Source organism: Zophobas morio, unplaced genomic scaffold, assembly GCF_036711695.1.
Source record: "Zophobas morio isolate AGI-343-1 ecotype UQ-CSIRO unplaced genomic scaffold, CSIRO_AGI_Zmor_V1 ptg000021l, whole genome shotgun sequence".
NCBI classification, from domain to species: Eukaryota; Metazoa; Arthropoda; class Insecta; order Coleoptera; family Tenebrionidae; genus Zophobas; species Zophobas morio.
The window spans coordinates 28,586,529-28,855,106 of NW_026972126.1; the positions used below are offsets into that span (position 1 = coordinate 28,586,529).

Here is a 268,578-nt window from a genome sequence, read left to right on the forward strand (position 1 = left end):
AACTTATTGTTGAAAAATATATAATAATGCTTTGTGTAACCTTTGACTTTAACGTCTAAATTTTGTTTTTATGTTACTTCTTTTTGCACCCAGTTTTTTTCATTATTATATTTTTCCATAAAATTCGAAATGTTTCGAGCAAAGAAATTTTCAACTTTAAAACATATAATAAAAAGCTCGGGTTTCCACTAAAAATAAATCTCGAGGTCATAACACTAGCGCCTCGATCGAAGAATTTGTAGTCCACGTTTTTGTTGGATTTCACTCTTAAATTTTTTGTCGAATGTGTTCCAGACTTCGTGGACTCTATGAATTCGAGGAGAATGTATAAATGGTGGATGCGCCGGTCTAGAATTAGACGAATTCTTCGTTTTTTGCGGCATTTTCGAGTTGAAAATAGCGTTTCTACGAGGAGATTTGTCGCACTTGTTCAATTTCTCGTTCGTCGTTTTTAATAAAAGCTCGTCTGTTCCCTGCGTGTCGTTGCCCGTTAGGCCGTCATCCTCCCATCGTTATCCATAAGAAATATTCGTCAAAAAGTTGTCGAAAGTTTAGCAGCCGCAGAGTCGAGCTCCGGAATTGAGTTTGCACAAGAGTCCGGAGTGGGCGCTGCGCAAGCGCGGGCTGCAGAATCCTGTATCCGGGGGCATCTCCCGGAGTTTACTCCGGGGTGTCAGTGCGCGTGGACTCTTCTCAAATATCGACATATTGGTGCTACTAATTTAAATAAAACTTACTATAAATAGGTCAAACATAACGATTGTATAATAAAAGAGCGACTATTATTAATAGAGAGGAAAAACTGAATTATTTATATAAATGAAGAAATAAATAAATATTTAAAAATAGAGTTAATAACAGAGATAAACGCTGTTGCGAGTCACGTTAAAGCGGCACGACTGTCGCGCTTTATTAAATAAAATTTATCACTTGGTTAATTGCTGCCGAGGGCACTGAGAGAATTTATTTGTCCGTTAACAAAGTACAATTGTGCATATTGAAGATTACGTAAGTTGATGTTTGTCCATTAGTCCGCTTCCATAGAGATTTTATTTTTTCTCGATTCTTTGCGAATTTGACGAAATCGCGGGGCCAAACTAGATTTCCGTAAATATTCTAAATCGAGATAGTGAGATGTGGTAGCTATGACGAGTACAGTAGGATTTTTCTATGTGTTTAGCCACAAAAAAATTTAAAAAAGGTAAGACCAGCACTTACAGCAATCACGTAAATGCGAATCCGCTTGTGCATCTTTCCCCGATCGTAATCTTGTTTTTCTCTTCTTCTCTTAATCCCTGCCATGAATGGGCCGCATACATAATTAATCGCAGTGAAACGCGATCAAATTTTATTTCGTTTATTTCGCAGAGGCGCCCTCCCTTCACACACTTGTTAGCAAATTGCGTTATTGAATACCCCATAAACGTAATTATAATTTAATACACTTTGAAATTGCTTGATGGAATTTCATCGGCAAATATCCCTAGATAAATCTGGTGGCAACACTCGATTTGATGGAAAATTGACACTAATTTCGCCGCCGAAACTTTCCATTGTTCGGTGTCAAGTTTCATATTTTTCCGATAATTAGTTCGAGTCGGCGTTCCGTTTGCGAAGAGTCGGTACCGCAGCACGCGAATTAATTGCGGAACACCTGCATAATGAAATTAAAATAAATGCTTCCGACGTTGCCTATTCAATTTTCTCGTGTTTTCATTAACTCTTTCATTTGGGGACGTTGGCTGCAGGAGCAGGGAGACTGTTTATGTTGTAGGGTGGATTGTTTGTTTAAATTATGGTTTTGTAGGAATTCGGCTGGGTTTTCCTATTACGTTCTTGATTGTTTCGCGTATTCTCTGCTTTGAAACATAAATTAAGACTCCAGAATTTTACAAAAGTTTTACTCAACTCAAAAATTATCTCGTCGTGCCCCAACCGACTTTTTACAACTCATTTAGAACAACCTGAGAAATTATTTCAGGTCAGGTCAGGTCAATAATTATTTCAGGTTATACCGGCCTTTGTGAGTAAAATAATAATTGACCAAAGTTATGTTATTATTATTTTTTAATTATTGAAGGTCTACTTATTTTTTAATAAATTTTCGCATTATTATTCGCTATCTAAGAATTCAAAATTTGTTTAAAATAAAAATCTTTTTATGGTGGAATTTGTAATACATAAAAATGCCTCTCAGAAAAAAAAATAGTTTTGATGTGTACTATGTACTTTATAAAATAAATAATTACTTTACGTTGATTTAATTGATTACACTTTAGACAGTTTAGATTTTTTTTTATAAAACAAGAAGAACAAAAGTAGTTACAATTTTTCAGATAAAACAATCTCAGTATGAAAATTAATCGAAATAGTAGAATTAATTATTGCTCACTCTAATGTGCGTAAGAAATCATTTATCTCTCGAGCTTGAATAAATATTCAAATGCGTGGCGAAGTTGGACGTTGCAAATAATTCTGAGAAAAATATTAACTCTAAAATCGAATTATGAGTGGCACAAAAAGTATTTCTCTTTTAAAAATGATATAAACAATTTGTTAATAAATATTTTGTTGCGAGGCGAAGCCGACGTTTGCAATAGATCCACCCCGAGGGTTATAAATTGTTAATAGTTTTGGTGAATGATGAATTTTATAGAAAGTGAGACAATTTTAGTATATCTCTTAATAAAAAGAACATGTTTAACATATAGCGTTGATGAAAAATATGACCTGAGGTCAATACGTAAAAAGAGATATAGTTAACATAACATCAGACGAAATTTCTTTACTTTGGAATTTATTTGTTAAGTAAAATATCGCGAAATAAATGTGTAAAATTCAGTACATGTATAAAACATAAAAAATATCACATGCGCTTTCGCGACGTTTTCTTATATCAAAAAAACAAGGCCAATTTGATGACTTTTTTAAATTACAGCAGTTATCTGTCTTAAAAAAAACAAATATGTCAACATCAAACCCATGTCAAATGTATTAAGAATATCACATCCCTGCAAAAAGTTTAAAATGTTTATCGAAAACTCGTAATTTTTTATGTGTTTGCATCGTCTCGGATCTCCTTGTAGCGCTCGACTTCGCCCCGCACTTACTTGCGACGCTCGGTTTCGCCTCGGATTTATTCGCGAACTTCTGAACTGTCACATTATCTCGATCTATGAAATATATGGCTTGTCCAATTTGAGAAGTGCAACTTTAGTGTGTAACACACTGCATAATGGAAATAATGTTAACCTGTTAACCTAAATGTCACTCAGAAAGATATCCTTTTAAAGTAATGAAAATAGAGGCTGGATTCTGTCGATGCGAGGCGAAGCCGAGCGTTGGAAATAGATCCCAGCCTCCTAATTTATTAACAGTCATCGTTCTGAGCCTGTCTTAAAAATTCCCGAATAAAGAAATTATTCATGGACGTACTTGCCGTCAACTTTGGCAATTTAAGCGAGCGAATGGCTAGTGCAAATAATCACTTCAAGTGAAACAACCCAAACTAGCCCCAAATAAAAGAGGTAGATTAATGGTTCATCAGCTAGAGCTGCGCAGCAATTTATAAAAAGAAATGACCTGTCTTTCGCTATCGAGCTGTTAAACTTTGCTTTTAAGGGAGAAGTTCCGGTTTGAAAAGCTTTTTAAAATACGGTGCATGAATAGGGTTTTGTGCTGGTGCAAGAAGAGCTCTAGAATATTTATAAGAGGGGACATGTGATGAGGGGTTAAGGGCTGGTTATTGCTGGGTGATTTGCTAATTTAATCTAGCAAAGAGCTTTCGCGTCGGGTCTTATTAACTTTCTAATTTATAATGCAGTTTGGAGTTTTTGTTTGTGAGTAGTTGGCTTTTTAAGCTTATCTCCTTCTGCGCTAGGCTTTTAAAAGTTGCAAAATAAGGTAATGGAATGCGGGGCGAACTTCCGTTTTTCTCCGCGCTGTTTTGTTATGGACCGTTCGAAATAAACTATACATTTTTTGAAAGAGGTGACGTCACTCGACGTGTAATTAGCAGTTTCGTGCGAGGTAGGACTTTCAATTGATTAAATTTCTGCTTGGAAAGCTCGCATATTTCAAATCAGAGCGCAGAATTCGGAGAAACACTCCTCGGCGCCGTTAAAAATTCATAAAACATTTTTATTAATGCTAGAAAGTGCAATTTCAATAACCCTTTCAGCCCCCACATGTTCCGAATTGATCATCGTTCGCCTCGAAATTCCGGCTATGGATTTCTAAAGCTCTTGCTTACAAAGGGAACAATCGTCCGAGCGCACAGTTACATTTTTGGCGTGACGTCACGCTGCACGCCATATTCCAAATTGTAACCCTGAACACGTCTTTCGCCCAACCCTCCAACTTGACTAATGGCTTCTATCCGTTTTTTCGGGCCAACACGGAGAGGTGACGTCCTGGGACACCAAACAAGATTGTCTCTCAGTGAAAGCCGCCAAGCAATTTGTAGGCAATAATTACGTTCGACACTAAATTAATGGCACTGCTATATAACCAATTTACTATAAAGTTGAGAGGATTTCGAGCAAATTAGTGCTCTGGAGCGACTCAGATTTCGCACGGATTAAACGAGTTTTCTGAGGTTGCTTATAATTACAACGTCTGAAATTTAACAGCGCCTTTTTTAATTTAACAACGTTCAAGTGTGACGAAGTGAGCACGACCGCGGCACTATCCGGAAACCTCGACTATTCTTATTATTATTCTAACAGTAAATGAAAAGTTTCCACTGCGATTTCGTCGACGACCGCCTGATGGCGATTTGACGTTTCCGGGCCCACCGGAAATTGGGTTTACTGGAGTTTTTAATTTGTGCGTCGTAATTGACGTTCCCATTTGCCCCCATCCGCGTTCCCGGATCGACGTCCAGCTTCCGGGGCAATTTCTGGGCGCCGACGATTTTTGAAAGGCTTTGTTTTCGTTAATTTGATGGAAGGGCGGAGGACGCTGGGCTGATAAGATGTGTGGATTTCTGTTATCCAATCTAACCCTGAGCGTCGGCACTTGTATAAACCGAGGGTTTCAATTGCGGCGTATTCAATTCGTCGGAAAATATCACCCGCACACAAATCCTCGGAAATGGAAGGATTCGGGGAAAAATCGCTCGTACGGAGAATGTGAGAATCTGTTTTTATGTCTAGGAGGAGATTTCGTGCTCCTGCTGCGAATTTTTGGTTTTCGTAAAATTCTGGAACAGTGTGTATGTAGACTTAGAACATGAATCCTTGTTTGTTTACTAAACATGGAAAATGAAGCTGTGGGTTCCCTATATACAAGATTGATTGTAATCTCCTTCTCTTAGCATGCAGTGAAAACATGTATAATTAATTTATTGACATAAATTTAGTGGTTTATGTGGTGAAAATGATGTGCAGCCGTCCGAAAAACCGCTTTTGCTCCTTATCTCGCCGTCTATTCAAATCGTAGAACAATCGGCCCGCTGCACAGCCACCTCTGCAGCAATCCCGTCTCAGACGCCTTTCCAAGTTCCAGATAGTTGCTCTTCAACTTCGCCAACTGTTATTATTTCGCATAGGTGGCTACATTGTCTGTCTAGCATAATAATTCCCCCAGAGTATGTAGAGCTCCATTTATTACGGAATAGTTAGCAACTGTAATAACATCGACCGTACAGAGGCAAAATTAAGTTAATTTCAGCCACAACGAAATTAACTTTTGCCGGCGGCCACATTCCCAATCCATTACGAGGTGCTTTGTTTTCTTTATACCGTTGCAAGGTTTGGGTCATGTACGGAGGGCCTCCGCACTTACCCGCCAGCATCGAAAAATAATCTTCTATTATTTTTCCAATATCCAGTTACTTACGAACTTCCGTCTGCGATGGAGTCCTGGGCGGAAGCTAAATCTCGCTTTTGTTGTTCCTTGTCAAGCTGATCTTTGCGCGCTGTTTGTTCGTTCTGTTTTTAATCTTTGAGCAAACTTTATGAGCTGTCCAATAAATCGTGCATTGATGCCAACTGTCGCCGGGATTTTTGCCCAGTTGTGATGAAGTTCAGAGGGCGAGGGGTTTAATAACGCCGGATAGACGTCTTAGTTTCGACGAGGGGTTATGACAGTCGGAGTTAATGCTGGAATAATCAAATCATTGTTCGAGTGAGGCATGAGTCGTATTAGTACTATCTCAAATCTAAAATAAAGATCTATATAGTGTGTAAATGAGCCGAGATTAAACAAAATGGATTTTTACATCTTTTTTCGTTGCGTCTGTGTATCGATTAACTCACAAGTTAAAATAAAATTTGTAAAATTTTATTTTCCAATTTGTCTAAAAATTTACTTAAGAACTCTTTGCTATTTTGGTTGAACACTAATCTTCCTCTAGAGATTACAGAAAATCGACTAAAATTTCTATGTTTATTGCCTCCACAATTTTGATGACGTCACCTCAAAAATTATCCATAATTACCGCGTGACTATTAATGTTTGTGATTTTTTTTTGTCTGGTTGGCAACCTATTTAAAATTTTATGATGACAAACCCGTTTGTTAAGCGTACTAGCACAGACGCCGATAACTCAGAATTGCCAACACAAACAACTGATTAAAAAAATGATTTTCTGGAAATCATCAGATGATAATTTTCCAATAAATTTAAATTTTATGGGGGAATGAAGGCAAACTCGAAGATCAGACGACGGAAATTTCGTGAATAAAAAATCTGATAGAAAGTGCAATCACGAGAGGTAGTCAGAGCCAAAATTAAAGCACATCCCATTCTAAAGAAAAAATATAAAATTAACTGAACAAAAAATTCTGTTTACTGGGGGTTAAGTGTCTCAGAAGGGCCACCGAGACGTTTTTTCTAAATCCACTATTATAAGACCATTAATCATAAAATCTTCAGAGACGTCGTAAAACAGTGTAGTCCTGACAGAAAAAGCGTATAATTCTTTATTTTTATGAAATGAACCTTATAGCGGAGTAGGGCTTGTAGAGATATATCTACAACTTCGAGATAACGTTAGCCTGAACACCCTTAAAATAATTTCAAACTTATAACTTCTCCAAAGCACGTATATGCGTTCCAAGTTTGAATTGCTTATCGCATAAAGTTCAGACATTAAACTTCTCGTCGTCTAATACTTATCATTTTTCCCAGTAATGAACTCGTTTTTTTCTCGTAGCGTTACCTGTTCAGAATTTCTATTTTTCCAAAGACAGATTCCCTATATGGTACTTCATCAACTAAGTATATTATATCGAGGAACTTTTAAGACACCTTGACAGCGTTAATTGACAAATTTCCTCGGAAAAATTTGCCACATTTTCGTTAGTTTTTAATGAAATCACCTAAGTTCCTCGCCAAGCGTTCCATTTCAACACTTATTGTCATTTCGACCGAACTTCTCCGTTAAAAGCAAAGTTTAACAGCTCGATACCGAAAGACGGCCACTTCTTATAAATTACTCCTCGAAGCACCGTTCCCGTTGATGAACCATTAATCTACCTCTTTATTTTCGACTATTTTGCTTTATTTTCCTCGAAGCAATTAAGACTCCCTCAGACTCGGCCAATTCGCGCTAGTTTATTTTTATTTGCGTGGGTGGTATTTGACGGCCATTTTATGAGATGGTATATGTGGCGGCGATACGAAATGGAGTCTATTTCGCGCTTTAGTTGGCTCGCAAAGTGATGAATGTATATTGCCGTTATAAAAAAGCGGGAAACAAGACTGCTAGAAATAATAATAGTGGGGTCGTGATGGAAGAGCGCGAAATTTGAATTCGGGGCGTAAAATTATAGAAATTGGCCGTAAAGCCTGCAGACTACTTAAGGGGGATTATTAACGGTTTGAGGGAGGAAATGGCTGGTGCATAAATTGGGGAAGGATGTAATGCTGTTTAGGGGGAGATCTAGCTAAAACGGCCTGATTTAGACGCTTTCACGCCGTATCAAGTGCTTCCAATTTACTTAGCTGTATTAAAACGTCATCTCGAGGAGCGCCTTAATCGGTTCGGCAATTTTTGGCAAAACCTCAACAATCATCGATGCTGAAAAAAAAACCCTCGGTATATATATATATATATATATATATATAACAACGTTACACTGTTAAGCAGCTTACCAGATTTAACCCGCTGTTTTAAAAACTTGTAAATTTTTTATTAATTCCGCCGTATTTCCTCTCTTTCGAACCCAATTTCGCCTCGTCGCTTCAACTTTTCCTCATAATTCATTACCGTCGAGCGGCATTAGCGCATTTGAACTAAATCTAATCTTGTCGTTTTGCTCCTTTTTGCCGCACACGAGCTGGGAGGAGTCGCTGCAAAAACGCCACTTGTAACTTTTAATATGGAGCAAAAAGAAAATCCCCGGACTTGTTTTAAACCCACTTCGGACACATTATTCTCATTACGGTCCGGCGAGGGACGCACTCTTGACGGTTAACGGGCTTTGTTATGCAAACGTCACCAACAAAACTATAAATAGTCAAAAGCCGTTCAAGAGTTCCATCGCCTGTAAAGTTTGCATCCAGATTGCACTATAAGGGAACTTTACGTCGCTCTCAAAAGGATTTGCCTAGCGTATATCTGAGTTTGATCGTAATAAATCGAGAGTTATGACAGGCCGTTGCGTTGTGGGAAGTGCAGCGAAATAATGGATGACGGGTGATGAGCGAACACGACATGGCGCAGTCGGTGGGATAAAAATTTAACCGTCGTCTTAGTTCTGTGTAGACGAAACGTTTTTAGCTGTTTATCGTGGCGTGGCGCAGGATGCGGTCAGAGCCGAATTCAATCAAACATCGAACTTCGTTCCTTCGCCGTAAAGACCAACTCCCATCACAATAAACATCGCCTCTTTGAGAAATCGCCCCTATCTATCATCCCTTCCGCTTCTTCCCACGAAATCGCTCCCCTAAAAAATACATATCCTCGCCGCTATTGAGGTTCTCGTTTGAGGCGTGAAATCGCCGCCAACCTGTAAACACCGCCGCCTCTCCCTGAAAGACATTCCAAGGAAGGATAAAACAGCTAAAACGGCATTCTCACACACGCCCCGCAAGATTGCCTTTAAAGTATTTATAAATTTTTCCGGGGCGCTCGGAAAACGGCTTTAGGTAATGTTGTGAAAATTTTATCGGGGTTAATTAAGCATGACGAGCGACCCATTTTTGCGCTGTGCGGCTATTTTTGCGGTTTTCGGTTGTTTTGGAGGAAAGTGGAGACTTATCTATTGCTTGTTCTATTTTTAGCTGGCGGTCGCAACGCGAACGCACCACACAAAAGCCCAAAGTTACAACATCGATTTTTAAAAGCGCGCTTTTAGTTTTGTAATAGGTTTATCCCAGATTAGCCCTGCCACTTTTTGCTTTTAATTTATTGTTGCTTTTTTTGTTAAATTAGAGCACGTTTGCTGCTTTTTGGTTTCATTTCGAAACCTGTATCCTACCGATTGCGCCATAAAGTATGTTTTTATTTTCAAATTGAACTTTAAACACTGGCGGTTTACGACTTTTTCATTTTGTTGTTTTGTACACAGAAGCGAATTACAAACGTTCTAATATGGCGTTATCGCCAAACGCAGGCTTATAAATTTAATTTGCAAATGTTTGATGCTTGACTCTTTTATGTTTTGGTACCGTTTTATCGAATCTCGTTTGCTCGCGATTCTGTTTTTGCTTACACAAAGTTACAAAGTTCGCACGTATGACTCGACACTTTAACAAATTTATAATATTTTATTATCTAGGGGCCAAATTCGAACACTGAATATTTAGAACCCAGTATCTCTTCTTTATCGCAAGGACAAACATAAAATGCTGAAATGTTTCTTTTTCCTTTTTAAGTACCTAATTCATTTCTCTAAAGTGCTCGTAAATGTCGAACGTTATCTGTAATAATTGCAAAAGGATGATATACCTAGTTGTTGATAATGACGTTTTAAAAATAAAATTATTGCACCAATCTTCATAAATTTAAAAAATATTTTTTACATCCCACCGACTGCGCCACTTCCGAAAATCTCCGTCGCTCTGAAAAGAATACCAGATTTATTGTTTCTGTAAATGATAAAAATTGAAGTGTGAGGAGAATTTAATTTGTGGTTGAGCCCCGTCCGTCCATTTGCATTTTGATGAATATTTTTATTAAGTTGTAAAAAATAAAGCGTGCTGAGCAGACCCGGCTTCTATTTTTAGAAAAAATCCTCCAATCGAAATGTAAAGCCAAAGTTGCGATCGTATCGCCGCAGCGGAAATTATTTTTGAAACATTTTGATAAACTGCATCCAAATATCCGGAGCAGCGTAGGGGAAAACCGAAAATTAAATATTCTTCTGCTAATAAACGCCCGATATCGACCCGAAGCACTGAACACATGCAACGGTAAATAACTCTCAAAATCTCAATAAATCTGGCTAATGCAGCTGTCGATTGCACAAAAACAAAAATTCCCAAATTAATTTAGTAACTTTGTGCGGTTGGCAACAGCTCACGCCACGTCGCATTAATTTTAACGCGATTACCACGCTCGTGATGAATCCCCAAATCCGCATCCGACGCTCATGAGCGCGATATTATTGTAATTGAAAATCGAGGTGTATGCAACCAACCCACCTGTTCTTGAAAATGGAGGCCGCTTTAAACTCCTCCATAATTAAAACCGGCTCGAACCAATCGAAAATGCAAATTTATTCGAGCCGCCTCGATTAAAATTCAAACAATATGAATTCAGGTGCAAGAAGAAAAATACGAAAATTATGCCCGAACACGAACGCCAGCTTTGAGCAAATTGCTTTTTTAGCGTGAATTTATTCTTTGTTTATTTATTTTGCCGCGGTGGCGCTGTGTTCGGTTGTTTTGCGGTTGGCAGCACTGTCGCTAGCAGCGGATTTATCAGCCGTATTTATGGAGATGAAAATTAGGCGAAATTAATTACAGTCGGTTAATTATGCATGCCGCAAGCTAGTTTTGCGTTCTGTTGCGGCGAAAAAGCGCCAAATTTGATTAGGGTTTTTCGTTTCGGTTGTTTTGACGCGGAATCAAGCGAAAACACTACATCGTGCCGGCTTCTTTCGGAGGAATGAAATGTGATTATCTTTAGGTGATGGGTTTTTCACTCGGAAAATATTTTCTTAAGAGGGGTGAAATGAGATACGGGCGATTGTGTTCTAATGGAATTAGAATGGGAATAAAGTTTGGGTTTTTACAGCCGCAACACTTCCGTGATACGCACGCCCCTGGAGGGACAGCATGGAACACACTGGTGAGTTCTAAACTTAACCTAAATACAATTCCAGTTTTACAATCCAATATTTTTTCGACTTTGAATGTTTGTCGTAGTTTTAACTTTCGTGCTTTGATATTAGAGGATTTTGTTTTTCAGGTTATCTTGGAAATTCTCGTGTGGTACTCAACCATTACGATGTCTCCACTCAGGTGAGTGCTCAGTTTTATCAGCCTCTTTATGTTAAAAGTTTTACGGGAATTAAGCGGCCGTCACGTTTTTATTTGAAGTCTGATGCTATCTTGCCTTTAATTGAAAATTGAAACCTGAGCTTAGGTTTTCATTTAAATTTCGTTCCTGGGAGGATCAAGAGGGCTGTTTGATTAATATTTAGCTTCTGGACGGTGTATAGAACGACATTCTAAAATTTATTACTAACATTAGCGTCTGGGGCGATTTCCATCAAAAGACAGTTCACTGACGTAAAATATTAACGTCTTTAAACCGTCGTTTTTAATTTAAATAAATGCTCAAACATTTTGTGGGGGCTGCCTTTGGAAATTTTCATACAAGAGCGATGTTCTTACTTCCTGAACGTTTTTCAGAGGGAATTGAGATGTTCTAGCCATTGCATAAAAATGGTGGAGGCGCCGGAATAATAAATAAATTTAAAATAAGTATTTAAGTATTCTGATAATCGACTAAGCATACATTTTTGCTAAATAAAAAAAAAACACAAAATCTGTTGTTGATTTTGTGTTTTTTTTTATTGCGGTAAAAAATGGCCCCGACTCGTGATCTTGAGAAAATTTGAATAAGGGGTCACCCGTTTTCGGACATTGGCCGGGATAACGAACAATAACTATTTCGATACTTCTTTTAGAAACTTTTGCATGAAAAAATATATTTACGAAGAAATCGTCAACTTCTTTAAATATCTTGATATCTGAATAAAATAACAGACCGACCATAAATTTAAAACAAGCTAAAGTACTCCTACTCGGTAATAATAAAACAACTGTATAAATTAATAATTCACTTAGCCTGAAATTGTAACGTGTTTGAAACGTAAAAATTTTAAGGCAAAAAATTGTGAATAATGTTTTCATAATGATGTGAATACAACAATTTTACTGAAAAAGAAAGTTGACCTGGGGTCATAACGTCGGTGTTCAAAAAAGACTGCCACTCACTTTCGTTGATTAAATATTTTCTATGTAAATGAGCAACAATGATTAGAAGGAATGAAAAAAATTATTTGTAGAAATTATAGCGATAACGTTAATTGTTGTTTTCATTCCTAGGATTTTAATAGGACCATTTATATTATAATTTGTAATTTATTTGTTAAATTATGTGTATTTATTACGAACATTGCTTTGCAAGCATGGTTTACAGATTCACAAGTAATTACTTTTATCATAATATAATAAGGTAACCTACATTCATTGTAGATAACGTTTCTACGATAAGAGTGTAATTGAAGAAATTATTCTCCCCTAATTTACTACGTATAATATTTAAATTCCATTATTGTGGCAACAATAAATGACTTTTTTAATTTTAATTAGTCCACGTATTTAAGGTACGTCAATTTTATCAAATCTCCCGCCTGTTCTCCCACCATAACCGTCGGCGCATTCGGGTGTCCAGCCAAAGCCAATGGGAAAACGCTGGCGTCAGCGATTCTCAAATTCTTAAAACCAAAAACCCTCAATTCAGAGTCGACGACCGCTCCCTTTTTCGGATCAGTTCCCATGGGACAAGTCCCCAAAGGATGGTACAAATTTATAGTCAGCTGTCTTAAAGCGCAGTACCAATAATCCCTGGAAAGGTACTCGTAACGTTTGCATGCCCTTAGTGGACCCCCCTGCAACGTGGCATTGATCGCCTTCAAAGCTTTAGTTTCCAATAATCTCAAAATCAGTTGAATCCCCTCATAAAGCGTATTTATATCCCTATTTTCAGGATCCGAGATAAAATTAGAATCAATCAAAGGGTACTCGTACGGATTTTTCGATTTTAGTCTTATAGTACCCACGGACTGAGCGTGTAAATCGATAACCCACACATTGAAAGTTCGTGGAATGTTCACGTATTTCCACAAATCTTCGAAAGTTTGGTCGGTCAGATAAAACATTCGTTGTGCCAGAGCGCTGGTACCGTTGGCCGTGATTACCTGCAGTTCTATATCTGGGATTCCGGTACCTTTCGTGTAACTGGATTCGTAGAACCCTATTCCTTGGTCGTTACTTGGAATCGCGTAGGGTCCCACTCCATTCAAGTACTCTTTAACGTACTCCTTCAACGGTCGAATCGGTTCCGTGTAATTGGTACTAATCGAGATTCCGTAAAACACTGAGTTGTCTCTAAGAGTACTCCCGACTTCTAAGTCAGCAACTACGTCGATCTTTAGATCTTCTAGGTGTTTTCTGGGACCAACACCCGACAGTAAGAGAATCTGTGGAGTACCGAAAACCCCAGCTGCAAGAATCACTTCTTTTGTGGCTTGAACCACGTAATTGTTTCCCTTATGGGAGAACTCAACACCCCTAACCACCCCATTTTTAATTCGTAGTTTCGTTACGTAGCTGTAGGTCAAAAGTTTCAAATTTTTGCGTCGTCGTACTGGGTGGATGAAGGCTTTACCACCGTCCAATCTGCGCCCATGGATGGTATTTAGTTGGACGGGTGACGCTCCTATTTTATTCGCATTGTAATCAACTATATCGTAACCTAATTCTTTATTAGCTTCCAAGTAGGCGTTCAGTTGTGGGCTTCTGGGTTCGTGGTACTCTACATTCAGGTAGCCACCAGTAGCGTGGTACTGTGGTTCATACGGCGCTTGCTTGTCGTTGTGTACGAAGTTCTCCGATTTTTTGAAATAGTAGAGTACCGAGTCGTACCCCCATCGTTTACTATTTGCAAATTTTTCCCATTTCTGGAAGTCGGATTTGTGGCCTCTGGAATAAGCCAAACCGTTGATTAGAGTGGAACCTCCGACGCCTTTGCCTCTCGGGTAGGGACATATGTGATTTTGGAGCCCTGGATATTAAACAATGTCTAGTAGTACTACTAGTGTAATTGTTAGACTTTGTGACTAACCTAAACAACATGTCGTTTGTGGTGTACTGTTAAATCCCCAGTTGTAGCGAGTGAATTCGATAGGTCCATACAAATTAGGTACGTCAGTCGCGTCATCGCCATAACCCCCAGCTTCCAGGACTAGTACGTTCCAGTTCTTGATTTCAGTTAGACGATTGGCGACAACGGTACCACCAGCACCAGCACCGACGACGATAAAATCGTAGGAGCCAAAATCTTGAAAATAAAAATTCAGTTAGGTAGAAATAAAGTCGCACCTTGGTACATTGACGTTTCTTGGGAGAGTAGTACTCGTAGGCGCCTTTCGGTAGTTGATACGTGTATGCTTCTTCGGTAACATTTGAAATTAGTTCTGCGTAGTAGTTGATTTCAGCCTGTTCTTGGGCTTTGCCCAAAAATACGAAGAATAATGGAAAGAACCTGTTGAACATCGTGATGATCTCTAGTACGGATCGTACCACAAGAGTTCTTTATATAAACTGCTACGTAGCGAAAATTGTTGTAAAAAATATGAAAAACGTATTCTGGAATCTGTTTTTTTACAATAATGCGCTGTGAATGCACAACAAATTTTTGAGGCGAGTTTACGTCAAAAATACCTTTGATAAAAATGATTTAGTAAAATTGTGGTTTTCCCTCAAAAGAAAATATTTAGTGACGTTAGAAAAATATTTAAAGTTAGCGTGTCTAATAATAGTAATATAGTGCGTATATGCAAAATTTGTGACATTTTTAACAGTACTTAACAAACAAGTACTTCTCGCCACAGCGCTAATAAGAATACGAACAGTAAATGGAGTCTACGAATATCTACGAATCTTTATTGACCTCTTGTCGAGAGAACATATTCGAGCCGATATAACTGGACTTGGAGGGAAAATACCGAACAAATCAATTCCAGAATTACAGTCAAGTGCGCTCCACGATTTTCAAGTGATTTTACACCCACAACAGAACTGTTGGTATTACCAAAAATAACGCAATCTGTACCTGAAGAAGACATCGAAACAGATCTTCAGGTGTGGCAGATCACATCATCGCGGAAAATTTAGTGAACTAGAAATAACGGAAGAAGATTTTTTAATATTTTACGAATACGTATACATGTAACAAAAATTGTATAAAAGAATGGAAATCGCATTCTGCAATCTGAATTTTTTTACAACAATGCGCTGTCAATGTAAAAAACTGTTTTGAATCTAATTTGAATCAAATGCATATTTTGTAAAGACATTCTTGTGATAAAAATACAATTCGTTGAAATTCCGGAAAAATAAATAACTAAGTTTTTTGGAAATCCGGAATAAGCTAACGTTTTATTTTAAAACCGCATAACTTAGACGAATCCGAGTAAAATAATTTCTTTCCTGAACCCACCCTGTACTTAAAGCGCACAAAAACCCGCCAACCCTGTCGCCAATTCCCAAATTTCTGCTCTTCTCCTCACAAACAACAAAAAAATCGTCCGGAACCTTCCCCTAAAGAACCGGTTTTAGAGCCCCGAGTCCCACTTTAGCGTCTCGCTAAAACGCCCAAGATTTAAAAAAATAAATAAAACCTTTTATCCTCCTTCCGCTACCTTTTCCCTTTTTTCTCTTAACCCAATTATCTCCATATCCGGCCCGAATCCCGTCCAATTTTTACGCACACCACCTGCTATCTTTCACCGCCGCAAATGTCCTTTATGACCTTCCCTCGCCCAATCCTTGCACTACGGCAAAAACCGCAACGCATGCCATACTCCGAACCAAAACTATAAATTATTTGAGGGCTTGTCTTGAGGATGCGCGTAATTCCCTTCGTTTTACGGCCGACGCGAAACATGTTTTGTATGTTGAATGTCAGAGAGATAAATTATTTCATTTCGTCTCTTTGACGCAGACACTATTTTATATAGGCGACGGCAACTGCGGGACTGCGGGCAATTTCGCCCGGAATTTTTCACGGAACGGACGGACGCTCGGAGCAGGTGGTAACGTCTAACCCGGTTTCGTTCCAGAGCCAAGCAGTCGTGGGTAAACACCTCCGCGGTTGAAAGTTCGTTACGTAAGCGGCGTGTTTATATTTGCCTGTCGCCACGTTTCCCCCAAGTCTGGCAAACTTTTCCCGTTTCCTCAAGCTCTGCCCTAATCTGACGTGACATAAACCACCGTCAGCGATCCCTCTTTCAATTTGCAACTTTTCCGGGCAAGACGCGACTTTCGGACATTATCGTTTGGAAGTTCGGCCCGTGCGAACTTCATGCACTTATCTGGGTCCATCAGTTCGGAACGGCGTTGAGTCGCGATTTCCGATTAACGCAATAATTCGTACAGAACTCGCGGTGCTCCGATTCGCGTAAAAGAAGCCATAAATTTCCTCGATAGCCGGGAGAATAATGGGCTGCGTTTAATCGAAATGCAAAAATTGGAAACGCGGCTTTATGTTCGTCGTAAAAGTTTATTCGGCGTTTTATAAATACAATAAAGCCGCTAAGCTGTAAAGCAGGCGAGTTAAAAGTCGACGTCTAAATCAAGCAAAAGGACCTGCGAGAAACGCGCTGGAGGAAATCTTGTTTGTGTCGATAGTGTGCAGATAATATTTACTTACTCCTGGGGGAGTCCCGGGGGGCGCGTTCCTGGCGAGCGAACGTTTCGCGAATCCGTTTACACGAATTCGCATTAATCGGCTAATTTCTTTGATGGCATGAATATTTCAGGTTTTTAATTCGGGGTTCGTAAACAGGGATATCTGTTTTTGACTAAATTAACAATTAATAATGAAGTTTGGGAGAAGAGGGCTTGATGAAAGCGATTTGAAATGGAAATTCGGCGTTAGCGAGAAATGGATACTTAAAACCGCATTCGTTTAAATTACGTTAAATATAAACGTCGGTTTTGGGGCTTTATGACCGGAGGAGGAGCTGGTTCGTGCTAGAAAATTTCATTGTTAGGTGACGAGGATTCCACAAAACGTAATCTGTGATTGATTGATGGTGGTTAAGTGCAGGTTTGTGCATTGTCGGAATAATAAAGTATAACGCGAAAATTATGCCAATACACATTTTTTACAAAGTTTCCCCAACAAGCATTAAAAAATAATTGGCCATCAAAGGACAAGTTTCAAAGTTTTTATACCTTGTCTTCCAACACACAAGATACTAAAGGTAAATAGGCATAAAAAGTTTCACTGAAGATAATAATTTACGTAAGTTTTCAGCTTGAGGCATTTTTTTCGCATGAAGGGTGTTTCAAGCAGTGGCAACTCCAAGTTTATTCTACTAGAATCACGTATAAACGGGTGCATTTAAGATACTAGTGGTAGTGATGAAACTATCGATGCTTTAAAGTATATTCGGTTGCACGACCCATCGAAGTAGCCCCGACAAAATAGCCCTGTATGGAATTTTTGTAGATAAAACAGAAATTATTATCAATTTTTGTTTTAGAAAATACAACTTTTTAAAGATGTACTGATCCAGTTTCTGGCCAACTGACTGACTGATATACGGCCTTAGTGACTCAGTGACTTACCGCCTAAGTGATTTAGTGACTAACTGGCTAACTGGCTCACTTAATCACTAAGTGAGTAACCCAGTGACTTAGCGACTTGCTAACTTAGTGACGTAGCGGCTGAACGACTTAGTGACTGACTGACTGACCCACTTAGTGACTTAATGATTTAGTGATTGATGACTAGTGACTTAGCGACGTAGTGACTGATTGACTGTAATAAATTTGCAGTAACATTTAGACTGAAAAATATAAACACGCATAAGTACACCATAAACTTATTACTTATTTCACCTTAAAGAATAGAGTCAACTTCAAGTACAAACAGTTTTAAATTCGATATTGTCGCAATTAAACCCTTTTATCTTTTACCTGGAAACAGCTTTACATATAATGTGGTTTTGAGGACAAGGTCTTTAGAATTGCATATTCATGTAACTACTTATTACTTAGGATAAAATTAGCTTTAAATGATAGGTACGTTAAAAAACTTACGTTTGTGAAGTATTTGCATTTCACTACTAAACAGATCTATAAAAACTTATTTCGAAAAGGTGTTTGAGTCATTTTTGACGTAAAACTCGTGCCAATGAACGATATGCAAAATTTATGCACCAGCTATGTACTTGTTTCACACAAATGTGTTGTAATTAAAATATTCTTGGAATTTCTAAGCTATTTGTATGGTTTTCAGCTTGTTGTTTATAAACAGCAATAGAATCTCGAAAACTTGTTCTAACTCAAGTTGGAAACGAAATATGGTTTTTAAATGACTAGATAAATAAAGTTTGTGGAAAATTTCAAGTCTCAACACCAGTACATTATGTTAAACATGTTGAAAACAAGATAAATTAACTGAATTCTAGGAAATTATTATCGCAAACGTGTGACTAGATTTTCCAACATTTACTTGTTAACTAACATTTTTCTATAATTTCTACAACAAATTGAAAAACTGACAATTTTTGCTACCAAATTTCTGTATTTTTAAATCAACTAAATTGTACATTTATTTTGTTTTATAAGTTTCTTTAACCAAATCCCCTAACTGTTCTCCGATCATGGTAATCGGCGCAACGGGATGGCCTCTAGGGGTGAAAGGAAACACACTCGCATCTGCAACTCTCAAATTCTTAAAACCGAAAACTCTCAATTCGGAATCAACAACGGCTCCTTGTTCTGTGCTCATTCCCATGGGACAAGTCCCCATTGGATGAAAAATATTCCCAGTCACCTGTCTTAAAGCGCAGTACCAATACTTTTTAGATAAGTACTCGTGCTGGCCACAGGCCGTTAAAGGCCCCCCCAGTAACTTGGCATTTATAGCTTTGAGAGCTTTGGTTTGAAGAAGTCGCAGCACCAGCTGAATCCCTTTGTACATAATATTGATATCTTCGTTCTTATCATCTGACAAAAAATTTGAGTTTATTAAAGGGTAATCATAGGGGTTTTTACTTTTCAATCTAAACGTTCCTGAAGATCGACTGTCCAAATTTATTACCGCGATCCGAAACGACTTGGAAATGTCAACGTTTTTATTTAAATCGTGGTCAGTCTCTTTGGTAAATCCATAATTTCGTGAAGTCATAATTGTAGTGTTGGACGGAAAGAACATTAATTCGATGTCGGGAATTCCTGTGTAATTTGTGCCTAATGCGTACATTCCAACGCCTTGAGTGGAATCGACACTTGTCCAAGGACCTACACCCTTCAAGTATTCTCTGATATAGTCCTTCATTGGTTTAATCGGGGCTGTGTAGTTAGAACTTACAACGATTCCATAAAAACTTTGGTGGTCTCCAAGGGTACTACCAACTTCTCGATTTGCTATAACTTTAATCTTTAATTGTGTTAAATGTTTCTCGGGTCCTATGCCAGACAACATCAAAATCTGCGCAGTACCAAAAACCCCAGCACACAAAATCACTTCTTTCGTCGCTTTTACAAAATAATTTTTCCCTTTGTGGCTAAATTCAACCCCCGTCGCAACCGTCTTATTGATCACAATTTTCGTAACGTAACTCTGTGTTAGAATTCTCAGATTCTTTCTATGTCGTACCGGTCGAAGAAACGCTTTCGCACTATCGAATCTTTCTCCGTTTTTCGTACACTGTTGTTGTGAAGACACTCCCAATTTATTAGCATTGTAATCCGCCACATTTAACCCTAGTTCCTCGTTAGCTGCCATAAACGCATCCAGTTGTGGACTTCTCGGTATCTGGTACTCCACACGTAACGGACCTTCTGTTCCGTGAAACTCCCGGTCGTACGGTGCTTCTGGATCTCTGTGCACATATCCCTCGGATTTTTTGAAGTACTCTAACACCGTTTTGAAGCTCCAGCGTTCATTTCCGACGTGCTTGGCCCATTTATCGTAATCGCTTTCGTGTCCTCGGGAATAAATTAAACCGTTGATTAAAGTACTACCGCCAAGGCCTTTTCCGCGCGGGTAAAACAACACGTTGTTGGTGTACCCTGAAAGATGATTTTGTGAGAAGTTCTTTATAGAGTTTGGTTTACCTTGAAAAGCTGTTGTTTGTGGAGTACTGTTGAAAGCCCAGTTGTAGTGAGAGAAAAAAGTTGGTGGGTGCGTTCCAGGAATGTCGGTTAAGTTGTTTCCGGCTACTCCAGCTTCCAGTAGTAACACGTTCCAGTTTTGTATTTCTGACAGTCGTTGTGCGACGACGGATCCGCCAGCACCAGCCCCGATGACGACGAAGTCGTAGCTTCCATATTCTTAGAAACGGACTCTAATTTAGATTTTCAAGGTACTACAGCATCTTACTTTTGCGTGGTCCGGATCCACGGAATTTTTCAGCGTTTGTGGGCCACACGTAAGAATCGGCTTTCTTGTTTGCTTCATTGAACAAATTTGCTAGATAGTCGACTCTCTCTTCGTCGTAGTTTTGTGACAAGGAGATGGTATACAACGAAAAAAGAATCACAAGTTTCATGTTAGGTGTGCTTGACTTGCACCTTCCGAACATAATGGCGATTTTCCTACGACCACATACTTTTCAAAGTAATCATTACTGATTAGTATAATTATCGCTTACTTTTTTTGTTGGCTTATTTACAAGTAATGAGCTTAAACCGAACCACTCACCACTGATAAACTCAAAAAATAAAAATCTGTTTGTTCTTATTGGGCTATATTTACACTAACATTGAATAGAAAAATAAATATTTAGTTTGTATCTATTGTGTTGTAAGTTTCCTTGACTAAATCACCTAATTGTTCTCCTATCATCATACTCGCTGCGTAAGTATGACCTGCTATGAGTGAAGGAAAAACGCTGGCATCTGCAATTCTGAGATTCTTGAAACCGAAAAGTTTCAACTCAGAGTCAACCACAGCTCCTTTTTTCGGATCAGTACCCATGGGACAAGTACCAACCGGATGATAAATAGTCGTCGTCACTTGTCTCAAAGCGCAGTACCAGTAACCTTCCGATAAGTACTTGTGTTGACTACAGGCCCTTAAAGGACCCCCACGTAACGTAGCATTCATTGCTTTAAAATATTTTGTGTCTAAAAACCTTAAAACTAACTCTACGCCTTCAAAAAGAATATTTATATCTTTATTTTCCCCGTCCGAGAGAAAATTCGTATTTATTATAGGATAATCGTAGGGATTGGTACTTTTCAACCTAATTGTCCCCACAGACTGAGGATCTGTGTTGACAACATAGAAACGTAGCGTCAGCTTTGAATCTAAATCCTGGTTCAAATCTTCGTAAGTTTGCTCATTAAACCCGTAACTTCTCTGAGCTACAGGAGAAGAGTAGTTCCCTGTAGTTACCAACACTTCAATGTTAGGTATCCCTGTACCTTTGGAGTACCGTGATTCATACGCCCCCATTCCCTGAAAACCATCTGGGTCTGCCAAAACCCCACCACCTTTCAAGTACTCTCCAACAGACTCCCGCAACGACTGACCAGCTTCACTACAATTAGTACCAACAACAATCCCAAAAAACGTCGGATGGTCCCTAAGGACACTCCCCACCTCCAAATTCCTCAAAACCTCAACTCCTAAATCCTCTAAATGCTCCTTAGGACCCACTCCAGACAACATCAAAATCTGCGGCGTTCCAAACGCGCCTGCACTCAGTACCACCTCTTTCGTAGCTTCCACGAAATAATTGCCACCCTTCTGATTAAACTCAACCCCTGTTGCAACCCCTTTAGCTGCATCAAACCGTACCTTCGTCACGTAACTCTCAGTCAAAATTTGCAAATTTTGTCGATGTCGTACCGGTTCTAGGAAAGCTTTCGCGTTGTCGAACCTTTTTCCCTCGTGGGTACACCTTTGACCTGCCCCGGCACCAAGTTTGTTAGCGTTGATGTCGACTACGTCGAACCCGAGTTCTTGATTGGCTTCCAAGAAAGCGTGAAATTGTAGGGTTTTGGGTTGTTGGTACGTGACTATTACAGGGCCGGTGGTTCCATGCACGTCTGGGTCGTATCCTGTGTCTCGATTTTCGTGAATGAATGTCTCGGATTTTTTAAAGTAATGTAGTACGGTTGTGTAGTTCCAGCGTTGGTTTTGGGTGATGGTGGCCCATTGGTGGAAGTTGGATTTGTGGCCGCGGGCGTAAAACAACCCGTTGATTAGGGTACTGCCACCGAGACCTTTGCCTCGGGGGAGGAGGCAAACTTTGTTGGTCATTCCTGTGGGGTGCTATGTTAGTTATGATTTTTACAAGTTGGTACTACCTTGGCACGCTGTTGTTTGAGGGGTACTGTTGAAGGCCCAATTATAGTGAGTAAATTGAGTTTGTGGGAACATCGCTGGGATGTCTGTGAGGTTGTTTCCATGGGTTCCCGCTTCCAGTAGTAGGACGTTCCAATTAGGAATTTCAGATAATCGGTTGGCGACTGCGGAGCCTGCGGCACCACCTCCAACGACAACGAAGTCGAAAGTACCATATTCTAAAAAAGTGTATGTTTATGCTGGACCACAGTGAGTCAACTTACTTTTGATTTGTTCGTCGGAAAAATGTTCGTTTGCGTTTTTTGGCCATTCGTAGGTTAATGCATTCTTGTTGGCACTGTTTATCCAATTCACGTAATAGTCGATTTTGGTGGTACTAGGGTACGCTTGTACAAAAATGAGGTTTAGTAAAACCAGCGACGAGATCTTCATTGTGGTCTGTAAAACAATATTTTTCTTAGTGGTTACAATTTACGACTGACCGCAGTCAAGGTTTATGAACATTTATAGGTGATGCAATCTTTGAATTTTAAAATGTTTCACATCAAATGACTAAATAACTTACATTTTTTTATTCAAGGTAATATTGACGTCCGTAGATAAGATTAAAAATTATTTACAATGTTAATTGCTGGTTTAGTAAAACCAGCGACGAGATCTTCATTGTGGTCTGTAAAACAATATTTTTCTTAGTAGTTACAATTTACGACTGACCGCAGTCAAGGTTTATGAACATTTATAGGTGATGCAATCTTTGAATTTTAAAATGTTTCACATCAAATGACTAAATAACTTACATTTTTTTATTTTATCCTATATTGTAACCATACCGATAACTCGTTGACAACGAGTTACGTTAAGGCATACTTTACATTACTAGTACTGTTATGAATTTTCATAACAACACTAGTGTTGTTATGAAATCATAATCTTCACCGACATTTTCCCTTCAGAGCTGTTGACATAAAAATTTTAAAAACTTACTAATTCCGAAGCGTCTGCTAATAGTAATTAATTTATCTATTGTGTATTTTTTTCTCCAGGTCTTAAAGTTTACTATCTCTTTGAGATACCTGCCAGCTGTTTTTTTGCCTTTCAGCAACGGCCTTTTATTTTGGAAGTCATTCTCGCATTTACAAAATCAGAAACAATCGTTTTTTCAGTGTAAACAACTAATACCGTGGCTACCAACGCAGGCATAGCTGACTGATTTTTCGTGCGCTTTGAACTTTGTCGTTAAAAATATTTTTGTTATAGTTTTAAATTGTGATTATAGGATAAAATAAAACGTGTTACGATGCACGTAACGTTATCTGGTTTTACATTACTCGGAAATTTTAAAGAACTCGGGGCTACCGCCCCTCGTTCTTCAAACATATTCCTCGTAATGTAAAAACCCTAATAACGTTACTTGTATCGTAAACTACTATTATTCAAGGAAATATTGACGTCCGTAGATAAGATTAACAATTATTTACAATGTTAATTTAGTTATATATATATTTACGTACTCCTATACTCGTGTGTTGATAATATTTTTACAATAGGAATGATAAACAAACCGAATTAATACATTTGTAATTGTGTTCATTATAAAGATTTTTTTTATTCAGCCTCAGAAAGCAGCCCAGTTGTGGTCCACACTTTGGCGGGAAATTCAAATGAATGTGCATGTTTGGCGAGAAATTTAAATTAAAAGTCGATGTGAAAAGAATAATATTTATATTTATTTGCTTTATCTATACGTTTCTTTAACCAAATCTCCTAATTGCTCCCCAATCATAACTACGGGAGCATTGGGATGACCTGCAAAAGTCAGAGGAAAAACGCTGGCATCAGCAATTCTCAAGTTTCTAAACCCGAAAACTCTCAATTCCGAATCAACAACCCCTTTCTTAGGGTTTTTTCCCATTGGACACGTTCCTAAAGGGTGAAACATGTTTGAAGTCAATTGTCTCAAAGCGCAGAACCAGTACGATTCGGACAGATAATCAAAGCCTCGACAAGCTCTCAGGGGACATCCCTTTAATGTGGCATTCATGGCTTTAAAAACCTTCGTTTCGAGTAATTTTAAAACTAGTTGAATCCCTTCGTACAATGTTTTAATGTCTCTATTTTCACCGTCTGATAAAAAGTTTGAGTGAATTAAAGGATAATCGTAGGGGTTTTTACTTTTCAACCTCACAGTCCCCACAGACTGAGAGTGTAAGTCTATGACATAAATACGAAACGCCTGTCCTTTATTTTGCTCTCTGTTTAAGTCTTCGAAACTTTGGTCACTTAAGCCAAAACATCGGCGAGATAAAGGTGAAGGAGAAATGCTCGGAAGAAATAATAATTCAATATCGGGTACTCCCGTCCCTCTAGAATAACTCGATTCGTACATTCCTATTCCTTGTGTGCCTCCAGGAACTGTTAACGGCCCCACTCCTTTCAAAAACTCTTGCACGGTCTCTCGCAATGGTACCACCGGTGCTGTGACATTAGTACCAATCAGAAGCCCCCAAAAAGCTGGGTGATCTCTAAGAGTACTACCCACTTCCAAGTCGGCTAAAACCTTAATTCCCAACTTTTCTAAATGTCGTTTAGGACCTACCCCAGACAACATCAAAATCTGCGCCGTCCCAAAAACACCACCACACAAAATAACTTCTTTTTTCGATTCCACAAAGTAGTTCTTGCCTTTGTGACTAAACTCAACCCCCGTGGCAACCCGTTTGGTCACATCAAACCGTACCTTCGTCACGTAACTCTCCGTCAAAATTTCCAAGTTTCGTCTATGTCGTACCGGCGCCAGGAACGCTTTCGCGTTATCCCATCGTCTCCCGTTGCTGGTACAGACTTGTTCTGGAGATGCCCCGAGTTTGTTGGCGTTGTAGTCGACTGTGTCGAAACCCAGTTCTTCGTTGGCTTCCAGAAACGAACTTAGTTGAGGGGTTAAAGGCAGGTTTTTGACAGTTAAAGGACCTTCTGTTCCATGAAAGTGTGGCTCGTGTGGTACGGTTGGGATAAACCTTTCTGACTTTTTGAAGTAATTTAAGACGTTTGTGTAGTTCCAGCGTTGGTTTGCGACAAGATTTGCCCACTGGTCGTAGTCGGTTTGGTGGCCTCTAGCGTAGATCAAGGCGTTGATTAGGGTACTGCCACCGAGGCCTTTGCCTCTTGGATAGGGGCAAACTTTGTTGTACATTCCTGAAGAATAATAATGGTTTTGGTGTGGTTGATAGTTTGGTACTACCTTGACAAGCTGTGGTTTGTGGGGTACTATTAAAGGCCCAATTGAAATCGGTTAATTGCAAAAGTGGTAACATGGCTGGGATGTCGGTGAGGTTGTTGCCTACATTTCCTGCTTCTAGTACTAACACGGTCCAGTTGGTCACTTCGGATAATCGACTGGCGACTACTGATCCCCCGGCACCACCCCCGACGACGATAAAGTCGAAAGTACCATACTCTTAAATTACAATTTAGTGGTTTTTACAAATGGAAAATACTTACTTTCTGGTTTTCCTCTAGATTTATGTTGGTTGGCGTTTTTGGGCCATTGGTAAGTCCACGCTTTTTGGGTAGCTTGAGTTATCAAAGTGGTGTAGTAGTTGATATCATTTTCGTTGTCTTGAGAATAGATGCAGACGAGATTCAGTAGAATTAAAAGTGACACTTTCATTGCTCCGTTTATTAGTGATAATTAATTTGGTACATCCTCGCTGTATGTTGAATTGTGGCCTGCTTATCTGGCATTTGTGGTATAATTTCCAATACATATTCATGGTTTATAATAACATGTTAAATGTGGCGTCACGAATTTGGGTCATGTTTTTTTTTTGTGGGTGTTTGAAAAGATAGGAAACCCATAACTTGATTGTTTCTTTGCTTGGAAGTGACCAAACACATGGGTAATAATTTCATCGTGCTGACACATGCATCGCACGCAGTTCGTGACAAAGGATTGTTTTCCTAGATAAAAAAGACGTGCTCGTTTGTTGGCTTTTAAACTAGATAACGTAAACTGAAAATTTTCAAACAAACCTTTCGCCGTAAATAAAAAATGACACGGCGCAGTCGGTAGGATGTCGTCTAATCGAACAAAAAATAAAACCCCATGAATAAGAAATAAATTGGATATGTATCTATCCCTCGACAGCCTTTGTATGCCGAAAACACAAAAAACTCCCCCAGCGAAACAAAATTAAACCTACTAAAGTTTTCTTGTTTATCCCCTACGTGTATGTTTTCCAAAACCTATCCCGAATTTTCCCGTTCGGAAACTTCCTTCGTCGAACTTCCTTCGCTGAAACCCCGGTCGCCTGCATCGGCACCGTCTAATTGGCCTTATTTATAAAGCGCCAGTTAAATGAATGGCAGGTATTACATAACCTACATTTAATTACCGCCCGAACTGTAATTAAAGCCAATAGGGCTTCCCGTGTATGCGTCACCATTCACCGGATTTGTACAGTTGGTTTAGCAAATCGCAGTTCGACTGCCGAAAACGCCTCGAGTCCTATCGATCACGTGACCCACAAGGAGCCGGCCGATCGTCCTGCCGTCGCAGGATAATCATCCTCTATGAATCCTGATTAGAGAAGAGGCGGTCAATATTGCGTCCCGATGGAACCGCTCGTCTTCGGATTCTTTGATTAGTCATTAGTCGGGATTGTTTCCATTTGCATTTTCGCCTCGGGTTGTGATATATTCGAGCCCGGGTCCGCTCTATGTTTTATTCGGTGCGGATCTTATTAATATTTGCTAAATCAAAGTTTACTTTCGGTTCGCGTTGGAAATTTTCGGAGGGTATCGATTGCTGGGATGCGACCCTTCGAAATCCTAAGCTCAACTTCAACCTTTGTGCGGATTTTCCGGCAAATATTGCTGTTGTTCTTTGTTATTTTAGACGGGCGACACCGCTTGAGTGAGTTATGCGGTGAAGGAGTTGCAAAAATGGCGCAGTCGGTGGGATTCGCGACTGCAGTAACCCATTACCACCAGATCACCGTTCGCAATTATCGCAGATATCGTGCGACGTTTACGGTGGCGCTTTCGTTTTTATCGCTGGCAGAGCTGAGAATTTTCTTAGCGTTTTCTGTCTGTTCTATTATTAAAGCCCGCCCCCTTTCTTGGAAACGTCGCCTTCCATAAAAGAAAAATGCCGACGCTACGAGCTGACACTTCGGAAACATGCTCAGAAATAATGGCGGCAATTGCGACTGAATAATTTCGCGTCCCTTTTCCACCTTGTGAATAATTTGCGCAAGGCCATTTCGTACCCATCATAATTCCGACAGTTGTATTTAAAGGTGTCGACATTACAATTGGGAAAGTCCTAATTAAAGAGGAGAACGCGAATAATAAAATTCAGGCAAGTGGAAATTTTACGGACGGATAAATATCAAGTTAATATTTATTTGCATTTTCGGCTACAGAGCGTGGGCAAGTTTAACTAGGTCGCCTAGCTGTTCTCCGACCATGACGGTAGCCGCATTGGAGTGGCCTGCCACAGGTCGAGGGAAGACGCTCGCGTCTGATATTCTTAGGTTCTTGAAACCGAAAACTTGTAGCTTATAATTAACGACTGCGCCCTTTGATGGATGTGTTCCCATGGGACATGTACCCACTGGGTGATACAAAGCAAGAGTGAGTTGTCGCAAAGAGCAGTACCAGTAGGCTTCTGAAAGATAAGCATGTTGTTTGCAAGCCCTCAAAGGTCCTCCCTGTAAAGTGGCATTCATAGCTTTGAAAGCTTTCGTCTATAATAACCTTAAAACGAGTTGAATCCCTTCATACCGAATTTTAATATCTTTATCCTCCGGATCCGACAAGTAGTTAGAGTTTATCACCGGATAATCATACGGGTTTTTATTTTTTAATCTAACAGAGCCCGTAGACACGTCATGTAAACTTATCACATAGACACTAAAAGACTGAGATACGTTAATATGTTTCCAAAGATCGTCATATGTTTGCTCAGTGAAACTAAAACTTTTTGCTGAAAGTTGATGCGTGGCATTTGCTGGTACAAACTGTAATTCTATATCCGGGGTTCCTGTACCTTTCGTGTAACTAGATTCGTAGAAAGCTATTCCTTGCTTATTATTTACCACTGTGAAGGGTCCAACACCATGTAGATAGTCTTTCACTTGCTCCTTCAATGGCTTGACCGGCTCTGTGTAGTTAGTACCAACCGTGATCCCAAAGAAACAAGAACTATCTCTAAGAACAGTACCAACTTCCAAATCGGCAACCACATCAATTCCTAATTTTTCTAGATGGTTTCTAGGACCAATCCCAGACAGTGTTAATATATGCGCGGTACCAAAAACACCAGCCGCAAGAATAACTTCCTTGGTTACTTGAACGAAGTAGTTCTTGCCTTTGCGACTAAACTCGACACGGGTGACAATTCCATTTCCATCAGTTAGTACTTTCGTGACGTAACTGTGAGTCAAAATTTTCAAATTTTGTCTGTGAAAAAGAAAAGCTTTAGCATCATCGACTCTCTTCCCTTTTTTCGTATTCATTTGGGTTGGAGAAGCTCCCAGTTTGTTGGCGTTGTAGTCAACGGTAGCAAAACCCAGCTCCCTATTAGCTTCCAGGAATGCATCCAGTTGCGGACTTCTGGGTTCATGGAATGCCACATTCAAATAACCCGAAGTACCATGGTAAGCAGCGTCGTACGGAGCCTCAATATCGTTGTGCACAAACTTCTCCGACTTTTTGAAATAGTGGAGTACCGAATCGTACCCCCATCGCTTATCGTTGGCAATTTGCCCCCAGTTGTCAAAGTCTGATTTGTAACCCCTTGCATACACCAAACTGTTAATTAAAGTGGACCCGCCTACACCTTTTCCACGCGGATATGGACAAACCTGGTATTCCGATCCTATCAAAATGGTACTACTTATAAAAATCAAGCTTTTGATAAATACAAACCTAAGCAACAAGTTTTTTGTGGTGTGCTGTTGTAAGCCCAGTTATAATCTGTGAACTGAAGTGGCGTGGATAAATTTGGGATGTCAGTAGCGTTGTTACCATATTCTCCGGCTTCCAGTACTAGTACGTTCCATTTGCTTCTTTCTGATAAGCGACTAGCAGCTACGGAACCACCAGCACCAGCTCCGATTACCACAAAGTCGTAGCTTCCATATTCTTACAACCGGGGTTTTCTTATGTGGAAAGTGATACTCGCTTTGTACTTACTTTTAGGTTTCTCGTTTGAATAGTACTCATAAGCATTTGTTGGCCATTGGTACGTGGCAGCATTTTTGGTGATGTTACTGATTAAGTTTACATAATAGTCGATGGTTGAATCGTCTTGGTGACCCTGGTGTGGTACTAACAGGAATAATATCGTAAAGAGGTTTTGGTGCATTGTAGTTGCTATGTGAACAACTATCTAGTGGTGACCTGTACTTTTATATCGCACCAATTATTACTATTTCGCTATATAGACAATTATCTTGTCAAGGTTTTGTCATACGCAACTATTACCCGATAAAAAATGAAATAAAATAGGTATGAATTTTTTACAGTTAAATTAATTTTACAACGGTCCCATTTTAAGGGTTGGTACTCTTCACACTGTGTATCAATGCAACGTGAGAGCATTTTCGTTAATGTTTCTGATCAAGTTAACATAATTATTACCGATTGTATCGTTTTGGTCACCCTGGAGAGGTACCATAGGAATAGTTGAGAAAAGAGGTCTTGATCCCTTGCAGTTACTACTTAAATAGTACTGACATGTCTTTCCTAATGCACCATTATTACGCACTATAGAAACAATAATTATCATTTCATGGTCAAAAATACCATGCATGTCATAGATAAAAAAAACATATTTAAATAAACTATATCAGTAACAGTTGTGATAAAAAAATTGCGATACAATAGGTACTCGTACACATTCTAGAATTTGTGTAATAAGGTATCATTAAGAAAGTTGTTTAAAAATTCTCAAAAAATTCAGGGATGTAGAACTCGACGTGCTGATTCTAAAAATGTATCGTATTTATAAGTTCACTACGCTACATTTTCGAAATGTACGATTGTATAAAGTCAATTTTTTTTAATTGGAAAAATTTCGATACTTCAACAACCGATTCTGGAAAAACTTTTGGAGCTTTTAAAGAAGAGAGCTCGGAAGTGAATTCTAGTGCTCGAAATCTACAAGAAAATGTATTCAGTTAAATTTCGAAAATGGTCAACAGTGGGTCGAAATTTGAATAAGGGGGAAAATTGACTCTTAAGAAAATTGTCTAAAAATTCTCAAAAAATTCAGGGACGTAGATCTTGCTGTTCTGATTCCAAAAATATACCGTGTTTATGTTTATCGGGCAACATTTTCAAAATGTACGATTTAAAAGTATTTCACAGTTGAATATAACTTTATTGGTATCGAAATGACAATTTGAACTTATAACAATAACAGTTATTACAACTTTTTATTATAAGTGAGCTTAACTAGATCTCCCAGCTGCTCTCCAACCATAACAGTAGGTGCATTCGGGTGACCAGCCAAAGGAAAAGGAAAAACACTAGCATCTGCAACTCTCAGATTTCTAAAACCAAAAACCTTCAATTTGGAATCAACGACAGCTCCCTTTTTAGGATCGGTTCCCATGGGACAGGTTCCCAGTGGATGGTACAAGTTAGAAGAAACTTGTCGTATAGCGCAGTACCAGTAGTCTTCAGAAAGATACTCATGCTTCCTACAAGCTCTTAAGGGCCCTCCTTGCAAAGTAGCGTTCATTGCTCTAAAAGCTTTCGTCTTGAGTAATTTCAAAACTAATTGAACCCCTTCATAAAGGACCCTTATATCCTTATTTCCAGAATCGGATAAAAGATTTGTATCGATCATGGGATACTCGTACGGATTCCTGCTTTTCAGTCTGATGGTACCCTTAGATACGTCATGTAAGCTGACAACATAGACAGTAAACGACTGAGGTACGTTAATATTCTTCCACAAATCTTCGTACGTTTCTTCAGTCAGCTCAAGACTTCTCGCCGAAAGTGAACTCGTGGCGTTGGCCGCAATAAACTCTAGCTCTATGTCAGGAATTCCAGTACCTTTCGTGTAGCTAGATTCGTAGAAACCAACTCCTGCGTTATTATTAGCAATCGCAAAAGGACCCACACCGTTTAAATATTCTTCAACGTAATCTCTTAAAGGTCGTACCGGTTCAGTGTAGTTAGTGTGAACTGTAAGTCCATAGAAGAGAGTGTTGTCTCTGAGAGCAGTACCCACTGGCAAATCGGCAACCACATCAATTTTTAAATCTTCTAAATGCTGTTTTGGGCCAATCCCCGACCACATTAGTATTTGCGAAGTACCAATGGCACCGGCTGCAAGAATCACCTCTTTCTTCACTTCAACGAAATAATTTTTACCTTTGTGACTAAACTCGACCGCCTTAGCGACCCCTTTATCTGTCAGTATTTTCTTAACGTAACTATGCGTTAAAATCTCCAAATTTTTTCTTTGTCGTACCGGGCGAAGAAAAGCTTTGGCGCCATCTAATCTTCTCCCATTGATTGTGTTAATTTGCGACTGTGACGCTCCCAGTTTATTCGCGTTGTAGTCTACAATGTCGAAACCTAGTTCTTTGTTAGCTTCCAAAAAAGCATTCAATTGTGGACTGTTCGGTTGATGGTACTCGACTCGTAGATAACCTCCGGTTCCATGATAAGATGGGTCATAGGGTGCCTGTTTATCGTTGTGAACAAAGTTCTCGGATTTTTTGAAATAGTGAAGTACCGAGTCGTACCCCCATCGTTTATCGTTGGCAAACTTTTCCCACTTGTCAAAGTCGGACTTGTAGCCTCGAGCGTAAACTAAACCGTTAATTAAGGTGGTACCACCAACGCCTTTGCCTCGGGGATACAGACAAAGTTGATTTCGGGCTCCTAAAGAGCAGTACTACACTTAAATCGATTTTGTTTTGTCAAATACGTACCTAAACAGCATGTTTTCTGTGGTGTACTGTTGTAGGCCCAATTGTAGTGGCTGAACTCAATGGGCGTGTACAAATTAGGTACATCGGTGGCGTTGTCTCCGTAGCCACCAGCTTCTAATACCAACACGTTCCAGTTTTCAATTTCTGAGAGGCGACTAGCAGCTACGGAACCACCAGCACCGGCTCCGATCACCACAAAGTCGTAACTTCCATATTCTTTAAAAATGTTATTAACATTTAAGACAAAAGTATAAGTAATGTAGTACGTTGACGTTTTCCGTCTGAATAATATTCGTAGGCGTCGGTGGGCCATTTGTATGTTTCTCCGTTTTTGTAAAGGTCTGTGATTAGTTGTACGTAATACTCTACTGTAGCACTATCGTTTTGGGAGTGTAGTGGTACAACTAGAAGAAATACGGCAAGTAAGTTCGCGATCATTGTTATTGGACTATACAAGTGGTACTAATGTTACTGCACTTATACCACACACGCATATATTGTATATATATACGCTATAGATAAGCAACTGCGTATTAAAAATATTAGCATCTAATTATGATAAACCTATTGCATTTTTAAAATACGATAAGTTTATATTTTTGTAATTTTACTGCTCTGTCAGCTACTATGATTTATGCAGTAAATATCATTAGGCTCTTGATGAAGTAGTACAATTTGAAGGGACTGAAATAAGAATCCGTACTTTTCTGATAAACTATTAGTAATAACGAGTCCGCTAGTACCGTATTCTTAGAATCGAAGTTGTTTATGTAGACTGCAAAAATGAGGCTTTCTTTGTATTTAATAAACTTTTACGTTTCTCGTTTGTATGGTACTTGTAGTCATTTGTCCATAGTTTATATAAATACATAAGCATATCTAAATAAACTGTCACCAGTTGTGATTAAAAAAAAACTGCTAAAACAGACAGGCTTAAAAATTGTACATTAAGGTATGATTGAGTACTCCACAGTTGAAATAATTTAATTGAAACCGAAATAACAAGTCGTACTTATAATAAAAAGAACTATTGTTAACACCTTTTTAATTTTATTTTTCGTTATAAGTGAGCTTAACTAGATCCCCCAGCTGCTCTCCGACCATAACAGTAACTGCATTCGGATGACCTGCCAAAGGTAACGGAAGAACACTAGCATCCGCGATTCTCAGATTTCTGAAACCAAACACTTTCAACTCTGAATCTACAACAGCCCCTTTTTTGGGATCGGTTCCCATGGGACAGGTTCCCAGCTGATGGTACAAGCTGGAAGACACTTGTCGTATAGCGCAGTACCAGTAGCCTTCAGAAAGGTACTCATGCTTTCTACAAGCTCTTAAAGGCCTTCCTTGTAAAGTAGCGTTCATCGCTCGAAAAGCGTTCGTCTTGAGCAATTTCAGAACCAGTTGAACCCCTTCATAAAGGATCTTTATATCCTTGTTGGCAGAATCCGACAGAAGATTTGAATCGATCACAGGATATTCGTACGGATTTTTACTCTTCAATCTGATAGTACCCTTGGATACGTCGTGTAAGCTGACAATATAAACAATAAACGACTGAGGTATGTTGACGTTCTTCCACAAATCTTCGTACGTTTCTTCAGTCAGCCCAAAACTTTTCGCCGAAAGTGAGTTTGTGGCATTTGCCGCAACAAACTCTAGCTCTATATCAGGTGTACCAGTACCTTTCGTGTAGCTAGATTCGTAGAAACCTATTCCTGCATTATTATTAGCAATCGCGAAAGGGCCCACATCGTTCAAATAGTCTTCAACGTAATCTCTTAAAGGTCGTACCGGTTCGGTGTAGTTAGTGTGAACCGTAATTCCATAGAAGAGACTGCTATCTCTGAGAACAGTACCGACTTCCAAATTAGCAACCACATCAATCTTTAAATCTTCTAAATGTTTTCTAGGGCCAATCCCCGACCACATTAATATTTGTGAACTACCAATAGCACCGGCTGCAAGGACCACTTCTTTCTCTACTTCAATGAAATAATTTTTACCCTTGTGACTAAACTCGACCTCTCTAGCGACCCCTTTATCTGTCAATATTTTCGTAACGTAACTATGCGTTAAAATCTTCAGATTTTTTCTTTGTCGTACCGGGCGAAGGAAAGCTTTGGCACCATCTAGTCTTCTCCCACTGATTGTGTTGATTTGCGTCTGTGACGCCCCCAGCTTATTGGCATTATAGTCCGCAATATCGAAACCCAGTTCTTCGTTAGCTTTCAAAAAAGCATTCAGTTGTGGACTGTTTGGTTGGTGGTACTCTACACGTAGATAGCCTCCGATTCCATGATACGAAGGATCATAGGGTGCTTGTTTATCGTTGTGAACAAAATTCTCGGATTTTTTGAAATAGTGTAGTACCGAGTCGTACCCCCATCGCTTATCGTTGGCAAATTTTCCCCATTGGTCGAAGTCGGACTTGAAGCCTCGAGCGTAAACTAAACCGTTAATTAAAGTGGTACCACCAACGCCTTTGCCTCGGGGATACAGACAAATGTGATTTCGAGCACCTAAGGAACAGTGATTCACATAGATCGATGATTATGTTTCAGTATTTACCTAAACAGCATGTTGTCTGTGGTGTTCCGTTGTAAGCCCAGTTGTAATCAGTGTATCCAATGGGACTGTACAGGCCAGGAACATCAGTGGCATTGTCTCCATAGTCGCCAGCTTCCAGTACTAACACGTTCCAGCTTTCAATTTCTGATAGACGACTAGCAGCTACGGAACCACCAGCACCGGCTCCAATCACCACAAAGTCGTAGCGTCCGTATTCTTACAATTGGGATTGTTTCTGTGAAGTGGAAAAAGTCATATTTAATTTGTACTTACTTTTGGGTTTTTCATTTGAATAGTACTCGTAAGCATTTGTAGGCCATTGGTACGTGAGAGCATTTTGAGTAGTGTTGCTGATTAAGTTCACATAATAGTTGACAGTTGAATCGTTTTGGTCACCGTAAAGTGGTACCAATAGAAATAATATAGCAAATACTTTCAAGTACATTGCAGTTGCTATGTGAACTATATTATATTTAGTAATGATGTGTCCTTTTATACTACATCGTTACTATTCGATTGTAAAGGCAGTAATTATTTTTCAATGTCTAGAATATCACACACGCTATAGATAGACAAAAAAGGAACGATAAAATGGGTATGTATTCTAGTAGAAATTGTACAATAAGGTCACATTAAATACTTCGCAATTAAATTTAAATTTATTGGTACCCAAATAACAAAGCGTACTTTTAACAAAAACAGTTATTATTATCTGGTTTAGTTTTTGTTATAAGTGAGCTTAACTAGATCTCCCAGCTGTTCTCCGACCATAACAGTAGGTGCATTCGGGTGACCTGCCAAAGGTGAAGGAAAAACGCTAGCATCCGCAATTCTCAGATTCCTGAAACCAAAAACCTTCAATTTTGAATCAACGACAGCTCCTTTTTTAATATCGGTTCCCATGGGACAGGTTCCTAGCGGATGGTACAAGTTAGAAGACACTTGTCGTATAGCGCAGTACCAGTAACCTTCAGAAAGGTACTCGTTGTTTCTACAAGCTCTTAAAGGTCTCCCTTGTAAAGTAGCGTTCATCTTTCTAAAAGCTTTCGTCTTGAGTAATTTTAAAACCAATTGAATTCCTTCATAAATGATCTTTATGTCCTTGTTTCCACGATCTGACAGAAAATTTGAATCGATCATCGGATAGTCGTACGGATTTTTGCTTTTTAATCTGACGGTCCCAGTAGACACGTCATGTAAGCTGACAACATAAACTACTAAAGACTGAGGTACGTCAACGTTCTTCCACAAATCTTCGTACGTTTCTTCAGTCAGCCCAACCCTTTTCGCAGAAAGTGAATTTGTGGCGTTTGCCGGAATAAACACCAGTTCTATGTCAGGAGTTCCAGTACCTTTCGTGTAGCTAGATTCGTAGAAACCCACTCCTGCGAGGTTATTAGCAATTGTAAAAGGGCCCACGCCTTTCAAATAGTCTTCAACATAATCCCTTAAAGGTCGTACCGGTTCGGTGTAGTTAGTGTGAATTGTAATTCCATAGAAGAGAGTGTTGTCTCTGAGAACAGTACCGACTTCCAAATCGGCAACCACGTCAATCTTTAAATTGTTTAAATGACGTTTGGGGCCAATTCCCGACCACATTAGTATTTGTGGAGTACCAATAGTACCGGCTGCAAGAATCACCTCTTTGTTTACTTCCACGAAGTAATTTTTGCCTTTGTGACTAAACTCGACCGCCGTAGCGACCCCTTTATCTGTCAGTATTTTCGTAACGTAACTGTGCGTTAAAATTTTCAAATTTTTTCTTTGTCGTACCGGGTGCAGGAAAGCTTTGGCGTCGTCTAATCTTTTCCCATTGATTGTATTGATTTGTGTTTGTGACGCTCCCAATTTATTCGCATTATAGTCTGCAATATCGAAACCCAGTTCTTTGTTAGCTTCCAAAAAAGCATTCAGTTGTGGACTGTTCGGTTGGTGGTACTCTACTCGTAGATAGCCTCCGGTTCCATGATAAGAGGGGTCACAGGGTGCCTCTTTATCGTTGTGAACAAAGTTCTCGGATTTTTTGAAGTAGTGAAGTACCGAGTCGTATCCCCATCGTTTATCGTTGGCAAACTTTTCCCACTTGTCGAAGTCGGACTTGTAGCCTCGAGCGTAAACTAAACCGTTGATTAAGGTACTACCACCAACGCCTTTGCCTCGAGGATATAGACAAATTTGATTTTGAGCACCTAAAGAGTGGTACTACATGTATATTGATTTTTTTTTTCTAATACGTACCTAAACAACATGTTTTCTGTGGTGTACTGTTGTAAGCCCAATTGTAGTGGGTGAATTCAATTGGCGTGTAAAGATTAGGTACATCGGTGGCGTTGTCTCCGTAGCCGCCAGCTTCTAGTACCAACACGTTCCAAGTTGCAATTTCTGAGAGACGACTTGCGGCTACGGAACCACCAGCACCGGCTCCGATCACCACGAAGTCGTAATTTCCATATTCTTAAAAAAAAACTTTAATAGTACTTAAAGAAAAAGTACAAAAAACGTAGTACTTTGGCGTTCTATGTGGGAATAATATTCATAGGCGTTGGTAGGCTGTTGGTACGTTTGTCCGTTTTCGTAAAGGTCGGTAATTAATTGTGCATAGTACTCAACTGTAGCACTATCGTACTGTGAGTGTAATGGTACTACTAAAAGAAAAACGGCAAGTAACGTTGCGATCATTGTAGGGAATGATTAAAGGTGGTACTAATGGGATTGTGTTTATTGTATATATGCTATAGATAAGCAAATGGATATTTCAGTACATTTACATCTAATTAAATTGTGAAAAAGAAAAATTACTGCAATGATAAGATATAACAGGTGTGTATTTTGTAAATTGGATTACTTTGTCGTTTTACTATAATTTATACAAAACATATCATTAAGCACATGATAAATCAGTACAATTTTAATGGGACCTAAATAAGACTCCTACTTTCAACCAGAACCATTATTATTAACAGTTTCTTAGTCATACTTTCCGTTGTAAGTGAGCTTAACTAGATCTTCCAGCTGTTCTCCGACCATAACAGTAGGTGCATTCGGGTGACCTGCCAAAGGGGAAGGAAAAACGCTAGCATCCGCAATTCTCAGATTCCTGAAACCAAAAACCTTCAATTTTGAATCAACAACAGCTCCGTTTATAGGATCGGTTCCCATGGGACAGGTTCCCAGCGGATGGTACAAGTTGGAAGACACTTGTCGTATAGCGCAGTACCAGTAACTTTCAGAAAGGTTCTTGTGCTTTCTACAAGCTCTTAAAGGACTCCCTTGTAAACTAGCGTTTGTGTTTGTTTGAACCGGTGACGCTCCTAGCTTGTTTGCGTTATAGTCTGCAATCTCGAAACCTAGTTCTTTGTTAGCTTCCAAAAAAGCATTCAATTGTGGACTCTGCGGCTGGTGGTACGTCACTTGTAGATAGCCTCCGGTTCCATGGTACGCAGGATCATAGGGTGCCTGTTTGTCGTTATGAACAAAATTCTCAGATTTTTTGAAGTAACGGAGTACCGAGTCGTACCCCCATCGCTTATCGTTGGCAAACTTTTCCCATCTGTCGAAATCGGATTTATAGCCTCGAGCGTATACTAAACCGTTGATTAAGGTACTGCCACCAACGCCTCTGTCTCGAGGATACAAACAAATTTGGTTTTGAGCACCTGAAGAATTGTACTAGATATAGATATTTTTATGTGAAATTCGTACCTAAACAGCATGTTTTCTGTGGTGTGCTATTGTATGCCCAGTTGTAGTTGGTGTATCGAACAGGAGTGTACAAATCAGGTACATCGGTGGCGTTGTCTCCATACACTCCAGCTTCAAGTACTAAGACGTTCCAGCTTTCGATTTCTGAAAGACGACTAGCAGCAACGGAACCACCAGCCCCGGCTCCGATCACCACGAAATCGTAACTTCCATACTCTTCAAAAACGTTATTAATACTTATAGAAAAATTACTCAAAATATAGTACTTTGGCGTTTTGTGTTTGAATAATATTCGTGTGCATTGGTGGGCCATTCGTATGTTTCACCGTTTTTGTAAAGGTCGGTGATTAGTTGTACGTAGTACTCCACTGTAGCAATATCGTATTGGCACAGTGATGGTACCAGTAAAAGCAATACTGGAAACAAATTTGCGAGCATTTTTTTAACTTTGAAACGGCGTTCTACCAGTCTAATGTTTATATAGACCAAAAATGCAAAACTTTCAATTATGTAAGAATTTGTGAAAAACACTAAAATGTATGTGAAAAAAGAATGTAAGTTAATGCTTACGTATGCATATGAATGTGTGACATGGTGTTGACGCAGATGTTTTTTTTTTGTTTGTGGAAACTTTGGATGCGAAATTCATTTTTCTAACACGTAATAGAAAAGAGGTCTAACACTTACTCTTTGCGAAGCGAGGATATTTCTTTTGTTTTGTCCCTTTATATATTTTTTATACATAAAACAAAACATTTTTCTATTCAGCGGACAGTTTTTCTATCGCCAAGAAGATATGACATGGATAAAATCATTGTTTTCTTCCATCATTAAGCTTCTCGTGAAACAGTCTTACAAGAATTTGCAAAAAATGTGCTATTTATGATGCGGCTAAACAACGTGGTCAATATTTTGCCATTTTCGACACAATTAAATGTAGTAGTCGACAATTTGTAAATATTTAAAATAATCAGCTTGACAGTATAAAATTACATTAATAAGAGAGTTTTTTTATTTCTTATTATTTTTAAAAATCAAGATAGAACTTTACCCATTGTCTTCGTTTACAATTTTGTTCCAGTTCTGTTCCTGCGCACTCCCAATAGCCATAAATAATAAAAAACCGAAAATTAAGACAAAAATAGTCATCCAAAAAGCGTGATCCCAACCAATCATAGAACCCTACAATTTTAGTACCATCAGATACAGGAATAAAAGTCACGGTATTTTATTACATCTTTAACTTTTGCTTCTAAGACTACAAGGAAAATCATTCTAAACACATTTCCACAACCATTGCTAATCGCCGTAATAATTCCAGTAAAATTTGGTGCCAGTTCCAAACTATTTACCTGGAGGAGTGTATAGTGTATGTGTATAGAACAAACAGCGACCGAAATACTGATAACCGCTAGGATTCTATCACACTTTACCAAGTAGAATACGCTCACAAAGAGAAGGGAACTGGCAATAGCTAGAATATTTTTTAGCGAGGCACAAAAATCAGGTGGTCCTTACCGCAAGCAATAAACAATTTCCTGGTCACCGTGATATTGGCGCGTTTTTCGTATACCAGCCAATCGGACAAACACCCGAAAACTATAGCAGTAGTCCAAGTGACCAATGACTGTATTATCTTAATGTACATTTGCGTGTCGTAGGTTAATCTTAAAATAAGTTCCACGTATTCGGAGATACGACCACTCAAGGCGGAGAAAAACCAAAGGACGCTCACATTGCTTGCAGTCAGCGCCCATACAGGAAGAGAAGACAAGATTAATCGCCACGGTACCACCTTCCTTCCGACGACAAGCTGATTTGCTGGAAGACAGTTGTTGAAAATGTACTACTTGGGGTGTTCTCACCTAAATCTTCGATAAGAAAGTCTCTCTCTTGGACATTCATACGAGTATGGACGTGCGGTCTTGAGTAGAAAAAAAAGTGCCATAGAAAACACCAAACTACTCCGAAAGCGCCGAGGAGATAATAAAGTATTTTATACTCAGTCGAGTGGTCCACTAGAGTCACGTATATAAACAGACTCAAGCTAGTACCGACAAAGGTCACCGCGTATACTAAACTTAGAACTGAGGCTCTAGCTTTTCTGGGAGTCCAGTAAGCGAGGACGGTATTAACTGCAGGATAACAAGCACCTTGGAACATTCCATTCAATATTCTCAAGACGAAGAACTTGTAGTACACCTGTTCACTCATCATCAACACGGCAGGTGTTACCAAATTACACAAAGAACTTCCCAAAATTGTTATAGTCAGTAGATGTTTACCTCCGTACTGATCGGCGACATAACCTGCAGCAAACTGTGAGAAGATGTTAACCCAATAGAACGAAGTGATAAACAGGTCCTGGGTAAATCTGCTCCACTCGAAGATTACAGTATGGAAAAAAAAGTCCTAATAATATGTTAAAGTGTGTCTTCGGTTTGCTCACTGTACGGTGTCCTAGACTTTCAAGGGGAATATCGCATGTTTTATTGGGATCGACAGATCGACGCTTTTGTAGTACCCCATGTAGTATGCTGTTTTCCATTGCTATGGCGCAGCAAAGTCCGATACTAACCATAACGTACAGGAGATAACGATGACGGAATAGGAAGCCTAGAAATCTAATCATTGGCAGCTAAAAATGTGGACTACTTACATTTTGGCAATGGGCTTCCAGTTTGTATCGATACACCTCCAGAACTTTGAGACGTCGAGGGTTGCCCGAATACATATTGTACTGCAGGCAGTTTAAATTTAGAATTCGACCGTAATTTTTTCATTTTGATACCTTTGAACTGTCAAAGTGACTAATGGAAACGATCAACCACACCTAATAAACACGAAATTGTTAACAGTTGCCGGTCATTTATATACAATAGGGCGTCAACACCAAGGTGATTAGTCGCTTAGGAGTGGTACGTCAGTTATGATTGACCCACAAATGCCAAAGCAAGAAGGTGGCCAATAAAAAACAGAAGTTTGAAAGGGAACATAAGAGTAGAATTTACTTGAAATTTAGTCAAATTTGAAAAGTGAACGTTCAGCACAAAAAATCTGTAAGGCCATTTGCAGCTCGTTCCATGTAAAATATCTCACCTACGTCATCCCATAACCAGCAATCAGCATTTCCGTATCACTTGAAACGTCGTTTTAATCCGACCAAACGGAATTTTAAAATCGCCTACGATTTGTCGGGGCATTCAGTATCCCATTTTTCAAATATTTAAAATCCCGGCATTCCAGTGTTCTGTGCAGTATTTACCCAGCAGCTTTCTCTCTCCAGCGGCCCCTATTTACCAAATTTGCTTCCATCCAACTTCTTTGTTCAAACATTCAAACATGTCCTTACTCCTCCGAAATTCGCAACTATTTGCCACAAAATAACCCCAAACTTCCGAACCGAGTAGCACTTTGCATTCCGAAAGTACAAACGTCTTTCCAGATAGCGCTCCCGAGCGATTGTAAAACTTTATTGTTGTCTTTATACGCCGCTCCGAGTTCTTTTAAGAAAATAAACGAAACCGAATCAAACAAAATTGGTTATTTGGATGCACCGTGATAGATTCCTGATAAAAGTAGAGAAAATAAACACTCCGAATAGGGCGCAACAGTTTCATAAATTTTCAAAAAACCAAGAAGTAAAAGACTTGATAGGGTTTCGTGTTTATCAAAAATACCTACTTGTGTGCGGAGCTCCACATTGTAGTGGTTTTGGTATGTATTTTTGCTGTTTGTGGGCCGCGACGTCCGGAAAGCCCGCTAAACGTCTGAAATCCCCCCGGAAATGTATTATTAGTGATTACACTCCCACTTAATCCCTAGAAGTGAGCATAGCCCGCAGCCAGCGCCAGAACAATAATAGTCAAAGTCGTAACAATTCTCCCCCATGGACTCTTCTCAGCGCAAAACTATCCATCTTTTATGAGGCTTACCTCGTGGAACGGCGCTACCAACTGTAGGTCACGTGCGTCGGCAGGTTGGCCACTTTCCAACTGAAAATATTTGTCATTACCGGCGAGAAATAAAAGAAGCCGATCCCGAAGGATCGAAATGGAGATGTTCTTTTTTCCGGTACAGCGAACGGGATTTATGGGAAACGGCTTCCGCCGTTGACCTCCAGTGAGATTAAAAAGCATAAAATACATTCGGGGATTCATATCATTGGCGTTGCAAACTGATGAAAAATTGATGTTACTAGAAAGCCGCTGGTTCAGTTGGTATTTTCGTGGGGTTTATGTGCGTGTTGTAATTTCTGACGTTAATACCGGGGCCCACGCGCCTGATTTATTCCCGAGTATTTTCTCATTTTTGCTGTTTTCAGCTTTTCTTTCTCCGGGAAATATATGTTGGAGAAAGGAGAGATTAGCATGGAATTGGTGGGTGACGCTTTGAAGTTGTAGATAAGGATGAGAAAGTGCAATTTATGAGTCTCTTTTTGCGATTTTATTAGCGAAATGCGAAGGCGGAGGCTTTGCGCTGTTTTAGAGCTTTCGGGAACGCGGTCTATAAATAACGCTCTAAGGATAAAAACAAAAACATTTGCGTCGTGTATAGCAGAAAATGCACCGCCGAAATAACGTGTGTGTTATGAAACCACCTTGTCACTAATTTTTGTCCGTGACTTTATTTCAGTATTGTTGTTGTTGTTTACTTTTAATTTAATTCGAACGCAGTCACAGACAATATAGACGAGTCATTTTTAACGTCAAACAAATTCCGGCGCATTTCATGCATCACTGATTTCATAAATACGAAAGCCCCGAAGGTAAACAAAACAGCTCCGTAAACACCTCAGCCAAACAAACATTCCGACATTTGAGCAATTTTAATGTCACAACTCCCTCAACTAAAACCCTCATTTGTCCACAAATGTCAACCCAATCTTCAATCTATAATCAATGGCGCTTCCATAACTCACTAATGCCGAATCTACCCTCGCAAATGTCAAATGGCAAATCCCAGCCAACGTTCCAATTTATTTATGGGTTCTGACGTGCGAACACCCACATAATTAAAGCACATCGAAAGCTTTTAAATACGCTGCAATAAACGATACCTCTCGCTTTGTTTCCCCGGATGCCGCGCAAAAGCGAAACGTGACACTGAATTAATCAGATAACCTGGAACAGAAAGAACTGTCTGTGTTCATAAGACCTCACATAGTGCCCAAGTTTTCGCGCATTATTCCAGAACTTTCCGCGATAAATAGTTTTCGCACAACTCCTGTTCCTTGATAAGTACCACTTTTCGTACTGCCTCTAGTGTGAGCGATGGCTTTCAGGCCGACATCCAGCATGTGGCCCTCTCCTACGAGTCCGAGGACGAGATCATGGCCCGCATGTACAACAAGGGCCGCCGCGGTACCGCCCACTACAGCAAGCAGGACATTCGGGAGCAGTACTGCATCTCGGACCGGGGCCTGGGCGCTCTGGAGTCCGACCGTCAGAGTCTTTTTGGCTGTTTGTCGTCGCATCAAAGCTCACCTTGCTCAAACCGTGCTTCTTTCCTCACCGCCTGTGTTCGCCAGAAAGTACCATCCGACGAGAACCTGTACGAGCTGTACCGGAAGCATCCGGCGGAGTACGCGCCGTACCCTCGAAGGAGCAGGTAAGTGGAGATTTTTGCGCGTCAAAACTATCCGGAAATTAACGCAGCTGAGTTTTTTCGGTCTTCCAAAAAGGTTAAGTTTTTCTCCCCACTTTGAATAAGTAGTTTTAGTTTTGCGATCACGCAGCTGCTGAATTTTTGGACGTTTAGCTCGTGGTTTGGCCGAAGTCATCGCGTGATGCTTGTTTAGATACCCGTGGGGGCCCTTAGCCCCTGAAATTTATCGATACGACGAAGACTTGAAGAGCTCATATTTCCGGAGAAAAGTTCACACCGATCCCACTAGATACACTTGGATGCCTTCGGATGACGAATCGGTCCGGATGGAGAAGCCCAGATCGATACTGGAGCCGTATCATGCGAATCAGCAACCATCGACGCCCATCCCGAGGTGGGTCATGGGCAGGGAATTAGCGTTACACTTAAACCCCCAGCTTACAAGCTAAATCGTTCAAATAAAACCCGCCCCGTGTAAGTTTAGTTAGCCGAAGTAATCGACCCCGGGATTCCTTATCGATCTTCTTGTGATTACTTTAATCACGTAACGTTAACCACTGATTAAACTTGCACGTGCCTGGATTTTTCGCCCTGCTCACACCCGAAATTCCAGCAAGAAGCACGTGAGCTTCGCTCGTTCGCACACCATGGCGTCCTTCGACGACGCCATGACGTCCTTGAGTTCCTCCTCGAGCCAGCTGAACCGAATGACCCGCAGCCAGGAGCGCCTCCTCGACGTGCGGAAGTCCGAAGGACTCCCGATAACGCGCCAGCCGGAGCCATCCGATAATCTATTAATTATAGGTGAGTTGCGGCCTTTAATGGACCATCCATTACTGGAACGACGCGCCGTTAAACGAACAAGATGGAATTTCTTTCGGAGTCAACGAGAAGGGAAATTTCCGAGTTATGATTTTTTCGGCGCTCTCTTTCGACCCTCGTTCGTCCATTAAATTAAAGAATTATTACCGCGGGATTTTTTCTTGAGCAATTCGAGATTACGACGGTTTATTTCGATTCGCGAAGAGGACTTAATGAGGGTTTAGGCTGCCGGAACGGTTTCAACAGGTCGGGGAGTGTTTGTGCTGGCGAGGGGCGGCCAGAATCACTTAAGGGCACGGAGGGCGTATTATTTGGCGGCGCGGGAAGAAAATTTCTACCTTGAAGGGTCGTTCCCGTGGGGGCTAACGGTGGAAGACAAATCTGCACCGGAAGGCAGGCACGGGTTCTGCGAAATTGTGGGGTCTTTACAATTATGGGATTTGAGTTGCTGTTGGAGAGTGGGGGACGCCACTTTCACAGAACGGATGTATTACTGGTTGCGTAACGACAATTTTAAATAACGCATTTAGTGATCCTGGCTCCGGAAAAGTTCTTGATGTTCCTAAATCCGGTGCGATGTACCTTTCCCGAGTACACTTCTACCAGTTCAGCCAACTGCCGCACTCTACAAAAGCGCAACGACGACCCACAACATCTTTTCTAGGAGGACAAAGGTTTCAGATTTTTTTTCCGAGACGCTGAATTTACGTTAGGTAAAATTTAAGGAACATAACGTGTAATACCAGGGAAAGATCTTGCGCTTTCTGGGTCAGCTATCTAGTTATCGGTAGTTCTTGAGCAAGCCGTCGTTGATTTAGTGGTATTCGCTTCGCGTCTCCGGTGGCGTGTTCCGAGAATTTAGCGTTTGGTAAAAAATGCGGAGTGTCAGTGCGATTTTGGTGGCTCTGTTAAATTTCATCCCTCGATTTCCACACCTTATTGATTTCTTTTCTCAGATAAAGTTAAGAGAGCTCCAATGAAAACCCAAGCAACTCAAACAGAGGCTTGTTTAGGTAGGAAGCCTCTACCACCTGGCAACATCAATCTGAGTCCCAGAACCATACACAGGGTAAGTTTTGTTTGCTCGATGATTGTTGAATTAATAACAGACCTACGCAAACAAGCCCTAAATTAATGGTTTAATTACAACATTCAATTCCCGGCCGATAATATATGTAATAAACCATCAACACGGCGTAATTAGTTTCCGAGCTGAGATCTTATCCGGAACGGCGACACGAAAAGAGACGAAACATCTATTAAAAAATCTATTGGGTGCGTGTAGAAGGAAAAGAGAAAATGTCTCTGCGGTTCTATCAAACTTCGCCCACTTTCCACAAACTGACTTAAAACTTTTAAAAGGCGCTCGGTTTGTTCTAATAAAGAAAATAACGAGCTTTCGTCTGGATTTGGTGAATTTTCTACAAAAGCCGTGATCGTTCTGGAAAAAATTACTTAAGGCCTGTAAAAAATCCATTTTAATAAAGAACAATAAAGCTCGAGCATCGGAATCGTCCGCGTAATAAAACCCGGTCTTTACTTAAGCAAGCGAAATCGGTTTTAATTTTAATTCATTAAGTTCACGTTATTAAAAGTCTCCTTTTCGCAACTTCATTACCACTGTTGATTTTGTTTTTACGGATTTAAGTGGCGTAGGTCGCTATAAAGAGGAAACGTGGGCGTCCGGGGAAGCTCGAGCGCGGGGCTTTGTGTATCCCAATACGAGTAATTTGTTTGCTCACAAAGCCGGTTTGAAATAAAACCGTTGATTTGAATGACCGATTGATAGGAGTATTCCAGTGTTTGATTGGTGTGAACGACGGTCTTTGTTCTTTTGTGCGCGATGAATAAAAGATGCCTGCTTTGTTGGTTCTTTATCACCTGATATTTCCGAGGGAATCGTTATCGCATTATGGGAGAACCTTGTTAGGATCTGCATGCGGATGATTGAGCGACTACTTACAGGAATAGGAAAAGTGAAAGGTCGAGAATGAAGACAGATCGCGGCGGCGGCGCTCATTTGGCGCAGCAGGACGGATACGAGAAGGACAAAGCAAAGAAAACTTTGTTGTTTTAATTAAATTGGAAACATTCGCGATCCCCGAAAAGGAAAAGGCGCGCACGCTTTCCTAGCCGGGATTCTTAAAAATTACCCTCTGGCGGACCTCTAAAACAATAGGGTTCCGCGAAGACCTAATTCTTGATAAACCCGAACAAGCACCCACCTCGAGCCAGTTCACAAAACACCTCGCAAATAAATAATGATCTAGTTAATTACCCGCTGAGAAATTATCCCATAACGCCGTAATTTCGCCGGAATTCACTTCAACCCGTCTACGTAAAATGAAACCGATACATAAAAACTAGCACTCAGTTTTAAGCACGATTTGTTATTCCTCCTACAATCCCAAGAACCTAATTCCCCTTTTCGCCAGGTTAAAATGGTGTCCCAAGGCGCCCAAACCAACGGCATCCTCGTCAACGGCCGCAAACTAATCAAGTCTTTCTCAGAAGCAGGTACAAAATTCGAGTACTCCCCTTTCGAGCCGATCGGCGACCACGAGCCCCTCCAGCGCACCCAGTCCGACGAGCCGCCCCGCTCCCCCTTCATCGTCACGTCCCCGCCGCACGTGCAGCTCCTCGAGCCCCCCAGCTCCTCCTCCTCCTTGTCCCGCTCCGACCACGAGTCCGAAGACTCGGAATCAAAGAAAGAAATCTTCATAGACTTCAAACCCCAAGTGTCGTCGGTCCAGGGCAAGCTGGTGCGGCGGCCCCTGACCAAGACGGTCTCGGACGGCGAGATGCTGATCGAGCAGAGGAAGATCCTGACGATCGAGGACGTGCCCGTGGTTTTCGACAAGACGTTGACGAGTTTCAGTCACGAAAATATCATCATCACGGACGAGGAGCAGAGGGTCTTCACGCCGTATTTCCAGAAGGCGCCGATCAGGCATGAGGGGATTTGTAGGCCGCTGGAAGATAGCGTGTATTCGTCGTTATCCTTTGAGGATAATAATTTTCACACGCAGGATTCGATAGACGAGGAGTTTCACGAAAATTTGATTTATAACAGGATGTATATGCGGCAGGAGTCGAATGAGAATGAGCTGGTTCTGAGTTATTCGCCCAACGACGAGTGCGTCGTGCCGTCGGTGTGTCTGCTCCCGGATAGGAAATTGTCGCCTTTCGCATCCACGGACTCGCTGGCTAACGACATGAGGTAAGGGTTCGAAGATTTTGAATTTGGCGCCTTTTAACGACGATTAAATTCGGATTTTACGCCTTCGCGCCCATCGATTTGTTTAGTTTGAATTTCCCGGCGTTCGTTACTAGCCAGAATGAAACTAATTTAGCTCCAATTAAAGTTCAAACGGTTTCAATTTGTCTAACTGTGGAAAAAAACTTATTATATAAACGAGTTTATATAATAAGCAACGTTGATTAATAAATCTGGAAGTAACAAAGTTTTTTCAGGACTAATTCTCTCCGCCTGTCTAAACTAATTACCAATTAAAACCTTTTTAATGAATATGAAACTGGAGGGATATTGATGCTTCAACTCGCTTTTTTATACCTTCCGTTTTTGAGTAAATCTTTCACCATTAGCTTTCGAGAGGATTAAGGAATGCTTGCAAATTAAATTGAAATTTAACTCAAGTGCAGCGAATTTTCCATCAATAAGAAGATTTTTTCTCGATTTGATTCGCTCGAAAAGCATTTCGATAATCTAATTTTCTGCCAGAGTTGCAACGCACCCTCCAAAATTAAAAGGCTTACACTAACAGGAATTTGTTGAAGTATTCGCAAATTTAATACGTTGTAACACTTTAACACTTCAGGAGCGAGGGAAGTTCTGTCGAAATAACTTTCGACCATTTTTTTGCAACGAATTTCAGATTAAAAATCATTAGTTGACGTTAAAAAATGTTCTAATTTGCAGTATCAAACGTTTGAAAACAACCTTAATTAACCTTTTAAAGTAATTCTTGATGAAAATTTCAATTTGTTTAGCAATTTTTGCAATGGGAAGTTCGAACTGTGGTCGGGATTTTTTAGCTTCTTTTAAGACTGTTGAAATGAGGGGTTCGTGTAGGGATCACTCCGACGGCATATGGAACGAGTCGCAGGCCACCGTGCTGCAGGTGGACTCCGGCACGGACAACGGCACGGCCCTCAGCAGCTCGGAGATGACGTCCGTGACGTCCCCCGGGTCCGCCATCCTGCTGACGCCGTCGTCCCGCCGCAAGCACTTACTCATGATGCAGCACCAGCAGCGCTCGTCCATGGACACCGAGGCCCTCGAGGAAGAGTTCGTCGAACAGGTGATTGTAGCACCCTGTCCTAACCCTCTTTGTGTGGCATGGACCCCTCGCTACGCAGAGCAATGGAAATTGGGGGTAGTACGAGTAGAAACCTGGAGTAGGCTTCCGCAGACAGTTTGCTAACTAGGTTTTTTGCGTAGGGTGAGACCTCTCCTCGCATAGTCATCGAGAAAGCGAGCAAAACCCTGGAACCTCCAAGTTCCACCAAGCAACAATTCTTGACACCTCAGCGGACCATTTCCCCCACTCCGACGTGGCGTCGGCGGACCCCCGAAACCCCGTCCGAGTCGCCCCTCCCCGCCATCGTCCCCGACCTGCTCCTCGCACGTACAGATTCTTGTAAAACCAACACTGACGTGTCCGAAAGCACGACGACCGACGACTACATCACTGCCAATTCGGGAACCGATAGCTCTCGGAAAAGCGGATCCAGCAAGGTAGTCGGACGCTGGTCGACTTCTTCTCGTCATTTGTTTGATTGCAGGGTGTGGACTTTTACAACTTGCACGCTCACCTGCAGGACGGCAGCTCGTTCGAGAGCAGCAAGGGCGACATTTTCGGCGACGACATGGTGGTGCCTTCGTTCTCGCCCCCCCTCATCCTCGAAGAAGCTCACAGTTTATCAAACACCCCAGTGCCTGAGGTGCGTACTGGCCGCTCGACTCCGTCCGACACGAGCTCTTCGTGTGGAAGCTACAGCGTTGACGGATCCTGCCCCGATCTGCTCGAAAGATCCAAAGTGCCTTCAGCTGCTACCAAGCCGGCGTCGGAAGACGAGAGGAGCACGCGGTACGAATCTCCGGTTTACTACGAATCGCCCACCGACAACGGGTAATCATTGTCAGGGGCGGCTTGCCCTATGAGGCAGGTGCGCTTTATTATTGTCATAAACCAAACTTCTCCTCGTAGTCTGCAACCGCATCTCTATTCACAAAAGACCTGCCGCATCCTCACCGCTATACCCGTTCCTAGTAAAACAGCCAATTTTTAAAAAGTTTGTTGCAAAATATCGTAAGTACCTCAGTGCTCTACACCTTGACACGAGTCGCCCCTGACCATTACGATAGTAGCTCGCGCTCCGTTTAACTTTCGCATTCCCTAGATGGAAGAACGAAGAGTTCAATCGCGAACCCAGCAAACCCAGCAAACGCCGACCTTTCACTCTAGATATCAGCAAACACCAAGACACTTACACCCTATCGCCCAACAGCAAGCACAAAACCCTCAAGAAGGAGGCGAAATCGTCGCCGTCGAGCGACAAGCCGAAAAGGGCCAAAGCTAGAACCAGGAGTCCAATGCAAGCGCACAAAAAACACTACCAAATCAAGAAATCGACCACCGTCTACGGCCCAAACCCGGAAGACCGGTACAAGATCAACCTGGAGGAGAGCAAAGCGACGTCCGACGAGTCCAGTTGCGATTTAGGGAGAAAGTACCCCATCAACCAGACGTCTCCCCGCAAAGGAAAGAAGCTCAAAGACAACACTAGACGCAAGTCGCTGCCGCGGTCCCCCACTGGACAACGGTCCAAGAAGAACAACTTCGAGGAGAAACCGTCTAGTTTGCCCGGGAGTCTGTCGCGGCGGAAGTCCTCCAAGAACAAGAACTTGCAACCAGAGGACGCTAAAAGCACCTTGGCGCTGTACAGGTAAGTTTGAAGAAAAAATAGGCAAATCACATGATTTTGGTGCAGTCCTGCTAGCTCCCCAGGCAAGAAGCGCCACAGCCCCCAGCGCAGCCCCGAGACCGCCAAACTCAAGGCCCTCAGCGCCGAGTCGCTCCGTTCCGTGAGCCCGGGCAGCGACAGCGTGTTCTACAGCGACCCCAGCAGCCACACGGCCGACCACCAGGTGCACTGCCTGCACTGCGGTAAAGAGGTGGATATCGTGACGACCGACGACCCCGACAAGAGCATCAGCAGTAACGGCACGCACCACGACATCGTGGTGCAGCCGCCGGCGGGGTTCGAGGACTCGCCGAAGACCAAGCACACCACCACCAGGCTGTACAAGAAGCTGGACCGCCGCTTTCGCTCCGAGGAGCGGAGCCAGACGGACTATAGACGGCACAGGTACAAGCCGGACGTGCGGGCGAAGGTAAGTTGCTTGTGACGGGTTGAGGGTGACACTGAGAGGGTAGTCGGAGGAACGGGGGGCGAAGACGTATCGGGCCAAACTGAGGCCCATGGCGAAGTCCACGGACAACAGCCAGGAAGTGCTAAAGGCCACGGATTCGAGCCCCAGCGTGCTGCCGGGGGCGCCGGAGGACGAGGACGACCAGGGGATTTATGATGTGCCTTACATGGAGGGGTGCTGGATGTACATCGACGAGAGGGACGAGGTGCACACGTGGAACAAGGGGTGCACGCCCACAGGTAGGTGGAGTTGAGAAGGTCGGATTGTGTTTGATGGGCGAAAGGCTTAAAGAACTAGATTTCTTCTTGAAGGGGTTTCTTGTTAACAGAACCGGAGCCGGCTCGTCGAGAGTCTGTGTCCAGCACCGAATCCGAGCAAGAATTTCGGAAGCGTTACCAAGCCGTCACACATCGAATGGTCCATCGAAAATCTTGCCTCGAAATGTATAAGAGGCAAACATCGAGGTCGTTTGGTGAGTATAATATGTTGAAAACGAGCTTTCAATATTTTTTATCTCCGCAACCGCAAGTCCGACAAAAAATTGTTAGAACTATTTTGTAGATGTCTTAGTGTAATTATTATCTACAAGTTTTGCTGACAATTTTTCGGCGTATTGTTTTTATTCTCTCCTGTAATATTTATAATTAAAATTGAAAAACTAAGAGACTCAAAAAAAATTGTCGAAAATGTTTCTAAATTTGCATGAGGGGGACATACATAGTGGAAAATGTCATTTTTTAAAAAGTCGTATAAAAATTCTCAGAAAATTCAATGTTATAGATCCTGACGTGCTGATTCCAAAAACATAATAGCATGTGTTTAGGGTCACGGAGCAATATGTTCGAAATATCCGGTGTGAAATCCGATTTTTTTTTATTTTTAAAAATTGTGCTATTCTAATGGGAGATCCGGGATTCTGTTGGAGTGATCGAAAATGAGACCGGAAGTGACTTTTGCTACAACAAAATGTATTGAGTTAAATTTCAAAATGGTCGAAAATGGATTCATAAACCACAACTTCAGAACTATCTTACTTTTTAACATTTAAACAATTTATTCCAGAAAATTCTAAGATGATAATTCCTGGGGAGGTAGGAAAAATGGATACATTTTGATTAACGATTTACTATGTTTCCGATAACCTTAAAACCTTTGCAAGATTTTGAGGAATTCGATTGTGCCTTTTCAAAGTTAAATTGTAAAATGTTGTTAAAAATCACTCCCCAGTATCAGGTTATTGAATGTAGTTAATTAGTGCATCTCTGGTGAGCGGCACATCCACCGGTGGCTGGATTCAGGTCCCGCTCCGCTGCTCGCCAATTACTGTCTAATTGTGACGTCACGCCCAGACGCCACTTCATCTAAACTCTAAACCGTCCCTTTTTCTTTCTTCGCTAAATATTAATTCAGGTTAAATTGGCCATTTTCCGGTTCCCTGATTCCCGAGAATGGCGCCATTTAAATGAAGGCGCCTTTTGCAGATGATTGTCATGGATAAGAGTTTTTACGGAGTTCGGGTCACCTGTAGCATACGTGCGGAACTTCCGACTCGGGGAACTTATTAAAATTTATTAGATTTACTTAATTGAGTTTGTTTATTATGGAATTTAATTGCTGGCCTTGCTTGGCGCGCCGTAATTTATTACTGGAAACAATGAGTACTTTCGTTTATGTCTTAGCGTAAAAGATTTATTTGTATTAAGTTGGCGAACTTGCTAATTCCGGTTGGGATCGCGCGGTAACCGAGCGAATCGAATTAATTTAATTAAGAGAGTTGTGGTGATTTCGGACGCGAGATGTAAGAAGACGACTTTTATATTTTAATTGTATTTGCCAAGAGATGGAGGGTTTTTGTAGTCTTGCTTAAAGAAAAGTTATAAATAAAAGCAACACATGTTGACTGAGGACTAGCTTTTTTCTAATAAATAATAAAACTGGAATTTAATTTTCGCACTGTATGCCAGAAATAGCAGACGATAAAAAGTATGATGAGTTTGGCAAAGATTAAGTAATTTAACGCTCATGGCCACATTCTTACCATAGTAAACAAAAAAAAATTGACAAAATAAAAATAGCGTGACCCAGAAACCAGAATATTGTGAGTGCAAAAATCGTGGATATCTGACACACTATACCATCACACGTCAAACTATAGAAACGTATCTGCCCGTCTTCTTGAAACCTCTTCACATACACGTAAATAACTATCGATTCGTCCATTCAATTTTCCATTCAATTCCAGAATAAAAGAACATAACCTCGTAAATTCCACCCGAGCTGTATGCATAGCTGCAACATCCAATATGTATGATGATACGACACGGTTTCGAGCATTTCCACGCCACTTTTATGCTTTTGTCGTACGAAAGTGATCTTCCACCCTGAAAACTAGGTTATGTTGAAGCGCCATCTATGAGTCACCATGACTAGTTTGATTCAGTTTTCTAGTTACGACTAACTTGATAATTTTGTCTGCGACTTTATAAATCCCATAGACAATAAAAACACTAATTAGAGAATTTTCGTTTCGTTGGCCAGGATTGACGTCCGCCTCAGCGCCACCTACGTCATCAAACTAAAACCCACCCATGTGGAAACTGCCCATAGCGTCTAAAATTCCCCCGACCCATCCGTTCCGCTGCACGTTTATTAATACATCCCCATCCACTCAATGGAAATCGCTCCTCAAACGTTTATAAATAATGAGTAAACGAGCAGTATTTTTAGAATGTAAAGAATGCGCCGCACTCGAAATAACTCCGACCGTTCAGTATTCGCGCAAAAATGTTGTAATGTGGAAGAAAATTCCGTTGTGGTGGTGCATTTTGGCTGCAGATCGTGTTTACACAAAACCTCGACACTTCATTAATGGCCTTAGGTATGATCTGTCCATTTCGTGAACCCGTTGTGACCTACCTCAATTCATTAGCAAATGGAAATGCAGATAGCACCGAGCCACCCAACGATAATTCCGCCCAATTACGCAATAAATTAGAGGAGATATTAAAGCTAATGTTGGTCATTTGGTGTCGGGAGAACCAGGCTTTAAAGCTCGTCGCGCCGCAACGAAACGGTATTTGTCTTTTCTCTTTTTTTTTAGGGAAATTTTCTGCACCACTAATGCGATGCGTTTATATTGATACGAATTTGGTGGGATGAAGTTGATAATGGCGCTATTTTTTGCTTTGCTTTGCTTGCTTCTTTGGGGTGAGGTTGGGGCATGCATCATGGGACGATTGATGAGGCAGGCCCTTGGATGATGGGTGGAAAATTTCGGCCCGCCAGGTCAAGGACGCGTTTGAGGAATTTATTTTTATAGTGCACGTGTTCATAAAAACTGGGTTAACTTGCCGGTTGAGGGGACTCGCTAGTGGAGGTATAACAATTTTTCCTTTTTTCAAATGATTAAATGATATTTTAATACAGATGTATTGTCCATCAAACTGGAGCTTTTTTCATGTTGTAAGCCCCTGGAAACAGTTCAATCAACCAAAAAAATGTCATGGAGAAATATCGTAAAAAGGCACCATTGCCTTCTGTTTTTTCCTTTTTTTTTTTTGTTATTAAACATTCAAGAATGGCTTGAAAATTCCCACTAACAAAGTAATTTATTTAAATAATAATGTCTTATAAGTTAAATTATAATATTAATCAAAAACAAACAAGTTCTTTTTTTCTTAGTCGAAATCGTCAATTACTCTATCACCTAATTTTTCGTCTGCGTTTTTCTGTGTAGAATACATTTTCAAAACACAATATCTCCATTATTAACAACTTTAATGTTATGAAATTTTAAATATAACTTGTTCATAAGTTACTATATACAACACAATAACAAAATGAATTCCATCACCATTTTTTTAAATTTTGGTGATCACGTGATGCAATAAAATGACGAAACCCTATTTATTTGAAGAATGCTAAATAAAATTCTAACTTCTTTTTCTTTTAGAATGCGACAAAACCGTGGTGGTCCACCGCGAATCCGGCGAATTCGGCTTCCGCATCCACGGTTCCAAACCCGTCGTCGTTTCAGCAATCGAGCCTGGAACACCAGCCGAGACTTCAGGCCTTGAAGTCGGCGACATAGTTTTAGCAGTAAATGGAGTCAGTGTATTAGATAAGAGCCATTCTGAAGTCGTCAAGATCGCACACGCAGGAAGCGACACATTATCATTAGAGGTAATATACGAGGTGAAATCGAGGCGCAACGAGCCGTGCTCACCCAAGCTCGTTTGCCCCCAGGTAGCTCGAACATGCTACGCTCTTAACACCCCCGACGACGAGCATTCCTCCAGCGCCCTCTACAGCGGTTACTTGTGGAAACTGAGCGGGTACGCGAGCGGCACCATCACCAACAAGTGGATCCGGCGCTGGTTTTGCCTCAAACAGAACAATTGCCTTTACTACTATAAGACTGATTCGGTGAGTACTCCCACTGCGGTACCACCCCCTAAAATACCTCCTTCAGGAGAAACAACCAGTTGGAGTGGTGATGCTGTTCGACCACGAGATCAAGAAGCAGAGCGACGACGACGAGGGCTTGTCGAAGCCGCACAGATTTGTGATTTTCAAGCCCGAGGCGGTACCGCTGCACCTGGCGGCCGACAACGGTACGGCCCTCAGCCGGTGGGTGGAGGTGATCGGGAGGGCGATCAGCGACAGCCAAACCGTCGACGAGTTTCTGGAGAAGACCAAGAAGCACTTGGCTTCGACGCCTAGTAATATCCCCAATCCGGACTGCTTCGGGTACTTGGTGAAGCTGGGTACTCAGTGGAAATCGTGGAGTAAACGGTACTGCGTGCTGAAGGATGCGTGTTTGTACTTTTATCAAGACGCGGCGGCCAAGTGCGCGTTCGGTGAGTGGCACTTGGGGTGGTGAGGGCGTCTAAAATTTGGTGTTTCAGGTGTGGCGTACCTCCAGGGTTACAGAGTGCAACAGTCGATCACCGGTAGCAAAAAACACGCCTTTGAAATAATCCCCCCCGATCCGAGCAAAAAGCACTTCTATTTCCACACGGAGTCGGATGCGGATAGAAAAAGGTAACTTGGTAAAGATGCGAGAATTAGTCTAAGGTGGAGTTTCAGGTGGATCGCCGCGCTCGAATATTCCATCGACAGGTGGCTCAAAATCCAGTAACTCGAACCTGCAGAAACATATTCGGTGAAATCGATGTTTAAACCAAAATATCACTAATGTAGATGCATGTTTTTATTATTATTATTATTATTATTGAGGAATAATTTATTGCTCAACTTCCTGTGTACATTGATTTGTATTATTGTTTATAATAAAACTGGTACTATACAATATGCACTGCCATTGTAAATAGAATAAAGAGAATAAAAGAGTCACCTTCGAGACAACTGTCCAAAAATGACGTTTCAGTTCCGATTTTGATTAATAAATTTTTGAAAATGATCAACTCGCCGGATCTGGATGTAGGCGACATTCACACGCTGATTAAGACTGCTAAAGCCTATCCTGGTTACGTTCCGGGAGTCTCGAACGAAGATGAATATAAAAAAAAGACAGAAAGATTCATTCGTGGAAATTCTCTCTGTTCTTACTACGTACGCATGGCGTGGTCGAGGAAAATGCAGTTCATTACCGACCTGGTGCACCGAATACGCAGTTTAGGTACTATCACTCTTTTCCTCAACACTTTGCATTCCGTCACCGGGAAAATCACGTCTTACTGCCTCACCTCGTGAGTTCTACACATTTCTTAGGTTAGTACTAAAAATGGTACCGCAGGCGGACCCCTCCGATGGTTTTCGACCGGGTTCTAGCTGATCACGACAGAATGATGGACCCGGAAATTCTCGTACCTACAATCCATAGCGACCTTCAGTGGTACGAATCTCTGGACGACCAAGAGCAAGTTGCCTATCTCATGAGTAAGTAGTATCCACACCCCACCTAAGTGTAGCACGCTTTCAAAGCTCTAGTACGCATTTCCTCCGGCGGCATGATCAGGATACTTTATTGTCGCCTACAAGAAACCTACAACGAACGTATTCGTCATTCTTCGCCTTTAGTCAAGTCAAGTGAAGAAAAAGATCACGAAGAATCCGTACCTGTGGTTCCAATGGAGCACAATCCCGACGATCCCAAGCACCAAAAAGTACTCGAGTTGGAAAAACAGTGGAACCAGACGATCAACAAAATGAAAGAAGACTTAGCAAAACGGATGCCGACGTCGAAGCAAGAAAAGCAGGGTAAATCGAAGAAAAAAGGTTCGATGAAAAGCAAAGACAAGAAGAAGAAAAATAAGAAGAAGGAGGATGAAGACCAGATGGATTGGGTCTGTATTAAGGAAGCGACGATCGCTACTAATTTACTTTTGCAGGTTCAGTTAATGCCCATATGGATAGTTAAGAAGATTTTTAGCTATTTGGACAAGAAAACGTTGACCAAAGCGAAAAAAGTCAACGCGTACTGGAAGTGGGCGATCGAAGAGCTCGCCAAGGACAAGAAACTTCGAAAAATGTTGGATAAATCCAACAAAAAATTGAAGGTAGTGTTGTTGAGTTTGTGTCTAGGGATTTCATTGGTTTGTTTAAGGCGGCTGCTGGTGGTGAATGCACCCTTCCGGAAGACGCCATGCTGGAGACACCCAAATCCAGAATTAGCCATACTCAAAGACGGGTGAAAAAGTTGGAGCAGAGGGGCGCAATTTTGGATAAAATGAGACACTGTGAGGCTGAAACGACCGACACTTCTTGTGTCATGGTGGAAGCGTTCAGTGTATTTTGTTTTTTTTATAAGTGGATAGGCATAGTCTTACTAGTGTTTTTAGGTTTGCGATTTACCAAGGTTTTCTGGATCTATTTCAATATACCCTAGGGTGGTTCGAATGAATCCACCTCTGTATAAAAGACCTGACTGTCTCTTCAAAGATTTAAACCTGATCTGTGAAACAAGGGACGATTTGTCAGACTCTGGATGCGATCTCTCACGGACTGTCCCCCATAGCTCTCAAACAAGTCTTGGAAGTGACGAAGATATATTAATATAATAACATTTTTAACATAACTCATTCAATACACGTATTTATATACATAATATTGTCTTTCTATTAGAAACCCATAGGACAATACCAAGGGAGAACATATAAAATCAATGTCAGAAAAAATCATCACACTCGTTATACACTTTCGGACAATACTTCTTAGCAAACAAAGAATAAGCCGATCTTGCGTGTACAAGAACTTTCCTCTGGTAACTCAAGTCGTTCCATAAATACACCACATAACTCTCCTTCGTCATCTCCTCAACTTCTTCAACATAATCTTCCTCAAAAAACATAGTCCAGTTGTGTCTTGCAACTGCATAGAATGCTCCAACCGGATAAACTTTGAAGTTTCCGAAACAAGTCCTAGCAACAAAATCACTAGCAGTTCTATCACCACAAAGACTTTTAACCATTCTCGTTATAACATTAGAGCCATTGCTCGGCCACAGTTCTCCCCTGAACTTCTCTTTCAAATCTTCTAGGCAAAGGGTAGCCAAAAAGTGACCCACACCAGTAGGTTCAAAACTTAGCACACCAGAAAGAAGAGACGTTCCGAATTCCACCCCGGCATAGTTCAAAGGAAGTTGCTCCAGAGATTTAGTGACCACGACGTCCAGGTCTAGCTAGATGCCCCCATACCTCCACAAAGTCACGTATCTAGCGAATCAAGTCGTCACGATTGTTAGAATTTTGATAACTAAGAGAAACAAACCGTAAAACCTCATGTGAAAATTTGGATGCATGCTTCACTAAGAACTCCACAGGACTGTTTTTAACATACTCCCCAAAATCAACATGCCGGATTTTGATGTTTTCGTATTTCTGTAGGGATTGTAGTAACCGATCGGATTCGGTTGCTTCTTTTTTGATTACCCCGGAAGGTGTATATAGAAGGTAGATTTCGAGGTTTGGATTTAGTTTGGCTGCGGATTCTACAGAGCAGGCTTGACGTGCCGTTATAACAATTTTGCCGTTTCTGGCAGAGTTACAAGAGGTTTCATGGAAAAAAATGGATTTTCCCTTCGCTGGAAGCAACGAAAGAATCGAAGGAAGTAAATCTGTATTGCTGCGGTAACAATGTATGGACGAGGTGTGTTTCAGAGTGGAAGTTTGTAGCTTAAATAAAATATAAATACAAGCATACGTGAATATCACTGTAAAAAGTGCACACAAAATCAATGTACTTAACTACTTAACTAATGATAAGTATAGAATGCACTTACCGTATCAAAGAACGTAAAAAAAAATAGTAAAATTATAATATGTAGAGCTCGCATACTGCGTTAGACGTTTTCTATTAGATTATTATTAATGCAAACATATGTAAATAAAAGTAAAAAGTGTCAATTTTACACTAAATAATTGCCCTGAAAAGAACGAGTGATTCAGAAGTCTAAAAATGAAATATCTTTATTGTGTGACAGCAACGATAAAAATTTACACTTTCTTGGCTAAATAAATACCCGTTCAAAGTCTCCGTGAAGACACAAATCAGAAATACCTTTCACACTCCTGATACACTTTCGGACAAAACTTCTGCGCAAACAAAACATACGGAACTTTGGCCCCCACCGGAACCTTCCTCTCAAAACTAAGCTTATTCCACACGTGCACCACAAAACTATCCTCCGTCATCACCTCCACGTCCCTTACGTACTCTTCCATAAAGTACATAGTCCAGTTGTACCATGGCACGGGGTAAAACGCTTCACTCGGATAAATTTTAAAACCTCCCGCACAATCCCGCCCAATGAAATTCCTCACATTCTCACTAGCGCAGATGTTTTTAGCCAATCGAGTGATAACCCCAGGCCCGTTTCGGATCCACTCCGTTCCGTTGAAGTTCTCCCTTAGATCTTTCAAACAGTAGGTGGCCAGGACGTGTCCGAGACCCGCGGACTCCAAATTGATGACACCTGCGGCCACCAGAGAGTCGGATTCGACGCCGGCGTAGTTAGGGGGGAGAGTGTCAAGGGGTTTGATCACCACGACGTCTAAATCGAGGTAGAGGCCGCCGTACTTCCACAGAGTGAGATATCTGTGGAAAAATTTTGAAATAGGTGATTTACCCCACGAAAGTTGTATCACCTACCTTAGAAGATCGCTGGTGTGCGACGTAACGTGGTAGGACCTTTCTAGAGTCCCCCTTTTCCAAAGGGACTCCACAGGGGTGTCTTCGACGTAGTTTCCTAAATCGAGATGGCGGATTCTTACGTTGTCGTACGACAATAGGGCTTGTAAAAAGCGATCTGATTCGGTCCCTTCGTTCTTAATTATACCGGGTGATACGTAAAGTAAGTAGGTTTCGTAGTTCGGGTGCAGCTTGGCAGCTGATTCCACAGCGCAGGCTTCGCGTGCGGTAATGACGATTTTTCCGCTTTGGGCAGACTTGCAGGATGTCTCGTGAAAGAAGATGGACTTGTCTTTGGGTCTTGAATCTTGTATGGAGGGTAGAGATTCGGAGTGTTGGTGGTAGCACTGGTGACCAGTTGGATTGTCATTGTCAGGAGTCTTGAGTTGAAAGAAATACATCAAATAATAGATTATGGCTGCGAACAAAAACAATATAACTATAAGTTTTTTGTTGAACTGGATGAACATTTCTATGGTTTAAATTGAGTAGAACGTGGCAACAAAAAATTGGTACAAGAGAGATACAGTGCTTGTGCATGTGGTAAAATTTACTATATCTACTTATCAGTATTGTTACTGATAAGTAGATATCGACATGCTCTTGATAGGTTTTATCACTTTTTGTAAACAAACGGAAAGACGTATGTATTAAAAATCGTGTGTGTAGGTGACAAAAACTACACGAATTCAAAGAAAAAATGGAAACTGAACAACTGCAAAAACAAATCAATTGGTGATAATTCTGCATACCAAACTGGCGTAAAATAAAGTACATGCGTTATTGTACAATATCTCTCTGCAAATATATTAGACAAAGCCGTTTATGATTTGTTATCTACTTCAAAGTAACCGCAAAATATACAACTGGCAGAAAAAATATGTCACACGACATCCGGTACAGATTTCACCAAATTTTCATGTTTTTTGTTGTGCGTGAACGCGTATAAGAGAATAAACTTTGATAAACATTTAAATATACTGTAATTCCCCAAAACCTATTGAAATGCGCAAATATATAATTTCATGAAACTACTAGTTTGATTTATATTTTTTTAAATAATATGAGAGAAATAATGTAAAGCAAAAATCTCCTCGACTAAAAATTCTTGGGTACGGTGGCCGTCTCTTTGCAGGTGTGGTTGTTCAATATACTTCTATTTCCAAGCCACATCATACTTTATTTACCTTTCTCTCTTTCAGTGTTATTGACCCGTTATTACCCTGTAACATTACAACACGTCATATCTCCACAAGCACACAAAGCATCTATATTTTATAAAGCACTGAAGCTTTAAACTAGATCAGTTGTTAGCGACGACAAACGGAATAAACATATTTGCAACGACTTCGATTCCCCGATAAATAAATAAACGAACACACAGACATTTTTTAAATAAAGATAACAACCACCATTAGCGATATCTTATCTAACAAAAAAATCAACAAACCATCCATGTTTTCTCTCACTCATAACTTTCTATTAGCCGTTTACAGGTTTAAGGTAAGCCCTCCTAAAGTTAATTTTTTTGTTTTAGAACCTAAATAACTGCGAACAATCAATAAAGTATTAAATACCTCAACTGCTTCCTTCGCAACGGAATTCAAATGCAACGACTATTGATTTCCGCGGTATTAATAAATGCGCCGTCTAAACTCCCTTTACCTCGATTTCAGCTCCCAAAACCCAAAAATGGTCCGCTGGAAACAGGTCACCCTACTTGGTGTAACATTCACGATAATATGGCTGCTCTATTCACAAAATAGTGCCACAAAACCACAGTGTAGCCAATTTCCGAAGAATGTTTTAAAGTACACGAAGACGTGGCAAATCCAAAAAACCCAGCACGGTACTTTGCAACTAATGAGCGCATTTTTGGACGACCGCCAGAAGTCTGGGTTATTCTCCAAACAGTACCCCACTATTCGAATTTTAGGCATGCTGGACAACACGAATCCACAAAAATTCTATTGCCAAATTTGGTACGACAAGGAGGACGTGGCGGTTGTGGAAAGTAGCCACTTCTGGATTTGGAACGGGGACTGGGAACAAGCTGAAACGTTCTTCCAACCCTTCGTGTTTTCTTGTGACACTCCTGACGAACGAATACCTAAATATGTATCTCTGGTTGCAAACAAATGCGACCTAGCCACCAACAGACTGACCGTAGTTTACGAAAAAGTTAGCACGAAGGAAGATTTCGTGGTCTGCGTTAAAGGTCTGAATTTTCCTCACGATGATATTAGTATAAGACTGGTGGAATGGATCGAGCTCGTCACTCTTCTTGGTAAGTACAAGTTCCACCGACTGCGCCAATCACGTTGGCTATTACAGGAGCCACCAAAATTCACTTCTACAAATTCAGTGTTCACTCCAATGTCCAGAAAGTGTTAGACTATTACGAAAACCAGAACCGAATTGCGATTACCCCTTTGACTCTAGTAGGTAACTACTCCAACACTCCTGATTTTCAAGCCAAGTTTCTACATGAGCATAAAGTTGAGCGTCGGTTACAAGAAGTTCTTCCTTTCAACGACTGTCTGTACACTTATTTGTACAAATACAAATATATTGTCTCTTTGGACATAGACGAAGTGATTGTACCTAAAGCTGGTAACTGGTCTGACCTGATGACGTACCTACATGCTCGAAACGGACTGGCGGATAGTTACCTCGCCCGAAACATTTATTTTTTTGATCATCTTGTACACAGTGTTGGGGATATTCCAGGTTATATGCATATTTTAACACATGTTACAAGGGCAGAGGAGTTTTCGCCTGAAGGTGACTATGTTAAGGGCTTCCATGACACAGAAAGGGTGTTAGCACTCTATAACCACATTTCTTTGTGGTGTTCTGGCTGGTGGGGCTGCGAGAATCTCAACATTGGGGTGGATTTAGCCCAAATGCAGCACTACAGGAGTGACTGTGTTAAAGAGTTGAGGAACTGTGAGGAGTTGAAGAGACGAACTGTCGTGGATACGAGAGTTTGGAGGTTTAAGCAGAAGTTAATTCCAAGGGTTGAGACAGCTTTGATTGACTTATACTTTATAGGTTGATTTATGTTTTTTTTTTGTATCTGTGAAATGAAAAAAAATTGTAGAAGTTATCTTTCTAAGGTATTTTCAGGTTTGAGGAAAAGCAAACGCAGGAAACATCATTGTCGAAAAAATTTATTGCTAATATCAACTGAACAATCTAGTATAAAACCTAACAACCCACCTAACTTGGCTATAAATCCAACAACAATCACAACAACTTTGAATACTGTCTTTTAGGTAATAGGCCAGTCTTCAAAAACTGAGTACTAATAAAAATCAAAACTTTAACCCTACGATCATCTGAAGACTGACCTGAAGATATGAGCAACATCACAACGAAAACCTAATCTAAAAATGAGCGATATGTCTCCAAAATTAAGAAATACCCACAACAAGAAAATTTGGACACTTCCATTTGAGCACAACTAAAACAAATACCCGCATTGTTCGACCACCTTTGGACAAAATTTCTGAGCAAAAATGGCATACGCCGTCTTCCCCTTAACCTCAACCCGCTTATTCCCGCTGTGCTTGTTCCAGACATGTATAACATAACTATTTTTCGAAATATTGAGTACTTTTTGGGTATCTTTCTCGTCAAAATACATCTCCCAGTCCCACCACGAAATCGGATAGAAGGCCTTCTTGGGGAAAACCCTGAACCCTTGACACCTCCTAGCCACCATTTCTTCGGCCGTGTCAGCCCCACATATATCCTTTAGTAGCCTCGTGATAACCCCAGGCCCGTTGTAGCCCCAATCGTAGCCCTTGAAATTTTCATTTAAGTCTTCCAAGCACCGTTTGGCCAACTCGTGCCCTAACCCATCTGGGCTAAAACTTAGAACACCGGCTGCCACGTTTCGAGTGGATTCGGATCCGGCATAATTAGGTGCCAGGAGTTCCAAAGATCTGATTACGATTACGTCAAGGTCGAGGTAGATGCCGCCGTATTTGTATAAGGTGAGGTATCTGGAAAAGTGAGAGGTGTAGATAAAGGCACCATCTGTCGAGCGATTTTACCTTAAAACGTCACTAGCGTGCGATTGGGCGTACCAGGACACTTCGAGTTGCCCCTTTTCGTAGAGTCCTTCCACTGGTGTGTCTTTGGTGTAGCGGCCGTAGTCCACGTGGTGTATTTTGACGTTTCTGTAACTCAACAGGGACTGGAGAAATCTGTCGGATTCAGTATTCTCAAATCTGAAGACCCCGGGGGATGCGAATAGTAAATTAACCTCGAAATTTGGGTTCAGTCGGGCGGCGGATTCGACGGCGCATGCTTGACGCGCAGTTATGTATATTTTACCTGGAAAGGTGAATTTTGAGTTTGTACAGTTTGTTTTTGAGTGGCCGTTTACTTTACATGATTTGCCGCACACTATGCGGGCTTGTTTTAATGGCACGATACTAACACAAATGGCGCCAATTTTTAAACACCGATGAAAAAAAAATTTGCCTGTGGCTATTTATAGTTTTAAAAGGGAGAGAATATGTAATATATTTTTTACTTACCGAGCGTAAGCTACGGTCTCCCATTTCTACCTGTGTATCGAGTGTTCAATATCTCAGTTTTGGAATTTTTCAATATTTCGATTTTTCAAAATTTTGTGACTTTTTAATCTTTGATTTTACGATTTTGCAATTTTTTAATGTTTCGATCTTTCAATTTTTCGATTTTGTAAATTTTCGATATTTTGATTTCGATTTTTAAGTTCTTCGATTGTTTTATTCATTTTTTTGATTTCTCGATCATTCAAGTTTTCGATTTCTCAATTTTTTAACATTTCAGTTTTGGGAATTTTTCAATTTTTCGATTTTTTAAGTTTCAGATTTTTTAAATTTTTGATATTTCGATTACTCAATCTTTCGATGTTTCGACTTTTCGACTTTAAAATGTCCTGATTTCTCGAGACCTGAGGACTACGGGAGTATTATTTACGCCACTGGTTTTTACTTTACATAGTTTAGCAAAAAATTTTCATAATTTTTCAAAGAAGCGGAATTTTTTAGGTTGTACGTTAGGGACGAAATAACTTACAACCAATTTTTTTTATTTCAGCTTCAAATGAAGTCAGTTTTGTTCTAAAGCACGTAAACATAAATATTTGAAAATGCAGTGGAAATACCACCAACGTAAAAAGAATATAGACCATGTATTGAATAAAATCAAGCGAAATCAGAGAATATTAAGAAGCGATAACTTCTGCATCATTAATACCAGTGTGGTAGGAAAGTGACAGTCAACTAATCAAATTCTCTGACATCATTTGATCGTAAAAACAATAATTTCTAAGAGCATTTCTGAGAGGCGGCATTTTCAAATAATCAGCAATTCTTACCGTTTAAATGCGAATTACAGGATGTCTCATGGAAGAAAATAGACCTTCCTCTAACAGGTTTGCTATCTGATATGTCTGGAAGAGTTTCCGATTTGGTGTGATAGCACTGTATGCTCTTTCTCGGGTACAAATAATAGTAAAAATGGTTGAAGATTGTGCGGTTTTGAGGCTGGATCATGTAAATTGTTGCTATCACTAAACATGTTGTGAGAAGGGTTTTCTTTTGTAGTTGGTAGAAGAGCATTCTAGGGGTTGAAAGAGCCAGTTGGAGAGTGGATGTCCATGTTAATGATACATCTGTAAAAAGTGTGCAGTGCAGTCAATTTAGAAGAAAATTTTAGTTGTTTTACACTAACTATCATCAAAAAATTAAATTTTTTTGCCAGAGAGAGAGAAAGAGAGATTTAAAATTAGTAGTTCACGTTCAAATAAATCTTCTTGTACTGTACAACTTTACCAAAAAACTGTTATTGTCGAAATAGTTCTTATCAGGTTCGAGTTAATTTCAACACTCAATAACAAGAAGAGTGATTCACTTAAAATAGACCAAGGTTCTGGCATAGTGATAACAAACCTTTTTATTTTTTAAAAACTTACCTCATGTTTCTCCCCAGGCCTCCTCCACTTGTTTTGTATTCCTGCCAAAGCTCCTACTTATTGTCTTCCATTTTTTCCCGGATATGTCGACTGATATGTCGTTGTTCAACCATAACAATTAAAAAAACACGATTTCTCAATTAACCAAAAACATGAGCATTTGTGAGCAAAGATAAGTCGAATTCATCTCTGTTGCAATCAAGCGATTTTTTATTCTTCTTACATCCATTATAATCCAATTTATTCATTATTCTCTCATTTTCTTCAATCACATTCAATAAAACACGTTATCTCTACCAACAATCACATGTTTTAACACCAACTTCCTATATTGTCATATCAGTTCTGAAATCCAGATGTTTCTGAGGTAGTTTATTGATCTCAGTTCTCTGTTACCCCTAGCACGGAGGATGTAAAGCTTGCCACGAATGGACGCGTTCGTGTTGTGGAATAAAGGGGTGGAAAGTCTGAAGGATTTATGAGGGTGTGAGAAACTTCGACACTTTTATATATCGGGAAGGGTTATTAATTTTTTAAAGATGGTGTTGACAAATGGGGTGCTAAATGTTTGAAAGGGCGGGAAGGTGAAATCGATCTTGCGTGTGTGTGTACTTTAGAGAAATAAGGTCATTAGTCAGTGGAAGTAATAAATTCTGCGCTATTTGCGTTTTATTTTCCTAAAAATTCTACCCAAACTCGTGAAAATAAAATAGAAAAATCGTGCGATGAACTCTGTCCCTGGACACCGCATTTCGGCATGTCCGATTGTTGACGACGCGAACTTTGCTCCATCATCGTCATTGTTAAAATTTTCTGTCTCCCAATATCAAAATATTCCAAAATTTCGCTCTACGCACTCTGATTACAAAAAGTACCACCCAGTACTTCCCACCAGGTGAAAATCGTCGAACGATTCTTGATAACCGTACCTCTCCATAACAATTGACACAAAACAAACATCGACATTCTTACATTCTTGAGGATCAGAGGTCGTACTGATAACTTAATCGCACATGTCATAATTTTTATTTATAAAACAGAGTGATTTGTCATAGTGCTAGGATGTGTAAATCGTGGTTTTAGTGCCAAAATGTTAGACTTTTTCGCAACTTTTGGTTTGTTTTATTTCACAGTGCTATTGTTACCTGTACTAGGTCTTAGTTACTGCGGTGAGCTCATATTTTCCCACATTTTGAATAAAAAACACTTTCGCAATTTATTTTTATATTGTGATGACAGTTTTGGGCATCAGTCACAAACTCTGGCTCTTTGGAATCTCAATCCTCCACCCACAAGTCGAATTCCTTAAAACCACCACCGTAAGAACGCTACTGGACACCCACAGAAATCAAGGGATCATCTCGGTGCTTCTCAGTGTCAAAGGTCAAGCACAACCAGAAGCCATCAGGCGCCACCTGCAGGTAAAAACGCCCAAACTAACTTCTGGGGTGCTGCGAGGCACAGTTATTAGCCAAATCCTATTCAAACAGTTTCTTAATGACCTATATGGCACAAAATTTCCACACTTACTATTGTAGGAAGTCGTACGCAGGAGAGACAAATCGGGGAACCTCACCTTCCCCCGACTACGCCACTGTTTGGTGGCCCGGTGTGGTACCTATGCTTGGGAAAGGGCTAAATTCGACCTTGACCAAAACATCACCGTTGCACCCCTAAGTTACAAAGGACGTTCTGTCACTGAGTACAACATTCAAGACTATGTTAGCGAGATCGTGTCGAAGTACTTACCCCAAAATACTCCTCCATGGCAGGTCATTATTATTCCATCCAGTGAAGACCACCACTACGTACTTTTAAAATTGCACCACGTCCTTTTAAACGATGGATTAAACATCGGGGATCTTCTTCCGCTAATACCACCAACAAGACAAGTTCCCGGGTGAGTAAAACTTTGAAGAAAATTCACAGTACGTTTCTCTTGTAGTACCTTCACGTCCAAGAGCCCGCTAGTAGAGGTACTACCGAAACCTGTGGCAATCCCTAAACTCAAACAACGACTAAGTGAAGAAATTTCCAACTTCTGGAACGAATTCGTCTCGAATTATGACCCTCTTGAGTGTACCGAGCTTCTGAAAAGTACTCCAGGGGTTTTCCAGTTTCAAGCAATCCTTCTTGTGGCTTTAGTTTCAACGGTGAAGGAGTGTCGTAAAGGGTTTCGAGTCATCCGAAATGACTATCTCTCGAGGGGTAAATTCGTGGTGCGCACTCTTAAACGAGAGTGCAAGAAAAGAAAAATCACACCTCTAACTTTAACCAAGTCTGTTTTAGTGACTGCGGACCCTCGCAACGCTCTCAAAATTCTAGCCAAACTTTTAAAGTCCGTTATAATTTTTCCTTTGCATTTCCACATGGTACTGTTTCGTGAAATGGGTGCCCTTTTCAACTGCATAACGCAGCATTATTGTGAATATAGCGGTACTCTCGTTGGTACTTTGTACGATTACGTCCCATTGCTCTTCGGATGTTTGCGAGAACTTTTCTTCTACACTGTAGTAATAGTGAAGGCTCCTAGAACCATAATCGAGGATATTCTCCTCAAGAAGGAGTCTTTCCAAACTATTACTCTGTGTGGTCGAAAATCGGTAGCATGGTCAGACCCAGTTAAAATCGAATTCATTCGTTCCATTTCCAAATCGACTGGAGCTTCGGAAATTGAGATCATGCTAGCGTCTATATCTGCTTGCATTTCAAGGTACTTTATCCACACGAAGCACCTCATCCCGGACTCCCTCCCGGTGAGTCTGCGCAACATTAATTCAAACTACATTTTCGGTACCGGGCCGTACCTCAAACCGGAGGACTCAGTCAGCGGGATTCTTTGTGTAAACTTACCCATTCTAGACCCTGAGAAGGAAGTTTCGGTACTCGAAAACTTAGTCGATATCAAAAACAACCTCACAGGTTCGTTACAAAAACAAGGTCTTTCACACCTTCTAAGTCTGTGTCAGACCAAGTTCGGTTTTTTGACCAAAATTCTACCTTTGTCGCTTCTGGGAGTCTATCTACGGTACTTGTCGAGGAAATATGCCGTCTCTGTCACGGAACTGACCAGTCGGTACCCGAACGTGAGCCAACGCACCCTCTGGGGACAAGAAGTCAGCAGCGTCATCTACTGGAGGCCACCGCAAGCCAATTCGAGTAAGAAGTTGTCGCACTTTATGACAGATGGTACTTATTGATATTGTAGGCGTGTCGCTGTGTCTGAACGAGTACGCCGATCACGTGAGGCTGGGGGTGATGTGCGATTCGCAGTTGGCGCCCCACCACCCGATCCTAGCCAGGGGGTTCCCCGATTACATCCAAGATATAGCGCGTTCTGCCGGAGTCACGTTCAATCAATAAAAACTGAAAAATATTCCGTGTTTAATTTAAATTAATAATCGAATAATTTTGATAAATATGGCATTTTTCTACCAAAAAACCACGCTCACTTTTTCAACGAAACTCTCGTGATATTTTGATTTACATATATAGTGATCAAACACGACCTATTTTAAATCTATGTATGTAACTTAGTTCTGAGCCGCCCCCCACCGACAGCGTCACAGTTTGAGGACCACTGGCACGAGTCGACGTACGCCGCTATCATACTAGGCAAAAAGTTCATTGCATGTAAACCTGACGTCAGTCGAGCCAAAGTCGGACGCACGTCTTGTCGTAGTAGGCCGCGCTGTGAATTAGACACCATGTGAATGCGACCGTGCCACCAAACATTATATAAGTTGATATTTTTAATTGCGATCGTAGGCGCCTTGGTGCCGCTGACAGTTAAGCAAAAAAAGCAGTAGTGCCAATTGGTTTTTGAGGGTTTAGAGGTGAGGCGGTTTTTGCGTTTGGAGTTGGTTTGAATGAAAAAAATTGCTGAATGCGTGAACGAGTGAAAGCGGAGAAGTTTGTTGAAACGCACGGATTTTTGAATGGGCAGTAAAATCCGGTTCTCACTGGATTGCCCCAGGGGTTTAAATGAGACTCATTGATTAGGCCAGTGGCGGCGGCGCGGGAGGGGTGTGCTGAGTCCGTGAGACGCGGTGGAAGTTTGGTCTTCCGAGGAGAGAAAACGCAGCAAACGGAAGTGTTGATAAGATAAAAAAATCGATAAAAAACGAATTATTTTTTGTAAGTAACTCAGAAAGCATCCGCTGCGATTTTTGTTGTTCTGTCATGTGCATTGTTCCATAAACTTTATGACTTTCAAGTTATTTGGAATTTTAGGTGAATTTAGATTTTAGTCGAAGTAGGCACTGGCTTTGCCGCCTTGTCGATACGAGGTTCTTAAATAAATTTGCCAAAGTGTCGTTTCATGCTAATTTATGATTAATAGCAAAAGTCGATAAGCGCTACAAAATTCTACGTTGACAACCTTCGGACATTAAATAGCAAGTTCACTTTACGGTGTACTTTGAATCATATCGGTAATAAAACTACAGGTGTAATTACATTGGAACAATTTCACGTACAATATAATGTTATGATTATGACCTTGTTCGGTTTGTTGAGACAGTGTTTATTTAAATGCCCTGAACATTGAAAATTCCAATATTTATAGTTTTATTTGAAACAATGAAAATTAATAAGATTTGAAAACCTCAGAATTAAAATTCAGTGCCACAATATAATTGCACAATTACATAGAATTGTATTGTGTAATAATAATATAAGACAATCGGAATTTAAAACGGAGAATTTTTATCTACGATTATGAAAATTTGTTTGTCTCCGGAACAACTACGGAACCTTGTGACCATCCAAAAATATCTAGTTCCATCCAATTAATTCAATTAAACAACCCCATATCCCTAATTGAGCCAATAATAGAAACGCGAGAAACCAGAAACTGATGAAATTGGACTTAATTACTTAAGTGATAGTTGGACAACAATCGGTTCTAAAAATTAGAGTCATCAACCTATAACTTTATAAATAAACCCACACAATTGATTTTTTACTTAATCGATTTCATAACCATTAGCACAAATGAACAATTTGTAGCCCGCAAGGTTAAACCGTTACCAGAAAAACCACTCAATCTAGTAATTACTCGTAAATGATATCTTCCGATAAATCGCGAGCGGAAAAACACCGTCGTGCTCCGACTTGTTATGAATAAATTAGTGCGCAAACATTTTCTGGTCCTAACCAGAAAATTCGTCCCAAATTTCGCACTGGCAAACGTGAGCGATGCAAATTGACACCAAACACACAAATAAGATAAAATATACGTCGCATGTGACATGCGATGGGTTATATAACGCCCGATTTTAATTTATGAGCGAATACAAACAATCCCACTAGGAGGGGGTAGATCATGTAAAATGCAAAAGAAGGCTACATTCTCGATATATATTTCTTCCATAAAGGTAGTGCGTTGTAGTTTTTACCCGACCTGGCTAGCACCCGGTTGCGTGGACAAAACAAAAATAAACCGATACGTGCCTATAAATAATTAGTCAAGTCCAACGCAAGGCCACAAATCTGATATTTATATCACCAGCAAATTCACTAATCCATTTTTCAGGATGCGAAAACCCAGTGCCTTCTAGCTGCCTTGTCTTTACCCAAGGTAAGCCTTCACACTCCCCTTCTGTCTAAACCCTAGTCGTTGCAGTGCTCTTTTAGTCCACAAGTGTCCTCTTTCCGGTAATTGATGAGAAATCTCACCATCAAACACTTCGTTTCTTCACGCACCACCGAACTGAGCAGGGACCCCAGATTGAGGCTCCAAAACTGGTCCAAGCGTTGGATGCAGCTATTCTTCTTCAAGTGAACGATGCCAGACACAGTGGTGCCAGTAGACGACGACGAAAACGAAACCGAAGCCTCCGCCTTGACCAACAGACCCAAAATCCCGGACGGCGGATGGGGCTGGATGATCGTTTTAGCCTCCCTCATCATCTCTTTAATCCAAGACGGCATTAGTTTCTCCTTCGGGACTCTCTACACCGAGTTCATCGACGAATTTGAAGCCTCTAAGTCGAGCACGGCGTGGATCGGGAGCTTGTTCCTCGCGGTACCACTTCTAACGGGGCCTGTAATGAGTGCCCTGGTTGATAAGTATGGGTGCCGGACCATGACCATCCTAGGTGGATTGGTGTCCGCTGCTGGGTTCATTTTGAGCTACTTCGCCAACAGTGTGATCGTCATGTACATCACGTTTGGAATTATCTCGGGGATGGGACTCGGACTGACGTACATCACGGCGGTGGTGTCCATAGCCTTTTGGTTTGAGAAAAGGCGAAATCTCGCAGTGGGACTAGGGGCTTGTGGTACCGGTATTGGTACTTTCGTATATGCCCCTTTCACCACCATGCTACTCTACGAGTACGGCTGGCGATGGACCGTGATCCTCTTGAGTGGTACCCTCTTGAATATGTGTGTGTGCGGGGCTCTAATGAGGGACCCCGACTGGATCCTCGAACAGAACAAACACTCCAAACTATCCAGTAAGACGAGCTCGGTGTCCAACGTATCCACCCCAAGTCAGAAAATGGACCTAGAAGCCATCCGAAGCCTACTAAAGAATGGTCAAGACGCCGAGTACGTTCTCCAAACTCTGGCGACTTCCATCGAGCGCGAAGAAAAGGGGCAAAAGGAGCACCACCAATCCGTCCTCAATCTCCCGACATTCGTCAAACAGAACGAAACCGTGAGTCCGTGAGTGTTTGTTTAATACCACTTCGGTACTCACTTTCTATCTCTCTCCAGGTCCCAGCCGAAGTCCTCGAGCAGCTCCAAGAAAATAAAAAGTTGTATCGGATCATCGTGGAGAACTACCCCAGTCTTTTACACTGTAGGAGTACGTCCGAGAAAGGGCTCAACACGTTGGTTAATCCCAGTTTGGGGCCCCGGATCCCTGTGACGTTCTCCCTCAAGCTGAAAAAATCCGACAAGAAACCCATCACGCATCAGGTACTTCGTACGACTGTGTGATTCATTGATGACGTTGCTTTCAGTATTCGCTCCCTGAGCAGGCCGAGCCTTTAATGAAAAAAGCCAAAAAACCGGAGACTACCTCTTGGCTGGTAAAACAATTCAGTTCTACCACTCCGCACCAAAATTATTTTAAAAACATGAGGTTCCCTAGGCATTCGATACACCGGGGGGCCGTTTTGAATAAAAATAAGTACAGGTTGAGGGCATCGAGCTGTCCTAATATATACAGGGTGTCCATGACGACTCTCCTCAAAGACGAGGATGAGGTGAGTAGGTCTCGACCGTCCTTCTGTACCTCGCATTAACGTTTCAGCTGTGGTACGCGGGGTTAATCAAACTAGTCAATCTCTTTGACGAGTTTCATTTCTTCTTATTGTCTGTCTCGACTATCATTCTTTTTGCTTGGTTTATGACGCCGTATTTCTACCTAGTAGATCACATGGAAGCCCTCGGATACACCAAAGACGAAGCCTCGTACGTCCTATCCGGCATCGGAGTGGCCAACACCATCGGAATGGTACCACTTCGTACTAACTGTAATTTTCGTCACACATATTGTAGGTAGTTTTAGGGTGGGCGGGAGACCAACCGTGGACCAACGTGTCAAAAACCTATGGCGTCTGTCTCATCCTGTGTGGAGCATGTTGTTCCGCCATCTACATCTTCACCAAGAATTACATCGTCCTCCACATCTTCGGCGCGCTGTACGGAGTTTTCCTAGCGAGTAGTTTCTCATTTACTCCTGTGATGTTGGTGGAACTGCTTCCTCTTGAAACGTTCACCAAAGCGTACGGTTTGCAGTTGCTGTGTGAAGGTTTGGGACACCTGGGGGGACCCCCGTTCGCAGGTAAGTACCAACCCAACACACCTAAACGTTCTAAAGACGAACGAACCGTAGCACTACTTGCCGATTTGACGAAAACTTGGAGTTACTCGTTCCATTTGGGGGCGGTTTGGATTGCCGTTGCCGGAGTACTTGTTCTCATTATTCCCTACACGAAAAACCGGAAGATGTTTGGGAGGGGGCCGGTGGAGAAGGAACTGAGCGAGAGAGACTAAACATGACAAGTACTTAAATTTAATACTGGATTGTACTTAAATACTAGTATTGCTTACATTGTATTACTGTCATTCTATAATAAAATTTGGTCAGTATTTGGCATCATTTTTAATTACGATTTTATAAGTAGGATAAGGTACTGTAAGTACCTGACGTAAACTTCTCCATTTCGTAACTCGTTTGCATTAGGACCATGTCTAGGAACGCTTCTTTTTCGTGCTCTGTGTTGTCGCTTTTGATTTCTTCGGTCTTGATTTCTTCTTTCACGTCATTTTCGGTGATTTCTACGTCTTCGGTTTTAAATATCACGATGGTTTCGAATATTGCACTTTCTGCCATCTGGAGGGCATTTTTTGGAGGTTCAGAGGACAATTCTTGCGGAATAGTTGCTGGAGTTGCTCTTGATTCTAAATTTGGAGTCAATTTTTGGCTTTTTTCGTTTGTATCTTGACGGTTTATTTCTAGACCTGGACTAACAATGCGTTCCTAAAATAAATTGTTTCAAAATTTAGAATGTCGTACACATTGTAATTACCGAGGGTATTTGATCTTCTTGTGGATCATTCTGAGATTTTGATCTTTTTGTTCGTAACCGTAAACGTCTGCGGATTGGTGTGCTGTTGTCGTTCACAACGACTTCTCCTAACAATTTTGGTTTCTGTTTGAACTTTGTAAAAGCACTATTTTCCTCGTCAGGTAGATATAGAGTTGGCACAGCTGTTTGCAACAACCGTCTGTTACCAATTTGTTGTCCTATAACCAAAACGACACATTTTTGTAATTTTTTACTAATAATATATGATAAATATAATATTCAAAATACCTCCAAAATGGATTTAAGTTCAAAATATAAGTGCCTTTATTGTGCTCAAATTTGGTAATTTGATTAAAAAAAGTCATGATCATTCTTAAAAAAAGGTATTTCTGTTTAGTGAATACACCTCATAATTCCACAAATTTCACTAATTTTGTGGTTGGGAAATTACCGCTGCCATACCTGGTAATTGGTCAAATAAACCCTGTCATTGGTTGATAAAAAAAAAAAACGCAACCGGCTACATGACTAAATTGCCCCGCATCGATTGGTGCATCACTAAGCCCCACCCACATCCTACCACCCTGATTTAATTTACGAAAAAATCCTTACTTGATTTTAAACAATAGTCTTCCTCTGCAAAGTGGATAGAGCACACTTTCGAAGTTTTGTGAATTGCAAAATCCGCCCCAACGCGGTCCTCCCATATTTTCCGCCGATCACAATAAAATGCCTGCCCCTGGGCATTTTTAATCACCACTTTCGTGCCAGCTTTAGGGAACTGATGGTACGTCAAAGTACCATCGTCTGGAAATTCACAAGTCGGGACACAGCACCTGTTGCCACATTTCTTCTTCTTCATTACTTTTATCAAAAATACATGTGTAAACCCGAATGGAATAAAAATAAATTACACCAGAAATGTAAACAAAAACAGCATTTGAATAGGAGGTTATGTTTATGTTTGTGTGTGCAGGTGCAATGCGCACTTGTTGCGTCAACTCGCCGAGTCGCAGCATAAGCAGCTGTGATCTGCAGCAGACTATGCCGTGACAGTGAGCTGTGCCGCAAACTAATTACAGTGGACATAGCGCCGAAAACTCGTTGGTAAACAATAAAAAAATGTGGTAAAAAAGTCTGTATAACGGTGGAATAAATTGTTATTTTTATCTCTCGTGCGATTATAATTATAATTACATGCTTTTCTAATTTTCCGGTTCGAACCAGTGGCGTAGCTAACTTCCACTGTGCCCCCCCGCAGTTTATAGTAAGCGCCTTCATGCACCAAATTTAAAAAGTAATATAAATATGTACTACTCGTTTGTACATTTTTTCGGTTACTTTACGGTCTGCGCCCCTTTTGGCGCTGCGCCCCCCCCCGCATTGCTAGGTTTGCGGGGGTGCTATTTACGCCACTGTTTCGAACATCTAGGGCCCCTTCAACGCTAGAATATGATAGTTTGTCCCTTTTAGATTGCTTTGATAACCAAAACTGAGCCACAGGACTTAGAAGATCTCTATCCTCGAAAGCATTACTCTTGGTTTTCACCGTATAACTAATCACTAATCCAAAAATAACGGTCGTTAATAGTCCACACACTATGTATAAATAGAAAGACAACTTAAAAATAGCAGGTGCGTCAGCTTGTTTCATTAGATTTCTCCAAATTTCGCTGGAATAAATCAAAAATACCTATTAGCTTGTTTGAATACTTACAAAGTTGTGTTTGATATGATAGTACTATTGATGGTACTTGTGTGATTCAGTGCATCACAACCGCTGGCAGAGCTAGACACAAAGTTATTAAAACACCTCCAGTACTCCAGTACTACAATAGAACGCGCCCTTAAAATGTCACGGTATTTTTACTAAATTAAGAAAATGTCGTACTTGCGAATTCGCCATTAGAAACAATACTCGCAATGTAAAAATACCTATTAAATGTCCTTGAGTGATTCCCCAAACGGAGTTCCTAGAAGAGTAGTACCGGAAATGTGGCTAAAAATGTTTCAGTTAACACGCGACGAGAATTAGTTTGGTTCATCTGATAGCAATGGTCAATGGATACCGAAATCGGGAAAATTTTCATTTTTTTGTCCGGTAGTAGGTACTCAGTGGCGGTACTCTGCGTCGTTGCAAAGCATCCAAAGTAGATCCCTATTAAAGCACTAAGCAGCAACATTGCGGCAAAAATGAGATTGTCGAACCAGGTTAAAGTGAGTGAAGGCATGGCGGTGCCATTAAACTAGTACGGAATAAAAGTCGAACAACTTTGTTGCTTTTGTTTTAATACAACACAAAAACCTTGAATTATTATAGTACTATTAGACGGCTGCTATCAACAGTTCGTAAAATACTGTAATTAAAAGGCAAATTGGGTAACGAAACAGTTTTATTCTTCGAGAATTTCTAACGCCTCTTCTACATCTCTGTACGGTACTCCCTTTTTGTCTTCATATTTTTTGGAAAGACAGAGTTGTACGACAGGACTTACGTGGTCCTTGTCGGTTGGAGAGTTTCGTTTGGTCATGCAGCTAATGATTAAACCAACAATTACAGTCACAACGCATCCAATCAGTACGTAATAATAGAAAGATATTCTGAAAATCATAGGTACTTGTGGAAATTGTATTGTGGAAGTTGTGTTGGAAGATATGTGGTACGAAGTACTCGAATTCTGATTGAGTACACCACACCCAGTAATCGAAAGTGGTTTCGTAGGATTTTTAATCGCTCCTTTCAACTGGTAGTACTTGCCAGGAAGTGCTACACCTGCCACTGCTAGAAAACCCGCAACAATACCGTAGAAAGCTCCCTTCAAACAAATATTAGTACTTCAATCTGTAACGTAGTACCACATACATGGTGGTTAGCTGACGGAAAAAGAGCTCCTAGTGTAAAAACGCCAAGCAAAGGTCCTTGTGTAATTCCACAAACCGTCAAAGTAACAGACAGTACTTCTCCAAGTTTGTCCACCGCAAAAACCAAACATGTACAGAAAACTCCAACCACGAGTACTATCGCTTTCAGGATGTTGCTACCCCGTTTTTCTGTAGATTTATCTTTTAAAAATAAGCATACGAGGTCTTTGTACAAGACACCAGACAAAGCGTTTAGGTTGGATGACATGGAACTGCAACAACTTGCGTATACACCATAAGAGAAGCAAAAGTAGTACCTGAGAGATGCACTTGCAATAGTAGCTACAAAAAGACCAGAGATTCCTGGAATGCTAGCACCGATGTCCGTTATGAAATACGGCAAGAGTTGGTCGTGTTTTGACACTATTTTGCTAGTTAGAGGATCACAGTCTTTGTACCTGGAATAAGTTAGCAAACCAATGGCAACACCGAATGTCTGTACTAAACACATGTTGAACACAGTGCATATAACTGCCTGTTTGCACTCCTTGAATGTTGGTAAAGTTAGAAATTTTTGGGCACCGGTTTGGTGGACGATTATTAAGGTGGTGGCGATCGTAGTACAACCGATGCTGTATCCCCAAAAGCTATCTCTTGCTGAGGGGTCTATAGTGAAGCTAAAACAAAGTTTGTACGACTATCAAACTATTAGCAAAGAGTACTTAAAAACATGTAGTCTTTGACCATCCACTGCTGTATTCCAAACTGATGATATTCCGGCAGACGCATCAAGACCCGTCACAAAAACAGTCAAAAGACAGGTTAGTATAACTGCGAACTGAAGAAAATCCGTCCAAATAACAGTCTTCAGACCCCCTATCGACGTATAAAAAACACAAACCAAACACAAGACGGTAGCAACCAAATTAACATCAATTCCAGTAGCTACAAAGGTACTATTATTTTATTCGCAGACATGTTTGAAGTAGTACCTGTAGCAAAAGTCAAAGATGGCGCATACGCATGTACCGGAAACGTGAAAATTTCGGACAATACATAAAACACAAACCCTATCATTCGAGTCTTCTTATCAAATCTTTTCTCCAAGTACTCGTAAATGTTGGTTACTTGCATTTTGAAGAACACCGGAAGGTAAACATAAGTAGCAAGAAAACCCATTATTGTGTACGCCACAACGTATAACCAGACGCTAGCTCCGTATCTGTACACATCCGCCACCGATGTTAGAAGCAAGGTACCTGAAATATGGCTAAAATTGCGTGGATTAAGTGGAACAACAATCTTAAAGTGGTACCTCACTGCTACTGATACCGCTATCGGAATAACTTTCATGTTTTTGCCTCCCATGAGGTACTCCCTGATGGTGGATTGCTTGGTCCCGAAGCAGCCGAAATAAATTCCGATTATGGTACTGAGCACCAACATACCTACAAATATTATGTAGTCGTACCAGGTTAAAGAAGGCGACATGATGCTGAAGAAAAACTCAGTTTAACTAAGTCGACGCCGTTATAGAAGGTTGTAAATATACGAATTTTAAAGAATAGATAGTGGTTCTAAATGTTCTGTATATAAATCGTTGGTTTATGCTTGACATCTCGTATAAATTTTACGGAACAATGGCGCTTTTATTACAATATATGTATGTTACAGTGATTCATGGCAATGGGTAATTTCAACGATATGGTAAAGCTTGTTTCGATTAACTTTGGACTACTTTAATGAAATACTGCCTGTAATGGTATAATTTTTGTTTGTAGTCGAATTTTACATGATTTTCTTCGTTTTCTCGAGATTTTTGATGACAAAAATGTCCATCATCATAAAAAATGCAAGGACGGTTGACGAATCTTGTTTCAAATTAAGTAAGTAGCACTCTTTACTTTAACAAAGCGCTACATTATACTTCCGTTTCAAATATATCGCAAAACCTTGACTTTTAAATGGTAAATAATTGCTTTCGTCAACTAAGTATACACCTTTTTTAACCTAGAACATTATAATTACAAACGAGAATATGTACTGTATCAATTTTTTCTTCGAGAATTTGTAACGCTTGTTCTACGCCAGTGTTCGCTACTTACAATTCGTCTTCACATTTTGGGCCCCAGTTTGATGGACGACTATAAGATCGCATGAAACTGGTACTTATGACTATGACATATCCCCAGAAACTATCTCTAGCAGTAGGACCAGCAGTGAAACTAAAAGAAAACATTATAAAGCTGTCGGATTAGTAGCAAAAATTACTTAAATCCGGCATTAGCATAAGGTGAAGACTCTTGTACAGTGGTACTTCATAGGTACTGATATCTCAATTGAAATAACTTTCGTGTTTTTTCCTCCCATTAGGTATTCTCTGAGGGTAGATTAGTTCAAAAGAATCCGAAATAAATTAGAATCAAGATACTAAGTGCTAATATACCTGGAATATAGAATGATATTAATGTACCAACTTAAACAGACCAACATTCTAAAAGGTACACCAATCTAATAAACTTAATTTGACGTTCTAGACTACAGACAAAATTTGAATTCAACAGAACAGGTAGTGGTTATTTTAAAAGTATAGAATTTAAATTGTTTGTTTGTACTTAACATTAAAAATAATCGTAAACAGACAAAGGCACTTACATTGAAACATTTATTATAATAATTCACAGTTGCTTTGTATTTACAAGAATATGGAAAATGTATTCTACTTTTACTCAGGTAATTTATTGTCTCTCGGTATAGTGATAATAATAATGAAATATATGTCTGTATTTTTTTAATTATTTAATCAAAACAACTTCTTTCTTTTTTTTGACTCAACCATATTCGTCGCTTTTCCAAATTCTTAGTCATAATTGACATTGGCCCTCAATTCACTGACAACTTATACAAAAAAAATGATGTTACTTTTCTACGTACTAATGCAGTACCTTATCAACTCCTCCAGAAAACGGTTTCAACTCCATCAGCCTACTCAGCAGCTCAACAATCCTCACCAGAAACCTCTTTCTAATGACAAGATACCATATGTTCACCATTCCCAAGTCCAGTCGTACGTCCTCCCCTGTACCAAACTTTAAAGACATTTGAAATTATTTTATCAATAAATTGATTGAAAACGAAAAAAAATTAATTGGCCTTCATGACGTAAGAGTTGTAAATTAGGTATAAAAATAAAACTCATGTACATTAATTCAGCCTTCATTAAAAAAGGGCATACAAATTCTATCATATTTATTTCTACTTTAATTTCGTCTTCCAGTCCCCCATCCACTGCAATGAATTCCGGTTCGGGAAGCTCCACAGGGTCCAGATTAGTCGTATTCCACATGACCGAAAAACTCGCATTGATATTAAGTTCTTCGTTTTCGTACCTTGGTAGGCTAAGCGATGAAATAAAATCTGTGTGACATGATCTTCTTCGTTTGCTCGATACTTTTGATGGCAAAAATATTCATCACCAAAAATTATGCAAGGTAAGTTGAAGAATCTTGTTCCAAGTTAAGTAGTGCTCTTTATTTAACACCTAACAAAACGCTACATAAATAACCGCTTTCGTCAACTTCACACCTATTTAACCTAAAACGTTATGATTACAAATAAGAACCTGTACTGCATCAATTATTTTCTTCGAGAATTTCTAATGCTTGTTCTACGCCAGTGTACACCACTTTTTGTTTATCTTCATCTTTTGTAGACATACAAGAATGCACGACAGGAGTTAGAAGATTCTTATCTACTGAAGAGTTACGTTTTATTATACAACTAACGATTAATCCAACAATCACAGTCACGATGGTACCAATCAGTACATAATAGTAGAACGACACTTTAAAAATCACCGATACTTGTGGAATTTGATTTCTGAAAAAATATCAACGTCAGTACTCAGACTGAGTACATTAAATCTTTCTTACAAAGTTGAGTTTGAAGATATGTGTTTCGAAATACTTAGAGTTTGATTGGAAAGACCACAACCACTAACAGAAAGTGGTTTTGTTGGATTTGTAATAAACCCTTTCAACTGATAGTACTTAGCAGGAACTGCTATACTCGAGACGGCTATAAATCCTGCAACCATCCCATAGAAAGCCCCCTTCAAAAAAAATTACCGTCTCTATATAATTTCTGGAAGTGCGACATACATGGTGATTAGCTGTTGGGAAAAGAACTCCTAACGTAAAAATGCCAAGTAAAGGTCCTTGCGTAAGCCCCACAATCGTCAAGGTGATAGAAATGATTTCTCCCATTCTCTCCACAGCAAAAACTAAACAAGTGCACAACAATCCAACCACAAATACTATTATCTTCAGACTATTACTACTCTGTTTCTCGGGTTTTTCTTTCAAAAACAAACACACAAAGTCTTTGTAGATGACACCGGATAAAGAGTTCAAGTTCGACGATATTGAGCTAGAACCATGTACGTCTAGTGTACAACATATAAGAAGAAAAAGTGGTACCTGAGGGATGCACTTGCAATGGTCGCTATAAAAAGACCTGTAATTCCTGGAATGTTCGTACCGATGTCTGTTACGAAATATGGAAAGAGTTGATCGTGTTTTGATATCTTTTTACTAATTAAAGGGTCACAGTCTTTGTATCTGGAATAAGTTACTAAACCAATGAAAACCCCCAACGTGTTCACTAAACACATGTTAAAGACAGTAAACACCACTGACCATATACAGTCTGTGAATGTTGGTAAGGCCAAAAATTTCTGGACACCGGTTTGATGGACGACTATTAAGGTAGTCGCTAGAAAGCTGGTGCCTATGAGATATGCCCAGAAACTATCTCTTGTGGTAGGATCAATAGTGAAACTAAAAGAGGACTTTGTAGGACAGTTGAGTTAATCGCAAAAAAATACTTAAAAATTTCTAGTCTTCCACCAACTTCTGCTGTACTCCAAACTGATGTTATTCCTCCAGATGTACCAAGACCTATCCCAAAAACAGTCAAAAAACAAGCTACTATTATTCCAAACTGGAGAAAATCAGTCCAGATTACAGTCTTCAAACCTCCTATTGAAGTGTAAAAAACACAAACCACACACAAGACAGTAGCAGTCAAGTTAATGTTAATCCCAGTAGCTACAACAGTACTATTATTTTATTGCCACTAAAGTTACAACAGTACCGGTTGCAAAAGTCAAAGCTGCTGTGTACGCATAAAGCGGAAACATAAGAATCTCGGACAGCACATAGAACACGAAAGCCAACATTCGTGTTTTTTTGTCAAACCTTATTTCCAGGTACTCGTAAATGTTAGTAACTTGCATTTTGAAGAAAACTGGAAGATAGACAAAAACGGCAAGAAAACCCATGATGACGTAGCTAACCATGAATAACCAAAGGCTAGCTCCGTATCTGTACACGTCGGCCACCGTGACTAAAAGCAAAACACCTGAAATATGGCTAAAATCTGAGGTCAGTTTAAGGAAGAGAAATTTGTGTAGTGGTACCTCACTGCTACGGATACCGCAATCGGAACCACTTTCATGTTTTTGCCTCCCATGAGGTATTGTCTGATCGTGGATTGCTTGGTTCCGAAGCATCCGAAATAAATACCAATTATGGTACTGACCACCAGCATGCCGGCGAAAATTATGTAGTCGTACCAGCCCAAAGAGGGTGACATGATGTGAAGAAAATCACTGTTTGACAAAATCGACGTCGTTCTAGAAAGGTAGTGGTTTTAAATGTTTCAACATAAATCGTTAATGTATGGTTGACATCTGAAATAAATTTTACGAAATAATGGCGTCTTTATTGCATTATATATTACAATGATTCATAGCGCTTGTTTAGATTAAGTTTGTACTATTTTTATTAAAGTACTGTTTTTAACAGTACATAAAGTTTATGAAACACTATAAAAGAAAGGTTGAAGAGCCTTGAACCAAATCTAAAACAGTCAGTCTTATTTTATTTAGAAAAATAAAATTAGATAAATTACTCAACCTAAAACATTTTATTAAAATAACAATAATAATTGTATCAGTTTTTTTCTTCGAGAATTTCTAACGCTTGTTCTATACCACTGTACTTTACGTTCCGCTCATTTTCACATTTTGCGGACATACAAGAATGTATGATAGGACTTTGAAGGTTCTTGTCGTTTGTAGAGTTCCGTTTTGTCACACAGCTAATAATTAAACCAACAATTACAGTCATGGTGCTTCCAATCAGTACATAATAGTAAAAAGATATTCTGAAAATAATAGGTACTGCGGGCATTGGATTTCTGAAAAAATCGTCACTACTAACTGTCACCAAGTAATTCTCATTCCTCACAAAGTTGTATTTGAAAAAGTGTAGTTGGAAGTATCCAAATTCTGATGAGCACATCCATTAATCGAAAGTGGTTTAGTAGGATATTTAATCGATCCTTTCAACTGGTAGTACTTAGCAGGAAGTGCTACACTCGCTACTGCTGTAAAACCCCCAACCATACCGTAGAAAGCCCCCTTCAAACAAATATTAGTACCTCACTCAATCACCAAGTACCACATACATAGTGGTTAGCTATTGGAAAAAGGACTCCTAGTGTAAAAACACCAAGCAAAGGTCCTTGTGTGATTCCACAAACCGTCAAAGTAACAGAAATTATTTCTCCCAGTTTATCCACTGCAAAAACCAAACAAGTACACAAAACTCCCACCACAAGTACTATCATTTTCAGAATGTTGCTACCCCGTTTTTCTGAAGGCTTCTCTTTGTAAAATAAACACACTAGATCTTTGTATAAAACACCAGATAAAGCGTTCAAGTTGGACGACATAGAACTGCAACAACTTATGTATACAGCATAGAAGAAGAGAAAGTAGTACCTAAGGGATGCACTTGCAATGGTCGCTATGAAAAGACCAGAAATTCCTGGAATGCTACTACCGATATCTGTTACGAAATACGGAAAAAGTTGATCGTGTTTTGATATTATTTTGCTAGTTACAGGATCACAGTCTTTGTATTTGGAATAAGTTAGCAAACCAATAGAAACGCTGAATGTGTGCACTAAACACATACTGAATGCAGTATAAATGACTGACTGTTTGCAGTCTTTGTATGTTGGTAATGTTAGAAATTTTTGGGCACCGGTTTGGTGGACGATTGTTAAGGTGATAGCTGTTGCGGTAGAACCTATGGCGTACCCCCAAAAGCTATCTCTTGCCGTGGGGTCTACAGTGAAGCTAAAAAGGAAACTTGTACAACCGTCGGATTAGTAGTAAATCATTACTTAAAAACATGTAGTCTCTGGCCATCCACTGCTGTATTCCAAACGGATGATATTCCCGCAGACGCATCAAGACCTGTCACAAAAACTGTCAAAAGACAGGCTATTATAACCCCGAATTGGAGAAAATCCGTCCAAACCACAGTCTTTAAACCCCCTATCGATGTATAAAAAACACAAACCAAGCATAAGACGGTAGCAACCACATTAACATCAATCCCAGTAGCTAAAACGTTACTATTATGTTATTGCCACCCAAGTTGGTACCAGTACCTGTTGCAAAAGTCAAAGATGGCGTGTACGCATGCACCGGAAACGTGAAAATTTCAGACAGTACATAAAACACGAATCCCAACTTTCGCGTTTTCTTATCAAATCTTTTCTCCAGGTACTCATAAATGTTGCTAACCTGTATATTGAAGAACACTGGAAGGTACACATAGACGGCAAGAAAACCCATAATCGTGTACGATACAACGTATAGCCAGATGCTAGCTCCGTATCTGTACACGTCCGCCACCGTTCCCAGAAGCAAAGTACCTGAAATATGGCTAAAATTGCCTGGGTTAAATGAGGCGAGATAATCTTGAAGTGGTACCTCACTGCTACTGATACCGCTATCGGAACCACTTTCATGTTTTTGCTCCCCATGAGGTACTCTCTGATGGTGGATTGCTTAGTTCCGAAACACCCGAAGTAAATTCCGATTGTGGTACTGAGTACCAACATGCCTGCGAAGATAATGTAGTCGTACCAGGTTAAAGTGGGCGACATGATGATGAACAAAGCTTCACTTTGACTAAGTCGACACTGTTCTAGAAGGCAGTTGAAGTACTAATTAAAAGAGTCGACAGGATTATGATTGACATCTCAAACAAAGTTTGCGACATGCGACATAGTAGCTTGTTATAATGATTCATGGTGATGTGTGCATGTTCGAGGTTGTACCAGTAAGATCTATACATCAATTAAAAAAATTATGCAAGGAAATTTGACGAACTGTATTCAAAAACTATGATAATCGGTTTTATTTTATTCTAACAAAAAGCTACATTAAGTATACTTCCACTTTACACTTTACACCTACTTAATCTAAATATTTTGGTACAAATACCAACGTCCTGTTTTTTTTTTTTTCTTCAAAAATTTCTAACGCTTGTTCTACGCCAGTACTCTCTGTTTTTCGTCAAATTTTGTAGGCATACAAGAATGTACGATAAGACTTAAGAAGTTCCAGTTCCCCAAAAACTATCTCTTGCTATAGGATCAACAGTGAAACTAAAAGAAAATTTTGTAAAAAAGTTGAGTTAGTAGCAAAACCTTACTTAAAGGTTCCTAGTCTTTCGTCAGCTTTTGCTATGCTCCAAATTCATGATATTCCTCCAGATGGCATACAAGAATGTACGATAAGACTTAAGAAGTTCCAGTTCCCCAAAAACTATCTCTTGCTATAGGATCAACAGTGAAACTAAAAGAAAATTTTGTAAAAAAGTTGAGTTAGTAGCAAAACCTTACTTAAAGGTTCCTAGTCTTTCGTCAGCTTTTGCTATGCTCCAAATTCATGATATTCCTCCAGATGCATCGAGACCAAAAACAGTTAATAGGCAAGCTACTATTATTCCAAATTGGAGAAAATCAGTCCAAACTACAGTTTGCAAACCCCCTATTGAAGTGTAGAACACACAAACCACACACAAGACAGTTGCAATCAAATTGACGTTAATCCCAGTAGCTGCAACAATACTATTAACATATTGTCACCAAAGTAAGAACAGTACCGGTTGCAAAAGTCCAAGATGGCGTGTATGCATGGATTAGAAATACAAGAATTTTGGAGAACACGTAGAACACGAAAGCCAACATTCGTGTTTTTTTGTCAAACCTTTTCTCCAGATACTCGTGAATGTTGATCACTTGCATTTTGAAGAATACTGGAAGATAAACATAAACAGCAAGGAAATCCATGATTACGTAAGCAACCGAGAATAACCAAAGGCTAGCTCCGTATCTGTATACGTCGGCCACCGATCCTGCAAGTAGGTTACCTGAAATATGGCTAAAATCCAGGGTTAGTTTAAGAGAGAGAAATATGTACCGAGGTACCTCACTGCTACTGATCCCGCGATTGGAACAACTTTTATGTTTTTGCCTCCCATGAGGTACTCTCTGATCGTGGATTGCTTGGTTCCGAAGCATCCGAAATAAATTCCTATCAATGTGCTAAATGCTAACATAGAATTATGATAGAGTCGTACCAGCTTAAAGAGATCGACATTTTAAACCAACGTCAATCTAGTAGGTAAACTTAGTTTGAAGTTCTAGAAAATTTTGAATTTAACAGAACCGATAGTGGTTATTTTCAAGGTATAGCATTTAAATTGTTTGTTTATACTTGACGTTAAAAACAATCGTCAACAAAAAGAGGTAAGTTGCAACAGTTGTTATAATGATTGATAGTTATTTTGTATGTTAAGAACATGTAAAAATTTTTGTACTTTTACTAAAGTAGTTGATTATCTCATGGTTTAGTGGCAATAATGAAATATTATAAATACATTTTTTATATTTATCACATAAAAACATAAATTTTTTCTTTGTTTTTTTTAGCTCAGTCATATTCGTCCCATTTCCAAGTACTCAATCATAGTCGACACTGACGCTCAATTAACTGTCAACTTATACAAAAAATGACGTTACTCTACTACCTCCTTTTAGCAGTACCAGCATCAACCCCATCCCCCGTAGCCTACATTCTCCAGAAAAACGGCTTCACCTCCATCAGCCTCCTCAGCAGCTCGACAATCGTCACCGAGAACCTCCTTCTAACCACAAAATACCCCATCTTCACCATCCCCAAGTCCAACATCTGCGTCCTCCCTGTACCAAACTTTAAAGGGCTTTCCGAAGATAATATCAGAATAAACTGCATCGATATCAAAAATATACACTTTTCTAAATCCAACGTGACCTTAATCGAGCTACAAAAAAAGATCGCATTTGTAGCAAGGGTGAACACAGCTATAATCCCTGAGGTTACGTCGATTGAGAAGCCCTTCAAACTAAACAGTAATTGTAAAATGATATACCATGAACGTACCAACGTTTTTGACTACGTAGTAGCGCAAAAACTTGACTCTGCAACTATCACAGAGGGTGCCAATACTACCATTGACGCAAAGTTGGCATCTTCCCGACAGTACTGCGTCCAGGATAATGGTGTCCCGTTGTATTGCGAATCGGCGGTCATTGGAATCTTTATGTATGAAAGTACGTCAGATATTTGCTGTGTTAATGAGTGTACGTCCACTTCAGACCTTAAAGTGCTCAAACTATATACTGAGGAAGTTCAATCTTTATTAAAAAAGTATGTACCGCCATAATTAATGTTTATATTGATCTAGTTTGAGTCTTGGTTAAACGTTTGAACTTATTTTAACAATAAATTGCTTGAAAACGAAAAAATGATTTGGCTTTCATGACGTGAAGGTCGTAAATTAGGTACAAAAGTAAAACTCAAAATTCAGTAATTCAGTCTTTATTAAAAAAAAACACATACAAATTAACAATAACAATGATCTTCATGCTCACTTGTGTCTTCTAATTCTATCTCATCTATTTCTATTTTAATTTCATCTTCCAGCCCCCCATCTACTGCAATGAATTCTGGCTCCGGGAGCTCGAGAGGGTCCTGATTCGTCGTATCCCACATAACCGAAAAGCTCTCATTGACATTAACTTCTTCAATTTCGTACCTTGGCAGGTTACGTGATGGAATAAAATCTATGCTAGTGGGATGATTCGAGGGCTCCCCCCCTATAAAGTGGTCAGCGCACACCGTCAGTGGCACCCACATCTTTGGAGCATCCGCCTCGTTGTTCCACATAACCTTCCTCCACATGTTCCACCGGTTAGCCTGCGAATCTGAAGATGGCCGGTTCAGGGTGAAGAAACGCTTGTATGGGTGTTCTACGCTGAGGTGGTGGCAGAATTCCACCATACACATGTCCTTCGTTGGGTTTCGCTGCGGCAGATCCATCGTGGGAATGGCGATTGGGGAAAGTTTGTCACCTTTGATGTGGAAAACTTAGTAATTTTGAGTGTTTGAAGGATGTGAGGGGGTTTACCTTTGTAGTAGTCTGAGGCTTGGAAATGTTTGGAGCACACTCTGTCAGTGCGGCTGTGGGCTTTTTTCATTAAGAGGATTAGTTCCCAGACCCTTTTTCGTTCCATTTTGTTTTCGATTCCCTTTTCGTTGGTCACGTAGACGTAGGATTTTCCGTCTTGGGGAAACAGGTGAAAGTGGAGGTGGGGGTGGGAGTAAGAGTTGCGGCCGCATTCAGGGACGCAGCAGTAGTGGATTCTTGTGGTCATTGTGGGGCCCCCGATTCTACATGGGTATAGGTTATGTTTTGAACTGTCAAATGTATGTCAGGTTCTGTCAAAATGCATCATTTAAAAGAAATTAACAAATTATGAAATTATAACATTACCGTGTATACATTAATATTAAACTATGAAATAATTGAAGATTCATTTTGCATTAACATGATTATCTTTATTATTTGAAATGAATACGCAACCAACATTACACGTGGTTTCTGTTCTAATTTTTATGATGAAAACAGAGACGTATTTAAATGATTATGGACCTCCAAACATAGCTAGCATTTATGTAGAAAGGTCACACTTATGGGTTTGCGTTTTACGCAAAATTTCCACTAAACAATCTTATAGTTGCAGAAATGGTAACACTGCACTATATTTACTGACAAGTGTACTTATTTATGTATGAAAACAATTTACGACCTCTGAAGAGCAACAGGTGTCTACAATAAATAGATAACCTCAAGCTATAATCATTCGTTCTCTTTAGAATGTTTCAAACAAATCGAGTCTTGTAATTTATCAGCGCCACATCCACTTAAAATTGCATAACCCAAGTGTCAAACTATCAAGAACTTAATCTTGTTTTTCCATTCAATCGTCACAACGCATTATTTAAGTGTTGATACTACTAATAGTGGCGATAAAAACCGGTCTAGTAAATATTTAAACATTTTAAAATACCAGAGAATGATACCTCCTTATTAAACAACGTAAACTGGCTAAACGACCACGCAGCACCTGCTCCCCCAATTACCAATTACCAAAGTAAAAACTCCTCTCTAAATAAATAATGACGTCACATGCGAACATTTTGAGGACCCCTGCCCGACCTGCGCCTCTCCCCACCACGCGCAACGATCGTCTGTTGTTTTCAGTGACGTTTCGTGCAGTTTTCTCGTCTCTCGTGCGAAAACGGCCGCAACCATTCTCGGTGCGCCAATTACCAAAATAATTCCCGTCGACAGCCCCCGACTGGCAGTGTACGCGTAGCCCCCGACCGGAATTCGCCCGCCCTCACTCAAATCAAGTGTGCTTTGTGTGGTTACCGTCCCGGCCTTCCTGACTCCGGCCCTTTAAACCGCCACAGCAGACCCATCGTTCGAGCGCTCCCAGACGATGGTTGCAGTTTTTTAGCATCGTTTTCGGCGTAATTTTCAATTTTTGGTAAGTTGGTTGTTTGTTTGGCTGTAACGTGGACGTTTTTTGGCGCGCTACCGGTTCTGGATGATCGTTTCGAGGCGGCTGGGAATAAGTATAGCGTCACCTGCGCGTCACGTGATTGACGCCGATTGACAGGCGACGATGTGACGTCACGCTAATCAGGTGACGTCATCTTGTTGTTTTTCGTTTCTAGCCGCGATGTCGACGAAACCATGGGGGGCGTTGCCGGTGTACCGGATCATGACCATCATGAAGAGTTCTTCGGAGGCGGAGAACATCGGGAAAGACTCGTCGCTGATGATGACCAAAGCTGCGGAACTCTTCATTAAGATGCTCTCGAGGGAGGGGTACAAGCTGGCGAATGGCGGGAGGAGCTTAGAGTATAAGCACGTGGCGGAGGTGGTGCAAAGGGACGAGAGGTACGAGTTCCTGAGGGATATTATGCCGAAGAAGATCACCTACGCGGAGTACAAAAAGATGCAAGGGATACAAGAAAATCGTGACGAATCGGAGACGGAAGACGACGACGAATCGGACTCGGGCACCAGCAGTGGCAGTAGTCAATAAATCAGGAGTGCTTTCGTATGCTTTTGTTTTTTGTTTTGTCTTATTAATCCTATCCCTTTTATGTTCAAATAGTTGCAGCGCGGCGTGCCCTCACCCTCACTACCTATAACAGTCTGTGAAACATTCACGTGAACGTGTGAGCCAATCAGAGCGCACACGCTGATCATGTGACTAAGCTAAGCCGACTTAAATAAGCGCTGGTTTGTTTAAAATAACGTTTAACCTCATTTGACTGCATAATTAGCACCTTCAGGCACGTGCTGTCTGCTTTCGTAATTCCGACCGCAACCTTGGATTCCGATAACAGTTTCTGCGTTATTTGAGAAAAGAGAAACGCTGTGAGGGTGGAAGAAACCGTTCCGGATTCTGAGAAAGTTCGTCCACGTGCCGCCGCTTTCCCGCCCCCGGCGGCGGCGGCATCCCTCCCCGTTCTTCCAAATGGCAGGGGTGGAATTTTCCCTGCATCGAACGTGTCCCCGCCATTTCGCTATCGATTGGTGGTTTCAAGGTTGCCGCTGCGGAAGTGACGCGTTTATTTGCACACTTTGGTATACCTGCAAAAATGGGTTGCCACGTGACGAAATTCATATGCGAGGATGGCAAATATTGGTAGATGGGTGGGTTTGATGTTTGATAAGAAATGGGGTCGTGGATGAATGGCTAGAAAAAATGATAAGTGGAAGCATTTTAGTAGATACGAGCGAAGACTTATAGCAGAACTTTGCAAGCTTGGAATTTTGTGGGGCGAAACCGTAAAAGGTGGTTGAACAAACTGCTTGTTTTTGTGGGGAAAGTTTGAAGGATAAAAGGGTCTTTGACCGCTTAAACCGTAAATATATGTATATATATATGGTTCTAAGTATATGGCAGAAGTTTGTAAAGGCACATAAGTGTATGTACATACGTCATGTAATTTCATACAGGTCTACCGCTAGAACCGTATTGTCACTTCTTTTACATTTCAAGCCTCAATCTTAAGGTCTAATTTTAAATTTTCTCTACGTTTCACAACATGTAGTACACGGCAGTGTTGGTCTCCCGTGAAATTTGAAATATACTGTAAGAGTTTCATGATTTTTAAAAACAAGACATTACTACTAGTAAGGCCTCTTTATAACACAATACTTTTTAATGATTTTTAGCCTGGTTTTCAAGGTAACTTTTAAAAAAAGTAAAAATTTTAAGAAATATATCCCATTTTATCAAACGTGAATACGGTTTCGGCCAAGAAAAGTTACCATTTAAAAACCCTTAAAATTCGTCTTTTTACCCTGGTTTTTTCTGTTGGGCCATTTCAGAATACTTTGTTTTTTAAGCACTTTACTCCTATTTTAACAACCTTCTTAATTAAAAGTTAAAATTTGCCTTTTTTGCTCAGTTTTTCAATGGGGCCACTTCAGCACACATATGAATATGGTTTCGCTCAAACAAGTTCACCTTTTTAAAAGCAAATATTCTAACCATTTTACCATGTTTTTATGGCAGGTACCTATATTTAAAAAAACAAATATTTTTAAAATATTACTGTTATTAACGTAGGTATATTAAAAAGTTACAATGTTAATGCATTTTGACCTATTTTTAAGTTTTTTACTAGTACAGCCCCCTTCAGAACACTTTGTTTCTTTAAGCATTTCACCCTGTTTTGAATTTTGTACTATATGGGCCTGTTCAGAACAACAGTTGAAATTTAAAGTCTAAAATAGACAAAGAAGATAAAAAAATGTATTTAAAAGAATGATGTGAATTGGAAAATTTGGTGTGTACCCAAACGGTATACACACCAGAAATTGATTAATTAGAAAAGGTATTTTTTACGAAAACGCTATGCGATGGACCGCCTTGTACATTATTATTTGATTATTTAAACGCAAGGTCCCTTTATAGTGATTACTATTAAGGAACCTTGATTTAAACGTAAGATGATCAAGTTTAAGTGATCTTAAATCATTTAAAAAATATAATATTTTAAGAATTTGTACAATAGAAAATCAATTATTTATGATCGCATTCCAAGAGTAAAAACATCTCCATGTTTATAAATTCTTTCAATTGATAAAGTCTCCCATTTATGTGCATAAGTACCGTATGGACCATTTGTTATAGGTATTTGATATGGGCTAGCAAAAGGTATTACTTCTGTAGCTTTTTCCTTATATATTCTCATATATCCTTTACGGATAAAGTAAAATAAATCAAGATATGTAATCGGCTCGCTGATTTCCATACAATTATTTTTAAATTTTAAACTAACCTCTTCTTTTATTGGATAATTAAATTTAATTTTCTATCATGTTATTATGACTAATTTTTTGATTAAATATTTTTTCATATCTGTTTAAATTATAAAGTGTAGCTAAAGTAATAAAACCTGGAAATATTTGTTGTTTGTCTTCGCTCGAAATAAGTTCGTCTAGATCTTTTCGTAATTCTTGTATAAAATCTTGTGATAATTCTTGATAGCATAATACCAAGAACAAATTAAGTTTGTGTTTGTTTTCTCTGATTAAGTCTTTGGATAATTTTTGATATTGTGATATTTCGCTCCAATCAACTTTATCTGCAAAATCTTTTATAAAATCTTCAGATAAATTTTTGATATTGTGATATTTCACTCCAATCAACTGTATCTGCAAAATCTTTTATAAAATCTTCAGAACATCAAGTGGTGGGGAATGTAAGGGCACGCACTTTCCTGTGCTCTGTGTCTGACCTCTAATTTGGTGAGTCTGTTCTGATTTTTAATCGGGAAAAAGCACTGGTTAGTGATCGGTTTGTGAGAGCAGGTAAAGTTGTTTGCAAAATTAAAGGATTTGCATTAAACTATGAAACGTCCAAAAAAGATTAATTCCGATAGAATAAACAATATTTTAGAATACAAACACAAAAAAATCAGTACACAATATAATCGAATTACCAGAGAGACTAAAACTAAAGAACTTTTAAATAAAACAGAAACAAAAGAATTTGGTTTTGTTTATGACAAGAGAGTTATTTTAGAAAACTTTGACACAATACCATTTGGATATTAATCCTTTTTTATTGTTAATTAATAATAATGAATAAATTGGAAACTATAATTAATTAATAGTTTTTTTTATTGTTAGTAGGTTATAAATAACTTATTACAATATGTAAATGAAAAACTGTAATATAAATAAACAGGCTAAGAACATCATCTCTAAACTGACTTTACCAAGCTTTACATACTTGTACAACCAACTGAAAAAAAAAACACACAGTACCTACTTTCCTTTCATCGAGTATCATTTAATAAAATTTTATTTCCTCTTCAATGTAAGTTTATTCATTCAATTAAATATACAAATGATATGTATCAAAAATACAACAATATCGATATATTTACCATAATAAATTATACAAACAAAAAGGCAAGAATACCAAAAATAGACAATAACAATTAATTTAATTCACCATTCATCTATATGCATATCTAGGTATTTCTGAATGCAAACAGTGCCATCCTGGGCTGTAGATATTAATAATTTGTTTGTTGGCATTGGATATAATATCCATAAAATTCCCAAGATCTTGAGATCTTGCTTTAGCATAAAGCTTTCTGGTATTGTGACAACCAGATTTACGTTAATTTCAAGATGGGCACTTTCGCACTGTCGTTTGTAGAAACACATTACAAATAAGTCAACAAACAAATCTTCTGTTGCGCAATATTTCTTTATGTCATCCTTTATTATTATTTTCAATAACAACCTTTATTTAATACGCGTTACAACGTAAATAACGGTCTAGGGCGTTATTTTTGAAATTAATAGGCCCTAGGGCGTTATTTTTCAATATTCAGAAATTATAGTAAGAGTAATGATAAAAATGGAACAATAACGTACTTTATATAAATTTATTCTTTTTGCTTTATTTCAGAAGTACAATTAGTAAAGTGACCTGAAAAATTAACACCTTTGGAATCTGTAACACTTGAAAATTGACTTGACGTTTTGATGTCAGCTGACTTGTTTACGCCAGAAACTAAACGAGCATTCTTCCGTTTGGAACATTCGCTATCATCCACGTATCCTTCTGCCACTGTGGAACTTTTCCAACCTCCTAGTTGCTTCAAATTTAATACGCTTCCTCCAGCATCGGCATGTAATGTCGCAGCAGTTCGTCGCAGGCAATGACCAGTATAGCTTTTAGCATCAAGCAAACCCAAAAATGTGGCGATCTTGGATGGTATAGCCCCTATAGTATTCTTACCCACAGGTTGTGCAGTACATCGACCCCCACGTAGGCATAAAAAAAATCTGTCACACAATTTTTCATTTAGTAAACAACGCCGTTGCTAGTGACCAAGGTAGGTCGATTTTTCCGTTAAATTACGGGAATAAGCTTTTTTTTGGAATTTTGTGTTTATTTATAAACTTTTGCTGGTAAGGATGACATAAAATGTTGAAGGCACCACGAGGGTTATGAACATAACACCCTCGGACGGGACGCCCTCGGGAGTACACTGTCGACCTCGTGCGTTATTTATTTCATAACGCCCTAAATACTTTAACAGCTATTAATAATCTAGAGCGTTTTTTTTCTGCCAAGGCTGAATGTTTTTCGCGCCTCGTTTTTAAATGGCCAAATTCAATAAAATGTTTAGACTCGAATTCGTAGATGAAACTACGAATATTTAAGGCATTTATATGCCTCATCGCCTCCCAATTTGTGAAGTTCTAAAAGTAATTAATACATTAATTCACAATAACAAAATCACTTTTAATTATAATAGAATTAATAAATTAGGTAGTAATGTAAAAATTTACCATTTTTTGTGTTGGTCCTTGAACCGAACAACGACGTACGGAGGTTTTCGTGATGTCAATAAGTTTATACGGAAGTTTATTATAAAGTCTATTTATTAATGAAATCCACATAACTGAAATTTGTAACACGAATAATGACACAAATGATTACTGGCCGCTAATGGCGGAAATGAATGACGTATCGCGTATGGCCAAGGGTGACTTCGAAAAAACGGGCAATTTCTTTAAAAATTTTAACTTTTTAAAAGTTACCATGAGAACCAGGCTAAAAATCATTAAAAAGTATTGTGTTATAAAGGGGCCTTACTAGTAGTGACATTCACTAGAGAAGAAATAACGAACATAGAATATGAACAAAACATACAAGGTACTTGAAAAAGTCTTCCGACATTTTTCACCATGAAATGCTAAGATTTTGATTAATCACAACCATCAACATCAAGAATATAAAATCCCTAAAAGCAAGAGATAAATGAGCGCAGTGTTTGTTTTTTCATCGTTACAGTGCATTAAACCATCCTAATGACATAATTTCCCAGGATAATGTTATCGAACAATGCATTAATGGCATTTTTATTTATAGATCGATATACGACCCACAGTTGCTTGTAAATAAGTAAATATTTGTGCTTTGTAAACTTTTCGTCACAAACGTACGTCAAATTAATATCAGACTGATACACATTTAAAATTTTACGTAGTTTATTTGATTAGCTACACCCATGACGCAAACTTCTAATCCTCCATTCCAAAAAAAAAAAATCATTAAGAAAGTCAAAAGGACGAGATAACGAAATTAAGAATCCGACTTATCTTCAACGTTTAAGGAAATGTGTTCGCTGTATTCCAAAGTGCTCGTGATGAATAAGATATGTTATCAACGAAGGACGTTACTCCCATGGCCCGACACAGACAGAATGAGGCGCCCAGTGGCGTTCTAATCCCCAAATCTCAGAGTTAAAACTGACTAAATCCCGCCATAACCTCACCTGTCAAATCTGACATTCCACCTGTCATTCTCCGGCCCCACTCACATTGGAAAAATCCCGGGAAGCCAATTCCTAATCCAGCTATCAGCCACACTCTCGCAATAAATCCGTAAGATTGCCAGAGACGGCTTAGGCTTATCTGATAAGTTCGACTCGTGCGTCCCCTCTCCGCCCCACGCCACTGTCCCTCCACTAAATGATAACACAAAAGAATATTTAGAAGTGGATCTGGCTATCAGACGACACATGCTCGTTTCGGCTGAAAATCAAGTAAACGGGGTGCATCGTTCAGTCGTGTGAAAAGCGAATTTTTGTGGCGTGTGTGGTGTACATGTCAAGGTCGGGGGCGGCTGCGGGCGGCCTCACCATGGACGATTTCAAACTGGCGGTCAGTACGAATTCAAATTTTACTTAAATGCAAGATGCGCAGTAAAAATGGCTTTTGTTTGCTCGTTACTGCAACAATGCCGGGGGACAAAGGCATCGTTTGGTTTTTTCACGGGGTCAATTACTCCTTATCGCGGATTTTTTATTTCATTGTTTTAGTTTGGCGTGGGGGTGGGTTTGAGTTGGCAACGTTGGCTTACGGATTTTTGTGACCTTTCGGTGATTACGGATATTTTTCTTGGTCTATCTGTCATTGACATTCGCTCAAGTTCAATCCTGTGTTAGAGACGTGTGTTGTTCTCGGGTTGAATGGAATGAGGTTTAGTTGGAGTGCACTCGTTTCGAAATTGTCTATTTTCGATAAGTACTATCATGAAGTGGGTTAAAAATAGAGTGGGAGGTTGAGGAAGAGGTAGTCGGTCGAAGGCTGAATGCGTAAAGATCGAAACAGGAAAATAATCAAGGTTTTTTTTAAAATTATATTGTCTCATTGTCCGCTCTCACCGCGCTAGTTTGATTGGTAACAATGGTGGTGTGTTTGAGCAGTGGTACCAACGTATTTTAAGTTTTCGGCATGGTAGAACCCCGTGAACTCTCAACTCCATTGTAACTGATGTCGTTTATGCACGTGTGGACACTGATCAATAAAAAAGTTCATTTCGTATTCTCTCTAATTCGTATTACGCTCGACTAGTTCACACCCCATGCCAGATATAATAACTGAGTGTAATTCGTTGTGAGAAGTTCTGTTGGGAGTTGCAAACTTTGTTAAAGTGTTAAAAAAGTGCAAATTTCATTGTTTCTCCGGTTGACGGCATTATAAAACTTGAGTTTATCACCAAATTGACCTTGAATTAACCGTTTAAAAGTGAGTTTTCTATAAATGTTGGCCATCGAGTTTCTAACGTGCGCCTAAGAATAGCACTCAATTTGACTAAATATTAAACGAAATGGACCTGCTTAAATGTAGAGAACAAACACAAATTTTGTGAAATGTTTACATTTTGTATAGCTAGTCAATTGTGGTGAGTTTATCATAATTGTTTTTTAATGGAGGAGATTAGAAAATTGTTTTGTAATGATTTATTTTCTGCCCACTTTAACATGCTTTGTAACTGCAGTCTGCAGCTAAAGCCACAAGTTGCGAGTCAGCGGTTAAATTTATCGCAAAATAAATATACTTGAATCTAGATATATACGACCTACTTTCAAGTTTATAGGAAAGTTAGAATTGGTCTCCATATTGTCTGCTATTTGATTGCAAAAACTTCAGGGATAAAATTAAATTTTGTTGACATTGTTAACAATAAATTTAAAATTTGGTTTAGTATTAAATAAGTTACTTTTATTAATACTTTACAAAAAAGATTTTAATGTAATTTAATTGTTATGCAACCAACATTACACGAAATCTGGATATGAAACAATAATGCACAAAATGCATTTTAATAATAAAAACCGAAAACTTCCCTTACAAATGGATAAAAAAAGAGAAATCTCTTAAAGACAGCAATACCATGTGATCCAAAAAGAGGCGTTTAGTTGGTCATGAAATCTATTTTTTGTTGATGTAAAGTGGTACGTATAAACTAATTGACCTGTAGAATACATCACTTCTTGGTTTGGACGAGTTATATTTCCTCATAGTGACTACGCTCCATTTTTTTATTAGAAAATGACAATATTTGACACATTTTGCAAACAAAAATGACCGTTTTCAGCAAGATTTTTGTTACAACTCGTTTAGTAAACGATTACAAGTTTCGTCATGAAGTTCCCGTTCCGAACCGGACTTTGTGTGCTGCTGTCGGTAAATACATCATTGTTGTTCTATGTCCACAAAAAACGAAATTCCTCAATGCAAACTTTAGCCAAAAACTTCCACGCAATAAGTAAATCCCGCAATTTGGAACCCGCCGCGAAACGTTTCAAGGCAATCCGTTCGTTTTCTCATGGATCAGACATAAATAAATCCGAAACGTAAATAACAATCTAAGATTACGTCGACATGCAGAACTTGTTGACACTTTCCGCCAACTTTTCCGCGGACTGGCATCCAAAAATAAAAATCTTCCCCGACGTGACAGCGCGTAAACAACAAAACTCTCTTCGTATCAGTCCCGCAAATCGACGCCAAGTGCACCGCAATAATGTTTTCCGCTCTCTTGCAACGACCGGCCAAAAATAAAATCCTTTACCTATTTCCATCCGTTTTACGTCCGCGCCTCTTTTTTCAACACTTCATGTAGTCCCTGCCAAGTTATTTGACATTGCTGTGCCGCACGTAGGTCACCATAATAATCACAATTAAAACCGATTAGTTCAAAGCAGATTATTATTCCATTATTGCGCTCGGACCGAACATTTCCACCAAAATCCTACCCGAGTGCCCGGCGTCTTTAACATTGGCGCTTCCTAGTGATAACAGTGCGCGAGTTCCACTATCACGGATTAAAATCGAATCCACTCGTGGCGGAATTCGAGATTTTATCTCTGGCGACAGCGAAACCCATGTAAACAGGTATTGGATTTTATCGCTGATTATTTTTAGCGAGTGGCTGCTGCAGCCGCTTCGGCGGAAGCTCGGAGGATGCTCCACACGGACGCATTTCTGGACCTCTTCTTATCCTGTAAAGTGAACCGATGCATAAACAGATCGATGTTGATTAACAATTTTTTTATTAATTTTCAAATTTAACGTTTCCAAGAGGTTTCGTAAATATATCGGCGATTTGTTTTTCAGTTAAACAACACTTAAATTTTAATGTTTATAATACCTTTTCACACCTTTTCATTTATAAAGTGAAATTTTACAACTATGCGCTTGCTCTGTTGATTGAACTGTCCGGTTTTCACTGTTGAGATTGCATTCTGATTATCAACTTATAAAATGTCTTCACTTCGCCACTGGTAAGTTCATCAATTAGAGATTTGAGATAGAGTACTCTGGGCCCATAACCTGTTGAACTTTAAAATTTTACTTTTACTTACTTTAAGAAAATTGTACATATTAACTTTTTACGTCTTTTATACTTATTCTCATTATCTTTTTTACATATCTAGTAACAACTTTTAACAAACAAATGAACACGTTTTGACGTTTCTGTGAGTACTATACAGCGCAATATCCGCAACCAATCTTAAAATTCACTTGTTCATTATTCACTTCATATCAAACATTGTCGTCACATTGTTGGTGCGGATGATCAGATAAATTTTGGTTAGCATCTTACCATTTACACGATATTCCGGTAGTTTCGGATATTATCCGAACATGTTTGGTTCTGATAGTTGTTTGTTGGTTCCAGATCAACCTCCAACCCCCGTGGTTGCAGCGCGCCCCGCATGGCACCACACCCCGAGCCAAGTGACAGTCGGCACGTACCGCCCCCGACCCGCATGAAACGTATCGCAAGCGCGTACCGTCTTGCGAGCTTGCGCAGGCAATTCTCTAGAGACTTGCAAGAATGGCCCAACACACCATGGACAAACAATCCGATAAAGTCAACAAAAACGGCGTTACAGTGAGCTCGAGTACCGCGAAAGTGTCAAACGGCGGCGTCGACGAGAACCGGCCGCTGCTCGATGACGCGCTGAAGCGCGCCTCCATGGAAGAGGAGGAGGAGAAGCCCGTGCACCACGTGCAGTTCGACCGGGGGCGGGGTGACGACGCCAAGCCCGCCCCTAGCCCCGCCCCCAGCTCGGGCTCCAGCTCAAGCTCGAGTTCGAGCTCCTCCTCCACGCTCGACCTCAGCGAAGCCACTCCCCCAGACGGGGGCTGGGGCTGGGTGGTGGTGGTGGCGTCGTTCGTGGTGAACCTCATCGCGGACGGCATCACGTTCAGCTTCGGCGTCATCTTCGTGGAGTTCCTCAAGTATTTCGGCCAGAACCGCGGCACCACGGCCTGGGTGGGCAGCCTCTTCATGGCCATGCCGCTGTTGTCGGGCCCGGTGGCGAGCTTCCTCACGGACCGCTACGGCTGCCGCAAGGTCACCATCTTCGGGTCGGTGCTGGCCTGCACGGGCTTCCTCATCAGCTCGAGGGCGAATAGCATGACGGTGCTCTGCATCACGTTTGGTATCCTGGCGGGGTTCGGCTTGAGCTTGTGCTACGTGGCGTCGGTGGTGATAGTGGCCTACTACTTCGACAAAAGACGCTCGTTCGCGACGGGGCTGGCGGTGTGCGGCAGCGGCATCGGGACGTTCATCTTCGCCCCCTTCATCCAGTTCCTGCTTCAGGAGTACGGTTGGAGGGGCACCACGTTGATCCTCGCCGGATTGTTCCTCAACCTAGCGGTGTGTGGGGCCGTGATGCGCGACCTCCCGTGGACGTCCCGGAAGGTGAAGAGTCTGGCGAAGGAGCGCAAACGAAATAGGAATCTAAAGCGCAAGAACAAAGGGTCTTCAGCCGACTCGTTCTCGGTGAGCAACAGCACGAATACAGCATCGGTACTACAACCCATCATGGAGACGAGCAACGAGAATTTGGAAGCCATCAACACGGACCGGCTGTCGTCTTCATTGGTCAACCTCCCGACGTACGTCCGGAACGGGGAAAAGGTCCCCATCGAGGTGATCGAGCTCCTGTCGCAACACAAGAACGTCTACAACGTCCTCCTGGCGAACTACCCCAGCTTACTGACGCCTTCGAGGAGCTTCAGCGACTCGGGTCGCCTCAACGAAGCCTACATGCAAGCGAAACTACCGCAAGCTCAAACCCAGCCGACGAACCAAGAAGCCGCATACTTGTCGTGGCTCAAGAGGAACCAAATCTCGCCGCCGAGGATGAACCCGAACAAGAAACTCCCCACGGCCTTCCTGAAGGACTTGAGAGTCCACAGACTTTCGGTGACGTACCGAGGGGCCATGTTGAACATCAACCGCTACAGGTTACGCGCCAGTTCTTGTCCCGACATCTACAGGAACTCCATGACCACCATAGCCAAAGAAAAGGTAGAATGGTACGCCGGCCTGTGGGACTTCTGGGACTTGCTGGTCGACATGTTCGACTTCTCCCACTTCGCCGACGTGAAGTACTTGCTTTTCGCCATTTCAAATTTCTGCTTGTACACGTGGTACGACGTTCCGTACGTGTACTTGACGGACCATGCCACCACTTTGGGGTACTCGGAAGAAGACGCCTCTCTACTCATTTCCATTATCGGTATCATTAACATGTTCGGTGAGGTGGGTATTGCACATGGTGGTACTCCGGGTACGATTAGTAAACGGTTCATGGTCGTAGGTGATGTTGGGATGGGTGGGCGACCTGCCGTGGGCCAACGCCATAATAATCTACGCAGCATGCATGGGGCTGTGCGGCGCCGTGACTGCGGTGGTACCCCTAATCAACAGCTACTGGTCTCTCTGTGTCATTTCTGGTGCCTTTGGGTTCTTCATAGCAGCTAACTACTCTCTAACGTGTATCATCCTGGTGGAACTGATCACTCTCGACCGGTTCACGAACGCCTATGGTCTCCTCCTGCTGGTGCAAGGAGTGGCCAACCTGATCGGACCTCCGCTCGGAGGCAAGTTCGCTTTTGCTAAACCAGTACAGCCAATCCAGCATCGGACACAATAAATTATTTTTTACATTTATCATCGTAACTATGCATCTGACAAAAAAAGTAGCAATAACTTTTTCGCGTAACGTTAATAATAAAAAAGTTATGAAGGTAAAAATTTAAAAATTAAGGAACGAAAGCTTGGATTGACTGGACTAGGCTTTAGAGTGAATGCGTTGACCGTTTGTTTCCAGGTTGGCTGTGCGATCAGACGAAGAACTACAACTTATCGTTCTACCTGGCGGGTCTGTTCATCGCTCTATCCGGTCTTCTACTCATCATCGTGCCGTCGGTGAAGCGCTGCAAGCGCTTCCTGCGGGAAAATTCAGACGAAGGTGAATTTTCCGTAGACGATAAATTACAAACCATAATAACCTCTTGTCTGTCCAAAACAGTTGAGAAACCTACTGCAGGTGGCGCCAGCCACATCTAATTCACAAGTGAACTTAAGTATTGTAGGTTTTTTTAGAAGTTTTAGTAGTTTTACATTTTTGAATGCTTTTTTCGTGTTCTGCATGCAACTTGTTAAGTCCCGCCGTCAAAATCAGGCCCAAATTGTTACAAAAACTATATATATATATATAGTAGAGCTTCGTCGAGTTCAATTAAACATGTAACCAATTTTAGGTAGAGTTTCGAATCTCAGGTTCAAAATCGTAGATCTGTTCTAGCGACTATCACTCGGATCTAGGAATGTTATGAAATTCGTCAAATACAAATTCTACGTGTAAATATAAGTGTAGAGGCTGTGTTTAATAAGGAGGAATAAATTAGGATAGGTAGACGGAACATACACAGAATATACAATCATGCACCATTTTCAATATTGTTATTTTTTAAAGTTTGTTGTTCAGTGGGTGTAAGGAGAGGTCTCGGACGCGCCACGTTTTAAAGTCTTATGAAACCTCTAAATAAAAAACTAAATTCATCCATTTCGCGCGCGCGTCGGGTCCGAGATGTCCGTATCCATTTGAATTATAAGCATAGCTGTGATTCAAAGTTCGAGTTGTTTTCTTTATCGACGACTACAAATAACTCAATAGGTGGAGTATTTTCTTTTTATTTATTTTTCTATTCAGACCTTTCATCCCATAGTGTCGACTTTCGGTTATGTAGACTAGACGATTTTTTTTCGTATCAGTATTTTCTTTTATTGCTATTAGTTACCTTTCAGTATGATTTCCGTTGGGTAGAATTCGAGGTCACTAATAGAATATTCTCTCATTTCGTTCTGTAAATAGTATTCCCCGTCAATAAATTAATGCCTTTAGATATTATCTTAGAACGAAGAGGTCCCACTTTGAAATATTCTAACTATAATCAATTTAACTTGGGATCGTGAGTCGATCATAGTTTTTAATATCTTTACTGTATTATATCGATAGGAAGTAATAAAGCCATTCAAATTGAATCTTTTTTTATGCGACCCTAGCTCCCGCTCCCGCCATATCGAAAAGGAACGTCAAATCAGAGAACATAGAGAAGCGCCATAGTTTAAATCAAATAACGGTTGAGGACTTCTCAATTTATGTTGGTAGCAGTGTTTGTTTCTAACTAGGAATAAAAATAACTAGAAGAAATGTCATAATATTTTTATTGGCATCGACTATTTAAATTTGGCGGTTGAGGACTTCAATGTCAATAAGGGTGGTTTTGCAAAAATAGCCTCTATATGTCGCTTTTCTATGTTCTCTGGTCAAATTAACCTCCTAATTATTAGGAATTTTCTGATGTAGGTTGGTACAACGATCGCATCCTGCACTTATTGACGCTTCTGTATTCAGTAATTCTGTATGTCACTAATTGAGGTTAGTTTGAAACTCAGTGATAAAAGATTAATTAATCGATCTGTATAACTAGTTTTTACACTATAAAAGACAAATATGGAGAGCGACATCGATTTTGGAGATCTACGCGACGACAAACTAATCCAACAGAAACTGACAAATTTTCACAATAGTGTTCAAAAAATTGGAAAAATCGTCGAGTTATCGTCCAACCCAGACCTATACGAAAAGCTGACCACAAAAGAAAAAGTAGATTTCGATTTATTTATGGCATATACTTTAAACACACTTTTCTGGCTGTACATGAAAACAAAAGGAGAGGACCCAAATAAAAGCGAGATAAAAAACCAGTTGAATAGGGTGAAAGAGTACATGGTTAAGGCAAAAGACGTACGTGTGTCTGTGATCGTAGTATTTTTTCTAACAAGAACATTTCAGGCTAACGACAAGGCGCATCGACCTCGAGTGAATCAAGCAGCTGCCGCAAGATTTATAAAGCATGGCATACATTATAAAGACGGAGACGAACCAGAAGAGCCTCCCGTTAAAAAAATGAAATTGTCAGATTAGGAAATAAATTTATGATAAAAAAATTGTTGATTTTGTGACAATTGACATTTGTGCAACATAACCTTAAACCATAAGCACATTAGCACACAGACCTCAAGAGAAAAATGATGTCAGACGAGTCAGAAAATGACGGTGTATTTGCAGAAAGCTACGAAAACGACATTTATTATAAAAAATACAAACTCCTTCTGGACGAGTGTGCCCAGCTGCAAAAATCAAACGAAATTTTAGTTTTTAGGTTAGGTTTCCTGTAACTATCGCCTGTTCTAATTTCAAGTTTTAGGATACAAGAAGTGAACAAAATCGTACGGAGGAGACAGAAAGAGGTGAAATTCTTCAGAAAGCGGCTCCAAAACAACTACGGTGAAGATTGGGCTGTGATTCCCAACCTTGACATTGTGAAGGAGGAAGAAGACAGCAAATCTGTAGCGTATTTGATGTTGAAAGACAAACTAAAAGACGAAAAAGGGGAAGAGCGTAAGTTGAGTTATACTTTTCGAAATTTATTATTATTACAACCATGTCTTAGCTGTAGAAAAACCCAAACCTAGTAAGAAACCAACTAAACGAAAAAGTGGCAGAAGCGAAAAGGACCCAAAAGCGCCGAAGCGGCCTTCAAACCCGTTTTTCCAATTCTGCCAAGAACAAAGACAGATTCTAATGGAACAATTAAACGCGGAACTGAAACCTGGAGAAGCAGAACTCTCGAAACAAGAACTAACAAGACAATTGGCAATTAAATGGAAATCTCTTTCAGGATCTGACAAAAAAGCACGTTTTTAAATCTTTATTTAACATAATAATGACCCTACGTTTCCAGGTGTATGTGGACATGTATGAACGTTCGAAAGAAAAATACGCAGCGGAATTATCAGAATATAATATGAAAAAATAATATAAGCATAAACAACGAATTTATATTTTTTACACAATATCTAAGCTTTGAATGAATCCTTTTCCTTGCGGATGGCTTGCATTGCTGCGATAGAATTCTCACACTTTGCGTGTTTTTGCACTGAACTCTGGCACACCCTCATGAAGGGATTGGTTTGTTTTTCATCAGCAATGGTCGAAGGTACTGTGGGCTCCCTATTCCCTCTTTTGACTCTAGCCCATTCAATTCTGTTCAAAATATCGGGATTGTCGGGCTCCACGTGTTTCGCAAATTTCAAGTTTTGTTCAGTGTATTCGTGCCCACAATAGACTTGAGTATTATCAGGTAAATTTCCCAAAATATCGATCAAGGCTGCATGCATCTGTTCAGCTGTACCTTCAAAGAAGCGCCCGCACCCAGCCACAAACAAAGTGTCCCCTGTGAAAACCGCAGGGGGCTGCCCTCCAGCATTTACATAGTAACAAATATGCCCCGTTGTATGACACGGCGTGAACAGACACTCCACATTAATATCCCCAATCGAAAACTTATCTCCATGCTTCACGAGATTCGTAAGCGCCCCAATTCTCTTATCGCCCCCGAAAACCTGCAGCGCATTTTTCGACTTTTTCACGAGTTGCTCGTTACCCCCTGCGTGGTCCCAGTGGTGATGAGTTGTCAGCACTTTTGTCAAGTTAACACCTTCCCGTTCAACGGCTTCCAGTACCGTATCGGGGGTGACCGGGTCCACGATTGCCGCTTGCTTAGTTTTTTCGTCAACTATCTAAAAACCACGATCAAAGACTGCCAACAAACTTCCATCACTTACAAGATACATATAGTTGTCGGAAAGCGCAGGCAAAACTACCACTTTCATGTTGTTTAAAAGAACAGTCGACTGTGAACTGTGTGACTCTCTTAAACCGTTTTGTTGGAGTGCTGACACTAGAAATAGAGTGAAAAAAACAAAAATAAATGTCAAAATGAGTGACATAACCTCACTTCCGTGAAGGTTCCGTTTTTGAGGTGAAGTTTAAGTAACAGTTGGTAGGATTCGGGGGGTAGGTGAGGTTCAAGGGTTGTACTATTGTTAAATGGTTGCATATTTACCGTGTCTTGTGTGCTTTTAGTAATTGGGACGTTCAAGGTCACAGGTAGACATAACCTCAAACCTTGTAGTTTTTTTAATCTATCGTTCATAAGTAACAAATATGGTGAAATGGGACACACTTCTTGTGGGTGTTTGTTATGCTTTGTGAGAATTACGTGAACGAGTGGTTTTAATCAACTTACGTCGAAAATAAGTAGCTGTGAGGCCTTGTAACACTCTATTCGGAAGGTACCTACTTGCAAAATTAAACATCGTAAATTGTGCTTGTCATCATCCACAATGCTATTTTTTAATATAAGAAGGACTTTGATAAGAGTAATTGTTGTGGAATGATAAGGTATGTTTACAAATGAGTACCTAACCTCACACTTTACTGTCATTAATTTAATTGCTTTCTTTATGAATATTTTAGTTACATAGTAGTACATTTTAGATGTATTTCGCGTAATTTTAGCACACATTTTTTGTAATTACTTTGTAGTTTAACTATCTTGGCAAAACTACAATAATCGTCCCTAACGTCAAAACATAATTTGTTCCCCTATGTAAATAACAAAATGATTGTTTAGTGCCGCTAAAAGCTCAATAATTTAACACCCTTCATCCACTTTGGCGTGTTTGCGCAACTGATGCCCCCTTAATCCACTCATAGTTTTCGATCTATAAGCACACTCTTCACACAAGTACCACTGGATCTCATCATCTCCTAAATGTTTATTATTTTTATGCAGCTTCAAGTAAGTCTTACATTTCGTAACAAAACTGCACTGATCACACTCGAAACACTTCATATACTGTGCATGTTTATTTCTCTTGTGTTGTTGTAAACCCCACTTTTGCTTAGCTTTATAAGAACAAAGGTCACATTCATACCATTTAATGTGTTCTTCAGGTACGTGCTTATTAATAGTGTGAGACCTCAAATCGTCTTTTCTTGTAGTTTGATAACCACAAACTTCACACCTGTGCCAATTTATATCATCGTCTATAGCATGTTTGGTCATTTTGTGGGCATTGAGGTAGGTTTTTCGTTTCGTTTTGTATGGGCACAACTCACATTCGAACCATTGGACTTCGGTGGGTGGTAAATGATTTTCAGCTATATGTTTTTTTAAATTGTACTTTCGGTTAGTGGAGAAGGGGCAGTGGTCACATGTGAGTACCACATTTTCGTGTTTAACCTTCATGTGGTAGTAAAGTTGGTGTTTTGATTTGAATTTGGCACCGCATTTCTCACAGTCGAACTGCGGAAGCAACAAATGCTTACTTTGGAAGTGCTGTTTAAGAATACTCTTCGTCTTAGCTTTATAGGGGCACTGGTCACACTCAAACCACTTAATCTCATCATCGGCTTTGTGCTTATATATTACATGTTGTCGCAGACACGTCCTATACTTTGAGACATACGGACAGTACTCGCATGCGAAAGTTTTACTGTCTTCGTCTGACTTATGTATGGTCATGATGTGTGTTTGCAAAAAGTGCCCCACTCGTGTTTTGAACGCACACTGTGCACACTCAAACCACTTATCTTCGATAGTATGTTTATACAGCTTGTGCATCCTCATGTACCCCAAATATTGTGTTTTAAACGAGCATTCGTCACACTTGAACTGCTGGGGTTTCACATGACTCAACTTGTGCTGCTTTATCTCCGTTTTCACCTTCGTTCTATACTCGCATTTGTCGCACTTGTACCACCTAACCTCACTTTCCGTCTTATGTGTATTCACCGTGTGTTCGTTCAACTGCCGCCGGAAGTTCGTAGTGTACGCGCACTGCTCGCAACTGTACAACTTCGTCTCGTTTTCTGACGTGTGTTTCGTCAACAGATGCGTCTTCAAACAATGGTCCACCTTCGTTCGAAACGAACACTTATCACATTCAAACCACTTGGTGTCGTTCGGGTGTTTATAGTGCTGGTGCCGCTTCAAATACCCCACGTGATCGGTCTTAAACGAGCACTTGTCGCATTGGAACTCCTTCAAGTCCTTGCTTTTGTTCAAGTGCATGTTTTTCTTGTGTTTGCGATGGAGGGCTTTCGTTTTGGCCTTGTAAGGACACTCGTCGCACTGGAACCACTTGATTTCGTCGTCCTTTTTGTGTTTGAAGATGTTGTGTTGCTGGAAGGTATTCTTGTAGTTGGTGCTGTAGGGGCAATAGTCGCAGTTGAACCTTTTCTGGTCTGGGTGTTTGGAGGAATCGGTGGCGTGCTTGAGCCACTTGAGTGGGAAGTAGGTCTCGAACTCGCACTTTTTGCATTTGAAGGTTCGGATGGAGTAGGCGGTGGATTCGGGGGTAGTGCCGTGGGAGCGTTCAATGTGTTGTCGTAGAAGTACGTTAAAGTTTGTTCGAAAGTCGCAGGTGGAGCAAGTGTAGGATTCAAGAGTACTTTGGGCGCAGTTGAAAGTTAGTGGTGAGGTGTGCTGGGGCCTGAGCATGGTCGTTTTGGTGGTGTTGAGAGGGTGCAAGATAACCTCACTTTCCTGAAAATGATTTTGGAGCGACTACGATTGATTTGTCATTGTGGGGGCGGTTACTTTTTCGTAGAAATTCACTTTGGTTTTATGTGGGAATTACATAAATTGTAAAAATTGGAGCATATGTCAATAAAGTCACATAACCTCACAAAAAAAAAGGATCAACGGAAGGTCTGTGACATGGAGTGAAAATAAAAAAAGACCACACCAATGAGGAGCTATTATTGTTGTCACATGAAAATACGTGATTGGCTAGGGTAATTAAATTCATTTGTTTTGCGAAATGGATGCAATCCTGCACCATGTTTCTTTCAGAATTTTATTTATGAAGGAAATTATTTTTCTGGCTTGTTTTTTTTTTATAGAATTAACTGGATTTATTTCAAACAAGCTATCGTATTGCAATAGAATTAAAATGAGACAGAAATCATCTTGATTTTTAAGAATGGGGATATGCGCACATGGATAATATTGAATAGCATCGTAGACAACCAGTAATACAGGGCGAATAAATACAATTTCACTTTTTTTTTCATTTTGACTTCAACACTTTAATTGACTGTACGCTTCACATTAAATATTCAACAAAATAAATAGACAATAAATTATAGTAAAGAAACAACAATTACCTCACTTAATTCAGAAAAAATTTCTAAAGAAAAAGACAAACCCATGCACCCACCCAGGCACAGCCCTATCAGTCTCCGCCTTATATCCAAACCTATACAATTTCTCGCACTCTTCATGCAATTTCTGCTTTAATTCTGGATTCTCGGTAACTATAGCTAACTGTGTTTCTAAATCTCTGTTGACAGACCTCTCCCCAAAATTAGGGGAACCAATCAAAGTCATACACGGATGGTCGTTTTTATGAGGGTAGTACCATAAACCCTTCCCGTGGTAAGTCCAACCGTCCCTCAAATATTCAAGCAAATTTATCCTGTTCTCTTGGCGCCGTTTTTCAAACTGTTTTTGGAATTTTTGTGCGATGAGAGAGTATGCGAAGGGAATGCCTCCTGCAGGCCCTTTGGCCCCAAGAAAACCATTAGCTTTAGGGTGTGCCATTAAAATATCGCAGTTGGCCTCATTTTGGTTGATCAAAGTTGACATGTATTGACTGGTGAGGTTGAAGTAGCCTGTGGCTATTCGAAGAGTGGAATTTTTGGGGGCTTCAGCCAGAATTCGATCAGTAGTTTGGGAGTCTTGCTCTATTCCTAGTTGCCCCATTTGTACCAAAGGGTAAATCCACGTATCTACAAGTTACTACATCAAAATAGAGAGAAAAAAAAGATGAAAAAGGTATACCAAAGCCCTCTTCTTTGTGAATATTACGTTCATCTTTGGCCTCTAACAGGTATCTTTCAACCATATCGCCAGCCTTACCGACAAAGTCACTTTTACGTCCATCGTAGGGTAACTGATCCCACGTCTCCGCCAAACCGACATTATCCAACTCGTCCATTTTTAAACTAAACGTCTGTACTTTCTTCACCAAACCACAGTAAAAATCACACAGCCTCCTATCTTTAATCACAAAATACCTATCTTGTCGATTCGTAAAATAATCATTTGATAAATTCGCCCCACTAATCACGAGAACATCATCAAAAACGTACAACTTCATGTGCTGCAACCCGCACAACTCGTTCCATCTGTTCGGAGTGACTTTTCTCAAAACCCCTCTAAACGCAGGAGTGTGGTAAAGCGAAACACTACAGTTTTGACTTTGCGACTGCAACAACGGCTTTAACATAGTCCGTGAGTTATTCTCAAACCGACTCCCCCGCATAAAATCCAGTAAAACATTCACCATTAGCTCCCCACGTTTAAAATTCTCATTCTCCAGTAGCGTCGTAACGAGGCTCTTCTCCAAATGCCCCGTCCCCAGATACAAACTAACTAAAACTATCCGTTTTTTCGCGTTAACACAGCCGTACTTGATCGCTTCGTAGAACTGATGGGGCTCTGACAAAATGGATATGTTTTTGGCATGCAGAGGAAAACATGGAGCGACGCTTGACAACCAGCCGAAGGGAATAGTTTCGGGTTTAGTAAACGGGTTTGGATAGATCGCAGAGTCGGTTTGTGGTAGCAGGGCTGTCTCTACTAGGCTATTGAAGACGCGTCGAAGCATTGTACCTGAAAAGTGAGGTTATGTTTGATATATTTCGTACTAACAGATTTTTTGGAATGTTTGTAGACGTAAATACAATCCTGGCGTGCTATTATGCTTAATAGCTTCAGTATTTGGGGAAATCTTGCGTCAGTTTTTGCGAGATTGCAAAATTTGTGGGGAGGGAAAAGTGAGGTTATGTTCGGGTGATTTGTGGAAAAATTAGCACTTAATTTGGAGTTAAATGAGGACTTTACCTTTGGTTTTAACAGCGTTTTTACTTTTATTTGTGTTATTGGTTTTGGAAGAGAACTGTCAAATGCATTCTACTTGTTGACTACGTTTATACGTCTTCCTCGATGTCCACGTCTCCACGTTCATTCGAGTCTCTTTGTGTCAGTGGTGTCAGCTTTGTATATGTGTGCAGATAGATGGCGTTTGAATAGGAAGTTTGAATTAATAAAAGGCTGCGTTAGGTTTAAATCGTTTTATTTCTATTTTCGGTATGGAAGTAATGTAATAATTGTAAAACAGTGTGAAACGACAAAAATAACAAAACAAAAATGGAATAAAGGTATCATAAAAAGAAATACCTGTCTATCAGTTCTATTTTACAATATATGAGTGAACAGTGGTCTACCTGAGTGTAAAAAAATACAATTTCTTTGTGATATACATTGAAAATCGTCTACCTATAAGGCTTCGAATACATTATTGTGTAAATAGAATTAACTAGCACTTTCTTTGGTAGGCTTATACTTATGTTTTATGACTAGTTTAATAATATCACTCAGAAAATGAAATAGAAAGTAACATCTTAGGCTTTCATCTCATTTTTCACTGGTGTAGACTGAAAGTAACCTAAGTCGTGGTGAAAACCTCGGAAATCATTGTCAAAAAGAACTGCCTCTACATAATGGAATTGTTACTGGAAAAACATCGTTCTCTCACTCCTGTTGATAACGTTTTAGGAACTTGATAAATGCTAACAGTTTGACAATAATTCCCCCAACTAAACGTAAATAAAAGAAAATTTCTTCGTTTCAGTCTTTGGTCTAGATTAAATAAATATAAATATTTATATACAAAAAAAATTATATACAAACGCGTTCCTCGAAGATTTATTTTTGTTATTAGTAACAGGTTCGGACTTATTACTTGGAATGGATTCATCTGTGTAAGTTTCAGTACGTTGAGAAATAAATCTCCAAGAACATAAAAAAAAAAACAAACGAACTAAATGCCGACCCGTCACACTCCGAACGCCGTTCCGACTGTGACGCGTCCGATTTTACACCGACGATTGACAACTTTCACTATAAACTCCCTAAACATCACACGATCTCAGTACAAATATTTCTGTACAAAAAATAACCAATAACAATCGGGGCTATACCCCGAACCTATTATACACGTACTGACTATTCACACCGTCCCCCAGATTCTCCACGGTCTCGACTGTCGGGTTCATGACGTTGAAGAGGATCGCGAAGATCGTGCAGGCAGCGTACACCCCCAGCGCCACCCACCACAGCAGCTGCTCGTGCAGCTTCTGCTCGAAGTTCTTCAAGACCAGCAGTCCGATCGTCAGCCCCGCCAGCGCCCCCGTCAAGTGCGCCACGTACGACACTGGCGGACCCATGCTCTCGGCGGCGTAACGCGAGTAGATGGCGTAGCCCACGTCGCAAGACGCTACAAAAGGAAAGACGATTATTTTTCTGTGTTTCTGGGCAGTTTGCGCAAAAAACTCACCGATGGCGAGGATGCCGAATAGCCTCAGGATCCCGCACTGCATGTTATTGTAGTTGAGGAGGACGTTGGCCAGATGGGCTGCCAAGAGGGCGTAAACGCCCCCAGAAGCACCTACGAGGTAGACGTCGGTATCGAAGACTGAAGTTCCTAGTGAACCGGCAACTACGCCTGCCATGTAGATCAAGGCTACTCGTCCGGACCCGTGCACCATCTCCAGGGGGAGACCCACCAGCATTTGAACCACTAAATTGAAGCCTAGATGGAGCCACCTGAAACGTAACGAAATTATTTAGTCCGTTTACCGAACAGATGGAGTCAGAACAAATCAGGGAATCTTTTGTTTATGAGTGAATTCGTAGATGGCGCTGCGTTCCAAAGCCGTCCTTAATACCCCGTAATTCATTTCTCGCGCTTCCTGCCATTACCATAATTGCGTCCATTACGTAACACTGCATTTCCCTTAACCAATCTTCGTTTTAATCTTAATCTCCATTTACTTAATTTAATTTTTTTGGCGTATGAGCAATCCGTGGGCGTCCAGAGGCCGCGGAAGCAAAAATTGCAATTTATTTGTTTATTTGAGTTTTTTCTTGGCCTGTGACCCCATCTCCCCACCCATTTGTTTTCGGAAACTTAACACAGGAAGCATTTTATTAATGCACCTCGTCTATTGTTGTTACTTAAACAGGATGACGTCCATTAAGTCTTATTATATAAGGAGATCGCAATAATAATAACGACAGGTCGGAGTAAAAATAACCCGTTCCGTACGAATAAAAAAATGCCACCATTAAACCACCCATGCGGAAATCACTTGGGTTATTTTCAATACTTGCGCGCGGTCTTTCACCGAAATTAGACCAATAAAAGTCGATTTGTGCGTCACGTGATTATTAATAACCTTTCGACCAATTAGCATCGATCACGAGATCATTAATAACCAATTAGGGGCAATTATTGCGTCACGTGGCGTATCGTTAACCAATACTCACCCTGCGTGGAGCATCATGTAGAGCAAGAACCTCCATATCTCAATTCGTTTGTCGGGTCGGTAGATAAAAATGGAATCTATGGGTACAGGTCCGGCCGGATTGAGCTCTCCAGTGCTGACACTGTAGTAGGTGAAAAATCCCAACTGCAACAGACCACAGCCGCTGTAATAACTCAAGTCATTAAGACGTTTAATGATTTGTTTATAGCGATTTTTGAAATTGCAAAGTGCCGTCACGCAAACGGATCCGTCTCTCGATAAGCAAAAAATACTATAATAAGCTCTTTTATATGCTTCCCTTTATTGCCATTTCGCATTGTTTACGTTCGCTGAAAAATTATATCTCTTTCGCGAAGGTTATCTCATCGCAATAAACTTTAATGTGTTTACAGATTAAAACGAGTCTAGATGTTAAAATCGAAAAGTAAGGTTAGATCCTACCTTGAATTAAATAAATATCGATCGCGACGAAGTCAAGCAACACCCTTGCTATTAGAGGGTCAGATCTGTGATACGTATAATCGCGGATTTATCGTCCGGAAGATAAACACGGGGTGAATTGATTTGAATGCACAATATTAATACTGGTCACGTGACACCATTAACCAATTAAATCGTTCGAGTGACAGTCGTAAACCAATATTCATCGTGCTACGCGTCACGTGATCACGCACTAACCGGTTAGACGTGATCCAATTTAATACATCTGGAACGAAGAGTAATTGATTCGACCATCTGCCCTCATCAACCCCAACAAACTTAATACAATGTTTGCAAACAGTGTCGTGTCTGTTCACGACAAAACCTCCCCTTTGCGTGCGCTTTGACGTAACTGTACCGATGTCCATTTTCCTGCCCTCTCGAAATAGGGGTTGTTTTCGGTTTTCCTCCGCTTTTCCTCGACGATAATAAAGCGGTCGTTGTGCGAATTTCGAATGGATGTTTGTTTCTCACGTTCCTGTTTCGACGAGTTTTGTAAGCAGTCTACTTCTTGTAAAATATCGTCATCAAGACAAGCAAATTAGTTACATTGAACTCATCTAGAATGTGTACAAAACTACGTCTAAATAAAAGAAACATATGGCTAAATTTAAACCACGGACGCATTCCGTTTGTACCCAACGCCAAGGTAATTAGAATGTTTTGACTGTTTCCCTAGACGGAGCCCAAATTTAACGCCGAGGGCGTAGAAAAAAAGTTGTAACTTGCACGCGCTTATCACGACGACTAATTGACACTTTCTTGTACACTGATTGAGTTTTTGTTCGGCACGAGTTTGGTTGTTTTTTATTCGGATGAGAAATTTTGACTTCCGATTTTCAAAATTTGGCGTTCGATGCGACAAAGATGTATAATAATAATAATAATTAATTAGACTTCTTTCCCGTAATAGTGACCGTGACTCTACTATTTAACGATATTTTTGTGAAAGTCGTTAATTCGTAAGCGAGGATCGTCAATTTTAAGCAATTCTCACATTTCCAAAAAGTCAACATTTTGATGCTCATAGTTTACATGTCTTTGTTTTCTCTAATTAAAAAATCACCATACCTAACTCTTGCACCTTTCCACTACAAATGCCTTCCCAAATTAGCGAATTTTGACTCTTTTTGACTTTTCCTTAAAAAATCGTAAATTTTTCGCTATCGATTTTATCATCAGTTTAACGTTATTTAAGTCGCCCTAACTCATTTCTACGTCCGGGGCTGCACGCCCTGTCGAGGGCACGTGCGCCATGTGTTTCCCCAAATGCAGAAACTTAAGGTCTTGTGAATTGATTGCTTCCGATCCAGTGAAACTGTGCCAGATGGTGTACTAATTTTAGATGAAATCCCCTACAAAAGAGCCGAAACTCGTCCAATTTAGCTATTTTTCGGTGTTTAATAGGGCGTAATCATCCTTTCGAGCTAAAACATGCGCTGTACATTCGAGTTTGGTCGGAACGAAGAAAAAGTTGCGTCAGGCCACGCGTAATTAATAGAATTAGGCGCCAATTTTAGATTCATTAAGTTGGAGAAATTGGTCTAATTATAGGTTATGTAAACGACTAATTATTTTTAGAACGAGTTCGGCCAATTTAGAGAGGATACATTGTTGGGAAATACGGCGCTCGTTAAAATACATTGTTTTTTTTTTTTTGTCGGAAAATATATATAGTAGACACCGAAGTGCGATAATTAGATTTCTTATGTCAAAAAACTACGTTAAATAATTGGTTTTTATTTTTGGCGAGCCAGGCGTTTTTTAACTGGCCATTGCAACACATTCCGTCGAAACATAAATTGAAAATACTCCTAATTGTACTATTGAAAGACCTGAATTATTGAAATTGCAGCGTAATTAAAAAAAAAATTATTAAATCTGAGGAAAGATTTAATAAAGATTGACGTCGTTTTTTGTTCCAGTTAGGAATTACACTTTCACAACTTTTTGTGTGGGAATTACAAGCGTATTGCTTATAAATTAAGAAATACCTAAACTGTATCCAAGCAATTATTATTGGTCTGTTTAACTGCAATTATTTAGATTAAGGTTTTAAGTAATGGCAAAAGTAAGTAATACGAATTCTTGGAATTACGGCAGAAATTTGGGAATTACAAGGTAACTCGTGCGGCATTTTTGAAAAAAATCGACGATAAGTACATAAAAATATTTTTGCATTACTTATAAATTATTTTGCAATATGACTTGAAGATATATTCATTTTGAAAATTACCTGTATATTAACTAAAATTTGCGTGAGATCGTTGATCAATTTGAGATGTGGCAGCTGTGGTTCTGGCGACGTTCGCGCCGAATTCTTGGAGTAGCACCGGTTTTTTAGCGAATCCCTGCCCTTCGCCGCGAATTCCTCAAATTTCTCGTGTTAATCGAAGAGTTACGTCAAAAATAAACACCATCAGAATCCCGTTGAAACGCACCGATCTCGCGACCGCATTGGAAAGCCTCACCACAGCGAACCGTATCAGCAATGTAATCGGAATTTAACATTTAAAATCGATTTACTTTGTTTATAATCCGTCGCGATCGATCGATATCGAATTAAAACAGGAACCGGCTCGGGCTCACTTCCAATTTTCTCTGACGCGACGGCCGGATCGGAAAACCGACCGTACTTTATTGCATCATGTGTGACCGCACCTTAACCCGGGGCGTAGACAACGAGCAACACGAACGCCGCAAAAATCGCAATTCCACCGATAATTAGAAATTGAATTTTCGCTCGCAACTGTGCCGTGCACCGTCCACATGAGCGTACGGAGCGCGAGAGAAGAGAGGTGTTTTATAAGTGGCAATAAATAACGATACACTAGACGTATCTGTAATTACCTCGACTAGAGTGATGATTATAATAAATAGGGGCGGGGGGCAGCAGGTGTAGTGGTCGGCATAGTACTTCCGGTCTCTTTCGTCCGTTAGGAATTCATCCGCCACTATATTGACCATCCTGAAACAAAAAAAAAAAAAAAAAATTAACGAAAATTATAAAAATTTGAAAATTTTGGCGAAATTTTTACTTTCGTATTTGCTATAATAGGATTCTAAAACCAACAATCGAAATAATTGTCTATACAATTGTTTATAAAAAGTACGACTGCTCAAGCAGTTATAAAGATTTTTTAAAACCCAAAAGTGCAACATTTTTAGTAGAATTTTGACGGAATATTGACTTTTCAATATTTGAAAAATATGTATAAAGCAAAAAAAGCAACAAAGAAATTACAAAAGTATGACTGTTTAGTCATTGAAGAAATTTTTAGTCTGCAAAGTGCAAAATTTTGAGAATTTTAACAAAAATTTGACTTTTCAATATCTGAAATATGTCTAAATTAAAGAGAAAAGATATTTTGACAGAAATTGTAAATTTTGACGAATTTTGATTTTTCATTTTTGAATATAAGTAACGAAATCAGCAGTAATAGATCTCTAACTATTTTATAATTTTGTAAAAGATATACAAGAACAGCTTAAAACAAAATTGGTGATAATCAGAAAACCAAGAATTATTTTAGAAAAATTTTGTATTTCCGCCAAATTTTGATTATCTGGAATTCAACAAATGACACGAAAGAAAAAATGCATAGAAAACTCGGTTGTTACTTACACGTCGGATATTTGCTGAAGCCCAACGGAATTTTTCAATTTCTTCAAAAAATTGAAAAAAAAAAAATTATAAGTATAAAACTTTGAAATTTGGGAGAAATTTTGACTTTGGTATGTGCTATGAAGAACAACTAAAACAAACAATCGAAATAATTGTCCTTTATAAAACCATAACCGTTTCGGCAGTCGTCTGTCATCCAAGAAATTTTTAGCCCGCAAAATAAACAACGAAATTAGTGATAACAGATCTCTAATCACATTTTAATTTTCTGAAAGATATACACGGACAGCTTGAAATACAATTGGTCGTAACTATTAAATCAATAATTATTTAAATATATATTGTAAATTTTGACGAATTCTAACTTTTTGGAACTACCAAACGACAATTAAGTGCCAACACGGAAAAAATGCACACAAAACTCTGTTGTTACTTACACCCAGGACATCATCCTCTGAACCTCACCGCAATATTTAAACTTTTTTTTTTCCCGATTCAACAATATATATATTTCTGTCCAATTTACGCACTCTCACCGTCTACTCCTTCTCATCGTTGCACAACGTTGTGCCCAAAACTGAACCCTCTCGCAGCGCACAAATTCGACAGGAAATCAGCAGGACGGAAACAATCGGAAAAAGAGCAAAAAGTCCGTCGGTGACAGTGTCCAGAAATAGAGCAGACGTCGTTCAAGGCGTCGGGACGCTCGCTAAACCGACGTTTATGTTAAATTGTATTTGCTTTATCTCGCGCTGTTTTAGTTTGGGATTTTCTCGAGAGACATCGCAATGCGAGTCTATTTGGATTCGAAATGGCCACGGATTTAGCTCGATCCGTTTTATTTTACCGAATAATGGATCGGGGATTCGGTTTATGCGGCTAGGATTTCGCAGCGAGTGAATGAGGGGGTTTTATTCCGAACGATGAATGTGGCCACTCAATGAGATATTTTCGAAGGGATTAGTGGCTATTCTGTAACGCATCCGTTAAATTTAAGGGTGCTTTAAAATTGTCTATTTTACCGGGGTGTTAAATGTACGATTTAAAGATGCTATTCTGTAACACGAAAATAACGGACGCCGACAAAAATCCAACTTTTAAAGCACGTCCGTTAAATGCATTGTGAACCACCCACATCTGTAGGCATTGTGTCCTCATCGTAGACTGGATGCACATGTTTACGCAGAAACTTTGACAATTAAGCATATGAGTGTGTGAGGTTAAGTTAAACATCATACGAAATTCGCATGTTATATTCAAAAAATGTGGTCTTAACTGAAATTATTTGAAATATTTAACATTAATGAATGTTAAATGTTTAAAAAATTGGTCTAAAGAGTTCAGACAGTACTTCCCTCGCTGTCGGAAACTTGACGACTGCATGCCTATTGTGTTTTTTTTCTCATTACATATTTGTAGTGGGAATTTAAAAAAAAATTGCGATGACGTCATCAACATTTTTGCAAGGACACGTATGTCAGTTGGGATAGATGTAGTGTAATACTAAGAATAAAATTATTGTATTCCCAAATTTTCGGGAAAATGAATTGGGTCGTTTTGAATATTGATTTGTTATAATCATATATCTAATAGTACTATATTGCTAACTGGCCTCAAAAGATTCCGAAAACATAACGGCAGAGCAATATATCGGACCTCTCTGTCTCTCTGTGGTACTAAACAGTACTATTCTTATTTGAGTGCAATCAATAACTCCAATCAAATCAGAAAAACGTGGCTCTATTGCACTAAAGTTTCGTTCATTATTCTGCCTGGTTTGTGGAGAGTTCGGAAATTTTATCCACTGATTTAGTAAATGAGCCACAACGCAATTGGACACTTCTGCAATGCAACAACTCACACTTTGTTGACTTAATGCGAATGAAAAACCATGTCCAGTTCCCACCTGGTAATTTCCGTGCCCAAAAAAATGCTTAATTTAATCCTGATCAGAAAAAAATTATATTTTTTACCTTTGCACACGTTCACGTCTTTCTTCCATAAGTGCCAAATTAATAATTAACCTATCTAATGCCATACTTAATTAAAGATTAATTGTTACCACCAAAGCTTTTAAATTGAATGAATTATTAATGCAAGTTAAAAAAACACAGAAAACAACTATAGGTTATATCCAAACCCTGCTTTAAATTTTAACGGTTGCTTTGGCCTAGCCGATAAAAATTCTCTCTTAAACGCTTATTTTAACCCACCTAACGTTAAATTTTAACGCACCTACCAGATACAGAATAGGTTTGTAGTTTTACCGTACCCTTAAAATTTTAACCGTGCGTTATTTTTATCGGATGTCTTACAGAATAGCCCCTAATGAGTAATATTTTTAACGGCGCTCCGTAAACAGAGTCGTTGGAATTTCCGTGAGGAATTCGCCGCAAAAAATACGTTTAATTATTTTCGACAATGTCAGTGTTAGCGTCCAAAACGGGCTCAAGTTCAAAGCTGGCGCGAGCCGGCGACGAATTTTGACTTCGGGTTTTGAAACGCCAATTAAAATCAGCTTCCGTTGCCAATTTTTCATTTCTAATAGACGTAAACAGAGTGCGATGTTGCTCGAAAATTTTGAAATTTTGACGAATTTTTGAACTTTATTTACGTCAACGAAAAAAACCTGTCTCTCAATTTTAGTTGGCCTGTCAAAAAATGTTGCCTTCACCCCTACACAAAAACCTGATTAACCCACCTGCGGAACAGGGGCGGCTCGACTAGAAGCAGATGGAAATCGTTTTCAGAGGAAACCTCCCGGTCTCTGTGATGGACCGCACATTTAAAACTCCTTGATCTTTTACCGGTCATCTGAAACAAAACAAGAAAATTTCAAAAAACCCACAAAACCAATCACCGATATTTAATTAGTCCGCTATTTCATTTGCATCTCGCTCGATCTAGTTAGCAGAGGGCGTGCTCGCTTAATCTCTTCGCATTCCGATCTAATCGAGATAATTTATGGACGCTCGGCCCTTAAATATATACAGGGGCGTCTCCGCCCTTTCGTTCCGCCGAAAAACGCAGTGGCGGCGGGCTCCCGGTGAGCCTCCGTCTAGAGTAATTATTCATCATTTCATAATGCGCCGCCCTTTGATGGCGCTCATTAATTCAGAGCCAAGATCGATGATGGAAAGAAGAAAAGAGTTGTCGTTGAGTAAATCATTTGATTTTTTTCGAGCGCGAATGATAGATGGGGGCTCCGGAATGATGGACGTAATTGTCGGATTGCGTTTTAATGATCTTGATTACGTCCACAGAAATTAGTTTCACCTCGAAGCGCGAAAATTCAAAGACCGCGGTCATTTTTTGGCAATTTAACTGATTATTGTCGTTTAAATGATCGGCTTTTACTTTTTAAATGATCCTGATCGTTAATTGAATGATCACTGTACCGTTTCGGTAAAAACCCGGTAGGAAACGGTACCTCGTTCGCATGCACTGTACTTATTTATCGATTGCGTACTGTTAATAATACATATTTAATCGAACCGTGTATTTTCTCTATGAATACTAGAAGCGTGTAATAACGGTGATAAGGTCCGGTCGTTCGGAATCGCGTAGATTCTTATGCAAATGCGAAATAGTTAAATGAGAACGTGCCAGATCGTAATCGTTTTGTTGCACACTTGAAACGGCTCGTTTTCACTGGGGGACTCGGCTAATGCCCGGTTGGCAGTACTGGTTTTTGAGCGTGTGGAAAAAACAGACACAATTTGCTAACCGCCCATTATCGTACTGCCAACTTAATAACGTCCACACAAAAAGAGACGACGAAATCGATCGCTTTTAATCGCTAACAAAGTGAGCGTTTTTATTGGGGTAAATTACCGGTAATATCTGCAATTATAATCTACGCATTAAATTATCGAAGGTACGATAGCCATCGCTGTTTAGTCGGTGCTCTAATTGGGAGAAAAACCATGGGACGCCCGCGCTTTTTGTCCATTTTGCGGTACGAGTAATTACGAGACGAGGTAATTGAAATGTTGAGGACAGATTATTTATGAGGATGCTGAGCGGCGACAGGCGTCTGGCGAGACAGGGAAACGAAGTTGTTGGCATTTCCGGAAAACGTACCAATACGATATCGATCGGGCTTCTGCCAGCACGAGACGGTTTCTAATTTATTTAATGTGGCTTAAATTCGGATTGTAGAGAAATTTCGTACTTCTGGTCTGAATAGCAAATATGATGGTTTCACACAAGTCTAGATATTTCACAACTCATTTTCACTCTTATTGTTTAAGACGGACTTTCCAATTATATGCTAATTTCATGGTCAACTTTCGCACTTGACCGGAATAAAACGTTTCAGAAGTTGCTTTAAAAAGCACATAAATAGTAAGATTGATGGCCACGCCCCCCATCGCCATCTTACAAGATGTCCTCTTCACTAATTCACTCTTACTGTGTCCTTTTTTGCATTTCCATGACATTGCCAGTATCAATTTTGCATAACTTAAAATAATTGCATAAAGATATATTTTGTCATATCAGTCACCCACCACCGCCATCTTGAAACAGAACCTCAATTTCTCTCTGAAGCCATTCTAGTTTTCATAATTCCATTTAAGGTGGAACGCTAGGCGAAAGGCAATCTTAAATTAGGCGCCTTTTGTTACCCTAAACGCAACCAGCAATGCAAACTGTTTTTATATAGTTTTGGTTTTTATATATTGGTTAAGAGCCGTAATTAATTTGTCTTGCAAATGGAATTATTCTGGTGAACAAAATATTTATTTATTTGTTCGTTTATTTATTTATTTTTTTAATATTAAATTCTGCAGCTTGTTGCTCTGTGTACTGAATTATCTAAAAAAGTATCAATGAATTAAATTTCTGTATACAATAAAAAAAAGCAAATTTTACTAAATGGTCTATTATTGAGGACCGCGGAATCAAACTCGTCACTAAAGTGGAGTAGGTAGATTCATTATTATTGATTACTATTAAGTATTTATTAATAAAAAAAATTGATATTGAATATTTTTCTCTTCTTGATATGTGTAATTTTAACTGCATTTTTGAGTTAATATTTTAAAGCAAACAGCAGAGTGATGTTTGTAACAATAATGAATATTTATTTAACAAATTCATTACGAGTAGATTTTTGATGAGAAGCAGTATTTTTTTATTAACAGATCAACCTGATCCAATGATCCATCGAAAAAACTGACCAATATCAACAATTTGAAAACGATACAGGACGAAATTTCAGAATGAAATATATAAAAATGAAAATAACGTTTTTTCACTAGCATCCATGACGCATGCAAATGTTGACTCATTTAGAGGTAGCAAATTCAACTTTTGCGACCACCGGTTCAAAAAGAAACATTGAGGTTATGTACGCAATGTTTGATGTGATTATTTCTTAAAAAATGAACAAATGTGTGCTACAAATATTACTTGAGTATACGCATGGTAGTTGGTAGACGGTAGAAGATAAAATGATTAACTCAGCGACAAGTATAAACGGTTTTCTTTGTGTTGAAGATTTAGATTAAGTTTGATTAGAAATCAAAACAAAATCATGTTGCGTCAAAAAATTGAACGTTTATTTTTTCAGTTTGTTGTCTTATGGTTTCTACTAATGAAAAAAATAGTATATTAACCACGGTTGCAAAGCCACTTCTAGACCTCGCGCTTCAGAGCCCTCGACGCTGCGCGTCTCGGGTTCTAATTTGCGCTCGGTCTAAAATGCTTGGCTCTGCAACCTTGGCTAATAATATACTATTGTGCCTGTTCAAATGATGAAACGTATTCCCCGTTATTTTATTTATATGTTTTTCTTCATTCACTTCATATTAATAATTTATTACATATTACATACTTCTTTTCTACATACATATGTATCTGACAGCAAAACGGAATACTTGAATTTTTGAAAACGTTTTAAGGGTATCGTAAGCATGGTAGGGTAATCAAAACACTAAATTTTTTGGTTGATGAAATGAACTGTTTTCAGGGGCTTGGAACATGAAAAAATTGTTATACCTCCTCTAGCGAATTCCTTAAAACTTCAAAAAACTGATACCTATCAACGTATGTATTTTTCTGGCCACGCCCCCCGCCGCCATCTTGCAACATGTCCGCTGCTCCAATTCTCACAGCAACCTGCGATCAGTCGACCCGTCGACCGGTCGAAATTAGAAAAAATACCGTATTTACAACGGAACGAAACAGTTTCCACGGCGTGCCAAATCGTCACAAACAAATGCCTATTAGAGCGCACAGCCTCCTCCGACTGTTGACCGCCGTTTCGACAATCTCAGTGGGCTGATTACTGTGCTCTATTTGCGTCGGTCTTAGGAGTCCCAGCCAACTCGAAACGTTAGCTTTTCCATAAACACGAACAGATTTCGCGACCACACAATGGGGAAGTGCACGTGTAGAGGACGCCGAGGACGAAAGTGTCGTAGGTCGAAGAAAGTGCCAACTGTGAAAATAGCAATGCTTCCGGGGGAAAAGTCTGGGTAATGCTAACACGCATTGGTTTTACGTAACAAGAGTTTAAATGCATTGTTGCGTCAGATTAAGGATACATTTATGGCGTGTCTCCCCTATATGCCGAGTTGATATTCTCGTTTTTCGAGAGCGATTTGAATCGGGTCAGCGTTGGGTAACACTTCGCCCCTAGAAACTCCTTTTTAAGTCCCGCCGATGGTACCGGGCCTCTGGCGAGTTAGTTATGACCTGGGTAGCGGGTTCGTGGGCGCGCGTAGGTTCAGTATGGAACCCACGCGGTTCCACTGGTTCCCACGACACTGGTGCAGGCTCACCTTGTCGGCTACATCTCTCTATAGATTCGCACCAGAGGTTAATGTCATCGGGCGGACACGCGTCGGAGATGAGCCCAAAAATGGAAATCGACACGACAGGACCGTAGCCGGAAAATTCCACCAGACATTCCTGAACCTTTTCAAGAATCCTACGTTCGCCCGCAAAAATCCACCGCTCTGCCATGAACAGGGTCACCGGAATATCGGTCCACTTTCACTTTCTTCTCTTCGCCGCGGGCCTTTCTCTCGGAATTCCACCGTTTCCGGACGCTCCGTATTTCGAATTGTTTTTACGGATGATTAACTGTTAATAATTGGACAAAAAATACCACCGCATAATCACCGAAACCGGTCGAAGGAAGCCGTTTTCGAGCGAAACAAGAGCCTTAATCGATTCCGAACGAAAAATCCGTTCGGCACGTCTGGCCGGGGAAGCTCCGGTCCTGTCCCGGATGACTGCGCGATTTTTTTTCGCGTCACGACGAGTACGGCCCTGTCCGCCATCAGCTGTTTTCCATAAATTTAAATAAATTTGGCGGAAGATTTATGGCAATGCCGAAATTAGCTATACAGGGTGTTTTTTAGCAAGCGTTGACCGATCTATTTATGGAGAGGACAGCGATAAATAAAAACAATTGAAGGTCGAGCGAGAGCCGGCGGCCTCTTTGTGGCCGGTGTACGGAGACCGCGATGTGGCGGCGAATTTCGCAGTGCGTATACGGAGCTCCTCACAAAGAACTAACGAAATGTACGCAATTAGCACCCGACGACAGACACTATTGCTCGAGACGGTGTCTCCAAGGATCCGCGTTTGGAACATCATCATTCTCGCATTATACGAACGACATATTATCTGCTATAATTTGCTCATAACGGGGGAACGCAGCCGAAATTATTATCATTATACATTTGGTTAAATTAACACTTGAATAATAATAATAATAATAATAATAATAATAATAACTTTATTAACCACTGGATACAAATAACATGTCCTGCGGTGTATTTTCGCGTATGACATCTCCTCTGCAGTATCCAGGGCAGCTAAATCGCGGAATCCGTCCAGCGTCTCCCACATTTATAGAAAATCCTTCTCCGCCCGACCCCGCGCCGACCCACGGCCCGCCGTTGTGCAATTGATTGTTTCTAAATTATTCATAACCCGGTGCGGTCAGAAATCAATATTCCACTATTCGGGGCAAAGGCGTTGCCCGCCGCGATCGGCCGCGCGAGCTCTCCTCGAGAATTCCGCGGGGTTCGAATCGGGTCGTGTTCGCGGCTCTGCCAAAAGGATCGCCACTGCCCCGACGCTCGCGGCAAACAAACAACGCCATCTAAAATCAGCTGATCGCTGGCACGCCGTCCCGAAAAATGTGCAGGAGTCAGTGCACCGTCCATTGGGGGTCCGGCCGAGAATAGAACCGACTTGAATCACGCCCAGTGGCGTCGGGACGGATTTCCGCGAGAATGCGGGGGCCCGGCACCGGTCGTCTGCGCCAAGAGGTGCGGAGCGCCATTCAATGACCCGGCTCGCTGGCCGGGAGGGGCGCGCCGCAAGGAGCCGCCGGAGGGACGATGCTGCGAAGTGCGCGCTTTTGGGGGGTTTCGGCGGCGGATCGGCTCCGGGAAACTTGAGTATCCATTAGTAATACTGCGCTACTCTGATCTTCTTGTGCTAACCTACTCTGATTAACATGTTCGAGATACTTTTCAACGATCTGTTGGATGCTATCCCTATTATTCGCGTAAGACGTGAGTTTTGGATGTGCGGTCGGTCGCCGGCGCCGTCTTTTGTGATCGGGCAAAAACTCCTTTGTTGTGTCTATTGTTTTGTCTGGATTTCACGCTTGTTGACACCTCGGAGGTTCGCCGTTTTTCAATTTGGTCGTTTTAGCGGTTGACCGACGCATAAATTAAGTTTTAAATTGTTTCAGCGGTGTTTGTACGGTTTTTACTGCATCGAGGCAATAAGGATGTCATATTTTGCAGTTTAGCGTCGTCGGGAATGGCGTTCTGAGGTCTCGGTGGTCCTCAGTTTGCAAGCTCTGTGGGATTTGAAGCTTCGACCGGACATTTGAATACGCTTCGTTAATTTGTTATGCATGGTATTGGATGTCCTTCAATTCGAAATAAATTTCACATGTTGGATATTCCATTGTGAGAATCCTTTCACTTTTTGTCTAGTTTTGTTGGCAAAAAAAGAGCGATTGTCTGGGATTTTGGACGGTAGAAAAATTACCGTTTCATGTATACCTAGTAACAACTGGTTATTAAAATGAATTCGAACGGAAAAAAATGCTGGAAGGTTATTAAGATTTTTAATTTTTCGATCAAAAAAATGGAAAAACTGCAAAATTGTAAAACCGAAAAATCAAAAATGAAAAAACGAAAAAGCATATAACGAAAATATTGAGAAACATCTAAAAATTGCAAATCAAGGAAATTGAAGAAACGAAAAATCCAGAGATTAAAAAATTGAGAAACTTTAAAAAATATCTAAAAAATCAAATATTGTAAAGTCGAAATATTGAAAATTAAAGAAATCGGATAATTAAGAAATCCAAAAATTGCAGAATTAAAAAAATTTAAAAATGGAAAAGCGATTAATTGAATCGAAAATTGAAAATTTGAAAAATTGATTAAACGAAAAATCGAAAAATAAAGGCAATGAAAAAACTAAAAATTATGACATGACTAAAAACTTGAAAATTGAAAAAACGAAAAATTGAAAAATTTAGAAACCGAGAAATGGAAAAATTAAAAGAAATGAAAAAACAAAAAATTGTGACATCAAGAAGTTGTAAAATCGAAGAAAAAGGAAAAACGAAAATTTGTGTCGATATCAAAAAATTGGAAGAAGGTAAATAAATCCAGATTTTTCGAAAAATTATGACATTTGATTTCGCGAATTGTTTGTTTTTTATTTATTTCAAGTAAGTTTTTCCATTACAAAATTTTGTGATGATGTCAACAACACTTTTGCAAGAACACATAGGTATGCCAATTTGGATGGATGCAGTGTAATAATACTAATAATAACAGTGCAGTATTCCCAAATTTTAAGGAAAATGGAGGTGTTCTTGATTTAATTAATAATTATTTATGAGTCATTCATTAATTTTTTAAGTCATCTGTATAAGTAATTCTAAAAAACTGAGTGCATCGACGATATTTTGCATATTTCAGAGAAGATTCATTGGACAAAATCTTGAATTCATACATCACAAATGCAGGAATATTTTAATTTATATACATATGTACATATAAAAAAAAAATATTGTAAATTTTGGAGATCACGACATTCTATTAGTGGTGGGGAGGATTAGCCAAATGTGGTTAGGGCTTTACCATCTACATGATATTCCTAATATACATACAAAATGTGATAAGAATCGGTCTGAGATTATGTATCTAATAAAAATTGATACAGACGACAGACAGACAGACAGACAGACAAACGGAAACGGGAGAGCACTTTTTTCGTACTCTATAGGTCATGGAACGTCGAGAAAACATGAAAGTGGCAAGTCGTCCCATGGACTCGATTACTGTATATTTGCTTAGCTTACGTTCAGAAAGTAAAAATATTATAAAATTTCTCCGAGAAAAAAAATGTAATAGAAAATGTTAAAAAGCGCTCGAACATCTGTTGCGAGGTGGATAAAAGCTGTGGTGAAGCTCTTTGAAATCTGAATAAAGCCTGAAAAACCCTCCTCTGGGGCATCAAACACGCAACACATTATCTCGTTTTTTTCCAACAACCAGAACGTATCAGAAACACCCGAGATAGCATCTTCCTGCGCACTTTTAATTGCTTTTCCCCTCAGATCGCACGTTCTGGAACAATGCCTCAAAATAATTAAATAGTTAAACGTGAAAGCTCTTATCGTCTCTCCTCCGTTCCTCTGTGAATTTTCTCTGTTATTGTACGCTCCATGCATTTAATTACGTAAGTGCGTGGCCTTAAAACCTCCACTTTACGGTAAATGTTATGCATTTCTCATTATCAGATACGAACCGTGCGACCCGACCGCAATTAAAAAAAATAATCATAATTGTGGGAACTTTTTATTAATTGCCGGCATGCGATAATTGCTTTCCCAAGCGGCGGGAACGAAGAAAAAAAATTGAGACACCTTTAACATTTCAACGGAAGAAAACTGGACAGCATAAACGCACAGTCTAAAAATAAACTTGGGCCCCCCTGGGAAATCAGGATTAGACCTGTGTGTTTGTACTTTTTTCCTCCGATTAGACGGTGGTCGCGTAGGGGAAAGTGCTGCGCCAACGCCTAATTAGATAAGAGGCGCTTTTATCGGCGCTGTCACCTTCTAATTGAGAGCTATTGGGAAATTTTTATGAGGACACGTGTCACGTGGTAACGCGGATACGTGGTAATAATTCACGAGATTATGGGCCGGGGCTGGGTTTATCGATTAATTAGAATGTGACGAGGCGAGCCGGCCGTATCGATAATTACGCGATTGTTGTTTTGTCTCTCCAACAGTCATAGGTCGCATAACGACATCCGTAATTGGATCGTGGCGAAAACGACGGGATCTGGATCGGACGTGGATGGCGTGTCTTCGATGGTCGATGGGCATGGGTATTTTCAATAAAGATGTTCAAGGTCGTCCGTGGTTACTTTGTATTCGCGATTCGTTACTCCTGTTAAACGATGTCCTTGTGATTGGTTTCTGTTTTGTGTGTCAAAGGACATTTCCTAAAATAGCGTGGCATATTGTGGTTTGGCAGACCACTTTAACAACATCCGAAATTTAAACGAAATGGCTTGTTGAAACACGATTAAAAAAATTTCGATGCAAACTTAGCTGAAACTACGATTTTTATTGTTATGTTTGATTACGTCTAATTCGAACTCACTTTGATGTTTTTTTTTTTTTTTTGAGATCTATTTTGACAAATGTTTGTGTTGTAGCCTACTAATTTAAGGTGGTTTGGTTTATAAATATTGATGTCTTTCTATGTACTTTTTGAAAAACGAACGCCTCCGTTTTTATATTGTTTCTTCAATGGCAATGAAAACAGACGAGAAAAACTGGGTCCACTTTATAAAAAAGATTAATTATAAAACGAGAACTGTTTGAATAAATTTCAACAAATATCGCTAGCAGAGGTATCTAAATATAAATTTACTATCATAACAAAATACGGGATGTTTGTTTCGAAAAAAATAAATTCTTTCCAAAACACAGATTCCCACGTTAAAAATACCGGAGCAATTAACATTAAAATATAACCTTTTATTAAAACAATATAAACGGCTGTATTGTAATTTGCTTAAGTATACAGCCTGTTAACGAAAGGTACGTACAAAATAAAATCGGCAATTGGTCTCGAAGTATGGGTGCTAAAAGTTAAAAAAAAATCAGGTAAAAGTGTTCTCCTTTTAGAGATAAAAATTATTCAAATTTATGTCCAAATTCGTTGTACGCCTCTGATAAAAAGATCATCTTTCGTTTCTATAGCAACATTTAGTCTTCACAATAGTTTTATTGTTACAGTTGCTAGGATTTACTAAAATAAATTAATTTTACCGATTTATCCTTCAGTAGCGTCTAAAAAGGTTGGATAAGGGTTAATTTTCCCCTTATAATTTTGATAACACAAAATAAGTTTTTCCGACTTCTTAGACTTCGCGAAGAACTGTCCATTTTGTTGTACGTACCTTTCAATAACACCCTGTATGTACGTACTAGGTATATTTAATTTTTTTGGGACTTCAAAAATTGTGATTTTTTTGTTACATATTTCATCATCAATAGTAATGAAAACATGAACGTGGATTAAAAAAGTACAAGGTAATTTGAAAAGCACTTTACATTTTACAGAGTTTCAAAAATTGTCCTTAATCCGCTCTTCCCTTGATTTACATTTTTTGAGATTTATTCTGCTTCGACTCAGAAAAAACTTCCATCTTAAAAATGGCGAAAATTAGTAGCTTAATTTTGGGTTGAAAAAATTGTCTTTAATTCGACCATCCTTTGACTTACAATTTTTCTAATCTATTTTGTTTAATTAACTATAAAACAATAACTGCTAGAATCGATTTCCATATACCTATCTAAATATAAATTTAAAATCATGAAAAATAGGGTATTTATTTGGAAAAAAAAAAACTTTTTTTTTTTCAATCAGAACACTATTTTGTATCATATTTTTTGGGGTTGTCTGTTATTTTTTCGAAAGCAAAAATCCATTTGTGAGAGATCAATTAATTATAAAACAAAAACTGATTTAAAATAATATACAGGAGTTTCGATAAAAAAATCGACCTTCCTTTTTAGTTCAAGTCAGAAAAATTGTCAACACCACCGAGCTATCACAAACCGCGCAAAAACCCCTTCGATCGCCTTCCACCTCACGTGTCCCCCGCCCGCCGGCCACGCACCTCCCGCCCCCCACCGGCACTTTTCCCCCAAGGTCATTCACTGGCCACTCGATCGCTCTCAATTTTCCCTTTTTTTATTTTTTCCACGATCCCGCAGACGCCACCGTTCTCCTCAAGCCTACAATTTTCCAAACTCTGCATACCCGTCTCTCCTATAATTTTCGCGTGCGTCTCGGCACACTTTGGTTCGTGTCTGAAATTCGTGTGCCGCTCGACACGCAAACATATCGATCGGACGAACCCAAACAGAGAAACAAGAGCCAATCGCACCGAGACGAACCTCCTCTTTGATCCGTCCGCGTAATTTGCGCGGACCGCAATTAACGCGTACCGCAAACCGACGCGCAATTAGCGCACCCGGAAACGGAACCTGCGTGTACGCAACCGGAGCCCACTCGATCAAGTGCGCCGTGAATCATCCGGCTGTCCTCGTCTGTGATGTCATCGTCTGAACCAGACAGGTTCTCACAAGTCGGAGACATTTTCGGGGAAACGACGGAGGCGGGGGGGGTTTACCCCGTCCGCGCGGAATTAGGGGTAACGAACTCGGGCGCAGTCGGAAAATCGGTCACGTGACGAGTGATGACTGACCTGTCGCAACTCATTTTCGCGGCGGAATTCCCGCTGCGTTACACATGAATCACTCTATATATCCGCGTTTCGCGGCCCTCGAGGTCCAAACAAAGGGGTAATTCGATCCTTTTTTCCCTTAAATGCACGCAAACCGCTTTCTACAACGCGGACGAGTTTTTCCGCAAAAAATCAAACGTACCCATTTTCCAGCAAGTCGCGCAGTGGCCACACAGGACACCAAAACAACACAGGCACACTAACCAAATCAAGTCGGCTTTGGCAAACTAACAAACGACAATCGATTCCGCACGCTACGCCTGCTACGACCGCCGGTACACTGACAGTTCGCGTACTTTACGCCGACTTTATTATCCCCCACCGGTTTTAATTCGCGCCGGTATTCGTAGGGAGCGCGGAGGATTTTTGCGCGGTGTGCGGCGACGAAGAGAGCCGATTTGCCGCTGACTTCGTACGTGACAGGGATTACGGCCAATCGCGGCGCGTTTCTGGCGAAAGTAGGGACCGGTGGGCGGGGCCGTCGTTTGATTTGTTCTTGCGCTCAATCAATTTGTTGTATTTTGGTTTTTGTCGGGTGAAAATTTGTCTTTGGGTTTCTTTGATGTTTTCTTTTTTTTATGTGGGGAGAGGAAGTCCGGTGAATGTGAGTTGTCGATGGTTGATGGGTTTTTTTTTGGTGGGGATTTGTGTAATTAAGGTAATGAGGCCCGTTATATGGAGGGTGGGCACGAAGCGTGACTTTGGTGGAAATGGGGAGTTACAGTTTGTGTTGATGATTTTTTTTTTAATATTAAAACCACCGCTGTTGTGCAATGGGAGTCGTAAAAGTTCCGGCGAAATTACTATAAGTTATGCAATTTAATTAAAATTCATGAGTGTGATGGAGGAATTTTTACGGATGTGTGATTAGGTTTTAGGAAATGTGAAATTTGCAAGGAGGTTGCGGTTTTTCGTATATTAGATAATGATACGTTTTTTTCGTTTTAAATAATTCATAAGACACTTACGGGATTAATTAAAAAAAGAAAAATGTAACACGAAAGTTATTTAAAAGGTTCAAGAAATATACAATTTTTTGCAATTTGCTGTAACGTGCTTTACCTGAAGTGTAAATGAATCATGAAATGTTGGCACGCTTTTGAATTTTAGATCGCTGGCGCCCACAGAAATTTTTTTAAGAAGAGAGGGAAAGTACAAGTCAGTGGCACGTAATTTTGACATGACAGTCCGAAAAATATTTTATTTCACTCAACAGGAATTTTTTTTTGTTTGTTACCTGTTGGTGAAAAAAGAATTACGTTGTCAATTTATTGCTGCCATTTCGAAGAAAACCTCGTTAAATCAACTGTCATCATACTGATTCAAGACAAAATTTTGTTGTTAATGTTTTATAAGTAAAGTATGAAATTTATTTGATTGGTTTACTCCTTCGCGACATAATTCCTACGGTGGTAGAAACTAGAGGTAAACACATTTTTCGACCAATCAGAACGCAATGAATATGTGATAACCGTCACTGTGCGACATATTGATAAGAATTATGCAAACTATAGAAAGTTATGCACTAAAAAGAAGCCGAACTAAGCTTCAAGGTGAAAAAACAAAATGATGTCGCTACTGTTGAGAAATATATAATGACGTTTTAACGTCGCCTTAGCAACACACGTAAACATTGTAATTAGTAGAAATTGACGCTTGTCATTTGTCATGAGGGAGTATTTATATCATTTTTTTTTATAATCGTAATGCATAAAAATTTTGGTGAGTTGTTTTATTTGCCTGTTCTTGGAAAAAGTAATTAGAAAAACGTAAACGAGGTATTTCTAGAATGTTGTGTGTTTGAAAAATAAAAGAATAAAATCACTTTTTTTTTAATTAACCGAGACGGTCTCACTTGCCTCTCTAAAAATTTAAATTAATATATATTCTGCAATTCAGGGAGCTTTTAACACACTCCCTTTAAAATCCTGGAATCAATTTTATTTCTAAAGTTATCCAATGTTTTCAAAATCTTAAAAAACATTAACTTTCTTCAGTTTCTCAAACTTTTAATAAGTATTAAAGATTAAATATTCCAACGTTCTATGAAGTTTTTAAGACTATTTTGCACTCATTTGAATGTGTTGAATATGAATAGCCAGAAAATTTTATATTTTGTACAAACTTAGATTTTTTTAATCTAGTTTGGAAATCTTATTATAAAATTGTCACTTATTCACACTTACTTTCGCAAATGTGTATTAAATATGTACCTACCTATTAAAAATTTTAAAAGGAAGATCATTAACTAAAGAAGATTCTAAAAATTATATCTACAAAAAATCAAAACCCTTGTATAATTCTTGGACTATAAACTTAAAATCATTTTCGTTCCAAATAGAGAAAACATTATGTCCGGAAGGAAAGAGGCGTTCGATTTTCGTTATTCTGAAATCTCGTAGTTTAGGATGTTAGATTATGCACTGCCTAAATATGTCATGTAGTATGTACATTGTTACCACATATCAAGGGTATTATATAGGTACTCTTAAAATAATAGCCATTCTTTTTTTTCCTAAAAAGGCAAATTTCAGTCGTTTCATGACACTTCTAAAAATGATGAAAATATTTCAAAATATTTATCAGAATTTTAGTCAACGAAAAAGACTCTCTAACTTTTTCCTAATTTTACCGAACTCATTTCTCGCTGTCTCTTTAAAAAATTAAAAATTTTAAAATCTTGAAATCAATTTTACTATAAAGTTAATGTTTTCAAAAACTTAAAATACATGAACTTTCTGCCGTTTCTGAAATTTTTAATAGGAATCAAGATTAAATATTCCAAAGTTTTTCGAAGTTTTCAATACTATTTTACACTCCTTGGAATGTGTTGAATGTATACATACCCAGAAACTTTTATATTTTGCACAAATCTCGATTTTTTTTGAAAATACAATTTAGAAATCTTAATTATACTTATTTTATAAAATTGTCACTTGGGTACAAACAAAATTTTGAGTATTTTTGAAAATATGTATTAAATCCCGAAAATTTTAAATATGCAACTAAAAAAAGAGTCTAAAAATTATAAAAGAAATCAAAACACTTACAGTCCTGTGACAAAGATTTATTATTCTTGGACTACAGATTTAAACTGTTTTTCATTTCAAAATTAAAAAAAAAATGATATGCAGAAGAAAAGAGACATTATTGAATGTTTAGTATTCGGAAACCTAGTACCTAGATTAGGATGTTAGATCATGCACTGCCTAAATGTATCATATATCATGTAGTACTTAGGTATACACTGTTACCATAATACCTATACATCAAGGGTACGTATTCCTCTTCAAATAATAGCCATTTTTTTCATTTTATTGTCGTTCTTTAAAATAATTTATATATCTGTTAATTAAAAAATGATTTTATCTCTCTCTATAATAACATGTGCCTCACGAATTAAAACACGGCTGCACTTTTTCTATTAAGTAACACTTGTTATTGCAGACATGTCTCCACTGCTTTGTAATTACCCATTAATTATTATTCATATTAATCGAACCATCTAGCTTTATCACTTGATTATGGCACTATTATCCACATCGACGATCCCTAATTAAATCCACCTCCACCCCACCGCATTGACCCACCCCCCTCCCTTGAACCCCCAACCTTCGCCCTTCGCACGCGCCCATCGGCAGCTGTCATCCCGCACCGGGCACCAGATCGGGTGTCCTCCACCTGGAGTCGTCCTTCTCTCCCTCTCCCACCCATCAAAAGCCGGTCCCTGGAAACAATACCCCCGTTCTGGCGCTCGGCACATGTCACCCCGTTTCGACAGTGTATCAACCGACCCATCAGGCATTAGCACCAAGGGATGCTTCCATCGATTTCCGCCCATGCTGGCATTCCTGCGCGAATGTGGATTCCGAGAAGCGCTTCCTTGAGAAAATGACAGTGGCCGAACGGTGTTTAATCAAGTATTCCGAACGCGCCTCGTAAATGTACATATGCGTCATCCTGGTTTATATGCAGGATATGTGCCGGCTTAAATGGGTTAAGACAATATAAGGAGAACGCGGCATGTTGACTTGTTTGGAAGATAAGTTTCGTAATCGGTCGATGGCTTAATTGCTTTGAATGGTTGAAAGGTTAGAGAGTTGGAAATGACCACAAGTGGGTAACGAGAGCTGTTTTGGTCGAAAATGGACGAAATGTCAGGTGGAAATGGAAGGGTGGAGGAATGGGCGGAGAGGAAGGGGGCTTAAAGGTTAAACGGAAAGAGGTTTACGAAGAAAAATGTCAAAAGGTCCGTTGGGAAGCTCAAAACCTATACACTTTTAGGCATAATTGCGTGAAACGGAACAAATGGTCTGCATTTTCACCACGTATGTACCTATCTGAATTATTGAGATCTTTGTTTGCTGTTATAAAAAATTAAATTTCGGCAAAATTCTGATGCGGCCTCATCAAGTCCGAGGAAAACACAACATTTTTCCGTCGACTGCTTTAAAGCGACAAAATTTCCGCTGCTACTTTCCGAGAAGAAAATTTCACCGACTCCGCTCTGCCAAATATTTGTCGACTTTTTACCTCTCGATGGTGTCAATATTGACCCAAATCCACGAAAAACTGGGTATTGGGTAATGACGGCCCCTTATCAGTCATTTCGGGTTATCAGTTGCCGGCACCCGCGTTACTCTTGACGCATTAACGGTGGTCATGGGAAAATCTGATACCCACCCACATATTTTTCTGTCTGAATGTTTGCGTATACGTTTCAAATCGCAGGCGCTTATTGCAACAGTAATGTGCAGACCGAGACGCGGAGGCATTTTATCGGAATGGTTTCTTCCTTGTTTGTATTCTAGGTCATGGGCGGCTGGTGTCGTTGAGGACAATTTTTAGTGACGATATTTTTGAGAATACAACTAATGTCAAACGAAATTATGGTGAACAAGTTTACACAGTTAACTCCAAATTGGAGTGTTGTTTATTATTTAAAACATCATTTTGTAGTCCATCATGTTCAAACTAGATTTAATTCAACGCATGCCTCACTTTTAGCCTCATGTCAGACTTTACACTGAATTGCCACGATCAAGTTTACACGATGAACCCTAAATTAGATTCTTGTTTATTATGTACAACATTATTTCATAATTTATATTCAAACCATACTTAATTCGATACATGCCTCACTTTTAGGTCATATCACACTTTATACTAAACTGTCATGATGAAGTTTACACAATTAATTTCTTATTACATTTTTATTTATTATTTTCACTATAATGTTGTAGTCCGCAATCAGACTAGACTTAATTCAACGCATGTCTTATTTTTAGCTTCATATCGCACTTTACACTAACTTATCATGATAAAGTTTAGACAATGAACTCCAAATTACATAGATTCTTATTTATTATCTACATCATTTATTTTATAGTCCATATTCAGACTAGACTTAATTCAATAGATGCCTCACGTTTAGCCTCAGGTCACACTTTAAAGTATTTGGTCATGCTGAAGTTTACTTCAAATTACACTTTTACTTTTATTTTCAGCATAATTTTATGGTATAGGTATACCTACTCAGATAAAACTCGGTTCAGTACGTACCTTGCTTTGAACCTCGTGTCACAGTTTACACTAATTTGTCATGACAAAGTTTACACAGTTAACTCAAAATAATCCTGCCTTCTATTATTTACAACATTATTCAAATACCCAATTTTATCAACGCTCCACTTTGAGTAAGACCTACAATACCAATAATTATTATTTACAACATCATTTTAAAGTCGATATTCAAACTAGAGTTAATCTTCCGTTTTTATTATGTAATTAATTTTAGCCTCATGTCAAGATGATACGAAATTAAATTTAATATTAAGCTGATAATAATCGAACTCAGGTTGGATTTAATTGAGTAAAACCATTTATTTTGTAATGACTGGATGTATCTATAATTATAAAATTCCCTTAACAAATTTGCTTATTTTTGTGTCGATTTTCCCTTATGCGTCAAGATTCCATAAACTTTGACATGAGGACTTAATTTATGTAAAGCCGTTGCGTCTTGCGCCACCACCGTCGCGGCGAAAAACAGGACTTGTCCAATCCCGTCCACGCCAAACACACCAAATCTCTCTAGCGCGTCATTATCCAGGATTCCAGTTTAAAATTCCTCAATAAAGATAACGATCGGTATTTTGGATTAAATTATCTAATAATTTAGAAGCGATAGGCCGAAAATATCGTGGCCACGCATTCCGACAGGTCCATTATGCGGTAGTAAAAAGGTTGGCAGGGGCTCGTCCAAGGGTTAAGAAGCCTTAATAAATATAAATTAAGGGAATAACCTAAATCATCGGTTCCCGTATTAGAGAGGGCGTTACCGAGACGGAGGAACCGATCGATCTGATTTGAATAGTAATTAATACGTCACGGATGTAATTTAGTGCTGGTGAAAAAATCGGCTCCGTCGAAAAGCAAAAGGAAAATCTCGCATCCGCCCGATGTCGGCGTGTGCTGAAATTCAATAACACACTTCCTGCACCAGGACACGCTTCCGGTATGCTAATCCACCACCTGCTACATGTAAAGGGCACGCGTCCTGTCTAAATAATCGGGACATGCGCTAAGGTTTACACAAATGTTTGTTTTAAAAGTCGGCCGAAGGGAAAGGGACGTGTAGGCAATCCCCGACGGAAGTCCAGGTGCGGGATAATAATAAAAATATAATGGTGACTAACACAAAAGAAAGAATGAAAGGCGATGACGTGTTTTCCGCGCCTTGTACCAACGGAATATTTGTTGGAACGTTTGTGGAAGACTCGGCTCTGATTGGTCAATTCAAGGTCACTGCCCCGCACTACGATCCGATTTGCTCTCAACGTTGAATAACTAGTGCAATTTTTTTTTTAAGCAAACGCCATTGTTCTTAGCATTTCTACTACACTGTCTGCCGTTTAATCGCTTTTGACGCGTCGTTTAAAATCCAGCGCGTCGCATTTAAGATCTCGAAATTCCTGAATCGCAATCCGTCTGTTCCCATTGTCCTTTTCACGTTGAATGCGTCGTCCGGCAAAGGAACGGAATGCGCCGGCGACAAAAGCTCGACATTTTTGATAATTCCACATTGATAATGAAGCAATTTATAAAATAAAAATGCACATAGTACCGAGCGGCGCACCGTTATGTTTGAATAAATAATTTACACACGGCCGCAGCGAGATCTTTATACACAGAATCCGAACACAAATATTCTACAAATCATGAAATGCCCATTAAGCGAGACGAATCCTACTTTACAAACAGACCACCTACACTGTCGCCACCTTAAAGAAATCTAAATTAACCATCTCTCGAAATTTTAATTTAATGTCTTCACTCATTTGTCGAGCGGGCCGCTCTCCCACAAAACACATCATTTACGAATAATTGGTCGTTTATTTCGGGCCGTAATTGAAAAGTCCGATCGCGGAGGAGTACGGACGCAGAATCGCGGACCGCCGCTGTGCGCGTAGCGCACGCGTCCAATTAGCGGCCGCGTTCCCATGGGTTTCTCTCGCCGTCTAATGTACCTGCACGGGTCCGTGTCGTGTTGAGTATAATATTTATGTCGTGATGTGGCAAAGTAGACAAATGCGGCCGTGTTAGGTTAGGTATATACGATCCAGATAGAGAGTGTTTGAGAAACCCATCGACACACAACACGATGGTGTTTGGCCAGGCGATAAATCACCGCCGAACGCCAGACAACCGATCGCACCCAAGGCGCTGCAGACGCCACAAGGCGCCGACAGGTATTCCCCTCATCTTATTCGGTCATCTTCCCAATTATAATTGATTTTTCATAATTGAGCGCATCGTTTGAACCGGTCCGAAGGAAGATAAAGCACCACCGCGAGACTGCTGGAGAGCAAATTGGCGGCGCGATGAAAGGGGTGAAGGGTGAGAGGGGGCGGTTGGGACGTGACGCGGTTTTTTGGGTGGTTTGGGGGTGTAATTGTATCAACGACAGTTCAACGCAAGTCGGGTTTGGTTAAAGTTGTAAGTTCGAAATTCAAAGAGTGACAAATACTATAATTAGGTAATGGAAACTAGCAAAAGAAATTTCAAATAGGAAATTTTAAAAAATCTTACGCGTATTTCAGTAGCTATGCTGTCTCTTTTTGGAGTAAAATATTACTGAATAAAAAAAATTAGTCTGAGAATATAACAAAGTACCTACATGTCGAAACACTTCAATCTTCAATCCTTCTCTTATTTTGTCATTGATCCGCTATTTCTTTGCTTCTCTTTTATAGCTTTGTTAAATTTCAAGAATTTGCAAAATGTTTTATGGCTCATGTTTTTTAGCTCGATACTACCTTAAATTTGAAACTTTTATTTTTTTAACACTGTCAATGAAGTCTGCTCGTTAGTTTAAATCTGAGCATTTGCTCAGAAATTTTTTAAAGTGACCACCTTTAAATTTATCGATTATACATATTTGGAAAATGCGTGAGCTACAAAAAGGTTAGGAGTCTGGGTTGGGTATTTTTTTAAACGTAAAACATCTTCGTGCCCCGTGTGGTTTTATTTTTGAAAAAATTGAAAGAAACTTGGCCCTCTTACTGTAATTTTTTTGCTGAATGTCAAATCTCTCTGTTGTTTAATTCTTGAAAAAATTTGAAAGGATCTTCGGGTGTCCTAATGTGTTTTTTTTTTATTTTTAATATATATACATGTATATATACATATATGAAAGAATCTTAGGAATATCTTGTCCTCTTTTTAAAAAATTTGGAAGAATCCCAGAAACCCTGGTTGTTTTATTTTTTAAAAAGTTTGAAAAAATGTTAGGCATAGGTCCATAGTGTCCGGTTTTTAACGTAAAAAAATCGTCGGGGCTTCATGTGTTTTTATTTTTGAAAAAACTGAAAAAATCTTGAGGATTCCTACGCTGTTTGAAAAAATATGAAAAAATTTCAGGGATTCCTTTGTTTTATTTTTGAAAAATTTTGAAAGAATCTCGGACTCCCTAGTGTCTTTTTTTACTGAATGTAAAATGTAGTGTGGTTTTTTAAGGCTTGGAAACCATCTCGGAGCTTCTAGGGTGTTTTTTTAAGAATGGGGAAAGCATCTCGCGAGACCCTAGTGTCTTTTTTTAAGAATACGAAATAGGCTGCAATACGCTAGTTTTTTTAAAAAATGTCAAAAAATCTTGGGGCTCCCTGTATATTTTTAAAGAATATGGAAAAATCTAGAGGGTGCCTATTGTTTTATTTTTTAAAAAGTTTGAAGAAAACTTTGGAATTCCTTGTGATCCGTTTTTGAAAAAATTTGAAAAACTTCGAGGAGCACTGTTGTTTAATTTTTTCAAGATTTTGGAAAAGTCCAAGGGCTCCTTAGTGTCTTTTTTACAATATGTGAGAGAATCTTTAAGTCTCTTATTAGGGCCAGTTTATAGAAAGGCGAATTAAATATTTAATCCTCGATTAATTTAACAGAGGATTAAAATGTGGAATATGAGCACGTGATTGTTTAGAACATGCAGGTTACCTAGCAACGGACCTTAATTAAAAGTTAATCGCGAATTAACTTTAACATCGGTTTCTATAAACCGGGTCTTTTTTTGCTTCGCAATCTTGACTTATTAAGTCTTATTATTCTTAAGTATTATAAGCTCGAAAGTTCGTCCTCACAGCAGAAAAATTCTCGCTTGCATCGAACCTCGAAACGTATCATTGAAAATCAGTCTCAACAGCGAGCAAACCGAAGGCGTCTCGGTCTATCTAATTTAAATTTTATTGCTCGTCCATTTCTTTGTTTGAAATTATCTAACTCTCCGCATCTGCCTACCTTAGCAGTGCTAATCATTCCAATACTGCCCCTTGATTGTCGCCGAACTTTCCGAATCGTTAACTTTCTCTCATCATGACCATCAAGTACCGTTTGGCAAAATCACGCGAAAGCAAAACTTGTGTGACGAAGCGACACAAAATCCTGTATCATATTTGAATGACTTCATTCCACCACTTCGTTTGTCAATTTGTCAGATAAACCCCTTGATGGCGTTTAATGGAAAGCCGCAGCACCTCTGGGAATACTCCAAATAGCGACACACACGGCTCTAAAAAAACCTTCTCAAGCTTAGCATGTTTATAAGGGCCTGGGCGGATTCCTGGGATATCTCTGACTTTATATCAGTTACGGCTGGTGGCCGAACTAACCTTAATTAGATTAAAGTTGTCACAGTTTAAGAAATAATTGACTGGTTTGGTTCTAGTGGTCACGAGAGCGCCTCTAAACTGGGTTCGGATCTTCGATAAGACAATACTAGTTTATAAGTGGTGTCACAAAATTAAGACGTTTAGATAGGCAGCGACATTATAGCCGCACAGGAATGTCCGTCCACTTTCCGTCCTCGTCTGTTAATAGCCGCAACGTGTGTGCGACGTCGCCACGACGTCCAAAATTAGTTATCTTATAAAAACGTCATAAAGCTCCGATACAACCATTTTTTTATAATCGGATAAGGGTTTAGTTAGAATTTCGTCTTTTTTGAAACTGGGACACATCAAATTGCTCTTTCGTCTTTGCGTGATTTCTCCAAAGCTCGTCTGTTTGGATTCCTGGTAGGTGGCACAAATTCGACTGGCATAACGAATCCGTCGCCACCTGACAGTTAGCTTACCAGAAGCCCAACAATCCGAAACACGTCGAAACGTGCCTGATTTTAAAGAAAACACACCGCCACCACGTCTTAACAATGTTATTTTTCCATTATCTCCTCACACAATAAAATAAAAATTCCAATTTTACAATGCAAAGCGTCGGAGAACCCGCACCGAATACTAATTCAAGATTACTCGGTCCCAAATTCTCAATAAACACCAACACTTTTTGCCTTCTTTTATCCATACATACCTGTCGAAGTTTCCACAAAAAACGCGAAAAAAGCACGTTTTCTCACGGTACACGTGCTGGAGACGGCCCTCGGAGGATTTATGGAGTTAATGAGGTGGCCGACGATCAAGGCGTCGCTACCTGACGATGCAATGAACGACATTCGAAGTTGATGGCAATTCCCACGAAAGCGCACAGGTGCCGGCCATTTTTTCCCTCCGTGCGAGTAACTTAGAGGATAATTGAGTTCTGCGCGATTATAAACTTGCCGTCGAGCTGATTTCTGTCTGTAAGCGGTAGGTCAAGTTGGCCACGATGGGTAAGTGGCAGGTGGGAGCCCTTGTAGCCATCAGGCTGGAAAGTCTCGAATATTGCTGACGAGATACCGATATCAAAGAGCTATTCGTTTTATCGTTTTACAGCTGTGTCGTCGATAATCGCGCTCACGGGAGGCGGAACGGTGGAAATGGGCTTCCGATATGCCCATCACGCTGGAGAAGACAATTATCGAGGCATGAATACGTTGAACAAATCGAAAAGTACTATATCCGTTAAAACGACGTGTGTGCGACGTCGCTGCATTACGTCCCGTCGACGATCGAGGTGACTACCGCACGCACCCAGCCGCCTATCTTCGGAATTAATCCCGGTCAACATTTCTCAGCGTCAGAATCCACCCTAAACGAAACATTTACCTACCACCGACAGGCCTTAATCTAAATCTAAACAAACACACGGAAAAAAATATACGATGATAACAATAAAAAAAGGATAGATGGAAGTCGCGGTGGAAAAAAGAAGACAAATAAACAAAATAAAACGGTACGAATGGTGTCTACGTTCTCACGACCGGCACCACATGACTCAGACAATGAATATATAAAATAATCATTTATCGTGGGCGGCTGTGTGTGTGTTCTCTTTGACCAAGCCCAGCAAAAAACCATAACAACCACCGAGAATCCAGACTTAAGGACTGAATTATATAAAGCAGGTGATATGTTTATCGACGACGGAGGGACGATGACACGGGACCGAATGGCTTAATTCGGAGAGAAAGAAGCTGGAGAGGCGAAATGTGTGCGTGGGAAATTTCAACGAAAAGAAGGATATGGCAATAACAGATTTTTTTTAACGTAATATTTAATTTACTACAGTCATTTCAGTAGAAACGAGCTCGTGCTCACATTTTTGCTTTTAAAACTATACCACAATATCAGTTAAAAAATGATAATAAAAAAAAAAAAAACAAAAACTAGTCAAGTTAGTGATAAAATAACTGACTAATTTCAAAGATAAACTTTGATGTGCGACATACGAAAAAATTGTAAAATTATTTAACTGAAAGATAAGTTCCATTTTTAATTTATCGTCGGAGCACCGTTAACAAATAACGACCTGTGGCCAGAAATACTCTCCAACATCAAAACCACTCGACACAAAAACAATTTCATTAAATAATCATCCCATCTGGTGCTTTTCGGTACCCCGACATAACCTCTATGAAAATATGCGCACCACGAATTCCATTCGAGTCACGCCAAGCTATCAAAGTGGAAGTGGAAGCCACTCTTATGAAAATTTAAACACTTTAAAATATTCAAACAACTCCCGAAACAGCACCGCTTCCAGCACGCGTCTCCGGACACATGTACAATTGGCACAATCGAGCCACAAACTTTTTCCTCAATTCTCAATTCAATTTCGAGAAGTTACGAAAGAACAAGAACGATACTCGAACAACACTGCTTTTTAATCATCTTACATAAACACCGAAGAAGAATTCTGAAACATCATTAAACACAAGCTTCGTTCTTGAATGTGGAAGATGTTCTTGGTCGAGCGTGAAGAACGTTGTCGCATGTCACCCATGAAGAAAACGTGACTGACAATTTTCTCTCCAATTAAAGACTTTGAAACGAAAATCGTCACATTGTAGCAAAAATATTAAAAATACATCCCCCCCCCCAGTCGCTTGTGACACTAACACCATTTCGCAAACTGCCACCGAATTTCCGTGGATTAATTAGCATGCACATTACATCCTCCTCATTGACAAAACCAACACCGGAAGCTGTCCATTGAGCACACATTGGCCGGTATCCGGTGGTGTCGCAACATCCTTTGTCTTTACTATTATCATTCATCGCCATGCCCGCTGCCCACACCGCCGCCATTCATAAATCCGTCCATTCATTACCGCCACGGCGGCGGCGGTGTGGGACGTTCGGCGTTTCGTAATTACGCGTGTGTGTCGAGTGAAAGCTGGAAACGCCACGAAATCCATATGGACTTTTCGATTTTTGTCACCTGCCACATCCTCTCGGGTTCATTGTCTCGACGTCATTACAGAGTTCAGTGATTGTGGTGATGATGGTGGCGGCAGTCGAGCGAAAACGCTCATAAAGGATGTGTATCCACGAAAAGTGGATTTCCGACACGAGCCAACTTTAGAAACGCTACGCTGATCTTTATATTTCCTCCGTCGTTGTTCGGAGGTTTTAATTCGACCGAGGATAATTGAGGACGGAAGGGATATGTGACGGTTCTAGCACCTGCTGGTGGTTATTTGTCGATAGATTGTTTATTTGTGACGGGATATTGTGAAGACGAAGCCGACGAGAAAAATCACACTGTAATAGGGCCTGTTGATTAAACGTGTACCACTAAACGTTTATTTTACGTAATTATGGTAATCTGTTTGTAGAATCTACAACGGCAGCTAAAACGTTGATTTTACGTTAATTTAACGCTACAAAACGTAGTTTCGACGTATTTTTTCGCCTTCGATACAGACGACATCCAGGACACGTCGCAGCGACGTGTCCCCGATGTTTCCACGTTACATAGACGCTATTAACTACTTAACTAGCGTATTGGAAAGTTCCACGTTGAATGGTCGTGCTTCTGCACCTGCATGGATCGACCGTATGTCATACATCTAACAGTAAACGAGTCGACATTCCGGGAAAGAAGAATTAAAAATTCTTCGTGTCCAATTAATTTTAATCGTTGTATGGAATTGTCGAAGAAAAATGTTTGTTCATCGGGAACAGTTGTCTATAATTAAGTTTCCTGTTTTGCGTCGTAGACGGAGCGAAACCAGGTGTTGACGCGTGCCTTACGACAGGTGGCCCTCGTCCTCTACGTTCTCTATAAAGAGAAATATCAGGACCGTGACGGAGCCCTTCATCTGGAACAGCGACCTTAACGGAGGCAAAATGTGGAAAACGAAAGCCGAGGTCTTGTTTCAGAGTTTCGAGCTAATTGTATGTGTCGACGTTGGAACGACGTCTGGTTACACAATTTTTGGAAAATCGACCGAGACCAAGCATATTCAAATCGATAACATGATTTGTCGATAAATCTCGTGAGGCGACCCCAGCGCTCGATCGATAAATTACGACTCCTCGAAAAAAATCAACAATAACACATTGATCTACACCCGACAAAAAACCGAATAATACCGAAATGACAAGCCGTCCACTCAGCCATTCTCCGATCTGTTATTTATTGATATGCTGTAAGCGTTTGTTCAACTTTTCAATTCCATATTTTTCATAGTACGACATGAATAAACCATGGCGTGTCTTGCGGCGTCCGTAAAATTCCCTCAAAAAAAGAACGCACACACTATTGAAATTTTTGGGTAACGAAACACAAGCAACATATTTATTCGAAAATTATAACGGTCGCCGATGAAATGCAACATTCCGCAGTCTCGGACATGTTCTAGAAATAGAAAAATGAAAACGCGACGAAAAAACACATAAACGTGAATGAAGAACACGCGTTTTACTTCTTCTTCTTCTTCTACGGTTCCATTTGAACATACCGAGATCGAGAGTCTGCTCGTTGTCGATTATTATAGTTTTTAAAATTCTAGCAAAAACTCGTATGTAATTAGGGAATTATAATTTAAAAGATGTTTGGAATATTTTTAAACGGAGTGCTATTAACAGAAACGCGATGGGGTTAGTGGCTTTGTCTTCGTTTTTTTCCGGGTAAAAGAGAACCATTAACCGGAGCACGCTCTCGCCTCGAGCCCCTCGATATTCTATTAGACGCGACGAAGAGCCGCGAAAGCCGTCGAAGAGGCCGAATCCACACGTCAGATCAACTTCGTTAGAAAAACGTCACCGAAAGACGTCTTGTCAACGTTTCTTTAACGTTTTGGACATGGCAAAAATTACAACTACGTCAAACTCACCCAAAAGTGTATCCAGATCCTCAATCAGATCGCTGGTCATGTTTTCCGATTGGACAATAGCCCTTTCGGCTGGAATGCGACCGCAGAACGCCGAAAATCTCAAAGATCCGGTGAACAAAGGGCCGATTTAGGCGGACCGGGAATAAATAGCCCATCCTGAAGGGCCCGGCCTAACAATGCTCTTATAAAAATAAGACGTAAATCCTGCGAACGCATTCATCCGATTGTTGCACTTGTTAGCAAATAGTCCGTGTGTGGATTTTTTTCGAGCTAATGACACGGAATTTTTGGTGAAAACGTCAAAACGGAGGTAGTCTCTGTGGGCAACCGGTGTGACGACAAAAGGGATTTGCAAATACGTTTACTGAAATCGCATTCAGACGGATCAGTCGGTCATGCAGATTACGGTGGTCATGTAGGATGAGGATTCGACCGCACGGAAAATTATAATAGCATTAAGTGTCATTGTTGGATTTCGTCATACAATGCGCTCAAACAAAGAGGGGCATTCTAGGATGGGGGGGGGGGGGATAGAGGGTTGTTTGGTTGTGGGGAAATAAGCGACGAAGTAGAGCGTAGAGCACAAAATTTCAACGGAATTATCTCCAAGTTAAATTTAAGTATCATACGTTAAATACACTTTTTTTTATATTTTTTAAATTAATTTTGTTTTTTGTTCAAAAAAAAAAAACAGGCCTGTAGCTTTAGAGTACAGCATTGTGCGACGTCAAGTGAAATGATTATTTCACGTTGGCAAGTGACGTAAATTCAACGAAAGGTTAGTTTCAAGTCGGTTTTCACAGAACTAACATATTTCGAACGTCACAATTAGAAATTAATTTCGGACCATTCATCAAGTTTGCTACATACCAAAAATCAACGTAATTTCACCAACATAAATCCAAATAATCAAATTCCATCTAAATCCTCTCACTCTGCGACCTCGGCAATAAATGTCTATTTCTACCCTAACCAGCCGTCAACCTCGTCGCATACCGGTCGTTTTACCACCTACCCACAAGGCGACGCTGGAGATCATGACAAAAGCAACGCCTAATTTCCGCCTGTGTAAAATCGCAAAGCAAACACGATCCTGTTTACCATCACAATAACAAACAACACAAACGAGAGCCAACAGAGAGAGGGGCCGTTTAGCGTTTAGAAACGCAAATAATTATAATTCGGCTCTGGACTGATTACAGGGTGGACCATGCCAGAAGTCGGCGGCGCAATCAACAAGAGTAGGCCGCGACCGATTCGATCCTTTTTCGCTTTTTTGCACGTCAACCGCACGGTGAACTTTTTTTGCTCTCGAAAGATGTAAATTTTCTTATTAACACGTTACGGCAAGCTCCTTCGCCGGAGTTTCGCGCCTAATACTTGCTTAAATTAAACTCAGTAGGCGTTTACTTTCGTTCAAAGTTGACGTTTTTTTTTACGTACAATTGACGTTGTTTTCGACGTCATCTCCCGACGTCTTTTCTACGTTCTCGATCAACTCTCCGGTGGTGCCCGCACCCGGTCCATCATGCAAATTTCGTCCAAGATTCCATCACCATTAATCGTCGCAGTTATGATGTGATGTGCATCAGTATGTAAAGAATGCTAATCGATCCCGGTGTGGTCGCGATCTGATTCTGGGCACTTTATTATCGTATCGTACGATCTCGCGTCCTCGCAACGTGAGAGACGGAGACGGAGGCCGGAGAAAAGTCGAGGCGAAAAATGCTAAGCAGAGTAACGAGATGCGGCAGGTGCTGCTGCTCTTCCATGCGTTCGCCCCATCCATCCCATGTTTCGGTACGTACAGAAACGCTCTCCTCGCCACCGAAAGTGCGCTATAATTTTAAAACACAACCGGCCATCCAGGTCTACCGACACTCCTCTCCCTGCCTCTTTAATTGACGGCCGGCCGACCGCCCGGGGCACTCGGAGCGGACGGGAGCCCCGGGGGCACCTCCCAGGGCGCGATCGGCGAAAGAGAGACAAGGTGTGATGGAGGGGAAGGTCCCAAAAATGTCATTTTTACAAGTACCACACGGTAATCAATTTTGTTGAACACGTGGTCACTCCATCTGTTGGGTAAACGGACTATATACTCCCACACGACTACCTACTCCTATAAACCGACAAAAGTAACATTGCATTTACCTAGACGGCATCTTATCGCTAATTACATTGAACAGGTCCCAAAACGTCTTTTGAGAAAAGGTAAAAGTCTTTCGGAATTTTTATGGTCGAACGCGCAAAAATGTCCCCAAAGGTGCCTTTTCCACAGTGTTCACACACGAATGAAATATCTTATATTACAAATTTTTTGTAATTTTTGAAAATAAGATACTGCTGCGCTGGTGTTTTATGAATCCGTGTTGAGTTTCCACCCTGGACATACAGATTTTTGGAAAAAAAAATCAAAATTTTCTAACATTTTGCAATTTAACTTTGAAACTGTAAAAGCGCGAATGTTCTGAAATCTTGCAAACGTTTCAAAGTTATCGTAATCGTGGCAAATTGTTAATCAATTTAATCGTTTTTTCATTTTTGATTTTTCAACTTTACAATTCTACAATCTTCCCATTTTTTGATTCGAAAGGTTAAAAAACGAAAAAATAAATCGTAAAAATTAAAAAATTCGAATGTGAAAAGCCGAAAAACTACAAAATCTAAAAACTGAAAAATTTTTAAATGTAAATGCGAAGTGTGGCATGTCGTAATTTTGAAAAAACGAAAAAATGAAAAATTGAAACGAAAAATTGAAAAAATTGAAATTGAAAAAACAAGAAATTATAAAATCGAAACATTGAAAAATCGAATAAGTCAAAAAAATAAACAAAAAATAAAAAACCGAGACGAAAAATTGCAAAATATAAAAACTGAAAAATGTAAACTTAAAAACTCGAAAAATTGAAAATCGAAAGACTGAAAAAATGAAAAAAATTGAAGAATTGAAAAATTCAAGTCAAAAAAGGTGCAGGAGTGTTATTTGCGCCATTGGTTTTTATATGTAATTCTTTCAGGAAGCGGGATTTTGTTGGGCTGCACTTCAAGGGCGAGGAAAGTTCTGTCGAAATAACCTTCGGCCAATTTTTTTGCTTTGTCGCGTATAGTTCGAAGGTTCGGAAGCGATGATTTTGGGTCCTTCGGAGACATCAACTCTCGATTAGGCAATGACATTTGGCTTTCGATGTTTGCTGTCGGCTCGGCTTAAATAGTAGCTGTCAGCGCTAAACGATCGTTTGCCCTATTATCCTAGTGCGGTGTGTCCTTGATATAGGTGGTCCACGGTCATTAGTAACAATTGCGAACGGTGTGTTCTCATCGCCTCCGACGGCGGCAAAAGGAAATGCCTTCTTTCGTTTGAATCGACCGCGCCGCCGTTTTTTTACGTGTGCGTAAAGGTGGTATTTCCAACGATTTATTGTTGCCGTAAATGATGAAGAAATTAATCCAATAAATGATTTATCATTCTTTTCGGAAAGGATAATTGAAACTGTCATTCTTAATTTCGGCCAGGAAACTAATTTATTTACTTATTTGTTTGTTTATGTTGCCCGCACCGCTTCAAAGAACTGCGCACGGCTTTAATTAATTTCTTTAATTTTTTTTCGTCTCCTCTTTTTGTTAAACACGCACCAATCCGGTCGGACGCAATTATGTGCAAAATTTGATCGGAGAATGCGCGATTTACATATTCAGGAGGAAACAATTAATTCTGTTATCTGATTTTCCGGTCGATAATTAAATTAATCCGAGAGCAGGAAACGGGACTCCGAGCCAAGAAGTTCACTCTTGTTAGTTGGTAGACGTCTCGGACGCGATTTACAACCTCCTGAGTGAAAAATACGCTACTCGATGGCCACGAACGCCGCCAGAAATCAACAACAAAGGTACGACCTGAAATTTAACACAACTAGTAGATCAACTACCATCTTTAAAACTACACAAATGCAAACTTCTTGTTAACTAAATCCCGTTCCCATGGTAGCAACCTCTTTGTGTAAACACCACAACCACAGAATCATCGCCGCCTTTATCGGCAAACCGTGACAAAAATAAAAATAAAATCACATAATTAACGCCCAATTTCACGTGGCCACCTTTCTGAAAAGAAAGACATCTCGCCTAAAAAGAACACACAAATTGACCACCCAAAATCCAATAAAAGGGCGGTACCGCTCCGTTTGTCCCTTTTTTACTCATCGCCCATCTCTCTCCGACCCAACAAATTAGTATTATTAACCATCTGCCTCGGATCTCTACGCCGCGATAGCAGCACGACGAAAAAAACGAAAGTGCGTAAGTAGTACTCGAGCCGGTAGTAATCGCATTCGAAGCGAGTTCTCGACGCCGAAAACAAAAAAATGCGCCACTGTCGCCAACTTCGAACGGTACTGGCGCGCGGAAGGGGTTTCGTTAGGTTTTCGCAGACGGAAACGTAAGCGGCGACAAAAAACGACGAAAAAGTGGCGCGCAGGTAGTACCTCGCGGTTTTTTTCGCTAAAATGTTGACGAAGTACGTGGACGTCGACGGTGGTTCGTTTGGAGACGAGTTCTAATGCAAAAACAAGAGCGACGATTACGTTTGCATAAATTACAGTAGTACTGTGTATTGGAAATGGCGTTATTCACGCCCAGAAGATGTCTCATTTTATTTTCACCAAGAAAAACGTGAGAGCGGACTATCGGCGACACGGTGGCCGCAAAAAAGCGTCGAAAAGTTTACTGCTAGGTGGTACTTTATGGTATTTCAAGTGTTTTTTCCTACAGAACGATATCAAAATTTATCAACCGATACTAATGAGTTTGTTTAACACAAAACCAACATTAAAGTAGTACTGGGTGATATTAGTCACATTATTCTCGCTCAAAATGAGCTCCATCTGTTTCTGATCACTAGCAACCGTGAGCACCCGCCACGCTGAAAGCCGAGAAATGTCAAAGACGACATCTAGATAGTACTTTGTAGTACTTCTGGGATTTTTTTCGCCAGCGTGATGTCAAAATACATAAAAGGTGATAGTAATAGTTTTAGGGGTCAGCCTTCAACACAAAGTTACAAAAAATCATATCCATCACTGATACTAAAGCAGTACCGGCCAACAATAGTGGCACGATTTACGTCCGGAAGAATTTTCATTCGGTTTCCATAGAGAAAGCGTGAATGGCGATTACTCATGATAAGACACAACACCAATACACCTTGAAACTAACATGCAGGTAGTACCTTTTGGTACAAGATGACTTTTTTCGCTAAAATGCTTCTACAGTGAGTGAAAATCGGTATAATCACTTTACCAACATGGTCTCAATATTACAGACACTATCGTTAAGCCTGAAGTAGTACTGGTAACCATCAACTGCCTCCTTTCCACCCGGAAGTGGTTTAATTTGGTTTCCAAAGCCAGCAGTATAAGTGTATATTACCTTTAACTGGATAGTAGCAAAAAAACGTTTAAGATGCAACTTGTAGGTAGTACTTTATCGTACTTATGTGAATTTTTTCACGAAAACCAAGCCAAAGTGGGTAAAACCTGTCAGTAATCACTTTAGAGCAAGTCTTCAACGCAAAAACAAAAGTGGCGATCACTGTCGGCAACATTGTGGTCGTACTGAAAAGTGCTGGCGCCATTATTCGCTTACCCAAAGGGTTTTGTTTGCTTTCCACAAATGTCAACTTGAGCGCTGAGTACCAATGACACAACGACAGCGAAAAACCATCAAAAATATGACCCGTAAGTAGTACTTTACGGTACTTACAAGTGTTTTTTCGACAAACGGTTTAAAAATTAATGTCGATTGTAATCGTTTTCCTTAACCCAAAACCAAAATCTGACAAATATTGTCAACACTGAAGTGGTACCGAATAGAGACGTAGCGACATTACGCTCATTGAAAAGGAACTTTATCTACTTCTTATTATTAGCAAGCGTGACTGACAACTACTGGTAACGCGTTGGACGAGAACACATGTCAAAAAGATGACATCGAGGTAGTACTTTAACGTACTTCTAGGATTTTTCAGTAGAGTGATGTGAAAATACATAAAAAGCGATAGTAATCGCTCCCATTGGGGACCAACCCTCAACACAAACACAAAATGTGATCTCTTGACTACAATATTAAAGTAGTACCGGCTAGCACTAGCGACACAGTTTACGTCTGGAAGACTTTTCATTTGTTTTCCATTGAGAAGGCGTGAGTGCCGATTACTCATGATTATATGGCAACGCCAATACGCCTAGAAAATTACACGCAAGCAGTACGTTCTAGTACCACACGATGTTTTTTCGCTAAAATGATTCCAAAGCGGTTCAAAATCGGTATAATACCTTTGTAAACAAACTCTCAATACGACAGACAACAATCGCTAACACTGAAGTATAGTACTGAGTATATAGCGTTAGCAAATTGACATCCGAAAATCGTTTCATGTGATTTCCAAAGCTACAGAAACACGAGTGGATATTATCGATAACACGGTGGCAGCAAAAAAACGTTAAAGAGGCAACATGTTAGCAGTACTTTATCGTACTTATGTGATTTTTTTTTCACTAAAATCAAGCCAAAGTGAGTAAAATCTGCCGATAATTGTTTCACAACAAGCCTTCAACGCAAAAACGAAAATAGCGACCGCTACCGGCAACATTGTAGTCGTACCGCGAAGTACTACCGCCATTATTCGCTCCCGGAAGGGGATTCATTCGCTTTCCATAAATGTCAACGATAGCACCCACTACTGACGACACGACGGCAGCGAAAAAATGCCACGAAGGTGACATGTAGGCACTACCTTATGGTACTTACACGGGTTTTTTCGCTTCGATGATGCCCAAATGATACGGACACGAAAACGGGAATTTCGTCTGGGACAGGGCGCCGATCTCGCGATAACAAGTGACAAACGTGCTGCACCCATGCCTCCCATGTTATGAATACAAATATGCCGTTTCCATAACACCGCCGACGACCCACTCGTCATCGCTGTTGCCGTGGATGCCGTTCCACGGACCACTTTGATGAAGGCGAAGAATAACAATAAGACACATTTTAATATTTTATTAATGTGCCTTTGATACCGGCCCTGACTTCTATATATTTCTTCGTTGGGGTAACGACAGGAGGGACGGCGGAACCCGGCGTAAATGGCTTTTTTTATGAATTTGTTTTTGCGGACGGGGGGATTTATGGGTGAGCCGGTGGTACCGGAGGCAAGGGATAAGGAATTTGGCCGGAGTGCTCGTGCGTATTATGATGGTTGGTTGTTTGTTCACCACCTTGAGTTATATTAATTAGGGATCTTACAATGTACAAACGATTGCAAAAGTAGTACTGAAATGATGCTTAGCAATCTCAATATAATTTTAGCAGTAGTTAGCGGTATAGTTGTGCAGTGGTGGTACTTATTTCATAATGTTAAGGTACTACCACATATTATGGGCACTAATCAAAGCCCACGCAGTATTAAGTCTTAAAGTAATGCGAGGTCGTATGGATCTGGCACCCGGTACTGACGGTACCGCGGCGGTACCGGCGGTACTGGTCGCAGAGGCGCCTCCCGAGCGCGCAAAAACGCCGCTCCTCTCTTTTTTGGTCATTTTCGGCGTGACATAACTGACATTCCGGCCCCGTCCGGATTAATTAAAATAATCACCGTCGGTAGCGCCACCGGCCTCCGATCAGATAGGCCGATTATTCCCTCATTAAAGACCGCATTATCTTTGTCATAAACCTTCTGGTCGGTCGCCTCTCCGTCCGAATTTATTTCTTTCGCAGAAGATGAAAATTAAAATTGACTAATCGCCGGCGTCCGTCTGTTGTTATTTTTTGGTCTCTCTCTCTCTCCTTTTCGTATACGTACGGCCGAGAACCGAAACCAGTTCCTGAATGCCGGTGCAATAATTTTCGCAATGAGCTTATCGACTCGGAGTTAGTTTCAGGTAGGTAGTGGGCCTCCTGATGAAGGTGCACCACCCGCGTTCGGCCTTGAAATCGACCGTCGTCGCAATGCGAAGAATTCGCCAAGTTCATCGCGACAAAAACAATGATTCTTACTTTCGACGGGCTTCATCTAGTGTAATTTCGCGTTTTTTCGGGAAGAAAACGGTGATTATGGGACGTTTTTTGTGCGTCTGGGCTCGGTTTGGGGCCATTTCGCCTTTTTCGCAGCTTGAGGAGGAGGCAGCAGCGACGACGTGCGGAGGTGGCTCTGTGGGGAAAGTCGTTTTTTTTTTCATTTGTAAATATTCCAAATTAAAAATCTCTTTAATTTTCGGAATTGCAACAATATCCGTAAAAAGGCATTTAATTTTTTTTTAAGAACCTTGATTCTCTTAGCTTCACGTGATTGAAGCAAACAAGTGAATTGCTTTCAGTAGTATCTAACATTAAAGTAGTAAGTGAGTGCTTACTATCGGCAACACTATAGCAGCGAAACATCATCAAAAAGGTGACTCATAGGTAGTACTTTACGGTGCTTTCACGATTTTTTTCGCCACAATGATATCAAAATTCACAAATCGGTACTTATCGCTTCGCGCGTTATGTTAAAGTATTACGAAATGTACAATAGTCTTGGCAGCATTATTTCGAAGTTCACTTGCGAACAAATGTCAAGAATGGTTTCAGCAGTCTTGAAAAGAGACACAATAGGTATTAAATTATTCTAAATTATTCATAAATTTACGTGATTACGGTACTGCTCACAGAGGGATCTGTAAACTCAACAGAATTGGTTATTTTTCAGTGGTACTGACGATTATATATACGATAACCAAAATTTAGAAACTACATTTGAAAAATTAGTATTAATAGTAAGGGTCATAAAATTTATTTTTAAAATAACAATGTTGGTAGCGCAGCTATTTGACACTTTATGCGGAGTAACAAAAAACGCCTCGGTGTTGCCAACATAATGTTTTAACATGTCATATGGTACTACCATGTATTATATTATGGCCAACTAGATGCTTGATAAAAAATAAAATTACTTACTACCAAGTGAGCAAAAATATTAGTACTAAGAATGCTAGAACTAGGTACTCGAAAATCAGCGATAAATTTGATCATATTTACACTTACAGAATTAGTGTTGGATTCAGGACCATAATATAACATTAGGGTTTAAAACAGTACTATTACGCATAGTGTATATGTATATCTTAGGAAAATCATTTAGATGGTAAAACGCTAAATAAAATGTATGTCATAATCCTGACCAACAATTTGATAATGTCACCTAAAAATTCTGCATGGTAAATCCTATTTAAATTTTGTATTATACTCCTGCAGTTGTGGTTTATGAATCCGCCATGATTGTTTATACCCTAAACATCCAGATAGGGGTTATCATAAAATAAATAAAATTTCGCAAAATCAAAGTAAATACATACTTAAATTTTATTTAAAAGAAATGTTCAAGTAAAAAAAAACTTAAATAAAAAAATTTAAAAAACAATAAATCCCTAAATATCCGGCTTCCTTCAGCTTCGTTATCACAACCAGTCAGTTTTGGTCTTGGTCAAAATTTTTATCTGACCCAAATAATCCCATCTCCCCCATTAATTATGTGTCAGTTCGTCTACCCTACCTGAACAAGACGTCACCTCCACCCCGCTTTCCGCCACACACGGTGACAAAACCCCCACCGTCCGGCCCAACCCGACAATGGCCATCCCCGAAGAAATACGTCCTCGCCGGTCCGAAGCAGCTCACTGTTGTGACTACTTTGTCGGTGTGAAACGGGCATAAAGAGCACCGGATTTGACCGCCTTATTTATTGCTTGTCATACTAACGAGGAATTTGAAAAATGTCATTATCGTGGGCGGTTTGTTAACTTTATGGTTAATCAAACGAATTAGGTGGGCAATTTGTTAGACGCGGCGTCTTCGCTCTTTTCGCTCTTTTCCATTATCATAAATCAGCTTTTCGTCGTCGTCGGGTTGGCAACGACAGATGGACCGGAAAATCGGCGCGATAAACGTGCGATTATAAGCGAATTAGGCCGGAGGGGTAATGGGAGAATAATTAAACACTGACGGCACGAATTAAACGATAAAACAATAAGACAAAAGAGTGTTGTTGTTGTTGCTGATGAGTGAGCGACCCCAAGTTGCTGTGACTTGGATTGTTTGGGGGGTTAAAATAATAAAGTTGAATGGAAGTTTTTTTATAAAAAGGAACAGAGGCGGTGGGGAACGTCGACTTACCACATTGACGAAGTCTTGGAATGTTATCGCCGGGGTGTTGGCAGTTCTGGCTTTCTCTAGAAGTATTTCGCGCTTTCCGGTCCCTACTCGGTGGCGGAACTCGGGGTCGGACATGGCAGTGACTAGGTCGGACCAGGGGATTTCCCCAAAGCCTTCTGGATCGTACTACAATAAACAATGGGATTTTTCAGAGTTTCGATTTTACTCCCATTATTTCGTTTTTCGATGTTTATTTTTGCCATTTTTCGATTTCACAATTTGTTTACTTTTAATTTTTCAAGTTCGCGATTTTAATTTTTCATTTTCTCGATTTTAAGCTTTTCAATTTTTCAACAAAAAGAAGAAATTTATTCATACTTAAACTTCGAAAAATATTCTAAAATCGGAAAATCCAAAAATCGAAAAATTGGAAGATTAAAAATCGAGATATGGAAAAAATCAAACATAAAATTGAGGAAGCGAAAAATTGCAAAATTGTAAAACTAAAAAATGGAACACTGAAAAAACGAAACATTAAAATGTTGAAATCGAAAAATGAAAAAACTGAAAAATTGCAATGAAAAAGCGAAAAATTATAAAATCGAAACATTTAATAATTACGAAATAAAAAATTTGAAAAATAAAAATTGAAAAATTGCATAATTGAATAATTAAAACTTTAAAATCAAAAATTGAAAAATTTAATTTTTTCGAATTATTAGTTTTTGGTTTTTCAGTTTGCGTAGTAATAAAAAAATCGAAATTGAAAAATCAAAAAATGAAAAAACAGAAAAATCAAGAAATTGAAAAATTAAACATCGAAAAATTGCAAAAATTGAAAAATTAAAGAAAATTGAAAATTTTAAAATAAAAATTCGAAGAATCGCAGATCAAAAAACTTTAAAATTGAACATTTTCAAAATAAAGATTGAAAAGTTGAAGAATCCTTAAAAATTCAAAAATCGATGTCATTAAAAAAAAAAGCTCCTACCATATAATATAAATAAGTACGATAAAAACAATAATTTTCGAACTTGCGCAAGTTTGAATTTGAATTTAGTTAGTGACCAAAAATACTTACCTTGTCGAAAAACTGACGCCATTGCTGAAACAAAAAAACCTACCGTTAAAAATTTAAACCAATTTAAAACAACAGCAACAGTTTTTCCGCAAACAAAAAAAAAACAGCGCGAGCGAAGCTCGCTACTCCGACAAAATAATACATACACCAATACCTAAATAAAACATGCGTTCTTAGAAAAATGTATTTCTTTACATCTCTTAATAAAACCCTCCTCAATTCGGCTTCGTCCGATTCACTGGCTAAATCCGTGTGATCGGTGTCGTAATGATCAGGATCATGATCCGGAAATGAATTCAAAGATCCGGTGATTGTGGCAATGTGTCCTGGTTCGATACCGGACTCTTCGGACTGCGCATGTGTTAAACTAGTTCGAAGGATGTGACTTGTAGAGGGCGATACTCGATGGGGCCACGCTGAATGCGAGAGCATAGTATGGAGACCTGCATAGAGCGGTTTGCGGCACGGCTAAGCCACTGGAAAAAATTCAAATTCATAATTTAGATGCAAAAAAAAAACAACCCATTTGTCGATCATATAAAAGACAACAATTTAAAAAAGAAAATGTACAGGGTATCCTAAATTTTATTTTTTGTTAGTTGCAACATTAATATAGTGCAAAAGATTAGTTTAATGGCAATTTCTACATATAAAAAAAAATCGAAAAAAAAAATTGTAATGTATATGTATGTTGTAAACAAAGAGATTATTGTCTGAAAAAAAATTCTAGGACACTCAGTACACCTACTACATGCATATGTTACAATAAAATAAACCCAATGCAATAAATCAGCAGAAGCACAAAGTCAACTAAATAAAGAATGATTCTAAAGTCAGTAGCAGTAGTGACAATATTGTCACAACCAAAGCAAAAAAGAATAACCTGCTATCTTATTTTCCACGTTTCTACTTACCTTTCTGGACGAAAAACGTTTCCACGCACACTTTCCCCTCCGCGACCCTTTTCAAACCCTTTTCCCTCTCAAACCGTCCAAAGAAAAACGAAAAAAACACGAAAACAACAAAAACACGCCACTTCTCCCACGGCACTTTCCGCACTCTTGGTATTTCCACTTTTCCCTAAACGTCAACCCAACGAAATTTCCCTGTTGTGAAAATTCATCCCCTTTTCAATCCCTCCCTATGTAGTCGGACTTTTAGGCAGAAAATCGTACATCATTTGAAGGGTTTCATTGATTTTAAACACAGTCAATCAGTGGAAGTTTCGAGGACGCGTATACGCAAACTAGGTGAGAAATTTAATGCTCCGCAAGAAAATGAGTCTTCGTGCTTGCGTGATTAGAGTTTTACTTTTGGTAAATTGGGTTAATTTAAAATTAACGAAATGGGTTTGATAATGTTGGTAATTTTCAATTTATCAGGTTGATTGTATTGTTTTTTTGGGGGGCGTGACATTGAAGTGTCAACAAGGAAGTGTCAGATTTTGAATAGGGACAATTGTTAATTAATTTAATTGTAAGCGAGTAACGGAAGGTGATGGTTCCAGGATGAACATTATAGAAGAGCGGACTTTTGAAATTACCAGCAAATTGGAGAAGGTAATTGGGGGATTGGAGTGACATAACCTCACTTTTTGACGTTTCAGGAAAAGGCCAATTTGTCATTGTTGACAGAAAGGTTGCAAAAAAGCTCACAAATAACGAAGGGCATTGACACTATTTTGAACACTTTTGAGGAGAGATTATCGAGGTTACAAGACACCATTTTACCAGTTTACAATGATACGGAGAATCTACAAAAGTCGCAACAAAGTATCCTTGAGATTGAATGAATGTCTGTGCTTTTTTCGTAAATGTGGTTCTTAACTATGAAAAGATATTGATCGCACCCTCGTCTTATTAGACAACGTTATTAGCTATTATAATGTATCCAGTGAGGTAGAAAGTGTTATTGAAAAAGGACCAGGTGAAGGAGGAATTGAATTAGAGGAATATCTTCACTCATTGAACAGATTAGCGAAGGCACAGAATTACTTTATAAAACAAAATCCTCAAAGCGTGGAACTGGAGAATGTTGTAAGTTTGTGTATCATTTGCCAACTGATTTTAATATTTTAAAATTTTTAAGAGAACGTTGTTTGATAAAGGTAGTGACAAACTTAACTCCGAATTCAAGACAATTTTGGACAAATACAACACCCCCATGCTGCCTGTGGTACTCCTGGACCTCATCAATTTTGATGGTAATTTTTCCAATTTTGAGATTTCCATGTAGTGACTTTTAATTTTCCACTAGATACAGGTACCAAAGACAGCAAAACTCCCCCAGTTCAAATTCCGGAACACAGCAAAGCCTACTTAATCAAAATCGCCACTTGGCTTCTGGACAACAACAGAGACGAATATTTGACAGTTTACGGTAAAGTCAGAGGTGCCGTTTTGCAACGTTCGTTAACGATGTTGAGAAACCACCAAAAATCGGTCAGCGGGGGAAGTGTCCACGGCGTCGCCAGTTCTCCAATGCTGGTAAAGTTTCACCAACCCAAAGAAAAATAAATAACTAGGTTTCTAGCGCCCCAAATTCCAAAACCGGCACGAAGCCACCCGAAAACCGTCAACCAGACGATTACATCATGCCTTGGAACGTAAAGCAAACAGGATGTTCTTGAAGGCGTCACAAACTTTCGAACACTCAACTGGATTAAATTTAGGGACACGAAGAGCGTCATCTCATTTAGGTATTTTTGTTTTGTAACTAGGTGGTCCAGGTGGTGGGTAATAATCGAAATTTAGATCCGTCGTACAATGGCGAAGAATACGACAACGAACAAGAAATGGAAAACTACCTAATTTGTGTGGTAGCCCTGCACAAACTAATGCAAATTGAACAATCTCTAATCAAAGGGATAATAGCCCCCACCCACCAACCCCGAGTTTTCGAACTCATCGTAAGGGAGGCCATGGACACCATAGTCCAAGATGGCGAGGTAAATCCACTCATTGATGGATGAAGCTACCAATCAAAAATCTGTCCTAATTGTGTCAAATTTTTTTCACAGAATATCGTGTCACGTGCGAAAAAATGCATCAGCCGTCACGATTTTGGTACCGTTCTTGTGGTTTTCCCCATTTTAAAACAGTTACGGGCGTTGAAACCCGAATTTGAACGTACGGTCGAAGAGTGCGATTTAAACGTAAAAGCCAAGTTTGACGCCATATTGGGGATGCTACATTCAACGGTAGGGCGCCATGTTTTCGCCGCCTACTCGATGAATGTGATTTTTTTTAAAGGGTTCAAAAGCTTTGGAGGATTTTATTGAGAGTTTGAGGTCAGATTCTGTGACTCAGTTGCCCAGCGATGGCACAGTCCACGAGCTTACGAGCAATGTTATTATGTTTTTGGAGCAATTGTTGGATTATACGGATACTATAGGGATAGTTTTGGCGCAGGATGCGAATTATGCGAAACAGTTGGAGCGGTTGAAGGCGTCTGATCATAATAAGGCGTTGCTTGGGTTATATATAAGTATTTGGTTGGAGCGGTGGAATGGCCTTAAGTTGATTGAAACATTTTTAGAAAAAGTTTTGGTTCAATTAAATCACACTCTTCTTAGTAAGAGTGAACAGTATGGAGATGCGGCTCTAAAGGCTATTTTCAGACTCAACAATAACAATTATGTTTTGAAATCACTACAAAGGAGTTCGCTTTTGGAGTTATATCTTATTTCAGAACCAAAATGTGAAGAATATTACTATAATTCCATTCAGGAGCATAAAAAGGCTTATTCTCAGAGGTGGCTATTGACATTAATTTATTTTTCATTTACTTATGACTGATATGTAGTTGGGGCAAACTTTTAAACTATATTTGGTGTGACGATTCCCCCATTAATTTACTCCATGGTGACAAACTTAGGGATAAAGATAGAGCTATAATTAAGGAGAAATTCGCAGTGAGTACATAATTACGTGTAAAATGAACATAGTCACGTGAATTTTAGGGCTTCAATAAAGAAATTGAAGACATCGCTAAGGTTCAAAGGGGTTACTCAATACCAGATGTAGAACTTCGAGAGAGTATAAAAAGAGACAATAAGGAGCTAGTTATACCTAAATACAACGCCTTCTATAACATGTAAGTGCAATAATTTGCAAGTAGTAGCTATGAATGTGATGCCTTTAGGTATGCTGGTGTACAGTTCACGAAGAACCCAGAGAAGTACATAAAACACAAACCAGACGAGGTGTCTGCCGTTATTGATCGATTTTTCGACGTAGCAGCTTAAGTGTGCGCTAATTTAAGTCAAAATAAAGGTTTAAAGTACTTACGAAGTTTTGAAATCTTGACCTTGCGCGATTCTAGAGGAAAGCAGGGAGAGGAAACTGTCATCCAGCAGGGTCGCCAACTATAATGACTTTGATTTTAAAAATTAATGCGCAATAATTGTTGCTATTCTTGTTTAATTCGTTTTCAATTAAACTGCTTTTTACACAAAATTTGTCTGCTTTAAATGCTATAAAAGAAATTGTTGCTATAGTCGTTGATCGTGTTGGCGCCCCTGCGCTTCTGTCAATTGTCAGTACGTCACAAAAATTATTTAAAAAAAAAAACAATTCCTCTTTCAGGAGAGCCTCAAAAACTGTCACCCCCAGGTGAAAACCATGCATTTTAAATTTTTAACGAAGCTTGTGAATTTCTGTTGGTTTCAGTGACAGCCCCAACCAGCACCTTAACCTAAAATGCTAGATGATAGAAACACGGATCTCTACCAATTATCGTACGTGTATAGCCGCAATGAGAAACTGCCCTATCAGTGCCCCTTCTGCGAACAAAAATTCCTAACAAAAATATTGCTTCGAGTCCACAAACAAAAACATACTCTGACTGACATGGAAGAAGACAGTTTGACCCTTTATTGCGTCGAGTGCGGCGAGACCTTCACCACCCCCAAGATCCTCGCAACCCACATCGCACACCGCCACCCCGCTAAAACCTTCCTATGCGAAACGTGCAACAAAAGCTTTAAGACCCGCCAGCAGCTCAAAATCCACGCCACGATCCACAGCAAAGACAACCCGTTCAAGTGCGAGCAGTGCGACAAAGAGTTCAAGCGCAAGCCCTTGTTGAAATCGCATTTGAAGAGCCACGACGACGCGAGGGAGTTCGAGTGCGAGTTGTGCGACAAAGAGTTCAAAACGAAACAGCAGTTGCAGAAACACATGATGTTGGTGCACACGGACATAAAGCCGTTTTGTTGCGAGCAATGCGGGAAGGAGTTCAAGTTGAAGCAGACGCTGCAGAACCACGAGAAGACGCACTCGGAGGAGAAGGAATTCCGGTGCGATTTGTGCAAAAAGGAGTTTAAGTTGAAGCCGCAGTTGCTGAATCACTTGAAAATACACAGTGATCTAAAACCGTATCAGTGCGATGACTGTGAGAAAAGCTTTAAGTTCAAGCAGCAGTTGCAGAATCACCAGATGGTGCACTCGGGGTATAAGCCGTTCGAGTGCGAATTTTGTAGTAAGGCGTTCTCGTTTAAGCAACAGTTGCAAGTGCACATGAAAATTCATTTTCAGTTGAAAGATTTTTTGTGCGAGAAGTGTGATAAGGGGTTTCGTACCAAGCAGCAGCTGCAAGTTCACCAGAAGGTGCATAAATAATGGGTTTGTTATATAGTTGTTTTGTTTATATTGTTTACAAATTTAAATAAATTATGTTTTGAAAAAATAAAATTCATCTCATCTTTTGACTTCCCGAGCGTAATACCGTGGTTTAATAAAATATCACTCCTACACTTGTGGTTTATGAATCCGCCTTGATTTTTTACACAATTTTTTATTATTTAATATGTATATCACTAACTGTAGGGTTGGCAACATGGACGTAATAAAGTAATAAAATCAAAATAACACGACGGCAAAATTCTTGCAACACTTTAATAACAAATAAATTACGAGACTATAAAGCAGCTTTTAGAGTTCACTTAGCGACAAACACACACACGTTTACGGTTGCAGTGACCTCCTCTTTTTCCTCGGAATAAACAGTGTACAGCACAGGCAGAATGGTTTAATTTAATTCCTTTCGCTTCAGCACTCAAAACATCGCAAGTAAATCGCCTAACACGAATATGTGCTAAAAAGTGAAAAAAAGAATTATAAAATCTAATCGAAATTTTTATTTTTACCGAGATTTTTACCTTGTTGACTGTCCTCCATTGGTGACAATTCTTCTCCAAGTGGTAAAGAATTGCTTTGTGAGATACAAATTAAGGCAAATGTTGCTATTATGACTACTGTAAGCGTGTTCATCGTGGATTTGTGCTAACACTGCTAACTAGTGTAATATAATACTAAACAAGAGAAGACACAGACGATTTATTTATACCCATCGTGGTGGGATTTTTCCGAAAGGTAAACAGTGTGGACAAGGGACTTCACTGTAATAATATGTTAAAAGAAAGATGGTTCATTGACTTTACAATATAACTGCAATTAAATACTTGTGGTTTATCTCAGTGTAAACAAGTGATAAAGTTTAAACTTAAGAAGTTAGTGATTTTTTGCTTTTACTATCCGCATAATGTCAAGGTCGCCTTATATTAAAACCCAATTAATTGTAGCACCACTCCTCAGAATTTTATTGGAAAAGCTTCCTATTTTCGTATGATTATTGGAAAAATTTGTTAAAACTGAATAATAACTTTTAAGTAAAAAGTGCATTTAACATGCATATTTATCTTTTCAATTGTACATGGTAAGCATTCAGTCACATTTATAGTTCAAAGAAAGTGAACAAAATAGGCTTTGATAATACTTATCAATTGTAGTATTTCTCCTCCAGACTGGTGATTAGGAAAAACCAACTAAGATATTCTTCTCTCGCGTATTGCTACGGGATGGAAGAAATCCCCTCGTTCACCTATATAAAAGAGCCGTTGATTTCTTGTAGCAGTAGTATCAACACCGCAATCTACAGTACACCACCATGAATAAGTTAACACTCGCCTTCGTTCTCGCAATTTTTGCCTTTGCGTGCAACTCTCAAGTTAGTTCACTGCCTGTTGGAGAAGAAGAGTTACACGTGGTTGAGCCCACTCAACAAGGTAAATTTGCATACATTTTAAATAAAATCAAAAATAACTAATTAGAAATATTCTCTTTAGGTCACATTCGTGTCAGAAGGTTCACCTGCGACGTTCTTGGTTTCGAAATTGCAGGAACAAAACTGAATAGCGCTGCTTGTGGTGCTCATTGTCTAGCTCTAGGGAGGAGAGGGGGTTATTGTAACTCTAAATCTGTTTGTGTATGTCGTTAAGAATGTAACAAAATAATAAAATTGTTATTTAAGCCACACAGAAATTATTAGTGCAACGTTGGTTGCGTATCTCCCAAAAACAAATTATAAAATTGTTTTTATAAAAATAGTATGGTAGTTTGGGGCCCTTGTATTAACAGCCCTGAATGACTCAGGTTCATGCTACACCGCTCTTGAAGATAGCGCAATCTCGTGCACTCTTTGGGTGTTTTTAGAGAATGGTAGAACCGGCGCTGCACTGGCGAAACCCCTCTTTTCCTGTCGTATCAAAGCATTGGTCCTTTCATTTCCGTTTTGGTCCATGTGTCCAGGTATCCAGCTGAGTATAACTTTTTTGTTGTGCTCAGCTGAAGCCTGGCTGTCTGCGAAAATGCAGGCAGATTGCCTCGTTTAATTAAACGCCGGAGCCTGATCCCTTACCGAAGACTGCTGTAGTTATACTAATATAATAACGAACAAGAGAGGAAGTGGGTGATTTATTTATACCCATTCTGTATCCTGGTGGGATTTTTTTTCTTGAGCTAATCAATATGGACAAGGGACTTCACCGTAATGTGTTCAGAATTATGGTTCACTGACTTTACAATAAATAAAACTGTGATTTATCTCAATCTACAGTTTAAATTCAAGAATTCAGTGTAATGTCAAGGTCAGGTTACTCATACAACGTTAATTATGTAATAATTAACAAAAAATGAAAATATTTGTTGCTTATAGAATTATTATTGTACTCAAACAAAACTGTATTTTTTATTTTTACAATGTTATTCGTTAATTGCATGAAGGTAGGTTAATTAATTGCATTCTACCTCCATGGTTAACAGAAAAAAAAAATAAAATAAAACAAATCGCCTAAAAATTACTGAAAGCCTGTAGTAATCATTCATTACCACGCACAAGGTTTATTGATTATATCACATGATCGAAAAAAACTTCCTCTCAAAAACTGTGCTGGCAATACTGTTCTTTTCCAACGAAAGTTACCTTTCAGTTTGACATTTCTATTGCTATTGTAATAAAAAAAAAATGCTTGAGACAGAACACACAACTTTATTGTCCACAGATATTTCCGAAATAGAGTCAAGCCAAGAAAGAGTGAGTGGTCTTACGTGTAACAAGTATCATGGTAAAAATCAGGGAGTATAAATCGTAATAAAAACGAATAGTTTGGAAGTGTAGATTTTGGCAACACTTTTTTTTAAATAACACTGTGACTCACTAGAGATTTTTTTCGATCGTATGGTATACTTTTCTACGTGTGTTTTTAATAATGCAATTAAATAAAACTCTATAACAAATTATTATATGTAATCAGGTGGGTTACTATTGAATTTTGTGTTACCTGCTTTACTAATTTGACTCAAATTTTTGTTCATAATGTTATAAAACCCACAGTAAATCACACACTTCTACAAAAATGGTTATAACTTTTTATGTGACTCAAATGACAAGTCGAATTTGACTTCTGCTGTAAATAAAAGTCAGAAATTATGTTTTTATTGTATTTATAATTGTTTAGATTTTATTTAAATGTCTTCTAGCTATTACGGCACATGTGGGTGAGAACAGTTCCCGTCATTTTTTTATGTAGTATCACCTTAATGACGTCGAACTTTCCGAGTGTAAGCTAAGGAAGTATGGTAGTGTTCATAGGACGAACGGCGACTGTCAGGTTTTCTCGACGTTCCATGACCTTTGGAGTACGAAAAAGGAGATTTCCCGTTTTTGTCTGTCTGTTTGTCCGCCATCAGATATCGATAGACAGATAATTTGTAAAACTACCACATCGATTGTTAATCACATTTTATGTGTTATGAATATCAAAACACTAACTAAACTTTGTCTAATCATTTCCATCAACAATGTTGTGATGATGTCACCTTAAAATTGTGCATAGTAAATGTTATTTAAATTTGATAAAATAATATAAAATAACACGTGTCTAGGTATCAAAATAATAAAAAAAATTGTTTCATAACATTTTACACTTTAACTTTGAAACTGCAAAACCAAATGTTCTGAAAACGCTTTAAAGTTAAACATTGTAAATCGTTAACCAAAATGTATTCGTTTACCCCCACTCCCTCCCACATTGATGACGACATCTCAAAATTTTACCGAATAAATACTATCTAAAATATGCAAAATATTATGATAGACTAATATAAATAAATGAGGAATCTATTCAAAAGATCAAATCAAAAGAACGGCTCACCCCATTTTCCCGAAAATTTAAGTACACCGTACTTTAATTATTAGTATTATACTGCACCTGTTCAAACTGATGTATGTGTCCTTGCTAAAATGTTGATCATATCATCACAAAATTTTGTTATGGAAAAATTCATTTGAAATATAGGCATAGCATGCTTCTTTACCTATATACTTTAACAGTACACGCATATTTTAACATATATAGAGAGAGGTCGTCATAAAAAATAAATTTCGCAAAAAAAAATTATATATTTTCAACAATCTTTATTTGTTGGCCTGTACTCAAGGGTGAGAGAGAGTTCTGTCCAAATAGCTTGACACCAATTTTATTACCGAAAAGTGCATTTAACACACATATTTATCTTTATATTTGTACAGTTGCGCTTATACATCAAAAAAATTGGTCGAAACTTATTTGGAATATTTCCACTTCAAAAAAAGTGACCAAAATACGCTTTGATAACATTTATCAGTTGCACACTCTCCTCCGATTAATGATGGGGAAGAACCGTCTAAGATATTCTCTTTCGTATCGCTACCTATATAAAGCAGCCTCTGACTTCTTATGGCAGTAGTATCAACAGAGCAATCTACAGTACACCACCATGAATAAGTTAACACTCGCTTTCGCTCTCGCAATTTTTGCCTTTGTGGTCAGCTCTCAAGCTAATTCGTTGCCGGTTGGAGAAGAAGATTTGCATGTGGTAGAGCTCACTCAACCAGGTAAATTTGCACCAATTTTAAGTGTAATAAATAATTAAAAATATTCTCTTCAGATGACGTTCGTATCAAAAGGTCCAATTGCAAGGGTGGTATTTGCACTAAAGAATGTTGTACTGCCTACTGTAAAAGTCGGGGCTACAGATACGGGTCCTGTCATTATAACGGCCCCTGTGTGTGCCAAAATTATTACATTGCATGATTAAGTACATATTTAGTCAATGACGCCGTTAAGAATGTAACAAAACAATAAAATTATTTTATTGCATTTTAGAACCATAATTTTGTTTATAAGCACCTAAATGCGAGCATAAATTAACCTTTGTGGCACAGATTAATCAAAAATTCCAAAGCAACGAATGGCTCAATTATTTAAACAAGCTTCTATATTCAACATTTATTAAAAATAAGGAAAATCATAGAGTGAATTGTACAAATATCAAATATCCGAACTGTCAAGTGTCAGCAAAAGGCGGAAGGGCATGCGCGGCGGACTTGAGGCCACGCCCACTTTGACCAACTTTGACTCAAAATTGGTTACTTTTTCAATACCACACCACTTGATATTCCCCTACGTCTCAGCTGATTAAAACTGTCAGCTGTCAGTTTATGTAACATAACATATTTACATATCACCAATGTCTCGTTATATTGTTACTAACACAAAGCAACAGGTAGTGGATTTTTGACAAAAAAAAAACAACATTTTATACATATAACAAATTTAATCTTCACGTGTATGTAGTGTAACGTTGGTTGCATACATCACCAAACCCACTTTTGAGTAAATTATCAAATTGTTTGTTTTTATAAAAATAGTGTGGTAGTTTGGTGTCAACAAGATTATCACACTGTGAATCAGTTCCCAAAATATTCTTACGACTCGTGTGCTAAATACAGCTCCAAATAAAACAACACGTTCTTTAAATTTGTGCGTACAATCATGAAGTTATCAACAATTCTGACAGTTTTACTCATTTCGTGTCTACAAACCGAAAGTACACCGACTTCTGAAATCATCACCGTGCGACGATCACCTTGTGACGTCATCGGTTACGACATGAACAAAGTTATAGTGGACCACTCAAACTGTGCCCGACTTTGCACCCTGCATGCAAAGACCACCGGATTCTGCGACGAACTGGGGGCCTGCATTTGCAAAAAGAACACACTAAAAAAACCTATGTAACGCAATTATAAAAACGTGTATTTTGAAAATAAACACACTTGAATATTCGATCTTGTAATTTTTAAATGAAGGCGCGGCCAACTCGACCAATCAACCAACAAAAACCGCAATTTCATGTTTTAAAACAGAAGCGATAATTCTTCTTGTTCTTCAGCTTCTTCGTTCACATCACACTTGTTTCTTCTGATTGTGTTATCAACGTGTTCTTTTATTTTGTGACGGATTAAGGGGTTCAAGCTGGTGAATTTAGCCGAGCATTTATTGCAATCGAAACTTGAGGTATGCTTGAGTTTATGAACGCGGAAATGGTTGGCGTTGGATGTAACGAAAGCGCATGACGTACACTTGAAAGTTGGTATGTCGTCGAGTTTCGGGTGTCTTATTTTACGGTGGAAGGCGAGACTCTGGCGATTCATGGTCCGAAATATGCATTGATTGCATTTGTACCATTTGTGCACTTTTGACAGGGTGGCCCTTGAAGCTGACACGTTGACTTTGTTTCGTGATGTATCAGGGTTGTGATTTTTCGGGTGATCAGTCAAGGATTTGGCGGCAGCGTCTTCTTTTAATCTAAAATCAGAGTGGTTCGTACGTTCTGGGGTACTTTTCTTCTTTAAAACCGCCGGGTTTTTGTCTACTTTTCGACATCCTCTAGCGTGCTGTTTCAACCAAATTAGTAAGGAGTACGTCTGGAATGAACAGTTCTTGCACTGATAAAGTTTGCAGACGAAGTTTTCTTTTTGTTGTTTCCTGCCGTGTATTCTTTTGAAGTGTTGGTTGAAACGCGTTGTTAAACTCGTTGTGAAATCGCACTGTTTACAAGAGAATATTTCTGGGAATCGCTTACACTCGAATTTGTCTTTCTGTTGTTTATGACATTTTACGTGGTTGAGCATGAAGAAAATTGACTTTGTTAAATATGGACACTTTTTGCAAGAGTGGATGCTTCCATACTGAAGCTGGTAACCCCGTTTGTTGATTTTTCGATATTCTAAAGCCATTTTTCTGGACCTGAAACAAAATGTGCGTGGTTTAATTTGAAGTTCGCGCTGTTTTAGGTTAGTTTGACTGAATGACAAGTTACTGATGACGTCAGCACTGCACCCATTTCACAACCACCGCCAACACACTCGCCAGAACACGACTATTTCTTTAATAATAATACTTAACCTCACTTTAGTTATACATTTATTTTATTTTATGGAAATACCAGTATCTTACCGTTCTGTGATCTTACCTTATATTCACTAAATGACAAACTTCACAACCTTTATAATATTATAAGCAATTGACTAATGCTGGGGAGCAGCCCGATGGATCACTTACTTCATACTTTGTACTAGACGGAATATCACAAAAACTATGAACAAATATTTTAAATCAGACTAGGGGGACTAGGTTAGATACTAATGGATTTATAATGTGTTTTAATATAAGAAATAATTCTGGTGCTTATTCTGGCATTAAAACGGTTTATTAGTAGTGTATATACTGTGGTAGTATCATGGTGGTATAAAATAAACATATCTGTCAATCAGTGACCCTCCACGAGTACGTTCATGAAATGGGTGAATAAATTAAACACGATTTTTGATGTTTCTTTTTTATTGAACTTGTATATTCCTCAAACCACATGTTAAAATAAAGCCCATTAAGTCACACTATTTAATGCTAATTAATAAAAAACTATTTAATAACAATTAAAAATCTGCACCAAATCACCAAATTCTACACATAATACTGAACGTACAATATCGCTCGCTTTGACATTATTGTGCTTAGATTGCGCAATTTTTGAAAAGTGATACCAACTTAATTAAAACCGCGAATTTAAAAAAAAGCAAAAAAAGTATAAAATTTTATTAATTAAAAGAATACAAAATCTTGTACAATATTCCAAAATGTTACAAAACAGTCTTGTATATCTCCTTGTCAATGCCGATTCTCCTGGTGTCTCTTCAACGAGTGCTTCCTCTTCGACTTAAACGTACACTTCTGGCACTCAAACCACTGAATCTCGTTCACATCCCCATGTACCTCCTTCTGATGCCTACTCCAGTGGTTTTTTTCGATCTCCGCCCCACACTCCTCACACTTCCTCCACATGGACCTCCTCACCTCCTTAGCCCCACCACCACTCCCATGTTTCTCCCTCCTGTGCTTCGTTAAAATGCTCTCCACAGCAGTGCGAAAAGTGCACTTTGGACACTTCATAATCTCCGGCGTGTGCTTCGTCTCCACGTGATACTTCAATGTCTGTTTCAACTTCGCTCTATAATCGCACTTGTCGCACTGAAACCACTGAATATTTTCCTTGGTTGTGTGTTTCGTGACAAGGTGTTTCCGCAAATTGGCCACAAATTTAGACTTGTAGTCGCAATGGTTGCACTGGAACCACTTCACTTCCAGATGGTTGTACCGGATATGGCGCCGTAAAACAACCTTAAGTCGGGTTTTCCAGTGGCAGTGGTTACACTCAAACCATTCGGCGTCTTCAGGGGACGTGTGCTTCATGTTGATGTGTTTTTGGAGGACATGGGCTTTAGTGGATCGATAGGGGCAGTGGTCGCATTCGAGCCACTTCTTGGAGTCCCAAGCAGGGTGTTGGCGCCGAATGTGATTCTGCAAACATTTGAAACGAGACACTTTGTAGTTACATTTGTCGCATGAGTAGTTCGTTTCAGGTTTTATATGTTGATATGACTGTATTTTTAGCTGTGTGTTTATTGTGGATATACAGTGTGGTTTGGTAGCGGTTTTTGTGCAAGTGATTTGGTGTTTGAGCCACGAGAGAGCGAAATGAGTTTGGAAGACACAGTTGGTGCAAGTGTATCGCGTGAGTAGGAATTTGGTTTCTTTTTGGTTGATATGGTGGTGGTAGTGTTGGATGTGCTGGTTGAAGCATGTGATTAGGTGGGTGGTAAAGCGGCACTCGTAGCATGAAAAAGTCTCCAGAATCTCGCCACAGTTGAATTTATGGTGGACTTTGTGGCGTCGGACATGGTTTTTCATGAAGAATATGGATTTTGTGTAGTATGGACATTTTTTGCATCGGTGGACGCTTTTGTAAAATTTGGAAGGTGCGGTGTTTGTCCCGTGGTATTCTAAGTGGGCCATTGCTCACAGAACGTCTGAAAAAGAAGTAAAATTAAAAAAACGAAAGATCAAAAATCACAATGAGAATAGTATGCAACCAACAATTCTTATGTCATAGAAAGTGATGGTACATGATGAACGTATTTATATTTCCCGCCGGTTCATTTTCAGGTTCGCCTACAACGAAATACCGTGACAGCATTTTGAGCATTTACGATAAAAATTCTATTTTTAAAAGGGTCAACAAGTTGGAATTTCCAAAGTCCTCACTGTTGAGGACTAAAATTTAAATAACTCACCAGAATAATATTGAAAAATGAAAACCAATAACGAAAAACTACTCAACGCAACATAATCATCAAAGATCATTGACATTGATTACAAAAGATGAGCAAAGTCGAGATTAGGTGTTTATTTTTAGAACACATGTTTGCGCTTGCGTAAGTCATACGATAATGAAAATAATGTATTTTACGCATTAGAAAAGTTTTTGTTTAGATGAGACATAATTACATTACACGCAGCTGTATGTAGTTATTTATGAGCAAATAATAAATTAATATGACCTTAACTGAGTAGGTAACCCTTTATACACAACACTAGGGTGCGTTAAGTACATTTTGACACTACTGGTGCAGAGATTTAAAACAAAATTATTATCGAATTACAGCGTTTAGTACAAAATAGGAAACCAAGTAACAATCTTAAAGTAAAATGAGAAACAATTTTAAACTTTTGAAAATTTTGTTTTTTGATTTTTGAAAAATGAAAACTTTTAACTGGAAAATTGAGAACCAGACTAATTCACGAAAAAGTGGCTGTTCCATTGAAACATTTTCATCTTCGTAACCACTACATGTTTTATCAACAGTTAACGAAAAGAGCAGGAGGTAAATACAAATTAATTTTATTGATTTTTTAGGTATCATTACAAAAAAAAAAAAATACAAGGTTTTACGCAACATGGAGTCAATTTATTTTTCGGAATGTACCAATCTCTTATGATCCTCGAAGTGCTTTTTCACTTTGAAGGCGTAGTTGCACTGGTTACACTCAAACCACTTCGTCTGCGGTGGTTTAATCAGCTTCCCATGTTTGCTCTTCGTGTGGGATCGCCAAGACATCTTAGTTTTAGTTTTATGCGGACAAAAATTACACTGAAGCCACTCAATTTCCTCATCTGGTGTATGTTTGCACAGTACATGCAATTTTAAATACGTTTTAGTAATCGTTTTATAGTCGCACTGTTCACACTTCAACCACTCGAGCTGATCCTCACTTGTATGTTTTCTTAGGATGTGCCGCTTCAAATGGCAGAGCCACAAACTTGTGTACTTGCAATGCTCGCATTCAAACCACTGACTCGGCTCGTGCTTCGTTCTCCTGTGAACTCTTAACGAGTCGGCGGATTTTAGTCTCACAGGACAGTCTTCACATTTCAGCCAATAAACAGTTTCTACGTGTCGGGCTTTATGCGTGTGGAGTCGAGCCATGTCGGTGGCTTGATACGGGCATTGGTCACATTGGTATCTACTTTTAACCTTGTGGTGAACAATCATGTGTCGCACTAAATGGATCTTGTTCAACGTTTTGTAAGAACAATGGTAGCAATACAACCACTTCGCATCTCCATCTTCAGGTTTATGTTTGGCAGAAAGGTGAATCTTGAATATCAAACTGTACCGAGTTTTGAAATTGCATAGGTCACACTTGAACCACTCGTCATGATCTTGGTGTTTATAATAATTGTGCGCTGTTAAACCGCCTCGGTTCTTCGTCACGAAGTCGCACTTTTCACAATTGAACACTTTTAAATTTAAATGTAGCTTTTTGTGAAGTTTGAGATCGGATCTCTCCCTGCTTTGGTATGAACACATATCACAAAAAAATTTTGCTCGATTGCTGTGAACGCTTCTCACGTGTTTTCGCAAGCAGGCCTTCCGGACGAAAGTTTTTCCGCAGTATTTACAGGGAAGCGGCTGTTTTATTTTCGGTTTGAAGTGAGACTTTGTGTGTATTTTTATACTGTTTTTATATTTGGTGGTGAATTGACAATGTTCACACTTGAACAACGGCGTGTCTTCACTCTTAACAACACGGGGCGGTTTTGCACGTTTGCATGTTATTACGTGCTTGAACCACGCTAGAGAAAAATAGGTTTCGAAAGAACAGTTTTTGCAGATGTAACTCTGCACAGACAGGAAAGATTCTGCGCCATTCTCCGGCTTTGCGATGTGATATTCTTCGATGTGTTTCTTGAAAAATAAAGTAAGGTTTGTCTGGAAGTCACAATCTTTGCAGAAGTATGTGTTAATGTTGTCTTTACAATCGAAAGGCGTGTTGGAAGAACGGTGACTCCTAACGTGATTTACCATTAGAAATAGTGACGTGGAAACGAATGGGCAGTAGTTGCAGTTGTGGACATGGTTATTCGAAGGGGCTTTCCACACAACGCTGTCTGAATATTCCAGACAAGACATTTGGCCAGAGCTGAAAAGGGAAGGTCATTAGTTAGATAATACGTAGTTTTAGGCGACTTACACTGTTTTAAGCGCGACAAATCAGGTACAAACTGACAACGAGTAACGGTCACCAAACATAACCTCAAAAACTAAACCAAAAACTGACGCCTGAGTGGCCTGGGATGCGTTCACAAATGTCTAAATTGCTGTGAGGAAAATTGGATCCTTGTGTAAAAGTCGAAGAAAAAAATTATGTTGACCGTATGTTTTGTAGAACCGCAACAACAAAGCCTAAAATTAGACGATCCCTGCAACAACTACTATCCTGGAAAATGAGGAAAGAAACTAGAGGATGGATAAATTCACTCACTCTTAATATATTGTTGGTTGCGTACACAAAAACTATTTTTTTTTTTCAATAAAATCTTAAAAATAAAAACAAACGTTACGTGGAAGCAGATGTGTATTAATTTAGCGAATGTATAATGAATATTAAGCTGTAAAATTAATATAAAGTTTTAAAATAAATGCGGTCTGTATAGTTGGTTGCATACTACATAAGTATTTGAACGTACCCCAATGGAAGAAAGTGAGGTTGTGTTATATTTTTGCAACAAACATTAAAATAAATTAAAACCAATATATTTGTCTGTAAGTTTTTTTAATCGTTTTGCCACCCCTAATAATATATTGTAGCCACAGATACCAGTATGTCGCTTGTAGACGCCATCAAACCAAAAATTGAATTCCCTCTTCGCCTCCAAGAATCGTGCGTTATTGCGAAAAACCACCCCAAATATTATCACTTTAATCAAAGTCTTTTCATCTGTGAAAACAGCACTTTGGACCCATACACCTGCAGCTCTTGCAACTTTGTGACCGACCTAATCACAGATCTGCAAAAACACATTACAGAATACCGCAACTGTGACCGAAAACCACTGGCTTACACTGCACAGAATTATGAGTGCAGAAATTGCACTTTCCAGACACATTTTTCGTTAAAGTGGCTGAAGCACGTCGTGAGTGAGTGTGTTGGAACCGGTTTCAGTTTCCACTACGCTTGTGACCAGTGTTCATACAAAGGAAAAAAATTGTGTCATTTAATCACCCATCAAATAACGCAGCATCTTAGAGAAATTCCATGGCATTATTGCAAAAGTTGCCCCTACAAAACCAAGGTAAAGCACAATTTAACCGTACATATAATTGCGAAGCACACAGCTGATGAAGACATTAAGTGGTTGAAGTGTGACAAGTGTCCATATAAAGCCAAAATACTGAACTCGTTGAAGAACCACATTAAGAGTGCACATTCACTTGAAAGCGCTGTGACGTGGTACGAATGCGACCAGTGTACTTATCAGACGAAACAGAGATCAAATTTAACAATACACACCTTGATGAAGCATTTCAAAGAAGGAGATATCAAGCGCTATCATTGTGATTTATGTTCTTACAGAGCTATCACAAGCACGAAGCTCAAAGTGCACAAGATTGCGCGACATACGGACGAGAAAAACATTAAATGGTACGAGTGTGACCAGTGTTTGTACAAAGCGAAACAACAAGGAACTTTGAAGTTGCATAAAATAAATAAGCATTTGGGAGATGACGAAATCCGGTGGTACAAATGCAAGGAGTGTTTGTATAAAGGCAAGACTGGGAGCAATTTAAAAAGGCACGTCATTTCGAAGCATATGGACGAGAAAGACATTGAGTGGTTTCACTGTGATCAGTGTGGATATAAAGCGACGAGGAGGTATAGCTTGAAGTTGCACAAAGATAAGAGACACTTGAAAAAAGAAAATTGCGAAAGTTATGTTGCTTAGTTTTCAAATTATTTATAATGGATTTATAAACTTGTCGCCGATGTTGCTGTTTGCCGTTGTAAGATAAATACGCAGCCAAAGTATGCGTCGTTTATATCATCGGTTGACGTTGCCGTTCACGTTAGGTTTTCAACCAATCAAATTGCGGTAGTGTGCAGTGCTACCAGCTTGAAGGAAAATCCCCTGAAGTAGGGGGGACATTCAGGTTCCGTGTCTCCGGCTTTAGAGCACCCCGGCGCTCCCTCCCCCGGAGAGGGAGCTGGCGCCCGAGCGACCGCCGCTCCTGACCGAAGGCGCCACCCCCGGCGGCGTGAAGGTAGCCGCATAAGCTTGGTCGACCAGACGTGTTACTGACATCAGCGATACTAGTCGACCCAAAGCTTGGCACCCAAGTACGCCGCCACCCCATACGTTATCGGCGAGATTCCGGACCGTCACCGGAGAACGTCCGTCCCATCGTCCGGAATTTCGTCGCACATTATAGCTCTAATTGTGTTCAAAATGTTTTTCTAAGTAGGGCCAACGTTCAAGTAGGTTTACTATTTTATTATTATATGTATAAGGGATATATCTTAAATTTTTGAAAATTTTTATTGTCGGAGAGTTTTTATTTAAAATGAACAATATTTATAATATAATTATTTTGTGAATTATTGTTGCATTATACAGGGTGGATCAGCTAAAAGGAAACACCTCGAATAACTTTTTTGGGCAAAAGTACTGATATTAAATTTGCAAATGGAAAATAATAACCCGCGTGCATACGTAAATTCACTGCTTGAAAAAGGGAACGTAAAAAGTATATTGTAGAAATACCATTAAAAATAACTTTATTTGCATCACTATTTAACATTAGTAAATTATTGTAATTTTTGTCGCACAGTCAGTTGTAAACTGTCATATGTCATGCCGCCAGTATTTGGCGTTTAAATTAACATTAACAAAAACTAGTTATTATTTTGTACATTGAGAACATGACAAGTCTGCAGATTCCAGAAGAAGGTAAGTAAATATGGACAGCTGAATTATAACTGAATATTTAGAGCATTAAATTTCCTTAAATATTGACACTGTCATGACAAAGTATGAATGATTGTTTTATTTATTTAAAAAAATGATAAGTCGACCTAAAAATGTTGTGAGTTACTTGTTCAGAAAATTTTCTGATACGGCTCGTCTTCCGAATGACTCACCTCTCACTTGTGGCTAATTGTCTGTATAATTGATTGCATGATACGCATTCATTGATTAAAAGTGGTCCTTGCAAATGTATTTTAACTATTAAACATTTTGTAAATGAAATTGGTACAAACAAAAGTTCCCCTTTTAGACCAAAGTCCATTTTAATATATAGTTAAGAGCAATTCCGGTTTAGGAAACCGAGGCGAAACCGAGGTTTACTAACTTCTGCGACTGAAAATTAACAAACAAAATCAAGGTTTATATTTTTACTAAGAGCAAATTATATTCAAATATTTCTTACAAAACCTTCGTGACAAAAAAAAAACAACCTCCACAATAAATGTATACTTTCCTACAAATTTAGTCACATCTCTTATCACCTAATTACAGGAAATCACAGTATAACAAAGCATGAAAAAGCAAATATACATGCTACTGTAACTAAATCGCACACAAAAATTAATACTTAATACTGTTGCCTGGATGCCGGTTCCTAACATGCGCAAACAACCCCCCGCGCCTCTTCGACCTATACGGACAGCTGTCGCATTCAAACCACACGATATCCTTCTCATCCGTATGCTGCTCAATCACGTGTCTCTTCAAAATCGCCGATGTCTTAAACACCACCAAACACTCACTGCAACTCAGACCCTTCGCATCATTACTGGAAACCTTCACTTTATGATTTTTAAGCACGTGCCTTTTTAACAACGAGTTAAGGTTAGTTTTGTAGGCGCAAAACTCGCACTTTAACACGTGTTTGGTGTCCACGTGTCGCTTGAAACTTATCTCGCCTTGGAATATCGCTGGACACTGATCACAGGGATACGTTTTGGCGCAATCCTTCTGACGTTGCTTCATATATTCCACCGCTTTTGTCGGGTGGTGCTTTAGAGTGTGTCTGCGCAATAATTTCTCCAGTTTAGTTTTATACTCGCAGTATTTACATTGAAACCAGTCGATCTCGTCGTCTTTTAAGTGTTGACAGATTTTGTGGAAGTGGAGGTCTTTGATAAATTTGGTTTTGTAAGGGCACTGGTCGCAGTTAAACCAGGTGAATTTTTTTTCGTTGGTGTGTTTCGAGGTCATGTGGCGCTTCAAACTCACCTTACCGGGGAATCTATAGGAACACTTTTCGCACTCGTAGAGTTTCGACGGTTTGCTTAGTTTGGGCATGGGGGTTAAGTCTTCTTCGCTTTTGATTATTGTAGTTGGGGGTTCCTGCAATTCTGGTTTTCTGTGTTTTTTCAAGTGACTCCAGAAGCTTCGTCTCAATTTTGATTTGTATGGACACAGTTTACAATTCAACCATTCCCCTTTGACTGTTACGTGTTGGCGCGATTTGTGCTCGCGTAAATCCGAATATAGTTTGGCTTTGTAGCCACACTGGTCACACTCGTGCCACTTACTATCTCCATTACTACGCGTCACGATTAAATTCTCCGCCTTCACTTTATTAGAAGTCGTGTTTGATTGTGATGTTTGTGAGTGGGTTTTCATGTGAGTGGTCAAGTTATATCTAAATTTCGCCTTGTATGGACACAACGAGCACGGGAAACAATCGGTTTTGTCGTTCTTGAAGTGTTTACATGATTGGTGTTTATTTAAATTTCCGACGTATTTAGTTTTGTATGAACAGAGGTCACACAAGTGCCATTTAGTATCTTCGGTACTAGGCGTTGCGATTGAATTTTCCTCTTTCGGTTTGACCGGACTTGATGCTTTCGGACGAATTTCTACTTTGCTCTTTTTATTAATTAACTGCGCCCCTTTTGGATGCTTTTGCAAAACGTGACGTGACAAGTTTTGTCTAAATTTGGTTTTGTAAATACAAAACTTACACTGCCGCCAGTCGTCCGAACTAACTTCTCGGTGTACGTGTACTTGGTGTTGGGCTAAATTCCAAGAATGATTGGTTTTAAAGGTACATTGATCACATTTGTACCACTTGGAATTGGTAGTACCATGTTTTGCCATCACATGTAATTGTAGATTTTTCTTCCACTGGAATTGGTTCGGGCATTTGTCGCATTTAAATACAGCAGGACTACTTTTGTTGCCTTCGAAATATTTCTTGGAGGGGTGTCGCCTCAACACGTGACGCTTCAGCGAGTGTTTGAATTTCCCTTTGTATGAACAGTACCCACACAAGAACCATTCGATTTCGCTCTCCTTCAAGTGTTTCGCTATTTTATGGTTCTTCAAGCGACTGAACTTCCGGGCTTTGAATGGACATTCATCACACTGCTTCCACTTGTCGGTCCTCGCCAAATGCTCGTTCATTTTATGTGCAGCCAGAAGACACTCCCTCCTGGCTTTATACGGACACTGGCCACACTTAAACTGCGCCCCCTTCGACCAATTAGTGCTTGTCCTGCGACTTTTCCTGATCCCATTTAGTCTCACACTTGTTGGTTCCGGTACAGTGCACTTTTCCGGCGCCGGAAAAATCGCCACCTTATCTTTGAGGCACTTTTTCACCACATGCTGCATCAGCGTCAGCGAAAAGTAAGTGATGAAGTTGCACTCGGCACAGATGTAGCGGCGGACCTGAGAGTGTCCGTTCGGGGGGCTGCTCTGACTGTGGTGGTGCTGCCGGATGTGCTTCTTGAACAGCACGGTCAGACTAGTGCGGAAGCCGCAGTCCTTGCAGAAGTAGGTCTCGATGGTGTTGGATGGACAGTCGAAGAGTTTCTTGGGGGCTCGGTGACGTCTGACGTGGTTTATCATGAACAGGATCGACGTGGAGAAGTAGGGGCAGATTTTGCAGTAGTGCACGTTCTTGTTGGAAGTGTTGATTTGGAAGAACTTGTCCGAGTACTCGAAGAGTGCCATGGTGAGGGTGTCGCGTCTGGTGGGAGTGGGTTAGTGTGTTTGGGTGGCGTTTTGGGGTGGTACTCACCGAAATGGGGTGAAGATGTTATCCGCGGGTGGTGGATGTTTGTAATTTGCTTTGTTTGGGCATTGGGTTTGTTATAAACATAACCGTACAAGCGACAGGTGTATATAACCTCACTAATGGCGGCTGGTGTCTGTCAATTTTAAAGATGACAGTATGGGGTGCGTTCGGGATTAAGTGGAATTGACAGACGTTTTTTAAAGCGATGAAAGATTGTCAGTATTTTGATGCTGAATTTGGTTTTGTGGTAACAGTGCGGTGTTCTTTGTACGTGAAGGCACAAAATGTTTCAAATGTAAACATTTTTAATGAAAGCATGCTCATACCAACGAAGGATTGCCAATTTGCCACTATAAAATATCCCCACTGTGTATGATTTTCTATGATCGCGACCTAAAATTACCACGCACGGGCAAGACGAGAGGCAGGGGTACGGGGGAGAGATTGAGTAACAGAAAAGTCACTAATAACTAATAAGTCTACGCGAAGAAAAGTATACCATTCTCACGAAATTTGAAATATCAAAATAAATCTAATCTTCAGAGATATGAAAAAGAAATTTTACGTTACTCGAAAACTTTCGAAGTGACTTCCGTTCACTTTACAGTACGAAAATGCTTTCCTGGGTTTTCGGCAGTTTTATATTTTAGCGAAATTAGAAAGCTGTTCGAGCGTAGGAATTTCAGTGTATTTTGTAGCGTTAGGTTGCTGGTCATTTAGATGTCAACTATCAAAAAATCCTAATCTCACAGGTTAGAATTTACAACGTCCATATTTGTTGCAAATTTCCTCCTTTTATTACAGTATTACAATTTCTAATTTTATATATTTGAGGATTAATTGGAAATTTGCAATTTTAACTTAAAATTATTATTTCTATTTGGCTATAAGCAACCAATCATACCTACTATGCGTATTGAGAAATTACTAATCAAAAATTAAAAAGTTAAAAAATGAAAAAATCGAAAACCGGGAAATTGAATTTTAAATCTTTTAAAATAATATACTCCTGCAGTTGTGGTGTGTAAATCCGTGTCGAATTTTCACTCTAGACATCCAGAGTTTTTGGAAAAAATTCAAAACTGGATAACAATATGTTTCATTATAACTTTGAAACTGCAAAACCGATTGCTCTGAAATCTTGTAAATATTTTAAGCGTATCGTAATCATGGTAAATCGTTAAGCAAATTTTATTTGTTTATTCCCTCCTAAAAAATTAATGACGTCATCCCAAAATTTTTCCGAATAAATCCTATCCAAAATCTGCAAAATATGATGAGTCTATACCTGTAATTTATCACTGCATTAAAAGTTTTTAAATTTCTTAGACAGGGTGTCTAAAAAAAATACTGAATGAGTTAATTTATTTTATTGATTAAATCGGGAACGGCTTACCCCGTTTTCCCGAAAATTTGGGAATACAATACTGTTATCATTAGTATTACACTGCACCTATCCAAAGTGATATACATGTTTTTGCAAAAATGTTTTTGACATCACAAAATTTTGTTAAGGGAAAACTCATTTGGAACGTACGCCCAGCACGCTTCTTTACATTTATTTTAACGTTACATACATATCTTAATTTTAACTTATAAGGGTTCTCATAAAAAAATAATAAAATTCGCATAATCAAATTTTATAATTTTTCGAAAAAGCTGGATTTGTAGTATTGTATTTTAGAGACAAGGGAAGTCCTGTCGAAATAACCTTCGACCAATTTTTTTTATAAATAAAGACCGATTTATAGTGACATATATAGACGTATAGACGCACTGTAAAAACATGAACAATACAAATCTGACATTTGCGTAGTAAACGGGGTGGTTTTGCATGTGATTAATTGAATAATAACGAGACTGATACAGCAAGACAAAATAGTTTTATAATAGTTAGGAGTAATAAATAATAAAATAATAATAATTTATGTAACATTTAATATCATTTGACGGAACACTATCACGTCCTTGGATGCGCGTTATAAAAAATGATAAATAAAATTATAAGCAAATTAATATTATTAAAATTAAATTAAAAGTGAACATGAATTTAAAGGCAATTTTTTTTAATGTGGTCACATTGCAATATTCACGTTAAAAACTGCCATTTTCATCAATCCTTAACTATATCACAAGAACTTCCATTACGTCACCAACACAAATCAACAGTGGTTGGATTTTGAAAAAACGAAAAAAGCAGCCTGAAATGTCAAAATTCCTATAACCCACTCAAATTAACTCGTTCTTCTTACGATGTACTCGGATTTTGTGTTCTGTCACTCCATGGTTCCTTTTCGACCTATACGCACACTGATCACACTGAAACCACTGGATGTCCTTTTCGTCCGTATGCCTGTCAATGACATGTCGGTCCAAAACCTGCCGCCGCATAAATCTCATTGGACACTTCTCGCACTGATACGGTTTCAAAAAGTAGTCACTGCCCCCAAACTTGACGCCTTTCAAAGTGTGGCTGCACAACACATGTTTCCCCAGCACGTGCTTAAATTTGGCTTTGTAATCACAATATGTACAGTGAAACCACTGAACTTCGTCATCTTTCAGATGTCTGTATATCTTGTGGGTTTTAAGATCACCTGCTGACTTAGCTTTATATGGACAGTGTTCACAGTGATGCCACTTGATGTCTTTTTGTTCACAGTGTTTTCGGTTTATATGTGATTTCAAACTCTGAGTTTTATTAAATATTAACGGGCATTTTTCACACTCGTATAATTTGGTATCGTGGATGGGTTTATGAGGTTTTGGTCTATATTTTTTGGCTCCGTGCATTGAAGAGATGTGTTTTTTCAGGGCGCCTTTGAATTTAGTTGTGTGTGGACAGTGGTCGCACTGATACCACGTGATTTCATCGTCTTTCAAATGTCTACTTATTTTGTGACTTGCTATATCTTTAAAGACTTTGGTTCTGTATGAACACTGGTCACAGTGATGCCACTTTATATCTTTTTCATCTAAGTGGCGATTTTTTATGTGTAGCTTTAAAGTACACTTATTTTTACCTTTATATGAACATTGTTCACACTGATACCATGTAATTTCGTGGTCTTTTAAGTGTTTCCATATTTTATGTCTGTTCAAGTGAGATTTCGTCCCTGTCACATATTCACACTGATCACACTGATGCCAATTGTTTTTATTTGTACTTCTAGGGCTTATCTTCAGTAACTTCGTTTTAACTTTCCCATTTTGGTCATTACTATGTTTTTTCCTTCTTTTTAAACAAGTTTTTTTCACGTGTTGTAACCATTTCATGGCAAAAAATGTCCCAAAGTTGCATTTTTTACAAAAATAACGCTTAACTCTAGTTTTTTCTGTAGAAAAACTTTTTTCACTCGGTTGGCTGTGGTGATCCTTTACATGGTTTTTCAGATTTATAGTCAGATGTGTTTTAAATTCACAGTCTTTGCAGTAGTAGATCTCTAATGAGCTTGTTTCACAATTAAACCATTCTTGAGCTGTACGGTGACTTCTGACGTGATTTACTATTACGAAGATCGACGTGGAGAAGTATGGACAACGCTTACAATAATGAACATTGTTGCGGAGGCTTGGAAAATAGATGTTTTCTGAATATTCCAGGACTGACATGAGAGTTGATAAATTCAGCTGTTTAAGGCGGTCGTTAAGAATGCGATGATAATAATATGTGAATACTTACCAAGTGTTACGACACACATTGACTTATTAGTTGCAAAAACTACATAATCGGCCTGATGTAACATAACCTCAAAAAGTAAATTGACGTCTGAAATGTCAAATACGAGAGTACGTTCATTATTAAAAACCAGTTGAAATCATTTTCGCGTGAAAACAAAAATCCCCTAATCTTGTTGTGCAGTGACTAGAGAGCGTGGAGACACAGGTGGAGATTACGTGGAGATACAGTGAAACCTGTCTATGCCGGACTTTGTAGAAGGCGGAAAACTGCTCATCGCGGAAATTTTCCGCAGTCCCGTTTTTTCAAATACCTAATTTAATGTATTTTGGTCCGTATAAGCCGGAAACTGTATAACGCGGAAACGGAAAATATTTGTAAGTCCCAACGTGTCAAAATACATGTACCCAACTCTGTGTAAAACGGAAGCGAGAACAAAGTTGATGATTTCTACGAAAAATATATAATTCAATTCGTGGACCTGCAGGTGCATTTTTTGTCAACAGAAAATCACTGTTCTCAATTCTCATTTAATTGGTGTCTCTCGTGGTTATATGTGTGTTCGCAATGGCCCATAAAACGACCAACAATAACAACAAAATGGATTTAATTAATGTACACGAGCAGCAAAATTTGAGTGTTAAAGAAATTTGCAAAAGTTCGGTTGTAAAAAACGCAAGTGTCTCAAATTATAAGACATATCCCGAAATAAATTAGAGAGTAATGGCAAAGCGGTGAGTGTGTAGCCAAACTTTTGCAGTTGAGAACAAGCATGGAAAATATATCTAAATGGCCGAAAAAGCAAATAACAATAAACAACTATTTCAAATAATTCTTTTATATGTACCTATGTATTCAATTTAGTCAAAATTCATTTCCGTTTTATAGAGGTGTACTTTCCGTCATAGCCGGGTTTCCTGCAAAAGCCGGAACCCTGTTTAAGACGGATAAAAATTTTGGACCCACGCGATTCCGGCATAGACAGGTTTTACTGTACTGGAGAATAAAGTGATTTATGAGTGATTTGGTTTGTTTTGAAGGGACAATGTACACATTTGCAATAATGCTCTAAGGGAAAAATAAGTTACTTTTGGTTGAAATACATACATAGCAAATATTACCAAAAAGTTGAAAAATATAACCTCAAAAATCATGAAATGACAGATGGTAAATTGTTCATAAACGCCATTTAAATTAATAAGCATAACGTACTATATTTATTCACAAGTTTCTAAAAAATTTGTAACAAAAATTACTTTAATTTAACAAAATTACTTATACTTATACCAGTCTTATATGTATATACAATGCCTTCTAAACTTACAAGCCACGCTGTTACATTTGGCAACGCTGCAGTAGGCTGTTTAGGTAGTCCTACGCGCTAAATGTCGCTTGGTCGCGTGTATCTGCAGTGTGCGCATAATCGTTCAATATTTAATCTCCAATGCCGAAAAAGTTTAAAGCAATAAAAATATTACAACGGATAAAAAAATCAAAAAATAATAATTTCAACTGACGGTTGATATCTTTAAAATGCCTTTGCTGTAATATTGTTTGTGAATGTTAATTTTACGACACAACAATGAAATTAAATACCGCAAAAAAATAATGTGAATGGTTTTTCAAAAGAGTGTGATTTCATATATGTAGGTACTTACGATATTTTTAAATAAGACAATTCAAGACCGTGACAAGAGTTAATTGTTCCACTACTGAAAACCGAAAATGCTTAAATTGGGCTCTTAATTCAAAAGCTTTTAAAAATTCGACCCGAGATCGGATCGCACATTGAAGGGCTTGAAAAAAATATAAAAAAATTAATAATCAGTTTATATTAAACAAAATAAATGATATTCAGTACACAAATACATAATATTGGTCGGTAACACATAACGCCTACATATCTATAATAGTTATAATATGTATAAATGAAACTTAATTAAGACCATAATATTAAGACTTATTTTTGCAGAGTATCCAACTTCCTTTTATTCTTACTGGAATACACAAAATCGTTACAAATTTTAGAATAATTGTTTAATACAATATTGGCCATTATAGAACATACTTTTTTGAAAATATCTTGAAGATTTGTCCCACAAGCACAACCATCGTCAACATTTAAAAAAAATCATTCTCCTGTAATCGACGCATGGTTAATTTAGTAATAATGTTTTTGTGGTTGGAGTATTGAAAGAATTTTTTTTCATAATCTTCTGATGTAATGATAAATTGAAAAATGCTGGCCATTTGATTAAAAACATATTTGATTTCGTGTGAAGGAACAGACAGCCCTCCTCTCTGTAGGTGATCAAAATATACATCTCCAGTACCACAACCTTTTCCTACTCTCAATAATTGTTCACATAAAGAGCATGACAGGGATTTTAATACTGAATGTGAAACATATCCGCAAATATAATTCTGAACAGCTTCATCAGGTACAACTTCCTCTAGATGAAAACTGTCCTCTAAAATAACGGCAAAATCAGAAATATCTTCATCGCTAACTTCAGATACATCGTAATTTAATGCGTCCTTCAAAGAAATTGTACCAGCACCTACTGACTGAAAGAGTCTTCTTAGTCTACACTTTTTTTCAGACTCTAGAATCTGTCGGACAGAAACATGGTAATTGCTCCCAGATAATCTGCGATACAGCCCAAACCGTTCTTCCAGATTGTCTGTTTCGCATTTTTCTGGTAAAATATAATTTACTTTCAAAGTCGTTAGAGAATATTCGGCAAACTTTAACAAAATGGAAGTACTTCGAAATAATGCTGAAGCCGTATCCTTCGATAATCCGTCTTTATTTAAGGTTGACCACTTTTCTAACCAGAGCAAAAATTTTTTTAAAAACTGAATTTTTTCATCGTCCATGCTGTGAATAGGTCCTGAAAATCTGTTGCGTTTAGCAATTCCTTTTACAATATTCTTGGTGTTTACAATATCCCACCAATTTCTGATTATTTGCAAAAAATCAGCAGTTTCATGATAGGCTGGAATTGTTTTTAATGCTGCGATAGTGGTGTCGTGAAATACATTATCCGACAACTTAACATTTTGCCTCTCAAAGTTATTGGGATATAAGGTTTTCCTATTCAATTTGAAAGCTTTCTTAACCATTAATTCTTTCTCTTGATTATAAAATATCCTAATATGTTCTAAACGTGCCTGCTTAACATGTTCGAAATTATTAAAATCTGGGTAAGTGAATGTTTTCAAATTATCTTTTCTATTTAACCAATTATTATAAATATTTTTGAATAAATGCACAAAATCATACGTTAAAAATATAGGCATATTACTGTGTAACGGATTACAAAATGTATCACCTGATACCAAATTTTTAAAAAAATTTTGGTTCAATCGATTGTTATCTGTAATAATAAGTATTACTTTAAAGTCACATTTCTGAACCACATTGATTGTTTCCAATGCAGCATGTTTTAATTCTTCCCCAGTGAGATTATTTACAGGATACAGACGAACCACTTCTTTAAAATTTCCAAAAACTGCAGTGATCATGAATGTTACAACAGTTTTTGCCGCCTGTGTAGGATGGTTTTCTGCCATACCGACAATGTTATTATTTTTGAAACTTATATGACTATGAACATAAATCTCATCAATCAATAGGGCCACATATTTTTCTCTTTCAGTTAAATGGCTAGCTAAATGTTCAATATAATGTGTTGTACTGGTAGAATCATTTGTTGAAACATTGAAACCTGAAGACAATTGCTGCAAATATCGTTTATGTGGCAGAAAAAAGTAGTCTCTCAAAATATTGTATGCAGGCACAGATTGTGAATATATCATAAATGCAAATAATAATACTGATGAACTGTATTTGCTCTTCTTCTGACATAACATTTTAAGCTGCTGCAGAATACTGTCCAAATACTTCTTATATTTATATTCATGATCATCATTCAACAATGCATGTGCTTTTTCTAAAAAAATATATGCTTTATTTATATAATGTTCAGGAACAGTATCTTCTCTATGTGGTACATTTTTGTACCGCAACAATAAATTTTCAAATTGTGACCATTTGGTTAATTTTAGAGTACCAGTAAACAGCCACCGCAAGTCATTATAAGATATCTCATTACCTTTTACAAACACTTTTACTCCTAAATCGTTCCTTATGTTAACACTACAAACGACTGTAAGTTCTTGAATTTCACAGTCAGTTTGATGATCAATGTTCAGCACATAACACCACACACCATCTTCTACCACTTTAAAACTCCACTCTGATAGATTTTGTAGATGATTTTTAAAGTTATTTACAAAATTATCGTAGCCATTGATATTGTCACTTAACAAAAATTGTTCAATTTTTGCAGCATGCTGTTTCTCCAACTGAATTCTTCTTTGTTCTGGATCTTTTCGCTCTGGCACTAAATCCACTGAGAGATATCCTGGTAAATTTTTGAAGATTTGGGGTACAGCATCCTTTGTAAGTTTTGGATATTTCAACAAGACTTGCTGCCTTTCCCCATTTGGCTTCACACAAACTTGATATTTAACAACATGTCGATCGTTAAAATGATTAATACAAACTGCTGAAGTAGCAGAAGGGGTCCAATCTTTACGTGGTATTGCTCGTATCCACACATTTTTCCGGGCAGGATCTTTCGGAAAGGAAAATGTTGTCACAGTAGTGTTGGTTTTTTTAATTTCACTGTCATAATTAGATTTGCAGGCTGGAACGCAACACCTACGAGGCATCTGCAGAAAATCAAGTTTTGAGGTTAGGTACATTAATCTGTTAATTAATAATGGCTTTCTTGACTTGACAGCAACAACAATTGTAATAGACTTACAACTGGGTTTAAAGTAAAGTTAAAGCTTACCGTAGGGTGGTTTTAAATAACAGAAACCGTCTCAAAAGTAAAAAAATTCAAACACAAACTGCTCACGTGAATTGGATGACATCGGACTACCTTACAGTGTTGCCGATTTTCAACATCATGGCTTGTAAGTTTAGAAGGCATTGGTATATACAAATAATATATATGTATATTCAGGAATCGGGAGCAGGAATATTTTACGAATGCAAGGTTATGATTTTGAACGTACTCATGCTCCATGCTGAACAGATGATAACTGACAAGTGACAGTTCGGTGTTCTAGGTTCTGTTTACTAAAAATTGCGAAACTCTGCATTTGTTCTTGAATAATTTTAGCTCGTTCCTTTCAATGTCCGTTAAAATTGAAGAAGTTATACTTTATTGAAGCGTTGAAGGACCCCATTTAACGCAATATGTCACTGTTAGAATACTCGGGCAATCTTTACAAACGACCACAACACCAAAGCCTCCATCACTGCAAAAAGTGCTCGTACATCACAACAGCCTACTTTATAATGAAGAACCACATGACACGCCACGACGCACCCCAAAAACCCTTCGATTGTGCAAACAACCGCCCTGAAATGTACCTGTGCAAAGACTGCAACTTCCAAACCTCACTAACTATCTGCCTTAAAAACCATATCGCAGACTGCCACACTCTCATGCAAAAAACAGTAAAAACCCTCCCTTATTTGGAAAACACAGTACAAAGCTATATTTGTAAAAAGTGTAAATTTGAAACCCAATTTTTACTGGAGTGGCTTAAACACGTCAGGTGTTGTGGACACAAAGAGGAACGACAGGTAGCCAACAAGAAACTGTTTAGTTGCGAGTTTTGTCCATATACTTCGACCCGCAGACCGACTTTGGAAATCCACAAAACCCTGAAACATCTAAATGATGAAGAAATCAAGTGGTACAAATGTGACCAGTGCCCCTTCAAGACAAAAACTAAATACTATGTAAACAAACACAAAGACCAGCATCTCCAGATTTGTAAAATCTGCTTTAAAAAGTTCAAGTCAAAGGAGGAGTTGAACGACCACGTTAAAAACCTGCACTTGCAGATGTCGTTTTTGTGCGAAAAGTGTGCTTTCTTGGCCGGTTCGGCTACGGAACTACAAAAACACGAAGAGAAAAAGCACTCGAGATTGGAGTCTTCGTATGAAAGAGGTACAGGGTTTCGGTGTCGGATTTGTACCTACCAAGCCAAAGACCAAACAGAATTGAATTCTCATAAAATGAAACTACACGTGGAGAAGCGATTCCAATGTCAACATTGTCCCTATAGAAGTTACTTAAAGCAAGCCTTACACACCCACATCATCGCAAAACACACAAATCCTAGTGAAATAAGCTGGTTCTGATGTGACCAGTGTGATTACAAAGCCAAAGTCAAGCTGAGTTTGAATATACACATGCTGAGTAAACACACACGTGACGAAGACATAAAGTGGTTTAAGTACGAACTGTGCCCTTATAAAGGGAAACGGAAGTACGATTTGAAGTCGCATGTGATGTACAGGCACGCAAAGAGCCACTCTGTTAAGTGGTTTGAGTGTGACAAGTGTTGCGCTGGGAATGGTTTAAAAAATTGTCTCAAGGAGAATAAAATTTATCAGTGCGACGAGTGTCCGTTTATTGCGAGGATGAAGTCAAATATGATACAACACAAAAAACAGGAACATCAAGTTGATGGAATTTAGTTAAAGTAGTGGGGCAAGAATTTTCTGTGATTTACCTCTGGTTTTCTAGGCTAAAACATTAAAATAGATAAAACTCGCACGATGATTTTTATTCGTACCTTCAAAAATTCAGGTAAACGTAACCAGTGACAGTTTGTCTATGATTTTCTACGTTCATGGAAGCAGACGTGCGATTTTTGAACGCACTACACACGACATCGCTTTGGAGTACGTTCGTCAGCGTCAACCGACTATAATTCTGCGTACGAGAATTTTTGGTTGCCTATCTAACAGCCAACAAACCCCCTTTTACATTAACATACGCTAAAATACGGTTACTCCACGATTACTTTTCTTCTTCGTTTCTTGTTTTCGTGCATCGCCCTATGGTGCCTCCTCAAGTGTCCCCCATTTATCGTCTTGTACTCGCACAAATCGCACTTCTTCCAATTAATGCTCTCTCGATCCATGTGCTTCCTCATCTTATGCACTTTCAAATTCGATTTTTTCCTGGTTTTAAACGGGCACTCCGCACACTCGTGCCACTTCTCTTCGCGCTTGCATCGCTTCAGCAACCGTGCCAGACTCCGTTGCACTCGCTCCTCGTGCATAGCTTTCTGGTGCCTTCGTAGGTGTCCGCTCGTCTTCGTCTTATAATCACACTGTTCACAATGCCACCACTTCAAATTCTCTCGCTTTGTGTGTTTGACAATCGTGTGCGTTCTCAAATTTGACTTGGTTTTGGTTTTGTAAGGGCACACTTCACAGTCAAACCACTGCCCTTCGAACTTGCGGTGTCTTGACAATATATGGGACGTCAAACTCGTCTTTTGTTTGCCTCTATATGGGCATTCCTGGCATTTAAACCACTTGATGTCCTCTTCGGAGGTGTGTTTACAGATGATGTGTTTGTTTAAAGTTCCCTGGAATTTGGCGCGGTAGTCGCAGTGTTGGCACTGGTGCCACATGATCTCGTTTTCGTGCATGTGTTTGGCGATTTTGTGGACGTGGAGCTCCCATCGGGTCTTGCATTTGTGGGTGCAGTAGTCACAGTCGAACCACTGGATTAATTGCGGATTTAAGTGGCGCGCTTTTACGTGGTTGCGTAGCGTGTTTTTGAATTTGGTGTTGTAAGGGCAGTGGTCGCACTGGTAGGTTCGGTTTTCGTGGATGATTTTTCTGTGATAGTATAACTGGCCTTTGGTGTTGAATAAGCTACAACATTCGAGGCATTTGTACGTTTTAATGTCTATACAGGAATCGTCGTTTTGCGATGATTTTGAACATTTGAATACATGTTTCAGCCACTGTAGGCCGAAATGTGTCTTGAAGTTGCAGTTTTTGCATGTGTAACTCTCTATTGGGTTATTTGGGGTCTCCTCAAGTTTAAAGATATGTGTAGCGAACTTTATTTCTTTGTTAGTGTGTTTTTCTCCGATGTGTCGTTTAAAAAGGATTGTTATGTCTGTTGAGAAGTTGCAATCTTTGCAGTTATAAGTTTCTAGTTTCTTTTGGCAGTTGAACGGTGTTACTGAGACACTGTGACGTCCGATGTGGTTTACCATAAAGTACTTTGAAGACGAGAAGTACGGACAAGATTTAGTATTATTATTTTTTTCTCCACATTTATAGCGGTTTTCCGAGTATTCCACGATTGACATTTTAGCTTAACCTGTACTCATTCAAATTAATTAAATTTGGAAAGCACAGAGCAATACTGACCAAAATTATCTCCAATAAATTGTGTGAAATGTTCAACTTGTTTGAAAAATAATAAAAACATAACCTCAAAGAAGTGCTTGCCCGTTTGACAGCTGTCAATTGTGAAAAGGCATTTTTGAGTACGTTCGCAAATACTAAACTGTTGAATAACTAATATGTATAAAGGCCTCGCCACATAGGCTGTGCTATGCTATGCTCATATTAAAACGTTATGTCTATGCTATGTAAAAAATACATTCACATAGCATGAACATGACATACAGTCACAGGTGGTGTTCACAACAGCCATGCCATAGAATAGTAGCAATTGGTAGCATAGCATAGTAGATGTGTGTTTATAAATAGTTATTAGTAAAAGCAGTGGTGAGTAAAAGTGGTCGTTCATTTTGAAACTTGTTGGTGTAGCTGACAATCTTAAATAAAAAAATTCACGAAGAGAACCTGATCGAATTACTTAAACTTTATTATTATTGTAGGAACAACCGTTCCCACAAAATCAGGTGTTCTACCTGAGGGCATTCGTAATATTTGTATAAATGTAAATATTTCCTATCCTTCGTTTACCTGCCCTACACTTCTTCATACTTTCTCTTTTCGCTTCTGGAACTTTCTAAACCCTTCTTTACCTACTTCCACCTCTTCAAATCCGAGCTTACCTGTGTACCATTTTAAACACCCTTCCTTCTTCTCCCTGGCACCCTCGAACAGTAAACAACGAAATAAAATCTCAAAACCGTACCGTCGCTTTTAAATCACCAACAATACCCACAACTGGTGACCCCGACGTGATTGAAAGAAGAAAAAAAACGTGAGTATTACCAGTGATCGCGACGAGTAGAGTGCGGAATTTCGAGAGAAAATCAAAAACAATGGCGCCAAACGATACAAATAGCCCGTCAGTCGATCGCGTTGCCGTAAAAGTTCCACCGTTTTTGCCCCAGGATCCGGAATTATGGTTCCTGTTACTTGAAAGTGGTTTTGAAGCGTCGGGCATTACGCAAGAAAACACTAAATTTGGTTACGCGGTCGGCGCCCTGGATGCGAAATACGCGGTCGAGATACGCGATGTACTCCTAAAGCCCAAAAGCGAGCGGACATACGAACTGCTAAAACGCGAATTAATCAAACGGATGGGGACATCAAAGGAAGAAAACACGCGCCGCCTCCTGGAGGACGGTCCACTTGGGGACCGCAAACCCACGCAGTTCCTCCGCCACCTACGAGTTCTCGCCGGGACGGAGTTCCCAGAAGAGGTCCTACAGACGCTGTGGATGAGACGCTTGCCCACACACATGCAAGCGCTGCTGGCCGCGCACAAGGACCTCACGCTGGATAAGAGAGCCGAGATCGCGGACTCCGTTGCGGAAGCTTATGGTAACCTGGGTAAAATAGCCGAGACAACCGTATCACCCGCAACCCCGTCATCGACCCAGGAGCAATCGAGGATAGACGGACTGGAACGCACCTTGGCGGCCGTCTTGCAAAAGTTTGCTGCAATTGAGATCTCCCCAATATCGCAGCCTCAAGACCGTTCGCGACCGGACTCGCGGCCAGGCACATCATCATCATCGCGTTCGCGTTCGCGATCGGGATCTCGTGATCGAATAAAAGGCGACAGCGGTATTTGCTGGTACCACTGGCGTTTCGGCGACAAATCAAGAAGATGCGACAAGCCGTGTAGGTACAGTTCCCTACCGGCGGGAAACGCCGAGGGCAGTCGTTAAAGACGGCCATTGACGCCTGCCCCACCACCCCTACAACAACATCGAGCCGTTTATTCGTCACCGAGAGGACAACAGGAAAAAAATTCCTCATCGACACCGGCGCCGATCTGTGTGTGTTCCCGCACGCCCTGCTACCAAAACCGCGTACGAAGTCCGCATATGAACTTTCCGCGGCAAACGGCACCGTCATCGCGACGTACGGAACAATCACGTTGTCGTTGAATTTAGGCTTACGGCGCGATTTTACGTGGAGATTTGTTGTCGCGGACGTGGTGAAACCCATTATCGGAGCCGACTTCCTGGCTCACTACGGACTCCTGGTGGACATAAGAAACCAGCGACTACACGATCAAATTACTCAACTCACTTCCATCGGAGAGGTGACTGAGTGTGAGATCCCGTCCGTAAAAACCATCGCCGGAAGTTCACCGTTCCACGAACTCCTCCAACGGTTTCCCGATGTCACACGTCCAGACGGAACCCCTAAGGCGGTGAAACATTCCACCCGCCACCACATCGTAACCACGCCGGGCCCTCCCATTGCGCAACGTCCCCGAAGACTCGCGCCCGACCGACTCCAGGCAGCAAGAAAAGAATTCGACGCCATGGTCCAGCTAGGAATCGCCCGCCCTTCCCAAAGTTCATGGTCTTCACCGCTTCACATGGTGCCCAAAAAGGGCGACGAATGGAGGCCATGCGGAGATTATCGTGCCCTCAACGCGAGAACCTGCCCCGACAGGTACCCGGTGAGGCACATCCAAGATTTTGCGCAATCCTTACACGGCAAAATCATATTTTCAACGATCGATCTGGTACGCGCATTCAACCAGATCCCGGTCGCAGAAGAAGACGTTCCGAAGACTGCCATTACCACCCCATTCGGCTTGTTTGAATTTCAATTCATGACGTTCGGCTTACGTAACGCAGCGCAGACGTTCCAGCGATTCATGGACGAGGTGTTGCAGGGTCTCGATTTTTGCTATGCATACATCGACGACATCCTCGTCGCATCCGCATCACCAGAAGAACACCTCCAGCACTTGGAAACTGTGTTTCAGCGTTTGAGAGAGTACGGCGTCGTTATCAATCCCATGAAATGCGTCTTCGGCCAGCCAGAGGTCAAATTCTTAGGATATCTCGTTTCCGGCGCTGGTACACGTCCACTTCCAGAAAAGGTCGAAGCAATCCGCAGCTTCCCGCAGCCAAATACAATAAAAAAGTTGCGTCAGTTCTTGGGTATGTTGAATTTTTTCAGAAGATTCCTACCTAAGGCGGCAGAGACTCAAGCACCTTTGAACGACCTCCTCCAGGGCAACGTCAAAGGAAAAACCCCGGTCAACTGGACACCAGCAACGGTGGCCGCATTCGAGGCGTGCAAGGAGAGCCTCGCCGGAGCCACATTATTGGCACATCCCGAGCCAAACGCACCATTGGCTATTTTTTCGGACGCGTCAGATTTCGCCGTCGGAGCAGTCCTCCAGCAGAAGGTTGACGGTCACTGGCAACCGTTGGACTTCTTTTCCAAAAAACTGAGTCCCACCGAGTCAAACTACGGGGCTTATGATCGAGAACTACTAGCCATTTATCTCGCAGTCAAACATTTTAGACATATGGTAGAGGCGCGCTCTTTCACCATTTATACAGACCACAAGCCGATCACGTACGCCTTTCAGAAGAAGAATACCGAGTCCTCGCCCCGCCAAATACGACACCTGGACTTCATCAGTCAATTCACGACTGACATTCGCCACATAGCAGGGAACGAAAATGTTGTCGCAGATACTCTTTCTCGCATCGAGGCTGTGGAAACCTCGATTGATTTCCAAGCTCTGGCAGCAGCACAACAGCAGGATGAGGAACTCGAGAGATTTCGAACAGGTAATACAGGCCTGCAGCTCAAACTGGTACGAATCCCAGGCTGCGACGTATCGGTACTCTGCGACGTCTCCACGCGAACAGCGCGTCCTTACGTCACCGAGTCATTTCGTCGAGCTGCATTCGAGTCGATTCATCGTCTATCCCATCCAGGCGTTAAAGCCACCGTAAAACTGGTGACGCAACGTTACGTCTGGCCATCGGTCAAATCAGATTGTCGAGAATGGGCCCGCAACTGCGTAGAGTGTCAGCGTTCGAAAATCTCACGCCATGTCTCTTCGCCCATCGGTACATTCTCGCCACCATCAGCGAGGTTTGAGCACGTGCACTTGGACATAGTAATTATGCCACACTCAGAGGGTTATCGTTACTGCCTTACCATGGTAGATCGGTACACCCGCTGGCCAGAAGCCGTACCCATTAGCGACCAGGAAGCAGCAACCGTGGCACGAGCTTTTTACGACACATGGATCGCACGATTCGGCACCCCGCTACGAGTAACCACCGACCAAGGTAGACAATTCGAGTCGTACCTATTTAAACAACTAAATTGTTTATTAGGAACCACTCATTTGAGAACTACAGCCTACCACCCCTCAGCCAACGGAATGGTTGAACGCCTACACCGACAGTTAAAAGCGGCAATCATGTGCCACCAGAATAATCGCTGGACTGAAGTCCTATCCACCGTCATGCTCGGCATTCGAGCAGCATGGAAAGAAGACTTCCAGGGTTCCTCCGCGGAGCTCGTATATGGCCAACCTCTCCGCCTGCCCGGTGAATTCCTAGGCATCCCACGCGACGAAAACAGCGCAGACAACAGCACCGCAAACTTCGTCAAAGAGTTACGTCAACACGTGCGTAACTTGAAGCCATGTGAGGGAACACGACATGGAGCAAAGAAGACCTTCATTTTTAAAGATCTCGCCACGTCCGAACAAGTTTTTGTACGCCACGACGGTCCCAAGCAGCCGCTTCTACAGCCATACGACGGTCCGTATAGAGTCGTAAGGCGATCGGCGAAAACGTTCGTCGTCAACATCAAAGGTCGAGATGTCACCGTTTCAATAGATCGGCTCAAACCCGCGTACATACTCAGTGACGACACGCCCACGTCAGAGTTTGGCCGCGACACTACGAGGACGACGCCCACAACAGACGAACTAGCGCCCTTCGCAGATCAACCCCACGACGACGACGAGATGCCAGCTTCCACAACGACGAGGACCACGAGGTCAGGAAGACGGGTGCGCTTCCCTGAGCGCCTGCAAAGCGGTTTTTCATAAAAAAAAACACTAGCAGGGGGGTACTGTAGGAACAACCGTTCCCACAAAATCAGGTGTTCTACCTGAGGGCATTCGTAATATTTGTATAAATGTAAATATTTCCTATCCTTCGTTTACCTGCCCTACACTTCTTCATACTTTCTCTTTTCGCTTCTGGAACTTTCTAAACCCTTCTTTACCTACTTCCACCTCTTCAAATCCGAGCTTACCTGTGTACCATTTTAAACACCCTTCCTTCTTCTCCCTGGCACCCTCGAACAGTAAACAACGAAATAAAATCTCAAAACCGTACCGTCGCTTTTAAATCACCAACAATACCCACATTATTATGTGCAATATGCAGTGCAATATAGAAATACAATTTATAAAAGAAGAAAATTGAGAAGGCTTAGGTTAGAAGTTTGAATTTTCTCTAGACGCGCATGAGCCAAAAACCAAACATTACACAGAAGTAGGATTCCATTCTACTTTCATGCTATGTCGGATTATTTCGAGCTGTGTAATGTCTATGCTAGTTCTGTGTAAAAAGTACATAAAGCATAACATAATGGCTATGTGAACACTCTCATTTAAATGTATTGTGTCTACTTCTATGTTTTTCATTAACATAGCATAGCACAGCCTATGTGGCGAGGCCTTAATAACACAGTATATAAAATATGGCATCTCCTCGGTGGTTCTTTCCCAAGGAGGTTTAAATGTATAGAGAGAGTATGCCGTGTACCTACCATATATCAAATTGTGACCAACATCTTCCTGGTGAGAGGAGTGAGGCGCGAGAGGTTTACTGTACTGCAGTACAGTGGCTGACGAGTTTCAATTTCATAAAATTTCAAGAAAAACAAAAAATATTGGTTTTTAAACAAAATGTGTGGTTAATACACTTCCCACACGTTCGCGTATCTGGCATTTGCAAACATCCACTAAAATCTAGAACAATGACAAATGTGTTAAAACTAATAGACAGCAGTAAAATCTAGTTCCGCCACTGACTCGTTCAATTGCTTATCCGTCAATTCACGAATGTGTACGAACACCATACGAACAGCAGAGAGGGTTTGTATATGTGCGACACAAAACAACGAGCCCAGTACTCTCTATAGGGAGGGTATTCTATGCTCTATACATTTAAACCTCCTTGTTCTTTCCCATTCTTCCCTGACCCGTGATTGGTTTGGTTGTTGGGTTGGCCGTTCCCGTTCCCACTTTGACAGCTTTGACATTTAAGATTAAGACACTTGCTCATTTGACAGGTGACACCCACAACAAACAAGTAGTTCACAAAAACGATCTTTTTATGTATACACTCATGAAAATTGAAATAAAAAATCACAGCTTAATTGTCGTTGATGTATTTTGGTGAGTTTCCCACTTGGCGAAAAATTAGCCTCACTTTCTCATTCCAGCAACTATCAGTGATGTTCACCTGGACCTCCCTCGAAAATACCTCCACAGCCAAACTCAGAAACGTCCGTAAATGCAAAAACTGCACTTACATCACAAAATGCCCCCTTGTTATTCATAGGCATCTCTCGTCGAAACCCTTCAAGTGTACAGAAAAACGTTTATCCACCTATCAGTGCCAAAAAAACTGCCACTTCAAAACAAACTTTCTCGTCTTTTTAAAACAACACTTAAAAGACTATCACAAAACGGGAATAAAAGATTATGACCAGCTCCCAAGATATGAGTTCAAACTGCGTAATTTCTCGTGCCACAAATGCACGTTCCGTACTTATTCCCTCCTCCATTTTTACAAGCATCGGAAAAAAGACTGCCAATATTCCCTAGCGACCATCCCCAGACAAAAACGCGCTCCTCGACAGGTCAAGTTCCACCAATGTGACCAATGCGCCTTTGCAACCAAACGAAAATGCTACTTGAAAACTCACACCCGTCTAAGGCACCCCACCGACGAAAACGTCCAACTTTTCCAGTGCCAACACTGCAATTTCGAGACTAAGTGGAAAATCGGGTTGCGCAAGCACGTTCTGTATAAACATACAGCTGCGGATGCTGTGAAGTGGTACTTTTGTGATCAGTGTACATACAAAGCCAAGACGAATTACGATTTAACGGACCATAGGATGTGGAAGCACATGTCTGCGGAGGAGGTTAGGTGGTTTCAGTGTGCGCAGTGCCCCTACCGAGCCAAGAAAAAGTCCAAGTTGAGGCAGCATGAAAGCACCCAGCATGTGGATGAGAAGGATATTGTGTGGGTGGTGTGTGATGAGTGTGGGTTTAAAACTAAAGCAAAGAGTAACTTAAGGGCGCATAAGCTGGCGAGACATACAGCTAGGGAGGATATTAAGTGGTTCGAGTGTGATCAGTGCGATTATAGGGGGAGGTATCGGAGGAAATTAGAGCAGCACGTAGTGGCACGGCATGGGAGTCAAGTTTGAAATAAATTATTTTCAAGAGTGAGTTGTTTTTGTTTTGTTTGTGTAGATTTATGTGTTTTTTTATGACGATGTATGTGGGTTACTATAGCGAGGTTACATTTTTTTGTTAAAATATATGGAAACGAGTTGATTCGTAAAAGTCCCATAAAATGGCGTGATAATTTTGTGAGTATTTGGTTAGTTAATAATAACATTACTATTAATAATAATAATAATGTATTGCAGCCAAACAGAAATACATAAATAAATAAACGAAAAAACAACAACAAAATAAACATTAACAATTGATATACATTGCATTAAAATAAATTTGTAGAATTGTTTTTCATGTAATAGCATAGTGAAGATTATCGCTGTTGGCTAATTAGTAATTAGTAAGTCTTATTAAACCCTTTAAATTTTCAGGAATAAAATTATACAAGAATAGCTATTTACGTTTATAGATTTCATTTCGGTGTTTATTAATAGCATATAATTCAGACTTGACATCTTATGAACATCTTGCGCAATACAATGCCACCCGTTGAATTCATTAAAAAAAAACACCCTGATTACATAATTTAATTATTCTAAAATTAACACCTGTCCACTTACGGATTGTCACTTTAAAGTTTAATAACAGTGGAAAGAAACTGCAACTGATGAAATGAAAGGTAACCTTAAGTTATTTCACCCTAGAATAAATCACTAACTGACAGTGGCATCATTGCAAAGAACAAAGACAGAAAATCGGCGGTCTCTTTTTTCATGCGACATTGATATTTCTAGGGAAATTTTTAAGGTCGGTTGCAACGTCGATACATGCCCCCGACTGCCACCCCACAAAAGAGGTGGGAAGTACACTTTTTGAAATACAAGGAGACGCACTAGAAATTCAAAGAAGTTAAAAATAATCGAAAATAATTAACACTGATTTCGTCCTTTTGATATAGATAGTAGTTTAAAACGCAATTATATAATTAATTACTGATTGTAATAGCACAAATAACAATTAAGTGGGTAATTGTTACCTTGCTTGCTTGGCACAAACCTTCGTCACCTTTTGAAACCTTTGTAATTAGCGAAATGTGAAAAAATAATCAAAATGAATCAACTTGAGAAAATTTAGGTTCTCGAAAAGTGGCAATTCGTGGTGCCACTAATTACTACAGAGTTAAAAATTGCATAATATAAATTATTTAACACTTTCGTTTAATTAATACTTAATTATAAAAAAATAAACTAACCGGTTTTCTATCATCAAGCTACCAACGTAGAATATCTATAATATTACTTAATTACACAATAAATAACCATTTTGCCCTTTATACAAAAATCACAAGATCACACCATTAATTACACCTGCGTCGAGGTCGCTTCGCACAAATCCCCCATGACTACCAAAGCTAAACATGTTCGCGATCAGTGAAGAAGCAAAGAAGAGAGTCTACGAAATTTTCAACCGAACCGAAGAAATGGTCAAAGAAGATGCACAAACCGTGAAAGAGTGGATGAAAAGCCAGCCCCATCTCCCCGAGATCTTGAGTAAGTCCACTCTTTTTCCACCTTTTGTAAAACAAAATCTGTAGGTGATACCCAGATCAAAAATTTCCTTAATTTGAACAAGTTCAGTTTAGAAAAAGCCAAACAGAAAATCGACATGTATTACACCATGAGGAGTCTAATGGCAGATTTCTACAGTGTGAGCAATCCAAAACTAGAACGAACTCAACGACTGCTGGACAAAATGTAACATATTATACACAAAATAAGGTCAGGTTTTTGCAGGATGGTGTTCCAGGCACGTTTGCACTTTTCCCGAGGCTCTGGATGGTATTCACAGGGTGATTTTCATTAAAGTGAAGGAAAGTGATGTGCTGGATATGGAAACATTTACAGCGTTGCTGTTTGCTGTGTTTGAAGTACGAATACATGAGGATTTCATGTTTAGTGATATCTTAATCTTGGATATGGAGAATGTTAGTTTGAACGATGTGAGGAAAGTTACGCCTAGTTTGTTGAAGCAGCCGATTATTCTGTACCAGGTAAAATACACAATTGACAAGTTTGAGAACCAATAACTTATTTCACACAGAAAATCTACTCGTTTCGTTTGAAGAAACTATATTTCGTGAATAGTTCCCCGTTTATTTCTTCTTTAATATCTCTTTTGAAAATGATCTTGAAACCGAAACTGTTCGAAAGAGTTGAGATCCACGAAGATGATCAAATTCTGTACGAAGTTTTTACAGATGACCAAAGACCTAAGGAATTTGGAGGGAAGGGACCGTCTTTGCAGGAACTCAGCGGTAATTTTTATTTTTTTGTGTGAAAAAAAGATATATAACTGATTTCTTTGTAGACAACATGAGGAAGAAGTTCTCTGATTATCAAGAAAGGTTCGATCTTTTGGATACGTTGAGGATCGACGAGAGTTTGAGACCGGAGAAACTGGATAATGATGAAATTTTGGGATTTTACGGGCACTTTAGGAAGCTAGATATCGATTAAAGAGACCTTCTAGCAGAATTTAGACGAAATAGAAACAATGTTGCACTTATCGTCGCCAAAAAAGTGACGTAAACTGGGAATTATCTAAGCACAAGTCAAAATAAATTTTTTTCTAAGTTTTACTTTGTTTATTTATATGTTCTTTTTAAACAGTTTTCTACTTGATTTTGATTAGTACCATATGATCAAAAAAGAAGTCCTCAAGTAGTACGCTACTAAATATCAGTTTTTTCGGTTACGTGTAATCGGCTATAAATAAGTTAATTTTAGAACAGTCACCAGACAGGTTATCTCAATATCAACAAATAGGTGACCTTTAACAACAAGAATCTTTGACTGGAGAAGCTGAACGACAATGAAACTTTGGACTTTTGTGTTTATTTCAAGAAACTACAGTTCGTTTAACACAAAGAATGTCCTAAAATTCGAGTTGTAATACTGTGGGCCATCACTTTGAGAGATACACACAAAATATTTGTACATTTTTAAACTAAGTATAATAAAGACTTTGAAGCTGAAGTTGCATTTTAATCATTTCCTTCGGTTACCACTGCAGTTCTCGAGAGAATATAGCCTCACCAATTAAAAGGTAGCAGTTTATAAAAAAAAATGTATAAATAACGCACACATAATTTTTTAAAATACATCTTTAGGTGCATATTGGACGTAATTATATTAACAACATCGTAAAAAAACTGCAACGAACACTTTGTGTATTGGACAGAAAACAATAATTTAATAACACGCGCATTATTTTCTTAATTACCTGTTTAGATGCATACTGGATGTAATTATGACAAGAACACTATAAAACAAACCGTAACGAATGCACTCGGCTTTGAACAGAACGTAAAAATAATATCTATACAGGTACTTTTTTAGGATCTTATTCGACGGGTAAGTGACCAGTGTTATGCTGTGTTGTTTTCATCCCACTGATGAACTCACAGTGAACTGCCGACGCTGATATAAACAGTTTTGTATTGACTTACACTCAAATCGTGTGTTCTTAGTGGCTGCTGAAGAGTTCGTCCCTGAAACATGTTCCAAATAAACGAAGAAGCGAAGAAGAAAATTTACGAAGAGTTTAACCGAAAGGAAGAGATAATCGGTGAAGATGTAGAGACTATCAAGAACTGGTTGAAAACCCAACCCCATCTTCCAGAGGTTATGGGCAAGTGCGTAAAGTTAAATTAAATTGGTAATTAAACATCCAATTGCAGAGGACGCACCAATCAAGAATTTTCTCCACTTGAGTAACTTTAGTGTTGAAAAAACCAAACGCAAGATCGATATGTATTACACCATTAGAAGTCTAATGCCTGAATTTTACATCACCAGCAACCCAAAACTGGAAAAAATGCAACTCATGTTGGATAAGATGTAAGTAGAAAAATTTTGTAACGAAGAAATTGATCAATTTGATCAACCATTTTGTGAGACAACAAGTGTGTGTGATTGCTCCGTCATTTAATCAAACTGCTAGCGTAATACTAACAGACGTCAGACATATTTAGTATCATACTGAAGCTCAGAGTACGCATATTTCTACCTTGAGCACCATTCCTGTGAAAATCCATTTCCCGGTGAGTTATCTCTAATTTTCCTTTTATCAACTATATCTGATAACGAGAGTAACCTGAGCAAACTGTTCTCAACAATGCGATTCCCGAAATAACTGTTCGCAGTGCGATGCCTGCAGTCGATCATTGCATTTTAGTTGTGTAGGAATCACTTCTGAAGATCATGCACGAATCACGCGAAATAAATCCAAATGTATTAAAATTTATTGTAACGACTGTAATGCAGTAGACATAAGATCGCTTTTACTACAGCTCTCTAAGAAAATAGAAACACTCGAAAACAAAATTTCAAACCAAACTAGTTTGACCGAAACTTCCCAACTGGCGATTGAAAAAGTTACTGCTGAGGCAGTTGAACGTATTACGCGTGCCAAAAATATTATAGTCCACGGTGTTGCTGAGTTGAGTGGAAACCCCAAAGAGCAACAGAAGCAAGATGAGAATACGGCGAAAGAACTAACCATAGTACTACCTTGAACAATAATTCCAGTTCGACTTTGAACCGACTTAGAGATATTTATAATTTAATTATTCTAGTTATTAATAATGATAAAAACTTGCACTCATTGTTATCATATGTGATACACCTTAACAGTATATATGTATATCTATACATTCGGAGTTCAACGATTGAGACTGTGAAAAACTGGTTCCTTAATATTATTCCCATGGCCTTGCTGTTAAAAAAATGACTCGTGTATCTTTGCTCGTGTGCAATGCTTGGTGGTGGTAAAACTTGAGGGCATGAGGAATTTTGAGTTTTCAACAATTCTAAAAATTAATAATAATAACAGAGTCACGCGGATAATAAAATACATATATCATCAAATTAAAAAAAATATATATATATATATGTAGGTACTCTGAACTGTATCCCGAAGCAACCATTAGTGATAAACAGAATAGTACGTTCGAGAAGCACTGGTGAAAACCACAACCACAATTTAAATAATAGTAATAATAATAGAATAAATTAGCAGACCAAAGCAAAAACTTGTGTTTTATCTGTTTTACTACCCACCACTGAAGACTTTCAGTCTTAAATATGTTTCCCATAAGCGAAGACTTAAAAAAGAAAGTTTACGAAAGCTTTAACCGAACCGAGGTTATGGTTAATACTGACGCAGAAACAATTAAGAAGTGGATGAAAACTCAGCAACATTTTCCGGAAGAGATGGGTAAGTGCAAGCTCTGTGTTTCTTTGTTTGATTCTTAGTTGCAGATAATTCGCAAATCAAAAATTTTCTCCTTTTGAATAAGTTCAGTATTGAGAAAACTAAACGGAAGATTGACATGTACTATACGATTCGAAGTCTGCTGCCGGATTTCTACGTTACCAGCAACCCCAAGTTGGAAAACATGCAGCAAGCGTTGGATCAAGTGTGAGTAAAAAAATAAATGCGTACCTATATAAAAAAATTGAGGCCAGCATCTGCACTGAGCACTCTCTTTATTCAGTATTTTGATATAAAAAATATACAGAATGATTTTTGTTTTGATCATGTACATGTGCACCTTTCCTTTTCCGTTAAAAGGAATACACAGAGTAATTTTACTAAAAAGCAAAAAACCGAACATGTATTCTCCTGTAGAATACATCATGCTCTACTTTGCCATGTTCGAAGTGCGTCTTTTTGAAGATTTTATGTACAACGACGTTCTAATTATCGATATTGAAAATCTCGGTTTTGAAGACTTAACGAAAACGACTCCAACTGTGCTTAGTAAACAAGTTATGTTGTATAAGGTAAAGACACCGGGTGATACTTAACGTACTGATTGTTTTTTTTCAAACAGAAAGTGTACTCTTTTCGCTTGAAGAATTTGTACTTTGTGAACGCACCCTCCTTCGTGTCTTCTCTGCTTACTGTTATTGAAGCTGTGGTGAAGTCGAAAATTTTCGAACGGAGAAACTATGCCAACATCAACAACGATTTGACAATCTGGACAAACTTAGGGTTAATGAGAGACTCAGACCTGAGAAGCTGAACGACGATGAACTTTTGGGGTTTTATGGTAATTTCAGGAAACTGGACGTAGATTAACATTTTATATCTCACACTTTCTATAAACAGTGGACTTAGTATACAGTATGTCCTGGATTGAGTTCATAAGGGGAGAAAAAACTGTATTTTCTATTTTACAAAAAAATGACATTGGAATAACATTTTTTGCTTAATTCAAAACCAATAAATCTGGAATTAAAATTTTGATATCAGGCTGTGTCCTTAACATAAAAAAAAACTAAAAGTAACGAAGAACTTAGAAATATGAAAAATTAATTTTAAGAGTACAGACCAGGAATATTGAACTTTTAATTGCAGATTTATTCGTTTTGAATTAAGCAAAAAATGTTATTCCTATGTCATTTTTTGTAAAATAGAAAATACAGTTTTTTTTCCTCTTATGAACTCAATCCAGGACATACTGTATATTTTATAAGTATAATTTTTTGTAATTAGTAATAAATAATTTAATTTTCAAGGCTTTTTTTTGTAATAAGAGAATATATTAACATTTAAAAATGATATAAATCATGTTGATTACAAAAACAGGTCAGTCTGCATTTTGCCATGAGAGCAACGTTGGAGCATTTTTATTGGATGTAATAAATTAACTGGGCGTGGTCGGGTACATAATTACATACTTCTACTCATCCTCACTAATAAATAAATACAGAAACGTTAAAACTTCAAGAGTTTTTCTTGAAAATTAATGCAACAATATGTTCCACATAGATGCCGCTGTAAAAAAAACGGTCTACCAGATGTTTGACCGGACTGAAGAAATGGTCAACGAAGATGTACACACTGTGAAAAAGTGGATGGAAACTCAACCCCACCTTCCAGAAATTATGGGTAACTTTTGTAATAACTATGTACTTACTTTGCAAGCTTTTCTTTCAGATGAGACAATGATCAGGAATTTTCTAAATTTAAACAAATTCAGTATTGAAAAAACAAAAGTGAAAATTGATATGTATTACACGATGAGAAGTTTAATCCCTGAACTTTACGCAATTAGCAACCCAAAGTTGGAACGTATGCAACGTGCTTTAGACAATATGTAAATTCGACAAGTGTGTTAAGGTGTGTTCACACTAGAATTATTTTAACGTTGTAGATATGTCTGTACGCACCCTACTCCCCTAGAAGGCACGCACAGAGTCCATTTCATAAAATGGAAAGAATCAAACGCTTTTTTTGCCGAGGAGTATACAATGCTGTTTTTTGATGTATTAGAAGTAAGATTGCATGAGGATTTTATGGTTAACGATGTTGTAATAGTGGATTTTGAAAACGTTTCGTTGACTGACATGAAACAGCTGACGCCGAGCTTGATTTACAAACAAGTGTCTGTGTATCAGGTATCAGCAATTTTTTATATTCAGTTACTTAGTTTCTATTGTTTTTCCTTAGAAAGTGTTTTCACTTCGTTGGAAAAGTGCGTACATTGTGAACAGTCCACCATACATGACGGTACTGATGGCGTTTGTAAAAACGGTCATGAAACCAAAAATGTTTGAAAGGGTAAGTACGTTTTTGTTTTAGTACAAAAATGAAACATTTTGAAAATAGATGCACGTCGTGGCGGATTCGAAAATTTTAAGTGAGGTATTTTCCGAGGAAGAATTACCGAAGGATTATGGAGGTCAAGGTCCATCTTTACAAGAACTCACTGGTACTTTTAAGTACAAAAACAAAATAAAAACTGATGGTGTTCTTTCAGACATGATGCGGCACAAATTTGCTGAGCATCAAGACCGGTTTGATGCTTTAGATAAACTGACTGTTGATGAAAGTCGAAGGCCGAAAAAGTTGAGTAATGATGATGTTTTGGGTTTCCATGGTAATTTCAGAAAACTCGATGTTGATTAAGAATTTTGGAAAACTGTCTAATGATGAAAAATGTTTTTTGGGTTGAGTGGTAAATTAGATAAAAGATTTTGTTTTGTGCTTGGAAAGATTAAAAAAACTTAATTGCTCGTTAGAGTTTGTTTTCCATTTGACAGTTTATCTGTCAGTTCTGATAATATTATTGCTCTAATAAATTAAGAAAAACGTAAATGGAATATTCAACGCGTAAATTATCGTAAGTAATTACACGAGTGCTTTGAAATTATCGGTAATTTCGACCCGAAAGCTGAGATCAAGTGATGACGAGTGTCACTTTGACGTTTCAATTTCCCGACGCGAAGCGGAGGGAAATTGGTCAAAGATGACACGAGTGATCACTTGCTCAGCTTGAGGGTCGCAATTACCTATAATTTCAAAGCACGAGCTATAATTCGGTAAGATTATTTACTGAATAAACCATTACATTTTCTGATGTTATAACCCCAGTCTTTGAAAGTTCTGGCCAATTGTTCTTCGCTGGTGGTTGCTGTCAATTCGTAATTTCTGTCAGTGCAAAACGTCATAAACTGTTTCCAACTTTCCACATTATTTTTGCACTTTACCGTGTTTAACGGTGTCTTCTGTTTAATTGCTTTGTTAATTTCCGCTTCTGAATGATGACCAAAACGATTAATTTTGCGAAATTCAAATTATTGACAGATAATGAAAAAATTATTAATTCGTTTTCAAAGCAACCAACAAAATGACGAGCTACTTGAAAAATTATCGAAAATTACCGCTGTAATTTTTATCCTGTTGCTTTACTATTGGTCGAAATCTACAATGAAGTAAATAATCTTTACGTAAGTTCACATTTGACGTATGCTAAATGTTGATTATAAACTGCTGTTAATTAATTTTTTGTTTGATGTTTACTCAGATTGTTTGTTAGATATATATTCTTAAAATCAAATTAATATCTACATATAATTATTTCTGTTTATATACACTCTGTTTTCGAATTCCATACAGAACATCAAATAAAAAGTGAAAACTACGTAATTTTCAAAATTTTAGGGAATTTTGTCGTGGTTGGTATGACAATAATGTCAATGTAACACTTGAAGTTTAAATTTATGATTATTAACAATGTAGCATCGAGAATTTATTGGCCAACAAATTTATTTCTGCGTACGAAAACATCATTTCGTTATTATGACGTTTATTTATTTCTTAATTGACAATCAGTGACATTTGTAATTACTATCAGTTTTAAAAATATAAGTAAATTGAGGCAATTTTATTACGAAACTCAATTAAGCTACAAGATCACTTAATGTGGGTACTTTAACAGCTCGGTTATAAACACGAAGTAAAGGGCGTTTCAAAATGATTTTCATCTATATATGTGTTATAGTTAGCTTTGAAATCGTTTCAACTCCTATCTTTCCCTTGATGCAAATCTGCAGCCATAGGCGCCTATATGAAAATAATTTTGAAACAATTTGTACTTTGAAAAATATATTGAAAAAGAAAAACAAGTTTCATCAGACGAATTCCAAAATAGAAAATGAGTCGGCAGACGAGTTTTCTATGGGATGGGTACCATAAAATGTATTATGAAACGTGTATTTTATACTTTCTTTTCAACTTCACACCTTTTTTTTTTAATACTTACATAAAAATTGGAATTTAAATTTTTTTTCGGAATTTTGGCGTGGTTGGTACTGCAAATGTGAGATTGTGACATTTGAAGCTTAAATTTTCATAATCATAAATGAATATTATTAATAATGTACATATATCTAATAGTACTATTAGATATATGATAATGTAGTAGCATCCAGAATTTATTGCCGAATAAATTTCATTTCTTCTTTTGACGTTTATTTTATTCGTTATTTGACAGTGACATTTGTAATTACTATCAATATGAAAATGTAAATTATAGCAGTTGTATTATGAAATTCGATTAAGCTCTGGGTGACTATTATTAGTGGTTGAAGCACTTGAAGCGAATTTTTGTGTTGGCAGTTCTGAATTATTGGTACCAATGCTAGTATGTCAGTTCACAGTTGTCAATTTTGACATGAGTGGGTCTAAACGAACGTTTGTTGAAACGATGGCACCTACTGATTTGGTGTTATAAATCTCAATTTGACAATTAGATATGCGATCACAAAATTTTAATTATGTCGCCAACCTGACAAAAAAGTCATAAACATTAAGTTTCTAAGTATTATCACAAAATAAATTATTACAAACAACATGTGAAGCTAAAGACAATCTTACGGTCCTCGAAATACAAGGAATTGCTCAAAGTAGGATTTATTGCCTCATAAATCTCGTCCTGCAGAACAGGTTTCACTCTTTTGATGTTTATTTTATTTTTAATTTGACAATGACATTGTAATTACTACCAATCTTGAAAATATAAATTACACCAGTTCTTTTACTAAACTTAACAAAGCTATTATTAGAGTATCAATCTGGGTTCTTAAAAAGCTCGGTTAGAAACGCGAAGTGGAACAAATAATTTATTTAATTATAGTATATTAAAGAACGAGTTTCATAAGGCAAATATTGAGGCACGAATCCAAGTTTATAGAACGAGCGGCGAAGCCGCGAGTTATATAAAGGATGAGTGCCTCAATGGCCTTATGAACGAGTTATTTATACTATTTTTTCTACCGCACACGTTTTTTCCCAAAATTTAATTGAAATTTGCATTTTTTTTAATCTGGGGACTTTTGTCGTGGTTGGTGATGGGTCGGTCTGACACTAACCACGAAATATTTGAGGTTCGAATTTTCACAACAACAATTGTAATTCGAACCAATTCGAGTTTTTGTAATTTAAAATTGGTTAAAATGTCTTGCGAAGAAGTTACGCGTCCGGAAACATGAGAAATTTTAAGTTTAGATTTGCCACTGACATTCACCTGACATTTCTCGTCATTGCTACCAATCTTACCGATCTAAATTACACCAGATCTATTAAAGAACGCCTTTCCGCTATTAACGAACTGCTGTGACGTCATTTGCGTGCGTTAATAGCTCTATTAGAAAACCAAAAAACGTGGGCGGTAGAAAAAATTTCTTAAAAAAAGCCCATCTTAGTAGTCAACAGCAAAGCTGAATATCTACTTTTACGTATAAATTAAGAATTATTTATCTAAACCCAGCTAAGCGACACTGCGGAACGTGTGTTGAATTCGGTAAAACATTAATCTCACACCTGTGCAAAATGTACAAAGTGAACGAAGATGTAAAAAAGCGGGTGTATGAAGCGTTTGGACGAAACGAAGAAATGGTGGAAGATGACGTCAACATTATCAAAAGTTGGATGCAAACGCAACCGCACCTCCCAGAGACAATGGGTAAGAAAGTGTTTCTTTAGCTCTTAGCGCCAGATATTTTGCTTCAGAGGACGTCAAAATTCGGAATTTTCTCAATCTAAATAAGTTCAGTATTGAAAAAACGAAAGAAAAGATTGATATGTATTATACTATCAGAAGCGTGATTCCTGATGTATTCGAAGTAAATAATCTGAAATGCGAGAAGCTGGAAAATTTGTTTAAGGATACGTAAGTAATTTTTTGGAGAAATTTTAAAATATTTTACCCCTTTAAAGGTATTTTTTTACATTTCCAAAGGCGGTAAACGGAGCTCATTGTGTATATTTCGTAAAACCGAAAACACCAGACACTGTTAATCTTCTAGAAGTGATAAATGTATGGTTTGCCATTTTCGAAATTCGACTCTCCGAGGATTTTATGGTTGACGACATTGTCATAGTTGATTTTGAAAATTTCAGTCTCTCAGATATCAAACAATGTACTCCTACGATTGTCAGCAAATTCTTTGCTGTTTATAAGGTAAATCAAAAATAAACAACTATCTTTTTTAAAGCTTCGCCTGTAGAAAGTCTACGCCCTCCGACTAAAAAAACTTATTTACGTAAATTGCCCGTCTTTTACCTCCGTCTTGGTATCGGTTTTAAAAGCTGTAATGAAACCCAAAATTTTTACTCGACTAGAATTGCATGAAGATGCTGCCGTATTGAAGGACTTTTTCCCCCAAGACGAACTCCCACGGGACTATGGAGGCGAAGGACCTTCTTTGGACCAACTGAATGGTATTTTACTTATCCAAAAACACAAAATGTTACTTCTGAATTTCAGGTAATATGAAAAAGAAACTTTTCGAATACGAAAATCGGTTGCAGCACGTGTATAAATTGAGGGTTAACGAAACACTTCGCCCCCAAAAACTAAACAACGACGAAATTTTGGGATTCTATGGCAGCTTCAAGAAAATAAATGTCGACTAAACACACAACAATAGAAATGTTTATGTATAGTTTTTACAACAATAAATTTCCACAAAAATGCGGTTTATGTAAATTAATGTTCACTTTTAATTTAAAAACCTAGCAATTTAAAAATTTCCAGTTTTATTTTTTTTACATAAAAACCTTGAGCTCAATCAGCTCGTTTGCAGAAAAATTATGTCAATGTGTGTGGTGGAATCCGCCGATTGCGATTCACTCACTCAAGAACCTGAAAACGGGTTTGCAACTCGCATAAAATTAATGCAGAAACTCAAGTCCTCTGAACCGTTAAGTTCTTACGAACGCGGGTTGTATTAAAAATGTATCAAATTAGTGAAGATGTTAAAAAGAAAGTGTACGAAACGTTTGAACGAAACGAACAAATGGTGGAAGATGATGTCCACATCATCAAAACGTGGATGAAAACTCAGGCACACCTTCCAGAAATAATGGGTAAGGCATTGTATTTTGTTTTTTGATTTAAGTGCTAATTGTTGATTCAGGGGACGCCCATATTAGAAATTTTCTTAACTTGAATAAGTACAGCATTGAAAAAACGAAGGGAAAAATTGATATGTATTACACCATCAGGAGCGTCATTCCTGAGTTATTCGAACTTAGCAATCCTAAACTGGACAACGTGAAGAACGTGTTCAATACTTCGTGAGTACTCAGTCTATGTAAAACGTAGAGATTGTTACTTCCCGAGCTGAAGCAAAGGAAGTATTGTAATCGAGTCCGTCGGCCGACTCTCTACTTTTACGTTTTCTCGATCTTTCATGACCCCTAGAAGACGAAGAAATAGGTCTCCCATTTCCGTCTGTCTGTCCGTCCGTCTGTCCGTCTGTCCGTCTGTTGTCCCGGATTTTATTAGACAGATAATCTCCGAAAGTACTCGACCGATTGTTGTGAAATTTTGTACTTATATTAAGAATATCATGTACATGGTAAAACGCTAGCCAAAATTTGTCTAATCATCCCCACCACTAATGCGATGACGTCACTTCAAAATTGTACATAGTAAATGGATTTTCAATTGTATAAAATAACATAGTCCTACACATGTAGTTTACAACTCTGAATGACTTTTCACCCGAAACGTCCAGATTTTTGGAAAAAAAATCAAAATTATAAAACAACATTTTGAAATTTAATTTTTAATCTGCTAACCAGAATGCTTTGAAATGTTGCAGATGTTTTAAGGCTATAAAGAGCATCATAAATCTTTAGTCAAAAAATATTTGCTTATCCCCTCCAAAAACTTGATGACGTCAGCTCAAAAGTTTGTGGAATAAATCATATCTAAAATGTACAAAATATGATGAGTCTGTACTTGTGATCTATCACTCCATTCATATTTTTTGGATTTGCATATACAGAGTGACTCAAAAAAATTAATGAATGCGTAAATATATTTTATTGATTTAATCAGGAACTACAAAACCGAATGCTCTGAAATCTTGCAGATGTTTTAAGGTCATAAAGAGCATAATAAATGTTTAGTCAAAATATATTTGCTTATCCCCTCCAAAAACTTGATGACGTCAGCTCAAAAGTTTGTGGAATAAATCATATCTAAAATGTACAAAATATGATGAGCCTGTACTTGTGATCTATCACTCCATTCATATTTTTTGGACTTGCATATACAGGGTGACTCAAAAAAATTAATGAATGCGTAAATATATTTTATTGATTTAATCAGGAACTACAAAACCGAATGCTCTGAAATCTTGCAGATGTTTTAAGGTCATAAAGAGCATAATAAATGTTTAGTCAAAATATATTTGCTTATCCCCTCCAAAAACTTGATGACGTCAGCTCGAAAGTTTGCCGAATAAATCATATCTAAAATGTACAAAATATGATGAGCCTGTACTTGTCATTTATCACTCCATTCATATTTTTTGGATTTGCATATACAGAGTGACTCAAAAAAATTAATGAATGCGTAAATATATTTTATTGATTTAATCAGGAACTACAAAACGGAATGCTCTGACATCTTGGTGAGTCTCTTCTTGTGATTTATCATTCCATTCAAATTTTTTCGATTTGCATATACAGGGTGACTCAAAAAAATTAATGAATGCGTAAATTTATTTTATTGATTTAATCAGGAACTACAAAACCGAATGCTTTGAAATCTTGCAGATGTTTTAAGGTTATAAAGAGCATAATAAATTTTTAGTCAAAATATATTTGGTTATCTTCTACAAAAAACTGATGACGTCAGCTCAAAAGTTTGCCGAATAAATCGTATCTAAAATGTACAAAATATGATGAGTCTGTACTTGTGATTTATCATTCCATTCATATTTTTGGTTTTGCATATGCAGGGTGACTCAAAAAAATTAATGAAGGCGTGAATTTATTTTATCGATTTAATCAGGAATTACAAAACCGAATGCTTTGAAATCTTGGGAATATTTTAAAGTTATTATAAGCATGGTAAACTTTTGTTCAAAATGTATTTGTTCATCCCTCCTAAAAAAATTGATGATGTCACCCTTAAATTTTGCTGAATAAATCCCATCTAAAATGCTAAAAATATGATGAGTTTGTACTTGTGATTTATCATTCCATTCATATTTTTTAGATTTTCTTAAGAGGTGGTTCAAAAAAATTAATGAAGTCAATTTATTTTATTGATTAAATTAAAGGCAACACTTATTATTAGTATTACACCCCAACCAACCCAATTTGGTAGACACAAAATTTGTTAAAGGAAAAGCTCGGTTGAAACATAAGGGTAGCACGCCTATTTACATCGACTTTAACATTACAGACCTGCATTTGTTCACTTGGTTCCGCGAATGTGAAATAGACATGTTTATAATCAACCAATTCTGAATTTCACCATCAAGAATTAAAATAAAACCCAATGTTTTATATAATAAGCGGAAGTCGAAGCAATAAAACCGATGGTCGTTTTGTTTACAGTTTCTTTGTTTGACTCTCACGTATGCTGTTACGCTTGTCATCTTAAATTAAGAATGTTTATACATAAACGATTTTCAGTTGCCGTATACGTGAGTAAATTGTTTCGTTATTTTATTGATTATAAAAAATCAATATTCAAAACGACCCAATTCATTTTCCCGAAAATTTGGGAATACAATAATTTTATTCTTAGTATTACACTACATCTATCCCAACTGATATACGTGTCCTTGCAAAAATGTTGATGACGTCATCGCAATTTTAAATTCCCACTACAAAAATGTAATGAGAAAAAAACACAATAGCCATGCAGTCGTCAAGTTTCCGACAGCGAGGGAAGTACTGTCTAAACTCTTTAGACCAATTTTTTTTTTATTTTTAGATATATGTTCACTTTTCCGAAACCTCTGAATGATGTCCACAGAGTGTATTTTTCAAAGCAAAAATTACCCAACTCGTTGAACTCCACAGAGCTATCTAATGTTTGGTTGGCAATTTTTGAAGTTCGATTACATGAAGATTTCATGGTTGACGATTACATCATAGTCGATTTAGAACATTACAGTCTAAGTGACATTAAAAGGGTCACTCCCATGATAGTAACAAAGTTTTTAGCAGTTTATAAGGTAAAAATCTGCGTAATTCAATAAATTCTTTTACAACCTGTTTGTAGAAAGTGTATGCCCTTCGATTAAAAAAAATCGTTTTTGTGAATTGTCCGCCGTATATTTCCATTTTGATTGCGATTTTAAAAGCCGTCATGAAACCTAAGATTTTTGAGAGAGTTGAGTTTCATCAAGACACTGGAGCACTGAAAAATTTTATTCCTGAAGAGGACTTTCCGAGTGATTATGGGGGCAAAGGACCCTCCTTGGAAGACTACAATGGTATTATTTTCCACAAAAGTTGCAAAATCTACACCAAAATTTCAGGTATGATGCTGAAGAAGCTTTCGGAGTACCAAAATCGGTTCGATGAATTGGACAAACTGAGGGTTAATGAAAGTCTTCGACCTGAAAAACTGGACAACGACGAAATTTTGGGGTTCTATGGGAGTTTTAAAAAAATAAATCTCGATTAAATGTGTCGATGGTTTTTCTTTGTGAATAAGTTAGGGAAAACAGAGAGTAAGGATGTGAAAAAATGTGGTATTAAATAAAGCGTTTGCTTCTTCTAGAGAGTTGTTTTATTGAGTTTGTTTTTTCGTTCGAAATATTACGAATTAATACCTTTATTCCCAAGTCAATTTCAACGACAATTTTCGTTACTGAAAAAAGTGAACTGGGCCACTAGAACACGCAGTTTTAGTCTACTTTCACAAATATTGAGATGACGTTATCAAGTCGTCGAAGGGTATAAACAAAAAATATTGATTAATCGACACACCGTGTTCACGAATTTTAAAAGGTCTACAAGGTTTCAGAACAACTGGTTTTATAATTTAAGTGTGACAAGTTTGTCGCTTTACAATTATGATTTTTGTATTGTGCTTTAGGATAAATTGAAACCTTGGCTTCCCAAGATAAACAACACCGCTTTCCGGGCATTGACTTACCCACATAAAAACAACTTCCACACACTTAACGCGTTTATAGCTGAAATCGTAGTTTGCGGAACGTTCGCAGCCTTGATGAACGCATAAAATGTACGTCGTGAACGACGATGTTAAAAAAAACGTGTATGAAACGTTCGGTCGTAAAATACAGATGGTGGAAGATGATGTCAACATCATCAAAACGTGGATGAAGGGTCAACTACATCTCCCGGAGATGATGGGTAAATCGACCTTTATTTTTTTCGAGTGATAACTTTGGTTTCAGAGGATGCCAGAATTAGGAATTTTCTTAACTTGAATAAGTTCAGTATCGAAAAAACAAAGGTAAAAATTGACATGTACTATACTATTAGAGGCGTGATTCCTGAATTATTCGAACTCAGCAATCCGAAACTGGAAAACATGAAAAATGTGTTTAATTTGACGTGAGTAGTTAAATAATTTTGTGAAAAATGTGGAAGTTAATGTTGTTTTGAAGATATTTATTCACTTTTCCGAAAATGTTGAATGATGTGCATCGAGTTTATTTCGCGAAGCAGAAAAAACCCAATACTTTGAAGGCTGTGGAGACGTCTAACGTTTTATTATCAATTTTTGAGATCCGGTTGTATGAAGATTTTATGGTCGACGATTATATTATACTTGATTTAGAGAATCACTCTCTTGGTGACATCAAAAGGATTACTCCTACGTTTGTAACGAAATTTTTAGCGATCTATAAAGTATGACCGAAATCACGAAATTATTCTTCTTTTAAAACCTGTTTTCAGAAAGTGTACGCCCTTCGGATAAAAAAAGTCATCTTCATGAATTGTCCATCTTACGTTTCTGTTTTGATTGCGATGCTGAAGCCCCTCGTGAAAGCCAAAATTTTTGACAGAATAGAGTTTCATGACGACAGTGAGGTTTTAAAGAAAATTATTTGCAAAAAAGATCTTCCGAAGGACTACGGTGGCGAAGGACCTTCTTTGGAAGAATACAATGGTATTAATTTTTACAATCATTATAAAATATCTAGACCAAAGTTTCAGCTATGATGCAAACAAAGCTTTGTCAACACCAAAACCGGTTCGACCAGTTGGATAAATTGAGGGTTAATGAAAATCTTCGACCCGCAAAACTGAATAACGATGAAATTTTGGGATTCTATGGAAGTTTTAAAAAAATAAATTTTGACTAAGTACTGTGTGAATTTATTTTTTTATTTTGATGTTTTTCAAAGTTCAGCGGCTTTGAAAATTTTTCTAGATCGTTGGCGTACTATTACGTTTATTTCTACATTATATTGCATCATCACTGTCTTCGTCAAATCCAAAACAAGTTTGAATCAAGGTTACTTTAACCCAGAAACCCCAGTCTCTTAAAAGTGCAAGTTCTTGGCGAATCGTGTGTCAAGATGTACTCAGTCAGTGAAGATGCCAAAAAAAAAGTGTACGAAACGTTCGGTCGCAACGAAGAAATGGTTGAAGATGATGTACATATAATCAAAACGTGGATAAAAACTCAACCACACCTTCCAGAATTAATGGGTAAAGTGAGTTCCAGATATTCCCAGTTAAAACACTTTGCTTTCAGAGGACGTCAAAATTAAGAATTTCCTGAATTTGAGTAAGTTCAGCATCGAAAAAACGAAAGAAAAAATTGACATGTACTACACTATTAGAAGCGTCATTCCTGAACTGTTCGAGTCCAGTAATCCAAAACTAGAAGTTACAAAAAACTTGTTTAATGGCGCGTGAGTAGACATTGTTACTAAAAATGAAAAAATAAAATGATGTTTTAGGTATTTATTCACGTTTCCAAAACAAGTGAATGGTGTCCATCGAGTTCATTTTTCAAAACAGAAAAAAATGAATGCTTTGAACCCTTTCGCATTCTACAACGTGTGGTTGTCAATTTTTGAGATCCGACTAAAAGAAGATTTCATGGTTGACGATTACCTTGTTACAGATTTAGATAATTATTCTCTTGCCGATATGAAACAAATTAATCCTATGGTAATGTCAAAATTTGTAGCCATTTACAAGGTACACCTTACCATAACTAAGTTACCCTTTTCTTAACAGCTATTTACAGAAGGTATATGCTCTTCGATTAAAAAAAGTCCTTCTATTAAATTGTCCGTCTTATGTTTCCATTTTGAGCGCTATTTTGAAAGTTGTAGTGAAACCAAAAATTTTTGACAGAATCGAGTTTCATCAAGACGCTGAGGTTCTAAAGGAAATTATTTGTAAAGAAGAACTTCCTAAGGAGTATGGAGGTGAAGGACCTTCTCTGGATCAATACAATGGTATGAATTTTTACAAAAATCACAAAATCTACTCTAAAATTTCAGTTATGATGCAAACGAAGCTTTCTGAATACCAAGACCGATTCGACCAGTTGGATAAATTGAAAGTTAACGAAAATCTTCGACCTCAAAAACTGGACAACGATGAAATTTTGGGATTCTATGGAAGCTTTAAAAAAATAAATATCGACTAAATATGTGAATCTGGTTTTTTAAGGTTATAATGAAAGTCAAAGGACGAAGATGGTCGAAGGTTGTAGCCAAGGAGGTTTAGATGTATAGAGAGAGTACTGGGCTCGTTGTTTTGTGTCGCACATATACAAACCCTTTCTGCTGTTCGTGTGGTGTTCGTACACATTCGTGAATTGACGGATAAGCAATTGAACGAGTCAGTGGCGGAACTAGATTTTACTGCTGTCTATTAGTTTTAACACATTTGTCATTGTTCTAGGTTTTAGTGGATATTTGCAAAGACCAGATACGCGAACGTGTGGAAAGTGTATTAACCGCACATTTAGTTTAAAAACCAATATTTTTTGTTTTTCTTGAAATTGTATGAAATTGAAACTCGTCAGCCACTGTACTGCAGTACAGTGAACCTCTCGCGCCTCACTCCTCTCACCCGGGACATGTTGGCCACACTTTGATATATGGAAGGTATAGGGCATACTCTCTCTATACATTTAAACCTCCTTGGTTGTAGCATTAAATTAGATCAGGGTATTAATTATGTTTGTTTTTATTGTAATAGTTCATATCGAAGTAATAAATAACAACCCTAGGTTATATAAATAATAGTTAATGCTTTTGATTATAATATTTTTTCAGCAGTAGACATTCATAAATAATGTTTCCATTTTTTTTTTCAATAACAAAATTGTAATAATATGCATTAAAATAGAAGTTGAAGATCATCTAAATTATTCTGTGTATAAAATTCTGCAAACTTGTTGTTGGAAAAAAAAATTAACCATAGGTATGTGGTTGGAAAACAATTTCAAATTTCAACAGAACCTAAAATGAGAAATTTTTACTGCCTAAATTTTTTGAGGATAATTTTTGCTTTTCAAGGCCTTTAAAAATTAAGCCATCCAAGATCAGAAACAAATCTAGAGTTTTTTAAGGTGCTTCCACATCGCTGACTTGCTATATTAAAATCCAAATGGAAAACAGGTTTGAATCAACATAAATTTAACACAGAAACCGCAGTCTCTCGAAAGTGCGAGTCCTAGACGCATCGAGTGTCAACATGTACTCAGTCAGTGAAGATGTCAAAAAAAATGTGTACAAAACGTTTGGACGTAACGAACAAATGATTGAAGATGACGTACTCATAATCAAAACGTGGATGAAAACTCAACCACACCTCCCAGAATTAATGGGTAAAGTGGTTTTAATTTTTTCTTAGAGTGAAAACTGTGCTTTTAGAGGACGTCAAAATTAAGAATTTCCTGAATTTAAATAAATTTAGCATCGAAAAAACTAAGCAAAAAATTGACATGTACTATACTATCAGGAGCATCACTCCTGAATTGTTTGAGGTCAGTAATCCAAAACTGGAAGTTACGAAGAACTTGTTTAATAATTCGTGAGTAGGCATTTTGACTAAAAATGAAAAATGAAAAGGTGGTATTTTTAAGATACTTGTTCACATTTCCAAAACAACTGAATGGTGTCCACCGAGTTTATTTTTCAAAACAGAAAAAAATGAATACTTTGAATCCTTTGGAATTCTATAACGTGTGGTTCTCGATTTTTGAGATTCGACTGCAGGAAGATTTCATGGTCGACGATTACATTATTGCAGATTTAGACAGTTATTCTCTTAGTGATATGAAAAATATTAATCCTATGATACTGTCAAAATTTTTTGGTGTTTACAAGGTACAAAATAACGTAATTAAATCACCTCTTTCTTTATACCTATTTACAGAAGGTTTATGCTCTTCGATTAAAAAAAATCATTCTATTTAATTGTCCGTCTTATGTTTCCATTTTGACCGCCATTTTGAAAGCTGTAATGAAACCTAAACTTTTTGAAAGGATCGAATTTCATCCAGACGCTGAAGTTTTGAAGAAAATTATTTGTAAAGAAGAACTTCCCAAGGAGTATGGAGGTGAAGGACTTTCTTTGGATGAATACAATGGTATGAACTTTGACAAAAATTATAAATTCTAAGCTAAAATTTCAGCTATGATGCAAACGAAGCTTTCTCAGTACCAAGGCCGATTCGACCAGTTGGATAAATTGAGAGTTAACGAAAATCTGCGACCTCAAAAACTGGACAACGATGAAATTATGGGATTTTATGGAAGTTTTAAACAAATAAATATCGATTAAGTATGTGATTTTCTGTTTTTTGAGATGATAATGGAAGTCAAAGAGCGAAGATGCTCGACGTTGTATTGTTAAATCAGGTCAGGGTTTTATTTAAAGATTTGCTTTTGTTGTCATACTTCATATTGCTAGGTTAGATAAATAATAATAATTAATGCTCTTGATTATATTTTTTAATTATTGTTCAATAATAAACATGCTCATAAATCACGTTTCATAATTTAAGACAAATCTTGAGTTGGGGCGGTTTTCAAAGTTCCTTCACACCACTGACTCGTTATATTAAAATCTAAATGGAAAACAGATTTGAATCAACATAAATTTAACCCAGAAAGCTCAGTTCCTCGAAAGTGCGAGTCCTAGAAGCATCGTGTGTCAACATGTACTCAGTCAGTGAAGATGTCAAAAAAAATGTGTACGAAACGTTCGAACGCAATGAACAAATGGTTGAAGATGACGTGCACATAATCAAAACGTGGATGAAAACTCAACCACACCTTCCAGAATTAATGGGTAAACAGATTTTTAGATTTTCCTAGTAAAAACTTTGCTTTCAGAGGACGTCAAAAATAAGAATTTTTTGAATTTGAATAAGTTCAGTATTGAAAAAACAAAAGAAAAAATTGACATGTACTATACTATCAGGAGCGTTATTCCTGAATTGTTTGAACTGTGTAATCCGAAACTGAAAATTACAGACAACTTGTTTAATAATACGTGAGTAGCCATTTTCGTTAAAAATGAAAAAACAAAGTTATGTTTTAAAGATATTTATTCACGTTTTTAAAACAACTGAATGGTGCCCACCGTGTTTATTTCTCGAAACAGAAAAAAGAGAATAGTGTGAATCTTTTGGAAATGTATAACGTTTGGTTCTCGATTTTTGAGATTCGACTACAAGAGGATTTTATGGTTAACGATTACATTATTGTAGATTTGGACAATTATTCGCTTGGTGATATGAAACGGATGAATCCTGCAGTAGTATCAAAATTTCTAGCTATTTACAAGGTATAATTTGACAGAATTAAAACTCTTTTATTAAAACCCACTTACAGAAGGTTTACGCTCTTCGATTAGAAAAAATCGTTTTACTAAATTGCCCGTCTTATGTTTCTATTTTGAGTGCGCTTATGAAAGCCGTAATGAAACCCAAACTTCTTGAAAGAATCGAGTTTCATAAGGACGCTGAAGTTTTTAAGAAAATCATTTGTAAAGAAGAACTTCCTAAGGAGAATGGAGGGGAAGGACCCTCTCTGGAGGAATACAATGGTAGGAATTTTTACAAAAAATGCAAAATCTACGCTGATGCTTCAGCTATGATGCAAACAAAGCTTTCTCAGTACCAAGACCGATTCGACCAGTTGGATAAATTGAGGGTTAACGAAAATCTTCGACCTCAAAAACTGGACAACGATGAAATTTTGGGCTTCTTTTAAAAAAATAAATATCGACTAAATCTATTAGTTTCGCTTTTTTATTATAACCATAGTCAAAAAACGAACATGTCATAATGTTGTAGAATTAAATTGGGTCAGGTTAATTACGAATGTAATACTTTATATAGAAAAAATAAATAACAACGCTATATTAAATAAATGATTAATGCTTTTGATTATCTTTTTTGTAATATCGTTTCAATAGTAAAAGTATTTAGAAATCATGCTTCATACTTTTTTTCTCTACAATGACTCTAAAATTTGTGGTATTCTGTTAAAACGGAAATTTTAAACACTTTGCATTTATTTACAGTTATTTTGGAATTATCTTTTTTATCTCCCACATTTTCGCAAAATTGCCACTTTGCATCGAACCCAGGCATTCAAAAAATATAAAAATAAATTCATTGAAAAAATGATCATGCCAGTAAGCATTATGCAAATTTGGTCTTTTTCAATAAATATCTCTTGATACGGAGAAAGCGCGCATTTATACAGTGGATACATCCATAAATTTCTCTGATGTTGCATTCTCGAGACAAAAACAGACCTTGACTTGACTCACTTATATTATTAAAACCGAAATGCAAACGAGTTTGAGTGCAGATAAACTTAATGCAACGACTGCATTCTCTAGCACTCAGGTTGGATTAACGTAATTTGCATGAAATTAGTGCAGATGGAACCCAGAGTGTCTGAAACATTTGATGCTGTAGAAAATAACAAATTTTTTGAACAACCAGTTTCGTAAAACAACCGAATTTTTTATTATTATTGTTTTGGTTTGATGTATATTTATCATTAAATTAAATGACAAGGGGAACACTAATTAACACAAACATTTGTCTAGACGAATGAATTATTGAAGATTCTGTGGTTTTAATAAAACTGCTGCATAGATTTTGGTGCTAATAAAAATAAAATTATTATGATTTGTTGGTTCAATCTCGACCTGACACTAATAAAACCCGATGCAAAACAAGCCAAAGCCCGAGTTTTTGACGAACCCTCATCGCAAACAGACATGTATCAAGTCACTGAAGATGTCAAAAAGAAAATGTACGAAACGTTCGGACGCAACGAAGAAATGGTCAAAGACGACGCACCTTCCGGAAATAATTAGGGAGTATTTTCCCAAAATAATACAAAATTGTTGTTGTCGATGACGTCAAAATTAAACATTTTTTGAATCTGAATAAGTTCAGTAATGAGAAAACGAAGCAAAGATCTTACACTATCAGAAGTGTGATTCCTGAAATGTTTGAACTGGGCAATCCAAGAATGGAATATGTGAAAAACACATTTAATACAACGTATTTGTTTACTTTCCAAATTTAATAAACAACATCAACCGAGTTTATCTCTTAAAGCTGAAACAACCCAATACCTTGAACCAAATAGTTTTTACCAACGTTTGGCTAGGCATTTTTGAAATTCGGCTACATGAAGATTTCATGGTTGACGATTATATTATTATCGATTTAGAACATTGTACCCTAGTTGACATCAAAAAGATTACCCCGTATTGTGGTCTCAAGATGGTTAGCTGTATACAAGGTGAGCCCACAACGAATACATATTTCTTCTTTTTAAACTATGTAATTGTTTTTAAAGAAAGTCTATGCCCTTCGTCTGAAAAAAATCCTCTATATAAATTCCCCACCTTATGTTTCTCTCTTGGGTGCAATTCTCAAATCAGTGATGCAGCCCAAAATTTTGTTTAGTTAAGTTTCGAAAATGTCAACATTTTTCCGAAATTTGAAGGGGGGAGACCAAATTTCAATTTCAAAGAAGTTGTCTATAAATTATGAAAAAATTCAGGAACGTAGATCTCGACACGCTGATTCCAAAAATACTACATGTTGATGGTCACGAAGAAATCGCTGCAAAATGCGATTTTTTTAAAATTTTAATTTCTGAAAAAACGGTTGCAGCTATCAAAGAATCGAGGCCGGAAGTGAGTTCTAGAGCTCGAAATCTACAAGAAAATGTACTCAGTTAGATTTCGAAAATGTCAAAATTTCGGCGAAATTTGAAGAAGGGGGGAACATTGGAAAATTTTCACTTTTAAAAAAGTCGTTTAAAAATTCAAAAAAAATTCAGGGACGTAGATCTCGACGTGCTGATTCCAAAAATATGGCCTGTTGATGGTCGCGGAGCGACATTTTAAAAAAAATCGGTACGAAATGCTTAATTTATCGAATTTTCAAAATTTTCGATATTTCAACGGTCGATTCTGGAAAAACTGTTGCAGCTATCAAAGAATCGAGGCCGGAAGTGAGTACTAGAGCTAGAAATCTACAAGAAAATGTGGTCAGTTAGGTTTCGAAAATGTCAAAATTTGGCCGAAATTTGAAGAAGGGGGGACCATTGGAAAATTTTCACTTTTAAAAAAGTCGTCTAAAAATTCTGAAAAAATTCAGGGACGTAGATCTCGACGTGCTGATTCCAAAAATATAGGCTGTTGATGGTCGCTGAGCGACATTTTCGAAAAAATCGGCACGAAATGCCTAATTTATAGAAATTTCAAAAATTTCGATATTTCAACAGTCGATTCTGGAAAAACTGGTGCAGCTATCAAAAAATCGAGGCCGGAACCGAGTTCTAGGGCTCGAAATCTACAAGAAAATGTACTCAGTTAGGTTTCGAAAATGTCAAAATTTCGACGAAATTTGAAGAATTGAAATTGGAAAATTTTCAGTTTTGAAAAAGTCGTCTAAAAATTCTGAAAAAATTCAGGGACGTAGATCTCGACGTGCTGATTCCAAAAATATAGCCTGTTGATGTTCGCGGAGGGAGATTTTCGAATAAATCGGTACGAAATGCCTAATTTATCGAATTTTCAAAAATTTCGATATTACAAACGTCGATTCTGGAAAAACGGTTGCAGCTATCAAAGAATCGACGCCGGAAGTGAGTTCTAGAGCTCGAAATCTACAAGAAAATGTACTCAGTTAGGTTTCGAAAATGTCAAAATTTCGGCGAAATTTGAAGAAGCGGGGACCATTGGAAAATTTTCACTTTTAAAAAAGTCTTTTAAAAATTCTGAAAAAATTCAGGGACGTAGATCTCGACGTGCTGATTCCAAAAATATAGCCTGTTGATGGTCGCAGAGGGAGATTTTCGAATAAATCGGTACGAAATGCCTAATTTATCGAATTTTCAAAAATTTCGATATTACAAACGTCGATTCTGGAAAAACGGTTGCAGCTATCAAAAAATCGAGGCCGGAAGTGAGTTCTAGAGCTCGAAATCTACAAGAAAATGTACTCAGTTAGGTTTCGTAAATGTCAAAATTTCGGCGAAATTTGAAGAAGGGGGGACCATTGGAAAATTTTCACTTTTAAAAAAGTCGTTTAAAAATTCTGAAAAAATTCAGGGACGTAGATCTCGACGTGCTGATTCCAAAAATATTGCCTGTTGATGGTCGCGGAGCGACATTTTCGAAAAAATCGGTACGAAATGCCTAATTTATAGAAATTTCAAAAATTTCGATATTTCAACCGTCGATTCTGGAAAAACGGTTGGTGCTATCAAAGAATCGAGGCCGGAAGTGAGCTCTAGAGCTCGAAATCTACAAGAAAATGTACTCAGTTAGGTTTCGAAAATGTCAAAATTTCGGCGAAATTTGAAGAAGGGGGGACCATTGGAAAATTTTCACTTTTGAAAAAGTCGTTTAAAAATTCTGAAAAAATTCAGGGACGTAGATCTCGACGCGCTGATTCCAAATATATAGGCTGTTGATGGTCGCGGAGCGACATTTTCCAAAAAATCGGTACGAAATGCCTAATTTATCGAATTTTCAAAAATTTCGATATTTCAACCGTCGATTCTGGAAAAACGGTTGCAGCTATCAAAGAATCGAGGCCGGAAGTGAGTTCTAGAGCTCGAAATCTACAATAAAATGTACTCAGTTAGGTTTCGAAAATGTAAAATTCGGTGGAAATTTGAAGAAGGGGGGACCATTGGAAAATTTTCACTTTTGAAAAAGTCGTTTAAAAATTCTGAAAAAATTCAGGGACGTAGATCTCGACGTGCTGATTCCAAAAATATAGGCTGTTGATGGTTGCGGAGCGACATTTTCGAAAAAATCGGTACGAAATGCCTAATTTATCGAATTTTCAAAAATTTCGATATTTCAACCGTCGATTCTGGAAAAACGGTTGCAGCTATCAAAGAATCGAGGCCGGAAGTGAGTTCTAGAGCTCGAAATCTACAAGAAAATGTACTCAGTTAGGTTTCGAAAATGTCAAAATTTCGGCGAAATTTGAAGAAGGGGGGACCATTGGAAAATTTTCACTTTTGAAAAAGTCGTTTAAAAATTCTGAAAAAATTCAGGGACGTAGATCTCGACGTGCTGATTCCAAAAATATAGGCTGTTGATGGTCGCGGAGCCACATTTTCGAAAAAATCAGTACGAAATGCCTAATTTATCGAATTTTCAAAAATTTCGATATTTCAACCGTCGATTCTGGAAAAACGGTTGCAGCTATCAAAGAATCGAAGCCGGAAGTGAGTTCTAGAGCTCGAAATCTACAAGAAAATGTACTCAGTTAGGTTTCGAAAATGTCAAAATTTGGCCGAAATTTGAAGAAGGCGGGACCATTGGAAAATTTTCACTTTAGAAAAAGTCGTTTAAAAATTCTGAAAAAATTCAGGGACGTAGATCTCGACGTGCTGATTCCAAAAATATAGGCTGTTGATGGTCGCGGAGCGACATTTTCGAAAAAATCGGTACGAAATGCCTAATTTATCGAATTTTCAAAAATTTCGATATTTCAACCGTCGATTCTGGAAAAACGGTTGCAGCTATCAAAGAATCGAGGCCGGAAGTGAGTTCTAGACCTCGAAATCTACAAGAAAATGTACTCAGTTAGGTTTCGAAAATGTCAAAATTTCGGCGAAATTTGAAGAAGGGGGGACCATTGGAAAATTTTCACTTTTGAAAAAGTCGTTTAAAAATTCTGAAAAAATTCAGGGACGTAGATCTCGACGTGCTGATTCCAAAAATATAGGCTGTTGATGGTCGTGGAGCGACATTTTCGAAAAAATCGGTACGAAATGCCTAATTTATCGAATTTTCAAAAATTTCGATATTTCAACCGTCGATTCTGGAAAAACGGTTGCAGCTATCAAAGAATCAAGGCCGGAAGTGAGTTCTAGAGCTCGAAATCTACAAGAAAATGTACTCAGTTAGGTTTCGAAAATGTCAAAATTTGGCCGAAATTTGAAGAAGGCGGGACCATTGGAAAATTTTCACTTTAGAAAAAGTCGTTTAAAAATTCTGAAAAAATTCAGGGACGTAGATCTCGACGTGCTGATTCCAAAAATATAGGCTGTTGATGGTCGCGGAGCGACATTTTCGAAAAAATCGGTACGAAATGCCTAATTTATCGAATTTTCAAAAATTTCGATAATTCAACCGTCGATTCTGGAAAAACGGTTGCAGCTATCAAAGAATCGAGGCCGGAAGTGAGTTCTAGAGCTCGAAATCTACAAGAAAATGTACTCAGTTAGGTTTCGAAAATGTCAAAATTTGGCCGAAATTTGAAGAAGGGGGGACCATTGGAAAATTTTCACTTTTGAAAAAGTCGTTTAAAAATTCTGAAAAAATTCAGGGACGTATATCTCGACGTGCTGATTCCAAAAATATAGGCTGTTGATGGTCGCGGAGCGACATTTTCGAAAAAATCGGTACGAAATGCCTAATTTATCGAATTTTCAAAAATTTCGATATTTCAACCGTCGATTCTGGAAAAACGGTTGCAGCTATCAAAGAATCGAGGCCGGAAGTGAGTTCTAGAGCTCGAAATCTACAAGAAAATGTACTCAGTTAGGTTTCGAAAATGTCAAAATTTGGCCGAAATTTGAAGAAGGGGGACCATTGGAAAATTTTCACTTTTGAAAAAGTCGTTTAAAAATTCTGAAAAAATCTCGACGTGCTGATTCCAAAAATATAGGCTGTTGATGGTCGCGGAGCGACATTTTCGAAAAAATCGGTACGAAATGCCTAATTTATCGAATTTTCAAAAATTTCGATATTTCAACCGTCGATTCTGGAAAAACGGTTGCAGCTATCAAAGAATCGAGGCCGGAAGTGAGTTCTAGAGCTCGAAATCTACAAGAAAATGTACTCAGTTAGGTTTCGAAAATGTCAAAATTTCGGCGAAATTTTCACTTTTGAAAAAGTCGTTTAAAAATTCTGAAAAAATTCAGGGACGTAGATCTCGACGTTCTGATTCCAAAAATATAGGCTGTTGATGGTCGCGGAGCGACATTTTCGAAAAAATCGGTACGAAATGCCTAATTTAACGAATTTTCAAAAATTTCGATATTTCAACCATCGATTCTGGAAAAACGGTTGCAGCTATCAAAGAATCGAGGCCGGAAGTGAGTTCTAGAGCTCGAAATCTACAAGAAAATGTACTCAGTTAGGTTTCGAAAATGTCAAAATTTCGGCGAAATTTGAAGAAGGGGGGACCATTGGAAAATTTTCACTTTTGAAAATGTCGTTTAAAATTCTGAAAAAATTCAGGGACGTAGATCTCGACGTGCTGATTCCAAAAATATAGGCTGTTGATGGTCGCGGAGCGACATTTTCGAAAAAATCGGTACGAAATGCCTAATTTATCGAATTTTCAAAAATTTCGATATTTCAACCGTCGATTCTGGAAAAACGGTTGCAGCTATCAAAGAATCGAGGCCGGAAGTGAGTTCTAGAGCTCGAAATCTACAAGAAAATGTACTCAGTTAGGTTTCGAAAATGTCAAAATTTCGGCGAAATTTTCACTTTTGAAAAAGTCGTTTAAAAATTCTGAAAAAATTCAGGGACGTAGATCTCGACGTTCTGATTCCAAAAATATAGGCTGTTGATGGTCGCGGAGCGACATTTTCGAAAAAATCGGTACGAAATGCCTAATTTAACGAATTTTCAAAAATTTCGATATTTCAACCATCGATTCTGGAAAAACGGTTGCAGCTATCAAAGAATCGAGGCCGGAAGTGAGTTCTAGAGCTCGAAATCTACAAGAAAATGTACTCAGTTAGGTTTCGAAAATGTCAAAATTTCGGCGAAATTTGAAGAAGGGGGGACCATTGGAAAATTTTCACTTTTGAAAATGTCGTTTAAAATTCTGAAAAAATTCAGGGACGTAGATCTCGACGTGCTGATTCCAAAAATATAGGCTGTTGATGGTCGCGGAGCGACATTTTCGAAAAAATCGGTACGAAATGCCTAATTTATCGAATTTTCAAAAATTTCGATATTTCAACCGTCGATTCTGGAAAAACGGTTGCAGCTATCAAAGAATCGAGGCCGGAAGTGAGTTCTAGAGCTCGAAATCTACAAGAAAATGTACTCAGTTAGGTTTCGAAAATGTCAAAATTTCGGCGAAATTTGAAGAAGGGGGGACCATTGGAAAATTTTCACTTTTGAAAAAGTCGTTTAAAAATTCTGAAAAAATTCAGGGACGTAGATCTCGACGTGCTGATTCCAAAAATATAGGCTGTTGATGGTCGCGGAGCGACATTTTCGAAAAAATCGGTACGAAATGCCTAATTTATCGAATTTTCAAAAATTTCGATATTTCAACCGTCGATTCTGGAAAAACGGTTGCAGCTATCAAAGAATCGAGGCCGGAAGTGAGTTCTAGAGCTCGAAATCTACAAGAAAATGTACTCAGTTAGGTTTCGAAAATGTCAAAATTTGGCCGAAATTTGAAGAAGGGGGGACCATTGGAAAATTTTCACTTTTGAAAAAATCGTTTAAAAATTCTGAAAAAATTCAGGGACGTAGATCTCGACGTGCTGATTCCAAAAATATAGGCTGTTGATGGTCGCGGAGCGACATTTTCGAAAAAATCGGTACGAAATGCCTAATTTATCGAATTTTCAAAAATTTCGATATTTCAACCGTCGATTCTGGAAAAACGGTTGCAGCTATCAAAGAATCGAGGCCGGAAGTGAATTCTAGAGCTCGAAATCTACAAGAAAATGGACTCAGTTAGGTTTCGAAAATGTCAAAATTTCGGCGAAATTTGAAGAAGGGGGGACCATTGGAAAATTTTCACTTTTGAAAAAGTCGTTTAAAAATTCTGAAAAAATTCAGGGACGTAGACCTCGACGTGCTGATTCCAAAAATTTAGGCTGTTGATGGTCGCGGAGCGACATTTTCGAAAAAATCGGTACGAAATGCCTAATTTACCGAATTTTCAAAAATTTCGATATTTCAACCGTCGATTCTGGAAAAACGGTTGCAGCTATCAAAGAATCGAGGCCGGAAGTGAGTTCTAGAGCTCGAAATCTACAAGAAAATGTACTCAGTTAGGTTTCGAAAATGTCAAAATTTCGGCGAAATTTGAAGAAGGGGGGACCATTGGAAAATTTTCACTTTTGAAAAAGTCGTTTAAAAATTCTGAAAAAATTCAGGGACCTAGATCTCGACGTGCTGATTCCAAAAATATAGGCTGTTGATGGTCGCGGAGCGACATTTTCGAAAAAATCGGTACGAAATGCCTAATTTATCGAATTTTCAAAAATTTCGATATTTCAACCGTCGATTCTGGAAAAACGGTTGCAGCTATCAAAGAATCGAGGCCGGAAGTGAATTCTAGAGCTCGAAATCTACAAGAAAATGTACTCAGTTAGGTTTCGAAAATGTCAAAATTTCGGCGAAATTTGAAGAAGGGGGGACCATTGGAAAATTTTCACTTTTGAAAAAGTCGTTTAAAAATTCTGAAAAAATTCAGGGACGTAGATCTCGACGTGCTGATTCCAAAAATATAGGCTGTTGATGGTCGCGGAGCGACATTTTCGAAAAAATCGGTACGAAATGCCTAATTTATCGAATTTTCAAAAATTTCGATATTTCAACCGTCGATTCTGGAAAAACGGTTGCAGCTATCAAAGAATCGAGGCCGGAAGTGAGTTCTAGAGCTCGAAATCTACAAGAAAATGTACTCAGTTAGGTTTCGAAAATGTCAAAATTTGGCCGAAATTTGAAGAAGGGGGGACCATTGGAAAATTTTCACTTTTGAAAAAGTCGTTTAAAAATTCTGAAAAAATTCAGGGACGTAGATCTCGACGTGCTGATTCCAAAAATATAGGCTGTTGATGGTCGCGGAGCGACATTTTCGAAAAAATCGGTACGAAATGCCTAATTTATCGAATTTTCAAAAATTTCGATATTTCAACCGTCGATTCTGGAAAAACGGTTGCAGCTATCAAAGAATCGAGGCCGGAAGTGAGTTCTAGAGCTCGAAATCTACAAGAAAATGTACTCAGTTAGGTTTCGAAAATGTCAAAATTTCGGCGAAATTTGAAGAAGGGGGGACCATTGGAAAATTTTCACTTTTGAAAAAGTCGTTTAAAAATTCTGAAAAAATTCAGGGACGTAGATCTCGACGTGCTGATTCCAAAAATATAGGCTGTTGATGGTCGCGGAGCGACATTTTCGAAAAAATCGGTACGAAATGCCTAATTTATCGAATTTTCAAAAATTTCGATATTCCAACCGTCGATTCTGGAAAAACAGTTGCAGCGATCAAAGAATCGAGGCCGGAAGTGAGTTCTAGAGCTCGAAATCTACAAGAAAATGTACTCAGTTAGGTTTCGAAAATGTCAAAATTTGGCCGAAATTTGAAGAAGGAGGGACCATTGGAAAATTTTCACTTTTGAAGAAGTCGTTTAAAAATTCTGAAAAAATTCAGGGACGTAGATCTCGACGTGCTGATTCCAAAAATATAGGCTGTTGATGGTCGCGGAGCGACATTTTCGAAAAAAACGGTACGAAATGCCTAATTTATCGAATTTTCAAAAATTTCGATATTTCAACCGTCGATTCTGGAAAAACGGTTGCAGCCATCAAAGAATCGAGGCCGGAAGTGAGTTCTAGAGCTCGAAATCTACAAGAAAATGTACTCAGTTAGGTTTCGAAAATGTCAAAATTTGGCCGAAATTTGAAGAAGGGGGGACCATTGGAAAATTTTCACTTTTGAAAAAGTCGTTTAAAAATTCTGAAAAAATTCAGGGACGTAGATCTCGACGTGCTGATTCCAAAAATATAGGCTGTTGATGGTCGCGGAGGACATTTTCGAAAAAATCGGTACGAAATGCCTAATTTATCGAATTTTCAAAAATTTCGATATTTCAACCTTCGATTCTGGAAAAACGGTTGCAGCTATCAAAGAATCGAGGCCGGAAGTGAGTTCTAGAGCTCGAAATCTACAAGAAAATGTACTCAGTTAGGTTTCGAAAATGTCAAAATTTCGGCGAAATTTTCACTTTTGAAAAAGTCGTTTAAAAATTCTGAAAAAATTCAGGGACGTAGATCTCGACGTTCTGATTCCAAAAATATAGGCTGTTGATGGTCGCGGAGCGACATTTTCGAAAAAATCGGTACGAAATGCCTAATTTAACGAACTTTCAAAAATTTCGATATTTCAACCGTCGATTCTGGAAAAACGGTTGCAGCTATCAAAGAATCGAGGCCGGAAGTGAGTTCTAGAGCTCGAAATCTACAAGAAAATGTACTCAGTTAGGTTTCGAAAATGTCAAAATTTCGGCGAAATTTGAAGAAGGGGGGACCATTGGAAAATTTTCACTTTTGAAAATGTCGTTTAAAAATTCTGAAAAAATTCAGGGACGTAGATCTCGACGTGCTGATTCCAAAAATATAGGCTGTTGATGGTCGCGGAGCGACATTTTCGAAAAAATCGGTACGAAATGCCTAATTTATCGAATTTTCAAAAATTTCGATATTTCAACCGTCGATTCTGGAAAAACGGTTGCAGCTATCAAAGAATCGAGGCCGGAAGTGAGTTCTAGAGCTCGAAATCTACAAGAAAATGTACTCAGTTAGGTTTCGAAAATGTCAAAATTTCGGCGAAATTTGAAGAAGGGGGGACCATTGGAAAATTTTCACTTTTGAAAAAGTCGTTTAAAAATTCTGAAAAAATTCAGGGACGTAGATCTCGACGTGCTGATTCCAAAAATATAGGCTGTTGATGGTCGCGGAGCGACATTTTCGAAAAAATCGGTACGAAATGCCTAATTTATCGAATTTTCAAAAATTTCGATATTTCAACCGTCGATTCTGGAAAAACGGTTGCAGCTATCAAAGAATCGAGGCCGGAAGTGAGTTCTAGAGCTCGAAATCTACAAGAAAATGTACTCAGTTAGGTTTCGAAAATGTCAAAATTTGGCCGAAATTTGAAGAAGGGGGGACCATTGGAAAATTTTCACTTTTGAAAAAATCGTTTAAAAATTCTGAAAAAATTCAGGGACGTAGATCTCGACGTGCTGATTCCAAACATATAGGCTGTTGATGGTCGCGGAGCGACATTTTCGAAAAAATCGGTACGAAATGCCTAATTTATCGAATTTTCAAAAATTTCGATATTTCAACCGTCGATTCTGGAAAAACGGTTGCAGCTATCAAAGAATCGAGGCCGGAAGTGAATTCTAGAGCTCGAAATCTACAAGAAAATGGACTCAGTTAGGTTTCGAAAATGTCAAAATTTCGGCGAAATTTGAAGAAGGGGGGACCATTGGAAAATTTTCACTTTTGAAAAAGTCGTTTAAAAATTCTGAAAAAATTCAGGGACGTAGACCTCGACGTGCTGATTCCAAAAATTTAGGCTGTTGATGGTCGCGGAGCGACATTTTCGAAAAAATCGGTACGAAATGCCTAATTTACCGAATTTTCAAAAATTTCGATATTTCAACCGTCGATTCTGGAAAAACGGTTGCAGCTATCAAAGAACCGAGGCCGGAAGTGAGTTCTAGAGCTCGAAATCTACAAGAAAATGTACTCAGTTAGGTTTCGAAAATGTCAAAATTTCGGCGAAATTTGAAGAAGGGGGGACCATTGGAAAATTTTCACTTTTGAAAAAGTCGTTTAAAAATTCTGAAAAAATTCAGGGACGTAGATCTCGACGTGCTGATTCCAAAAATATAGGCTGTTGATGGTCGCGGAGCGACATTTTCGAAAAAATCGGTACGAAATGCCTAATTTATCGAATTTTCAAAAATTTCGATATTTCAACCGTCGATTCTGGAAAAACGGTTGCAGCTATCAAAGAATCGAGGCCGGAAGTGAGTTCTAGAGCTCGAAATCTACAAGAAAATGTACTCAGTTAGGTTTCGAAAATGTCAAAATTTCGGCGAAATTTGAAGAAGGGGGGACCATTGGAAAATTTTCACTTTTGAAAAAGTCGTTTAAAAATTCTGAAAAAATTCAGGGACGTAGATCTCGACGTGCTGATTCCAAAAATATAGGCTGTTGATGGTCGCGGAGCGACATTTTCGAAAAAATCGGTACGAAATGCCTAATTTATCGAATTTTCAAAAATTTCGATATTCCAACCGTCGATTCTGGAAAAACGGTTGCAGCGATCAAAGAATCGAGGCCGGAAGTGAGTTCTAGAGCTCGAAATCTACAAGAAAATGTACTCAGTTAGGTTTCGAAAATGTCAAAATTTGGCCGAAATTTGAAGAAGGAGGGACCATTGGAAAATTTTCACTTTTGAAGAAGTCGTTTAAAAATTCTGAAAAAATTCAGGGACGTAGATCTCGACGTGCTGATTCCAAAAATATAGGCTGTTGATGGTCGCGGAGCGACATTTTCGAAAAAAACGGTACGAAATGCCTAATTTATCGAATTTTCAAAAATTTCGATATTTCAACCGTCGATTCTGGAAAAACGGTTGCAGCCATCAAAGAATCGAGGCCGGAAGTGAGTTCTAGAGCTCGAAATCTACAAGAAAATGTACTCAGTTAGGTTTCGAAAATGTCAAAATTTGGCCGAAATTTGAAGAAGGGGGGACCATTGGAAAATTTTCACTTTTGAAAAAGTCGTTTAAAAATTCTGAAAAAATTCAGGGACGTAGATCTCGACGTGCTGATTCCAAAAATATAGGCTGTTGATGGTCGCGGAGGACATTTTCGAAAAAATCGGTACGAAATGCCTAATTTATCGAATTTTCAAAAATTTCGATATTTCAACCTTCGATTCTGGAAAAACGGTTGCAGCTATCAAAGAATCGAGGCCGGAAGTCAGTTCTAGAGCTCGAAATCTACAAGAAAATGTACTCAGTTAGGTTTCGAAAATGTCAAAATTTCGGCGAAATTTTCACTTTTGAAAAAGTCGTTTAAAAATTCTGAAAAAATTCAGGGACGTAGATCTCGACGTTCTGATTCCAAAAATATAGGCTGTTGATGGTCGCGGAGCGACATTTTCGAAAAAATCGGTACGAAATGCCTAATTTAACGAACTTTCAAAAATTTCGATATTTCAACCGTCGATTCTGGAAAAACGGTTGCAGCTATCAAAGAATCGAGGCCGGAAGTGAGTTCTAGAGCTCGAAATCTACAAGAAAATGTACTCAGTTAGGTTTCGAAAATGTCAAAATTTCGGCGAAATTTGAAGAAGGGGGGACCATTGGAAAATTTTCACTTTTGAAAAAATCGTTTAAAAATTCTGAAAAAATTCAGGGACGTAGATCTCGACGTGCTGATTCCAAAAATATAGGCTGTTGATGGTCGCGGAGCGACATTTTCGAAAAAATCGGTACGAAATGCCTAATTTATAGAATTTTCAAAAATTTCGATATTTCAACCGTCGATTCTGGAAAAACGTTTGCAGCTATCAAAGAATCGAGGCGGGAAGTGAGTTCTAGAGCTCGAAATCTACAAGAAAATGTACTCAGTTAGGTTTCGAAAATGTCAAAATTTGGCCGAAATTTGAAGAAGGGGGGACCATTGGATAATTTGCACTTTTGAAAAAGTCGTTTAAAAATTCTGAAAAAATTCAGGGACGTAGATCTCGACGTGCTGATTCCAAAAATATAGGCTGTTGATGGTCGCGGAGCGACATTTTCGAAAAAATCGGTACGAAATGCCTAATTTATCGAATTTTAAAAATTTCGATATTTCAACCGTCGATTCTGGAAAAACGGTTGCAGCTATCAAAGAATCGAGGCCGGAAGTGAATTCTAGAGCTCGAAATCTACAAGAAAATGTACTCAGTTAGGTTTCGAAAATGTCAAAATTTCGGCGAAATTTGAAGAAGGGGGGACCATTGGAAAATTTTCACTTTTGAAAAAGTCGTTTAAAAATTCTGAAAAAATTCAGGGACGTAGATCTCGACGAGCTGATTCCAAAAATATAGGCTGTTGAAGGTCGCGGAGCGACATTTTCGAAAAAATCGGTACGAAATGCCTAATTTATCGAATTTTCAAAAATTTCGATCTTTCAACCGTCGATTCTGGAAAAACGGTTGCAGCTATCAAAGAATCGAGGCCGGAAGTGAGTTCTAGAGCTCGAAATCTACAAGAAAATGTACTCAGTTAGGTTTCGAAAATGTCAAAATTTCGGCGAAATTTGAAGAAGGGGGGACCATTGGAAAATTTTCACTTTTGAAAAAGTCGTTTAAAAATTCTGAAAAAATTCAGGGACGTAGATCTCGACGTGCTGATTCCAAAAATATAGGCTGTTGATGGTCGCGGAGCGACATTTTCGAAAAAATCGGTACGAAATTCCTAATTTATCGAATTTTCAAAAATTTCGATATTTCAGCCGTCGATTCTGGAAAAACGGTTGCAGCTATCAAAGAATCGAGGCAGGAAGTGAATTCTAGAGCTCGAAATCTACAAGAAAATGTACTCAGTTAGGTTTCGAAAATGTCAAAATTTGGCCGAAATTTGAAGAAGGGGGGACCATTGGAAAATTTGCACTTTTGAAAAAGTCGTTTAAAAATTCTGAAAAAATTCAGGGACGTAGATCTCGACGTGCTGATTCCAAAAATATAGGCTGTTGATGGTCGCGGAGCGACATTTTTGAAAAAATCGGTACGAAATGCCTAATTTATCGAATTTTCAAAAATTTCGATATTTCAACCGTCGATTCTGGAAAAACGGTTGCAGCTATCAAAGAATCGAGGCAGGAAGTGAATTCTAGAGCTCGAAATCTACAAGAAAATGCACTCAGTTAGGTTTCGAAAATGTCAAAATTTTGGCGAAATTTGAAGAAGGGGGGACCATTGGAAAATTTTCACTTTTGAAAAAGTCGTTTAAAATTCTGAAAAAATTCAGGGACGTAGATCTCGACGTGCTGATTCCAAAAATATAGGCTGTTGATGGTCGCGGAGCGACATTTATCGAAAAAATCGGTACGAAATGCCTAATTTATCGAATTTTCAAAAATTTCGATATTTCAACCGTCGATTCTGGAAAAACGGTTGCAGCTATCAAAGAATCGAGGCCGGAAGTGAGTTCTAGAGCTCGAAATCTACAAGAAAATGTACTCAGTTAGGTTTCGAAAATGTCAAAATTTCGGCGAAATTTGAAGAAGGGGGGACCATTGGAAAATTTTCACTTTTGAAAAAGTCGTTTAAAAATTCTGAAAAAATTCAGGGACGTAGATCTCGACGTGCTGATTCCAAAAATATAGGCTGTTGATGGTCGCGGAGCGACATTTTCAAAAAAATCGGTACGAAATGCCTAATTTATCGAATTTTCAAAAATTTCGATATTTCAACCGTCGATTCTGGAAAAACGGTTGCAGCTATCAAAGAATCGAGGCCGGAAGTGAGTTCTAGAGCTCGAAATCTACAAGAAAATGTACTCAGTTAGGTTTCGAAAATGTCAAAATTTCGGCGAAATTTGAAGAAGGGGGGACCATTGGAAAATTTTCACTTTTGAAAAAGTCGTTTAAAAATTCTGAAAAAATTCAGGGACGTAGATCTCGACGTGCTGATTCCAAAAATATAGGCTGTTGATGGTTGCGGAGCGACATTTTCGAAAAAATCGGTACGAAATGCCTAATTTATCGAATTTTCAAAAATTTCGATATTTCAACCGTCGATTCTGGAAAAACGGTTGCAGCTATCAAAGAATCGAGGCCGGAAGTGAGTTCTAGAGCTCGAAATCTACAAGAAAATGTACTCAGTTAGGTTTCGAAAATGTCAAAATTTCGGCGAAATTTGAAGAAGGGGGGACCATTGGAAAATTTTCACTTTTGAAAAAGTCGTTTAAAAATTCTGAAAAAATTCAGGGACGTAGATCTCGACGTGCTGATTCCAAAAATATAGGCTGTTGATGGTCGCGGAGCGACATTTTCGAAAAAATCGGTACGAAATGCCTAATTTATCGAATTTTCAAAAATTTCGATATTTCAACCGTCGATTCTGGAAAAACGGTTGCAGCTATCAAAGAATCGAGGCAGGAAGTGAATTCTAGAGCTCGAAATCTACAAGAAAATGTACTCAGTTAGGTTTCGAAAATGTCAAAATTTCGGCGAAATTTGAAGAAGGGGAGACCATTGGAAAATTTTCACTTTTGAAAAAGTCGTTTAAAAATTCTGAAAAAATTCAGGGACGTAGATCTCGACGAGCTGATTCCAAAAATATAGGCTGTTGATGGTCGCGGAGCGACATTTTCGAAAAAATCGGTACGAAATGCCTAATTTATCGAATTTTCAAAAATTTCGATCTTTCAACCGTCGATTCTGGAAAAACGGTTGCAGCTATCAAAGAATCGAGGCCGGAAGTGAGTTCTAGAGCTCGAAATCTACAAGAAAATGTACTCAGTGAGGTTTCGAAAATGTCAAAATTTCGGCGAAATTTGAAGAAGGGGGGACCATTGGAAAATTTTCACTTTTGAAAAAGTCGTTTAAAAATTCTGAAAAAATTCAGGGACGTAGATCTCGACGTGCTGATTCCAAAAATATAGGCTGTTGATGGTCGCGGAGCGACATTTTCGAAAAAATCGGTACGAAATTCCTAATTTATCGAATTTTCAAAAATTTCGATATTTCAGCCGTCGATTCTGGAAAAACGGTTGCAGCTATCAAAGAATCGAGGCAGGAAGTGAATTCTAGAGCTCGAAATCTACAAGAAAATGTACTCAGTTAGGTTTCGAAAATGTCAAAATTTGGCCGAAATTTGAAGAAGGGGGGACCATTGGAAAATTTGCACTTTTGAAAAAGTCGTTTAAAAATTCTGAAAAAATTCAGGGACGTAGATCTCGACGTGCTGATTCCAAAAATATAGGCTGTTGATGGTCGCGGAGCGACATTTTTGAAAAAATCGGTACGAAATGCCTAATTTATCGAATTTTCAAAAATTTCGATATTTCAACCGTCGATTCTGGAAAAACGGTTGCAGCTATCAAAGAATCGAGGCAGGAAGTGAATTCTAGAGCTCGAAATCTACAAGAAAATGCACTCAGTTAGGTTTCGAAAATGTCAAAATTTTGGCGAAATTTGAAGAAGGGGGGACCATTGGAAAATTTTCACTTTTGAAAAAGTCGTTTAAAATTCTGAAAAAATTCAGGGACGTAGATCTCGACGTGCTGATTCCAAAAATATGCGCTGTTGATGGTCGCGGAGCGACATTTATCGAAAAAATCGGTACGAAATGCCTAATTTATCGAATTTTCAAAAATTTCGATATTTCAACCGTCGATTCTGGAAAAACGGTTGCAGCTATCAAAGAATCGAGGCCGGAAGTGAGTTCTAGAGCTCGAAATCTACAAGAAAATGTACTCAGTTAGGTTTCGAAAATGTCAAAATTTCGGCGAAATTTGAAGAAGGGGGGACCATTGGAAAATTTTCACTTTTGAAAAAGTCGTTTAAAAATTCTGAAAAAATTCAGGGACGTAGATCTCGACGTGCTGATTCCAAAAATATAGGCTGTTGATGGTCGCGGAGCGACATTTTCAAAAAAATCGGTACGAAATGCCTAATTTATCGAATTTTCAAAAATTTCGATATTTCAACCGTCGATTCTGGAAAAACGGTTGCAGCTATCAAAGAATCGAGGCCGGAAGTGAGTTCTAGAGCTCGAAATCTACAAGAAAATGTACTCAGTTAGGTTTCCAAAATGTCAAAATTTGGCCGAAATTTGAAGAAGTGGGGACCATTGGATAATTTGCACTTTTGAAAAAGTCGTTTAAAAATTCTGAAAAAATTCAGGGACGTAGATCTCGACGTGCTGATTCCAAAAATATAGGCTGTTGATGGTCGCGGAGCGACATTTTCGAAAAAATCGGTACGAAATGCCTAATTTATCGAATTTTCAAAAATTTCGATACTTCAACCGTCGATTCTGGAAAAACGGTTGCAGCTATCAAAGAATCGAGGCCGGAAGTGAATTCTAGAGCTCGAAATCTACAAGAAAATGTACTCAGTTAAGTTTCGAAAATGTCAAAATTTCGGCGAAATTTGAAGAAGGGGGGACCATTGGAAAATTTTCACTTTTGAAAAAGTCGTTTAAAAATTCTGAAAAAATTCAGGGACGTAGATCTCGACGTGCTGATTCCAAAAATATAGGCTGTTGATGGTCGCGGAGCGACATTTTCGAAAAAATCGGTACGAAATGCCTAATTTATCGAATTTTCAAAAATTTCGATATTTCAACCGTCGATTCTGGAAAAACGGTTGCAGCTATCAAAGAATCGAGGCAGGAAGTGAATTCTAGAGCTCGAAATCTACAAGAAAATGTACTCAGTTAGGTTTCGAAAATGTCAAAATTTCGGCGAAATTTGAAGAAGGGGGGACCATTGGAAAATTTTCACTTTTGAAAAAGTCGTTTGAAAATTCTGAAAAAATTCAGGGACGTAGATCTCGACGTGCTGATTCCAAAAATATAGGCTGTTGATGGTCGCGGAGCGACATTTTCGAAAAAATCGGTACGAAATGCCTAATTTATCGAATTTTCAAAAATTTCGATATTTCAACCGTCGATTCTGGAAAAACGGTTGCAGCTATCAAAGAATCGAGGCCGGAAGTGAGTTCTAGAGCTCGAAATCTACAAGAAAATGTACTCAGTTAGGTTTCGAAAATGTCAAAATTTCGGCGAAATTTGAAGAAGGGGGGACCATTGGAAAATTTTCACTTTTGAAAAAGTCGTTTAAAAATTCTGAAAAAATTCAGGGACGTAGATCTCGACGTGCTGATTCCAAAAATATAGGCTGTTGATGGTCGCGGAGCGACATTTTCGAAAAAATCGGTACGAAATGCCTAATTTATCGAATTTTCAAAAATTTCGATATTTCAACCGTCGATTCTGGAAAAACGGTTGCAGCTATCAAAGAATCGAGGCAGGAAGTGAATTCTAGAGCTCGAAATCTACAAGAAAATGTACTCAGTTAGGTTTCGAAAATGTCAAAATTTCTGCGAAATTTGAAGAAGGGGGGACCATTGGAAAATTTTCACTTTTGAAAAAGTCGTTTGAAAATTCTGAAAAAATTCAGGGACGTAGATCTCGACGTGCTGATTCCAAAAATATAGGCTGTTGATGGTCGCGGAGCGACATTTTCGAAAAAATCGGTACGAAATGAATAATTTATCGAATTTTCAAAAATTTCGATATTTCAACCGTCGATTCTGGAAAAACGGTTGCAGCTATCAAAGAATCGAGGCCGGAAGTGAGTTCTAGAGCTCGAAATCTACAAGAAAATGTACTCAGTTAGGTTTCGAAAATGTCAAAATTTCGGCGAAATTTGAAGAAGGGGGGACCATTGGAAAATTTTCACTTTTGAAAAAGTCGTTTAAAAATTCTGAAAAAATTCAGGGACGTAGATCTCGACGTGCTGATTCCAAAAATATAGGCTGTTGATTGTCGCGGAGCGACATTTTCGAAAAAATCGGTACGAAATGCCTAATTTATCGAATTTTCAAAAATTTCGATATTTCAACCGTCGATTCTGGAAAAACGGTTGCAGCTCTCAAAGAATCGGGGCCGGAAGTGAGTTCTAGAGCTCGAAATCTACAAGAAAATGTACTCAGTTAGGTTTCGAAAATGTCAAAATTTCGGCGAAATTTGAAGAAGGGGGGACCATTGGAAAATTTTCACTTTTGAAAAAGTCGTTTAAAAATTCTGAAAAAATTCAGGGACGTAGATCTCGACGTGCTGATTCCAAAAATATAGGCTGTTGATGGTCGCGGAGCGACATTTTCGAAAAAATCGGTACGAAATGCCTAATTTATCGAATTTTCAAAAATTTCGATATTTCAACCGTCGATTCTGGAAAAACGGTTGCAGCTATCAAAGAATCGAGGCCGGAAGTGAGTTCTAGAGTTCGAAATCTACAAGAAAATGTACTCAGTTAGGTTTCGAAAATGTCAAAATTTGGCCGAAATTTGAAGAAGGGGGGACCATTGGATAATTTGCACTTTTGAAAAAGTCGTTTAAAAATTCTGAAAAAATTCAGGGACGTAGATCTCGACGTGCTGATTCCAAAAATATAGGCTGTTGATGGTCGCGGAGCGACATTTTCGAAAAAATCGGTACGAAATGCCTAATTTATCGAATTTTCAAAAATTTCGATACTTCAACCGTCGATTCTGGAAAAACGGTTGCAGCTATCAAAGAATCGAGGCCGGAAGTGAATTCTAGAGCTCGAAATCTACAAGAAAATGTACTCAGTTAAGTTTCGAAAATGTCAAAATTTCGGCGAAATTTGAAGAAGGGGGGACCATTGGAAAATTTTCACTTTTGAAAAAGTCGTTTAAAAATTCTGAAAAAATTCAGGGACGTAGATCTCGACGTGCTGATTCCAAAAATATAGGCTGTTGATGGTCGCGGAGCGACATTTTCGAAAAAATCGGTACGAAATGCCTAATTTATCGAATTTTCAAAAATTTCGATATTTCAACCGTCGATTCTGGAAAAACGGTTGCAGCTATCAAAGAATCGAGGCCGGAAGTGAGTTCTAGAGCTCGAAATCTACAAGAAAATGTACTCAGTTAGGTTTCGAAAATGTCAAAATTTGGCCGAAATTTGAAGAAGGGACCATTGGATAATTTGCACTTTTGAAAAAGTCGTTTAAAAATTCTGAAAAAATTCAGGGACGTAGATCTCGACGTGCTGATTCCAAAAATATAGGCTGTTGATGGTCGCGGAGCGACATTTTCGAAAAAATCGGTACGAAATGCCTAATTTATCGAATTTTCAAAAATTTCGATATTTCAACCGTCGATTCTGGAAAAACGGTTGCAGCTATCAAAGAATCGAGGCCGGAAGTGAGTTCTAGAGCTCGAAATCTACAAGAAAATGTACTCAGTTAGGTTTCGAAAATGTCAAAATTTCGGCGAAATTTGAAGAAGGGGGGACCATTGGAAAATTTTCACTTTTGAAAAAATCGTTTAAAAATTCTGAAAAAATTCAGGGACGTAGATCTCGACGTGCTGATTCCAAAAATATAGGCTGTTGATGGTCGCGGAGCGACATTTTCGAAAAAATCGGTACGAAATGCCTAATTTATAGAATTTTCAAAAATTTCGATATTTCAACCGTCGATTCTGGAAAAACGTTTGCAGCTATCAAAGAATCGAGGCCGGAAGTGAGTTCTAGAGCTCGAAATCTACAAGAAAATGTACTCAGTTGGGTTTCGAAAATGTCAAAATTTCGGCGAAATTTGAAGAACGGGGGACCATTGGAAAATTTTCACTTTTGAAAAAGTCGTTTAAAAATTCTGAAAAAATTCAGGGACGTAGATCTCGACGTGCTGATTCCAAAAATATAGGCTGTTGATGGTCACGGAGCGACATTTTCGAAAAAATCGGTACGAAATGCCTAATTTATCGAATTTTCAAAAATTTCGATATTTCAACCGTCGATTCTGGAAAAACGGTTGCAGCTATCAAAGAATCGAGGCAGGAAGTGAATTCTAGAGCTCGAAATCTACAAGAAAATGTACTCAGTTAGGTTTCGAAAATGTCAAAATTTCGGCGAAATTTGAAGAAGGGGGGACCATTGGAAAATTTTCACTTTTGAAAAAGTCGTTTAAAAATTCTGAAAAAATTCAGGGACGTAGATCTCGACGAGCTGATTCCAAAAATATAGGCTGTTGATGGTCGCGGAGCGACATTTTCGAAAAAATCGGTACGAAATGCCTAATTTATCGAATTTTCAAAAATTTCGATACTTCAACCGTCGATTCTGGAAAAACGGTTGCAGCTATCAAAGAATCGAGGCCGGAAGTGAATTCTAGAGCTCGAAATCTACAAGAAAATGTACTCAGTTAAGTTTCGAAAATGTCAAAATTTCGGCGAAATTTGAAGAAGGGGGGACCATTGGAAAATTTTCACTTTTGAAAAAGTCGTTTAAAAATTCTGAAAAAATTCAGGGACGTAGATCTCGACGTGCTGATTCCAAAAATATAGGCTGTTGATGGTCGCGGAGCGACATTTTCGAAAAAATCGGTACGAAATGCCTAATTTATCGAATTTTCAAAAATTTCGATATTTCAACCGTCGATTCTGGAAAAACGGTTGCAGCTATCAAAGAATCGAGGCAGGAAGTGAATTCTAGAGCTCGAAATCTACAAGAAAATGTACTCAGTTAGGTTTCGAAAATGTCAAAATTTCGGCGAAATTTGAAGAAGGGGGGACCATTGGAAAATTTTCACTTTTGAAAAAATCGTTTAAAAATTCTGAAAAAATTCAGGGACGTAGATCTCGACGTGCTGATTCCAAAAATATAGGCTGTTGATGGTCGCGGAGCGACATTTTCGAAAAAATCGGTACGAAATGCCTAATTTATAGAATTTTCAAAAATTTCGATATTTCAACCGTCGATTCTGGAAAAACGTTTGCAGCTATCAAAGAATCGAGGCCGGAAGTGAGTTCTAGAGCTCGAAATCTACAAGAAAATGTACTCAGTTGGGTTTCGAAAATGTCAAAATTTCGGCGAAATTTGAAGAACGGGGGACCATTGGAAAATTTTCACTTTTGAAAAAATCGTTTAAAAATTCTGAAAAAATTCAGGGACGTAGATCTCGACGTGCTGATTCCAAAAATATAGGCTGTTGATGGTCGCGGAGCGACATTTTCGAAAAAATCGGTACGAAATGCCTAATTTATCGAATTTTCAAAAATTTCGATATTTCAACCGTCGATTCTGGAAAAACGGTTGCAGCTATCAAAGAATCGAGGCCGGAAGTGAGTTCTAGAGCTCGAAATCTACAAGAAAATGTACTCAGTTAGGTTTCGAAAATGTCAAAATTTCGGCGAAATTTGAAGAAGGGGGGACCATTGGAAAATTTTCACTTTTGAAAAAGTCGTTTAAAAATTCTGAAAAAATTCAGGGACGTAGATCTCGACGTGCTGATTCCAAAAATATAGGCTGTTGGTGGTCGCGGAGCGACATTTTCGAAAAAATCGGTACGAAATACCTAATTTATCGAATTTTCAAAAATTTCGATATTTCAACCGTCGATTCTGGAAAAACGGTTGCAGCTATCAAAGAATCGAGGCCGGAAGTGAGTTCTAGAGCTCGAAATCTACAAGAAAATGTACTCAGTTAGGTTTCGAAAATGTCAAAATTTCGGCGAAATTTGAAGAAGGGGGGACCATTGGAAAATTTTCACTTTTGAAAAAGTCGTTTAAAAATTCTGAAAAAATTCAGGGACGTAGATCTCGACGTGCTGATTCCAAAAATATAGGCTGTTGATGGTCACGGAGCGACATTTTCGAAAAAATCGGTACGAAATGCCTAATTTATCGAATTTTCAAAAATTTCGATATTTCAACCGTCGATTCTGGAAAAACGGTTGCAGCTATCAAAGAATCGAGGCCGGAAGTGAGTTCTAGAGCTCGAAATCTACAAGAAAATGTACTCAGTTAGGTTTCGAAAATGTCAAAATTTCGGCGAAATTTGAAGAAGGGGGGACCATTGGAAAATTTTCACTTTTGAAAAAGTCGTTTAAAAATTCTGAAAAAATTCAGGGACGTAGATCTCGACGTGCTGATTCCAAAAATCTAGGCTGTTGATGGTCGCGGAGCGACATTTTCGAAAAAATCGGTACGAAATGCCTAATTTATCGAATTTTCAAAAATTTCGATATTTCAACCGTCGATTCTGGAAAAACGGTTGCAGCTATCAAAGAATCGAGGCCGGAAGTGAGTTCTAGAGCTCGAAATCTACAAGAAAATGTACTCAGTTAAGTTTCGAAAATGTCAAAATTTCGGCGAAATTTGAAGAAGGGGGGACCATTGGAAAATTTTCACTTTTGAAAAAGTCGTTTAAAAATTCTGAAAAAATTCAGGGACGTAGATCTCGACGTGCTGATTCCAAAAATATAGGCTGTTGATGGTCGCGGAGCGACATTTTCGAAAAAATCGGTACGAAATGCCTAATTTATCGAATTTTCAAAAATTTCGATATTTCAACCGTCGATTCTGGAAAAACGGTTGCAGCTATCAAAGAATCGAGGCAGGAAGTGAATTCTAGAGCTCGAAATCTACAAGAAAATGTACTCAGTTAGGTTTCGAAAATGTCAAAATTTCGGCGAAATTTGAAGAAGGGGGGACCATTGGAAAATTTTCACTTTTGAAAAAGTCGTTTGAAAATTCTGAAAAAATTCAGGGACGTAGATCTCGACGTGCTGATTCCAAAAATATAGGCTGTTGATGGTCGCGGAGCGACATTTTCGAAAAAATCGGTACGAAATGCCTAATTTATCGAATTTTCAAAAATTTCGATATTTCAACCGTCGATTCTGGAAAAACGGTTGCAGCTATCAAAGAATCGAGGCCGGAAGTGAGTTCTAGAGCTCGAAATCTACAAGAAAATGTACTCAGTTAGGTTTCGAAAATGTCAAAATTTCGGCGAAATTTGAAGAAGGGGGGACCATTGGAAAATTTTCACTTTTGAAAAAGTCGTTTAAAAATTCTGAAAAAATTCAGGGACGTAGATCTCGACGTGCTGATTCCAAAAATATAGGCTGTTGATGGTCGCGGAGCGACATTTTCGAAAAAATCGGTACGAAATGCCTAATTTATCGAATTTTCAAAAATTTCGATATTTCAACCGTCGATTCTGGAAAAACGGTTGCAGCTATCAAAGAATCGAGGCAGGAAGTGAATTCTAGAGCTCGAAATCTACAAGAAAATGTACTCAGTTAGGTTTCGAAAATGGCAAAATTTCGGCGAAATTTGAAGAAGGGGGGACCATTGGAAAATTTTCACTTTTGAAAAAGTCGTTTGAAAATTCTGAAAAAATTCAGGGACGTAGATCTCGACGTGCTGATTCCAAAAATATAGGCTGTTGATGGTCGCGGAGCGACATTTTCGAAAAAATCGGTACGAAATGAATAATTTATCGAATTTTCAAAAATTTCGATATTTCAACCGTCGATTCTGGAAAAACGGTTGCAGCTATCAAAGAATCGAGGCCGGAAGTGAGTTCTAGAGCTCGAAATCTACAAGAAAATGTACTCAGTTAGGTTTCGAAAATGTCAAAATTTCGGCGAAATTTGAAGAAGGGGGGACCATTGGAAAATTTTCACTCTTGAAAAAGTCGTTTAAAAATTCTGAAAAAATTCAGGGACGTAGATCTCGACGTGCTGATTCCAAAAATATAGGCTGTTGATTGTCGCGGAGCGACATTTTCGAAAAAATCGGTACGAAATGCCTAATTTATCGAATTTTCAAAAATTTCGATATTTCAACCGTCGATTCTGGAAAAACGGTTGCAGCTATCAAAGAATCGAGGCCGGAAGTGAGTTCTAGAGCTCGAAATCTACAAGAAAATGTACTCAGTTAGGTTTCGAAAATGTCAAAATTTCGGCGAAATTTGAAGAAGGGGGGACCATTGGAAAATTTTCACTTTTGAAAAAGTCGTTTAAAAATTCTGAAAAAATTCAGGGACGTAGATCTCGACGTGCTGATTCCAAAAATATAGGCTGTTGGTGGTCGCGGAGCGACATTTTCGAAAAAATCGGTACGAAATGCCTAATTTATCGAATTTTCAAAAATTTCGATATTTCAACCGTCGATTCTGGAAAAACGGTTGCAGCTATCAAAGAATCGAGGCCGGAAGTGAGTTCTAGAGCTCGAAATCTACAAGAAAATGTACTCAGTTAGGTTTCGAAAATGTCAAAATTTCGGCGAAATTTGAAGAAGGGGGGACCATTGGAAAATTTTCACTTTTGAAAAAGTCGTTTAAAAATTCTGAAAAAATTCAGGGACGTAGATCTCGACGTGCTGATTCCAAAAATATAGGCTGTTGATGGTCACGGAGCGACATTTTCGAAAAAATCGGTACGGAATGCCTAATTTATCGAATTTTCAAAAATTTCGATATTTCAACCGTCGATTCTGGAAAAACGGTTGCAGCTATCAAAGAATCGAGGCCGGAAGTGAGTTCTAGAGCTCGAAATCTACAAGAAAATGTACTCAGTTAGGTTTCGAAAATGTCAAAATTTCGGCGAAATTTGAAGAAGGGGGGACCATTGGAAAATTTTCACTTTTGAAAAAGTCGTTTAAAAATTCAGAAAAAATTCAGGGACGTAGATCTCGACGTGCTGATTCCAAAAATCTAGGCTGTTGATGGTCGCGGAGCGACATTTTCGAAAAAATCGGTACGAAATGCCTAATTTATCGAATTTTCAAAAATTTCGATATTTCAACCGTCGATTCTGGAAAAACGGTTGCAGCTATCAAAGAATCGAGGCAGGAAGTGAATTCTAGAGCTCGAAATCTACAAGAAAATGTACTCAGTTAGGTTTCGAAAATGTCAAAATTTGGCCGAAATTTGAAGAAGGGGGGACCATTGGAAAATTTTCACTTTTGAAAAAGTCATTTAAAAATTCTGAAAAAATTCAGGGACGTAGATCTCGACGTGCTGTTTCCAAAAATATAGGCTGTTGATGGTCGCGGAGCGACATTTTCGAAAAAATCGGTACGAAATGCCTAATTTATCGAATTTTCAAAGATTTCGATATTTCAACCGTCGATTCTGGAAAAACGGTTGCAGCTATCAAAGAATCGAGGCCGGAAGTGAGTTCTAGAGCTCGAAATCTACAAGAAAAAGTACTCAGTTAGGTTTCGAAAATGTCAAAATTTCGGCGAAATTTGAAGAAGGGGGGACCATTGGAAAATTTTCACTTTTGAAAAAGTCGTTTAAAAATTTTGAAAAAATTCAGGGACGTAGATCTCGACGTGCTGATTCCAAAAATATAGGCTGTTGATGGTCGCGGAGCGACATTTTCGAAAAAATCGGTACGAAATGCCTAATTTATCGAATTTTCAAAAATTTCGATATTTCAACAGTCGATTCTGGAAAAACGGTTGCAGCTATCAAAGAATCGAGGCAGGAAGTGAATTCTAGAGCTCGAAATCTACAAGAAAATGTACTCAGTTAGGTTTCGAAAATGTCAAAATTTGGCTGAAATTTGAAGAAGGGGGGACCATTGGATAATTTGCACTTTTGAAAAAGTCGTTTAAAAATTCTGAAAAAATTCAGGGACGTAGATCTCGACGTGCTGATTCCAAAAATATAGGCTGTTGATGGTCGCGGAGCGACATTTTCGAAAAAATCGGTACGAAATGCCTAATTTATCGAATTTTCAAAAATTTCGATATTTCAACCGTCGATTCTGGAAAAACGGTTGCAGCTATCAAAGAATCGAGGCCGGAAGTGAGTTCTAGAGCTCGAAATCTACAAGAAAATGTACTCAGTTAGGTTTCGAAAATGTCAAAATTTCGGCGAAATTTGAAGAAGGGGGGACCATTGGAAAATTTTCACTTTTGAAAAAGTCGTTTAAAAATTCTGAAAAAATTCAGGGACGTAGATCTCGACGTGCTGATTCCAAAAATATAGGCTGTTGGTGGTCGCGGAGCGACATTTTCGAAAAAATCGGTACGAAATGCCTAATTTATCGAATTTTCAAAAATTTCGATATTTCAACCGTCGATTCTGGAAAAACGGTTGCAGCTATCAAAGAATCGAGGCCGGAAGTGAGTTCTAGAGCTCGAAATCTACAAGAAAATGTACTCAGTTAGGTTTCGAAAATGTCAAAATTTCGGCGAAATTTGAAGAAGGGGGGACCATTGGAAAATTTTCACTTTTGAAAAAGTCGTTTAAAAATTCTGAAAAAATTCAGGGACGTAGATCTCGACGTGCTGATTCCAAAAATATAGGCTGTTGATGGTCACGGAGCGACATTTTCGAAAAAATCGGTACGGAATGCCTAATTTATCGAATTTTCAAAAATTTCGATATTTCAACCGTCGATTCTGGAAAAACGGTTGCAGCTATCAAAGAATCGAGGCCGGAAGTGAGTTCTAGAGCTCGAAATCTACAAGAAAATGTACTCAGTTAGGTTTCGAAAATGTCAAAATTTCGGCGAAATTTGAAGAAGGGGGGACCATTGGAAAATTTTCACTTTTGAAAAAGTCGTTTAAAAATTCTGAAAAAATTCAGGGACGTAGATCTCGACGTGCTGATTCCAAAAATCTAGGCTGTTGATGGTCGCGGAGCGACATTTTCGAAAAAATCGGTACGAAATGCCTAATTTATCGAATTTTCAAAAATTTCGATATTTCAACCGTCGATTCTGGAAAAACGGTTGCAGCTATCAAAGAATCGAGGCAGGAAGTGAATTCTAGAGCTCGAAATCTACAAGAAAATGTACTCAGTTAGGTTTCGAAAATGTCAAAATTTGGCCGAAATTTGAAGAAGGGGGGACCATTGGAAAATTTTCACTTTTGAAAAAGTCATTTAAAAATTCTGAAAAAATTCAGGGACGTAGATCTCGACGTGCTGTTTCCAAAAATATAGGCTGTTGATGGTCGCGGAGCGACATTTTCGAAAAAATCGGTACGAAATGCCTAATTTATCGAATTTTCAAAGATTTCGATATTTCAACCGTCGATTCTGGAAAAACGGTTGCAGCTATCAAAGAATCGAGGCCGGAAGTGAGTTCTAGAGCTCGAAATCTACAAGAAAAAGTACTCAGTTAGGTTTCGAAAATGTCAAAATTTCGGCGAAATTTGAAGAAGGGGGGACCATTGGAAAATTTTCACTTTTGAAAAAGTCGTTTAAAAATTTTGAAAAAATTCAGGGACGTAGATCTCGACGTGCTGATTCCAAAAATATAGGCTGTTGATGGTCGCGGAGCGACATTTTCGAAAAAATCGGTACGAAATGCCTAATTTATCGAATTTTCAAAAATTTCGATATTTCAACAGTCGATTCTGGAAAAACGGTTGCAGCTATCAAAGAATCGAGGCAGGAAGTGAATTCTAGAGCTCGAAATCTACAAGAAAATGTACTCAGTTAGGTTTCGAAAATGTCAAAATTTGGCTGAAATTTGAAGAAGGGGGGACCATTGGATAATTTGCACTTTTGAAAAAGTCGTTTAAAAATTCTGAAAAAATTCAGGGACGTAGATCTCGACGTGCTGATTCCAAAAATATAGGCTGTTGATGGTCGCGGAGCGACATTTTCGAAAAAATCGGTACGAAATGACTAATTTATCGAATTTTCAAAAATTTCGATATTTCAACCGTCGATTCTGGAAAAACGGTTGCAGCTATCAAAGAATCGAGGCCGGAAGTGAGTTCTAGAGCTCGAAATCTACAAGAAAATGTACTCAGTTAGGTTACGAAAATGTCAAAATTTCGGCGAAATTTGAAGAAGGGGGGACCATTGGAAAATTTTCACTTTTGAAAAAGTCGTTTAAAAATTCTGAAAAAATTCAGGGACGTAGATCTCGACGTGCTGATTCCAAAAATATAGGCTGTTGATGGTCGCGGAGCGACATTTTCGAAAAAATCGGTACGAAATGCCTAATTTATCGAATTTTCAAAAATTTCGATATTTCAACCGTCGATTCTGGAAAAACGGTTGCAGCTATCAAAGAATCGAGGCAGGAAGTGAATTCTAGAGCTCGAAATCTACAAGAAAATGTACTCAGTTAGGTTTCGAAAATGGCAAAATTTCGGCGAAATTTGAAGAAGGGGGGACCATTGGAAAATTTTCACTTTTGAAAAAGTCGTTTGAAAATTCTGAAAAAATTCAGGGACGTAGATCTCGACGTGCTGATTCCAAAAATATAGGCTGTTGATGGTCGCGGAGCGACATTTTCGAAAAAATCGGTACGAAATGAATAATTTATCGAATTTTCAAAAATTTCGATATTTCAACCGTCGATTCTGGAAAAACGGTTGCAGCTATCAAAGAATCGAGGCCGGAAGTGAGTTCTAGAGCTCGAAATCTACAAGAAAATGTACTCAGTTAGGTTTCGAAAATGTCAAAATTTCGGCGAAATTTGAAGAAGGGGGGACCATTGGAAAATTTTCACTTTTGAAAAAGTCGTTTAAAAATTCTGAAAAAATTCAGGGACGTAGATCTCGACGTGCTGATTCCAAAAATATAGGCTGTTGATTGTCGCGGAGCGACATTTTCGAAAAAATCGGTACGAAATGCCTAATTTATCGAATTTTCAAAAATTTCGATATTTCAACCGTCGATTCTGGAAAAACGGTTGCAGCTCTCAAAGAATCGAGGCCGGAAGTGAGTTCTAGAGCTCGAAATCTACAAGAAAATGTACTCAGTTAGGTTTCGAAAATGTCAAAATTTCGGCGAAATTTGAAGAAGGGGGGACCATTGGAAAATTTTCACTTTTGAAAAAGTCGTTTAAAAATTCTGAAAAAATTCAGGGACGTAGATCTCGACGTGCTGATTCCAAAAATATAGGCTGTTGATGGTCGCGGAGCGACATTTTCGAAAAAATCGGTACGAAATGCCTAATTTATCGAATTTTCAAAAATTTCGATATTTCAACCGTCGATTCTGGAAAAACGGTTGCAGCTATCAAAGAATCGAGGCCGGAAGTGAGTTCTAGAGCTCGAAATCTACAAGAAAATGTACTCAGTTAGGTTTCGAAAATGTCAAAATTTGGCCGAAATTTGAAGAAGGGGGGACCATTGGATAATTTGCACTTTTGAAAAAGTCGTTTAAAAATTCTGAAAAAATTCAGGGACGTAGATCTCGACGTGCTGATTCCAAAAATATAGGCTGTTGATGGTCGCGGAGCGACATTTTCGAAAAAATCGGTACGAAATGCCTAATTTATCGAATTTTCAAAAATTTCGATACTTCAACCGTCGATTCTGGAAAAACGGTTGCAGCTATCAAAGAATCGAGGCCGGAAGTGAATTCTAGAGCTCGAAATCTACAAGAAAATGTACTCAGTTAAGTTTCGAAAATGTCAAAATTTCGGCGAAATTTGAAGAAGGGGGGACCATTGGAAAATTTTCACTTTTGAAAAAGTCGTTTAAAAATTCTGAAAAAATTCAGGGACGTAGATCTCGACGTGCTGATTCCAAAAATATAGGCTGTTGATGGTCGCGGAGCGACATTTTCGAAAAAATCGGTACGAAATGCCTAATTTATCGAATTTTCAAAAATTTCGATATTTCAACCGTCGATTCTGGAAAAACGGTTGCAGCTATCAAAGAATCGAGGCCGGAAGTGAGTTCTAGAGCTCGAAATCTACAAGAAAATGTACTCAGTTAGGTTTCGAAAATGTCAAAATTTCGGCGAAATTTGAAGAAGGGGGGACCATTGGAAAATTTTCACTTTTGAAAAAATCGTTTAAAAATTCTGAAAAAATTCAGGGACGTAGATCTCGACGTGCTGATTCCAAAAATATAGGCTGTTGATGGTCGCGGAGCGACATTTTCGAAAAAATCGGTACGAAATGCCTAATTTATAGAATTTTCAAAAATTTCGATATTTCAACCGTCGATTCTGGAAAAACGTTTGCAGCTATCAAAGAATCGAGGCCGGAAGTGAGTTCTAGAGCTCGAAATCTACAAGAAAATGTACTCAGTTGGGTTTCGAAAATGTCAAAATTTCGGCGAAATTTGAAGAACGGGGGACCATTGGAAAATTTTCACTTTTGAAAAAGTCGTTTAAAAATTCTGAAAAAATTCAGGGACGTAGATCTCGACGTGCTGATTCCAAAAATATAGGCTGTTGATGGTCGCGGAGCGACATTTTCGAAAAAATCGGTACGAAATGCCTAATTTATCGAATTTTCAAAAATTTCGATATTTCAACCTTCGATTCTGGAAAAACGGTTGCAGCTATCGAAGAATCGAGGCCGGAAGTGAGTTCTAGAGCTCGAAATCTACAAGAAAATGTACTCAGTTAGGTTTCGAAAATGTCAAAATTTCGTCGAAATTTGAAGAAGGGGGGACCATTGGAAAATTTTCACTTTTGAAAAAGTCGTTTAAAAATTCTGAAAAAATTCAGGGACGTAGATCTCGACGTGCTGATTCCAAAAATATAGGCTGTTGGTGGTCGCGGAGCGACATTTTCGAAAAAATCGGTACGAAATGCCTAATTTATCGAATTTTCAAAAATTTCGATATTTCAACCGTCGATTCTGGAAAAACGGTTGCAGCTATCAAAGAATCGAGGCCGGAAGTGAGTTCTAGAGCTCGAAATCTACAAGAAAATGTACTCAGTTAGGTTTCGAAAATGTCAAAATTTCGGCGAAATTTGAAGAAGGGGGGACCATTGGAAAATTTTCACTTTTGAAAAAGTCGTTTAAAAATTCTGAAAAAATTCAGGGACGTAGATCTCGACGTGCTGATTCCAAAAATATAGGCTGTTGATGGTCACGGAGCGACATTTTCGAAAAAATCGGTACGAAATGCCTAATTTATCGAATTTTCAAAAATTTCGATATTTCAACCGTCGATTCTGGAAAAACGGTTGCAGCTATCAAAGAATCGAGGCCGGAAGTGAGTTCTAGAGCTCGAAATCTACAAGAAAATGTACTCAGTTGGGTTTCGAAAATGTCAAAATTTCGGCGAAATTTGAAGAAGGGGGGACCATTGGAAAATTTTCACTTTTGAAAAAGTCGTTTAAAAATTCTGAAAAAATTCAGGGACGTAGATCTCGACGTGCTGATTCCAAAAATCTAGGCTGTTGATGGTCGCGGAGCGACATTTTCGAAAAAATCGGTACGAAATGCCTAATTTATCGAATTTTCAAAAATTTCGATATTTCAACCGTCGATTCTGGAAAAACGGTTGCAGCTATCAAAGAATCGAGGCAGGAAGTGAATTCTAGAGCTCGAAATCTACAAGAAAATGTACTCAGTTAGGTTTCGAAAATGTCAAAATTTGGCCGAAATTTGAAGAAGGGGGGACCATTGGAAAATTTTCACTTTTGAAAAAGTCGTTTAAAAATTCTGAAAAAATTCAGGGACGTAGATCTCGACGTGCTGATTCCAAAAATATAGGCTGTTGATGGTCGCGGAGCGACATTTTCGAAAAAATCGGTACGAAATGCCTAATTTATCGAATTTTCAAAAATTTCGATATTTCAACAGTCGGTTCTGGAAAAACGGTTGCAGCTATCAAAGAATCGAGGCAGGAAGTGAATTCTATAGCTCGAAATCTACAAGAAAATGTACTCAGTTAGGTTTCGAAAATGTCAAAATTTCGGCGAAATTTGAAGAAGGGGGGACCATTGGAAAATTTTCACTTTTGAAAAAGTCGTTTAAAAATTCTGAAAAAATTCAGGGACGTAGATCTCGACGTGCTGATTCCAAAAATATAGGCTGTTGATGGTCGCGGAGCGACATTTTCGAAAAAATCGGTACGAAATGCCTAATTGATCGAATTTTCAAAAATTTCGATATTTCAACCGTCGATTCTGGAAAAACGGTTGCAGCTATCAAAGAATCGAGGCCGGAAGTGAGTTCTAGAGCTCGAAATCTACAAGAAAATGTACTCAGTTAGGTTTCGAAAATGTCAAAATTTCGGCGAAATTTGAAGAAGGGGGGACCATTGGAAAACTTTCACTTTTGAAAAAGTCGTTTAAAAATTCTGAAAAAATTCAGGGACGTAGATCTCGACGTGCTGATTCCAAAAATATAGGCCGTTGATGGTCGCGGAGCGACATTTTAAAAAAAATCGGTACGAAATGCCTAATTTATCGAATTTTCAAAAATTTCGATATTTCAACCGTCGATTCTGGAAAAACGGTTGCAGCTATCAAAGAATCGAGGCCGGAAGTGAGTTCTAGAGCTCGAAATCTACAAGAAAATGTACTCAGTTAGGTTTCGAAAATGTCAAAATTTCGGCGAAATTTGAAGAAGGGGGGACCATTGGAAAATTTTCACTTTTGAAAAAGTCGTTTAAAAATTCTGAAAAAATTCAGGGACGTAGATCTCGACGTGCTGATTCCAAAAATATAGGCTGTTGATGGTCGCGGAGCGACATTTTCGAAAAAATCGGTACGAAATGCCTAATTTATCGAATTTTCAAAAATTTCGATATTTCAACCGTCGATTCTGGAAAAACGGTTGCAGCTATCAAAGAATCGAGGCAGGAAGTGAATTCTAGAGCTCGAAATCTACAAGAAAATGTACTCAGTTAGGTTTCGAAAATGTCAAAATTTGGCTGAAATTTGAAGAAGGGGGGACCATTGGATAATTTGCACTTTTGAAAAAGTCGTTTAAAAATTCTGAAAAAATTCAGGGACGTAGATCTCGACGTGCTGATTCCAAAAATATAGGCTGTTGATGGTCGCGGAGCGACATTTTCGAAAAAATCGGTACGAAATGCCTAATTTATCGAATTTTCAAAAATTTCGATATTTCAACCGTCGATTCTGGAAAAACGGTTGCAGCTATCAAAGAATCGAGGCCGGAAGTGAGTTCTAGAGCTCGAAATCTACAAGAAAATGTACTCAGTTAGGTTTCGAAAATGTCAAAATTTCGGCGAAATTTGAAGAAGGGGGGACCATTGGAAAATTTTCACTTTTGAAAAAGTCGTTTAAAAATTCTGAAAAAATTCAGGGACGTAGATCTCGACGTGCTGATTCCAAAAATATAGGCTGTTGATGGTCGCGGAGCGACATTTTCGAAAAAATCGGTACGAAATGCCTAATTTATCGAATTTTCAAAAATTTCGATATTTCAACCGTCGATTCTGGAAAAACGGTTGCAGCCATCAAAGAATCGAGGCCGGAAGTGAGTTCTAGAGCTCGAAATCTACAAGAAATTGTACTCAGTTAGGTTTCGAAAATGTCAAAATTTCGGCGAAATTTGAAGAAGGGGAGACCATTGGAAAATTTTCACTTTTGAAAAAGTCGTTTAAAAATTCTGAAAAAATTCAGGGACGTAGATCTCGACGTGCTGATTCCAAAAATATAGGCTGTTGATGGTCGCGGAGCGACATTTTCGAAAAAATCGGTACGAAATGCCTAATTTATCGAATTTTCAAAAATTTCGATATTTCAACCGTCGATTCTGGAAAAACGGTTGCAGCTATCAAAGAATCGAGGCCGGAAGTGAATTCTAGAGCTCGAAATCTACAAGAAAATGTACTCAGTTAGGTTTCGAAAATGTCAAAATTTCGGCGAAATTTGAAGAAGGGGGGACCATTGGAAAATTTTCACTTTTGAAAAAGTCGTTTAAAAATTCTGAAAAAATTCAGGGACGTAGATCTCGACGTGCTGATTCCAAAAATATAGGCTGTTGATGGTCGCGGAGCGACATTTTCGAAAAAATCGGTACGAAATGCCTAATTTATCGAATTTTCAAAAATTTCGATATTTCAACCGTCGATTCTGGAAAAACGGTTGCAGCTATCAAAGAATCGAGGCAGGAAGTGAATTTTAGAGCTCGAAATCTACAAGAAAATGTACTCAGTTAGGTTTCGAAAATGTCAAAATTTCGGCGAAATTTGAAGAAGGGGGGACCATTGGAAAATTTTCACTTTTGAAAAAGTCGTTTAAAAATTCTGAAAAAATTCAGGGACGTAGATCTCGACGTGCTGATTCCAAAAATATAGGCTGTTGATGGTCGCGGAGCGACATTTTCGAAAAAATCGGTACGAAATGCCTAATTTATCGAATTTTCAAAAATTTCGATATTTCAACCGTCGATTCTGGAAAAACGGTTGCAGCTATCAAAGAATCGAGGCAGGAAGTGAATTCTAGAGCTCGAAATCTACAAGAAAATGTACTCAGTTAGGTTTCGAAAATGTCAAAATTTGGCCGAAATTTGAAGAAGGGGGGACCATTGGATAATTTGCACTTTTGAAAAAGTCGTTTAAAAATTCTGAAAAAATTCAGGGACGTAGATCTCGACGTGCTGATTCCAAAAATATAGGCTGTTGATGGTCGCGGAGCGACATTTTCGAAAAAATCGGTACGAAATGCCTAATTTATCGAATTTTCAAAAATTTCGATATTTCAACCGTCGATTCTGGAAAAACGGTTGCAGCTATCAAAGAATCGAGGCCGGAAGTGAGTTCTAGAGCTCGAAATCTACAAGAAAATGTACTCAGTTAGGTTTCGAAAATGTCAAAATTTCGGCGAAATTTGAAGAAGGGGGGACCATTGGACAATTTTCACTTTTGAAAAAGTCGTTTAAAAATTCTGAAAAAATTCAGGGACGTAGATCTCGACGTGCTGATTCCAAAAATATAGGCTGTTGATGGTCACGGAGCGACTTTTTCGAAAAAATCGGTACGAAATGCCTAATTTATCGAATTTTCAAAGATTTCGATATTTCAACCGTCGATTCTGGAAAAACGGTTGCAGCTATCAAAGAATCGAGGCCGGAAGTGAGTTCTAGAGCTCGAAATCTACAAGAAAAAGTACTCGGTTAGGTTTCGAAAATGTCAAAATTTCGGCGAAATTTGAAGAAGGGGGGACCATTGGAAAATTTTCACTTTTGAAAAAGTCGTTTAAAAATTCTGAAAAAATTCAGGGACGTAGATCTCGACGTGCTGATTCCAAAAATATAGGCTGTTGATGGTCGCGGAGCGACATTTTCGAAAAAATCGGTACGAAATGCCTAATTTATCGAATTTTCAAAAATTTCGATATTTCAACCGTCGATTCTGGAAAAACGGTTGCAGCTATCAAAGAATCGAGGCAGGAAGTGAATTCTAGAGCTCGAAATCTACAAGAAAATGTACTCAGTTAGGTTTCGAAAATGTCAAAATTTCGGCGAAATTTGAAGAAGGGGGGACCATTGGAAAATTTTCACTTTTGAAAAAGTCGTTTAAAAATTCTGAAAAAATTCAGGGACGTAGATCTCGACGTGCTGATTCCAAAAATATAGGCTGTTGATGGTCGCGGAGCGACATTTTCGAAAAAATCGGTACGAAATGCCTAATTTATCGAATTTTCAAAAATTTCGATATTTCAACCGTCGATTCTGGAAAAACGGTTGCAGCTATCAAAGAATCGAGGCCGGAAGTGAGTTCTAGAGCTCGAAATCTACAAGAAAATGTACTCAGTTAGGTTTCGAAAATGTCAAAATTTCGGCGAAATTTGAAGAAGGGGGGACCATTGGAAAATTTTCACTTTTGAAAAAGTCGTTTAAAAATTCTGAAAAAATTCGGGGACGTAGATCTCGACGTGCTGATTCCAAAAATATAGGCTGTTGATGGTCGCGGAGCGACATTTTCGAAAAAATCGGTACGAAATGCCTAATTTATCGAATTTTCAAAAATTTCGATATTTCAACCGTCGATTCTGGAAAAACGGTTGCAGCTATCAAAGAATCGAGGCAGGAAGTGAATTCTAGAGCTCGAAATCTACAAGAAAATGTACTCAGTTAGGTTTCGAAAATGTCAAAATTTCGGCGAAATTTGAAGAAGGGGGGACCATTGGAAAATTTTCACTTTTGAAAAAGTCGTTTAAAAATTCTGAAAAAATTCAGGGACGTAGATCTCGACGTGCTGATTCCAAAAATATAGGCTGTTGATGGTCGCGGAGTGACATTTTCGAAAAAATCGGTACGAAATGCCTAATTTATCGAATTTTCAAAAATTTCGATATTTCAACCGTCGATTCTGGAAAAACGGTTGCAGCTATCAAAGAATCGAGGCCGGAAGTGAGTTCTAGAGCTCGAAATCTACAAGAAAATGTACTCAGTTAGGTTTCGAAAATGTCAAAATTTCGGCGAAATTTGAAGAAGGGGGGACCATTGGAAAATTTTCACTTTTGAAAAAGTCGTTTAAAAATTCAGAAAAAATTCAGGGACGTAGATCTCGACGTGCTGATTCCAAAAATATAGGCCGTTGATGGTCGCGGAGCGACATTTTAAAAAAAATCGGTACGAAATGCCTAATTTATCGAATTTTCAAAAATTTCGATATTTCAACCGTCGATTCTGGAAAAACGGTTGCAGCTATCAAAGAATCGAGGCCGGAAGTGAGTTCTAGAGCTCGAAATCTACAAGAAAATGTACTCAGATAGGTTTCGAAAATGTCAAAATTTCGGCGAAATTTGAAGAAGGGGGGACCATTGGAAAATTTTCACTTTTGAAAAAGTCGTTTAAAAATTCTGAAAAAATTCAGGGACGTAAATCTCGACGTGCTGATTCCAAAAATATAGGCTGTTGATGGTCGCGGAGCGACATTTTCGAAAAAATCGGTACGAAATGCCTAATTTATCGAATTTTCAAAAATTTCGATATTTCAACCGTCGATTCTGGAAAAACGGTTGCAGCCATCAAAGAATCGAGGCCGGAAGTGAGTTCTAGAGCTCGAAATCTACAAGAAAATGTACTCAGTTAGGTTTCGAAAATGTCAAAATTTCGGCGAAATTTGAAGAAGGGGGGACCATTGGAAAATTTTCACTTTTGAAAAAGTCGTTTAAAAATTCTGAAAAAATTCAGGGACGTAGATCTCGACGTGCTGATTCCAAAAATATAGGCTGTTGATGGTCGCGGAGCGACATTTTCGAAAAAATCGGTACGAAATGCCTAATTTATCGAATTTTCAAAAATTTCGATATTTCAACCGTCGAATCTGGAAAAACGATTGCAGCTATCAAAGAATCGAGGCCGGAAGTGAGTTCTAGAGCTCGAAATCTACAAGAAAATGTACTCAGTTAGGTTTCGAAAATGTCAAAATTTGGGCGAAATTTGAAGAAGGGGGGACCATTGGAAAATTTTCACTTTTGAAAAAGTCGTTTAAAAATTCTGAAAAAATTCAGGGACGTAGATCTCGACGTGCTGATTCCAAAAATATAGGCTGTTGATGGTCGCGGAGCGACATTTTCGAAAAAATCGGTACGAAATGCCTAATTTATCGAATTTTCAAAAATTTCGATATTTCAACCGTCGATTCTGGAAAAACGGTTGCAGCTATCAAAGAATCGAGGCAGGAAGTGAATTCTAGAGCTCGAAATCTACAAGAAAATGTACTCAGTTAGGTTTCGAAAATGTCAAAATTTGGCCGAAATTTGAAGAAGGGGGGACCATTGGATAATTTGCACTTTTGAAAAAGTCGTTTAAAAATTCTGAAAAAATTCAGGGACGTAGATCTCGACGTGCTGATTCCAAAAATATAGGCTGTTGATGGTCGCGGAGCGACATTTTCGAAAAAATCGGTACGAAATGCCTAATTTATCGAATTTTCAAAAATTTCGATATTTCAACCGTCGATTCTGGAAAAACGGTTGCAGCTATCAAAGAATCAAGGCCGGAAGTGAATTCTAGAGCTCGAAATCTACAAGAAAATGTACTCAGTTAGGTTTCGAAAATGTCAAAATTTGGCCGAAATTTGAAGAAGGGGGGACCATTGGAAAATTTTCACTTTTTAAAAAGTCGTTTAAAAATTCTGAAAAAATTCAGGGACGTAGATCTCGACGTGCTGATTCCAAAAATATAGGCTGCTGATGGTCGCGGAGCGACATTTTCGAAAAAATCGGTACGAAATGCCTAATTTATCGAATTTTCAAAAATTTCGATACTTCAACCGTCGATTCTGGAAAAACGGTTGCAGCTATCAAAGAATCGAGGCCGGAAGTGAATTCTAGAGCTCGAAATCTACAAGAAAATGTACTCAGTTAAGTTTCGAAAATGTCAAAATTTCGGCGAAATTTGAAGAAGGGGGGACCATTGGAAAATTTTCACTTTTGAAAAAGTCGTTTAAAAATTCTGAAAAAATTCAGGGACGTAGATCTCGACGTGCTGATTCCAAAAATATAGGCTGTTGATGGTCGCGGAGCGACATTTTCGAAAAAATCGGTACGAAATGAATAATTTATCGAATTTTCAAAAATTTCGATATTTCAACCGTCGATTCTGGAAAAACGGTTGCAGCTATCAAAGAATCGAGGCCGGAAGTGAGTTCTAGAGCTCGAAATCTACAAGAAAATGTACTCAGTTAGGTTTCGAAAATGTCAAAATTTCGGCGAAATTTGAAGAAGGGGGGACCATTGGAAAATTTTCACTTTTGAAAAAGTCGTTTAAAAATTCTGAAAAAATTCAGAGACGTAGATCTCGACGTGCTGATTCCAAAAATATAGGCTGTTGATTGTCGCGGAGCGACATTTTCGAAAAAATCGGTACGAAATGCCTAATTTATCGAATTTTCAAAAATTTCGATATTTCAACCGTCGATTCTGGAAAAACGGTTGCAGCTCTCAAAGAATCGAGGCCGGAAGTGAGTTCTAGAGCTCGAAATCTACAAGAAAATGTACTCAGTTAGGTTTCGAAAATGTCAAAATTTCGGCGAAATTTGAAGAAGGGGGGACCATTGGAAAATTTTCACTTTTGAAAAAGTCGTTTAAAAATTCTGAAAAAATTCAGGGACGTAGATCTCGACGTGCTGATTCCAAAAATATAGGCTGTTGATGGTCGCGGAGCGACATTTTCGAAAAAATCGGTACGAAATGCCTAATTTATCGAATTTTCAAAAATTTCGATATTTCAACCGTCGATTCTGGAAAAACGGTTGCAGCTATCAAAGAATCGAGGCCGGAAGTGAGTTCTAGAGCTCGAAATCTACAAGAAAATGTACTCAGTTAGGTTTCGAAAATGTCAAAATTTGGCCGAAATTTGAAGAAGGGGGGACCATTGGATAATTTGCACTTTTGAAAAAGTCGTTTAAAAATTCTGAAAAAATTCAGGGACGTAGATCTCGACGTGCTGATTCCAAAAATATAGGCTGTTGATGGTCGCGGAGCGACATTTTCGAAAAAATCGGTACGAAATGCCTAATTTATCGAATTTTCAAAAATTTCGATACTTCAACCGTCGATTCTGGAAAAACGGTTGCAGCTATCAAAGAATCGAGGCCGGAAGTGAATTCTAGAGCTCGAAATCTACAAGAAAATGTACTCAGTTAAGTTTCGAAAATGTCAAAATTTCGGCGAAATTTGAAGAAGGGGGGACCATTGGAAAATTTTCACTTTTGAAAAAGTCGTTTAAAAATTCTGAAAAAATTCAGGGACGTAGATCTCGACGTGCTGATTCCAAAAATATAGGCTGTTGATGGTCGCGGAGCGACATTTTCGAAAAAATCGGTACGAAATGCCTAATTTATCGAATTTTCAAAAATTTCGATATTTCAACCGTCGATTCTGGAAAAACGGTTGCAGCTATCAAAGAATCGAGGCCGGAAGTGAGTTCTAGAGCTCGAAATCTACAAGAAAATGTACTCAGTTAGGTTTCGAAAATGTCAAAATTTCGGCGAAATTTGAAGAAGGGGGGACCATTGGAAAATTTTCACTTTTGAAAAAATCGTTTAAAAATTCTGAAAAAATTCAGGGACGTAGATCTCGACGTGCTGATTCCAAAAATATAGGCTGTTGATGGTCGCGGAGCGACATTTTCGAAAAAATCGGTACGAAATGCCTAATTTATAGAATTTTCAAAAATTTCGATATTTCAACCGTCGATTCTGGAAAAACGTTTGCAGCTATCAAAGAATCGAGGCCGGAAGTGAGTTCTAGAGCTCGAAATCTACAAGAAAATGTACTCAGTTGGGTTTCGAAAATGTCAAAATTTCGGCGAAATTTGAAGAACGGGGGACCATTGGAAAATTTTCACTTTTGAAAAAGTCGTTTAAAAATTCTGAAAAAATTCAGGGACGTAGATCTCGACGTGCTGATTCCAAAAATATAGGCTGTTGATGGTCGCGGAGCGACATTTTCGAAAAAATCGGTACGAAATGCCTAATTTATCGAATTTTCAAAAATTTCGATATTTCAACCTTCGATTCTGGAAAAACGGTTGCAGCTATCGAAGAATCGAGGCCGGAAGTGAGTTCTAGAGCTCGAAATCTACAAGAAAATGTACTCAGTTAGGTTTCGAAAATGTCAAAATTTCGGCGAAATTTGAAGAAGGGGGGACCATTGGAAAATTTTCACTTTTGAAAAAGTCGTTTAAAAATTCTGAAAAAATTCAGGGACGTAGATCTCGACGTGCTGATTCCAAAAATATAGGCTGTTGGTGGTCGCGGAGCGACATTTTCGAAAAAATCGGTACGAAATGCCTAATTTATCGAATTTTCAAAAATTTCGATATTTCAACCGTCGATTCTGGAAAAACGGTTGCAGCTATCAAAGAATCGAGGCCGGAAGTGAGTTCTAGAGCTCGAAATCTACAAGAAAATGTACTCAGTTAGGTTTCGAAAATGTCAAAATTTCGGCGAAATTTGAAGAAGGGGGGACCATTGGAAAATTTTCACTTTTGAAAAAGTCGTTTAAAAATTCTGAAAAAATTCAGGGACGTAGATCTCGACGTGCTGATTCCAAAAATATAGGCTGTTGATGGTCACGGAGCGACATTTTCGAAAAAATCGGTACGAAATGCCTAATTTATCGAATTTTCAAAAATTTCGATATTTCAACCGTCGATTCTGGAAAAACGGTTGCAGCTATCAAAGAATCGAGGCCGGAAGTGAGTTCTAGAGCTCGAAATCTACAAGAAAATGTACTCAGTTGGGTTTCGAAAATGTCAAAATTTCGGCGAAATTTGAAGAAGGGGGGACCATTGGAAAATTTTCACTTTTGAAAAAGTCGTTTAAAAATTCTGAAAAAATTCAGGGACGTAGATCTCGACGTGCTGATTCCAAAAATCTAGGCTGTTGATGGTCGCGGAGCGACATTTTCGAAAAAATCGGTACGAAATGCCTAATTTATCGAATTTTCAAAAATTTCGATATTTCAACCGTCGATTCTGGAAAAACGGTTGCAGCTATCAAAGAATCGAGGCAGGAAGTGAATTCTAGAGCTCGAAATCTACAAGAAAATGTACTCAGTTAGGTTTCGAAAATGTCAGAATTTGGCCGAAATTTGAAGAAGGGGGGACCATTGGAAAATTTTCACTTTTGAAAAAGTCGTTTAAAAATTCTGAAAAAATTCAGGGACGTAGATCTCGACGTGCTGATTCCAAAAATATAGGCTGTTGATGGTCGCGGAGCGACATTTTCGAAAAAATCGGTACGAAATGCCTAATTTATCGAATTTTCAAAAATTTCGATATTTCAACAGTCGGTTCTGGAAAAACGGTTGCAGCTATCAAAGAATCGAGGCAGGAAGTGAATTCTATAGCTCGAAATCTACAAGAAAATGTACTCAGTTAGGTTTCGAAAATGTCAAAATTTCGGCGAAATTTGAAGAAGGGGGGACCATTGGAAAATTTTCACTTTTGAAAAAGTCGTTTAAAAATTCTGAAAAAATTCAGGGACGTAGATCTCGACGTGCTGATTCCAAAAATATAGGCTGTTGATGGTCGCGGAGCGACATTTTCGAAAAAATCGGTACGAAATGCCTAATTGATCGAATTTTCAAAAATTTCGATATTTCAACCGTCGATTCTGGAAAAACGGTTGCAGCTATCAAAGAATCGAGGCCGGAAGTGAGTTCTAGAGCTCGAAATCTACAAGAAAATGTACTCAGTTAGGTTTCGAAAATGTCAAAATTTCGGCGAAATTTGAAGAAGGGGGGACCATTGGAAAACTTTCACTTTTGAAAAAGTCGTTTAAAAATTCTGAAAAAATTCAGGGACGTAGATCTCGACGTGCTGATTCCAAAAATATAGGCCGTTGATGGTCGCGGAGCGACATTTTAAAAAAAATCGGTACGAAATGCCTAATTTATCGAATTTTCAAAAATTTCGATATTTCAACCGTCGATTCTGGAAAAACGGTTGCAGCTATCAAAGAATCGAGGCCGGAAGTGAGTTCTAGAGCTCGAAATCTACAAGAAAATGTACTCAGTTAGGTTTCGAAAATGTCAAAATTTCGGCGAAATTTGAAGAAGGGGGGACCATTGGAAAATTTTCACTTTTGAAAAAGTCGTTTAAAAATTCTGAAAAAATTCAGGGACGTAGATCTCGACGTGCTGATTCCAAAAATATAGGCTGTTGATGGTCGCGGAGCGACATTTTCGAAAAAATCGGTACGAAATGCCTAATTTATCGAATTTTCAAAAATTTCGATATTTCAACCGTCGATTCTGGAAAAACGGTTGCAGCTATCAAAGAATCGAGGCAGGAAGTGAATTCTAGAGCTCGAAATCTACAAGAAAATGTACTCAGTTAGGTTTCGAAAATGTCAAAATTTGGCTGAAATTTGAAGAAGGGGGGACCATTGGATAATTTGCACTTTTGAAAAAGTCGTTTAAAAATTCTGAAAAAATTCAGGGACGTAGATCTCGACGTGCTGATTCCAAAAATATAGGCTGTTGATGGTCGCGGAGCGACATTTTCGAAAAAATCGGTACGAAATGATTAATTTATCGAATTTTCAAAAATTTCGATATTTCAACCGTCGATTCTGGAAAAACGGTTGCAGCTATCAAAGAATCGAGGCCGGAAGTGAGTTCTAGAGCTCGAAATCTACAAGAAAATGTACTCAGTTAGGTTTCGAAAATGTCAAAATTTCGGCGAAATTTGAAGAAGGGGGGACCA

General features: G+C 38.7%; 48 protein-coding genes, 2 long non-coding RNA genes and 2 pseudogenes across 81 annotated transcripts; 23 read left to right on the forward strand and 29 right to left on the reverse strand.

The window, feature by feature from the left end:
• The first annotated feature begins 688 nt into the window (after nt 1-688).
• LOC135132287 (uncharacterized protein) lies at nt 689-56,944 on the forward strand. 6 transcript variants are annotated; one of them, XM_064060323.1, is made up of 21 exons: nt 689-1,201; nt 11,189-11,242; nt 11,363-11,415; nt 44,030-44,355; nt 44,546-44,746; nt 44,966-45,156; nt 46,131-46,243; nt 47,610-47,691; nt 47,899-48,394; nt 49,268-49,496; nt 49,637-49,933; nt 49,981-50,327; nt 50,599-51,144; nt 51,190-51,592; nt 51,636-51,870; nt 51,960-52,103; nt 55,584-55,813; nt 55,877-56,056; nt 56,103-56,490; nt 56,539-56,674; nt 56,720-56,944. In XM_064060323.1, the coding sequence occupies exons 2-21, from the start codon at nt 11,230-11,232 to the stop codon at nt 56,769-56,771; spliced, it is 4,662 nt and encodes a 1,553-aa protein (XP_063916393.1). In that variant the 5' UTR covers nt 689-1,201; nt 11,189-11,229; the 3' UTR covers nt 56,772-56,944. The 6 variants fall into 6 exon arrangements, with proteins under 6 accessions (XP_063916393.1, XP_063916394.1, XP_063916391.1 ...); XM_064060324.1 differs by having other exon boundaries at nt 47,914-48,394; XM_064060321.1 differs by having other exon boundaries at nt 689-1,008; nt 1,102-1,201; nt 47,610-48,394.
• Nucleotides 12,607-18,500, reverse strand: LOC135133001 (glucose dehydrogenase [FAD, quinone]-like). Of its 2 annotated transcripts, XM_064061219.1 has the most exons (4): nt 18,295-18,500; nt 14,574-14,790; nt 14,309-14,524; nt 12,607-14,248 (listed from the first exon to the last, which is right to left on the reverse strand). In XM_064061219.1, the coding sequence occupies exons 2-4, from the start codon at nt 14,737-14,739 to the stop codon at nt 12,771-12,773; spliced, it is 1,860 nt and encodes a 619-aa protein (XP_063917289.1). In that variant the 5' UTR covers nt 14,740-14,790; nt 18,295-18,500; the 3' UTR covers nt 12,607-12,770. The 2 variants fall into 2 exon arrangements, with proteins under 2 accessions (XP_063917289.1, XP_063917290.1); XM_064061220.1 differs by lacking the exon at nt 14,574-14,790 and having other exon boundaries at nt 12,608-14,248.
• On the reverse strand, nt 18,787-20,941 carry LOC135132624 (glucose dehydrogenase [FAD, quinone]-like). 3 transcript variants are annotated; one of them, XM_064060765.1, is made up of 4 exons: nt 20,856-20,941; nt 20,585-20,812; nt 20,320-20,535; nt 18,787-20,274 (listed from the first exon to the last, which is right to left on the reverse strand). In XM_064060765.1, the coding sequence occupies exons 2-4, from the start codon at nt 20,784-20,786 to the stop codon at nt 18,809-18,811; spliced, it is 1,884 nt and encodes a 627-aa protein (XP_063916835.1). In that variant the 5' UTR covers nt 20,787-20,812; nt 20,856-20,941; the 3' UTR covers nt 18,787-18,808. The 3 variants fall into 3 exon arrangements, with proteins under 3 accessions (XP_063916835.1, XP_063916836.1, XP_063916834.1); XM_064060766.1 differs by having other exon boundaries at nt 20,585-20,799; nt 20,856-20,940; XM_064060764.1 differs by having other exon boundaries at nt 20,585-20,889.
• LOC135132625 (ecdysone oxidase-like) lies at nt 20,935-23,894 on the reverse strand. Its single transcript, XM_064060767.1, has 5 exons — nt 23,501-23,894; nt 23,082-23,186; nt 22,780-22,954; nt 22,519-22,734; nt 20,935-22,473 (listed from the first exon to the last, which is right to left on the reverse strand). The coding sequence occupies exons 3-5, from the start codon at nt 22,946-22,948 to the stop codon at nt 20,987-20,989; spliced, it is 1,872 nt and encodes a 623-aa protein (XP_063916837.1). The 5' UTR covers nt 22,949-22,954; nt 23,082-23,186; nt 23,501-23,894; the 3' UTR covers nt 20,935-20,986.
• Nucleotides 24,252-26,183, reverse strand: LOC135132948 (glucose dehydrogenase [FAD, quinone]-like). Its single transcript, XM_064061166.1, has 3 exons — nt 26,015-26,183; nt 25,755-25,970; nt 24,252-25,708 (listed from the first exon to the last, which is right to left on the reverse strand). Exons 1-3 carry the CDS (start codon nt 26,181-26,183, stop codon nt 24,252-24,254), a joined length of 1,842 nt encoding a protein of 613 aa, XP_063917236.1.
• On the reverse strand, nt 27,934-30,856 carry LOC135132951 (glucose dehydrogenase [FAD, quinone]-like; annotated as a pseudogene).
• Nucleotides 30,912-32,933, reverse strand: LOC135132314 (glucose dehydrogenase [FAD, quinone]-like). The gene is made up of 3 exons (XM_064060366.1): nt 32,739-32,933; nt 32,473-32,688; nt 30,912-32,422 (listed from the first exon to the last, which is right to left on the reverse strand). Exons 1-3 carry the CDS (start codon nt 32,908-32,910, stop codon nt 30,948-30,950), a joined length of 1,863 nt encoding a protein of 620 aa, XP_063916436.1. The 5' UTR covers nt 32,911-32,933; the 3' UTR covers nt 30,912-30,947.
• LOC135132952 (glucose dehydrogenase [FAD, quinone]-like) lies at nt 33,523-35,488 on the reverse strand. The gene is made up of 3 exons (XM_064061169.1): nt 35,317-35,488; nt 35,044-35,259; nt 33,523-34,994 (listed from the first exon to the last, which is right to left on the reverse strand). The coding sequence occupies exons 1-3, from the start codon at nt 35,486-35,488 to the stop codon at nt 33,523-33,525; spliced, it is 1,860 nt and encodes a 619-aa protein (XP_063917239.1).
• On the reverse strand, nt 35,761-37,722 carry LOC135132961 (glucose dehydrogenase [FAD, quinone]-like). Its single transcript, XM_064061181.1, has 3 exons — nt 37,551-37,722; nt 37,282-37,497; nt 35,761-37,232 (listed from the first exon to the last, which is right to left on the reverse strand). Exons 1-3 carry the CDS (start codon nt 37,720-37,722, stop codon nt 35,761-35,763), a joined length of 1,860 nt encoding a protein of 619 aa, XP_063917251.1.
• On the reverse strand, nt 38,011-41,560 carry LOC135132971 (glucose dehydrogenase [FAD, quinone]-like). Its single transcript, XM_064061191.1, has 5 exons — nt 41,405-41,560; nt 41,195-41,361; nt 41,031-41,157; nt 38,746-38,961; nt 38,011-38,699 (listed from the first exon to the last, which is right to left on the reverse strand). The coding sequence occupies exons 1-5, from the start codon at nt 41,526-41,528 to the stop codon at nt 38,011-38,013; spliced, it is 1,323 nt and encodes a 440-aa protein (XP_063917261.1). The 5' UTR covers nt 41,529-41,560.
• An 85-nt stretch (nt 56,945-57,029) lies between the features above and the next one.
• On the forward strand, nt 57,030-58,679 carry LOC135132288 (uncharacterized). The gene is made up of 6 exons (XM_064060327.1): nt 57,030-57,342; nt 57,390-57,532; nt 57,578-57,939; nt 57,985-58,152; nt 58,200-58,382; nt 58,435-58,679. Exons 1-6 carry the CDS (start codon nt 57,050-57,052, stop codon nt 58,651-58,653), a joined length of 1,368 nt encoding a protein of 455 aa, XP_063916397.1. The 5' UTR covers nt 57,030-57,049; the 3' UTR covers nt 58,654-58,679.
• Nucleotides 58,675-59,927, reverse strand: LOC135131857 (lactosylceramide 4-alpha-galactosyltransferase-like; annotated as a pseudogene).
• A 117-nt stretch (nt 59,928-60,044) lies between these two features.
• On the reverse strand, nt 60,045-62,149 carry LOC135131967 (lactosylceramide 4-alpha-galactosyltransferase-like). 3 transcript variants are annotated; one of them, XM_064059850.1, is made up of 3 exons: nt 61,969-62,149; nt 60,743-61,199; nt 60,045-60,688 (listed from the first exon to the last, which is right to left on the reverse strand). In XM_064059850.1, the coding sequence occupies exons 2-3, from the start codon at nt 61,180-61,182 to the stop codon at nt 60,142-60,144; spliced, it is 987 nt and encodes a 328-aa protein (XP_063915920.1). In that variant the 5' UTR covers nt 61,183-61,199; nt 61,969-62,149; the 3' UTR covers nt 60,045-60,141. The 3 variants fall into 3 exon arrangements, with proteins under 3 accessions (XP_063915920.1, XP_063915919.1, XP_063915918.1); XM_064059849.1 differs by lacking the exon at nt 61,969-62,149 and adding an exon at nt 61,534-61,573; XM_064059848.1 differs by lacking the exon at nt 61,969-62,149 and having other exon boundaries at nt 60,743-61,390.
• Nucleotides 62,150-62,188: 39 nt separating this feature from the next.
• Nucleotides 62,189-63,890, forward strand: LOC135131965 (uncharacterized). The gene is made up of 3 exons (XM_064059846.1): nt 62,189-62,284; nt 62,458-63,068; nt 63,116-63,890. Exons 2-3 carry the CDS (start codon nt 62,474-62,476, stop codon nt 63,838-63,840), a joined length of 1,320 nt encoding a protein of 439 aa, XP_063915916.1. The 5' UTR covers nt 62,189-62,284; nt 62,458-62,473; the 3' UTR covers nt 63,841-63,890.
• A 48-nt stretch (nt 63,891-63,938) lies between these two features.
• Nucleotides 63,939-67,712, reverse strand: LOC135131966 (lactosylceramide 4-alpha-galactosyltransferase-like). The gene is made up of 4 exons (XM_064059847.1): nt 66,756-67,712; nt 66,159-66,455; nt 64,843-65,125; nt 63,939-64,791 (listed from the first exon to the last, which is right to left on the reverse strand). Exons 2-4 carry the CDS (start codon nt 66,400-66,402, stop codon nt 64,248-64,250), a joined length of 1,071 nt encoding a protein of 356 aa, XP_063915917.1. The 5' UTR covers nt 66,403-66,455; nt 66,756-67,712; the 3' UTR covers nt 63,939-64,247.
• Nucleotides 67,713-67,765: 53 nt separating this feature from the next.
• Nucleotides 67,766-70,131, forward strand: LOC135131964 (uncharacterized). The gene is made up of 5 exons (XM_064059845.1): nt 67,766-67,924; nt 67,995-68,176; nt 68,294-68,655; nt 68,701-69,914; nt 69,964-70,131. Exons 1-5 carry the CDS (start codon nt 67,846-67,848, stop codon nt 70,116-70,118), a joined length of 1,992 nt encoding a protein of 663 aa, XP_063915915.1. The 5' UTR covers nt 67,766-67,845; the 3' UTR covers nt 70,119-70,131.
• A 253-nt stretch (nt 70,132-70,384) lies between these two features.
• LOC135131991 (monocarboxylate transporter 13-like) lies at nt 70,385-74,861 on the forward strand. 2 transcript variants are annotated; one of them, XM_064059888.1, is made up of 8 exons: nt 70,385-70,591; nt 72,292-72,336; nt 72,382-73,419; nt 73,479-73,682; nt 73,727-73,972; nt 74,020-74,223; nt 74,268-74,553; nt 74,605-74,861. In XM_064059888.1, exons 3-8 carry the CDS (start codon nt 72,544-72,546, stop codon nt 74,763-74,765), a joined length of 1,977 nt encoding a protein of 658 aa, XP_063915958.1. In that variant the 5' UTR covers nt 70,385-70,591; nt 72,292-72,336; nt 72,382-72,543; the 3' UTR covers nt 74,766-74,861. The 2 variants fall into 2 exon arrangements, with proteins under 2 accessions (XP_063915958.1, XP_063915960.1); XM_064059890.1 differs by having other exon boundaries at nt 72,393-73,419.
• On the reverse strand, nt 74,769-76,496 carry LOC135131993 (uncharacterized). The gene is made up of 3 exons (XM_064059893.1): nt 75,914-76,496; nt 75,302-75,519; nt 74,769-75,252 (listed from the first exon to the last, which is right to left on the reverse strand). Exons 1-3 carry the CDS (start codon nt 76,161-76,163, stop codon nt 74,887-74,889), a joined length of 834 nt encoding a protein of 277 aa, XP_063915963.1. The 5' UTR covers nt 76,164-76,496; the 3' UTR covers nt 74,769-74,886.
• Nucleotides 76,497-77,676: 1,180 nt separating this feature from the next.
• LOC135131992 (sodium-coupled monocarboxylate transporter 2-like) lies at nt 77,677-80,519 on the reverse strand. Of its 2 annotated transcripts, XM_064059892.1 has the most exons (8): nt 80,435-80,519; nt 80,269-80,388; nt 79,479-79,611; nt 79,156-79,433; nt 78,886-79,108; nt 78,481-78,840; nt 78,165-78,435; nt 77,677-78,117 (listed from the first exon to the last, which is right to left on the reverse strand). In XM_064059892.1, exons 3-8 carry the CDS (start codon nt 79,607-79,609, stop codon nt 77,695-77,697), a joined length of 1,686 nt encoding a protein of 561 aa, XP_063915962.1. In that variant the 5' UTR covers nt 79,610-79,611; nt 80,269-80,388; nt 80,435-80,519; the 3' UTR covers nt 77,677-77,694. The 2 variants fall into 2 exon arrangements, with proteins under 2 accessions (XP_063915962.1, XP_063915961.1); XM_064059891.1 differs by lacking the exons at nt 80,269-80,388; nt 80,435-80,519 and having other exon boundaries at nt 79,479-79,686.
• A 1,156-nt stretch (nt 80,520-81,675) lies between these two features.
• LOC135132764 (sodium-coupled monocarboxylate transporter 2-like) lies at nt 81,676-83,846 on the reverse strand. The gene is made up of 7 exons (XM_064060960.1): nt 83,643-83,846; nt 83,318-83,595; nt 83,049-83,271; nt 82,642-83,001; nt 82,324-82,591; nt 82,096-82,274; nt 81,676-82,042 (listed from the first exon to the last, which is right to left on the reverse strand). Exons 1-7 carry the CDS (start codon nt 83,816-83,818, stop codon nt 81,796-81,798), a joined length of 1,731 nt encoding a protein of 576 aa, XP_063917030.1. The 5' UTR covers nt 83,819-83,846; the 3' UTR covers nt 81,676-81,795.
• A 331-nt stretch (nt 83,847-84,177) lies between these two features.
• On the reverse strand, nt 84,178-86,379 carry LOC135131858 (sodium-coupled monocarboxylate transporter 2-like). The gene is made up of 8 exons (XM_064059705.1): nt 86,291-86,379; nt 86,013-86,213; nt 85,688-85,965; nt 85,418-85,640; nt 85,011-85,370; nt 84,695-84,965; nt 84,475-84,647; nt 84,178-84,424 (listed from the first exon to the last, which is right to left on the reverse strand). Exons 1-8 carry the CDS (start codon nt 86,377-86,379, stop codon nt 84,178-84,180), a joined length of 1,842 nt encoding a protein of 613 aa, XP_063915775.1.
• A 123-nt stretch (nt 86,380-86,502) lies between these two features.
• Nucleotides 86,503-87,324, reverse strand: LOC135133073 (uncharacterized). The gene is made up of 4 exons (XR_010281140.1): nt 87,193-87,324; nt 86,930-87,146; nt 86,740-86,882; nt 86,503-86,692 (listed from the first exon to the last, which is right to left on the reverse strand). It is a non-coding gene; the product is annotated as an uncharacterized LOC135133073 (long non-coding RNA).
• A 1,609-nt stretch (nt 87,325-88,933) lies between these two features.
• On the reverse strand, nt 88,934-99,985 carry LOC135133071 (uncharacterized). Of its 2 annotated transcripts, none has more exons than XM_064061326.1 (3): nt 99,893-99,985; nt 89,539-89,849; nt 88,934-89,482 (listed from the first exon to the last, which is right to left on the reverse strand). In XM_064061326.1, the coding sequence occupies exons 2-3, from the start codon at nt 89,783-89,785 to the stop codon at nt 88,974-88,976; spliced, it is 756 nt and encodes a 251-aa protein (XP_063917396.1). In that variant the 5' UTR covers nt 89,786-89,849; nt 99,893-99,985; the 3' UTR covers nt 88,934-88,973. The 2 variants fall into 2 exon arrangements, with proteins under 2 accessions (XP_063917396.1, XP_063917397.1); XM_064061327.1 differs by lacking the exon at nt 99,893-99,985 and adding an exon at nt 89,905-89,990.
• On the forward strand, nt 90,629-91,546 carry LOC135133072 (chromatin accessibility complex protein 1). Its single transcript, XM_064061328.1, has 2 exons — nt 90,629-90,964; nt 91,155-91,546. The coding sequence occupies exon 2, from the start codon at nt 91,160-91,162 to the stop codon at nt 91,526-91,528; it is 369 nt and encodes a 122-aa protein (XP_063917398.1). The 5' UTR covers nt 90,629-90,964; nt 91,155-91,159; the 3' UTR covers nt 91,529-91,546.
• LOC135133070 (monocarboxylate transporter 12-like) lies at nt 96,290-104,668 on the forward strand. Of its 3 annotated transcripts, XM_064061324.1 has the most exons (5): nt 96,290-97,695; nt 101,003-102,880; nt 102,939-103,221; nt 103,452-103,592; nt 103,653-104,668. In XM_064061324.1, the coding sequence occupies exons 2-5, from the start codon at nt 101,162-101,164 to the stop codon at nt 103,688-103,690; spliced, it is 2,181 nt and encodes a 726-aa protein (XP_063917394.1). In that variant the 5' UTR covers nt 96,290-97,695; nt 101,003-101,161; the 3' UTR covers nt 103,691-104,668. The 3 variants fall into 3 exon arrangements, with proteins under 3 accessions (XP_063917394.1, XP_063917392.1, XP_063917393.1); XM_064061322.1 differs by having other exon boundaries at nt 96,300-97,695; nt 103,452-104,668; XM_064061323.1 differs by lacking the exon at nt 96,290-97,695 and adding an exon at nt 100,124-100,215 and having other exon boundaries at nt 103,452-104,668.
• A 237-nt stretch (nt 104,669-104,905) lies between these two features.
• Nucleotides 104,906-105,652, forward strand: LOC135132018 (nuclear nucleic acid-binding protein C1D-like). 2 transcript variants are annotated; one of them, XM_064059931.1, is made up of 3 exons: nt 104,906-105,065; nt 105,118-105,434; nt 105,483-105,652. In XM_064059931.1, the coding sequence occupies exons 2-3, from the start codon at nt 105,141-105,143 to the stop codon at nt 105,612-105,614; spliced, it is 426 nt and encodes a 141-aa protein (XP_063916001.1). In that variant the 5' UTR covers nt 104,906-105,065; nt 105,118-105,140; the 3' UTR covers nt 105,615-105,652. The 2 variants fall into 2 exon arrangements, with proteins under 2 accessions (XP_063916001.1, XP_063916000.1); XM_064059930.1 differs by having other exon boundaries at nt 104,908-105,434; nt 105,483-105,650.
• LOC135132016 (high mobility group protein B3-like) lies at nt 105,644-106,528 on the forward strand. The gene is made up of 4 exons (XM_064059929.1): nt 105,644-105,852; nt 105,898-106,091; nt 106,144-106,385; nt 106,435-106,528. Exons 1-4 carry the CDS (start codon nt 105,719-105,721, stop codon nt 106,507-106,509), a joined length of 645 nt encoding a protein of 214 aa, XP_063915999.1. The 5' UTR covers nt 105,644-105,718; the 3' UTR covers nt 106,510-106,528.
• LOC135132015 (hydroxyacylglutathione hydrolase, mitochondrial) lies at nt 106,479-107,941 on the reverse strand. Of its 2 annotated transcripts, none has more exons than XM_064059927.1 (3): nt 107,782-107,941; nt 107,318-107,433; nt 106,479-107,272 (listed from the first exon to the last, which is right to left on the reverse strand). In XM_064059927.1, exons 1-3 carry the CDS (start codon nt 107,849-107,851, stop codon nt 106,550-106,552), a joined length of 909 nt encoding a protein of 302 aa, XP_063915997.1. In that variant the 5' UTR covers nt 107,852-107,941; the 3' UTR covers nt 106,479-106,549. The 2 variants fall into 2 exon arrangements, with proteins under 2 accessions (XP_063915997.1, XP_063915998.1); XM_064059928.1 differs by lacking the exon at nt 107,782-107,941 and adding an exon at nt 107,599-107,772.
• Nucleotides 107,942-108,189: 248 nt separating this feature from the next.
• Nucleotides 108,190-110,040, reverse strand: LOC135131860 (zinc finger protein 142-like). The gene has a single exon (XM_064059706.1). It carries the CDS (start codon nt 110,038-110,040, stop codon nt 108,190-108,192), a length of 1,851 nt encoding a protein of 616 aa, XP_063915776.1.
• Nucleotides 110,041-110,603: 563 nt separating this feature from the next.
• On the reverse strand, nt 110,604-112,577 carry LOC135131957 (CDP-diacylglycerol--glycerol-3-phosphate 3-phosphatidyltransferase, mitochondrial). Its single transcript, XM_064059836.1, has 3 exons — nt 112,450-112,577; nt 111,385-112,218; nt 110,604-111,332 (listed from the first exon to the last, which is right to left on the reverse strand). Exons 2-3 carry the CDS (start codon nt 112,211-112,213, stop codon nt 110,719-110,721), a joined length of 1,443 nt encoding a protein of 480 aa, XP_063915906.1. The 5' UTR covers nt 112,214-112,218; nt 112,450-112,577; the 3' UTR covers nt 110,604-110,718.
• An 87-nt stretch (nt 112,578-112,664) lies between these two features.
• LOC135133034 (protein rhomboid) lies at nt 112,665-160,185 on the reverse strand. Of its 2 annotated transcripts, XM_064061264.1 has the most exons (9): nt 160,100-160,185; nt 159,381-159,661; nt 159,186-159,209; nt 158,126-158,290; nt 121,742-121,854; nt 118,266-118,383; nt 114,937-115,079; nt 113,945-114,213; nt 112,665-113,884 (listed from the first exon to the last, which is right to left on the reverse strand). In XM_064061264.1, exons 2-9 carry the CDS (start codon nt 159,615-159,617, stop codon nt 113,583-113,585), a joined length of 1,371 nt encoding a protein of 456 aa, XP_063917334.1. In that variant the 5' UTR covers nt 159,618-159,661; nt 160,100-160,185; the 3' UTR covers nt 112,665-113,582. The 2 variants fall into 2 exon arrangements, with proteins under 2 accessions (XP_063917334.1, XP_063917335.1); XM_064061265.1 differs by lacking the exons at nt 158,126-158,290; nt 159,186-159,209; nt 159,381-159,661; nt 160,100-160,185 and adding an exon at nt 133,013-133,150.
• A 388-nt stretch (nt 160,186-160,573) lies between these two features.
• On the forward strand, nt 160,574-163,470 carry Exo70 (Exocyst 70). Of its 2 annotated transcripts, XM_064061262.1 has the most exons (13): nt 160,575-160,744; nt 160,792-160,957; nt 161,022-161,221; nt 161,274-161,388; nt 161,442-161,671; nt 161,718-161,883; nt 161,939-162,132; nt 162,205-162,384; nt 162,437-162,671; nt 162,723-162,939; nt 162,990-163,098; nt 163,147-163,280; nt 163,329-163,470. In XM_064061262.1, exons 1-13 carry the CDS (start codon nt 160,694-160,696, stop codon nt 163,429-163,431), a joined length of 2,100 nt encoding a protein of 699 aa, XP_063917332.1. In that variant the 5' UTR covers nt 160,575-160,693; the 3' UTR covers nt 163,432-163,470. The 2 variants fall into 2 exon arrangements, with proteins under 2 accessions (XP_063917331.1, XP_063917332.1); XM_064061261.1 differs by having other exon boundaries at nt 160,574-160,744; nt 162,437-162,939.
• A 99-nt stretch (nt 163,471-163,569) lies between these two features.
• Nucleotides 163,570-164,878, forward strand: LOC135133035 (gastrula zinc finger protein XlCGF7.1-like). 2 transcript variants are annotated; one of them, XM_064061267.1, is made up of 2 exons: nt 163,570-164,666; nt 164,723-164,878. In XM_064061267.1, exons 1-2 carry the CDS (start codon nt 163,886-163,888, stop codon nt 164,749-164,751), a joined length of 810 nt encoding a protein of 269 aa, XP_063917337.1. In that variant the 5' UTR covers nt 163,570-163,885; the 3' UTR covers nt 164,752-164,878. The 2 variants fall into 2 exon arrangements, with proteins under 2 accessions (XP_063917337.1, XP_063917336.1); XM_064061266.1 differs by having other exon boundaries at nt 163,570-163,798; nt 163,856-164,878.
• Nucleotides 164,879-169,183: 4,305 nt separating this feature from the next.
• LOC135132610 (uncharacterized) lies at nt 169,184-169,665 on the forward strand. Its single transcript, XR_010281058.1, has 2 exons — nt 169,184-169,400; nt 169,454-169,665. It is a non-coding gene; the product is annotated as an uncharacterized LOC135132610 (long non-coding RNA).
• A 437-nt stretch (nt 169,666-170,102) lies between these two features.
• Nucleotides 170,103-172,087, reverse strand: LOC135132609 (zinc finger protein 431-like). Its single transcript, XM_064060751.1, has 2 exons — nt 171,824-172,087; nt 170,103-171,597 (listed from the first exon to the last, which is right to left on the reverse strand). The coding sequence occupies exon 2, from the start codon at nt 171,585-171,587 to the stop codon at nt 170,706-170,708; it is 882 nt and encodes a 293-aa protein (XP_063916821.1). The 5' UTR covers nt 171,588-171,597; nt 171,824-172,087; the 3' UTR covers nt 170,103-170,705.
• Nucleotides 172,088-172,431: 344 nt separating this feature from the next.
• LOC135132374 (RE1-silencing transcription factor-like) lies at nt 172,432-174,097 on the reverse strand. Its single transcript, XM_064060449.1, has 2 exons — nt 173,982-174,097; nt 172,432-173,717 (listed from the first exon to the last, which is right to left on the reverse strand). The coding sequence occupies exon 2, from the start codon at nt 173,701-173,703 to the stop codon at nt 172,519-172,521; it is 1,185 nt and encodes a 394-aa protein (XP_063916519.1). The 5' UTR covers nt 173,704-173,717; nt 173,982-174,097; the 3' UTR covers nt 172,432-172,518.
• Nucleotides 174,098-174,573: 476 nt separating this feature from the next.
• On the reverse strand, nt 174,574-176,469 carry LOC135132373 (zinc finger protein ZFAT-like). Its single transcript, XM_064060448.1, has 2 exons — nt 176,224-176,469; nt 174,574-176,172 (listed from the first exon to the last, which is right to left on the reverse strand). Exon 2 carries the CDS (start codon nt 176,160-176,162, stop codon nt 174,657-174,659), a length of 1,506 nt encoding a protein of 501 aa, XP_063916518.1. The 5' UTR covers nt 176,163-176,172; nt 176,224-176,469; the 3' UTR covers nt 174,574-174,656.
• Nucleotides 176,470-176,854: 385 nt separating this feature from the next.
• On the forward strand, nt 176,855-177,976 carry LOC135131861 (zinc finger protein 142-like). The gene has a single exon (XM_064059707.1). The coding sequence runs from the start codon at nt 176,855-176,857 to the stop codon at nt 177,974-177,976; it is 1,122 nt and encodes a 373-aa protein (XP_063915777.1).
• A 1,439-nt stretch (nt 177,977-179,415) lies between these two features.
• LOC135132166 (zinc finger protein 142-like) lies at nt 179,416-182,210 on the reverse strand. The gene is made up of 2 exons (XM_064060147.1): nt 182,064-182,210; nt 179,416-182,012 (listed from the first exon to the last, which is right to left on the reverse strand). The coding sequence occupies exon 2, from the start codon at nt 181,994-181,996 to the stop codon at nt 179,618-179,620; it is 2,379 nt and encodes a 792-aa protein (XP_063916217.1). The 5' UTR covers nt 181,997-182,012; nt 182,064-182,210; the 3' UTR covers nt 179,416-179,617.
• A 1,201-nt stretch (nt 182,211-183,411) lies between these two features.
• Nucleotides 183,412-185,828, reverse strand: LOC135132005 (zinc finger Y-chromosomal protein-like). The gene is made up of 2 exons (XM_064059916.1): nt 185,743-185,828; nt 183,412-185,690 (listed from the first exon to the last, which is right to left on the reverse strand). Exon 2 carries the CDS (start codon nt 185,670-185,672, stop codon nt 184,290-184,292), a length of 1,383 nt encoding a protein of 460 aa, XP_063915986.1. The 5' UTR covers nt 185,673-185,690; nt 185,743-185,828; the 3' UTR covers nt 183,412-184,289.
• Nucleotides 185,829-187,556: 1,728 nt separating this feature from the next.
• On the reverse strand, nt 187,557-190,834 carry LOC135132189 (uncharacterized). The gene is made up of 2 exons (XM_064060182.1): nt 190,605-190,834; nt 187,557-190,479 (listed from the first exon to the last, which is right to left on the reverse strand). The coding sequence occupies exon 2, from the start codon at nt 190,477-190,479 to the stop codon at nt 187,861-187,863; it is 2,619 nt and encodes an 872-aa protein (XP_063916252.1). The 5' UTR covers nt 190,605-190,834; the 3' UTR covers nt 187,557-187,860.
• Nucleotides 190,835-191,014: 180 nt separating this feature from the next.
• Nucleotides 191,015-192,310, forward strand: LOC135131862 (zinc finger Y-chromosomal protein 2-like). Its single transcript, XM_064059708.1, has 2 exons — nt 191,015-191,951; nt 191,994-192,310. Exons 1-2 carry the CDS (start codon nt 191,015-191,017, stop codon nt 192,308-192,310), a joined length of 1,254 nt encoding a protein of 417 aa, XP_063915778.1.
• On the reverse strand, nt 192,219-194,099 carry LOC135132190 (zinc finger protein 711-like). 2 transcript variants are annotated; one of them, XR_010280979.1, is made up of 3 exons: nt 194,012-194,099; nt 192,409-193,961; nt 192,219-192,360 (listed from the first exon to the last, which is right to left on the reverse strand). XR_010280979.1 is itself a non-coding variant. In XM_064060183.1 (2 exons), the coding sequence occupies exon 2, from the start codon at nt 193,948-193,950 to the stop codon at nt 192,625-192,627; it is 1,326 nt and encodes a 441-aa protein (XP_063916253.1). In that variant the 5' UTR covers nt 193,951-193,961; nt 194,012-194,099; the 3' UTR covers nt 192,219-192,624. The 2 variants fall into 2 exon arrangements, 1 of the variants encoding a protein (XP_063916253.1); XM_064060183.1 differs by having other exon boundaries at nt 192,219-193,961.
• A 5,732-nt stretch (nt 194,100-199,831) lies between these two features.
• On the forward strand, nt 199,832-203,907 carry LOC135132292 (zinc finger protein 142-like). Of its 7 annotated transcripts, none has more exons than XM_064060337.1 (7): nt 199,832-200,255; nt 200,303-201,474; nt 201,524-202,822; nt 202,867-203,026; nt 203,079-203,322; nt 203,530-203,586; nt 203,640-203,731. In XM_064060337.1, exons 3-7 carry the CDS (start codon nt 202,690-202,692, stop codon nt 203,646-203,648), a joined length of 603 nt encoding a protein of 200 aa, XP_063916407.1. In that variant the 5' UTR covers nt 199,832-200,255; nt 200,303-201,474; nt 201,524-202,689; the 3' UTR covers nt 203,649-203,731. The 7 variants fall into 7 exon arrangements, 6 of the variants coding, with proteins under 6 accessions (XP_063916407.1, XP_063916404.1, XP_063916405.1 ...); XM_064060334.1 differs by having other exon boundaries at nt 199,840-200,255; nt 203,373-203,586; nt 203,640-203,907; XM_064060335.1 differs by having other exon boundaries at nt 199,843-200,255; nt 202,621-202,822; nt 203,373-203,586; nt 203,640-203,907.
• Nucleotides 203,908-204,709: 802 nt separating this feature from the next.
• On the forward strand, nt 204,710-218,067 carry LOC135133125 (uncharacterized). 2 transcript variants are annotated; one of them, XM_064061395.1, is made up of 3 exons: nt 204,710-204,962; nt 205,012-205,171; nt 217,978-218,067. In XM_064061395.1, exons 1-3 carry the CDS (start codon nt 204,830-204,832, stop codon nt 217,985-217,987), a joined length of 303 nt encoding a protein of 100 aa, XP_063917465.1. In that variant the 5' UTR covers nt 204,710-204,829; the 3' UTR covers nt 217,988-218,067. The 2 variants fall into 2 exon arrangements, with proteins under 2 accessions (XP_063917465.1, XP_063917463.1); XM_064061393.1 differs by lacking the exon at nt 217,978-218,067 and adding an exon at nt 208,110-208,193.
• LOC135133119 (alpha-tocopherol transfer protein-like) lies at nt 206,306-209,356 on the forward strand. Of its 3 annotated transcripts, none has more exons than XM_064061384.1 (9): nt 206,306-206,753; nt 206,964-207,118; nt 207,169-207,387; nt 207,927-208,229; nt 208,278-208,437; nt 208,495-208,738; nt 208,791-208,901; nt 208,950-209,052; nt 209,101-209,356. In XM_064061384.1, the coding sequence occupies exons 4-9, from the start codon at nt 208,097-208,099 to the stop codon at nt 209,247-209,249; spliced, it is 900 nt and encodes a 299-aa protein (XP_063917454.1). In that variant the 5' UTR covers nt 206,306-206,753; nt 206,964-207,118; nt 207,169-207,387; nt 207,927-208,096; the 3' UTR covers nt 209,250-209,356. The 3 variants fall into 3 exon arrangements, with proteins under 3 accessions (XP_063917454.1, XP_063917453.1, XP_063917455.1); XM_064061383.1 differs by having other exon boundaries at nt 206,306-206,549; nt 206,594-207,118; XM_064061385.1 differs by lacking the exon at nt 206,964-207,118.
• On the forward strand, nt 210,225-213,616 carry LOC135133124 (retinol-binding protein pinta-like). Its single transcript, XM_064061392.1, has 5 exons — nt 210,225-212,586; nt 212,634-212,793; nt 212,841-213,084; nt 213,131-213,344; nt 213,391-213,616. The coding sequence occupies exons 1-5, from the start codon at nt 212,454-212,456 to the stop codon at nt 213,537-213,539; spliced, it is 900 nt and encodes a 299-aa protein (XP_063917462.1). The 5' UTR covers nt 210,225-212,453; the 3' UTR covers nt 213,540-213,616.
• LOC135133122 (uncharacterized) lies at nt 213,764-217,658 on the forward strand. Its single transcript, XM_064061390.1, has 5 exons — nt 213,764-213,992; nt 214,043-214,202; nt 216,865-217,108; nt 217,156-217,369; nt 217,415-217,658. The coding sequence occupies exons 1-5, from the start codon at nt 213,860-213,862 to the stop codon at nt 217,561-217,563; spliced, it is 900 nt and encodes a 299-aa protein (XP_063917460.1). The 5' UTR covers nt 213,764-213,859; the 3' UTR covers nt 217,564-217,658.
• LOC135133121 (uncharacterized) lies at nt 218,033-219,365 on the forward strand. Of its 2 annotated transcripts, XM_064061389.1 has the most exons (6): nt 218,033-218,258; nt 218,303-218,462; nt 218,516-218,759; nt 218,808-219,021; nt 219,069-219,217; nt 219,286-219,365. In XM_064061389.1, the coding sequence occupies exons 1-5, from the start codon at nt 218,126-218,128 to the stop codon at nt 219,215-219,217; spliced, it is 900 nt and encodes a 299-aa protein (XP_063917459.1). In that variant the 5' UTR covers nt 218,033-218,125; the 3' UTR covers nt 219,286-219,365. The 2 variants fall into 2 exon arrangements, with proteins under 2 accessions (XP_063917459.1, XP_063917458.1); XM_064061388.1 differs by lacking the exon at nt 219,286-219,365 and having other exon boundaries at nt 219,069-219,229.
• Nucleotides 219,366-219,429: 64 nt separating this feature from the next.
• Nucleotides 219,430-221,124, forward strand: LOC135133123 (retinol-binding protein pinta-like). The gene is made up of 5 exons (XM_064061391.1): nt 219,430-219,566; nt 219,613-219,772; nt 219,821-220,064; nt 220,114-220,327; nt 220,373-221,124. Exons 1-5 carry the CDS (start codon nt 219,434-219,436, stop codon nt 220,519-220,521), a joined length of 900 nt encoding a protein of 299 aa, XP_063917461.1. The 5' UTR covers nt 219,430-219,433; the 3' UTR covers nt 220,522-221,124.
• Nucleotides 221,125-221,225: 101 nt separating this feature from the next.
• LOC135133120 (uncharacterized) lies at nt 221,226-222,875 on the forward strand. Its single transcript, XM_064061387.1, has 5 exons — nt 221,226-221,709; nt 221,756-221,915; nt 221,968-222,211; nt 222,261-222,474; nt 222,520-222,875. Exons 1-5 carry the CDS (start codon nt 221,577-221,579, stop codon nt 222,666-222,668), a joined length of 900 nt encoding a protein of 299 aa, XP_063917457.1. The 5' UTR covers nt 221,226-221,576; the 3' UTR covers nt 222,669-222,875.
• A 103-nt stretch (nt 222,876-222,978) lies between these two features.
• Nucleotides 222,979-224,194, forward strand: LOC135133118 (uncharacterized). Its single transcript, XM_064061382.1, has 4 exons — nt 222,979-223,178; nt 223,223-223,382; nt 223,433-223,676; nt 223,724-224,194. The coding sequence occupies exons 1-4, from the start codon at nt 223,046-223,048 to the stop codon at nt 224,102-224,104; spliced, it is 918 nt and encodes a 305-aa protein (XP_063917452.1). The 5' UTR covers nt 222,979-223,045; the 3' UTR covers nt 224,105-224,194.
• The last annotated feature ends 44,384 nt before the right edge of the window (nt 224,195-268,578 follow it).

Excerpts from the sequence above, each read along its gene's own strand:
- LOC135132952 (XM_064061169.1), bottom strand. The coding sequence starts at position 35,488 with ATGTACTTGAAAGTATTTGCTATATTATTTCTATTGGTACCACTTTAC. Across the intron at positions 35,260-35,316 it reads TTCAAATGAAAAACCCAAAA|AATACGGACGCTACGACTTT; the intron begins GTAAGTACAAAT and ends CCCAATTGTAAG. Across the intron at positions 34,995-35,043 it reads ACAGACAACATGCTGTTTAG|GTGCTCGAAATCACATTTGT; the intron begins GTAAATACTGAA and ends ACTGTTCCTTAG.
- LOC135132314 (XM_064060366.1), bottom strand. The coding sequence starts at position 32,910 with ATGATCGCGAACTTACTTGCCGTATTTCTTCTAGTTGTACCACTACAC. Across the intron at positions 32,689-32,738 it reads TTCAGACGGAAAACGTCAAC|AATATGGAAGTTACGACTTT; the intron begins GTACTACATTAC and ends ACATTTTTAAAG. Across the intron at positions 32,423-32,472 it reads ACAGAAAACATGCTGTTTAG|GAGCCCGAAATCAACTTTGT; the intron begins GTACGTATTTGA and ends ACTGCTCTTTAG.
- LOC135132189 (XM_064060182.1), bottom strand. The coding sequence starts at position 190,479 with ATGCCTCGTAGGTGTTGCGTTCCAGCCTGCAAATCTAATTATGACAGT.
- LOC135133122 (XM_064061390.1), top strand. The coding sequence starts at position 213,860 with ATGTATCAAATTAGTGAAGATGTTAAAAAGAAAGTGTACGAAACGTTT. Across the intron at positions 213,993-214,042 it reads ACACCTTCCAGAAATAATGG|GGGACGCCCATATTAGAAAT; the intron begins GTAAGGCATTGT and ends TTGTTGATTCAG. Across the intron at positions 214,203-216,864 it reads AAGAACGTGTTCAATACTTC|ATATATGTTCACTTTTCCGA; the intron begins GTGAGTACTCAG and ends TTTTATTTTTAG.
- LOC135132287 (XM_064060321.1), top strand. Across the intron at positions 51,871-51,959 it reads CAAGGGGTGCACGCCCACAG|AACCGGAGCCGGCTCGTCGA; the intron begins GTAGGTGGAGTT and ends TCTTGTTAACAG. Across the intron at positions 56,491-56,538 it reads GGCGGCCAAGTGCGCGTTCG|GTGTGGCGTACCTCCAGGGT; the intron begins GTGAGTGGCACT and ends TTGGTGTTTCAG.
- Exo70 (XM_064061261.1), top strand. The coding sequence starts at position 160,694 with ATGAACATTATAGAAGAGCGGACTTTTGAAATTACCAGCAAATTGGAG. Across the intron at positions 162,385-162,436 it reads TGGGGATGCTACATTCAACG|GGTTCAAAAGCTTTGGAGGA; the intron begins GTAGGGCGCCAT and ends TTTTTTTTAAAG. Across the intron at positions 163,099-163,146 it reads TAATTAAGGAGAAATTCGCA|GGCTTCAATAAAGAAATTGA; the intron begins GTGAGTACATAA and ends CGTGAATTTTAG.
- LOC135133118 (XM_064061382.1), top strand. The coding sequence starts at position 223,046 with ATGTACTCAGTCAGTGAAGATGTCAAAAAAAATGTGTACGAAACGTTC. Across the intron at positions 223,179-223,222 it reads ACACCTTCCAGAATTAATGG|AGGACGTCAAAAATAAGAAT; the intron begins GTAAACAGATTT and ends CTTTGCTTTCAG. Across the intron at positions 223,383-223,432 it reads GACAACTTGTTTAATAATAC|ATATTTATTCACGTTTTTAA; the intron begins GTGAGTAGCCAT and ends TATGTTTTAAAG.
- LOC135133121 (XM_064061389.1), top strand. The coding sequence starts at position 218,126 with ATGTACGTCGTGAACGACGATGTTAAAAAAAACGTGTATGAAACGTTC. Across the intron at positions 218,463-218,515 it reads AAAAATGTGTTTAATTTGAC|ATATTTATTCACTTTTCCGA; the intron begins GTGAGTAGTTAA and ends GTTGTTTTGAAG. Across the intron at positions 219,022-219,068 it reads TTCTTTGGAAGAATACAATG|CTATGATGCAAACAAAGCTT; the intron begins GTATTAATTTTT and ends CCAAAGTTTCAG.
- LOC135132625 (XM_064060767.1), bottom strand. The coding sequence starts at position 22,948 with ATGAAGATCTCGTCGCTGGTTTTACTAAACCTCATTTTTGTACAAGCG. Across the intron at positions 22,735-22,779 it reads TTCCGACGAACAAATCAAAA|AATATGGTACTTTCGACTTC; the intron begins GTAAGTTGACTC and ends ACACTTTTTTAG. Across the intron at positions 22,474-22,518 it reads TCAAACAACAGCGTGCCAAG|GAATGACCAACAAAGTTTGC; the intron begins GTAGTACCAACT and ends AGCACCCCACAG.
- LOC135131957 (XM_064059836.1), bottom strand. The coding sequence starts at position 112,213 with ATGCTTCGACGCGTCTTCAATAGCCTAGTAGAGACAGCCCTGCTACCA. Across the intron at positions 111,333-111,384 it reads TCACAAAGAAGAGGGCTTTG|ATACGTGGATTTACCCTTTG; the intron begins GTATACCTTTTT and ends AGTAACTTGTAG.
- LOC135132373 (XM_064060448.1), bottom strand. The coding sequence starts at position 176,162 with ATGTCTTGTCTGGAATATTCAGACAGCGTTGTGTGGAAAGCCCCTTCG.
- LOC135132624 (XM_064060765.1), bottom strand. The coding sequence starts at position 20,786 with ATGTTCGGAAGGTGCAAGTCAAGCACACCTAACATGAAACTTGTGATT. Across the intron at positions 20,536-20,584 it reads TGGATCCGGACCACGCAAAA|AATATGGAAGCTACGACTTC; the intron begins GTAAGATGCTGT and ends TCCGTTTCTAAG. Across the intron at positions 20,275-20,319 it reads ACAAACAACAGCTTTTCAAG|GGTACACCAACAACGTGTTG; the intron begins GTAAACCAAACT and ends ATCATCTTTCAG.
- LOC135132374 (XM_064060449.1), bottom strand. The coding sequence starts at position 173,703 with ATGGCCCACTTAGAATACCACGGGACAAACACCGCACCTTCCAAATTT.
- LOC135132971 (XM_064061191.1), bottom strand. The coding sequence starts at position 41,528 with ATGAAAAAATTACGGTCGAATTCTAAATTTAAACTGCCTGCAGTACAA. Across the intron at positions 41,362-41,404 it reads TGGAAGCCCATTGCCAAAAT|GCTTCCTATTCCGTCATCGT; the intron begins GTAAGTAGTCCA and ends TTAGATTTCTAG. Across the intron at positions 41,158-41,194 it reads AAAGTCTAGGACACCGTACA|GACTTTTTTTTCCATACTGT; the intron begins GTGAGCAAACCG and ends ACATATTATTAG.
- LOC135131993 (XM_064059893.1), bottom strand. The coding sequence starts at position 76,163 with ATGAAGAAGAAGAAATGTGGCAACAGGTGCTGTGTCCCGACTTGTGAA. Across the intron at positions 75,520-75,913 it reads AGACTATTGTTTAAAATCAA|GACAACAAATTGGTAACAGA; the intron begins GTAAGGATTTTT and ends TTTTGGTTATAG. Across the intron at positions 75,253-75,301 it reads AAGAAGATCAAATACCCTCG|GAACGCATTGTTAGTCCAGG; the intron begins GTAATTACAATG and ends AATTTATTTTAG.
- LOC135132609 (XM_064060751.1), bottom strand. The coding sequence starts at position 171,587 with ATGGCTTTAGAATATCGAAAAATCAACAAACGGGGTTACCAGCTTCAG.
- LOC135131967 (XM_064059848.1), bottom strand. The coding sequence starts at position 61,251 with ATGTTCATCCAGTTCAACAAAAAACTTATAGTTATATTGTTTTTGTTC. Across the intron at positions 60,689-60,742 it reads CACACCAGCGATCTTCTAAG|ATATCTCACTCTGTGGAAGT; the intron begins GTAGGTGATACA and ends ATTTTTCCACAG.
- LOC135133119 (XM_064061384.1), top strand. The coding sequence starts at position 208,097 with ATGTTCCACATAGATGCCGCTGTAAAAAAAACGGTCTACCAGATGTTT. Across the intron at positions 208,230-208,277 it reads CCACCTTCCAGAAATTATGG|ATGAGACAATGATCAGGAAT; the intron begins GTAACTTTTGTA and ends CTTTTCTTTCAG. Across the intron at positions 208,438-208,494 it reads CAACGTGCTTTAGACAATAT|ATATGTCTGTACGCACCCTA; the intron begins GTAAATTCGACA and ends TTAACGTTGTAG.
- LOC135131860 (XM_064059706.1), bottom strand. The coding sequence starts at position 110,040 with ATGCTCAGGCCCCAGCACACCTCACCACTAACTTTCAACTGCGCCCAA.
- LOC135132018 (XM_064059931.1), top strand. The coding sequence starts at position 105,141 with ATGGAGAGCGACATCGATTTTGGAGATCTACGCGACGACAAACTAATC. Across the intron at positions 105,435-105,482 it reads ACATGGTTAAGGCAAAAGAC|GCTAACGACAAGGCGCATCG; the intron begins GTACGTGTGTCT and ends AGAACATTTCAG.
- LOC135131966 (XM_064059847.1), bottom strand. The coding sequence starts at position 66,402 with ATGCTCTTCTACCAACTACAAAAGAAAACCCTTCTCACAACATGTTTA. Across the intron at positions 65,126-66,158 it reads CTGTAATTCGCATTTAAACG|GTAAAATATACATAACTGCG; the intron begins GTAAGAATTGCT and ends TCACCTTTCCAG. Across the intron at positions 64,792-64,842 it reads CACGCTAGTGACGTTTTAAG|ATACCTCACCTTATACAAAT; the intron begins GTAAAATCGCTC and ends TCACTTTTCCAG.
- LOC135133034 (XM_064061264.1), bottom strand. The coding sequence starts at position 159,617 with ATGCTCTCGCATTCAGCGTGGCCCCATCGAGTATCGCCCTCTACAAGT. Across the intron at positions 158,291-159,185 it reads GGCGTCAGTTTTTCGACAAG|TACGATCCAGAAGGCTTTGG; the intron begins GTAAGTATTTTT and ends TGTTTATTGTAG. Across the intron at positions 121,855-158,125 it reads TCCAAGACTTCGTCAATGTG|ATGACCGGTAAAAGATCAAG; the intron begins GTAAGTCGACGT and ends GTTTTGTTTCAG.
- LOC135133072 (XM_064061328.1), top strand. The coding sequence starts at position 91,160 with ATGTCGACGAAACCATGGGGGGCGTTGCCGGTGTACCGGATCATGACC.
- LOC135132948 (XM_064061166.1), bottom strand. The coding sequence starts at position 26,183 with ATGAAAGTGTCACTTTTAATTCTACTGAATCTCGTCTGCATCTATTCT. Across the intron at positions 25,971-26,014 it reads ATCTAGAGGAAAACCAGAAA|AGTATGGTACTTTCGACTTT; the intron begins GTAAGTATTTTC and ends TTGTAATTTAAG. Across the intron at positions 25,709-25,754 it reads ACAAACCACAGCTTGTCAAG|GAATGTACAACAAAGTTTGC; the intron begins GTAGTACCAAAC and ends ATTATTCTTCAG.
- LOC135132015 (XM_064059927.1), bottom strand. The coding sequence starts at position 107,851 with ATGTTTAATTTTGCAAGTAGGTACCTTCCGAATAGAGTGTTACAAGGC. Across the intron at positions 107,434-107,781 it reads CACAGCTACTTATTTTCGAC|TGTCAGCACTCCAACAAAAC; the intron begins GTAAGTTGATTA and ends CTCTATTTCTAG. Across the intron at positions 107,273-107,317 it reads CCGACAACTATATGTATCTT|ATAGTTGACGAAAAAACTAA; the intron begins GTAAGTGATGGA and ends CGTGGTTTTTAG.
- LOC135133120 (XM_064061387.1), top strand. The coding sequence starts at position 221,577 with ATGTACTCAGTCAGTGAAGATGTCAAAAAAAATGTGTACAAAACGTTT. Across the intron at positions 221,916-221,967 it reads AAGAACTTGTTTAATAATTC|ATACTTGTTCACATTTCCAA; the intron begins GTGAGTAGGCAT and ends GGTATTTTTAAG. Across the intron at positions 222,212-222,260 it reads AATTTTTTGGTGTTTACAAG|AAGGTTTATGCTCTTCGATT; the intron begins GTACAAAATAAC and ends ACCTATTTACAG.
- LOC135133123 (XM_064061391.1), top strand. The coding sequence starts at position 219,434 with ATGTACTCAGTCAGTGAAGATGCCAAAAAAAAAGTGTACGAAACGTTC. Across the intron at positions 219,773-219,820 it reads AAAAACTTGTTTAATGGCGC|GTATTTATTCACGTTTCCAA; the intron begins GTGAGTAGACAT and ends ATGATGTTTTAG. Across the intron at positions 220,328-220,372 it reads TTCTCTGGATCAATACAATG|TTATGATGCAAACGAAGCTT; the intron begins GTATGAATTTTT and ends CTAAAATTTCAG.
- LOC135133071 (XM_064061326.1), bottom strand. The coding sequence starts at position 89,785 with ATGACCACAAGAATCCACTACTGCTGCGTCCCTGAATGCGGCCGCAAC. Across the intron at positions 89,483-89,538 it reads AGCCTCAGACTACTACAAAG|GTGACAAACTTTCCCCAATC; the intron begins GTAAACCCCCTC and ends TCCACATCAAAG.
- LOC135132190 (XM_064060183.1), bottom strand. The coding sequence starts at position 193,950 with ATGTCAATCGTGGAATACTCGGAAAACCGCTATAAATGTGGAGAAAAA.
- LOC135132016 (XM_064059929.1), top strand. The coding sequence starts at position 105,719 with ATGATGTCAGACGAGTCAGAAAATGACGGTGTATTTGCAGAAAGCTAC. Across the intron at positions 105,853-105,897 it reads AACGAAATTTTAGTTTTTAG|GATACAAGAAGTGAACAAAA; the intron begins GTTAGGTTTCCT and ends TTCAAGTTTTAG. Across the intron at positions 106,386-106,434 it reads TTTCAGGATCTGACAAAAAA|GTGTATGTGGACATGTATGA; the intron begins GCACGTTTTTAA and ends CTACGTTTCCAG.
- LOC135132166 (XM_064060147.1), bottom strand. The coding sequence starts at position 181,996 with ATGGCACTCTTCGAGTACTCGGACAAGTTCTTCCAAATCAACACTTCC.
- LOC135132292 (XM_064060333.1), top strand. The coding sequence starts at position 200,315 with ATGTTCACCTGGACCTCCCTCGAAAATACCTCCACAGCCAAACTCAGA.
- LOC135132764 (XM_064060960.1), bottom strand. The coding sequence starts at position 83,818 with ATGTCACCCTCTTTGGGCTGGTACGACTACATAATTTTCGCCGGCATG. Across the intron at positions 83,596-83,642 it reads GCGGTATCCGTAGCAGTGAG|CCATATTTCAGGTGTTTTGC; the intron begins GTACCACTACAC and ends CTCAGATTTTAG. Across the intron at positions 82,592-82,641 it reads ATTGCAAGTGCATCCCTCAG|CTCAATATCGTCGAACTTGA; the intron begins GTACCACTTTTT and ends ACATGGTTCTAG.
- LOC135133035 (XM_064061266.1), top strand. The coding sequence starts at position 163,886 with ATGCTAGATGATAGAAACACGGATCTCTACCAATTATCGTACGTGTAT.
- LOC135133124 (XM_064061392.1), top strand. The coding sequence starts at position 212,454 with ATGTACAAAGTGAACGAAGATGTAAAAAAGCGGGTGTATGAAGCGTTT. Across the intron at positions 212,587-212,633 it reads GCACCTCCCAGAGACAATGG|AGGACGTCAAAATTCGGAAT; the intron begins GTAAGAAAGTGT and ends ATTTTGCTTCAG. Across the intron at positions 212,794-212,840 it reads GAAAATTTGTTTAAGGATAC|GTATTTTTTTACATTTCCAA; the intron begins GTAAGTAATTTT and ends ACCCCTTTAAAG.
- LOC135133070 (XM_064061322.1), top strand. The coding sequence starts at position 101,162 with ATGGCCCAACACACCATGGACAAACAATCCGATAAAGTCAACAAAAAC. Across the intron at positions 102,881-102,938 it reads TCATTAACATGTTCGGTGAG|GTGATGTTGGGATGGGTGGG; the intron begins GTGGGTATTGCA and ends TCATGGTCGTAG. Across the intron at positions 103,222-103,451 it reads GATCGGACCTCCGCTCGGAG|GTTGGCTGTGCGATCAGACG; the intron begins GCAAGTTCGCTT and ends GTTTGTTTCCAG.
- LOC135131992 (XM_064059891.1), bottom strand. The coding sequence starts at position 79,654 with ATGTCGCCTTCTTTAACCTGGTACGACTACATAATATTTGTAGGTATG. Across the intron at positions 79,434-79,478 it reads GCGGTATCAGTAGCAGTGAG|CCATATTTCAGGTACCTTGC; the intron begins GTACCACTTTAA and ends ACGCAATTTTAG. Across the intron at positions 79,109-79,155 it reads ATCTTTGACTTTTGCTACAG|CTACTGGAATTGATGTTAAT; the intron begins GTACTACTTCAA and ends GTACCTTTGTAG.
- LOC135132961 (XM_064061181.1), bottom strand. The coding sequence starts at position 37,722 with ATGATCGCAACGTTACTTGCCGTTTTTCTTTTAGTAGTACCATTACAC. Across the intron at positions 37,498-37,550 it reads TTCCCACATAGAACGCCAAA|AATATGGAAATTACGACTTC; the intron begins GTACTACGTTTT and ends TTTTTTTTTAAG. Across the intron at positions 37,233-37,281 it reads ACAGAAAACATGTTGTTTAG|GTGCTCAAAATCAAATTTGT; the intron begins GTACGTATTAGA and ends ACCACTCTTTAG.
- LOC135133125 (XM_064061393.1), top strand. The coding sequence starts at position 204,830 with ATGTTCCAAATAAACGAAGAAGCGAAGAAGAAAATTTACGAAGAGTTT. Across the intron at positions 204,963-205,011 it reads CCATCTTCCAGAGGTTATGG|AGGACGCACCAATCAAGAAT; the intron begins GCAAGTGCGTAA and ends ATCCAATTGCAG. Across the intron at positions 205,172-208,109 it reads CAACTCATGTTGGATAAGAT|ATGCCGCTGTAAAAAAAACG; the intron begins GTAAGTAGAAAA and ends TGTTCCACATAG.
- LOC135132005 (XM_064059916.1), bottom strand. The coding sequence starts at position 185,672 with ATGTCAGTCCTGGAATATTCAGAAAACATCTATTTTCCAAGCCTCCGC.
- LOC135131991 (XM_064059888.1), top strand. The coding sequence starts at position 72,544 with ATGCCAGACACAGTGGTGCCAGTAGACGACGACGAAAACGAAACCGAA. Across the intron at positions 73,973-74,019 it reads TCCTCAAAGACGAGGATGAG|CTGTGGTACGCGGGGTTAAT; the intron begins GTGAGTAGGTCT and ends TTAACGTTTCAG. Across the intron at positions 74,554-74,604 it reads GGGGGGACCCCCGTTCGCAG|CACTACTTGCCGATTTGACG; the intron begins GTAAGTACCAAC and ends AACGAACCGTAG.
- LOC135132288 (XM_064060327.1), top strand. The coding sequence starts at position 57,050 with ATGATCAACTCGCCGGATCTGGATGTAGGCGACATTCACACGCTGATT. Across the intron at positions 57,533-57,577 it reads GCAAGTTGCCTATCTCATGA|CTCTAGTACGCATTTCCTCC; the intron begins GTAAGTAGTATC and ends ACGCTTTCAAAG. Across the intron at positions 57,940-57,984 it reads ATGAAGACCAGATGGATTGG|GTTCAGTTAATGCCCATATG; the intron begins GTCTGTATTAAG and ends TTACTTTTGCAG.
- LOC135131858 (XM_064059705.1), bottom strand. The coding sequence starts at position 86,379 with ATGTATAGATCTTACTGGTACAACCTCGAACATGCACACATCACCATG. Across the intron at positions 85,966-86,012 it reads GCGGTATCAGTAGCAGTGAG|CCATATTTCAGGTACTTTGC; the intron begins GTACCACTTCAA and ends AGGCAATTTTAG. Across the intron at positions 84,425-84,474 it reads ACTTTTTCAAATACAACTTT|AAATCCAATGCCCGCAGTAC; the intron begins GTGAGGAATGAG and ends CGATTTTTTCAG.
- LOC135131862 (XM_064059708.1), top strand. The coding sequence starts at position 191,015 with ATGTCACTGTTAGAATACTCGGGCAATCTTTACAAACGACCACAACAC. Across the intron at positions 191,952-191,993 it reads CGCAAAACACACAAATCCTA|CCAAAGTCAAGCTGAGTTTG; the intron begins GTGAAATAAGCT and ends GTGATTACAAAG.
- LOC135133001 (XM_064061219.1), bottom strand. The coding sequence starts at position 14,739 with ATGTTCAACAGGTTCTTTCCATTATTCTTCGTATTTTTGGGCAAAGCC. Across the intron at positions 14,525-14,573 it reads CTCTCCCAAGAAACGTCAAT|ATTTTGGCTCCTACGATTTT; the intron begins GTACCAAGGTGC and ends TTTATTTTCAAG. Across the intron at positions 14,249-14,308 it reads ACAAACGACATGTTGTTTAG|GGCTCCAAAATCACATATGT; the intron begins GTTAGTCACAAA and ends TTTAATATCCAG.
- LOC135131964 (XM_064059845.1), top strand. The coding sequence starts at position 67,846 with ATGTTAGACTTTTTCGCAACTTTTGGTTTGTTTTATTTCACAGTGCTA. Across the intron at positions 67,925-67,994 it reads ACTAGGTCTTAGTTACTGCG|TTTTGGGCATCAGTCACAAA; the intron begins GTGAGCTCATAT and ends TTGTGATGACAG. Across the intron at positions 68,177-68,293 it reads CCATCAGGCGCCACCTGCAG|GAAGTCGTACGCAGGAGAGA; the intron begins GTAAAAACGCCC and ends TTACTATTGTAG.
- LOC135131861 (XM_064059707.1), top strand. The coding sequence starts at position 176,855 with ATGTCGCTTGTAGACGCCATCAAACCAAAAATTGAATTCCCTCTTCGC.
- LOC135131965 (XM_064059846.1), top strand. The coding sequence starts at position 62,474 with ATGGTCCGCTGGAAACAGGTCACCCTACTTGGTGTAACATTCACGATA. Across the intron at positions 63,069-63,115 it reads CGAGCTCGTCACTCTTCTTG|GAGCCACCAAAATTCACTTC; the intron begins GTAAGTACAAGT and ends TGGCTATTACAG.